This window comes from Mustela lutreola, chromosome 9 (genome assembly GCF_030435805.1).
Source record: "Mustela lutreola isolate mMusLut2 chromosome 9, mMusLut2.pri, whole genome shotgun sequence".
Lineage (NCBI taxonomy): Eukaryota > Metazoa > Chordata > Mammalia > Carnivora > Mustelidae > Mustela > Mustela lutreola.
The window spans coordinates 15,371,250-15,615,991 of NC_081298.1; the positions used below are offsets into that span (position 1 = coordinate 15,371,250).

The 244,742-nt window shown below is 47.1% G+C and overlaps 4 protein-coding genes and 1 long non-coding RNA gene across 16 annotated transcripts; 2 read left to right on the top strand and 3 right to left on the bottom strand.

Annotated features, from left to right (window-relative positions):
• Positions 1-24,992: 24,992 nt before the first annotated feature.
• LOC131807633 (uncharacterized) lies at positions 24,993-41,179 on the bottom strand. Of its 2 annotated transcripts, XR_009344568.1 has the most exons (5): positions 40,942-41,179; positions 38,889-38,991; positions 36,559-36,646; positions 36,323-36,431; positions 24,993-35,596 (listed from the first exon to the last, which is right to left on the bottom strand). It is a non-coding gene; the product is annotated as an uncharacterized LOC131807633 (long non-coding RNA). The 2 variants fall into 2 exon arrangements; XR_009344567.1 differs by having other exon boundaries at positions 24,993-36,431.
• Positions 41,180-41,276: 97 nt separating this feature from the next.
• Positions 41,277-68,501, top strand: ADA (adenosine deaminase). Its single transcript, XM_059133077.1, has 12 exons — positions 41,277-41,407; positions 51,986-52,047; positions 57,279-57,401; positions 62,019-62,162; positions 62,839-62,954; positions 64,196-64,323; positions 65,038-65,109; positions 65,203-65,304; positions 65,559-65,623; positions 66,905-67,034; positions 67,664-67,766; positions 68,209-68,501. Exons 1-12 carry the CDS (start codon positions 41,375-41,377, stop codon positions 68,220-68,222), a joined length of 1,092 nt encoding a protein of 363 aa, XP_058989060.1. The 5' UTR covers positions 41,277-41,374; the 3' UTR covers positions 68,223-68,501.
• A 480-nt stretch (positions 68,502-68,981) lies between these two features.
• Positions 68,982-169,953, bottom strand: PKIG (cAMP-dependent protein kinase inhibitor gamma). Of its 4 annotated transcripts, none has more exons than XM_059133088.1 (4): positions 169,846-169,953; positions 169,152-169,184; positions 91,984-92,053; positions 68,982-69,709 (listed from the first exon to the last, which is right to left on the bottom strand). In XM_059133088.1, exons 1-4 carry the CDS (start codon positions 169,950-169,952, stop codon positions 69,539-69,541), a joined length of 381 nt encoding a protein of 126 aa, XP_058989071.1. In that variant the 5' UTR covers position 169,953; the 3' UTR covers positions 68,982-69,538. The 4 variants fall into 4 exon arrangements, with proteins under 4 accessions (XP_058989071.1, XP_058989073.1, XP_058989074.1 ...); XM_059133090.1 differs by lacking the exons at positions 169,152-169,184; positions 169,846-169,953 and adding exons at positions 72,989-73,162; positions 164,538-164,658; XM_059133091.1 differs by lacking the exons at positions 169,152-169,184; positions 169,846-169,953 and adding exons at positions 72,989-73,162; positions 135,749-135,767.
• Positions 169,954-170,164: 211 nt separating this feature from the next.
• On the top strand, positions 170,165-193,883 carry SERINC3 (serine incorporator 3). Its single transcript, XM_059133076.1, has 11 exons — positions 170,165-170,349; positions 175,716-175,877; positions 176,503-176,696; positions 178,578-178,657; positions 179,312-179,449; positions 182,180-182,349; positions 184,033-184,123; positions 184,959-185,139; positions 189,607-189,834; positions 190,635-190,793; positions 193,614-193,883. Exons 1-10 carry the CDS (start codon positions 170,311-170,313, stop codon positions 190,771-190,773), a joined length of 1,422 nt encoding a protein of 473 aa, XP_058989059.1. The 5' UTR covers positions 170,165-170,310; the 3' UTR covers positions 190,774-190,793; positions 193,614-193,883.
• Positions 193,884-196,092: 2,209 nt separating this feature from the next.
• TTPAL (alpha tocopherol transfer protein like) lies at positions 196,093-234,121 on the bottom strand. Of its 8 annotated transcripts, none has more exons than XM_059133085.1 (7): positions 233,872-234,121; positions 233,401-233,554; positions 224,602-224,707; positions 207,099-207,558; positions 204,554-204,747; positions 202,320-202,430; positions 196,093-200,314 (listed from the first exon to the last, which is right to left on the bottom strand). In XM_059133085.1, the coding sequence occupies exons 4-7, from the start codon at positions 207,541-207,543 to the stop codon at positions 200,036-200,038; spliced, it is 1,029 nt and encodes a 342-aa protein (XP_058989068.1). In that variant the 5' UTR covers positions 207,544-207,558; positions 224,602-224,707; positions 233,401-233,554; positions 233,872-234,121; the 3' UTR covers positions 196,093-200,035. The 8 variants fall into 8 exon arrangements, with proteins under 8 accessions (XP_058989068.1, XP_058989066.1, XP_058989067.1 ...); XM_059133083.1 differs by having other exon boundaries at positions 233,401-233,559; XM_059133084.1 differs by lacking the exon at positions 233,401-233,554.
• Between the last annotated feature and the right edge of the window lie 10,621 nt (positions 234,122-244,742).

Consider the following 244,742-nt stretch of genomic DNA (forward strand, 5'->3'; position numbering starts at 1 on the left):
TTACTGGAAGCCCGGCCAGGCAGAGGGGGTGGAAGTGGCCGTGCGAGAGGAAACCTCACAGGGTTAGCCAAACCTCGGTCCCCGAGGCCAACAGCCCACGGACTGGCCATGTGGGGCTGGCCCGCTGGCGTGTTTACGGAAACACTGGCCCTGAGGCCGGCCCAGCTGCTGGGCTGGGATCCCCGGAGGCACCCCCAGGCCTCAAAGTGCCAGCCTATGGGGAGACAGCAAAGGCTGCCGCTGAGGCCTTGTTTTCCTCCTGGCACACCTGGGGAGTGGAAGGCTGAGGAGCTCCCCAGGGAATAGGGGGTGAGGTCTTCAGGCCCGTCCTGGGTCCTCCTGGTCCAGCTTCCTGAGCTGGGTCAGGGGGGGTCAGGCCCTTTCTGGACACCCCCGGAAAATGGCATCAATGTAAGAGAGGCACGTGGCCCGTGGACTCTGGAGCCAGGCTGCCTGAGTTCAAATCCGGATCTTGGCCCTCACTGGCGGTATCATTCTGGAGAGTTCGCTCAACTTTTCTGTGCCTCAGTTTCTCCATCTGTAAAATGGGGGTGACGATAACAGCACGCACTTCATGGAGATGTTGCTAGAATGGAATGATCTTGTATGTGCCGGGTACTGCCCCAGTCACGCCCCCAAGGGCCGTGTTTGTTACGGAAGTCTTTTCAGCTTAAATATCTGCTGAGCGTCCCTACGGGGATTGAGATGCTGAGGTTATGGAGAGAAATCTGAGTTAGTTCCTGCCCCAGCGAGATTCAAGGTCAAGGTGAACATCTGGGGGGTTGGGAGGTCGGGGGCGAGAGGGATGGGACTAATGACCATAGTCACAATGGATATGAAAGGGTGAACATCTCCCTCTCTGTCTCTGTTTGTGGGAGCAGGGGCCACACGAGCCTCTACCTCTACACCGGGCACGGAGGCTGGTAAACAAACACCCATGCTTTCTGAGGGCTGGAGGGTGGCAGGCCCTGAGCCCAGCGTGAAACCCTTCCAGCTCCTCAGCTCCCAGATGGAGTGGGTTGTGTCATTCTTTCTATGTTCAGAGGAGCAAACAGAGGCTCAGAGATGCCAGCCCAAGGTCCCACAGTGGGTAAGTGGCAAAGCCAGGTCTGAACCCATGCCGAAGTTCAGAGCCTGCATTTTTAACCACTAAGCTCCCCATCATCAGTGCGGTATTAAATTGCACAGCAGCCCTCTGGCCTGGAGCTCAGAGCTGTGCCCAGCCTGGCCTGAGAACATCCAGAAGCCTTGTGGGGGAGGGAGGACCCTTTAGGCAGAGGGACTCGCCTGTGGAGAGGCAAAGAGACAGGCCCAGGCCACTGTACTACTAGCATGAGCTGCTTGTGCACTAGCAAAGACTGCGGTATGCAGGGCTGGGGTGTGGGAGTGGTGCGAGCAACAGCGGGGAGGACTGAGGGATCTCTGCAACAGCCTAGAATGCCAGGGAAAGGTTCAGACTCTCCAGCAGGGTGTGAACCCCGGGCCAGTCCTGAGCAGAGTTTGCATGTGACCAGATGGGATGCCCACTTGGGTGGCCAGGATCAAAGATAATTACCAAGGAAGGAGTTAGGATACGGGGGGCGGGGGGGACCAATTGGTGCAAATGACAAACCTCAGCATTGTTGCTGGCGACGAGCTATCTTGCCCAGATCAAACCTTTCCTGTGCCCTACGAGGTGCAGGCACATGACTCAAGCCAGGGACCCCCATGCCCGCTGGGGGTCCAAAGCAATGTGTGTGTGCCTTTGGGGCGCAGGGCCGGGGCATGGAGTGGCCAGCCCGGGAGTCCTTACAGCCCAGAAACATGTCTTCTTCTCCAACCCAGCTCAACCCTAGCCCCAACGATGGGCTTAATCCCACTTTGCTCACCGTAGCTGCCAGCAGCTAGAGGGGGCCCGGAATGTGTGACTGGGGGCAGCTGTCTACAAGGTTCTCAGCAGCCAAGTCTTCACCCCCCTCCCAGCCCACCTGGAATTCAGACACATAGGGGTTCACTCTTGGACCTGTCATGTATGTGGGCTGTGTCCTCGGCTAGGTGCCTGGAGGTCTCCTTCGTTTGTGACATAGACAGTCATGAATGAGAGGGATGTTGTGAGGACTGATTGGGGTCTTGGATGTGGGGCATGGAGCACGCCGTTGGCTCAGGGCAAATGCTCTATGCCTGTGAACTCAGGGTCATGACCACAGCAGCCTGAAGGCAGAAGCCGCTGTCTGGTATGGGAAGAGCTCAGAAGCTGCCCGCTGTGGCCTGGTGAGGCCCAGAAGGCATCTGGGCCATCCCCCTGTGACTTAGCTCAGGGAAGTCAGTTCCCCCAGCGGGCATGGGGGTCCCTGGCTTGAGTCATGTGCCTGCACCTCGTAGCCTGCACCTTCACAGGCTGGTGAAAGGCAGAAGGGCTCATGTCTGGGCTCTATCACGTGGGCTGTGCGGTTAGACCACCCTGGCCTCCCCTGAGCCCCCGCCCTCCACAGTCCATCCCAGGACCAGTTACTTCACGTTCCAGTGCCTTGGCTCCTTTGCATTGCAAAATGTCCATTGCAAAATGGACATATCACAGTTCCCACCTCATGCGGTCATTGGGTGGGGCGTCTGCCTTCAGCTCAGGTCCTGATCCCGGGGAGCCTGCTTCTCCCTCTCCCTGCTTGTACTTTCTCTCTCATTCTGTCTCTCTCTCTCTCAAATGAAAAGAAAAAAAAAAAAAAAACCAAGATTAGGAGTGGGGGTATATACACACTTAGCACAGGGCCTGGCACGTGCTAAGCACGTGGTAAATATTAACCATCATTGTGAAGCAGGAGCCATAAGACAAGAAAGGTCAGGAAATTCACAGCAATTAAATTCCAGGAGAAGGGGCGATAAATCTTGAAAACTGTGCCGTATGCACAGGTGCACGAAGACGCTGGCCATGGAGACAGCCGGGAAACGGGGCCGCGGCTGGGAAGCGGCCCAGCCTCCTTCTGAAGACCAGTCAGGAAGAATAACAAACAAGCAGCGGCATTTCTCACAGAATGTGCCCGAGGCGTGTGCTAGGCGCGGTGCTCGTGGGCTCTGCACAGAAAAGCTCATTTCTTTCCCACGACAGCCCTGGGAGGAAGGGCCGGGATTAGGGTTGGCAGTCAGATGACAGAGGGACCTAATTTACAAGGCACGGAATCTCTCCTGCCTCCCTAAATGTCACGTCCTGGGCACTCGGCCCGCCTCTTCCTAGTCCCAGGTCTGCTGTGAGTTGGGATAATGATTAGCTCTGTCTGATGGATGTCAAAACCAACCAAGCCAGGCTGGGCCCCTGTCCTGTGTCATACAACTAGGAAGAGGCAGACCCCAGGATTCTTAGATTTTGAAGCTTGGACCTCTATTACCTTAAGGAGCTGCCTTCTAGCCTAGGAAGCCAAGGTCCCAATTCACTTCCCCAGAAGGCCCAGCGACGGGGACCGCTGCCTGGAACCGCCCTCCTCTGGCTGGCCCAAGGCGGCCCAGAGAGCTGGCCTGCAGGGCAGAGGCCTGAAGGTTCCGCCCCACATTCCTGTGGATTAAGTCTGGGGACCCAGGCTCCCAGCATCAGCCATCACGTTCCCCAGAAAGAATCTCTACTCATAACAAACCCCAAAGGTCACTCATCTGGGAAGGAGCGTTCCGTCTCCACCCCTGGGCAAGAGCGAGGACTCCAGCTTTTACGGAGACCACCCAGGTGCCTGGATGGGGATGACCTGCTCCTGCCTGGTCTCTGCACCCTGGTCTGCCTCCCCCGGGTCTCCTCTGTGGATGGTGGTTAGATGGGACAGGTGGACAGAGAACGCAAAGGAACATCCCCATAGAGGAAGCCCCGTAGAGAGTTCTAGTGCAGGAAATGCCTGGGCTCTGGACTCAGCCTGCCTGAGCTCACGTCCCCCTTTCACTGCCTCCTCGCTGTGTGTCCTCGGACACATCACTTTGCCTCTCTGGGCCTGTTTGCAGATGATAATAACAACTTGCATGAGGATTAATTAAATGAGACCCATTCACTCAACCGTTACCATTGGCCTCCAAATAATAAAGCGACGAATAGAGGAGACAAAACTCTCTGCCTTCAAGATTTTGAAGAGGAAATATCATGACGAATATTATTGACTTTAGCAAATGCTGGTTATAAAGAAAATAAGAAGCAGATATAGTAAAACATTACCAGCAGTTAAACTAGGGGATGGGCAAATAGCAAATGGGTGTTTTCTGTGCTTAACTGTGTGTTTGAAATATTTTAGAATTACAAAGTGCAAAAGAAAAAGAAGTGAGATAGAGAAAGAACAGGAGGGAAGAAGAAGGGGGGGGAGGAGGGAGGAGGGAGGAAGGGAGTGCGTGCATTTTCCCCGCAGCTGTGTCTCCGTGCAAGGGTGTCCGGGCCGTGGCTTAGACACACCACATGACCATTTCATCTTTCAATGTCTCACCCTGCTTTTGGAGTCCTCAAAGCTGTCTGGGGTCAGGCTGACCCACCAAATTTAAAAAATATTCACTCATAGCTTCTTCTCTGGCTCCCTTCCCGGCTTGCTTGTTTGGAAGGAGGACAGGAGGGAGGGTTGGGGGAGATGTGTATCTGTCAGGGTCAGCTAGGTCACAGTGCAGTAACAACCACCCCCAAAGCTTGTTTCTCAGTTATCCTTGCTGCGTGCCCCCTCAGGCCTCTGCCGCTTTGTGGCCCCTCACCCCAGGATCCAGACCGATGGAACAGCCACAGTCCCAAAGGCTTTTGAAACCTAAAAAGCGATGCTCTGCTTTCGCTGGAACATCCCCTTCCTGAGTCAGTAGCTGCTCCATAGTCCAACCATCTGAAGGGGGAACAGAAAACACAAAAGGGGAAAACAATGCAATCCAAGACTCCTAGATTTGAGTATTGTGCCATCCCAGACCGGAGTCTGAGAATCTGACCATCACAGATTTTCAAAACCGAGAGCCCTTTGAATCTAGTATCATTTTCCAAGCAGGAGTTACCTCTACAACCTTCTTCACAGAAGAAGAAGACTGGCCGCCAGTCTTTGCCTGTACTCTCCCAGGATCAAAGAACTCATCACCTCCCAGGACAGCCTATTCTGTTACGGATCAGCTCAAAAAAGTTCTGCTTTTATAAAGTGAGTCAAACTTTCCCTTTTGCAGGCTCTTCAACTCCAGATCTCAGTTATTTTCCTACAGCCATCACCAGGGCAACCTTGGAGACAGCCTGGACTGGAAGCTAGCTCTGGGGAAGGAGTTCAGGAGACCCTGAACAGCCCTGGGGGCCAATAGTAATATTCGTCTGATGCCTGAGACTCCACCGTCACAGTCTGCGGGTCCCCGTGAGGGAGGCTTATAAATAGCAGAAAGCAGAAAGCTTTGGACCCAGACCCAAGTTCAAATGCTGACTTCTAGACCCTACTTGCAGGCAAGTTTCCTCACCTCCCTGAGCCATGGTTTTCTCCTGTGTTTGGTAGGAATAAGTAGTCATAACAACAAGAACGCCATCTCCTGTGCTCATCCAGTGGGCTAATGAAATTAACATCTGCCACCATGCTGGGCACATAGTAGGTGCTCAGCTAGACCTGGGTGCAGATCCAGCTTCTGCATCTCCTTATGTGTATGCCCTTGGGCTTCACTTTCATGAACTTCAGATCCTCCATCTCTCCAATGGGGTTGATATTCCTCACACCTCCCAGGGTCTGGTCAGGATTGTTTGGTTCATGTTCACTGATGAAGTGGTAAACTCTTGACCGGAATTGGACATTTACTCCTCTACCAGTAGGTGGACTGTCTTGAAGCACCCCAATGTTCGTCATGGAGAAACTGTGGCACAGAGAGGTTGGGTTGAGTGACTTGCCCAAGGTCATGGGCTGGTGAGGTGATGGAGCCAAGATTGGAATCCAGACATAGACAGACTCTTCGTATATCAAGGGCCCGGCACGTAGTTGTTCATGTTATGTTTGAACTGCTGTACCTTCCCCATCCCTTCCCCTAAAGAAGCACAATACCACGTAGAGCAGCTTAGGTGTTCTCAGCATTCATTCCCGAGCATAGGTCAGGTAGGAGATTTGAGGATCTAAGTGATAGAATTAGCCACCCCAATATTCCTAACTTCAACTGTGAGGACCTTTGGGGTCAAGAAATCTGCAGGTTGGGTCATTCCAGGATTGGTTAGTCCAGAGGCCAAGTGATGGCACCCAGGAAGCATACCACAGCTCCAGCATCCTTGGTGTACTGGCTTTAGTGCTCAGGCTTGGTACCTCATGGTCTCAACATGGCTGCCAAAGTTTCAGATGTCATTTCCTCACACAACCACCTAAAAGGGAAGAATGGAGGAACTTCTCCCTACATGGCTTCTTAAACTTGAGGCAAGCCCTGCTCAGAAACCCCAGCAAACTTTGTGTCTCCTTGGCAAGAACTGGGTTACATTCCCATGGAAGCCCGCTAGTGCTCACCAATAGCCTTCTTCTTTCTGGGCACACAGTGAGACTGCAATTCCTAGCCTCCGTTGAAGTTAGATTTGGTCATGTGACTGAGTTTGGCCCATGGGATAGGAGCAAAAATAAGTGCATTGTTTTCAGGTCTGGCCTATGATCCTTGCTCTTTCCCCATCTGCCCGCTGAATGGAGAGGACTCTGGATGGATGAGGAAGGCAGAGTCACAGACAGGAAGAGTCTCAGTCCCTAAATGGTGGCAGAGAGCACGGTCCTCCTGCCAAGACTATGGGAGAAAAAAATCAAACATTTGTGGCAGAAAGCCACTGAAATCTTAGAGGTATTTGTTACAGCGGCTAACATGACTTAACCCAGCCAATACACATGCCGGTCCCTGAAAACCAGCCAACGGGACTGGAGAAGCTTGAACAGCTTAGCCCCTGGGGCTGGAGAAGAGATTTCTTGGGCACACTGCCCACCCCATACTAGAACAGAGGCAAGGCTGTGGAGAGAAGATTGGAGGCAGGAAAGTGAATGGGCAATGGGTTATGGACTGGAGTTGGCTCTAGAGCCCCAGAAGGACGGCGCCTGTGAGACACAGCCTTCCTCCTAGGCTGCTGCTAAGAGGAGCATGTGCAGGGCAGGGAAGGCTTCTGTAGAAATCCACGTTTGTCTGGGCTGACCTGCTGTCAGTGCGGTCACTGGCCCCCCTGTTGGCTCAGCCCTCTAGCCACACCCTGTGGATCATCCTGTGGCCAGCAGAGAACCGGGGAGGCCATCAGATCCACCCAAGCAATGTGGGTTTCTGAGAACCGTATATTTGGGGACCCTTGGCAAATGGACTTTCCAGAGCCTCGGGCCTAGCGGGCTGAGCAGGGGTGGCTCGGGCTGCTTTGGGGGCCTCAGCCTGGGGAGGGGAACTTGCAGGACGGATGAAGAGGCCCGACGTTAGCACCTCAGTTCCACAACCTCTAGCCTGGTCCGCTGGACGAATGAGTTCCCCTCCTGAACTCAAATCAGGGGAAGGAAAGTGGATTCCTTCAACATGGGTGAAGACGGAGTAAAATAATCCAGGTAAAGTGTCCAGCCGAAGACCACGAGCCCAGCTGGCGCTCCTTGCATCTGGCCGCTGCGGTTACTGCTGGGTGGCGGGGGACCACATTCTGTTCTTGTCCCCTCCCCATCTTACCAAGGCTTGTCAGGGGCGAGGCACTCCTGGTAGAGCTTTCTCTTCCCCGGAGTGGACACCCTGGACAGAAGCCTGCCCTGGCCCAGCCCCGAGTCCACCTCTTGCCCACGTGCCACTCATCTCCTCCAAACCTCCATGTTCCCACCTGAACAATGGGCGCAGTCAGGTCTCCACTGCCTCCACCTCACAGCTGTACCCAATCACTGCGCCTCAGTACAGAGAGTCCACGGGCACCCTGCCCTGGGTTCAAAGCCAGCAGTGGCCTCCTCGCATTTTGTGACCTTAAGAATACCATTGAATTAAGGTTAGGGAGGCTTTCGAATGGTATAATGCTGGTTCCTAGCTCCTAGGGGAGATGAAAGCGGATCAGGCATGTGACATGCTCAGCTCTGAGCCTGGGACTTGGGAAGGGTTCAGACAATAGTAGCAGCTATTATATCACTAGTGGTCTCAGGATTTTGCAAAGTCCGGAGGGTGCTGTAAGTTGAAAGTTTCTTAGGTCAATCTCCATGAGACACCAAAGAAGAAAGTTCCACCTTCCCTTGGAGGCCAGGTTTCGGTCCCCTTCTTCCCCTGCCCCAGTTGTTCTTCCAGACTCCAGCTCCTATGCCCTCTTCCTAGAATCAGAACCATGTGGGAGCCAGTATGGTGCAGGCCCAAGAGTTGGGAGCTTCAAGTTCTAGCCTAGCTTCCACTGCTCTCTGGCTGTGTGGCCCTGGGCAAGTATATCAGCCTTTCTGAGCCTCCTTAACAATCATATGAGGCAATGGGACTGCGGGCTCTACCCTATGGACCGTATGATACGACATGCATGGACTCCTTCCTCACGACAGCCAGCAGCCAAGGAGAAAGGGTGTGGCTCCCTGGCAGGCTCAGGGTCAGGGTCAGGATCACGGCTCTGTGTGGAATCTCGTCTCTGCTGCCCAGAACAGCATCTCCTGATGCCTGGAATTCCACCATGAGTGACTCATGCCTTTGGGAAATCATTGCCCTCCCCCACACTGAGTAACAGCAGGAACAGTCCCTTGTGGCTTCCCTTCACAGAGAGCGTCCACACGGCACCGTCTCACTGGGTCTCAGCTCGCTCGCTACCATAAGGTAGGCAGCAAAGTGAGGAAAGTTTGAATCAGATGCAGAAAGCCATGTGTCCAAAGCGACACAGCAAGTTAGTGGTGGAGCCTGGAGTCCTCAAGTCTCCTGGCTTCTTGGTCAATGCATGTATCCCCCCAACAACTTTGCTTAAAAATGCTGCCCTGGATATCTGTGCTCCCAAAGGCCAAAACGTGGAAGCAGTACAAGTGTCCATAGACGGATGAATGGATAAACAGAATTTGGTCTATACATGCAACGGAATAGTACTCAGCCCTAAAAAAGGAGGACACTCTGACCCAGGCTATGCCATGGATGAACCATGAGGACCTCTGCTGAGTGAAGGGAGCCAGCCACAAGAGGACCGATGCTGTGCGATTCCACTTACATGAGGTACCTAGGGCAGTAGAAGGTAGAAGGGTGGTGACCCGGGGCTGGGGGAAGGGAATGAGAAGTCCATGTATGGGAACAGAGTCTGAGCTTCTCAGGATGAAGAGAACTCTGGGGATGGATGGTGGCAATGGTAGCATAACCATGGGAATGTTCTTAATGCCATGGGCCTGGACATTTTCAAATGTTAAGACAGAAAATTTTATGTTGCACGTATTTGGGCAACATTCAAAAGTTAAGTTTTTAGGGGCGCCTGGGTAACTCAGTTAGTTCAGTGTCTGACTCTTGATTGGGCTCAGGTCATGATCCCGGGTCCTAGGATCCAGCCCCACATCAGGCTCTGTGGTCTGTGGGGAGTCTGCTTGTCTCCCTCTGCCCTTCCCCCAACTCTCTCTCTCTCTCAAATGAATAAACAAATCTTTTTTTTTTTTTTATTTAAATTACAGTTTGGGGGCTCCTGGGTGGCTCAGTGCATTAAAACCTCTGCTTTCAGCTCAGGTCATGATCTCAGGGTCCTGGGATCGAGCCCAGCATCGGGCTCTCTGCTCAGCAGGGAGCCTGCTTCCCCCTCTCTCTCTCTGCCTGCCTCTGCCTACTTGTGATCTCTCTCTGTCAAATAAATAAATAAAATCTTTAAAAGAATAAATAAAATTTAAACTACAGTTTTAAAAATAATGCTGCTTCTGCAAGGAAGATGGGGAAGTCCTAACCTTTTTATGACTTACATGTAACTTTGTTTATCATGATGTGTATCAGTCAGGATAAACTAAGTCAAGCTGCTGTAACAAACAGCCCCAAAATCTGACTTTTGAGTTGAACACTCACTGAACATTACCCCTTACACACTATACCCTGTACCCCCTGCAACAGTCTTTCTCACTGCTTTGACATCACCCTGCTCTGTCTACACCCCAAGCCCAGGATAAGGCAATGGAATTGGTCAGATTCAACCTTGGCTGGCTGTGTGGCGGTGGGTAAGCCAGCTAACCTCTCTAAGCCTCAATGTACTCATCTGGGAACTGGAAACAGTAACAGAAGATATCTTGAGGAGCGTTCCACGTGGCCTAAGGCACGCTGTCAGGCTGTGGGTTTATATAAGCCTTGTGCAGAGTTTGGCACCCAGGCAGGAATGGGATAGGCGTTAGCCCTTGCCAGCCAGGCCCTCGGCTTGAACAATCCCGGGAGAAACACCTTCTTCCAGCCGGCCTTGTGTCAGGGCTGGGGAATGGGTGGGACAGGAGCCAGAGGCTGCAGAGACAGTTGTCTCAAGCCTGAAATGCTTTTCTCTCCAATAATCTGTTTTCAATCTCTCAATCTTCTTTCCCCCCTTTTTCAAACCCACCCTGCCAAGGAACAAGCATGTAAGTGTGCGTCAGCTCCTGGCCCAGCCAACATCCCACCCTTTGGGAATTTCTGCTTTAAATAGTAGGGCATGGGACCTGTTAACTTACCATATGTGTCCCAGCCTCTACGCCTTTGCATATGCCGTTCCTCTTCCTTGCCATGCCTTTCTCTGTCTCCTGGGTCTATTCTGATTCTACTCATCACCTGTCAAGATTTGGCTGCAGAAACCAGTTCTGCAGCAGCTCCTCTGATCGCTCCCCCAGGCCCTGGTAACCCATCTCCCCAGATCTGCACACAGGTCTTGATTTCTTGTGTCCTCTAGTTACCTAATGTTTTGGAGGGCACAGTGTTGTCCGGTTCTTTGCAAAATATGAGGCTTTCGTCAACTGAAGTGTGCCTTCATCACCACCATGTCAAGGGGAGGCAACTGTGATTGTTATATCTCCATTTTACAGATGAGGAAATGGAGTTCCTGGAAGCAGAAGTGAGTGGTCGCACAGCGGGGAGTCAGGACATCTAGCCCGGAGGAGAGAGGCTCTCACTAAGCCCTCAGCTGGGCAGAGAGCACAGGAGGTGTGTGCCTACATAGGCATGTGCCTACATGGGCATCAGCAAGGGAAGGGGCGGGTGTGGCAGAGACAAGTAAGCCTGGCCTGCGCAGGGCTCTTTGTGCACACACATCCGGCCTACATTTCCCAGCCTCCCTTGCAAGGGAAGCAAGGCCTTCTTGGTAGAGTAGTTATGAGAGTGGACTCAAGTCTCCATTTCCTACTCTTCCCATGCCCCTTTGCAATGTGACTTTGACCTAGCTCCCCTATTCCCCCTTTTCCTTCAAATATGGGTTGGCCTTGGATCTCTCTTTGGTCAACAGAATGTGACCGAAGCAACCTTGTGCTGGTTCTGGGTGTGGCCTTAAGAGGCCATTTCCGTTTCCCTCTCTCCGTCTCTCTCTCTCTCTCTCTCTCTCTCTCTCTCTCTCTCCCTCTCTCTCTCTCCCTCTCTCTGCTTCCTCTCGTTCCTCTGCCTGCCCCCGAACAATGGGAGAGCACATGGACTGGAACCGTGTTATTTCAACAGCTTTTGGGTAACAGACAGTTCTCTGACTTTCTCAGGTACAAACATGGTCTCCACTCAAATCTACAATGTCCAGTCAGGATACTCAGGGGAACTGCCCATTTGATTCGGGTTTAGACCTTCTTCCCTGCTTCTTCCCTGTACTGGGGACGGTGGGAGGTGGGGTGGGGACTCCTTCTCCATTCCTTCTTCCCTTCCCTTCAGGTGGGGCTGAGGGGACTGGGCGGAGGCGGCCAGGGTAGAGGAAAGATCTTTCCAGAGCTGCCGCCATCCTGGCGGGCCTCCAGTGCTCTAGCAGAAGACATTTCAAACTGCCCCTTTTCCATCGTGGGATGGTGTTGGGGGCTCCCTGAACTTGGTCATTGCTTCAGGTTCCTCTCACTCTTGACCTTGGTGGATGCTCTTCTCCTCCTGGGGGGTCACTTGCCACTCCTTGCTCAACCCTAGGAATCCCAAGTCCATCTCCAACTTCTTGCGACCCAAGATGACCCCCTGCCAGCTCCCCCAACCCCAGCCTCATCTGATCCAGAAACCCCTCCAGGTCCCCGGCCTGGCATTTGGATGCGCAGTCTCTGGCCTTCTCAGTTAGGGGTGGGGGGTCCCTCAGGCCTCTCTTCCCATGCAGCACCTCACCAAGTCCCCCCACTTTCTCTAAGTGACGAGGGGTGAAGACTGGGGAGACGCGTCCCAGCCACTTCCTTTGGGACTCCTTTGTACGTGGTGATCTGGTCTGGAAGGTCACTTCTGTCCTATCCCTCTGTCTTCTCTTTAACATTTTGATATATTTAAACAAATGGGAACACCCCGTACATTCTGTTCTCCCCTTGACTTTTATTACCCGCTGTATCTCGAATATTTCTCTCACCTTTCCTTAGAGACCCCTCCCTTTTTGGAAGTTTTAATTGTGGCAAAATGTGCATGCGTAATATAAAATTTGCCCTTTTAACCATTTTTTGGTGTATGGTTCAGTGGTACTCCGTACATTCGCACTGTGGCCCTACCCCTGACCCCATCCATCCCCAGAAGCCTTCTTCTCTTGTAATACTGAAACTGTAGGCTTTGAACAACTCCCCCGGTGTGTCCCCCTGCCCCTGATACCCCCCTTTCTGCTTCCTGTGTCCGTGACGTGCCTCACCCTGGGTGCTGCTTCCAAGTGGGACCATTTGTCCCACGATGGGCTCGTCTCACTGAGCACAGTGAACTCAAGCTTCGCCGGTGCTGTAGTCACACTGTCTCTCCTTGTATGGCTGAGTGGTCTTCCGTGGTTTTACAGACATGCTGCTCGTTTACCCGTGAACAAACACCTGGGCTGCGTCTACGTTTATGATTCCTAAGAATCATGCTGTTAAGAACACAGCTGTACAAATATCTGCGTAAGAGCTGACATTCGAGTCGTTCGGGAGTTGTGGAATTGTCCAATGATATGGTGACTCGACTTCTGTTTTTTGAGGAACTGCCATGCTGTTTTCCACAGCGGCGACTCCATTTTCTGTCTACTAGCAGGGCACAAACGTTCCATTTCTCCCCATCCTCGCCAACACTAGGTATATTTTTTTAATATTTTATTTATTTATATGAGAGAGAGAGCATGCAAGCAGGGTGAAGAGCAGAGGGAGAAGCAGGCTCCCCGCTAAGCAGGGAGCCTGATGTAGGTCTCGATCGCGGGACTCCGGGATCATGACCTGAGCCAAAGGCAGATGCTTAACTGACTGAGACACCCAGGAGCCCCATCTTCATTGTTGTTGTTGTTGTTTAAGATTTTATTTATTTATTTGACAGAAAGAGAGATCACAAGTAGACAGGCAGGCAGAGAGAGAGGGGGAAGCAGGCTCCCTACAGAGCTGAGAGCCCCATGCAGGGCTCTATCCCAGGACCCTGAGATCGTGACCTGAGCGGAAGACAGAAGCTTAACCCACTGAGCCACCCAGGCATCCCCATCTTCACTGTTTTGACAGTAGCCAGCCTAAAGGTGTGAGCTGGCGTGCTTCCAGTGTTTTGCTACTAAGAAATGGCTGTGGATCATCTCGTACACACTTTATTTCACGCATGTAAACCCGTATCTATGGTTTAATTCCTAAAACTAGAATTGTTGGACCAAAGAGTTTGTGCATTGTTTGCGAAGCTTATAACAGCCTAACCTACACACGAAACCCAGCACCAATCCTGAGTGTTTAGCTTGGTGACTTCTCACAGAGCACTGGGGCTCCAGCAGCCAGGACCTGATCACCAGAGCCCTCCAGACCGCAGCAGCTCCCCTCGTGGCCCACAGAGAGGAGCGGTCATCACCCTGACTTCTGACAGCACAGGTTCACTTTGCCTCGTTTGAACTTTGTGTAACACCTACGGTGTTCTGTGTGAGATTCGTCCACACCGCAGCGGACACATGGTCATTCTCACGGCACTGTTGCATGCAAATACACCGAAATTGCTTATCCCTTCTACCGTTGTTGGGTATTTGGGCCGTTCCCAGTTTGGGGACATTTCCAACAGGGCTGCTATGGACAGTACTCGTGAAGTGCTGTCCATCCACATTCTCCTCCAATATATACTCAAGAATCGAAAGAAGGGACTTGAATAGATATTTGTACATAAACGCTCTTTGCAGCATTTTTGACAACAGCCCAAAGGTGGAAAAGCAACCCCAAGATCCACCAGCTGATGAGTAGATAAAAGGGTACATAAATACGATGGAATGTCATGCAGCCTTTAGAAGGAAGGAAATTCTGACATGTGCTGCACGTCATAAGCCTTAAAAATATTATGCTGCATGAAATGCACCAAACTCAAAAGGACAGATATTGTACGACTCCCTTACCTAGAGCAGTCGGATTTAGAGAGGCTGGGACTAGAATGGTGGCTTCCAGGACTCCGGCGGAGGAGGGAATGGGGAACTGCTGTTTAAAGGGGCAGAGCTGCTGTTGAGGAGGGTGAAGAAGTTCTGGAGGGGTTGGTGGCGATGGTTACACAATGGTGTGAATGAACTTGATGCTGTTAAGCTGTACCGTTAGAAATGGTGAAAATAATAAATCTAATATTGTGTGTGTTTTATTACAAAAAGAAAAGAAAAGAAAAGAAAAGAAAATTTGAAGCCACAAATGCAAACCACCAATGTATCTTAAAGTTTTTCTAGCGGACATGTTTTAAGAGTAAAAAGAAACAAGTATAGTTACCTTGAAAAATTATTTAACCCAATCTATCAAAAATATCATTTCAACGCAGCATCAGTATTTTTTTAAAAGGCGATTGAAGAGTTATTTCACTTTTTTTTTGCACACTAACAAAATCTGGTGTGTGTTTTATACTTATAGCGCGTCTCAAGCCGGACTAGCCAGCTCTGAGCGCCCCATAACCACAGGTGGCTGGTGGGTATCATGTTGGATACTGCAGGGCTAGTACACATCTTTATTCATGTCTAAGGCATTCCCGTTGGATGCGTGTGATCTTGCTGTCCTTTTCTTTTTCTTTTTTTTTTTTTAAAGATTTTAAAAAATGTATTTGTCAGAGAGAGCGAGCACAATCAGAGGCAGAGGCAGGCAGAGGGAGAAACAGGCTCCCCACAGAGCAAGGAGCCTGGGATCATGACCTGAGCTGAAGGCAGACCCTTCATCAAGGAGCCACACAGGCGTCCTGAACTTGCACTTCTGAGAGATCCTGCCAGGTTGCCTTCCCTAGGTATTAAGCCGAGTTTTATTTTATTTTATTTTTTAAGATATTTTATTTATTTATTTGACAGAGAGAGATCACAAGTAAGCAGAGAGGCAGGCCGAGAGAGAGAGAAGAGGAAGCAGGCTCCCCACTGAGCAGAGAACCCGACGCGGGGCTCAATCCCCGGACCCTGAGATCATGACCTGAGCCGAAGGCAGAGGCTTAACCCACTGAGCCACCCAGGCGCCCCTTAAACTGAGTTTTAATCCCCCTGGCAATATGTGGTTGCATTTCTCTCGTCTGCCCACCTGCCAGTTTGATAGATCACCAGAGCCTGCTTGCTGTGGATTTAACTCAGGTTTCTCTGATTAGGAAGGAGCTAAACATCTCTTATTTTATTATATTAAAAAGCCATGTGTTTCCTTTTCTGTGAACCACAGACTCTCCTCATTTGAGGGCTGTTTTGTATTCCTCAGGCCCCACCTGAACCTGAAATGCAGGGGGCGCCCGCGGCCAGGTGTTTCAGAATCCTGTTCCTGCAAGAATTCTGCCTGCCAGGTCCTGGGACGCCGGGTTTATCTTTGAGGACGTGGCTCCCTCTGCTGGCAGTGGTGAGTTTTGCCGCCTCGGCTTGGACCAGCAGAAGAGGCGGGGCTGCTGGAGCCTGGCTCCATCTCACCCTTTACGACCATTTACTGCCCTGTGAGCTGGGTGAGCAACCGCACCCCTCTGGGAGCTGCACCTCCTGCGTGTAACATGGAAATCATCTTCCATTTCTCTGATCCCAGGTTTGCTGGGGGGATAATCAAGTGATGAGACATGAAGGAGATTCCCAGGGTGTGTCATGTCCAAGGACTAAATGAAAGGTACTGAGGGGTGGGGGTTGGTAGGTTTTTGCTCCTGGAGGAGCGAGAAAGGGTGATGTGGAGCCCAGTAAAGGAGGCACAGGTGCAGCTGGACATTCATGGGGAACGGCCTGTTTCCTGTTTGGGGGAATGGCCACCTCATTTCAGAGCAAGAGGCTGGACGAGCCGCCATGCCTGGGACGCTCACATCCGTACCATTCTATACCTAACCTGGACCCCCATCTGTTCCCACACGGGGCTGGGCACACAAGAATGTTGAACAAACCCAATCTGGGCACCCACCGAGGCATTTGGACGCTCCTAGCCTGGGCCCTCCCTCCCAGGGTCCCTGTAGACAGGATCACCTGAACGGGGTTGGGGGGGGTGCCGGGGTGGGGGAGGGGGGCGCTCCCACAACCACATCGCTTGAGCACCAGCTGTTGGGTGGTGTTGGGAGAGGGCGGTTCCCTCTGAGCCAGTCGGACCCCTGCCACCTCTCCAAAGGGCTCTGCGGTCCTATGTGACATTCAACTCCTATGTAATTGACAATTATACTCAAATCCTCCTTCTGCTCTAAAACTTCCCATAGCGTCCCCACCACCTGGCAAAGAAATCCAGCTTGTATGCCGCTCTGACATTCAAGGCCACTGTAGCCTAAACTTGGTCTCTCTGTGCAGGAAGCCTTTTTTTTTTTTTTTTTTAAGATTTTTATTTATTTATTTGATAGACAGAGATCACAAGTAGACAGAGAGGCAGGCAGAGAGAGAGGGGGAAGCAGGCTCCCCCAGGAAGCCTTTTTGATGATGCTTTCTCCTATGGGCACCGAGGGCTTACCTCCCGGCTCTGCCCCTGTCCTGCGATGTGTCCTCGGTAAGTCATTTTCCCAAGTCTCAGTTTATTTTTATCAAGTGGTGACAGTGATTCCCACCTTGAGAGAGTGATTGCAGGAATTACAGGAGATTAGGTGTCAAAGTGCCCGCACCCGGTAAGCACTGGTGGCAACCATCATTAGCAGCAGCAGGAGCTGCTGACCTCCCCACACAGGCTCCCCAGATCCCTGGGGAATCTAGAGGTTTGCGCTCTTTGCCCACTAGAGGGCACCAGAAATCAGGCACTTGTCCAGGGCTCTGACCCTGGCTGAGCAGGAGGTAAGAGTGAGGGGTTTCTGGGCTCAGAAGAGACCCCTAAGACCATCTGAGAGCTTGGCAATTATCCTGTGCTCCTAGGCCTGGCGCACAAAGATTCCTCAAACCCCAAACTGAGCTTCAGTAAAGTAATGAAAGGCAGCCCAGTCACCATGCCCAAAGCCCTACCATCCTTCCCTGGCTGCATCCCACAGCCCAAGACCGTGTGGGCAAAAGAGCGCCAGCTTCTGAAGCTGACTCTTCACATCTGACTGTGTGCTCTTGGGCAGGTGACTTGCCCTCTCTGAGCCTCAGCTTCATTTTCTGTAAAATGGAAATGTGACAGCAGCCTAGAAGGGAAAGGCCTCTGTGTGCAGAGGGCGGGTCATAATTGCTTTTGTGTCTTTCCATCAAGAACGCTACAGGGTAATCAGCTGTTTTCTGCTGATCACAAATGCGATGGATTGATTACTCCAAATGCTTTTAAAGCATTTCCCCGTGAGGCAAGCCTTGTACTGGCCTGATTAGCAAAATGAAATTAATAGTTTTGCTAGGGGTTGTGAGATTCTGGGTGTTAGGTCTCCCCCACCTCGGCCCCTCTGTATTCTCCAAACTCTCTACAGTGTTGATGCATTGTCTTCTCAACGGTAGACAAGGGTGAAAAGAAGGAACGGGCACCTGCTATGCACTGGATATTTTTCCTTTATCTCCCCTCCAAATCCATAGGCTCCCTGCGGCCAGGGACTATCTGCCTTGCTCGCTGCCGTATTCTCTGTGCCTAACACTGTGTGTGGCGCATAGTAGGTCCTCCAAAAAATATTTTTATAGTGATCAAAAGTGACTTCTGCAGACTTTACAAATGAGGAGCTAAGGTTCAGAGAGGTTTTGTGACTTGTCCTTGATTACCTGGCTTGTGGGACGCAGGGCCCATATCCCGAGAAATTTCTTTCTACTCAGTGCCTGTCCTTGATCCCCAAACCCCCTTTGCCCCAAACAGCTTATTTTGCAAATTCCTACTTATATAGTATGTGTAGTACTTGTGAAGCCACAATCCTAAGGGGTAGTTTTAGAATTTCCCCCATTTTATAGACAGGAAAATTGAGGACCCCATCAGTCAACTAACTTGCTCAGATCACACAGCCAGTGAATGGCAGAGCCAAGATTCTAAGCCCCGCAGTCTGTCACTAAAATGCTTGCCATTGACAACTATGTGAAGCCACCTCTAGGTGGGACTCCTGCCTTCCTGATTCCTTGGGGGCCCCCTGGAGGGCCTGGATTGTGCCTTCTTTTGTGCAGTCCTTGGAGCTCCTGGCACAAGGTGAGGCGTGTTGTCTGTAGGCCCTCAGTTCAGGCCCTCTGGCCGCATTCCTTTTCCACCCCCCAGGCAGATAAGGTCCTCTGGTTGCTGTAAGCCCATCTAGAAGTTAGTAGGTGGCCCTTGGTTTCTAGTGCAAGGTCATCGCTGCCCTTTGAGCCTGTAGACAGGCTCAAAGCCTATAGCCTATGCTTCACCTCGTCCTGTCTACACCGCTAGCAGCAGCTGGTGCTTTGAGGGTGGAGGGAAAAAAAAAAAAAAGACAAGAGTTAGACTTTGACCCCTTTATCTGCACTCCTTTTCCCACTTTAAGACGGGAGTCCAGGGGCGCCTGGGTGGCTCAGTGGTTGGGCCGCTGCCTTCGGCTCAGGTCATGATCTCAGGGTCCTGGGATCGAGTCCCGCATCGGGCTCTCTGCTCGGCAGGGAGCCTGCTTCCTCCTCTCTCTCTCTGCCTGCCTCTCTACCTACTTGTGATTTCTCTCTGTCAAATAAATAAATAAAATCTTTAAAAAAAAAAAAAAAAAAAAAAAAAAAAAAAAGACGGGAGTCCAAAAGTGTAGGGCCGGGGTGCATATTTACATATGTGTGCGTGGGGCTCCCGTGGTCACGCCTACGGTTGGATCCATCCTGCATGTGAGTGCACGTGGGAATCTGGGTGTGGCACGAACACCCCCGGGTGTGGCCCAGGGTGCGGATGATGCCGACCTGGGTGTGAACTTGAGTTTCTGTGCAGCTCTGCACATGTAGGGGTAATGCACAAAGACAGACCTCCAAAGCAGAAGGCTTTGCATCACCTTGCCCTGCCTCGGCTTCCTCCCGTGTAACGTGGGGACAACAGTGGCACCTCACTGGTGGGACAGCGCCAGGCATACCATAAGTGCCATAATAGTTACTACTGTATTATCAACCTCCCAAGTTGCTGGAGATTCCAGAAAATAATCGCTTTGAAGGATCTGGCTCAAGAAATATTACACCCATGATCCTCAGCTCAATCTTCTTTCCCTCAGTCTTAGCATTGCACGGGCACTGCAACAGAGTCAAGAGAGTTTAGAAATAGAGGTGGGGAAGGGTGGGGAAGGGTGGGGAATCCGTCACCCAGTGTCCCGCCCTCCCCCCTCCCCCATCCCCGCCGCAACAAGCAGTCTCTGCATCATTGCTGTTCCTTTCCAGACCTTGCCCATCTGTCATCTTGCTTGGGGCTTGGAGCCCACCATGGTGGTCAAAACACATTGGGATGAATTAACCAACATACATTGTTTTCAGCGATGGTGACTAAACTGAGTATTTTTGTAATCCTGCCTTTGTTTACTTCTTGCGAGCATTTCCCAGGTGACAACCCGTCTTTATCATTACTGGAGATAATAGAAGAAGATTAGAAACTACCTAATGTCCCCAAACGGGGAAATAACCCTTTTATGGAGAGCCAGCCTAAGGAATGTTATGAAGTCTTAACGGACAGCTCTTTCCATGGAAGATTTTTTTTCCTTTTTGGGGGACAGTTTCGTGTTTCCAAATCAGGAAAGGGATATTCCAAGATTATCTGTCCCTGGCAACGAAGCAGATTCCGTTGAAAAAGATGGAGACATTGGCCATCAGGGAAATGTATGCCCAAAGTCCAGTGAGATCCCACAACACCCACGAGGATGGCTAAAATCAAAAAGACAGACCATGGCAAGTGTTGCTAAGGCTGTGGAGAAATTAGAACCAATTAGAACCTTCATACACTGCTGCTAGGGACGGAAGGTGACGCAGTTGCTTTGGACATCAGTCTGGCCATTCTTTAAAAGGTTAAACATAGGGGCGCCTGGGTGGCTCAGTGGGTTGGGCTGCTGCCTTCGGCTTGGGTCATGATCTCAGGGTCCTGGGATCAAGTCCCACATCGGGCTCTCTGCTCAGCAGGGGGCCTGCTTCCCTTCCTCTCTCTCTGTGATCTCTTTCCTTCCTCTCTCCTACTGTGATCTCTCTCTGTCAAATAAATAAATAAAATCTTTAAAAAAAAAAAAAAAAGGTTAAACATAGAGTTACCATATGACCCAGCAATTCCTCTCCTAGGTCTGTGCCCAAGAGAAATGAAAACATGTTCATACATAAATACTCACAGCAGCATTATTCATAAGACCCAAAAGGGGGAAAAAAAAATCTAAGTGTCCTTCAATTGATGAATGGATGTATGAACCATGGTCTCGCCACACAATGGAATATTGGCCAGTAAAACCAAGGAATGAAGTATGGATTCGTGATACAACACGGACAAACCGTGAAAACACTGTGTTAAGTGAAAGAAGCCAATCACAAAAGACTTAGTAAGATTTCCATTGTGCAGGATTCCATTTATTTGAAATGTCCGGAATAGGCAAGTACATAAAGATGGGAAGTAAACTGGAGTTGCCTGGGGCTGGAGGGGGAGGGAGTTCAGCAAGAGAGCTAGAGGATGACTAACAGTGGGTACCGAGTTTCTCTGGGGGGAGAGTGATGAAAAGGTTCCAAAAGTGATTGTGAAAAATACGCCAAAAACCATTGAATTGCACACACTTTAATGAGTACGTTGTAAGACATGTGAGTTTTCTCTCTATAAAGCTGTTAACAGCTTTTTCAAAAAGGCTGGAGACCCGAGGCCACAATGGAAATATGTACTGTCATTTATTGTGAGCCTGGACCATGGGCCGGGTACTAGTTAATATCGCTTAACTTCCACGATAAGCCTGTTGGGTTATCTTCCCTATTATATAGATGAGGATGTGCGGTTCAGAGAGTTGGAGTAATCGGCCTGAGGTCACTCAGCGCTTTGGTGGTTCAGCTGTGATGTGAAACCGGGATCCATGCTCAGTACGAAGCACTTTTACCATCGTTCTGGTTCAAGATGGCAACCAACGCAGAAGAATTCTGAGCTCAACTCCTCCCAGGGACACGGGGTCTACAGCTAGATACGGGAACGATTAGCTGAAGGATTCCCACACGTCGGGCGAAGGAGAGCCCGCATCAAGGCAGGTTGGAGAGGCTAAGACAGATTCTCGCCACAGACCTCACCCCTGGTGAGTAGACCCACAAAGGAGAGGGAACTCAAGACCCCCGAGCTTTTCCCTGAAGAATGAGGGAGGTGAACCCCACATCTGGTACCCCAACTTTTAAGACCAGTACCTGGAGTCCTTCTGTCGCCTGCTCGGGAGAGGCCGGGAGCTGGTACATTGGGCCAGCTGGACAGATAAACGTAGAGCAACAGGACATGGGGGGCCCAGGATCGGGGACTCCTCCCTGCCCTTTATCTGACCTGGGCACCAGCGGTCATTCATGGTCTGGGTCCTTTATCACTGCCTCAAGCCTTCTCCGTAGCATCGCCCTGTCCAGGACCCCTCAAGTGGACACCCATCACATCCATCAAGGAGCCCGAGCAGCCCCAGGACAAGTTTGGCAAACAGATCTGTCCACGGCGCAGCCCCCAAGACTTCCCATCTTTCCTGTACAGAGACACTCATACACGTGCTCAGAGAGTTACGTAAGGACAAGTGTTCGTCACAACATATTTTTTAAAGATCTATTTATTTGAGAGAGAGAATGCACATGCACACCTATGAGCAGGGGTGGGGACAGAGTGCAGGGGTGGCGGGAGAATCCTCCTACAGACTCCCCACTGACCGTGGAGCCTGGGGCAGGGCTCCATCCCAGGACCCTGAGATCATGAGCCGAAACCAAGAGCTGGCCACCGAACCAACTGAGCCAGCCAGGCGCCCCATCACAGCATTGTTTGTAGTAAGGAAAAACCAGAGAGAACCTAAAGGCCCAGCACTCAGGGACTGGTCACTATGCAAGGGGACAGGCAGTGGAGGGATCAGAGGCGGCCCGTGGAGCTCTTGCAGTAGAAGGCTTATGGACTTAGAGAACGGCTCACAGTACATTCGGTGAGGGCCGCAGACCCCTGCTAGCCGCCCCCACTGTCCTCCCGCCACCCAGACAGCCCCAGACTGCATCTTACCGCCCAGCCACACTTAACTCCTTAAGGTCCCCAAATGTACCCCAAGCCCCCCGCCGCTCTCTCTCTTCTCAGGCGTTCTTGGCACCTGCCTCTCCTTCTGCCTGCAACGTCCCTTCCTGTCCCTCCCTTTCATTCTCTTTCCAACTGGCTGACTCTGGTTCAGCCCCGGGTCTCAGCAGAAGCTCTCTCTCCACTCCCCCATCCCCGCCCCCACTGCCAGAAGTGCTCTTTGGCTCCCCGGCTGGGAAAGGCCCCCTCTGTGCTCCCACAGCCCCAGGGAGGCCCACATCAGCACGAGGTCACACTCTCTGGGACTGTCTGCTTCCGACATTGGAGGCCGGAACATGAGGCTATTGTCTTCTTAGTATCTATCTACTCTCAGAGCAGGCACCTTCCAGTGAATTCCTCAGCAACTGGAATAAAAGCCAGACTTGTTTTCATGGTCTGCAAGGCCTCATGTGACCTGGCTAGGGCCCACTTCTTCAACTCGCCTGTAATTCTTCTCACAGCTCTCTGCTTACTGACAGAGACTGTGCTCCAACCTGCCAGGAACCTGCCTGCCTTAGGACCTTTGCACCTGCTGTTTCCTCTGCGTGGGATCGAGGACCCATGGATGGAGACCTGGTTCTTCACCTCAGGTTTCTCTTGGTCTGGTGAAGGAGGCAGACACATACACTGGCCCCACTCTGGGCCCTGTTTATCTCAACTATAAGATGAAGGTGGTCATCTGCCAGTCTCTCCCTGCTCTGCCTCCTCCCTTGCTGGCCATTAGAAGGTCCCGTGGGGTCGGAGCAGGAGGTAGGAGGTAGTGCCTGTTTGGGGAAGCATGCAGGGGCAGAGCAGGTGTAAATAGTTGCTGTAATGGGCTGCAGTGGCAGGTGAGACTCAGTTCCGGGGGGGAGCAGGAGGGGTAGGCACAGGAGAGGAAGGCACACAAAGGCAGGCTGGTTCCCACTTCGCCCCAGGCTGCACCTGGCTAGATTCTGCAGACCCTGCTCTGAGCTCACTGCCTCCCGGTGCAGCCTGGCCTTTAGCAGAGCCTGGCTGAGGCTGGGAGGGGGTGCCCGTGGGGTCAGTGTCGGAGCCAGGAGGGCCTGGGTCAGGCGGCGGGGCACCACCAACCCAGGCGCCTTTCCTATTGTGAGTCTCTCTTTGCTACAAACTTCACTTCTCTCCTCCCAGAAGGGACCCCAGGGAACAACAGATGCCAGAGGCTCCAAATAATCAGTTCTCAGGGGCTCCCCTCTGCTCTTTTTGACCATTCCTGCCCAAACTTCCCCTCCCCCCCAACCCCAACCCAGTGCTTAAGGGACTGGAGTGTTTATCCTTCATTTCATTCCTGTTTCCCTAGTGGAAAAGAAGATTGTGAGCCTTTGTCTTGCAGATACACTTGCAGTAAATCAAAGCAGTATGTGAGGTCACTAGGAGGTTCTAGGACCGTGTGTGAAGACCGTGGCGCTCCGAGATTGTGACCGCTCTGACTCCGGGAGAAAGGAGACCTAGAAAGGTAGGTAAGATGCGACAGGCACTTTAGAACTAGAATCTAAGCTCATCCTCAGTCCTTCGACGCCGGGATGCTGGTTTTCATTGAGCAGACGAGGACACAGGCTACGAGAGGCGAAGGGAGTGGCTCGAGGTGCGCTCACAGCCGAGAGCTGCTGGACCTCAGAGTCCAAGTCCAGTCACCTGCTGGAGTCGGTGCCCTCCGTTGTGGTGTTCGCCGCCTCAGCCTGCATTTTAGCGGCACAGCTGACCACGGGCTGGGTTACCAGCTCCGTCTCTCAAGGAAGAAAAAAACCTGAGAGAAACTGACAGGTTGTCAATAGCCCACAGCCCCTGGGCCTGCCCACCCGTTGAGGATTAGAAGGAATAACAAGGTCTTTGAAGGTCATCGAACCCCATTTTACAGAGGAGAAAGCAGACTGGAAGAAGGGAAGGAACTTACCCAAGATCACACAGTTGGTGAACTAATACTCCCATACTTTTGTTGGGAAACAAAAGCCAAAGAAAAATTAACTTATTTCCTTACTTCTTACAGCCCACTGACAAGTCCTTGAAACAGGCAGAGTGACATTCTTCTTGGAACTCAGCTGCCTCGATGTTAATATTTTGTTAAGGGCAAGAGGCAATCTTAACCCGACCCCCCCCTCCCCCCACACACATATACCCCAGGATCCTGCAAGTCTACGTTAACATATAAAAAGTCCTATGGAAACTTCCTTTATCTCTACCCCCCAAGATGCATGTTGGCAATCATTCTCCAAGCATATGGCCCACTGATATACATCTGAAGGGTCTCATGGCTCAGGTTTTATTAGACGGTAATAAGTGACATTTTCCTAACCATAGCTAGCCCTCTCAAGGTCCTGGAAACCTTGTTTCCAAAATTCCTTAGAGACTTACACTATCCCTAACCCCCTCCCAACTTGCAAGTATAATCAGCTACTCCTCATGACCCAGCACAGCTCTTTCTGCCCATAGGTCCTGTTCTGGGCTTTCATAAAAGCACGTTTCACACCAGAGACATCTCAAGAATTCTTTCTTGGCCATCGGCTTTGAACCCCAGCGTTTTTCCTACATCAGTTTGATGTCACTGGTGGGGACAGCAGCTCACCGTGACCACCGTTCTTCCACAGGTCGGTGCTCCAGCTCCATGGGACCCTCTCACCATCCCACAAGGACCACATTGGTCTAATCTATTGGTGATATTGTGCTGATAGGACTGGGTGAGCTCAGATGCCTCTTTAAGACACCTGCGATGCCTCTTTAAGACACCTGCAGGCTGGAGGTGGGGAGACAGGACTATTGCCAGTCAGGTTCTCCAGAGAAACAGAACCAACAGGAGGTGTGGATGCGTGTGGGCATGTGGGTATGTATGTGTGTGTAGGGATATGGGTGTGTATATAGAGAGAGTGGAGAGGAAGGTGGAGGACAGAGACGGGTTTTAAGGGTTGGCTCCTACAGTTATAAGGCAAGTCCATCCACAATCCATTGGACAGGTCAACAGATTGGAAACTCAGGATGTCTGTGTTACAGTTGTTTGTTTGTTTTTTAAGATTTTATTTACTTATCTCGGGGGGAGACGTGTAGAGGGGGAGGCAAAGGGAGAGGTAAGGAAGCAGACTCCCCACTGGGCAGGAAGCCTGATGCTGGCCTCCCCTCGATCCCCGGACCCTGAGATCATGACCTCAGCTGAAGGCAGATGCTCAACCCACTGAGTCACCCAGGCGCCCCTGTTTTACAGTCTTGAAGCAGAGTTATTCTCCTCTGCACACTGGAGCCCCTAATTCTACCCATCTAATGTGACTCACAACATGAGCTCTGAAGTCAAAGAGCCCGATTGCACCACCTTCATGCTCTGTAACCTAGGCTGTTCATTTAGTCTCTTCGAACCTCGGTTTCCTCATCTGTGAAATGGGTTTCATAACTGTACCTGTTTTGTAGGATTGCCTTCATGATGAGGCATAAACAAACACCCAGCACAGAGCCTCGTACACAGCTGGGCACTCGTGTTCGCTCTTATCTCATCATCATATGTGTATGAGCGGCTAAGAAACCATTGAGTTAATGGATAAGGAAGACTTTGGAAGTCAACTTACAAGAGAAATCTTTGAAGGAAGCCAGGTTATCTTGGGCAAGAATAGAACTTGAACACCGCCCTCAAGTGTCGCCAGAGCTAAAATGAATGGGCAGAAGTAGGTAGCAACCAGGGGGCCCGGGTGGCTCAGTTGTTAACTGTCTGCCTTGGGTTCAGGTCATGATCCCAGGGTCCAGGGATTGAGCCCCACATCGGGCTCACTGCTCCACGGGAAGACTGCTTCTCCCTCTCCCACTCCCCCTGCTTGTATTCCGTCTCTTGCTGTCTCTCTCTCTGTCAAATAAATAAATAAAATCTTAAAAAAAAAAAAAAGGAAGTAGAGAGCCACCAGTTATTTCTGGGCTTGAAAGAAGATGAGGACCCAAGGGGGAACTGAAGACAGTTAGCGGTTAGGGTGACAGAAGATTGACAGAAGAACTTCCCATAGTTAGGGTTTAGGGGAGGGGATGAGCTCTTCCTTGCAGGAAGTCTGTAGAGATAGTCAAGTGGGCAGCTGTGAGAGAGAGGATTCCTGCACTAGCTGGAGGTTGAAGAAAGACTTATGAGGTCGTTTCTTTGTCCTGTTCTTTCTGGATAATGATCCCCAAATTCCTTCCCCTGTTTGGCCATATAGCCAGTGAGAGGTCCAGTAGGATTATGGGAAATAACCTCCTCTCCTTCTCTCCCTGTCCTCTCTGTGCTTCTATTCCTCAAACACAGCCAAGTTCTACCCCACTACCACTGGGCCTTTGCACATGCCACCTTCTCTCCATAGAATTGCATCCAGATTTTGTGGGCTTAAAACTTATCAAGCTGGGAGACTTTCTTTAAGAAAAAAGAACACAAAGGAGGCCTAGGTGGTTCAGTTGGTCAAGCATCTGCCTTTGGCTCAGGTCATAATCCTAGGGTCCTGAGATGGAGCCCCGCTTCAGGCTTCAGGCTCAGTGGGGAGCTTGCTTCTCCCTCTCCTTCTGCTCCTCCCCACTCTCCACCTGTGTGCTCTCGTGCTTTCTCTCTCACTCTCAAATAAATCAATAAAAATTTAAAAAAAAAAAGGAAAACACAAAATCAGATAAAAATGTGAGTATTTTGAATGAGAAACAAAACCACAACATATAAAAAGCAGACAAACACAATACAGTGTCCAGAAAAACAATATTATACTTATATTAACCCCCTTATATGCTTCCATAATACTTTTATTCCTACATTTGGGTCATGTACTTTTGGGATAACCTCTTCACTTGACATTGATTTAGTACTGTCATTTTCTTTAGAGAGAATAAGAAGATATCTCAATTTTCTCCAGCACAGTGGACCCAACACTCCCCCCACCATTGTTAATAGTTTCAAAAGGTTTCTTTCAACTTCATAACTCATTACTGGTAGCGTGAAAAGCTTTAGGATTACTGTCCTATTTAGAAAAACTTCGATCAGGATTGAGGATCTTATATAGACAGTCACAAGACTTTTTATGTTTCCTTGATTTACGAAACTTAAACAGCATTTGAATGGAAGCCTCTACCAACCAGCTTGTTGCCAACATCCTGTTTACATTTTGAGTTTTGTTTTAGATTTTCATCAATGTCGCATTCTGTGACAACTTCCCCTTCACTAGAGTCCCCCAAATGCCACAGCAGCTCCAGCAGCGTCCAAAGGGAGGGCATGTAGGACAGGGAGGAAGTGGCAGGGGAGAGAGGCAGTGAGAATAGCTTACTTTGGCCAACTCGGAGGGCACGTGATCCTGAGTGGGCGCGGCCTCTCCCAAGTCATAGGAGGATGCCCAGCAAGTGAGGGGTTCCAGGGCTTAAGCTCTGTGACTTTCCCAGTAAGCCTGGGAATCCACTGCCCCCTCTCCCTGGCGGGAAATGCCTCCCCCCGACCCATGGGTGCGAGGGCAGCACAGCTGGTCCACCTCCACTCACGCATCACTTCTTCTAGGAGGCCTGCAGAGCCCGTTAGCTGTCCCAGGAGGCGGGAGACCAATCTGTCTGGCTCACTTGGCGCCCTTAGTCTCCTCTGAGCAGTGCCTGGTACACAGCAGAATCCCAGGCCCAGAAGGTGGAAGTGACCTGCCAGGGTCACCCAGAGGGTAACCACCAGAGCTGGGAGTCAGCCTGGAAGGAAGGAGGGAAGGGAGGAACCCCGCTTCCCAGATGAACTGCGGACCTCAGAGAGATACGCTCCTTGCCAGATGCTTTCGGAGCCCTCGCTGGCCGGCTTCCCTTCTTCCTTCCTGCACAGCTGATCAGGAACCCGGAGCGCGGGTCCTCTGAGCCCCTCCACAGAAATCTCCCTCCAGCCGTGCCTGGGAGTGTGGACCTGGGTCTGAACCTCCCGGCCACTCCTTCGCAGCTGTGTAGCCTTGAGCAGTTTGGCCTCACCATTTTGCACCTTGATGTCCTCATCTGTAAAATGGGTTTTATGGCTGCACCTCCTCCCCTGGAGTGAGGGGACTGTAGATAATGTGAACTCAGCAGAAGTGCTCTGGTCCTGGAGCAGCGGCAGCCTGTGCAGCGTTAGCTCTGCGAGGTGAGGCCAAAGCAGGAGCCTTTCCCTCTTCCCTCCTCCCTCCCCCGCCCCCACACCCAGCCCAGTGATCTTCCCTAAGCTTCTGTAGATGCTGCCTTGCTGAGGTCAACCAAGATACCAACCTGCTTGTTATAGCCAAGGGACTCTGGAATCCGCATGCGTTCCTCCATCTGCCTCTCCTGGAGGGCAAGGGCTGGCTCACCTCCACCAGTGGTCAGGGGAGGGCTAGGATCCTACCCCCCTCCCCGCCCGCCACAGAAGTCAGAAGGCAGCTGCCCCTAGACTGAGCCCTCTCAGTGGGGCCAGACCTCCCTCACCACCTGTCCCCAGCACCCAGCCCAGGGACTGGTCCAGGGCCACACCCTGTCAACGCTGGTTGGGAATTAGGGAGGAGGCTGACACACAGCCTGCCCCCCAAGGCAGTCACCCCTGACTCACCACGGTGGCCACTGGGGACCGTGGGGCGCGTGCCTACAGTGTTCCACGGGCCCCGCTCCGCTGTTCGACGGGCTTCTCTTGTTTCCCCACAGCCTTGCAAGACAGGTGCCATTATCCCCATTTCCCAGAGGTGAAGACTGAGGCTCAGCCGGGACAAAGCACTTGCCCGAACCTGTCCCCACAAGGAGCACTAGAGCCCGGAGGGGACTGTCCCCACTGTTCTTCCAGAAATGGAGATGCCTGGCACTTCCCCCTCAGGGAATCATTTCTTTTCCATTAAGGAAAGCTCCTCTGCCAAAATGTACTGCTATGGCAAACCACTCTAACATTTCGCTTTAAAAATTTAATGCTATTTTCTACCCAGAGAAAAAAAACAGCTGTGAGCTCCTCCAGGGAAGGCATGGTTTCCTCTGCCATTCTCAGGTCCTCACTGCCTGTCGTGGGGCCGGCGTGGAGCAGGACTGCAGCGGCCGTTTGAGGCGGGAGGGTGAGAGCCGCCGCCTGACCCCGGGGAAAATCACGGCTCCAGCCCGTAGGAGGAGGCCGCCTCAGCCCCAGGTCACAGGCCTGGGGGACCCCCGGCTCACACGCAGGGTTTGTTTATTCTACACGATACCTTTCTGAAGTTCAAATGATTTGCCCATCTGTAAAGGTTAGAAGTTTTCATACAGGATCCCGGTTTCCAGCCTGTGGCCAGAGACGGGCTAGCTTTCACCAAACCCAGGTCCTTTTCTTCCAGGCACACAGCCTCCCTTGCAGTTAGTCGGGACCGTGTGACAAGAGTCCGGCCAATGGAAGGTGGGTGGAAGTAATAAGCACCACTTCCTGCCTGGGCCCCCAAACTTCCCTCCCAGCCCTGCACCCTCTCTTTCCTGCCTGCTACCAGAGACAGAAGGTCCAGGGGGAGGACCCTGCGTGGGGGGGGGGGGGCGGGCATGGGGAGGACTCCCAGGCCTGAGGAGGGGGTGGGGCAGGGCCCATCCAGGGCTGGCCCATGCTGGACTGCGGTGGGAGCAGGATACAAACCATTGCAGTGGTAAAGCCCTGAGCTTTGGGGCTGCTTATTATAGCAGCTTTTGCTGACTAATGTGGCTTCCTCTGAAAAGTCAGAGGTGGGGGGGGGGCAGGGTGCAGCGCTGGGCTTACTTTTCCGGGGGGCAGCGATGAGCTGGAATTTTCTAGCTGTTGCACCCTTCAGCCTGGCTGGGGTTTTTAGCTCCCCTAATCCCTGATCTCAATCTGCCTGACTCAGTATCCAGGGACACTGAGGCACATGGAAGATAAGGGACCAGCTCAAGGTCACGGTGTATTGGGGCAGAGGTGAACCTGGATTGAAGTTCTCCTAGCTAGTACTCCAGGTTTTTCTCAAGATCTTTCTCACTTGTGAGCGGAGAGGAGGTTTGAGTAGAAAGTGAGGAAAAGAGGCAGAGGTTCAGAGTCTAACACCCTTTTGGGGTGAAGGGAGAGCAAGGTGACCAGGAAGGGAAGGGGCACCCCAGATGGTGAAGGAGGTGGAAAGATGGGGAACCGTAACTGCTCTATGATGCCAGTTTGCAGAAGGCTTGGAAATGCTCAGCAGGCAAAACTAGGCCCCTCCCCAAGGGGCTAGACCTGCGTCTGGCGTGGACGCCTGACCCCAACCCTCCCTTTCTCTGTCCCTCTTGGGAAAGGGCCGATGCCCTTCGTTGCCAAACCTCCACTACAAAGAAGCAGAAGACAGTTTGCCTTTCCAGACAATCCAATCCAGAAAGAAATGATTTACAATCAGGATTTACAATCCTGTGTCGAGGGAGTTGGCGAATGCCAGGAGTGGGATAGGGTGCTCTGTGAAGTGTGGAGAGATGGTCTGGGTGAGCCCCTCCCAGCGGCTCTGCAGGGGTGGGGGAGGAGGGGAGACACTTCCCTGCCCCCTTGCAGCCACTAGAACTCCCTAGTACCCCAGCACCTGCCAAGGCATGCATTTCCTGGAGGGCCCAAGTCCTACCCCATCTGGGGACCTCCCAGAGTCCCCTCTGACACTTGCCTGCCATGAGGTGTTTGTAGACGTCCAGCAGCTGTGGAAGGACCATGAATCCTTCGGCTTTGCCGCTACCTGCCCAGACCAGACCACGGCCTGGAATCCACGGAAGCTTTGCCAGAAGCTCAGCTTGTTCCTCACTTCCCCACAGCTTATGACCACCCCCACCCCTCAACATGGCCACTGGGCCCAGCGGGCTCCCCAGCTCAGACCAAGAAAGGCACTTGGAGACTTGAATTTGCATCCCACCACCCAACCACCGCCACCCACCACCAACACCCTACCGTCAACCACCACGGATCGCCAAACACTCCACCGCCAATCACCACCAACCACTGCTAATCGCCAAACACTGCACCACCAACCGCGACCACTACCACCCATCACCATCACCACCAGTAACAATCATCACCACCACCAACAACCAAAAACCCTACCACCAACTACCATCAATCACCGCTAATAACCAAACACCCCGCAGCCAACCACCACCCACTGTCAGCATATTGACAGGAACAGAAAGAATCTACTACACCGAGGATCTGGGTAGAGAAAGAAGGAAAGAGCGTATCCTCCCAGAGCTGCCGTGCAAAGGTCCTACTACGAAGGTTCACAGACCCACGGAGACCTTGGGCACAAAAGCCCGAGTTGTCTTTAAGAAGCGATTATGCGGCACTTACACCAGAGGTGCGTTAAACAATGACCCAGCAAACCCGTACCTGTGTCTACAATGTCTTGCTTGCGCTTGTGAATCCAGGAAATTCTGAAGGAAATAATTGAAGATTAGCACCAAAACTCATACGGTGGAAAAAAATCTAGCCTGAACAGGTATGTAAATATTCACTCATTATGTTCTGCAGGAATATTAATGTGTTTAATTATGGGATGTTAATCCAGACCCCACTGATGTGTTACATGACATAGAGTGTGCTCTGTCCTTCTTCCTTTACCCCTCCCTACTCACCTTTTCTTTCTTTCTTTTTTTCTTTCTTTCTTTTTCTTTCTTTCTTTCCTTTCCCTCTCTCTCTCTTGCTCTTTCTTTCCTTCCTTCCTTCCTTCCTTCCTTCCTTCCTTCCAGATTTTATTGTTAAGTAATCTCTACCCCCAACATGGGATTTGAATGTAACAATCCTGAGATCAAGTTGAGGTCAAACGTTCCAGTGACGGAGCCAGGCAGGCACCCCTAGTGTGTGATTTCTAAAAACCTCAAACTTCCCAAATCCCAAAGCATGTGGAGGCCCTGAGGTATCAGGGTTGAGATAAGAGACTGTGGCCTGTGTACATTCTAGGTGCTATGTATCTATGAACTCGCTTATTCCTCGCAATAACCCTATGGAGGAGAACTCCTTATTACTATTATTCCCATTCGAGAGACAAGGAACCTGAGGCAGGGGGAGGTGAAGTGACTTGCCTCAAAGCTGGTGAGCGTTGACGCTGGGGCTTGGACGCCAGCATCCTGGCTCCAGAGCCTACTCCCTGGACCATGCCCTGCTCTGCCTGGGGTAGGGCGGTAAACAGCAGCCAGTACACGCCCCGCAGGCTGCGTGGGGAGTAGATCCATACGCCAGGTGTTCTCCAGGCCGCCAACCATCCAGTTTGCCCTGGAACCATCCTGTGTCCCTGGAAAACCCTCAGTCCCACCAAACTGGGATGGTTGGTCACCCTAGTTCTTGGGGACCACATGTCTCCCCTCTTATAAGTGTCCCGAGGGTCCGATCCAATGAGGGGGATCCCAGGGTCTGAAGATGTGTATGTTCACATAACATGGCGTCTCAACCCAAACCAGGATCTCCTGCAGGCACTTAACCAAGACACTGGGAGAAAACTCTGGAGGAAACGCGGGCTACGTCAGACTCACCGAGAGGCAGGGTCTCTCTTCAAGGCTGCCACCCGCCTCGGGGTTTATAAGGACAAGTGTGACTCTATCCGGCCTTCCCCTTAAGCACTGACTTTGGACGCCACTGTAAACACAGTGGGAATATTCCTTTGCAGGGAGATTTACTCTGGTACTTACATTCAGAAATGACTTGCTCTCACCCCTACCTTCTAATTTTAGCTTGTTAAAGCCCACACCTGACTTCTTAGGAAGGAGCCACACGCAGGACTTTTATCCACCTGCCGTAGGCCTGCCCAGTCCTGTCCAAGTGCAAAGTGGAGGGAGGCAAGGCGCCTGCCCTTGACAAGCAGGTCTGGGCTATGGAGGCGGGAGAGAAACATGTGCCTGGCAGAGGGAGACAGAGACAGAGACAGAGAGAGGAAGAGGGAGGAAGAGAGGGGGAGAGAGAGCAGAAGGAGGGAGAGAGGGAGACAGAACAGAGGAAGAGATCACCCCGCATGTTGGGGTGTCCCTGGTCAAGAATGCAGGCCGGAGGCTGCTGCTGGCTTCCCATGGCAGACTGAACACGTGCATTTACCTCCACTGTTCTCTGAAATTATAATAAAATGGCATAAAAGCATTTTTTAAAAAAATCTATTTGTTTGACAGACAGAGATCACAAGTAGGCAGAGAGGCAGGCAGAGAGAGAGGAGGAAGCAGGCTCCCCACCGAGCAGAGAGCCTGATGTGGGGCTCGATCCCAGGACCCTAGGATCATGACCGGAGCCCAAGGCAGAGGCTTTAACCCACTGAGCCACCCAGGCGCCCCCCAAAAAGCATTTTTTAAAAATGCACACCTATCCACTGGGAGAAAGAGACCATGTGAGGAGATAACAGCAGATGAGAGCAGTCAACCAAATTCTAGAAGCTGGAGCAGATGGTGAGTGGGGGCTAACTGAAGAAACCAGAAAGCTGCAACCTGACTGACTGCTCCGGGGAGCCATCAGGACACAGGACGACCGAAGACCATCCGGTAGGCTCAGGCATGAGGGAGACAAAAAACCTCCACAGACCGAGGTGAGGGGCAGGATGGGAAACAGAAAGGTGGGTGATTATCCGTCGGGCAGACAGCAGGTTCCCGGGGCTCCCTGCCCGGCTGGCACAGGCAGGACACGACCGTCCCTGCCACCGCAGGAGGCCCGCCCAGCAGAGAGCCCTGACGCTGCGAATCTGAGGTCGTGTTTGTGCTGGGCTCCGCTCCCGGCCTGGACTCGAGCTGTCCTTGGAAGCTGTAGCTCTCACTGTTATATTCAGCTGGCCTCTTTCGGGCTGGTCCTTTTATTTCCTTTCGGTCAGACAGAGCCTCAAAGATGTAGGAGGAGGGAGAGGTGAAGTGGACCGCAGAGTCTGGCCACCTGAGGACACCCCTCTGCCTATCCGCACGCCCTCCTCACACTTCAGGCTCTTTGATGTGGCTCAAACGGCTCATTGCCTCCCAATATCTACTATCCTCTTCTTGAGTAACCGAACCTTGCTTTTTAGCTGGCTACTTTGCCTCCCGGCTACGGACGTTTCTCAGTCTTGTTTTCAGTTAGGTGTGACCATTTGACTATAGGAGTGAAAGGGTTGTGAGGAAATGAGGAATTATTTTTAGAAGAGGAGAGCTCTTCCTCCATTCTGCTCTCTGGGTTGCAGATGTGATGGCCAGTGCTCCAGCAGCCATGGTGGACAATGAGGATAAAGGCCACATGCTAGGGATGGCGGAGCAGAGAGGTGGAAGGTGCTGTCTTCACAGAGTTGCCATACCAGCCTGCACTGCCCACCTTTGGACTTCTTTTACATGACAGGGAAATAAACTTCTCTCTTGTTGTGGCTACTGTTATTTTAGAATTTTCTGTTTTGTGCAACTGATCCTAATTCTGTCTGGTTAAATTGGAGTTGGAGACAGCACCTCCCTTGTCCTCTTTCCTATTCAGAGATCAGAATCAGCAGAGATTTTGGCTGTTATGAAGCCCATAGGGTCAGGGGCAAAATCTGGCCCACTGATATTTTTCTTAGCTCATGCAAAGTTTTTAAAATTAGGAGGTATTTGAATACTTTTTTTAAAAAAAATCAGTCTTGCTTTTTTTCTTTCATTAGTAATATTTTTAGAGCTATAGCTCTTGGTTTTAATGAATTAATTTTTAAATTCATTATGGAAGCATCATTGTCACACAATGTTATATTAGTTCTAGGGATACAATGTATTGATTTGACAGTTGTATAAATTACTCAGTGCTCACTATACGTATAATCACCAGCTATCTGAACACAGTTTTAAACATTAAAATTGTGGTTTCCAGATTTTCTTGAATGACTGGGGGCCTGGTATTCCCTGGATCCACATTCTGGCCCGGCGGCATTTAGATGGGGCATCTGTGGTCTTGTTGCGTGGTCCTTCCATTGCTCTTCCATGAGCTAGGCATGTGTGTGTGCATGTGTGTGTGTGTGTGTGTGTGAGCTCACGATAGCTCATGAGCTAGGTGTATATATAGATTGTCCTATGAGCTATATTTGTATATGTGTTATCCTACAAGCTAGGTATTATATGGATTGTTCTAGGTGGTAGGTATATATGGGTTATCCTATGAATTAGGGATGTCTATGTGTTATGTTCTGAGCTCGGTATATATTATGTGTCCCTCCACTCACCAGATGAGGAATTTTGAGGCCCAGAGAGCACTGGCCTCAGTCGTGGACCTGGAAGTGGCAGAGCCAAGACTCCAATCTGTCTGCATTCTACGCTTGCTGTGTTGGTTTTTGCGTTGGCAACACTTGACTTTCCAACTTCTTGGTTGACATTTCATAGGAGACAATAGAGCCAAGGAGGAAGAAATACTTAATGATCCTTGTCATATCATATCAAATGCTGGTTCCTCTGCTGCCCCGGGAGTAAACCACCTAGAGAACGGATGTTTTCTGCATGTCCTCAGTGCCTGGCGCAGAGCCAGCTGAGGGAAGGACGTGCTAAACAAGTGAGGTGACCCGCCCTCAGTCACACAGAACCGGATGCGGACCCAGGGCTCCCGCCTGCCTGTCCCGAGCTCTTGTCCCAGACCTGGCTGCTCTCCAGCCTACTCTGCTTTCTCTTGGACACCGACAGAGGTCAAGAGTACAGCTCTGAGTTTAGCATATTCACACCCAAATTCCTCTTTCACCTCTTACCCCTTGGAGTCTTGATTTCTCCAGCGGTGAATAGGGCTAAGTACAGAACCTACATCATAAGGCCGTTGCGGGGGGTGGGGAATCTCTGGGTGAAATCATCTGCATGTGAGTAAGTGACCAGCACGGAACAGGTGCTCAATAGACCTAGATATTATCGTGACACGAGTTTTGTATGAGTGTGTGGGGTAAGGAGGGGTTTGTCTTGAAATTCTTTTCTTAGGCATGATCTTGCCCTTCCTTCATCTAAGGCAGCCTGAGCCCTGTGCCGGCCTGGACACAAGGTCATGCTCAAGCAAGGGCTTCCCATAGATCCCAGAAGCTTGACAACAGTGACCTCAATTGCCCACTTACTTTCTATCATTCCACCAACAGGTAGCAGTTCCTACTTTCCACCAGACCCTGGGTGAGAGCTGGGGATCCAGGAGAAGTTGATCCTGTCCTGCCTTTGTAGAATCTCCACCTGGCGGGTAAGGTAAGACAAGGTCACAGGGCTCTCCCACACCCAGCTGATGACAAGTCTTATGTGAGAGGAGCACAAGGCCTATGGAAGATGCATTCCCACTACAGCAGCGGCTGCGAATGCTCACCCACATCTGCAGCTCCTTGCCTTCCCAGATGTGCTGCTGGACTACATTTCCCAGGCTCTCCCGCAGTACAGTTTGGCACGTCACCCGGCTGTGGGGATTGAAATGTGGGCTGCAGTGAGGGGTGCCGCTTCGGAGCCCTGCCCCCAAACCCACAACCGCTGCTTCATCTCTTTTCCTTATGAATGGCTAGAGCAGGGATGACCCCCAGGACCACCTTGAGACCTGCATATTGAAGATTCAGTCTGAGTCCCAAAAGGAACAGGTAGAGTCCTCACCACTCTTTTTTTTTTTTTTTTTTTAAGATTTTATTTATTTACTTGACAGAGAGAGATCACAAGCAGGCAGAGAGGCAGGCAGAGAGAGAGGGGGAAGCAGGCTCCCCGCTGAGCAGAGAGCCAATGCAGGGCTTGATCCCAGGACCCTGAGACCTTGACCTGAGCGGAAGGCAGAGGCTTAACCCCCTAAGCCACCCAGGCGCCCCTACACCACTCTTGTTACAGAAGCAAGAACTCTTTTTCTAGCATATTGTATTTGTAACATCCTATGTGGAACAGTGGCTAGGGTTACCCTAGCTGATAATCTACCCTGAAACCCTGGTTTTCTTACGCACGACTCTAACAATTACCTTTACCAATGCTATTGTCTGGCTTAGTTCTTTGTGCAACTGGAGATGACACTCCTGCCTGGTGTTATTTCCATTTGGGACATTCTTATTCATTCTCTGTCTTCATGCATTTGTTGTTGACATTGTTGCCTGGAAGTAGATCTTGAGCTAGATTTTTCTCTACCCAGCCCTCTTCCAAGTCTATAGACATTGGCCTACCCTGGATTGTTGTGGAGAGGTTCAAGACCTGTCTGTAGTACCCAGGGTCCTGGCAGGAACCAGGCAAAAACTCAGACTGAGCCACTGAGGGGAGTTTAATAAAGAAATTATATTCACTCAGTTATAAGATGAATAAGGTCTGAGGCTCTAATGTATAACAGGATGGTTATGGTTGATAACACTATTGCGTAACTGAGATGTTGAAATGTGCTAAGAGAGTAGAACATAAATGTCCTCACCGCTCCCCACCCCAAAAGCGGGGAATATGTGGTGAGGAATGTGTTAATTAACTTGATGGGGGGGGGATCATTTCACATGTATACGTCCATCAAATCATTGCACTGTACACTTTCAATATCTTACCATTTTATTTGTCAATTATACCTTAATAAAGCTGGGGGAAAAAATGATTTACAAAGCTGTGGGTCAGTGAAGCCCTCAGTGCCCAGCCCACATGCCCTCAGCATCACCTCCTCTGCATGGTGTTTTCCTGCTAATACGGGAGTCATGCTCCTGCTCGCTCGCTCTGCTGTAGGGAGCAAGCTTCGCCAGCGCGTTGAGGCAGCCCAGAGTGCCCGGAAGCACTTGATGTCCTGGAAGCAGCCCTCCAACAAAGTCAAAGCGCAGTTGGTAGATAAACTTCCCAGCTTCCTCACTCTTCAGCTGGGGTAACTCGGAGAGACACATTCCACACTGTCTCCCAGAGCTCCCTTGAAGGACTGAGCTCTAGGCGCCTTGGGTCCCTAGCCTGCCTGCACTGGCTCATTTCCTGTCTTACTGGCACTGCCCTTCCAGTGTTTCCCAGGATCTCTTCTCAAATAAACGACCTGCACTTGAATCTTTGTTTCAGGCTCTACTTCCGAGGGAACCCTAACCCAGAGCAGAGTTTATGGAGAGCACTAAGGGATGGTGCAGTAGACTGAGGCTAATAACAAAAGGAATCCCTGCCTTTGAAGATGGGCAGGAGGGACCGGTGTGAAATGGACAAGACCACCTGCCAGGAGCTGGGGGCTTGGTGGAGAGACACAGCTGACCTGGTGACTGACTGTACAAGGGGGAAAGGGGACAGAAGGAGTAAACATCCTGACTTCTCCCTCCTCCCACTTTCTGATCTCCTGCTCGTGCCCCCTATCGACCAAACCCAACCAGAATCCAGAGCAAACCCAGCCAGAATCCAGAGGGTAAGAGAGTCTGCTGGTGTTTCCATAGAGGTCAGGCTGCCTGGCACACAGCAGCCTGGAGAAAGGCAGGGGGTGCATTTGGAGGGGCAAACAGAAGATGTGCAGCACACAGCCTGATTGTTTCCCTTTGTCTTTAAGCTGCTTGGAAGGCAGACTTTTGGTAGTCCAGAATCTGGGAAAAGGCTTTTCCAGGTGTCAGGATGGAGTAAACTTAGGTGCAGAAACTGGAGGGGTTGGCAAGCATACGCACCAGCATTGCTGTTACCCTCTGCATAACAATCTGCCCCCAAGACTTGTTGGCTTCAAGTAACAATTTTATTACATACCCCAAATCTGTAGGTCTGGAATCTGAGGTGGGGTCAGCTGGGTAATTCTTCTGTTCCACACAGCATGGCTGAAGTCCCATATTCGGCTGGCAACTGTTTTGATCTGGATGGGGGCGGGGGGGTCCCAACGTAGCTTCATGAATGTGTTTCTTTTCTTTTTTTTTTTTAATTTAATTTTTTTTAAAAGATTTTATTTATCTGTTTGACAGAGATCACAAGTGGGCAGAGAGGCAGGCAGAGAGGGGCCTGCTGGGCAGAGAGCCCGATGCGGGGCTCGATCCCAGGACCCTGAGATCATGACCTAAGCCGAAGGCAGAGACTTTAACCCACTGAGCCACCCAGGTGCCCTGAATGTATTGTTTCTTGGTGGGAGACGTGGAAAGGCTGGGACCAGCAAGACTGGAGTGACTTTAAGAACTACGGGTTCTCAGGACACCTGGGTGGCTGAGTCGGTTGGACATCGGCCTTTGGCTCTTGTTGTGATGCCAGGATCCTGGGATTGAGCCCTGTACCGGGTTCTCTGCTGGGCAGGGTGCCTGCTTCTCTCTTTCCTTCTGCCTGCCACTCTCCCTGCTTGTGCTCTCTCTCTCTCTCTGTCAAATAAATAAAATCTTACAAAAAAAAAAAAAAAAAAAAAGAAGAACTATGAGCTCTCCAGCTTGATAGGCTCAAGGTAGTGGGACTTCCTACACAGCAACTCAGGGTTCCTTGGGAGAATGTTCAAGAGGCCCCAATGGAGGCTGAAAGGCTTTTTACAACCTAGTCTCAAAGTCCAGGAATGTCATTTCCACTGCATCCTACTGAACAAGTCCCTCCATCCAACCCAGATACAAAAGGAGGAAAATCTTGCAATGGGAGGAAGTGCAAAGAACTTGTGGTCACCTTTACTGAACCAGCAAGTCACCGGGTTGACCAGTGTTTGGGGAATTTGCTGGGAAGTCAAGGGCCAGGTGTTGGAGAGGGTTTTGGAGGTCATGACGGGGGCTGGCGAGACGGTAATTACGGTGGAGAGTGAAGGCTCTAGAGTTGGGTTCAAATTCAAACAGGATGTGGTCTGAGTCTGCGGTTCTAATCAGCCCCAGATATCAAGGCCAACGATTTCCAGACTGCACTCTGAGTAGCTGGAGACTATTTTTTTTTTTCCCTAAATAAAAGCTTGATCCCGATTTGCCTCCATTTATACCTTTCAGTGATTTTCCAGTGTTCTCACTGTACCCCAGCTGACCCCCCTTTCACCGTGTGATCTAGCTCTCTCTTGACTCATCCTCTTTCCCCCTTTTTTATTAACTTATTTATAATATGAAATGAAATAAACCCACCATGCTACCCAAGTGCTTGAACATTACCGATAACCAGAATAGATCTGTAAGCGTCTCCTCCACTCCTTCTTCCCTACTCCCCTGAGATCAACTTCCTATCAAACATGTGTTTCCCTTTCCCTTTAAAAGTTTCTTCTACCCATGCATGTATCTGAACATGCATGTTTTTGGTTTTGCTCTTATGGTGTTCTAAAAGTTGCACCATAGCATATACAGTTTTCTGCAACTTTTTTCATGCAAAATTGTTGCCGAGATCCGGCCCCTCTCTGCCCGCGAAGTCCATCAATTCCACCGTTGTGTAACAGTCGATGGCGTGAATAATCCGGTTTATTTGCTCACTCCCTGTGAATGGGCACTTGGGAGTGTTTCCGATGTTTTTGTTGTTAGGAACAGTGCTGGCCTGAACATCCTCGAAAAGTTCTCGGACTGCACACAAGTAGGTTTCTCTGAGGGTAAATGCCTAGGAGGATTTTTGCTACGTCCCCCTCTCCTCGCCTTTCCCCAGCTCTGCGGAGTCTCAGAGAACGTCATCTCCCCCTGGGCTGCCCTCTTCCACCCCACTCCCACCCACCCCAACCCCTCACCTAGGAAGCTCAGAAAACCCTCCCCCCGACCTGCAAGCTACGGCTGGTCCGCATTAAACCCCCTAACCATACATTTATGTTGTGCGTTTATATGATGAGCGTGTGTCTCGCCCAGTAAAGTGCAAGCCCCACGAGGTCTGTCACGCTCACCGTTCCCCTGCTTCCAGCCCTGCTCAGGCCTGGCACGCTGCAGGCGCCTGGGCGGTAGCTTGACTGTTGCTCGAGGGGCCAGGCGGAAGGCAGAGCGGACCAGGCGGCTGGAGCCTGAGCCCACAGGTGGATCCAGCCCGGCGTCCCGGAGCAGGCGATTTCGGGTGGGCCTGGGTCCCGGCAACTCGGACTTATCCCAAGCCAGGCCAGGATTTCCAGGAAATGCACATCCCTGGTCCGCGAGGCGGGGTTCGGGGAGGGGCGGGGCCCGGGCGGGGCGGGGGCTTCGGGGGAGGGGGCGGAACCCTGCGGGGCGGGGCGGGGGCGGGGCCGGGCCCACTTAAGAGGCGCGCGGCGCGCAGCCGTCGCGGCAGGTCCCTGGAGTGAGCACCGACCGGCGGAGGGAGGCGCGCAGGGGCGCACTCTTGGCACCATGACCCAGACGCCCACCTTCGACAAGCCCAAAGTGAGCTCGGACGGGACTCGGGGTCCGGGGGGGTCTGGCTTCTGGTCTGGCTGGAGGGCTTAGGGGCGTCCACAGCCCGGGAGCGAACCGGGGCCCCTGCAGGCGCTTCCTCCCTTCAGCTCAGGCCCTCGCTGCTGCCGGGCAGTTTAATGAGAAACAATGAAGCAGAGAGGGTCCCGAACCCCAAGGCGCCACCGACTGGCTTCCGTGTTCTGCTTCTGCCCCTGATTTGGCCTCTCGGAGTCTCAGTTTCACTACCTGTCAAATGGGCCTGGGACCCCCGCCAGCGCTGGGTAGCTGTGGGAGACTAGGCAGGGGGCTTGACTTTTTGGATCTCGGCTGTAAAATGGGGCCCAGTGTCTACATCCATAGGCACCTCAAGTGTTGTGGAAACAGCTTTACAGCTCAGCACTGTGATGGTTCTGTGGGCCAAGGAGCTCAGGTCTGTGGGTGTGCCGGTCAGGAGGAACGCGCCGAAGAGCAGAGGGAGAGGATCAGGACGCCCCTCTCTCCCCGCTAGAGGCTGAGTGGACCTTAGGTTCATTCGGGGCCAGGCCACAGCCACTGGCCTCAAGGGATAACTCCGTGGTCCCTCCTCCCACCAGCTGTGGCCTCTTGGGAGCGGCTGCGTCAGGGAGGGTCTTGGGCCCACTTGGCCGGCTTTAGAGCACTGAGATTCAGTCTACGGAGGAGGGGAGGGGTCCAGGGGTCTGTCCAGCAGAGTGAGTCAGCTAGCAGTATTTGAGACTGCTGTGGGGGGTCACGAGAAGGAGTGAGCTGTAATCAGACTCAACTTACCGCTCCGAAAAAGAGGTGTGTGATGATGGCAGGTATCACAAGCGTTGGTGAGAATCTCATGTGTGTATCGGAGTGCGGGGGTGTGGGGTTGGGTGGGCAGCCCTGGAGGAGGTATGGCCCAGCCCCCACGGCTGCTGCCCCCACCATAGGCTCAGCTACCGGTGCTGGGGAGCCCTCCTGCCAGACCCCACTCCGTGCCTCTATGCTTTGTCTGGATGTCCCATCACTGGAGCTTCTTTCCTTGTGAAGTTTTGTTGGTTATTTTTCTCCTTTTTAAAAAATGCTTTTGGATTCCCCCTGCCCTTGGGAAGGTGGTTCCCCTGATGTGAATCCTGAGACCGTAGACAAAGTCCCTTGACCGGAAGTGAAATTGGAATTCGGGGATTAGTGAGAGGCAGTGCTTCTATAGAACTTACTATATGCACCCAGTCTGCCCTTGCAACACTTGTCACAGCCCATCGAGGGAGGGGCTATTTTACCATTTTTGGGTCTCACCCAATCCTACCTGCTTCAGGCTGGCAGGTTATTTCCCCTCTCTGGGCCTCAGTTTTCACACCTGGGAAATCCCCCCCCCCCCCCGCTTGGTCGGGAGGTGTCCAGAGGGACACCAAGGGATGCTTGAGAGGGAAGGTGAGTGTTCTCCACTGTGTAGAGGAGATGTGATTCAGTTTTACAATGCAAGGAGGAAACGTGCCTGAGCTGGCAGGAGAAGCAAAAACGAGCGTGTCTCAGCCACTGCGACCAGAGCCAGCTCCCTGCCTTCCCGTGGGTGGGGCAGATCCTAATGAGAACTAGTATTAGTAGCTGGAGCTCATTAAATTGTTATTCTGCTGTGCTGGGTACTGTTCTGAACTCGTTACTTTCATTAATTTATTTGATTCTAGCAAGGACCCTGTGAGGTTGTTATGATCCCATTATACAGATGAATAGAGGCACAGCGAGATTAATGACGGCTCAGATCACACAGTGGGGAAACAGCCAAACTGGGGCTGAGCCCAGGCGAGCTGGCTTCAAACATCCCAGAGCCAGCTTTCCAGCTCTCTGCCTTTGCAGAAGCCCTTGGAATGGAGGTGCTGGTGCCCCTCGTGGGGGCCTCTGGGACAGGAGCCTCTGCTGGGCTGTTTGGCTTCTCATGCCTACTACTAGGTGAGGCCCAGGACCCGGCCAGCTTTAAGAAGGCAGAGCAAGGCTGTGCTTTGTAAACTTCAATGGGTACTCAAGTCACCTGACTACCTTTTTAACATTCAGATACTGAATTGGGAGTTTGGGGTTGGTCTGGAGATGTTCCCTTCTAACAGGCTCATGGGCAATGCTGACAGTGCTGGACCACAGACCACACTTGGAGTAGCAAGACCCTACGTGGCTGCCTCCCTGGTTTGACTGTGTTATTCTAAGAGATGCTTTCTGAGCACCTGTTGGGCATTGGAGGAGGTACCCAGGAGGTGGAGGGTTGGCCCTTATCATTCTATTTCTACATGAGGCAAGGCTGGAAAGCCTGTGGTGTTCAGGAGTTCTTTGTCATGGAGGACAGTGCTGATCACTTGCCTGTTTCTGTAATCACCGTGGCTACCAGGCACCTTCTGTCATTTACATCCCCGTCCTCCGGACAGCTGGACAAGGTAGATCTCTTCCTGCCCCTTTAATAGACCAGGACACTGAGAAGCAAAGTGACTTGTCCAAGGTCACACAAAATGAGCATCTCAAAGCTGTAGAGCAGCAAGTGAGCTGGCCCAGGCTGGAAAAGCACAGTCTCTACGCTGTCCCTCCCTGACGCAGAGAACTGGGGCTAAGTCTCTCACGTAAATTTAAGTAGGCTCTATGCCCAGCTTGGGGCTTAAACTCACAACTGAGATTAAGAGTCGCATGCTCTACTGACTGAGCCAGCCAGGCACCCTGCCCACATCATTTTTTCTTTCCCCTTTTTTGAATGTTTGCTCCGTACCAGGCACTGTTCTAACTGATTTGCATATACTCATTTAATGCTTGCGGTGTCATTCTAAGATGACTCCTCTTCCCTTCTATAGGAGGAAATGGCTCAGACAGGGGAAGGCACTTTCCAAAGTCACACAGCCGGAAAAGCAGAGCTACACTTGAACCCATTTCTACCTAAAACCGAAATCAATACTGTCCACTCCCTTTGGGGCGAGGGGTGGACTCAGAGTCACCTTGGGCCTCAGATAGACTGGGGGGTAGGTCCCCGCCTCTCTGTTTGGCAGCCACAGAGCTCAGGTGGACATTTCTCTGAAACTCCGCTTTCTTCGCTGTAAAAATGGGTTGATTAAATACAAGGCCGTGGGGCGCCTGGGTAGCTCAGTAGGTTAAGCCTCTGCCTTCAGCTCAGGTCATGATCTCAGGGTCCTGGGATCAGGCCTCGAATCGGGCTCCCTGCTCAGTGGGGAGCCTGCTTCTCCCACTCCCTTGGCCTGCTGCTCTGCCTACTTGTGCTCTCTCTCTACCTCTCTCAAATAAATAAAGTCTTAAAAAATTTTTTTTAAATCAAGGTCATGGGTTCCTGAGGACATTGTGCTGAGTGGCACATGTGAAGCCCCTGGCTGGCAGGCAGCAGGCCCTTGTGCTGTTCCTTCCCCTGGGGTTGTAGTTCGCCCCCCTCCCCCACCAACTGGGGCCCTCTGGGAAGCCTCCTACCCCCACAGTGTTTCCTACTCTTGACTTCCTGCCGCAAAAGCCACCGAAAAGCCCACCGTTAGCATGGCTTTGGCCTTCTGTTGCTTTTTGGTTAGCAAAGAACCAGCTGTTTTTATTTATTTTTTACTTACTGTTTAAAGATTTTATTTATTTCAGAGCTAGGGAGCATGAGTTAGGGGGAGGTGTCGAGGGAGAAACAGACTCCCCGCCCAGGAGGAAACCTGATGTGGGGCTTGATCCCAGGACCCTGGGATCATGACCTGAGCCGAAGGCAGACACTTAACCAACTGAGCCACCCAGGTACCCAGAGCCACCTATTTTTAAAAAGCCCCTCAAGGAGCTTGCCTTACCCATTATAACTCACAGGGCACTTTGGAGGGAAGGGAATGAATGAGACCGGGTTTCAAGGAAGCCTTTTGTTTGACAGAGGAAGTGAGGACCAGAGAGGGGACCCATGGTCACACAGTGAGGTAGGGGAGGCGGACCACACTCCTGATTCTGCATCCGACCTTGGGGTTGGCCTGGCTTGGATGGCGAGGGGCCCTGTGAGCTTGGAGGAATGTGTCTCCCTATCCAGTGATCCTTGGGGTTGCCCCCCTGGGGCAGGGCAGGGAGCACTGTGACTGGCTTTGGACTGGGGAAAAGAGTAAGCCAGGAGGCCACAGTGAGGTTCAAGCTTATATGTACTCAGGGTTTTGGGGGCAGGCTCATTCTCACCCCTTAGGGTTCTGGGGTCCCAGAGGAGCAAGGTGAGGGGAAACACAAGCCTTGGGGTCCTTGTGACCACGGGGGCAGATCACGAGTTTTCCCATCTTTACAATGGGAATCCAGTTGGTCTCCAGGCCGGGAAGGGGTGGGGCACACCAGTGCTGGCCGCTGCCCATCATTACGCCTGTCACTGTTCTCCGCCCCCTTTAGACTTTTCCCAGCATTGACTCAGCACTGATAGCAGGATGAAGGGAGTGGATTGTGGGTTTACAAACTCTGGTTTTGACTCAAACAGCTTCCGGCTGTTGGTACTTATTAGTCTGGCCTGAGGCTCATTCCTTAATTTCTCTGTGCCTCCGTCCGGATAGCTGGGGAATAGCTGTGTTGGGGGTTCCTAGGCTGTTACTCCGTAAGATGTGGCCCTGGCTGAGGACCCGCCCTCCCTGCTCTGACACCTCTGGGGGAGGCTCCCACAGCAACCAAGAGCTCAGTCAGGCCCCATGACGGCAGGAGGCACCAACGCTGGGCGAGCTGTGGGAGCTCAGATGGGGCTGAGGAGAGGACCTCCTATAGGAAGTATGACCAAAACAACGTGTCATATCTCAACCCAGGGCAGCTCTGTCTCCTGGCTTTACCTCTCTGCTGAGAGGCCATGGTGGGCACTGACCCCTGGCACCCCGCAGCTCACTGCCAAGAGCCCGGCTAAGGAAAGAGAGGCTGGCTGGCTGGTAGGGGAGGGAGGGCTCCTGCGGCTCATCTGGGTTCTGGGTTCTGGAGGCTTCTCTTCCAGGCCCAGGGGCGCTGGTCAGTCCTTTCCTTACCCTGGGGAGAGGACACCGCACTGCTGACCTAAGACAGCTCTTGGTCATTTGATGTGTACTAAGCGCTTTTGGCTGTGCTGGGCATGGTTCGAAACCCCAAAGACGCAGCATAATGATCCCACTTTGAGGAAACTCCTAGGGAGACAGCTATGGTAAGTGAATACAAAAAGTCAGCGTTTTGGAAAACACAGAACCAGATGGTTGGTTGGGGGAGCCTGGGAAGAAGTAGTTTGCTCGTGCGTGCCTTGAAGACACACAGCCTCCCAGTTAGGAGTGGGAATTCCATCTCCAAGTGTCTGGCCCAGAGAGTTCATGACCTGTGGCCTTGCCCTGGATCTGCCCCGACACCTCGGGTGTGTGAATTGTACCTCCCCGGGCCTTGGCTGACTGGCTGGCTGACCTCTCCTGAGAGTAAGACTTAATGTGTTCACCCACCCCCTCCCCAGTGTGCCCAGCACCTAGTGGGGCGTAGGAAATATTTGGTCACTGGGAATGTTTCCTACTCCTCTCTGGGATTTCCTGCAGCTCTATGAGGTGCTTGCCAAGTCAGCCTGCTGGAGAGCAAGTGCAGGGGAGTAGGGGTGAGACTCCCCCCCCCCACCCCCAGAGACGTCATGAGGCTGGGCACAGGGCAGGGGTGTGGCCCCTGGGCAGGACTTGGGCTTAGAGGTAGAGCGATTGGGGTTCTAAGCCAGCTCTGTGGCAATCAGCCTGGGCAGCACAGGGCAGGCGGCCAAGTTCCTACGAGTTTACCATCCCCATGCCCACTCCCCCAACCCCCAGTCGGCAGCCCAGGGCTAACATGCACCTTGCCTCGGGGGTCAAGATTAATTGAGGTAAAGGACCTGGTAACTAGAAGTAGCTTCTGGTACTGCTGAATGGTTCCTGACAGCCTCTCTGAGGCTAGGCCTGCAGGCAAAGCGTAGTAAGAACGCTGGGACTCAGACTTGGGTTCAAATGCTGACTCGGTCCCTGCCTGCCTTTGTGCTCCTGGATCCCTTCTTTGAGTTCAGCTTCCCCCTCTGCAGAATGGTCTTCAAGTTCTGCCTTCGCTGTCATGAGGATGGAATCAGTTCATGTCTGTATGTGGTCCAGCACATAGTAGATACTCAATAATCAGAGGACACTGCTGTTCTTTTTCCCTGAATGGGGACAGCCGAGCAGGGTCCCCACCCATCTCTGAGCTTACACCCCATTGTCACCTGGGGGGTGCAGACAGACGTCTTCATGGGTAGTGGCTATTTTCCAGAAAGTTCCATGGGAGGCTTGCCTGAGGTTGAGCTACCTAAGGGTGGTTGTTGCCTCTGCTTCTCCCCTGAAACGTGTCTGGATAGCTTCCCAGGAAGCCCCAGGAGTGAGGGGGACCTGTAGGGCATGGTGGGGCATGATGGGGCAGCAGGCTTTCCTCTCGCTGTCTCCGGGGGTGCTCTCACTTTCTGCTTCCCGGCTGGCTCTCCGAGCCCCACTTCCCCTGCTCTGCTGCACTGGGGAGCACCTTCTGCATCTGGAGCTGCGGGCAGGTACTCCCCGAGGACGCTTATCTCTTGTCCTCACTACTGAGCAGCCCTGTTTTCTGTTCTGACTTCCCTCTCCCCTACTTAGGGTAAGGCAGCCAGAAAGAGCTTGTACACGGTGCCTCCTGATCCAAAACCCTTCAGTGGGTCCCCTTAACTGTGACCTGTGACCACTCCCTGCCCAACACCCGCTGACTTTCTGTGGCGACCTATCGCCCCATGAACCTCATTCTCCATATCAAGCCAGTTCCCTCCCTGCTTCCTGACCCAAGTTCCTCTGCCCGGGCCCTTCTCTGTCCTCCCTCCTTTAACCCTGTCCGCTCCTCCTCCCAGCACCTCCTGATTTGTCCCTTCTCCATCATCGTCTCCTGTAACCCCTCTTCGCCCATGGCCTTGCAACCTGCCCCAGTCACTCCCACTGCCCAGAGAAGCCATTCTCTTCACCCCCATCTGCCTCTAGCCCTGTCTCTGGCCCTTTCTTCCCCTCCAGGGGTGAAATTCTGAAAAGGAGAATCTGCACTTTCTCCATTTTATTACCTCTACTTATTTCTTACTCCATTCCAGCATGGATTTGCCCCCTCTGGCCTCTGGAGCACTCCCTATAGGAGAGTAGTTCTCAGCCTTGGCTTTGCGTGTTGAAAACTAGCAACAACTCCATGCTCAGGCCCAGGCCGAAGGACTGTGACATTGCGGACCAGGGTGGGCCCAGGTGTAGGCGACTTTCCAAAGCTTCCCAGGTGTTCCTCATGGTCAGCCAGGGCTAAGCACCTCTCCTCTGGGCCCAGTGCCCTGTGGCCTTGGCCCCAGGGACGTGTGTCTGTTCTCTTGCTTGACCTCTGGCAGGACCTGACCATATTCCTTTTATGTAGCTGCTGTAACGAATTACCACATGCACACCCGGTAGCTTAGAACAATGTAATCTCCCCATTCTAGAGGTCAGAAGTCTAAATCAAGGTGTCGTTGGTAGGGTCTCACGCCCTCTGAGAGATCTGTTTGTTGCCTCCTCCGGCTTCAGGTGGCTCTGGGCCATCCTTGGCTGGTGACCACACAGCTCCTGTCTGCCTCCAAGCTCAGGTTGCTGCTGCCTCTTCTAGGAGTTTCTCACCCAAAACTCTGCCTCCCTCATAAGGAGGTGGGTAATTGCACTATCCAGATAACCCAGGATAAACTCCTCAAGTCCTTAAACTACTTCTCTCTCTCTCTCTCTCTCTCTCTCTCTTCTCTTTTTTTCCACCACGGGAGTAATACAGGTTCTGGGGATTTGGAAGTAGACCTGTTTGGGGGGCTACCGTCTCACTGACCCAGTGCATTGCCACCACCCCTTGCAATCAGACAGCCCCTTGCCTTGTACACACCTTCCTCCTGGTTTCCCTCCTGCCCATCTGGCGGCTCCTCTCTGGGCTCCCCCTCTCCTGCAGAGCCACTGGGTGCTGGTGCTTCTGGAGGCTTCCTCCCCCACCCCTTCCTTGGCCCACTCTCCCCAGTGAGCCTGTTCAAGGGCTTGGCTGCAGCTGTCCATATTCGTACTTGTATTGCCAGCCTGGTGTCCGACCGTGCTAGAACTTCCCATGCGTTGGCTCTGTCCTTTTACATTGGAGGGCTCAAAGGCGTCCCAGCCAAACATCCCTAAGATCAAACTGACCGTGTCCCTCTCCCCGCACCCTGTCCTTCCTTCCCCCTTAGCACTTGGGCTTCTTCCTGGGTAGTGTCCAGAGCATGGGAATCTCTACCCACCCCACTCAGGCCTGACCTGGGGCTTCCTCCTTGACCCCTCTTTCTGTACCCCACCCCCCTGCTTTTCCATATCTGTCTTGTCACCCTGGTCCAGAGCACTATCCTCTCTCATAAACTGGACCGCAGTAGCCTCCTGCTGTTTTGCTCTGAGCCCGCCTCGCCCTCTAGCTGGCTTTAAACCCTGTCGTGGCTTCTCTGTGCTTTCAGCTATAATGACTCCTTGTGGCCTTGGTGACCCCGCAGCCTGTCCAGACTCATGATCCCTCCCTTCTCAGAGCCGGGTTTCAGTTCCTCCCCATCCACAGGCTCGCTACCACATGGCCTTTGCACGTGCTGTTGCTTCTGCCTGGAATGCTCTTCCTGCCTTCCTCCTTGGCCTGCCTTTGCCTGGTTGGCTCCTCTTCATATTTTGGATCTTGGCTCAAGCTCTGTTTTCTCTGGGAAGCCATTGTTGGCCCTTGAGCTGGGTGAGGTCTTTTGTTTGTTAGCCCTTTTGTAGGCTTGTGACTGTACATCTGTCACGTTTATGTACTGCCTCTTCCCTGGCAGGACCATAAGCATCACAGAAGTGGGACTCCATGCCTTGAGCTTTGCTCTCCATCCCTAGCACTTGGCAGTTTGGTGAATTCTGGCCTCTTCACGGATGCCGTTTTAGCATTTGCTGTGTGCTAAGTGCTGGGCTCACACACTACACGCGTGAACGTGGTCAAGCCTCACAAAGCCCTAGGAGGAAGGCATTGTCTCCTCCCCATTGGATCCATGAGGGTGCCGAGGCACCAAAAGTGAAGTCACTTTCTCCAGGCCACCAGGGAGTGAGTGGAGGAGCCAGGATTCCAGATGTAAGCCTAGAGTATCCTCCCTCTCTGGCCAGATCCTCAGTAGGGTGGTGTGCTGTGTGTGTGGGTTTAGGACAACAAACCCTGCAGGCTCAGAGAGAAGAGGGCCCCTGTCCAAGGTCCCACAACTCCTTGGCAGTTCCCTGGGCTGGAAGCTTCACTGTTCCCAATGCTGAATATTTTTTGAGAACATAATGAACATTTAGCTAAGTGGGCATTGAACTTGTTTTGTCAGGGAATCCTACAGCTCCCTTGCTTCTGCGCCTGGCGGGGAGTGTTGCTGGGTCCTTTGCAGGCTGGGTGATGTCCGGAGAGGTCTGGTTACTGGGACCTCCTACTCGGAGGCAGGTTAAGCAGCTCTGCGCCTGCCAGCCTCAGCGGGCCTGTAGTTTCCTCCCTTACCAGGGCAGTAACTTTCTCCTCCAGGTCCCCAAATTCTAGGGAAGACCCCAACCTGGCAGATGTCAGTGGATTTTCTAGGTCTCCCCCTGGTCCATGGAAAGTCCCCTTCCCCGTGTCTCCCAGACCCTGTTGTGGTTCCCAGCTCCTGGGAGATGGCCTGGCTGAGAGGCAGACTTATAAACCACCCTTGTCTACCTATGTGGTGTGTTGTTATTGTTATCTTTAATCCTTACGGTTGTTCGTTCGCGGACAGGGAGGCAGAAATACCCTGTTGTTTTGCAGTTGAGGAAGCAGAGGGTCTGAGAGATCAAGTGTCCTGGCTGAGATCACACAGCAGGCCAAGGGGTGGAGCTGGGAGTCCGGAGATGGGCTGTCTCCAAAGCCCGTGTCCTTAACCTCCTGGCGTTATGCACCGAGCAGTGTTTGCAGGGCCCTACGCACGTAGGGAACGATCACCAAGATGGCCGAGTATCCAGGACCCTTTCTGGAGTACGAAAAGATCCTGTGTTGCGCCTGTTGATTCCTGATAACCGGGCTTATGTAACACCAACTTTGGAAAACAGAGTCTGGGTGTTTGAAACTCGCTGTGGGGTAGCCACAGGCCCAGGAAGTCTGCACTCAACACTTTTTGTTAGAGTTGGTTTTTGCTTAGTGGGCGGAGAGCAGACTCTGCCGGCACGGTGGCTGGGGCTCCATGGCTGGCCTTGGGCTGGCCTTGGGTGTAAGGGCACTGGCCTTGGGCTTGGGCTAGGGGTTCTGGTTCTGCCATTTACCAGCCGTGGTGAAGAACAGAGGAACTGTGTGGGGTTCCTGCCTCAGTGGCTTGTGGTGTGAACTCGGTCAAGTTACTTAACCTTCCTGAGACTCAACTGTGGTTGAGCCTCTGTGGTCTTAAGCGTGAAAGAGCTAGAGATGACTGTTAACCACCCCCATCCCCCCACCCCCCCCCACCCCCCCGCCCAACAGATGAGGAGGAAACAAAATGCTGTGTATTCAGAGCTTAGTGGAGTGTCTGTGGCAAGTGTCCAGTCAGGGGGACTCGTGGTTATTGCAGTCCTGCTGGCATTCATGGGTGTTTGTTCTCACCCCCCCCTTTGTCCTCCCCCTGCCCCCTTACAGGTGGAACTGCACGTCCATCTGGACGGAGCCATCAAGCCTGAAACCATCTTATACTACGGCAGGTAAGTCCACAGGGAAGAGACCTTCCTCCCCAGCATCTGGGGACGTTGGGTGGTGGTGGTGGGGGGTGCTCCATGGCTCAACCTAGAGGCCTCTGGAAAATTCCAGGGTTGGCATTCCTTCCTGTATCCCCATGGAATGAAGCTGGCCCCCTGGCCGGAAGAAGGTGGTCTGTGGAGAAATGGCGGCCCCTGAGCTCTGAGCCAGAGACCCACAGCCCAAGGCTTCTGCTTTCCCTGATTCTGACTCTTGTCCTGCTGATGCCAAGGGGCCAGGAGGAGCTTACCCTACCTTATCTGCAGGTGCTTGAGTGTGTGCATGTACACACACATACCCCCACAAACACACACACACACGAGAGGAGGCAGTTCCCAGGGCTGAAGCAGTCACTGTGTTGGGACTCTGCAGAGAGGCTGTGGCAGAGGTGATGGCCCCCACGGGACGCTGGGACCATTTGTTGAGCATCTGCTAGTGCCCGGCTGCCAGGCTGAGTGCCCTCCTTGAGTCAGCAAGTTTAATCCCTCCGCAGAGAAGGACAGTGCTGTTATCCGCATCTCACTGAGGAGAGCCAGGGGCTCAGAAAAGCAAAGACAGTTGCTGGAGGTCAAGGCGACAATAAACAGTAGAGTCTAGAATTGACCCAGGGCCCTCTCCTGTCCAAGGCTTTCCCTGTGTCACCAGGGCAGTCGCCTACTGGGGAATGTGGACAGGCAGCCCCTCCTCTGGGGCCCATTTTCACCTTTTAAGTAAGGCTGTGCCTCCTGCCTCGGGTCGCATGAGCAGGAGGGTCACTGGGGCCCCCAGGGAGGGGTGCCTGCCGCTTCCTCCCCACTTCAAGGGCTCATGGTGGACCCTCTCTTGGGTCCACTGTTTAACAGCAGGGATTTTAGAGGTCAGAGGGTCTGAATTTAAATATGGGCACACTGTTTCCTCACTGTGACCTTGGCCTCTAGCTTGAGGGGGAGGAACAGGGCCTCCCTCCAGAACTGACCTAGAAGAGGGGGGACCTGCTGCTCCCCACTCCTCCCTCCACAGACTGTGCCCCCATCTGTTTGCTGGACAATCCCTTCATTTGGAGCTGGAAGGAGTCCGCCTCTCTCATTGCCCGGAGCACTTCTGCTCCAGACCCAGATGCGGACACGCAGCTCCATACGCCCCGGTCCCCCGAGTTTCCAGACACCGCTGCTCCAGAGACCTGGTGAGGCTGGGCGCCTGTCCCCAGTTCCCCGGAGCATCTCTTCCAGCTCCCTGAGGCAGAGTTCTGCCAAGAACACTTTTCTCCACCTTCTGCTACTTTCACAGACCCCTCCCTCCGCCCTAGGAAGTCGCTACTGATTTTTTTTTTTCCCCTACTGATTTAATTCTTGACTCCCCTACGTCATTTGTCAGCATTTACTGTGCTCCCCGAGGCGCTGCATCGGTGCTGATGTGCTGAATCCTCACCACAACTTGCGGGGTGGTACTGTTGTGGCCCCATTTTATAGAGGAGGACACGGAACTGTGATGGGTAAGGGGATGTACCTAGGGAGCACGGGTGTGAGCCCGAGTCCACGCCCCTGACCATTACTCCTGCCAGTGAGAGGCTTCGATGAAGCAGTGCCCCGAAACCACTTCGCTCCGGGCACTTATTGATAGTCTTAACGATAAGCTAGGGCTCTGGCTAAGTGGGGTGAAGCTGCTTGGCTTATCTCTGCCCGTCCTTTGCCCATGCCAGGTGCCAGCCATTGCCCCAGAGGAGGCTGTTGGGTGGGTTATCAAGCACCAGGTTAGGACTGCCTACTGAGTTCTCATTAAGGGGTCAGAGAGCACTTACTAGTGGAGCAAGAAGGCCGGAGTCCAGGGCAGGGAGGAGGGAGAGGAACCGCCCCCATGGGCAGGCTGGTCGGATCTTCTGTTTTCCCCCACAGCTTGGCATCTCGGGAGCAGTCGAGGTGCCTCGGTGGGCCCATGGGGCAGGGTGTTATGGGTACCAGCTGGAATCCAAGCAGCTGGAATCCAAGCAGGCAGGGGGTCTGGGAGTTGGTCAGTCTTGGCTATGGAAGCCCGTAAACACTCTGGAGGACTTCCCGGTGGTGGTGGGCTGAGAGAAAGAAGGAAGCCCTTCTCTCCCTCTGGCCAAATCCAGTGGCCGGTCTTCTGCCTCTGTGATGTGGGCCTCCGCTGACTATGTTCTTACCTCCTTCTTCCCTTAGCTCCTGTGATTCTGTCCTCTCCGGGGCTTCTACCTCTCTCTCCGTCTCCTTCGTGAGCCTGTCTGCTCTTTTGCCACAGCACATTCTGAATCTGGCCCCGCTTTCCTCCCTTGACCAGCCTGGCCTGAGCCACCAGCATCCCTCACCTGGGCAATGGCTTCCTGGCTGGTGTCCAGGCGGCCACTCTGGCCTCCCCTATTCCTGTCTCTGCAGTACTAGAGTCAGAATACCTGTCTTAAAACCTCGTCTGACCAGTCTCTCGCCAGCTCTAACTCCCACACTCCCAGCTGACTCTGAGTCAAAGCCAAGGTCCATTCACAGCCTTTGAAGACCAGCAAAGCCCGAGCTGCCTCTCTGACCTCTCCTTAATCCGCACTGGAGGTTCCTCAACCCTGCCAGACTTGGTAAACACAGAGAGGTTGAGTAACTCTCCCAAGGTCACGCAGCCTTTAAGGAACCCAGCTGGGATTCAGAACCAGTCCATCAGGCTTTGGGGTTTGCTGTGTGACCCTGGGCACATAAACTACTTCCTGTCTTCTTCTCTGTACCATAGCTATCTGTGTTACTGAAAAGGATGCGGAGGTCCCTGGATGGGATGGCTCTGCCCCTGGGTGATTTGGCACATACAGCAGGGGGATGGACTTGGAACTCCATAGCCTGGCTCTTCCTTCTCGTTGGGCTCTCTGTGGCCGGGCTCCCAGTAGGCACATCCCCACCATGGCAGGAAGAGCACTGGCTGAGGCATGGCTAACTGGGAGTATAAGGAGCATCTGATGACCAAACTTGGTCATCCCCAGGGGAGCCTCTGCTGCCAAGTGGCTGTGGGTGGCAGGAGGACCCAGGGCCCTAGGATTAACTCCTTTTTGCCTCAACTTTGGGCCCCAGACCAGAGCATTACAGCTTGGCCTGAGCAGCTTCTGGAGGCCCAGTCCTGTATAAGATCCCAAAGAGTGTCTCATGCTATTTTTTTCCTGCTAGGACTGCTGCAGTAGCTCTCAGATCTGATACCCACACGGCAATCGGAAGGAGCTCTTAAATCTCTTCATGCCGCTCCCCTGCTTGAAATCCTTCAGTGGTTTCCCCGTGCTTTGGGGATCAGGCCCGAACTTCTACGAAGCTTCCACTAGGCTCTGCCTGCCCTCTGGCTCTTCACCTACCACTGACCCCACTCTGAACTCCAGCTGCCCTGCCTTTGCCTCCCCTCCCAGCTTAGGCCTGGAGCCCCTTCTGTTCCTTCTAATTCTGCTTAAATGTCCCCTCCTCTAACCAGCCTTCCCAGACCACTCTGTGTGGTCAAAGATCTCTTGGTGGCTGATGAGGAGAGAGGCTGGAGAGGGTAGGCACAATGGGCCTTCATGGAGTAAAATAAGTGAGATGTGACTGGCTGGTGGGCAAGGCAGAGGAGCCCCGGGGGTGGGGGGATGGTGGAGCTATATTTGGAAACATGGAGCATAGGGCAGGGAGGGGGAGGTGGGATGAGATGGAGGAGGGTGTCAGACACCTGGGGCTGTCTTGGTCACTGCTATCTGTTCAGTGCCCAGGACATCGTAAGCCCTCAAGTGGTGGTATATGGAAGTAGAGACTTCTGGCTGAAAACCATGAAAGGGGAGGAGCTTGTGTGGGCAGGTGTGTAAAAGGGAGGGTCTGTAAGAACCGTCAGGAGGAAGGGCCCCACCAGGAAGCGGGGGTCGAGGGAGCTGGAGGAAGACTCTAGGGGCCTCACACATAGCGTGTCCAGAGGACCAAGCACGTGTTGTGGGGAAGGGGGCTGACTGCACGCTGCGGGGGCACTCCTAAGGATTGGGACCCCCAGCAGGGGAGGAGCGCCTGTGTCGGGGGCTCGGGGGACATGCATTTATGTCAGGAAGCATCATAGTATTTTAGGGACCGAGGTCCCCCAGTGTCCCTGGCAACCCCCCCCCCCCCATCCTCTGTTCTTGCTTTGCGGATAATGCGATGCTTGAACCAGATTTAATCACCTCATTCCCATAATTGTTTGCTCCTCTTTTTTTTTTTTTTTTTAATCTTCTTTCGTTCTACTTGCTGGAGGAGTTTCTCCACTGTATTTTCCATTCATTTTATTACATCCTGATGACCGGCCCATATTCATTTAGATTTGCAGAAGCTCTCTCTTCCTCTCAGGGTCCCCTTACTGAGAGGGGTGTCTTGTTTCCGGGGAGGAAGATCTTCTCCGGTCCCGGAGATGCTCCGCTGTAAGGGTTTTAAGTTTTCTTCTGTTCCCTGTGTTGTTTCCTCGGCATTTCCTCCTGTCTCCTGCCTTGTCCCTTCGTGGCGGAAGCATTTCTTGGATGTCTGGTGTTCTTTGCCTGTTCGTCTTCAAAGTGGGAAAACTGAGGCCGGGGTGACCTGAGAGCTGTGGTAGGGGAGGCAGGCCTGGCTCACCCTGGCTGACCCTGGCAGGGAGGAGGAGGCCCTGGGCGGAGGGGCGGCTGTGGGCAGGCCCCATGCTGGGGTCTGTAGGCGGAGAGGGGAGATGCTCGGAGGGAGGGGGCCAGTGCACCCATTCCTGGGAGTCTCCGCTGGACCCTCTCCCAGCTCACGGGCTGGGCAGGCCTCTCCCATGCGCAGGCCAGCCGGATGGAGGGTGGAGGTGGGAAGTCCGGCCCCTGCCCCGGGCATTGTGGTGCTGCAGTTATGGCCCTGATAACCTCTGACCTGGCTGGGGACCAGCTGGCTCTACCCACTCCGGGGCTGAGGAGGAAACTGTGGTCTTGCCCTAGCAGCTGCCCGGTTCCCAGGCACCAGGGGCGTGCATGTGCGCATGTGAGCATGCGCATGTACATGTATGCGTACAGACTTCAACCCCCCGTGTCCCCCTTGAGATTCCCTGGCTGGTCATGACCTTGGGGACTTGGTGGGGGGAGGGGTGCTGGAAGGATTCCAGCCTGAGTTCTATATGCCCCAGGCCTCTGTTTTCCTATCTGTTCAATGGGAGGAGTTGGAGGAAGAGGTCCCCAGCTTTCCTGCTCTGGTCCCCGGGAGGAGTTTGCAGCCCACTGTCCTCACTGTTTTGTTCCCAGGAAGAGGGGGATTGCCCTCCCCGCGGAGACAGCAGAGGAGCTGCGGGACATCATCGGCATGGACAAGCCGCTCAGCCTCCCGGGCTTCCTGGCCAAGTTTAACTACTACATGCCCGCCATCGCGTGAGTCAGCCCCCCAGCCCCGCCCTGCCCTGGCTATGCCTGCCACCTGCTGCCCGCGCCTCCCACTGCGGGGTGGGAGAAGGTGCTCGGAAGCCCCAGTTCTGCAGCTTATCCTTGTGTGTACTTGTGTGACTCTCTCCAGGCCTTGATTTTCCCTTCTGGAAAGTGGGCATAATATCTAGAAAGTTCTTCAACTTCTACAGGAAAGTGAGAGTATGAGGTCAAAAACTGGCATCCTAGTGCCTGAATCTTTCACGAAATAACTGTGACCATGGGCAAATTTACCCTCTCTGGGCCTCTGTTCCCTCATCCAGACCATGGGGCTTGTGATCCTGTCTACCTCCTGGGGCTGGAGTTTAGAATGGACATAGAACTTTCCTCACCAAGCTCCCCCTTGCCATGAAGACGATTGCTACCTTTATGGACAGCCAGACACAGCTGTTTTTCTAGTCCCTTTTGTTCCTTCCATCTTAGGTCTGGAAGACTATGCGTACAGCACTCAGAACTGTAGTTTTCATAGTTGTCGCTGGTCCCACCAGGTGGACACACTCCTCGTTTGCAGAGGAGGAAACTAATGCTCAGGGGAGGGTAGCCGCTTGCCCAGGACCACACAGCTGGAAGGGGTGAGGCCCAGATCCCACCCGGAGGCCACCTTGAGCTTCCTGACATGAGGCAGGCCTCTGCCGTCTGCTGCCAGAGCTCAGGAAGGGGACGAGGCAAATGGACAGGGAGCAGTTAGGGAAGGCTGCCTGGAGGAGGAAGCATGGCCCAGGCTTTGGGATAGAGAAGGTGTAATGTAGTCCGGAGGGCTAGACCGGAGGGAAGGTTTGGAGCATATGCCAAGTAGGGGTTGTTGGATGACTGGTGAAGGTCTGCGAGGCAGATGGAGGCCCTTGGCTGGATAAGTGGCAGGACAGGTAGGAGGAGTTCTGTGGAAGGAAGATGTGTGTCAAGGCTGCTTGCTAGAAGCTTTTGGAGTCAGCCTGGAAAACACCGCCTGTCCCCATCCCTGGCCCTGGTAAGCAGAGACACACACGCACACGCACACGCACACACCTCCCTGGAGACACCGGTCCTATCTCCCCGGACACCCCCTCCCCAGAACATACACACGGCTGGGGCTTCTGTACGGGCTGAGGCACCTCTCCCATGTCACCTCCAAGGCAGCTTCTGTCTCTCTGGCCACAAGACAGAAGATGCCCAGCTCCTTGAAGGCCCAAGATGACCAGGCTGTTTGGCATCATCTCCTTCTGAGATGCTTGGCCTTTGGGGCTCTGCCCGTAAGACTGATGTCCATACCGTGGCCTTGCCACCATCCACCATCAGACAGGTGTCTGATGAGAGCCCTTATCTTCTGCCCTTATCCTTCTGCTCACTTCTCTCCCACAGCGTGGGCCTCCTGTGGCACCTGGGGCAACAAACACATTCCCAACCTCGGGTCCTCTGTGCATGCTGTTCCCTCTGCCTGGAATGCTCTTCCCTGTAGATGCCCTGTGGCTAGCTTCCTCACCTCCTTCTCAGGCCTGCTCAAGTGTTCCTTTTTTCAGTGAGGCCTTCCCTGATGGTTCCAATGAAACTCGTAGTCCCCTCCCCTGCTTTATGTGTCTCCATAGACCATTTCACACCTCACCTACTGTAGACTGTGTGTTTCACTTACTTACCTGTCTCTCATGCTTAACTGTAGGCTCCGGGAGGGCAGGGATTTTGTCTACCTTGTTTCCCTAGTGCTGGTCACTGTGCAGTGAATGTGTGCCACCGCTCTGGGGGAGGTTGGGCACCCTCTTCCTGGGAGGCCGGCTCCCCTGCAGCAGGCCTGAGGTCCCAGATCCAGGCCAGGGAAGACAGCAGCTGCTCATTCTTATCCTCAAAAGCATGGTGCTTCCAGTGACCCTTCTCCTGGGCATGGCCAGTTTCCCTAAGGCCCTTTGCACGCACACCCCACATTCGGGTGACCATTCTGTATTCACCCTTCAAGGTGGAAACTTCCAGCCAGGCCCAGCTCATGGTCACTTGGTACCACTTAGTGTGGCCCTGGCAGGTTGATGTGTGCCTTACTTCTAGAGCCAACACTCAACAACTAAAATACTTAAAGGGTCTGTCTCTCTGACTTGGAGCACTGGCCTAAGTGAGTTTCAGGAAGTTCAGCATCTTTGTCCTCACAGTAACATTTGCTGTAAGTGTCGGGGGACTAACCGGAGGCCTGTAACAGGTAAGTGTGGGAACCAGGATTCAGGAGTCCCAGGTTTCTCCCCCACCCCAGGGTACCCTCTGGATTTGTCCGTCTGTGTCCTTTCCCCTCTCATTTTAGTTTTATTGGGGTAGAATTGATAAGTAGAAATTATGTGTTTAAGGTGTTTTGATATACATGTATGCTGTGAAACAATCACCACAGTCTAGCCAAGTTAACATATCCATCACTGCAGATAATTACCGTCGGCTTTGGCTGCACATGTGTGTGTGTGTGTATGTGTGTGTGTGTGTGTATGTGTGTGTGTGTGAGAACACTTAACGATTTACCCTCCTAGCAAATCTCAAGTATATGCTACCGTATTTTTTTTTAATTTTTATTTATTTACTTGACACAGAGAGAGATCACTAGTAGGCAGAAAGGCAGGCAGAGAGAGAGAGGAGGAAGCAGGCTCCCTGCTGAGCAGAGAGCCTGATGTGGAGCTTGATCCCAGGACCCTGAGATCATGACCTGAGCCGAAGGCAGCGGCTTTAACCCACTGAGCCACCCAGGTGCCCCCCTAAAGGTCTCATTTTAACTTAATTACTTCTTTAAAGACCTTAAATCCAAACTTAACGACTGCCACCCAGGCGCCCAGAATGCTACAGTATTGTTAACTGTAATCCCCATGCTGCACATCCCATCTCCAGAACCAAACTCCACTTGTAGAACTGAAACTTTGTACCTTTTGACCGACATCTCCCACTTCCCCCTTCCCCTGTTCAAGCTGCCCCGACTATGTTCTACTTTCTGCTTTTATGAGTTGGGCTATTTTAGATTCCACGTGCAAGTGAGATGGCGCAGGATTTGTTTTTCTGCGTCTGGTTGATCTCACTTAGAGTGACGTCCTCCAGGTTCATCCGTGCTGCAAATGGCAGAATTCCCTTGAGGCTGAATGATCGTTCTGTGTGTGTGTGTGTGTGTGTGTGTGTGTGTGTGACATTTTCTTTATCCATTCATCTGTCGACGGACCTTTAGGTTGTAGCCCCGTCTTGGCTGTTGTGGATAATACGGCAGTGAACGATGTGGTACAGATATCTGAGATACTGACTTCATTTCCTTTGGATAAAGATCTGGAAGTAGGACTTCGGGATCGTATGGTAACTTTTTACAACGTTTCTTGAGGAGACTGCTCGCTGTTCTCCACGGTGGCTGCACCAATTTGCATTCCTGCCAGCACGTACAAGGGGTCCCTGTTCCCGTCTGTCCTCAGCGACACTTGGTGACTGTAGCACACTAACAGGTGTGGGGTGATCTGTCCTCGTGGTTCCGATTTGCATTTCCCTGGTGATCAGTGATGCTAATCGCCAGGGAAATGCACCTTTCCACGAAGCTGTTGGCCATTCGTACACCTGTTGAGAAATGTTTATTCGGGTCCTTTGCCCATTTTTAATCTGATGATCTGGTATTTTTGCTATTGGGGGCTGGAAGTTCCTTGGGCATTAGCCCCTTGTCAGATTGGATCTGCAGGGATTTTCTTTCACTCTGTAGTTGTCTTTTCACTCTGTTGAAGGCTCCCCTTGCTGTATGCTTTTGTGTCTGGTGCAATCCTACTTGTCTTTGTGTGTGGTGCCCGTGTTCTCTCGTTTCTCTTCCCTGCTGACCTGCGCCCATGAGCCAGCAAACATCTGAGTGGCCATGACATCCTGGGCTCTGTCCTGAGGGGTCCCAGCCATGACACGATTGAGGGAAAGACCCCTGTCTCATGGAGTCTACATTCTAGTAGGAGAGATGGAAATTGACCGATAAGTAATGAGAGAATCACGCCAAGTGGGGATAAAGCACTGGCCAATCCCAGGGGAGCAGGTAGAGAACGGCAGAGGAGCCCTTCGGAGGCCAGGTGGTCAGGGATGGGCGCTCTGAGTAGGACGGTCTCGGGGAAGAGCCCTGCCGGCTGGGGGATCTGTGAGCATGGAGGCCCCGACCTGGGAACAGGCCTGACTGTAGCTGGGACAGAAAGGCGGCTCTGGTGGCGTCATAGAATGAGTGAGAAGGAAGGTCTGGAGAGAGTGACAGGGGCCCGAGTCTGCAGGCCTTGTGGAAGCCATGAGGGTTCAGAGTGGAGGGGCGCATGTTTGATTCACATGTTAAAAAGACTGCTCTAGCTGCTGTGTGGAAAACGGATTTGGAGAGGCAAGCCTGTAGACTTGGAGATCTATTTAGGAGGTGGTTAGAACCTGGGTGGAGGGGACAAGAAATGGCATGTAGTTTGGAGGTAGAACTGACAGGCCCTGCCTTGTTTCTAGGATCTTCTCCGACAGCTACCAGAACTTGGGGCTGGAGGCCAGAAGTGGGTTTGAGCTGCCACGGGTTGGGAAAAGCCCTGTTGCTCCTGGAGCTCCCAAGAGACTTGGGGAAGGTTGTCCCCAACCCCTCTCTTTCCTTCCCAGGGGCTGCCGGGAAGCCATTCAAAGGATTGCCTATGAGTTCGTGGAGATGAAGGCCGAGGAGGGCGTGGTGTACGTGGAGGTACGCTACAGCCCGCACCTGCTGGCTAATTCCAAAGTGGAGCCAATCCCCTGGAACCAGCCCGAGTAAGTGACACCTGCTGGGGCGGCCCGACTCGTGGGAGCCCTGGACCTACTCTTTCTCCCTGGTCCTGTCTGTGGCCTCAGAAAGATGGGTTTAACTCTTTTGCAAGAGACATGGTTCCTAGCCCTCACCTGGGCTAATTTTAAAAATTTTTTGACCTTTGGTAAAAGTGTCTGCCTATGTTTCCCTGCCCCGGACACAGGCCCACAATCTAGGAATAGTAACTCCCTTGTCTAGAGGCTTCTATGTGTCCTGTTCTAACCTTGTCACTGACGCGAGTGTGGCCTATTCCTGCCCACTGTCTGGACCCCAGAGAGCTCTGAGTGCCATCAGCCGAATTCCTCGCCCCCTTCCAGCCAGGACTCTGACAGCTGTGGATGCGTGGGAATCAGACCTGGCAGGCTTAGCATCACCCCCGTCCGTGGGGGAGGACTGTGCCTGAACTCATCACCCCACACACCTTCCAGTCTGGAAGTGCCCACACAAGCATGAAGTGGGGGGTTGTGCCAGGGCTGGGGGCCAGGTCTTTCCCCAGAGCCCGTGGGTTCACAGCGGCTGGAGCTGCTTCTCCAAGAACCGTCTTTCTCTTCCCCCAAACCCCCGCCATGTCCCTGTCCCAGGGCTATCCTTCAGACCTTCCTTTATCTCTGGCCCATCGCTGCTCCTCTCCGCACACAGGGGCGACCTCACCCCGGATGAGGTGGTGGCCTTGGTGAGCAAGAGCCTGCAGAAGGGAGAGCGAGACTTCGGGGTGAAGGTGCGGTCCATCTTGTGCTGTATGCGGCACCAGCCCTGTGAGTACCCCTCAGCCCCGCCCCTGGCCACTGCCCTGACACACCCTCCCGCCCCCCACCCAAAGCCTGGCACTGGAGCCACATCTGGTCCCCACATGCCCCCACCCCATGGTATTTGTGGAGCCCATTGGCAGGACCTCGGGGCTTCTTGCAGTCACTAGAGCCTACTACCGTGGGCAGGCTCAGACCTCCTGCCAGCAGAGAGACCCTCCTCCCTGGCCAGACCGGGCCTGCCAGCCACGTGACCTGCATTTAGGAAGCAAAAAACCAGAGGAACCTGAATAATAGGAAAAAACCATCTAAGCCAGGTTCTGATGAGCCCACAGTCCTCCCTTGAGACCCTGGGGGCCAGGCCTCGTCCTGTGTGGGCCACAAGACTTGTGGACAGACAGGTCTGCCATCTAGGGCCTCCAAGGGTCTCCCTCGTGAGGGACGCTGGTCAGGTGTCTAGAGCTCCGGCTTCCATGGTGTGCAGAGCCCCACGGTGTGACTTTGGACACATCCCTCCACCTCCTCGGACCGCAGCTGCGTCACGGCCGGTGACGGTCTCTGCTCAGTCTCTGCTCCAGCGGGCAGTGCGAGCCAAGGGCTTCCCGCCCGCCGACGGGCCCGCAAGTGGAGAGGGACTTGCGTGGGCTTCCGCGGTCCCCGTGGCAGCCTGTGGGGCAGGGCTGCCGTCGCCGAGCCTCCTCGGCTGGGCGTGGGGCTGAGGCTGAGAGAGGGGCGGCCTGCTGCCCCTCGGTCGGGACAGCGTCGGGCGCACACATGCACACACAGCTCTCTGGCTCCAGAGCCTGCGACTGGTCATTTTTTTTTTTTAAATATTTTATTTATTTATTTGACAGACAGAGATCACAAGTAGTCAGAGAGGCAGACAGAGAGAGAGGAGGAAGCAGGCTCCCCGCTGAGCAGAGAGCCTGATGTGGGGCTCGATCCCAGGACCCTGGGACCATGACCCGAGCTGAAGGCAGGGGCTTTGACCCACTGAGCCACCCAGGCGCCCCGCGACTGGTCATTTTTAAACTCCTCGTGAGGACTTGGTTAGTTAAGAGGCCAGAACAGGTCAGCAGTACAAGTCTGGTTCTGGGCTTCTCTGTGAAATCGCGGGGAGCCTCTGTCTCCTCCTCTGCCAAATGGGGTTAGGCCGTGGCACCGTGAGGCGGTGAAGAGCTAGGCTTGGGCTGGGGGACGGGGAGCAGAGGGACTTCTCGGTGCCACCAACAGAGGCGTGTTGCCCACAGGCTGGTCCCCGGAGGTGGTGGAGCTGTGTAAGAAGTACCGGCACCAGTCTGTGGTGGCCGTGGACCTGGCTGGAGATGAGACCATCCAGGGAAGCAGCCTCTTCCCGGGACACATGAAGGCCTTCGAGGTAGGGCCCCGGGGAAGGAGGCAGGGAGGGGCTGGCACCGGGGAAGCCACAGGAGGAGGGAGGGAGTTACGTGGACAGGGGAGGCTGAGGCCACCTCCATGCTCCCTCCAGTGCGCCGTGGTGGGGTCTCGGGGGTGCTAGAAACTGGGAATTTGTATAAGCAGAAGCTCCCACCCAGTGTGAGCACTCCTGTGTGGGAGCCTGTTTCTGCCTGTCATTTGCCGTGTGACCTTGGGTGAGACTGTCCCTTCTTGGGGCTGCTGTTCCATCTGTTGGGATGACCGAGTTAGAGCGAACATTCAAAGCCTCACTACGACGCACTCCGTCCTGGGCCTGGAGCGTGGGTTCTGGGGCCAGAGCTCTGGAGTCTCACTGCCCCGTCTCAGAGCCTGGCTCCCTTCTTCCTTTCTGATCACCGTCCTGTTACTTTCCTGGGCCTGTTTCTCCTCTTGTAAAACAGGTATTAGGGTATTTGTGGAGATTAGGTAACGTGGCTGAGCCCTTTCATACGGTGACTGACCCACGGTCACCGTCTAGTAAATGGCAGCCGTGGCTTAAGTTAGGATCACACAAACAGAAACCCCGGCTTCCCCGTCCTGAAGCAGGTCAGCTAACTGAAGAAGGGCCTGGTTTGAGCCTGCCGAAACGGGGAGCTGGAGTGTGGCACGCGGGGGCCTCCCCCAGGCCGGCCCTGACCGCCTGTCACCCCTGCAGGAGGCTGTGAGGAGCGGCATTCACCGCACCGTGCACGCAGGGGAGGTGGGCTCCGCGGACGTGGTGAGAGAGGTGAGGAGGTGGGGCCGGCCTGGGGGCCTTCCGCCCGCTTCCCCCCCCCCCCCCCCCCCCCCCCGTCCTGGGCTCCACTCCGCTTCTCTGCAGGCTGTGGACACGCTCAAGACGGAGAGGCTGGGCCACGGCTACCACACGCTGGAGGACGAGGCCCTTTACGCCAGGCTGCTGCAGGAGAACATGCACTTCGAGGTGGGCGGCCAGGTGGTGGGAGGACAGCTGGGAAGCCAGGAGGGCACCGGGAGGGCCAGGAGCCAGGCCAGCACGGCAGGAGTGGGCCGTGGGCCTCAGAGCCGCCCGCTGGCAGAGGTGGCCGGATGGAAGTCATGGGACTCGGCGGCCGGGAGGCCGGTGTGGCTCCAGCCCGAGGGGCTTACGAGGTGGGGTGGGGGGTGGCATGGCTTGGCGGGGGGACACGTGGACCAGCCATCCACCTGCTCTTCCAGGTGTGCCCCTGGTCCAGCTACCTCACAGGCGCCTGGAAGTCGGACACGGAGCACCCAGTGGTTCGGTGAGGCCCGGTCCCCGGGGCCCATTCAGTTTTGTACCAGGAAAGCCGAGGGTGGGAAGGAAGTGGAGGGACTGGGTCCTGGCCCAGGCGGGGCCTCTTGCTAGGAAATCGCATCGAGTCCTTGGGAAGCAGGTGCTACTGTCCTCATCTGTAAGATGAGGGCAAAGCTCAGTGTGCTGTGACATGACTGAGGGAGGCCAGGTCCTAAATAGCAGAAGTTCTGCTCCTCTCATGGAGCAGTCATGGCAGAACACCCTGCTGCCCTGAGGGGGAGGGGGGCTTCCACACTCTAGACCCTGCCTCCTGGGCATCTGGGAGAGGCGGCTCTCCAGGTCACGTGGTGCCTGCTCCTAACCTAGCATCTAACTAGAGGCCTTGGTCCTTCCTCCCGCTGTTCTGTGACTGGGCCCTGGGAGCCGCATCAGGCCTCAGGAGGGCAAAACCACCCTTTCCTGACACAGGAGAAGGCGGCAAGAACAGGGGGCGACCACGGTCAGGCCAAGCTGAACGGCAGGATCATGGGCTCTGATGTTCTTCTTACAAGGAGGTCCTGAGGTCTGCTTCAGGACAGGGGAGTGCGTGGTACCAGCAGAGTGTCCACGGGGAGGTTCTTGGAGGCACATGGGCACACAGCCTGTGGGCTGGAGGCGGGTGTGCGAATCAGCCGCCCAGATTCGATGGTTGAAGCAACAGCCTCAGGAGATGGTGGTACCAGAGGGCTGAGGAGAGAACCCGGGACAGTGACACTGAAGGGACAGATGGAAGAGACTGGTCCGAGAAATCAAGAAAAAGGGTTTTAAGAATAGTCAACAGTGTAACACTCTACAGAAGTGGAGTAAAGAGCCAGGGGAAGCCTTGCGGGTGTAAGGCGACGGGGATCTGGGGTGCCAGGACCCCTTTCCCTGGGGGGTGGTTGAAAAGTCGATCTTAGTGGGATTAAGGGTGAAGGGGGCGCGGACGACCCTCCCAGAACATTGGCAGTGAAGGCGAAGGCTGGAGAGGGTCGTAGCTGGGGGGCATGCTGCTTGTTCGGCCTCCCTAGGCCTCCGCTCTACCTGTTCCTCTTCTGCCTTTGCCCGGCTCTGGCCCGCCTGGGTGGGCTCAAGTCTGGAGATGCTAGTTCTGTGCTGTCGGACAGGTCCCCTGAGTTCTCCCAGCTTCCTTCCCCTGTATGGCGAGCAGCTCTTCCAGGTCGTAGGGGGCTGCGGGCTCTTGGCGGCAGGCACTGTTCACGTAAGAGTACAGGCGGCTCTTCCCTCTCCCCCTCACCCCTGCATCCAGGTTCAAACAGGACGAGGCTAACTACTCACTCAACACAGACGACCCACTCATCTTCAAGTCCACCCTGGAAACGGATTACCAGATGACCAAACAGAGCATGGGTTTCACCGAAGAGGAGTTCAAGAGACTGGTGAGTGGGCGTGCACTCTGGCGGTCTTGACTCTTGGCCCTGGGAGTGTGTGAGGCCTTCAGGTCTTAGGCCCCAGGACCTCTGGAGATGAAGTGTTTGCCTCACCAGGCCAACCCACGCTGGTCCTAGAGTTAGGTGCCTTCTAGGGATAAGTTCTCGGGCTGGCACACTGATCAAGGACCAGGTTTTTCAGCCTTTGCTTGGGTCGAGTGCCTGCAAAGAATCCATTAAAAGCTGTCACCTCTCTTCCCAGAACGGTGTGCTTGGCTATAAAATTCTGCACGCACTTTTCCAGCCATTCATAGATCCCAGGCTGAGCCCTTAATTTTAGGGGCTGATAGCCCAGATCTGTCCCTGCGGGAATCTCCCTGGCCCCACATATCCTGCCTGGTCTCCAGTTTCTCCAGCTTCCTTCTCTCATCCCTGTGTCATGTCATGGCACTTTAAGAGCACTGAAACCCATGGTCTGTGCTCTGGCACTTGCTGCCAGGTGACATGGGACCTGTCCTTCCCCACTGTGAGCTTAATCACTGGCCATGCTCATTGAAGAGGATGGCGCATCACTAGACTGTCAAGGCTTTCTTCCATGCTCTCTGGTTTCACATTATTTGCCATGCTGGCCCTTCTAGAACATCAACGCGGCGAAGTCCAGTTTCCTCCCGGAAGATGAGAAGCAGCAGCTTCTTGACCTGCTCTATAAAGCCTATGGGATGCCACCTTCGGCCGCTGCAGGTGTGTTCCTGGCTGGGCTTCTGGGCTCTTGACCTGCCTCTGTGGGATTTCCTACAAGAAGCCCTTCCTTACCCTCTGGGGAGGTGCTCAGGATACGTGAGGCCTCCCTGGTTCCAGGGCTGAGGCTGATGGCCTCCTACTAGACTGGCTTACCTTCTGTATAGTGCCATCTTCAGGCTGGTCTTGGGGGAGACTTTCTGAAGCCCAGTCCCAAAGATCTTGGCAACCTGGGTCATCTCCATGGTTGCCTAAAGCCAAGGGCAGGGGAGCTGGGCCCAGGTTCTAGCTCTGTTCTGCTCCTTCCTTCTGATGTGGCTTTGGCAAAGCATTCCCTTGCTCTAAGCCTCAGTCTCCCGCTCTGCAGAAGGGGGTTCCTCTCTGGCTCTGAAGTCCTGGGTACTAGCGGCCGCTAACCTTTCTGTGTCTCTGATGTGGCAAGCAGAGCCGCATCCCTGAAGACATCGTGGCTGCCTCTCCAAGCCCTCACCTGTGGACGGAGCCTCCCCAGCACTGTGAGGCTGCAACGACACTTACCTTGACTCCTTCAAGGAAGACTGGCCTAGTCAGCTACGGCTGCTCCTGAAACCCGTGTGCCTGTTTCTACACACACCAATACCTCGGCATTCCGCGTCTCTGCCTACGGGCCAGACTCCGGTTGACTGAAACCTTCCTCCTATGGTGACTCGTGCTGAAAATCTGGTGCTCAATAAAGCAGCCAATGGCTGGTACTATGCAGCGCCATGGTCTAGGGCAGAGTGAGAATGGAAGGAGCCTCTGGGTTCCCAGACTCAGGCAACCGGCCCAGCAGCGGGGTCCTGAGATCCTGGGGCGGGCTTGGGGTGGGGTGTCGAGGGGGACACCGGGGCTTCTAATGCTGGGGGCAAAGAAGGGACCCCAGTCTGCCCTCCCTCCAGAAGAAACCAGGCTTCTCTTGAAGAGTGAATCTGCTTAACTGCTCCCTCTTTGCGCCCTGCCACTGTAGGTTTTAAGGGCTGGGCCTGCCCGTCTGGGTGAGCTGTGGACTGGGGTGGCAGGCGGGAGAGTGGAAGACTGATCAGCCAAGGAGGGTCCCAGCCTCTGTGAAGACCAGCCTCTTCTCAGGTACTTCCTTGCACGGAAGCCCGGGGCACTGACAGATCCCAGCTAACCGTGGACTTGGGGAAACCAGGCCCACCCCTGCTTTTGCTGTTTAAAGAAGAAATAATCATAAACCAGTCACACAAATCATCAGCATTTATTTCCTGGGTCCTAGGTGTCACTTATCTCGGTAGAAAGGGCAAAGAGTTGATCAGACAGTTTTGAGCACAAAACCCTTGCCTAGAAATGGATCTGCAGAGCTCCATGAGGGGACGCAGAGCCGCACAGACGGTCAGTTTAACTTATAATGCCTTCCAAAAAACCCAAACACAGCTCCCGCCCCCTCTGCTGAAAAAAAGTTTAAAGTTTTTAAAAAGTTTAAAAGTGTTTTTTAAAAAAGGGATATGAAGATCTTGACCCAGAAGGTTGGGCTTGGGGGGGCAGTGGGGCAGAGCTGGGCTGGGGTTGCTGCCCAGGCCACCTCTGGAGGTGCGTTCTTGGGGGGGCTGCTCAGGCACCCACTGAATAAATAATGCCCCACAGCTGCGGGGTCCCGGAAGTGTACCTGGGCACAGTGAGGAGGTGGTGGGCGAGGGGAGCCTCAGGGTGCAGGTGGAGGGCCTTCCCGGGGAAGGGGCCGCGGTGGCCTCTGGGGATGCCTTTTCACTCTGGCCTGGCCTGCCTGGGACCGGGGCTCAGAGAAGAGGCTGCCAGGCCAGTGCCAGGGCTCCCAGTCCAGGCAAGGACAGCAGGTCTCTTTTCCATCCTCCATGGGCAAGGTCAGACTCAAGACGAGGTGGTCCCATCACTGCTCTCGGGCTGGCTGCTGGCTGCCTTGTCTGGGGCGCCCGCCTCTGTCTGTCCTTCTGGAGAGGAGAGAAAAGGAACATACACACAAACATAAAGCACAGAAGGCTACTTGGAAGGGCCCAAAGTGGTAATAGTAGAGCCCTGGGGCACAGGACACGAGCTAGATTGGGGTGGCAGTGACCAAAGGGACCTTTAACCTGGCCTCTAACATGTTAATGTTTACAAAGAACTTGCGTGCGGTGCTACTAGTATGATTACGGTCAGTGAGAGGCCAGGAGCACAGATGACGGCTGTAAGCTTTAGCATCCAGTGAAGGGCTGCTGCTGAGCGACGTTTGAGAAGTCTGTGCAGGTTCTCCAAGAGGAAAGGGCAAAGATGAAGCCCCAGCCGGGAGCAGGTGCCCTGGGGAGAAGGAGGGTGTGGCTGGGGCAGAGCCCACGGGCGGTTTCACTCTGCCACGTCCTTACCAGACGGGCCTCACCTTGGCCCACCCATGACCCCCTATCCTGGGGTGGCACCTGTAGCAGAAGCTTGGGCCCAGAGGGTCCTTCTAGACTTCCAGAAGCCTGACAAACTATTCTGCACTTTGGGCAAATTTTCTAGCTCGTGATGTTCTATTTGACCCTGAGCTTCTTGCCCTGGCAAGCAGAACTTTCTCATCAGATTCCCTAGTAATTTCTGCTCTACCCTTTCCTTGCTGTGGGACCTCAGGCAATTTATTTCCTCTCTCTGAGCCTTTGCACACTTGCACCTGTATGTGACGGGAGTGCAAGGCCCACAGGTGGTCATCTGGCACGTGGGAAGGTCTTTGCCCATGGTCACAATTCCTCTCGGCCAGTCCCAGCTCTCTCTTGGCCAGGGGAGAAGGTTGGTTTTGTGTTTGTTTTTTTTTAAAAGAATGAGCACAAGAGTGAGCAGGGCAGGAGAGGAAGAGGGACAGAATCTGAAGCCGGCTCCAGACCCAGTGTGGAGCCTGAGGTGAGGCTGATCTCATGACCTTGAGGTCATGACCTAAGCTGACAGTTAACTGACTGAGCCACCCAGGTGCCCCAGGGAGAAGGTTCTTGAACACTTACTTTACCAACCACTACCCTTGGGACCCGTTTGGGGCCAGTTTCAGGACACACTTGAAATGCTTTGTGGTCACTGTGCTGATGGGGAGTGTACTCCATTCTTCCCATCCTGTCTGTTGTTTCTCATTATTAGGCAAAGTAAGGAAATGTTTGCGCTCTCCACATGCGGAGGGATCAGGAAAGGTAGGATAAGCTAAGGGAGGGTTAACAAGCACCAGCAGGCCCCAGACTTGGCCCCTGTCCTTCAGGATAGGCCAAGGCCTGGCCTCCCCATCCATACGGCCAGGTCTCCATCTCCTGGGCTGTTTTAAGCAATCAGATTCTCAGCCAGGCCTGCTGGGTCCGAATCTCTGTAGGCCCCCTCCGTCAGCGAACCTGGGGGACTGAGCACAGCCGCCAGGCCTGCCTGTGGAAGCCGCTCATGGCAGGGCCCCCTGGAAGGTTCCGTGGCTGGGCCAGCCTACGACTGTAGCATGAGTGCTTCACCTCCTTGCAGGGACCACTGTTCCTTCCTCGGGTCCCCTTTTTAAAGGCCACCCCGGCAGGCTAGTGTCCTAGACCCAGAGGACCCAGACACTCAGGGATTCCAAATTAGAGGAAACAGGTATTTGAAGGGCCAGGGTCCACGGAGTGGCCACCACTGCTGAGGCAGAGGGGGTGGAACAGGTTCCCAGAGTCGAGGAGAAGGCTGCAGAAGCTCAGAGCAAGCCCTGTGGCAGCACAGCCCGTGGCGGGGGCAGGCACGCTGGGCCGTGAGCAGCCCTTGACTAGGCAACCTGTCCCTACTGCCAAGTGCCATGTCCCAGGGCACAAGACAAAGATCCAGGGGGGAGAAGCCCCCAGCCCAGAGGGGTGCTGTGCGAAGTGGGGCTGTGGAGGTGGCCAGGAGGAGAGGGGCCACCTCCTGCTTGAGGGGCAGGTGGTCAGGGTCCGGGTCTCTGAGGAGGGAGGGGAAAGCAGGAAGAACCAGCCTCAGGGAGCAGCGTGTTAAGGTCCGTCGGGGGCCGCTAGAAGCAGATGTGCTTTCCTCTGGCCGGGTCCGTGGCGGCGGGCTGAGCGAGCTGGCAGGAGGTTGGGCCATGGGACAGGGAGGGCGGACAGACCCCCGGAGCAGGGCAGGGTGTGTGGTGTCTTCCTTGCACAGGGTGCCGTTCTGTGTTCACTTGCTGGTGACCCTGAGCAACCCACCCAGCTTCTTGGGCCTGTTGGTCTGTCTAGAACAGGAGCGCGTTGAGTCCATGTCCCCACAGTCTGTTCTGTACTCGGGGTCACTTCTGGCCAATGCACACCAAGGGCTCTAAGCTAGAGACTACAAGGGAGGGCGGTGGGGGGCAGATGGTGGCTCTCCAGGACAGCTCTGTGGGAGACCCATGGAGCCCTAGAGTTGCAGTCAGCTGTGGGAGGTGATGTGACACAGACCTTGCCTTTGAGGAATTATGGGGACAGGGAGGAGAGGGTTCTGCGCAGTGCACGAGGGTGAGGGAAGGCCGCCCAGAGCAAGGCCCCAGGGCTGACCGGTGGACGGAGCAGAGGCGAGCCCATTAGGACAGGAAGGGAAGGGGGGCTGCCCCAGGCACGATGGGGGGTTGGCGGCTGCTATTTCCCCCTCCAACTCACTCCTGCAGCCCGTAGTTTCCAAGCACCTGCTCCCCTGGAGCTCACATTCCAACACATGAAAACTTCACTGTCAGGGCGGGCCCCTCTGAGCACCTGGTAGGAATTCAGCCATAGGACTGGGTGGGAAGGTTCTAGCAGAGGAGACCATGACCCAGGAGGCTCTGAACAGGACAGGCTTGTGCCTTGACAGAAAGAGATCCATGGTGGGTATGGCTGGAGGACAGAAGGTGAGGACAAAGGGGCCCCCGCTGAGATCCAAGAGGGAGGGCAGGGCCTGGTCACACAGTAGGGTGCTTCACGGTCAGTGTGACAGGGGCCTTGCCGCAGAGACATGATGGAACGGGACAGTTTGAGTCCTGCTGGCCACAGGCTGGCTGCTGGGGACGCAGGGAAGTAGATGGCCCTGCGACGTGTCTGGGAAGAGAATGGATAGGACCTGTGGATGGAGAGGGCGGTGAGGAAAAGGGAGGAGGCTGGACGCCTGGCCGAGAGTCCTAGGGCCTGAGACACTAGGGCCCTCCAGCCTAGAAACTGGTTGGCCCCTTGGCCACGGACCATGAGACTGGGGCCTGACTTAACGTGGGCAGTCGAGGACTTGGCGGGCGGCCCCGGAGCCCAGAAGAATGAAGACCCATGCGTTCTGACCTGCCCCCTCGAGTGTCAGCTCGCCCATGTCTCCAGCCAGCTTCCTCACGCTCACGGCCTCAGAGTCCCCCTGGATGTCAGGGACTGCGTTCCGACGACCTGTCCGGTCACAGGAAATGAAGTCCGAGTAGGAGGACTCAACCTCCATCATGCCTGTCGCATCGCTCCTCAGACCTGTGGGGACAGGGGCAGGAGGACCCGTGAGGCCAGGTGCAGCCCACAGGGAAGACTCCGCTCTGGGCCCAGCACAGACATCTTTTGACAAAATGACAGTTTTTGCCTCAATCACTGAAGACAGAACAGCCAAGAAAAATACGAAGAACAAAATAAATCACCCATCATTTCACACCCAGGAAACCACTGACAACAGTTTAAAGAACAGCCGTTGTCTTTCCTCTAAAGTTACTGATGCACGTCTAGCACTGGTGAGATGTGGCCGTGAACAAGCCCGTCACAGCGTCTGCCCCCATGGAGCCAACCAGCCAGCTGGCGGCCGTAGCGAATTACCTAAGTCGCCCGCGGAACTACGAGGGGGCTCAGGGCTTCCAGGGAGAAGGCAGGGTGCTGGAGTGACTTACCAGGGTCTGACCAAGGCTGGGGATCGGGAAGCAACATTTTAGGTGAGCTCCAAGGAAGAACAGGTGTTATCTAGACGAGTGGAGGGGAAGAGCGCGGGAAGGGTAGGAGGAGATGCGAGACCCAGAAGAGCTCCAGGCTGGAGTGTGCTGGGCGAGGGGCAGGGACGCCCAGGGTGCTGCCGACCTGGCAGAGCCCGGGTCACATCTGCAACTGGCTGCAGGTCCCAAAAGATCAGAGCTGCGTTTTCAAGGAAGACTCTGGCATCTGGGTTGAGCAGGGCCCAGAAGGGGGCAAGTTGTGGGCTCCTGCAGGTGAGGTGTGAGAAGAGGGTCAGCAGAGGAAGGAGGCGGTGGTGCAGATTCTAGATGTGACTTGGAGGTTAGCTCAGCAGGACCTGGTACCTGACTGGTGGGGAAGTGAGCTTTCTGAGCCGACTGAGTGGACATGTGGCTGCCTGAGACGGACAGCAGAGGAGGCATCCTTGGGGCCTGACGGGCGGGGAAGATTAAGAGTTCTATTTGACCACACGGACTTGGAGATGCCTGTGAGCCCTGTGAGGGGAGCTGCTGAGAAGGTACATGGAGGGAGGGGGCTGGAACTCCCTCCATGGGGGAGGGTCTGGGGAAGAAAAACAGGAAATTAGAAGTTACTTCTACAGAGAGAATGAAGAGCTCTGCTGGTAGATAATATAGCCTAGAGACCAAAAAGAGCCACACATATAAAGAGCCATATATATATATGAAAACACTGGAGGAATCGTACTACACATTGTATTTTATAGCCTACTTTGTAGAACTCTAGAACATGTCATGAAGTTTCCCTCTAGATGAGTTTTGTACACATATACTTGGATGTACCACGATTTGAGCAGCCTCCTAGAAATGAATATGGAGGTATTTCCGATTTTCTACCATCACAGACAGCACCAGGTCTTCATGTAAGTCTGTGCCTCGCTCTAGTTCTCAGAGTAACTCTCTAGAAGTAGAATCGCTGCGCTAAAGAGAAGGATGGGGTGATTTTTGAGCCACACCCTCGAGACACATTTCCAAGTTGCCTTCGCGAATTAGCGTAGGGATTATGATGACAAAAAACGAGGGGGGAAAAAACCTTCTTAAATTCTGTACTATGCCCATTTATATTCCCACTTGCAGTATGTAAGGTTGTCTGTCGATCTGCACCCTTGCCAACGGTCAATATTGCTATTACGTAAACAAATGTCCATCTGCTAGGGGGACATGAACATTTAAGAAACTGATTTTCTGAAGGCAGTCAGATGACACCAGGTATACTGACACACCAAGGTTTCTGAGATAAACTGTTAATTGCAAAACAACACCTAGGACAGAAGCTAGTTTCTGTGGAAAAGAGCAGATACAAGGAAAGAAACCTTATCAAGCGTGGTTTTTTTTTTTTTGTAACTAAGGGGAACTTTTATTTCTAAGACTATCTTTGTTCTTTTCAGCCCAAGTTACTGTGTGGCGCTTTTGTACGGTGTTAGGTGACTGACGTTGGCAGAGGTGCCTGGGGTGGGGTGGGGCTCAGTAAGGTGTGTGTGTGTGAGAGAGAGAGAGAGGAGAAAGGTCAGGTTGCCAGCGTGGAGGGCTGGCCTCACACCTCCCCACAACACCTAGCTCAGAAGAGATAACCAAGAATACATCTGGGGCATTCCAAGAATGCCCTGCGCCTCCCTGGGCCTGTTACCCCATCTGCAAAATAAAGGCAGGCTAGAGCCCAAGGCAATCCCCCCAGGCTCCAGCAGAGGGCGTGCTCAGACTACCTTTCCCGGCTGCCTGGAGAGACGTTGCCCTTAGTGCTTTGTCTTCTCAGCAAAAAACAACACAGCAAAAACCAAACTCTCCGAAGTCCCAGAAGGGGTTCCTTCTGCAGGTCACATAAGTTTTACTTCTGCACTCTCCCTCTTGGGAAATGGCTCAGAGCCTCCGAACAGGGAACTGGCCTGCTGCAGTAACAGGAGTTAACAATAACATTTCTGACGATTCGAACGGCAATAATAAAGAGAAAAGTTACGAAATCATTCTACGCTTTCTGGTCCTCATTTAAACTGCCACAAGACTGCTTGCAGTCAGTGAGGCGAGTTTATAACCATGACTCAGGAAGGTCCTGGGTGGACCCCTTGGGCTCTTAGGCCCAGGTGGCCGAGGGCAGGGGACAGACCCCCGGGCAGGCCACACCATTTCCCCAAGCCCTGTCTCTTTAGTTCTTTTCCAGAGTGTTGGTTCCATGAGAACAGGGATTTCACCAGCCAGACCAAAAGGCCTCTTCCGGGCAGCAGAGCCAACACGCTCAGAGCTCAAGACAGTGCCTGGCAAAGACTATGTGATCAATAAATATGTCTCGGGTGCCTGGGTGGCTCAGTAGGTTAAAGCCTCTGCCTTCAGCTCAGGTCATGATCCCAGGGTCCTGGAATGGAGCCCCACATTGGGCTCTCTGCTTGGCGGGGAGCCTGCTTCCCCCCTCTCTCTGCCTGCCTTTCTGCCTACTTGTGATCTGTCAAATACATACATACATACATACATACAAATAAATATTTCTCAAATTTCTGTCTGTCTACCTATCTATCTACCCTCCATCTCTCCCTCTCTGTGCGGCCAATAAAGGGACTTGTTAGGACTGCTGGGAAAGGACTCTGTCCCCCACAGACTGCTGTGATATTCTCGTCTGCTCTCTCTAGGATCTGCCACTGTGGGATGGAGTCACAGGCTTCATCTAAAAGGCCAGCTTCCAGCTGGAATAGACACCCTGGGGCTTTGGCTCCTGCCCTTTCCCTACAGGCTGCCCTGTGCAGGGAGCTGAGCCTCCTGGCTCAGAGAAGGAAGTGTGCCAAGCGCAAAGCTCAAGGAAAACACCAATGCAGCCAACATTCTCCATCCTCACCCTCTTGGGGAAGAGGGATTCCAAAGCGATTTTAGGCTATAGTCAGGGGAGCCCCCCGAGCCACAGCACAAGCACACAATTTCACTTTTCTTCAACATTTGAATTCTTGCTCTCTGCTCTTGAAAGTCAATAGCAACCAGGAAATAAATCCTTAGAGTTGGAAACTGCATCAGAAAATGGTCATTATCAGACTGCTAATGATAGTATAAGCTCGCCAGAGCCTCTCTGGGGAGTGATTTCCTCAGATGCACCAAGAAACCTCAACTTTTTTCATATCCTTGAGCAACTAAGCTCATAATAACGGACTTCTTTTTAAGATTTTATTTATTTGAGAAAGAGGGAGAGAGCGAGAACGCGTAAGAGCACAAGCAGGGGGAGCAGCAGAGGCAGAGGGAAAAGCAGGTTTCCTTCTGAGCAAGGAGCCCAATGCAGGGCTTGATCCCAGGACCCTGGGATTGTGACCTGAGCCAAATGCAGACACTTAACTGACTGAGCCACCCAGGAGTCCCTCATAATAACTGATTCTAAGACAAGAGTCCAAGTTGTGCATGAAATTAATGTATAAAGATATTCATTATGGCATTATTTATAATAGTCCAAAACTAAGACACCGAAATGAGCTTCTATGGAAAACAGAAATATAAACATATTTCACCAATTTATAGCCAAATGAAATATAAGTAGCATTAAAATGTTTGTGAATTTATTTTGAGAGAGAGAGAGAGAGAGAGAGAGAGAAAACACAGGCAGGGGGAGGGGCTTAGGGAGAGGGAGAGAATCGTAAGCAGGCTCCCCGTTGCTGAGTGTGGAGCCAGACTTGGGGTTCAATCCTGAGAGATCATGACCTAAGCCAAAATCAAGAGTCAGATTCTTTGGGTGTCTGGGTGGCTCAGTGGGTTAAGCCTCTGCCTTCCGCTCAGGTCATGATCCCAGGGTCCTGGGATGGAGCCCCACATCGGGCTCTCTGCTCAGCAGGGAGCCTGCTTCCCTTGCCCTCTCTGCCTGCTGCTCTGCCTACTTGTGATCTCAAATAAATAAATAAAATCTTAAAAAAAAAAAAGTCAAGACACTTAACCAACTAGGCCACCCGAGTGCCCCATGTTTGTGAATATTTTTAAAAGACACAGGGAAATGTGCACAATTGTTAAATGAAGAAAAATCTCAATAATATCATCACGTATTTAAGTTATGACTTAAATTTTTTTGTATTCTTCATAGTGAAAACATTCGCCTTATTTTTAAATTATTTCATTTTTGAACATGTGTGCATGTAGTATAAAACTCAAAAAAGGACATGCCCCCCAAAAGAATAAAATCCTTAGAGATAACCAAGGAGGTAAAAGACCTGTACTCTGAAAGTGATAAAATACTGATTAAAAAAACTGAAGATGACACAAACAAATGGAAAGATATTCCATGATCACGGATTGGAAGAATAAATATTGTTAAAATGTCCAGGCTACCAAAGCAATCTATAGATTCTGTGTAATCCCTATCAAAATACCAACAGCATTTTTCACAGAACTGTCAGAAATACTAAAAGTTATATGGAACCAACAAAAGACCCTGAGTAGCCAAAGCAATCTTGAGAAAGCAGAACTAAGTGGGAGTTATCACATTTCAAGACAGATGACAAAGCTGTTGTATCAAACCAGTATGGTACTGGTACAAAAACACACACACAGATCAATGGAACAGAACAGAGAGCCCAGAAATAACCCCCCACTTATATGGTCAACTAATCTATGACAAAGGAGGCAAGAATATAAAATAGGGAAAAGACAACCTCTTAATTAATTGTGCTGGGAAAACTGGGCTACACAATATACCAAAACAAACTCAAAATGGATTATAGACCTAAATGTGTGGCCTAAAACCATGGAACTCCTAGAAGAAACCAGGCAGTAAGCTCTTTGACATTGGCCGTAACTGACATTTTTCTAGGCATGTCTCTTAAGGCAAGTGAAACAAAAATAAAAACTATTGGGACTGTATCAAGATAGAAAGCTTTTGCACAGAGAAAGAAATCATCAACAAAATGAAAAGGTAAGTCTACTGAATGGGAGAAGATATTTACAAATGGTATATCTGATAAGGGATTAACCCCCAAAATACAGCCTTATACAGCCCAACATAAAAACACACACAAATAATCTGATTAAAACAGGGGACCTGATAAGACATTTTTCCAAAAGACATACAGATGGCCATATAGATGAAAGGATGCTCACGTCACTCGGTGTCAGGAAAATACAAATCAAAACCACAATGAAATACCACTTTACACCTGTCAGAATGGCTAGAAGAAAAAAGACAAATAACAAGTAGTGGTGAGGATGTAGGAAAAGGAGCCTTTATACACTGCTGGAGGGAATATAAATTGGTACAGCCACTGTGGAAAACGGTTGTGAGGGGTCCTCAAAAAATCAGAAATAGAATTGCTCCATGACCCAGAAATTCTACTATTGCAGATGTACCTGAAGAAAATGAAAACACTAATTTGAAAAAATATATGCACCTTTATGTTCATTGCAGCATTATTCCTTTTTAAAGATTTATTCATTTGAGAGAGAGAGACAGATCATGAGCAGGGGGAGGGGCAGAGGGAGAGAGAGAAGCAGATTCCCCACTGAGCAGGGAACCCGATGTGGGGCTCCATCCCAGGACCCCGAGATCATGACCTGAGCCGAAGGCAGATGCTTAACCCACTGAGCCCTCCAGGCGCCCCGTTTATTGCAGCATTATTTACAACAGCCAAGTGGAAGTAACCCAAGTGCCCATGCACAGATGAATGGATAAAAATGTGGTATATGTACACCGTGGAATTACTTCATAAAAAAGGAGATCTTGGTATTTAAGACAACATGCATGGACCCACGGTGTATCACACTAAGTGAAATAAGTCAGGGATGAAAAGACAAACACTGTATGATTTCACTCGTATGTAGAATCAGAAAAATGAAACAAGCAAACAAACCAAAAGCAGAAACAGAGGACAAACTGGTTGCACACAATGGGTGAAGGGGAGTGGGAGGTACAGGTTTCCAGTTCCAGAATGAGTAAGTCAAGGGTATTAAAGGGAATATAGTCAGTGATATCATAAGAGCACCGTAGCAAACACGGCATAAGGCATAAACTTGTCAAGTCACTACCTCGTACCAGTGAAACTAATGGAACATTGTATGTCAACTACACTTAGAGTGCGCGAGAGAAGGAATGAACCTCCAGACAGAAACAGAGCTAGAAAGAGCCACTGCTCCTAGTCCAGGGCTTTCGCATGCACTGCGACTACAGGGTCATTCCTGTCGCACTTGCGGCCACTTCTAACGACATCCACAGAGGCAGTCACTTCAGAGAGGGAGAGAGACTGGTAACAATGCAGACAAGGAATTTGCTAGAAAAACTAGTATAGGTGACTTTAAAGGTCCAGAGGCAGAGATCAAAATGAGACAAGCAAAACCTCGTATTATACTGTTAAACAATTATTTCTGCCTCAAACATTTATAATAATTAATGATATACACTTTAAATTCCACATCAAGAAAATAGTAAGACCCAATACACTGTCCTCCAAAATCATGTCTTGTCGTGTGAAGACAAAGGCTTACTGGTTTCAACTTTCACTTAAATGTCTTGAATATAGTTATAACTTCAAATTAAAATTAAGTTCAGATTTCAGGGGCACCTGAGTGGCTCAGTGGATTAAAGCCTCTGCCTTTGGCTCACGTCATGATCCCAGGGTTCTGGGATCGAGCCCTGCATCGGGCTCTCTGCTCAGCAGGGAGCCTGCTTTCTCCTCTCTCTCTGCCTGCTTGTGATCTCTGTCAAATAAATAAATAAAATCTTTAAAAAAATTAAGTTCAGATCTCAGATTGAAAATCAGTACTATGGAGATTTAAAAATGCAAGTAATACACATATGAAAATACTTTGAGAAATATAACATAAAGCTGAAAAATGGAAAGAAACCCCAAACCTCAGAAGGTACAAAAGGAAAAGCACAAGCCGTCAGAGGCCTCCCAGGGCAAGCACTTCCTCTGTCCTTCCAAGTATACTGTATACAATATATAAATATATATTCCTTCCTTTACTCCTTCCTTTTTCTTTCATTTCCAACAGAAACTTTTTTTTTTTAATTTTGCTTTTTTCATTTAAAAATATATCCTGGAAACCATTCCAGATCACCCTGACACCACAGCACTGATTATATGAAAACCCAAGAAACAAACCCCAAATCCTTTACAGCTGAAACTTTTTTCTTTTTTCATTGACTGTACGGTATAGTGTTGTCTCACTACTATAGACTGATTATTCCCTTTTTAAAAAAATTTTTTTTCAGATTTTATTTATTTAATTGTGAGAGAGAGAGAAAGAATGCACAAGCAGGGGGAGTGGCTCTGGATCACACTCAGAAATATCTTCCCCACTCTGAGATTACTAAAGAATTCTCCCTTGTTTATTTCTTACACTTTCATGGCTTCATTCTTCACATTTAAGTCTTTGATTTATCTGGAATTTATTTACTGTAAGGTATGGGCTAGAGATCTACCTTAATCACTTTTTCCGCTTACCTCAAGACCATTTGTGGAATAATCAAACTGAAGGGGATCCCAGAGCTCATGCTGAGAAGTCTCCCATTGAAAGCTGGGGAAACTGAGGCCCAGCAAGAAAAAGTGAGCTGCCCAAAGTTTTTGCATCTAGGGGTGCTAACTCTTGGTCCAGCGCTCTTTCTCCTATACTGCTCTGCCCTGTTGAGAGCCCCAGTGACATCACAAATCTCCAAGGGGAACGTGTAGTGTGGCAGGAGGCACCCAGTGTAAACAGCCCTCCGGTGGTGCTGCTATTCACTGGCTTGGAGACCTCGGCCAACTCCCCTCACCTCTCTGGACTCGCTCCCTCTGCCGCAGTGTGGGGAGAACAAGAACACCCTGGGGATCGGGGGCTGCTGCCAAGACTGAAAGAGATGATGTGTATAGAATCTGATAAGATACCTGGAAACGTAAGAGACACACAATTAATAAGTCGCTAGTGCAGCTTGTTTTCATTGGCTGTCTTATCAGTAAAACTATCTTCTTGACGTTTTCATTTAACTCCTTTATCTTTACGTTTTATGGTACATAGAAGGCCAAAAACTTATACTTCCTTCTTTTTTTCTTTACGGTGCTGAAGGGAATGTAAGTTCTGCACAAGTGGGGAGCCTGGGTATCCCACTACAGCTGAAAGGCCTTGCACACAGTTGAAACTCAATGAATATTTGATGAATGAGTAAATAATAGAAGATGTTCTAGATTCCAGGGCAGAAAGAGCAAAGGGTTGCAGCCCTGCATCAAAACAGTGGCCAAGGGGTGCCTGGGTGGCTCAGTGGGTTAAGTCTCTGCCTTCGGCTCAGGTCATGATCTCAGGGTCCTGGGATCAAGTCCCACATTGGGCTCTCTACTTGGCAGGGGGACAAAGTCTCCTGCTTCCCGCCTGCTGCTCTGCCTACTTGTGATCTCTCTCTGTGTGTCAAATAAATAAAATCTTAAACAAAAAACAAAAACAAAAACAAAAGCAGCCAAAGCTCTGGCTCAGTCTCCATGCTGAAGGGTGATCCCTACACTCTATCCCAGCTTCCCTTTCCCCCATCTGAATATAACAAAGGTCGAAATATGCTCTCTACAGCTCTTCTGGTCCTAACATTTCTTCCTTCCTTCCTCCCTCCCTCCCTCTCATTCATTCATTCATTTCTTCCTTCCTTTCATCCACTCATCCATTCATTCTTTCATTGTTTACTGAGCACCATGCCAGGCACTGGCATGCGGTACGCACTGGAGACTAAAAAGACATTTACAGTCTGATAAGAGAAAAAGGAGCTGAACAGGTAAATGCCTGATCATCACAGATAAATGCTAAGTGCAAAGGAAGACGAGACCAGGTTCTCTGCGTCTGGATGTTTAGTTAAGGGTTGTGTGGTCGGGGAAAGCCTCCTTAAGCAGGCGACTTCGTGTTGACATCTACAGAAAAGCTGGACGGGGGTAGTCCCGGCAGAGTCAACAGCCAGTCTGGGGCTACAGTGATCTGGCATCTCCTATCTCATCTCCAACCCTAGGAAGTGCTCAAGAGTGACATTCCTCTGCTCTTCCTCAACCTCAGGAGATTCTGGGGCTTTCTTGGGGTCTGGTCATCTGTAAGGCATTTGCATGACCAGGATGGAAGGGAAGACCCTTATACGCAGCTTCCCAGACCCAGATCCAGAACCTTGGTAGCCCAAGGTCAGAGGCTCTTGCAGGTGCTGGCTCTGGGCACTGCCAAGCTCCCCACAGGAAGCCACCTTATGCCTTCAGTTTCTAACACTCCCCCCCTCCCCGCCCCAGCTCTGTAATGGAAGAGGTTCCCAGACTCTGCCAAGAGCTACATGGTCTGTTCCAAGACTGCAACTATTAGGCCTCATTGCTCAGGCAGATTCCAGTACAACTCTAAATTGTTTCCAAATTTACCAGAAAGGTCATTTCCTGTTTTTTTTTTTTTTTTCCTTTTCAAAAATTAAATATTTGCAGAGACCGTACAAAAGAAAGCAGATCCTTTTGCAAAGGACACAGGGCACAGAGTGAGACTTGGTCCCGTGGGAGAGGTCTCTTCGGGGGTGGGGAAAACGCTCTTGAAGGTTTCTCTGAGGGGAAAAAAGGGCTGTGGAAATCTGATGGAACTACCAGAGCCTACTGAGCGGGCATTCCTCAGATTTAAAGGGAAGCGGCTTTTCCCTCTGGTGCGCAGCCAGAACCAGAGGGGCACGGAGGCGAGGAGGAAAGGCAGGGCCCCCAACGGCACCTCCCAGAAGCTGAGGAGGGCAGGTAAGGGATTCCAACCATGGGAGGCCGCACCAAGAGGCGGACTGGCACCAAGCACCATCTAGTGCCGTGGGCGCACCCAGAGCCGAGTCGCCAGAGAGCAGTTTCCTGCCTGGGCAATGCCCGCCGCCCCCTCCAACGGCCTCCGGGGCAGGTGGTGGAGACACAGGCTTTGGGAGGCCGCCGAGGAGGAAAGGGCAGGGTGCAGAGTCACCCAAAGTCCTCAGCGACCTTCTGGTTGTCCGTCCTTGCGGACATCCTTTTTCTCACATGTCCCCCACACTCCAGGGCCCTCTCCTAACATCTTGGACCATGTCGCAAGCCCGTCCACACAGGTGCCTCCTCTGTTAGGGACTTTTGTGGTACACGGCCCCTAGGACCGGGTGCAGGACCAGGCGTGGGTCCTCCTCTCTGTTGGTCCCTGGACGTTCTTAACCCTTTCCCGTAATAGTATGTGTTGATGGCTCCCCGTACGGCCCGCAGCCTCCCTCCGGAGCTCTACGATTGCCGACCTGACTGCCTCCTTCACATTTCAAACTTCACACGTCAAGTCGCAAGCCTGCCCCCTCTGGCCTTCCCCAGCTCAGTGAAGGCACCATCTGTCCGGACCGCTTAGATGCTGGATTCCGCCTCGCCCTCCATCATACACGACCCCTCGCCGGCTCCCGTCACCTCCACCTGCGAAGCTCAGCGTGGATCTGTCCTCCACGGTCACCACCTGGTCTCCGTCCTGCCTCACCTGCACCTCGGTGGAGCCTCCTTACTGCATCCCTGCTCTGCGCTTGCCCTTGGCCCAAGGTCTATCTTCTGTACAAGCAGCCGGCGGGGATGTCTGCCTATCAGACCTTGGGTCACCTCCCTGTCTCATTCAGCCTTTGATGCTTTTCCCTTCCACAGCTAGCAAAATCCAAACCCATCCCCCCCAACCTGAAGTCCTGCTCTGATAGAGCCCTGCCTCCCTCTGTCACCTTTATCCTCATTCCCGCGGTCTTTTGGCCCATTTGCTCATTAATCCTCAAACTAACTATGTTCGTCCGACCTCAGGGCCTTCACGAGACTGTTTTATGCCCGGAACGCTCTCTGCTACTCTGCTCCTTACAGAGCCTTGAACCTGGATTCCTGGCCCTGCCTTCTCAAATGCGCCGGCTCTAGGACTCTGGCCGGAGAGGCCTTCAGGGCAGGCAGCCTTCAGCGCCCCCCAGCCCACCACTCCTGCTGGTCAGGGAGGCCTGGCTGAGCCACCTGGAGTCTGTGGTATGGTGGACACCGCGGGCTGAGGAGTCACCAGCTTCTTCTTCTTCAAGATTTTATTTGAGAGAGCAAAGGAGTGAGTGAGTGAGACAGACATGAGCAGAAGGGAAGGGCAGAGAGAAGGGAGAAGCCGACTCCCTGCTGAGCAGGGAGCCTGACCTGGGGCTCCATCCCAGGACCCTGAGTTCATGACCTGAGCCGAAGGCAGACGCTTAACCGACTGAGCCACCCAGGCACCCACCAGCTTCTGCCCCTACAGCTGGGCAACTTGCCTGACCAAAGATGCCTCTTCTGGAAGATGCGGGTATGACAGCTGTCTCGCAAGGTAGCTATGGGGACTAATCAGAGCCAGCCCATACAGAGTCCCTCCTGCGTGCCACACTGTGTGCTAAGCATCTTATAGGCACTACCTCATTTAATTCTAGAACAGCTCTCTAGCATGTGGAAAGCGTTCTTCATCCTGTTCTACAGAAGAGACAGCTGAGGTGCAGACAGGCCGAGTAGCTTCCCCAAAGTCATGTAACCACGGAGCATGGGGTGGGGTCGAGCCTGTGCCATTCGCTTACGAAGCACAGAAATGAATCGGCGTCTGCCTGGCACTAGAAAGCATTTGCTAAACATGGTCCATTCCCTGTTCTCCCCTCTGTCTCCAGCCTTTTCTGGAGGGCATTTCTGAAGGAAGGGCAAGAAAGCAACGGAGTCCCAAGGAGACAGTCCACAGTGCTGCTGAAACACACACCCACGTGTACTTCTCCTGCACTTAAGCAAAGTTCTATTTAGAATTTTCAGCTGGAGGTAAAAACCTTCAGAATCTTTTTGGTGATGTTAGGTCCGTTCTCTGAATTCTGTCCCCAAATTCCATTTTTTGTTATCCCACTTTACGGCAATGGAAAAATAATTACTTGGGGGTACAGAATTTAAAACTCTCACTCCCTCTGCAGCCACATCTCTCCCTGGGATGGGGCAGGGTTAGTCCTGCACGGAGGGCTGGGCACTGAGAGGGGGATACACACTCCTCAGTCCTCGGACACCTGTGCTTCTGCAGCGGTCTCTGCAAAGAGGCAGAAGAGGCCAGCTGGATGACGGCTTGGGGACCGGGCACGTTGGGTCCCCCCTGGGCCTTCTGGTCTTTACACACCATCTCAGCTTGCTGAGGCCTTGGCTAAAGTGGTTCCCAGAGACTGGCAGTCCCCAGCGCACTGTGGAGGGAGGGCAGGAAAGGGAAGCGCGATCATTTCCATGCAGAACAGCCAAAGGGCCAGAGGGTGGCCTGAGCTCCAGCTCTGCTGGGTACCTCTGGGCAAGGTTCTTTCCCCCTCAGACCCTGGGTGGAATGAAGTAGGAAATGCAGTGGGTAAGCTGGGGTCTTTGTGATGGTTTTGAAACAATCTGCAAATGCTTTGACATTGCCTCTATCAAGAGGCGGGATCTAATTTGCATCCTTTGAAAGATGTGGCCTCAGTGCCTGGCTCCTAACTAATGGGATGCAACAGGAGTGCTGCTGTGTGACTCCCAAGGTGGGGTTAGGAGAAGAGACACAGCCTCCACCTGGCTCTCTCTTAGAGCTTTGAGCTGCATGTAAAGAATCTGAAGCTGCCACGCTCTGAGGAGGCCCAAACCAGCCCAGGGAAGTGCCCACATGGAGAGGTCCTGCCAGGGCAGGGAGAGAGGAGCAGCCGGCGGCCCCTGGCTACACTGGCCTCGGGCTGTTCCAGCACCAGCCACCACCCGAAGGCAGGTGCATGAGAGATCCAAGCCCTAAGCGCCCAGCCAAGCTCTTCCCCAACTTCTGATGCACGGAAATCACAACCGATAATAAATTATTGCTGTTATTTCAAACCACTAAGTACTGGGGCTGCAGTGTTGATCAGCAATGGGTAGCCAGCGTGGTCTCCTGCATGCCGCCTCTCCAGGCCTCCAGAAGTCTATAAAATGCATTCCCTAAATCCACTGAGGAGAATGAAAAGGCAAGATATGATCTCTATAGTATTAATTTATCCATCCATTTCGTTCCACAAAATTTTACTCGTCACTCAATCTATATACCAAGGTTGGGACTAGATGCCACGGACTCAAGAACAGTAGGATGTCACTGTGTCCTTGAAGGAAGTTCATGGTCTAGTTGGGAAGATCGACTCATGCCCCAATATTCATGACGAGTGTGGGTGGTGCCTACCAGAATTACCAGGACTGCTAGGAGACCGTTTCAAGCTGTGCCCCTCACCTCCCACAAGGATTCTACTAACACCAGGCAGGGACAAGGGGCGGCAGGGACATGGGGTGGCAGGGACACAGGGCAGCGGGGACACAGGGCAGTGGCCTCTGCTGCTGCCGGGAGGGTGTTGGAGTCCACACAAGTAAGAAGAGAGAAGAGAGTTTAGGGACCACTTCTGTATAGAAATCTTTAAAAGTTTTAAGACTCTTTAAAGAGCTTCGTAGTTAAGAGCTGTAACAAGAAAATGTATACGGCAGAGTCGGGGCTCGGGATGCCAGTCATTTATACCGTCACTAATTTTAAGGAAGTTCCTCCCTCCCTCCCTTTGTATTTAGCACTCGCTGGGCACTGGGGATTCAGCAGTGAACGAAACCGACTCTCGGCCCTCATGAAGCTGAAGGTCTAGTGGAGTGACGCTACTAATAAGCACACAGAATAAATTATTGGGTGGCAAAAGTACTAAGGGGAAACTAAGGCAGGGCGAGAGGCATGGGTCTCTCTATAGAGGGCACAGGGAGCCTCAGAGATGGGACCCTGGCGTGGAGACCCGGAGGGAGAGAGGGAGGGAATGAGGGAGGCGGGCAGGCAGCCAATACCTGGGAAAACCATGCCAGGCCCAGGGAGGAAATGCAAGAGGCGGGCCTTGCCCAGTGTCCAGAAAGACTACCAGGAGGCCTCAGTGCCGGGGTGCAGGGCTGGTGGGGAAGGAAGACCGAAAGTGGCTGGCGCCTTCCGGGGTCCTGGAGGACAAGGGTGCCTCTGGATTTGGCTCTGATTTGGATTTTACCCTCTCATAGGCATTTCCAATTGGGTGCCATAATGCTTCCCTTCCACGCCAGTTTTTGAGCTTTCTCCCTGGTGTGGGGTGAGTGAGGGGACCCCCTCATACAGTGCACCCGGGCATAGACACTGCCTGCCGGAGGACAGTGCCGGCCAGACTTGGATCCTCCTGTCTGAGCTGGAGGAGAAACAAAGTTCTCGGGGCCTCCCTACCGCCTCAAGCCGGGAGTAGAGATAAGAATCCGCAAAACACAACCTAGGTAAGTACTAACTGAACGGCCTCCCGTGGAACCTGGAAGAGCCCACGTGTTTATACGCTGGGGACCCAGCAGCAAAAACAAGAACCCTGCTTTGCCATGACACATGTGCTGACACAGGTGTTCACTGACTGCCTTCCCAACTGGTTCCGAGAGGACGGGTCCCCAGACTTTCGCGTTTGTCACCATAACGCCACCACACGGTGTAGTTCTTGAATGTGGAGGGGGCGCAAGAAATATAGTCACGTGACTGAGTCAGTCCACAAACAAGATAAAAACTCAAGGACATCCACGCTCTCAAGCCAGTGATTGAAATAACCATCTGAGCCCCGGCTCCTGACCAAGTAAGAATAGTAACAGGAAAATTAAGACGGCTGCCATCTCGGGGGTGTATCTACTGTGCCTCGGGACATGGTAACAGCCTCTGCGCTACCTCACAGTAGCCCCGTATAATTAGATGCCTCTGACACAGAGCTGGGAGGTACTGGAGCCTGGATTCCTCCCAGGACCGGCTGGATCTCAGGCCTCAAAGGCGGTGCCTCTCGGGCTTAGGGAGGCAGAGAACGTGGGAGCCCCCCTAGGAGTAGGTGAGGGGAAGTGGCTGATGTGGCAGGAGCAGGCTGCCAAGGAGAGGAAAGGGAGGCTCTCCTCTGTCGTTTACCCTGGTCTCTACCTACTCACCTGACCTGTTCAAGCTCTACCCTACCTCCGAGAATCACAGAACATTCCCGCATTCCGGTCATTTACTCCACGCTTAATAAGTGCATACTCTTTCCAGCAATGGTCCTGAAAGTATTTGAGAGGCACTGCATTAGCTAGCCCTCCCCATGGAGAGACCGTGACTCACAGAGGTGGCATAAGTCACCGAAGGCCCCCACCAGTGACTGAGTGAATCAGGACTTGAATCCACAGTTCTTCGTTGCCCATTCAGTATGCGTCCTTCAGGACGACGCATTCTGGGGATGGCTTTGTCTGGATGTGACGACACTGCACCTGTCTCGTCCCCATCAGAGAACTCCCGGCCCCCCTGGCTGCTCTCAACCCAAATGCCCCCTCCCCAACACCAGCCTGGCTGAAACAAGGCCACAGGCTGTAAAAATGGCACAAGGAGCTTTCAGGGCACCCACCACTGCACCTGTTGCAGAGTGTCCAAGAAATGCTTTCTAAAAGAAGGAATAAACGAACGAGTCAGGAGAGACAAGACGATGGAGTGCGAACAGCTCCAGAGAGCTCGCAGCTGGACGTTGTCCGAGGGCCAGGACCCTGCGCGAGCTGTCTCCTGAATTTCAAAGACTGACAGGCATGTACACAAGCAGCCTTCACGCCAATGACAACTACAGCAAGGCGGACAGAGAAACCACACCAGGGATTCAGATGACAGAAAGAAAGCTCCCATGCCGAGTTACCACTGGTTCTGACACCAGCAGAGAAACACAGCCTCACGAAACCACTGCTTTACAGCGGGGCACCGAGAAGAGCCTGCTTGCCGGGCAATGTCCCCAAGTAGAAAGGACTCAGAAAATACTTGCTTCTTGCTATGTCAACCCCCAACTCGGGCATAACAAAGACATGCTTGCAGCTTCTTAGCCAATAAAGCCATTTATAAAATACGTTAGAGTCCAATTTCATTTGTCTAATTATCCCTTAGGGAATGACTCACTCCAGATCACCAAGATTCCCACACTGTTACTCTTGTAAGATGAAAACCTCATCTGGAGATAGAAAATAGATCAGTGGTTGCCTAGGATTGGGGAGAGATGGAGGGTTGGGAAGGTGCTGGGTACTGAAAATGTTCTAAAACTGATTATGGTGATAGACACATAATTCTATAAACACACTGAAGGTCACCGGATTGTACACTATAGCCAGGTGAACTGTATGGTATACGAATCATATCTCAGTAAAGCTATAAAAAAGCCCTTATCTGAATTGTAATGGATAGAAATTCTTCTCATATGATGCTTTAATGTACTGCCAACTTTTCCTTAAGGATTTAAGATCACAGCTGTGTACCTGCTATAATCCAGCAACGCTCTCACTATTACAACATACAGGGCAGTCTGTCCTAAACGACCCTGTTTTTGCTATTTAATCTAGTTTTACTGTCGATACCCTTTACTTTCACCAGAAAGCTTGGGTGGTTAAGCTCATGAGCTTGGGTCACATATCCCTTACTGACTTACTGGCTACGTGATCTCTGGTGAGTGACTAGATCTCTCTGTGCCTCTGGTCCCCCCCTTTATAAACAGCGGTAGTAACCTCAATGGAGGGTTGTGGGAGTTAAAGATGATGATGTGAATAAAACATTTATTGCTGTTCCGGGCAGTGGGGAGCCAGACTGAGTTCCGGCCATCAACTGTTCTCCCCACTGTCAGTACAGCCACCTAGAGGGATCCTTCTGAGCTACAGACTCAGGAACCGGAAAACCTGCCTGGAGCGTTCAGTACACCCGCTGCGGTCAATGAGATGAAACGGGCTGGGAATGAGGTTTCAGGACTGGACTTTGGGACATCCCCCGGGAAGGCTCTCAGCGTCAGTGATACGGAGTAATCTGTCCCAGTTCAGGTTCAAACAGAAAAACCCAGGGGCCTGGGGAGGTCTCTCAAGATCCTGGATCTGGGAGGCTTGTGCCCAGGGGGACACAGTGGTCTCCAACACTTCAGAATTTCTCTAGACCAGTGTTTCTTAAAATTCAGAGGTCATAGATACCTCTGAAAATCTGAGCAAAGCCAAGGACACTTCTTGGCGCAGGAAAATCTATTTACATATACTGTACCCATAGGTACAGGGGAAATCCTGAATCCCAGAAGCTAACCATAAACTCCTGGCTAAAAACCCCAGCTCTATGGGGCGCCTGGGTGGCTCAGTGGCTCAGTGGGTTAGGCCTCTGCCTTCGGCTCAGGTCACGATCTCAGGGTCCTGGGATCGAGCCCCGCATTGGGTTCTCTGCTCAGCAGGGAGCCTGCTTCCTCCTTTCTCTCTGCCTGCCTCTCTGCCTGCTTGTGATCTCTGTCAATTAAATAAATAAAAATCTTAAAAAAAAAAAAAAAAAACAAAGTTTAAAAATCCCAGCTCTAGACTTCCTACAGCCCCAGCATCCTCAAGTTTGGTGGCCGTGAGCCCCAGAACTCCCACTGCAGCTGGAACAGAGGCCTTCTGGAGACCTGCCCTCCTAAACGAGCCAGACAAGCGGTCCCGGGAACTGATTGCTTCATCTTAGTCACTGCGAACAGCTGCATCCAGGGGCTTCCCAGGGGGCACTGAGTCAGAGCAGGACACAAGCATGGTAGCTCGGGAAGCTACCGCAGGGCAAGGCCCAGAAGCCCTGCTAATAAGCAGCTGGGGAGTTCCAGCCCTAGGGCAGCAGCCAGACTCTCTCTCTGCCAGCAACAGAGAAGATGAACCTTAGGGGCTGGGGGCAGGCTAGGCCAAGCACAGGAATTCAGAGGTGGAAATCAGGGAAAGTCCCCAAGCTGCTGGGACTACTAGGCCTTGGACAGATTCAGCTCTAACTGCAGGGAGACAGAGCCAAAAGAGGGTAGGCCAGTTGTGGGGAGGGGAGGGGAGGGGGCTGAACCATGGATCAGAGGCTGTTAAAAATGATTAACTGACCCCACAAGTGTCTAATTATGAACACTGACCCAGAGTGGCCATACTCCAAGAGTACGCCATTCATATTTCATGAAATGCAATACTCTTCCAACTGGGGGTGGGGGGACCTATAGGCACCATCTCTCTTCATCAGACCCGTAGGCTGTGCTGATTTCTCCAGGCTGGGTTTGCTTGCTTTTGCTCCTCTATCACAGTATTAAAATGCCCATAATGTGCCCTAGGCTTTATGAGAATAGCTTTGCAACAATTGGTGGACAGGAAAGCTGGCATCGTGCCCAAATTTGCTAATAATTTCTGTGCATGATTCCATCAGTGTAAGTGGATGACTGGAGAAACCCACGCTCTTTGGAGCCGCCAGAAGTAACTTGTTTTTCTGATGCTATAAAGAAACGGTCTGTAAAACTGGGGTGTGATATTGTATAACTTCTGCAAAGTGCCAGCCTGCTTTACCTCCATGGGACCAGAATTCCTTTCTAATTTCACTTGGGACCGATTTATTCGCTCAAACAGAAAGAAAGCTATTTACACAGAAACGCTTGGGAGGTGACAGTAGAGTGGTAAGAACAGTGTGACTACCCACCTGGTTTAGTTTCTTTTTCCTACTTGCATCTCTTCCGATTTTCCGCTGTTGAGTAATCAGTGTGGAAATTCTAAGGGAACAGAGGAAAAACAAAAATTAGAGCCAGACACACTCTAGGGTTGTAAACTAAAACAATCTTTGGGAAGACAAGTTAAGTGTATCTAGTATCATGTTAAATGTGCACATCCTTTGGGTCAGCCACATATGTAGGCATCTACACTATAGGTATGTTCCCATAAGTAAAAGGATGTTCGGTAAAACATTCTGTGTAATAGCAAAAAAAAGATGTCTGTTTAATGTCTGTTAATAGGACGAGTTAAGTTACAGTGTCCCAATACAGTGAGAAACTAGGCTGCCATCACAAAGAATGAGAAAGATTTCATTGCACCGACAAGGAAATGTCATCATTTTCATATGTCACCATTTTTAATATAAATATGAACATGACTGTTCTAATCATGTTATAAACATGATTGTTTATGCTTAGAAAAATATACCATTTGTATACATACACATTTGTATCTACACAGAACAAGGCCATCAGCAAACTATGAAAAGCGGCTCTCTCTGGGCCTTGGAAACTGGGGGGGAAAGGAGTGAAAGACGAAATTTCCCTTTTTACATGAATAAATTCTGTTTTGGTTGAAAACTTTTAAAGAGGCACACGTAACTGTCATAATCATTATACATGCTATGTATCTAGAATTCTAAAATATCAAGAGTGCAAAAGACATTTTCAGACAAAGACTGAGCAAAAGTTTGCCATTTAGTCTCCAAGAACATTCTCCAACAGAAAGGAAACCAAACACAGAAAGCAAGTGAGATTTTGGAATCAACAGTGAGACAAATTATTAAGGTTAGTGTATTGGTAAATTTAAAACACGGAGTGAGTGAAACCAAGCTAAGTGGGGAGATCAACACAAATTTGACAATATTACGCATTTGACTATGAGTGTCAAGGATGGAAGAGAGATGAGAACTAAAACCTTGCACGGCCCCTGTGAGCCAGGACAAGCGGTAACACTGTTTGAGACAATATATTCATGATGCCTATTAAAAGCTTTCAAGGTAAAATGACAAAATACAGAAATAGAACACTTAAGTTTCAAACCAGTTAGCATGTTCTCTCCAAATTACTACATAGTTTTAATTAAATTTCAATAAGAATACAAATAGTATTTTGGGGGAGAGTGAAATGGGTAAAATTACTTTGAAGTTCATATGGAATAATAAATTCCCCCAAAATTTAGCCAAGAAATGGGAAAGAAAATTATTTTAAAGACGTAAATAGGGGAGTTGTCTAAGGAGATAATAAAAATTTACTTCATAAAGACTTAAGAAAAAGATACGGTTGTAACATAAGAACAAACAGGTCTGTGGACTGAAGCCGCAAGTTCAGAAATGGGTACAAGAAAGGAACTTAATTACCACAAAGATGGAATTCCAATGCAGAACAGAAAAGATGGCTTATTTAATAAATGGTGCTGGCATATCTAGAGCAAAGCTTGGCCTCTTCGCTACATATAAACACAATTCCAAAGGGATTAAAGGTTCAGGATTAAATAATTAAAGCCATAAAAGTACTGGAAGAATGTTTAGGAAAATATTTATATAACTGTGAGGTGGGGAAATTATTATTAAACAAGGCAAGAAATCCAGATACTATGATGAAAAAATAGAAGAAATTTAACAAACAACAGATCAGGAAAAACAGCTGCAATACATATAGAATCCTTAATATATAAATAGCTTCTATAACTTGTTAAGAAAAAAAGCAAACAATTCCTAAGGAAAAAAGTGAAGGAAATTCAGAGAAGAGGAAAATAAAGTGACCAATTCACATGAAACAAGGTTTAATCTCACTAGTAGTAAAGAAAATACAAGGTAAGCGTCTGTGAGATACCACCTTCTGCCATGACCTTGGTCACAGACAGTACAGACAGAAGACGGGACGGAGGGAGGAGGGGAAATGAGAGTGGAGGGGGAGACAGAGGGCAGGAGGAGGAACAGAAAGAATATCTAATATTGGTAAAGATCTAGGGAAATGGAAGGACTCCTATATTTCTGAGAAGATGTAATTACTAGAACTCTTTATAAAGTAGGATATTCTCTATTAAGATGTCAAATACATACAATATATGTATATTATTATTAATATACAATATTATTTATGAACATGTAACTTACAGAAATAAAAGCACCAGTATAGTTAATGGTATTACCATAGTGGTGTATGGTGACAGACGGTGGCTCCTTTTTTCCTGAGCACAGCATAACTTATAGACTTGTCTAATCACTGTATTATACATCTGAAACTAATGTAACATTGTGTGTCCACTATCATCAATTTAAATAAATAAATAAATGCACCAGTAGAGAAGGCTATGTATATAAGGATATGTAATGCAACAACATTTTTAGTGAAAACAAAACATAACTCGAACATCGGTCAAAGGAGAGACAGTTGAATATATTGTGGACCTCTAGGTCGACAGCCCTGAAGCTATTTTAAAAGGTGCATTAGATTTATCCCTACCCAGGACCTATTATTTAGTGGGAAAAATGAAGTGCAAAATAAACGTATGCTCCCACTTCTGACCAAACCACCGCACATCTACACAAACCCTACACCTGCTTCAACAGGAGCGTGAAGAAAAGACACACACCAAACTGAGTTCAGAAGGAGGGAAATGGGGAGTGAGGGGAAAGGAGAGATTATAACTTTTTCTTTTATAACATCTTCAAATTGTTTAGTTACAACGAGCCTATGTATTAGTTTAGGGAAAATTAATGAAGATAAAAACAATAACAAGCACATGAGGGCAGAGAAAAAACTCTGATAAGCTGTGTTATAACGCTACCCACTTGTCTTTACATCGGATAATTAACTCCATTAACTGTAACTTCTTTTTTGGTCAAATAGAACACGTTAATAGCTGGAAGACAAATTTTTTTAAAAAGCTTCATGGGGATGGGGGAGTACTTCATTCCTAAGGATTTATGCTTTTTATTTAAGAAGGGGGAAAATATTACTTAAGGGGAAAAAAAAAAAAAAAAGAATTTCCCATGTTAAAATCCCAAAGAAAGCCTAAAACTCTGGCTTGAAACCGCCCTGTTTAGGTGGTGGTGTGTGGGTTGGTTCTGTGCTGTCGACTGTTTTCCATGGCTCGGGGCCCTTGCCTGCTTTCCTCCCCGCAAACCAACTGAATACACTCCCGGGAGTGAACTGGCTGCTGGGAATCATCTCTGCTCACAGGCTCTCTTGGTCTCCAAGCAGATGCTTTGGCTTCTACATCAAATGGGTTCCGGAATGCAGAGAAGTGAAATGGCTTGCTTTTGCAAACCATTCTGCCGGGAGGAGGAGAAGAGGAAATGGTTTATCCCAGCGGAAGAAGAGGACCAGCGTTCTCGACAAGCTCTTGAAGGACAGCGACTCCATGGAATCTGCCATTTCAGAGTCACGTGCAAGGTACACTCTGGCCTTCCCTGGTGGAATGCTTCGCTTTTAACTGTGATTTCATGGGTAATAAATATTGCACTGAAATCATAATGATACCTCATGTTTCTACAGCACTTGAGATCTTACAAAGCATTTTAAGATACCTTAAAGGAGCCAGGTATCAGATCAGTATCACTCCCATTTATAGGTGAAAATGACTCAGAGAAGTTCAATCGTTTTCAGTCACGGGGCAAGTTTCTAACTCTGGTCTCCAAACCCCAAGCCCAGCAGGGAGCTCAGGTATGAAATCACAGGGACAAAGGGGAACTACAGGCAAGCCAATGAATAAAAGCAGGCTCTTGGGAAAAAACCAGCTCTTCCTGCCCCTTAGGAAAAAAAACATTGTAGTCTAGGCGTAATAGTCTACGCCACCTCAGAGAGAAACTCTCCTCATTTACTGGAATAGAGCTGCTGACTATGGGAAGGAAACCCCACGCTCCGGGCTCTGCCCACCCCAGCCTACCTAACCTTCAAGGCCACTAGACCGCTAAAGCCCAGAGGGAAAGAGGATGCATATCTTTTGTCTCTACGGCCTCAGGGCCCAGCCCTGGGTCTGGCACAGACTAGAAGCCACTACATTTCTAGCTCTAGTAGTTTCGAATCCACCTACCTCTTCCGGCCACCCCCACGCCAATCCTCTCTCCCCTGACTGCTGCGACTGTCCCTCCGTCCATCCCCCACACAGCAAATAGCACCCACAAAGGCCTACTGATTAATCATTGTCATCAGGCCCCTGACTAATTCTCTGAAGCCTCACCTCTGCCTCTTGCTCAGATCGCTTCCCCTCCACGCTTCAGCCACGCTGGCTTCCCTTCAGGCTCTCCAACAGTCCACATGCTTTCCTGCCTTGGGCCCTTACCCTCATGTACCTGTCCCTACCTGGATTATCCTTTCCCACAATGCCCTTCTTCCCCACCTCCTGCCTCCGCTCTTGGCCTAATAAGCACCTCATCTCAGTTTAAACACTGCCTTGTCAAGCAAGCCTGCCCTGACCACATTCCTACTTATTTACTTTATAAAACCATACGTCCTTGGCTGTGAATGACAGTGAGAAGAAGGATCCTGCTTGTTTTATGACCTACTGTTCACTATCACCTTGCTCAGTGCCTGGCAGATAAGGAGGTGCTCAGTGAGCATTAGCTAAAACTAGACTGAGCTGAAGGCTGGACTCAGATGCTAGTGTGCCGCGTTCTCAGGCTTTCCACGGCACATGATGACATGTGTGAGAGTTACCGGAGTCTTTTTTTTTCCTATCGGATTACAAGCTACTTAGAAGTCTAATATACCTTGGTATTCCCTATCGTGCCTTGTGTAATGCCTGAACACAAGGGTTCTTCTGAACAGTGGATGAATTCTTGCACCGACACAGGGAAATACGAAGAAAGGCTACAGTCTCTGGTCAACCACAGACAACGGCTTCTCCTACTAGGGGACTGCCCAGCAAGCCTTGAGCACCTTGGATAGGCAGAGGCTCTGCCCAGAAAATGAGAAGTGAAACCTGGAAAGCAATGGTAGTGTGAGGGTGAGCCAGGACAAGCATGTACTGCTGAAGGGGAGTTTCTTACCCGGGCAGAAACTTTCTGGAGCCAAACCAGGATATGTGTAGGAGATCTAAGCAGTTCCCCTTTGACCTAGCCATGCCCTATTAAAAAACCAGAGACATGAAACCACTGGGTGATGATTTAAGTGTTTTTCTGTACTATCTAGCTTTCCTTCCATGAACATGTTCTAATTTCATAATCTGGGGGGGAAAAAAACCTACCACAATAAATGTTATAAAAACAAACCAGCTGAAAAATCCAGTGACAATCTTAGACCGCAGAATCATCCGTCCTTATGTCTCCTTACTCGACTTGGGATTGCAGATTCTGGGTCCTCCGGGGTGGGGTCCCCCCTGCAATTAATCAGGAAGAGTTCCCGTCCTTCCTCAGATGCCTTGGGCAGGAAGGGGCCGGGAGTAAAAGCTTCTGCAGGGCACAGTTCTCATCTCTCCCTAATGCAGATGCTGGCAAAACTCTTGAGAACCAGGAGATGGAGGGTAAGTGTGGGGTTAACCAACCAGCTCAAGACCAGGATCCCCAGCTGCTAAATGCTGGTGCAGCTCAACTGTTCATTGACCTGCCTGTCTTTCCTGATGCGAGGAGAACCTCACAAGGCCATGGCTGTCTCCTCACAGTCCTGTTCCTCCACACACCCTAGTGCTTTGTACTAGTCCGCCTCCCGTGTAATTTACTGAATGGCAGAGATCACGCCTATGAAGTCCTAAACATAATGACTGACCTAGGTCCCTGGAACATAATAAGAAGGCATTTTTATAATGTCCCCGAAGGTCCATTATTCATTTCGGAAAAGCGCAGTTGAGGAGTAGTCATTTCTTGGAAGATTAAAGAGACTTTTTTTAAATCAAGTTAGGAAACGCCGGCCTCCTCAAGCAAGAGCCAATGCATTTCAATCTGCTGTTCACAATCACTCAGCATCGCGGCTTCTGAAGAAACCACTCTGTGAAGGCGCTCAAAGTTTTCATAAGGCCTTTCTGAAAGACTTCCAGGAGGTAGTGAGCTCGGCCTCGGGTCATGATTAATGACTTGTTTCCAAGAACTTGAGATTTTCCACGTCTGTCTCCACTTAGGAATCACTTCTGGCCCCTTGTGAAAACACTCAGCAGAGTTAATTGGGTGAACTCAGCTTCTCGTCACACTCAGAGAATAACACCTGCCACCAGTTTCTTCCTTAAGTGGCTGGGCTAGCATCCTCGGGTCCCAGGAGAACAGCACCTACTTCTGGCTTTGGTCTGAGCACCCGACTGAGTGATAGGAAATGGTGCTTAGGCTTGGCTGAAAGAGCCAGCATGGGAGCTCTGATCAATTCAGAGATGACACCATGTCCCTCATACAAATAGCATCCTGTGACTGACGGGGCCAGGCCCTATATACATTGGCCAGCGTTCTCTTTCTGGAAACCATAAAGTAGGCAACCCCAAGCATGTTTTTTGTGCCAACCAGATGCACTATGAGCTTTATCCTGTCTCATCCTCGTGGCACCCCTGGAGAAAGGTTATAATTGTGGACCCCCCCAACACTTTTCAGAAGAGAAGCAGGCTCTAGGAGGTAATCTGTACGAGATGTCTCTACTAGGAGATGGTGAGGGCAGAGCTCTCACTGCTTCTGACTGACCTCTACACAGTCTCAAGTTAACAGGGACTGTGGACACCCACCAGCCCAGAGGTCGTGAAGGTAAACCTCCACAGGGGCCAAGTGGCAGGCATGAGAGCAGAGATGGTGCCAGATGGGCAAGCAAATGACACAGACAGTACTAAACTGGAGAACAATCCTGCTAAAGACATTCAAATTCAAACAAAAATAAAAACCCAAACCACATACCTTCCTTTCAAAATATCACCTCCTCCCCACCGTCTCTGGAAGAAGGACCATCTTTTTCTCTTTTTTTTTTTCCCTCAAATAGGTAACATGTAGCCCAACGCAGGGCTGGAACTCACCACCCTGAGATCAAGACCTGAGCTGAGATCAAGAGTCGGACGCATAACTGACCGAGTCACCCACGCACCGCTGGGACCATTTTCTTAATTAGCCAAAGTCTGGAGATCTTGAGCAGCTGGGCTGAGGCAGAGAGCCTTGGGCCCCCTGCCCAAGACCATGCGTGGCTCCGTGGTAGCAACGGTCCACTTTCAAAGGGTTGAGCCATGGAGAAGACCAAAACACTCAGATACGCCAAGGGGCTTGGAGAACTCTCCTGGTAACCACCATCTTAACTCAAGCAGTTTTTAAATACTGCATTTTCCTGAGGGCTGGAGACTCTGGTAGCCTTAAAGACAGAAATCTCTTAAACTGCCAACACCTGGCCCCCTGGCCACTCAAAAATCCAAGATCTGACCACCTTCTGCTTTTCTTTGCACTCTGGCCCCAGCCACGCTGTCCTGAAGCAGCGGTCGTCGTGTCTAGGTGACATGAGGTGGAAGGGTCCAGAGAGATTTTCCCTTCCTCTTCTCTTTATTGCCAAGCTAGGGACTAGGAGGGTGGGCTCTGTGTTAAAATTGAGTATGCCCGGTCTCCTCTGGACCTTTCTACCAGGGGACGGGGTTCTGGTAATGGATGAGACAGACTCACAAGAGGGGACACATGGTCTGGGGGAGACAGTGAATGAAGTTCTGCCAGTAATTATGTGAACCATAATCATTTATGTGAAGTAATCCCGTTCACCTGAACTGGGAAGGTGGTCGGTGATATGGGAACATACCATGGAGATTAACCCTCAGTCAGTGGAGTTAGGAGCAAGGACACTGACCACCTCAGGTTATGGAAAAGGCTGAGCATCACGTGGGGTTGAGCACTTAAGAGACACTCAATAGGGATCATTCTTTTTCTCCCCAACACCGTGCATGTGCCTGCACACCATGCTCAATCTTTCTTGAAGAAAACCAAACCTTACAAAACTATGAAAAACTCAAAAGTAACTTTGTTGCCTGTTTTATATCCTCTTTTAATTGTCCTTCTAGGGGCCGGTTTTTAGCCACTCTGGGATACTGGAAACCAAGAGTACTTTGATCCTCAAGCCCAGGATTCTCTGCAAGCAGAAGAGATACGGATGGTTCATTTCAAGCTGAATTCCAAAATATAGCGATCATCTAGTTTTGTCCCTTTATTTAGGTACAAAAGAGGAAACAGGCCTAGAGTGTGAAACACTCGCTCAGGCTGCAAACCTTCCATGGCTGGCCCTTTGTTTCTTAAAGTCGAAGTCTTTCCCCTTTAACCGTGATTTCCCAACTGTTTTGACCTTCAGGCAGGGGAGGTGGGTCGCAGGCAGCAGCTGCAAACCCTGTGCCGCACACACGCACACCCCGGGAGGGAGAATGGTCAGCTTGGGCGCCTGTGGGTGAGGGGCCCAGGGCAACAAGGCCCTCCCCTCTCCTCCGCACTGCTTGGAAGGGCGCACCTGGCTTAAAGACCTGAGGACAGACCCCAACAGAGAAAATGCTGAAGTGCTAACTTAGACGATTGTTCTGTTTACTTTCTAGGCATCAACAGCAAATTTTAAAAAGGAAGCAATAAAAAGACCACGAAGCCAAAGTTAAAGTCTCCCGACGCTTCTTTCGGTCTCGGGAGTCCGCCCAGCTGCCGCGGAGTCCGCCCAGCTGCCGCAGCAGGGGGATGCCTGTGATAAGCGAACTTGAGAAACCCAACCCTTTCTAGATCTTGCATTTAGAATACCAATCTTGTATTTGTGAGGGGAAGATTACAGGGAATTGTCACTTTCAGAGACACTTCTTTCTAGGATGTCTAAAATTGTTTGTACTGCCTTGGTTATCGGAGAAAAAACTAAAGGTTTTACAAACCCCGTTGTCTAATGAAGGACTTAACTTCTTCACCTATCTTCAGGGCAACGAGCTGCTTTTAAAGCTCTAGCCGATCTGTCCGTGTTCTTGGGGTAAAAATTCAAACAGCGTTTGAATGGAGCCCATCCGTGGAACTTGAGTTCAGACTCTAGCTCCAGGCAGTTGCAGACAAAGCCATAATTTGCAGAGCAATAATATATCATAATATAAAAATAGACACTTTCTGACCGACAGGCTGTGAAGCAAGCCAAGCCCTCCGGAGAGCTCTGCCTCCCTCCCTGCTCTCCCCAGGGCTGTGGGGGTGATGGTGGAGAATAAAGTTCTACTTACAAGAGCAGAGTTTCTCCAAGGTCCAGGGCTCCTCAGTCCAAGCCAAGGGAGAATTTAAGAAACCAGCATTCAAAACGCCTCCCTTTTGAGGGTAGCGAGATTAGCAGACCAGGCCAGCGGTGCAGTCTGGATTCTTTCTTGCCCTCTCTCCCTCTCGGCGTCTCTAAATGAAATGCACTTCGAGGTTTTAGTGGGTGTTTCCCACGTCCCGGGCCAAGTAAGTCCCCATTTGTTGTAACCCAATGCTCAGCCTGATGATGTCAACCACTCAGCTCTCTTGCTCGGTTTCCACCTCTCTGTCCACGGGGGAGATCCGTTTCCTCTGGACAGTGAGCTGGGAGACCGTAACTTCATCCCACGCAGTCACATTTGCCTAACATCCTTCCTTCAATTTTCAACAGCGCAGACGTAGTGACAAAAGGCTTCCTATCCACTCACTGGGCCAGGGCTCCTGGTGTAAGTCCCTTTGCCTCTAGTCACCACTGAGTGAGAGCGATCTGGTTTGCTTTGCTGTGTTTTAACTCACTTTTCTGGTGTGTAATACCGTCGTTAGGGTGGAGATTGGCACCCCCACTCCGCCCCACCCTCATTTCCTCCAGTTCGATGTTCCAAGTTGTTCCGTTTCCCCAAGTTTCCGAGGTGTGTGTTGGTCTTATGTTTGTCCTTCACTTAGGGGAGGTGACATGTGCCCGAGTGCAAGGCTCAGAAGCAGCACTGGTCTGTTGCCCAGAGAACTCTGTTCTTTCTGGCCTCAATCACACTCCTAACTGAAGGAATCACACTCCTAACTACCGTGACCTCAGTTTCCCCATCAATAAAATGATGGTCTGGGGGTCTTCCACTTCTGAAATTCAACGACTGAGGAGCTTATACGCAGACGCAAGATACTTATACTACAAGCTGGCGGATTACACGCTTGAGGGAGGGAAGAACCCTCGGCAGGTCAGAGGCCAATGCCCACGATGTCAGGCTCAGCCTGGCTCCTTCAACCCCCTTTGCGGTGGAGCTGAACTGTTTCTCTGGGAGAAAACCCCAAAGAATTCACTGAACAAGGCCTGCGGGACATGGAAAGAGGCAGCATAAACTACTCGATAAGATAAAGGAGCAGGAGAGCTGTCCTTAGGGATTAACATGGAACAGCAGTGATTAGGAGCGACCATAATAATCTCTTGCATTTGTGGAGTGCCTGCAGGCGAAGAGAAAAAAAAACTCTGCGCTTCTGGGTACAGAGCGAAGCAGTGTGACATGTACACTGCCTATGGGAACAGCGATCTGGGAACCAGAGCTATAGATCTGAGTCCTGTGTGACTTCACTTCTCTGAACTTTTTTTTTTAACTGTAAATTGGGGTAATAGGGCCTCCCTTTCAGGACTGTGAGGGTTAAAGAACACATGCAAGGGCCAGAAAGCACCTGCACATACTAAGTGCTGATAGACGGTAGCTTCGCTGTCCTACGTAATCTCATCTGATTCTCATTTTAGGAGAATTAGTACCCAGGCGCTGAATTACTAATCTGCTTTTCCTGGATAGGAAAATGAAACAGAGACGCCAAGTGACATGCCCAAGGTCACACAGCTCAAGATTAAAGGGGCAGATATGGAAACTGAGTCTTTAACTCCTACTTAGTCCAGCACACATGCCAATGCTATTTCTTTTTTTTTTTTTTTTCCTTTTTAAGATTTTATTTATTTATTTGACACAGAGAGAGAGATCACAAGTAGGCAGAGAGGCAGGCAGAGAGTGAGAGAGAGGAGGAAGCAGGCCTCCCCACTGAGCAGAGAGCCAGACACGGGGCTCAATCCCAGGACCCTGGGACCATGACCTGAGCGGAAGGCAGAGGCTTTAATCCACTGAGCCACCCAGGTGCCCCGCCAGTGCTATTTTTAAATGGAATCATTTCTACTTAGAAAAATGAACTAAGCTTATTTTTTTTTTTAAATGGGGAAGAGGTGGGTTCAGCCAGGTTGGGGCCAGGGGTTGGGGGGAGTAGTCAATCTATTGCCTAAAGGAAACACTACAGGCCACTAGGTAAGAGGGGGTACTCACTTGCTTTGCTCCCCAAATACCATGTGACCCGAAGGAAGTCTGGGCTTCAGTCACCCCTTCCTCCAAAAGGCAGATCTGATTTGTCTTAAACCTACTTGGATGAGAAGCTGGGATTGGAGTTCTTTAGAAAAAGAAGAAACTACTTAGAAGTGGAGGTAAGGCTGTGGGAGTTTGTGACTTAACCAAAACTTTAATTCTCAGAACTCTTTGATGCTGTAATCAGGAAGGACCAAGCAAATAGACTATACGTTAGGAGGCAGATTGCCAGTCTGAAGGCTCTCCCATAAGCCCGTGTGGGGCTGTGGTAGAATGAAAAGAACTCCAGTTAACGGGAGTTAACTCAGAGCCTGCTCCCAGCTCAGAGAGACCTGAGTTTCCTTCCTGTCCCTGGACCTTCCAGCATTGGATGACCTTGGGCAAGTTAACTTCTATGTAAAGTGAGAATAATAATGGCACTTAACATAAAAGGTTCTTGTCTGGATTAAGTGCCTGGCACACACTACAAGTTCAAAACTATTTGAAAAAAAAAATTGCAAAAATAAGCTGTGACATCCTAAAGTAAAGGCATTATTTTTTAATTCTGACTCAGTGTCACCATCCTCTACCCTGAGGATGATGTAACAGTGAATGAACAAAGTCAAGAATGTCAGGAAGCCAGAAGAAGGACCCACTATTTCTTGAGAACGTCACAATGAATAAGGAACAAAAGGCCCACCGGGAACTGTGAGGCGTGTTCTCAGCAGCAACACGCAGCTTGGAGGTGGCAGCTGGGGCCATTATTTGCCGGGCCTTTATTCCAGAAGCCCAAGTGCGCATCAGGAAATGAGCTGGACCTTGGACAGGTCAGTTTGCCAAAATCACTCTCAGTGCTTTGTTATTTGAACAAAAGTAAAGGTAAGGAGCCCAATCATAAAAACAAAGATACGGTTTTCTTCGACCACATACATTTTCTGACCCTCACCTGTAACACTGAGTAACCGTACACCTGTCACAGAACCATGGAGAACAGACAAGGCCGGGCGCTCCTTCTGCCTTTGGACTGCCGACGACAGATGACGGCAGGGACACTGTGGCCTGGCGCCACGCTCTGTGCTGAGTTCTCTCGAGACACCACCTTCCATTAGCCTTACACCTAGGAAGTGAGGAGGTTTAACAGCCCTTCCACTCACGGCTGCGGAGGCCGCTGCTGCTGGGCTGACCGACCCACACGAGGCTCACGGGACTAAGTGACAGAGCCTGGGCTCCTCGCCAGGGCTGCTGGGGCCCGGCCGGGATTCGGAGTCCCTTCCTCCGCTGCCTTCGGGAGGGTTTCCCTGCAGGAAAGCTGGCAGCTCGTCACAGCCCGCAGTCTCAGCTCCATCTGAAGAGGAAGGAAACTCCGCCTGCTCCTGCACACAGAGCTGGTCTGACGGGCTCAGACAGCCCCCCTGCCACAAGGCTGCCCTCGGCTCCCACCCCTCACCCCTGTCTGGAAGGGGTCTCCCCCTCTGATGTTCCGTAGGACTTTATCTGTTCCTCTATCAAGAAACTTACCCTTTTCTCCTCTTTGAGGCTTATTTCTGGACAGCTCTTACTTATGCTGCTGCTAGAATCTGAGCTTCTTATGGAAAAGCTCTGTGTTTAATTTATGAGCATTTTGTACATAGGAGACACTTATTAAAATAAGGAAAGCTATAAATAACGAAGACTTCTAACGGATGCTTACCATATGCCAAATAGTATTCTAACTGCTCTACAAAAATCATCTCATTTAACCCCCATGAGGGTCCTGTGAGGTAGGTCTTACTACCACCACCCGACCAACGAGGAGATTCTAGACCTGTCAGTCACGGAGCCCGTTCAGCTGGCAACTGACGGGCACCTGCTGAAAGGAGTATATGATGAATAAATTCTGGGCCCCGCGACTGACCTCCGAGTCCAAACAGCTGCCGCAAAATGCAATGACCTCCTCACCCTACCAAGACAGGTTTCAGCTGTCATGCCATTACAGACTTATCCATTGAGAAGGACGTGGATTGAGACTTCAAGTTGTAAATACAGATTTTGTTTTCTTTCCAATTACAATTGTTTATTGTAAAAAAAGAAGAAGAAAGGAAGAAAGGAAGGAAGGAAGGAAGGAAAGAAAGAAAGAAAGAAAGAAAGAAAGAAAGAAAGAAAGAAAGAAAGAAAGAAATATAAAAGAACAGAAAACAGGGAGGAAAATCATCCATCATTCAACCACCCAGAAATAACCACTTAACTTCCTGGCATACAGACTCCAAAAGAGCCACACCTACACTGAAAACAATATTTGGGGGCACCTGGAAGGCTCAGCTGGTTAAGTGTCCAACTCTTGATTTCAGCTCAGGTCTCGATCATGATTTCAAGCCCTGCACTGGGCTCCACCCTATATGTGGAACCTACTTAGAAAAACAACAACAAAATTTTTCTTTAAATTAGACACACAAGTCATTTGGGGACAGAGAGGAGTCAATCCCACAAAAGATGACAAAGAAATGTTTGATGTTATTTTTTCTTCTGGTTTTGGAGTACCCTTGGCTGCTTTCTTTTTTTTTTTTTTTTTTTTTAAGATTTTATTTATTTATTTGACACACAGAGAGAGACACAAGCAAGAGAGAGAAAGCACAAGCAGGGGGAGTGGTTGAGGGAGAAGCAGACTCTCCATTGAGCAGAGAGCCCCATGTGGGGTTTGATCCCAGGACTCTGGGATCATGACCGGAGCCAAAGGCAGATGCTTAATGACTGAGCCATCCAGGCACCCCACCTGCCTGCTATCTCTACAGGGTTTGATATCCGGAGGGTCCACCTCCTAGGTCCCCTCGGACGGTTGCTGATGTAGCCAATGTACCCAATGAAGGGATCCGGCAGGAGGGAAGCCTGATCCCAGAGAGTATGCTCCTAAAAAATGGGTAAGTTCACAGAATACCTCCCTTCTAGTATGAGACTGGGCATCCTTATCCTGTCCTTTGAAGGACCCTCAGTCTCACTGCTGCTCAGGTGCCCTAAAGCCAACTGTACCCATTGGTGTGGTACACAGAGCTCCTAGCAGCCTTCCAGGCAAGGCTGAGGCCTATGCGGCAAACAGACACCAATTCCAGAGGAAACGGAAGGCCTATCTCCTAAAAGGAGGCTTTTATTATTGCTTACGATTGGGGGGAAAAATTACAGAGCATCTGAGGAAAACCAACAGCATGACAGAAACTAAAGTAAAGAGAAAATGGACTCTTATGGGAAAGAAAATTCAGACAAGTGAAAACCTTTAAAAAAAAAATTCTTATGTTTTCAGAGACATTCTGATGATATCATGTCCACATAATGAAATAAGTTGATAAAACTGGACTCCTGGAAATTAATAACATTTAAATTAATAGTTCAGTAGAAAAATTGGAAAATAAGAAAAGAAAATCTTTCAAAATACAGTATAGGGAAAAAATATTTAAAGGATGAAAAAGAATTTTTATATAGAACAATAATCCAGGAAATTCAACATCAGTCTGAAACAGGAATTCCAGAGAAAGAATACAAAGAAAAGTACAACAGGAAATTATCTAAGAAATCACGAGGGAACATTCCTAGAGTCAAACGTTACATTTTTAAGACTTTTATTATTTGAGAGAGAGAGAAAGAGCACATGAGCAGGGGGAGGAGTAGAGGGAGAGGAAGAAGCAGACTCCCCACTGACCAGGGAGCCCAAGGGTGGGACTCAATCCCAGGACCCCGGGACCATGACCTGAGCCGAAGGCAGATGCTTCATTAACTGAGCCACCCAGGCACCCCCAAAATTGCATCTTTTTAAACTGAAAAGTTTATCAAGTGCTGAAGAGAAGAGAAGAGTCGATCATGCCTGCATGTAGTCGCCTAACCTTTCAGAATTCAAAAGGAAAAAAATCCTACATGTTTCTAGAGAGACAAACTGTTTCAAAAGAAAGAATCAGACTGGTATCACACTTCTGAACAAGAATGGCTGCCTGAAGACACCGGAGCAACGCTTTTGAAGGTAAACGTTCTAGGAACGCCTGGGTGGCTCAGTGGGTTAAAGCGTCTGCCTTCGGCTCAGGTCATGATCTCAGGGTCCTGGGATAGAGCCCCTCATCGGGTTCTCTGCTCAGCAGGGAGCCTGCTTCCCCCTGTCTCCGCCTGCCTCTCTGCCTACTTGTGATCTCTATCAAATAAATAAATAAAATCTTAAGGAAAAAAGAAAAAGGTAAACGCTCTAGAGGAAAATGACTTGGAACCTAGAATTCATCCTCACGCAGACAAAATGAAACCATTTTTGAGGCATACAAGGACTCAGGACTGTTTCTCTCTTGTGCACTGTTTTCTCAGTAAACTCGTGGAGAATATGCTTCACCTAAATGAGGGTTTAAGCTATAAAGTAGGATTTGAAAGCAGGGATCTAACAATAGAGATGGAAGGAATGCCAAGGCTGAAGGTGAGGGCAGCTCTGGACCTCAGCAGACCTGCGGACCTAGAGAGCACCAGACTCACTACCGCGGGACGGTGGCAGCCTCTAGGACAGCAGAGCTGAAGGACTGAAGGACCCCCCCGCCCCCGGGACAAGAGTCCATGGGGAAGCAAGGACAGCCTCTACAGGAAGAAGCAAGGAAAACTGAGCATATTAAAGAAGCTGTTATTAGTCCAGGAAAAGTCATACAGAAAGGAAAAATAACCAGAAAGTTACTGGCTCAGTGGGAGATAGTATTTATGATGCCATAATGCTATAGAACACTGAAAACTGACTGAACCAAAAAACGGTGATATTCGGAGAAAAAGGTAAAGGAGACGTGCGAAGGGGGCTCTGGGGCTTGTGAAAAAGCTAAAGTCCCCCTGCTCCGTCCTAGCAGGTCCAAAGGTAACACCTAAAACTGAAAAACGAAGAAAAAGCAGTATATGGTAGTGTGTGCTCCTTGTTTGCCTCTGAATGAAAAAATACGTGATCAGCGATTTCTGCAAGTAATAAGGGATTATTAATTATTTTATGTGTGATAATGGTAGTGTAATTACGTTTTTAAAAAAGCAGTCCTTGTTCTCTTAGAGATACACGCTAAACTAGCTATTAATGAAATGACATGATATGCAAAACTTACTCCAAAATTATCCAGTAGCAGGGGGAAAAGTGGCCACAGGCATAGATGAAACAAGGCAGGTCCTGATTCTTAGAGCTGGCTCATTAGATTTTTCGAATATTGTCCATGTTTGAAAATTTCCATAAGAAAATGTTCACAGACAGAGAGAGAGAGAGCTGTATAAGCATATTATTTGGATAGATGGAAGTAACAGAACAAACAGCCAGGAGGATCAAAAGTGAATCCTCTTGGGACCAGGGCAGGAGGCAGGGCACTAGTGGGAGCAGGAGACAGCGGTTTTCAGTGCAAGTTTATAACGATATTTGATCTTAAAAAGAATAAAGCAAACCTATGTGCATGTGCCATTTTGACTAAAACAAAAATTTTAAAAATTATTGGGGCGCCTGGGTGGCTCAGTGGGTTAAAACTTCTGCCTTCAGCTCAGGTCATGGTCCCAGGGTCCTGGGAGCCCACATAGGGCTCTCTCTGCTCAGCGGGGAGCCTGCCTCCCTCTCTCTCTGCCTACTTGCGATCTGCCAAATAAATAAAATCTTTAAAAAAAAAAAAGCATATTTATCTTAGGGAGAGGGAAAGAATAGGGGGAAGGGGCAGAGAGAGGGAGAGAAAGAATCTCAAGCAGATTCCCTGTTGAGTGTAGAGCCTCATGTGGGGCTTGATCCCACCCCTGAGATCATGACCTGAGCTGAAATCAAGAGTAGGACACTTAATGTGCTGAGCCACCCAGATGCCCCAAAACACAATGCATTTAATTTTTTTGAAAAGATTTAATTTGTGAGACAGAGCATGAGCAGGGGGAGGGGCAGAGTGACTTCCTGCCGAGCGCAGAGCCTGACATGGGGCTCAATCCCAGGACCCCGAGATCACAACCTGAGCTGAAGTCAGACACTTAACTGACTGAGGCACCCAGGTGCCCCAACACAATTAATTTTAAAAAGGAAATGGAAGGGGTGGGGAGGGCACCTGGCCGGCTCGGTCAGTGCAGCATGCGACTCTTGATCTTAGGGTTGTGAGTTCAAGCCCCAAGGGTGTAGAGATCACTTAAAAAAAAAAAAAAAAAAAAAGAAATGGAGAATTAAAAGCGGATGTCACCTCAGGTGAGGGGGTAAGCAGGAAAATGATGCCTTTTTGGACTTGCAGTTTTTTCAACTGATGTTCATATACTATGATTTTTAGAAAATATTATCTATTTTTATTAGTTATTGCCATCAGCTTGTAGCTGGGCCTTTTGCTAATCTCAACGTTTACAAACTGAATCTGTTTCTCCAGGTAAAGAATCCTGAATAACCCAGAGTGAGTATCTCTACATTAAATGTAATAATAATTACTACTGCAGTTTAATAATTTATCTACCATTTATCAGTGCTTTACATATGTTATTTCTAATCTTTATAACACTGTTGGAAGACTGATATCATATTCCCATTTTACAGATGGTAAGATTAAGGGTGAGGGACACATCTGTCACATGCTTGAGGTTACAGAGCAGAAGGCCAAGCTTAAGACTCTTTCCACTACCCTATCTCTCCTTCACAGCCCACTGGTTTGGGCTCCAGAATGTACTTTTGCATCCATTTTGTCATCCTATCCATGAAGCAGGAGAGACAGAATGATCTCTACCTGACAGATGAAGAATGAAAGCTGAAAGTCAGGTAAGTTGCTGAAGCGTCCAGGTTTCCCGTTCCTTAACTCAGGACTTCTCTGTCACCCCCATCATCTGTCCCCTCTACAACAAAATGCTGTTTTCATAACCTCCTCAGAGGCATGTGACATAAGAGTCACTGTAAATGAATGCAGCTGAAGCAGGAATTTTAAAAAGAGACTTATTTTTTCCAAAGGAAATATAGTAATGAACCATGGAATGTCCTTAGTTGCTCTAATGTCAGCATTTTACTCGAGTCCTCAAAGGGGTTCTTAAAATGTCAGCAGCCTGTCTTCCTGGCAGAGAGAGATGGGCGGCTGGCAGGGGCAGCCTGCAGCAGTTCTGACAATCGGTGCCATGTTTCTCGGCTCCAAAAGAAGGGAATGAGCCAGGCATGCTTTGGCCCTGGAAAAAAAAAGAAGTATGTCTCCATCTCCTAAATCTACTTACATCAGTGGCCATGTGGCCCCAGGGCTTTTGATAGTTGCCAGGAAGCTTAGATTGGTGCTACTCTAGAGCAGAGCAGTTCCTAAAGCTCTATGACAGGCTGGGGCGGGGGGCGGGGGGTGAGGGAGCCCAAAGTGGGGAACTGAAGGGCTTGAATGTCTGTCCTCTGGTCATCTCCAACCCTGGGTAGCTGATGGCCCTGCTTGGCAAAGAAGCAGACTAAGAGCTGGGCCCAAGGGCCATGAGCTTGGCTTGAAAGCCTGTTCCCTGGCTGTTCTGGCATCTGAACAATGGCCAAGCAGCAGCTAGGGGGAAGGAGCTGTTTACTCGAGTTCAAACTATTTATAGGACCAGCAATCTGCACATATTTGGATGACAAATCTCTGGGTTGCAAGTGAGCCATGCTTTGCTCCTGGACAATTTCATCAAACACACTCCCTCCCCACGCCGCCCCCGGGCCCCTTCGTGTTGCCCTTAGGATGTTTTATTTAAATTGCTGAGTTTAAAAAAAAAAAAAAAAATCAAGATCATAAAAAGAAATCACATTTTAGGAACAAGCGACTTTTAATCCATTTGCCTAGGAGCTTAAACTACATAGTATCATTTTCTTTCAGGCTAGAATCAGAGATTAAATTCTAATACATGCATACATTTTAAAAATAAAACAAATTAAAACAGTATCCACATGAGCTCTGTAGTTTCACGGGTACTCGATCACCGTAATGATGCTGAGCCCCAGTCAAGCCCTGCAAAAGGAATATTTCTGACAACAGTTCTAAGACGATAAAAGGCCCCACAGAATAGATCCACAAACGCTATGCAACCAGATCCACGTTACAGGCAAACAGAGGAGGTACTATACCCCAAGGGCGCCCGCAATGCTGCCCCCAGCGTGTGCCACCCAGGAAAGGGTTTGATTGGAACAAAAAGACGTACAGAGCCTTCCGCACTGTTTCAACACACAAAAGGTTACGGTACCCTTGCCAACGTATTTGTTTGGAAAAACCAGCGTACCTCCAAATGCTGCCTTATTTTTATAGCAAAGGCAATGCTGATCAGCTGCCTCCCCTGAGCCAGGCACTGCTCATTCCGAAAGGGAGATGTGGATGGTATTCGACATGCATGTCCCCACTAACGTGCTGGCGGCCTCCAGTCCCATCGCCCTACTGGGCAGGAACTGGTGCAGAGAGAAAGGGCCTGAGTGAGAAGAAAGGTTAAGAGTACAGGGGGTGATGCTGGACAATTAAGAGATTCCTCCAAGGGACCAACTTGTTTCCTTATTTTTAGCCCCTGCTAACGAAGCTCTTTAGAAGACAAACACGGAATGTCTCCAAGATAATCTTTAGCTAACCCCACTTTTTTTCCCCAAAGATTTAATTTACTTATTTATTTGTCAGAGAGAGAGAGCATGAGAGAGGAAACAGAAGCAGGGGGAGTGGGCGAGGGAGAAGCAGGCTTCCCACCCGCGTGGAGCCCGACCTGGGACCTGATCCCAGGACTTTGGGATCATGACCTGAGCTGAAGGCAGACGCTTAATGACTGAGCCATCCAGGTGCCCCTAGATTAAACCCACTTTTTAAAAAATCAGGAGAAAAGTAAAAGTGGTAAAAGGGTGAAGGACAGAAGCATGTTTATATAGAGAGGGAATGTAAATTATTTTAGAAATATTTTGCTGGTCAGTTGGTAATATTTGGGCAATATGTGACTAAAGGCTTTAATGTGCGTAATTTTGATCCCATGAGTCTACGAGGAATTTAAAAAATTTCCTCATCATTCAGACCTTAGCTAAAATGTCACCTCTTGGGGACTTCTCCACCCCACTCCACCTAAGGTAACTACCCATCTACCTATCACATCACTTTCCTTTTTAAAAGATTTTATTTATTTATTTGAGAGAGTGAGCACACAAGTCGGGGGAGAGTCAGAGGGAGAGGGAGAAGCAGACTCCTTGCTGAGCATGGAACCTGATGCAGAACTTGATTTCAGGACCCTGAGAGATCATGACCTGGTGCTCCAGATCATTTTCTTTTAATTGTCTGCACAGCGCTGCTATTTTTCTTATTCACTAATTTGTGTACTGTTCATCCTCACTGCCATTCCCTACCACCCGCACTAAAATGTCAGCTTTAGGGGCGCCTGGGTGGCTCAGTGGGTTAAGCCGCTGCCTTTGGCTCAGGTCATGATCTCAGGGTCCTGGAATCGAGTTCCGCATCAGGCTCTCTGCTCAGCAGGGAGCCTGCTTCCCTCTCTCTCTCTCTCTGGCTGCCTCTCCGACTACTTGTGATTTCTCTCTGTCAAATTAATAAATAAAATCTTTAAAAAAAAATAAAGAGAAAATAAAATGTCAGCTTTATAGGAGCAGGGACCAGGTTTGTCAAATGTACTGCTTTCTTCCTATGTGCTGGGTACTAGCCACAGATGTTACATGCGTCATCTCATTCAGTCCTCACAGCCGTATGAGTTTTGTTATTATCCCATTCTACAGATGAGCAGACTGAGGCACAGTTTTAAGTCTAGTGAGTGGCCAGCAAATGGCAGTGGGAATGTGAACACTGCTATGACCACAACACTGTATGACCACAAAGCCTTTGTGCTTAAACTACCGCCCTCAAAACGAACCAGAAGTTTCAGACTACACACTTTTTGACCAAGCATTACAGTTCTGGAAATTTGTTATATGGAGATAATTAGACAAGAACAACAGTGAGATACATTTTTATTTACTGCAGGCCACTTACAAAAGCAAGTATGGAAATATGTTTAGGCAAGTCATCAGTTAGCTATAAGCCATAAGTTTACTTTTTGGTAAACAGGAGGCCCCCTCTCAGAGATACTGTGAAGATTTAATGAGACAGAGCACAGTACGTGGCTCATAGGGTTTTACGGTTTGCTATACGCATTTACATCTCTAAAAGGATACACAAGAAACCAAACTGTTATCAGAGGCCATATCTAGACAGCAGGATTCTGGGGGAGGGCTTTCATTAACTAAATTGTGTACTTCCCCATTGGTCTAATTTTTATAAAATTCATACTGATGTCATAGTCATCAAAAATAAATATATTACTACTAAAAAAAAAGAATATGAAGGGGCGCCTGGGTGACTAAGTTGGTTAAGTACCTGCCTTCAGCTCAGGTCATGATCTCTCAGGGTCTCAGGGTCTCTCTCGAGCCCCACGTCTGGGCTCTCTGTTCAGAGGAGAGCCTGCTTCTCCCTCTCTCTCTACCACTTCCTCTGCTTGTGCTCTCTCGCTCTCTGTGTCAAATAAATAAAATCTTAGGAAAAAAAAAAAAAAAGAACATGAAGAAAAAGTGAAAGAAACTTGGAGAAGAAAACTCGGTTTATGGGACAGTGAGGGAAATTAGTTTAGTAGATCTCAAACTAAAAATGTTCCTCCTCTTTTGTGCTATCAAGGAGCAAGATTTTCAGTGGGCTTATGGGTCCTACCCCACTACAAAGGCCTGCATTCACAGTGAAGTCAGAGAGATTTTTAATAAGAACTCAGACCTACAGAATTTACTCAGATGGATTCAAGAAATTTAAAAGGATGCTTATATATATATTTTTTTATTTATAATTTTTTTATATTTTATATTTATAAATATAAAATGAGAGAAAATCTTTATAGCCACATCTGCCTTCTAAAGAGAAAGACTGTTAAATATGAGGCCCTTTTAGCTACCAGCTGCCTTTTTGAGTTCAGCTATGCAAAAAAAAAAACCGACAGAAATTAAAGCCAAAGGTTGCCAAGTTGCTCTGCATGATGAATAAAGAAGAACTGAATTCCAGGGGGAATCCGTGAGGAATAAAAGAAGGGGAAGGAACAAGGACCCAGGGAGATGCCAGAGGTCCAGGGTCTGGGGTTCCCAAATCACCAGCAAAGCTGGTAACTATTAAAATTCTTTTTGTGAGTGTATTCTGTGTTCTTGGTGGAAACCAGGAAGGGACCAAGTTTCAATTTTGAACTGACAGGCTGAGAAACAAAGGAAGAGGAGGCAGAGATGACCCAGAGAACACCTTCACCCCCTAGGAACCTGCAGAATCTTGGGGGAAACCTCAGATTTCGACATGGCTAGAAACAAGGGGTCAAGCTGATCTTATCTAGATCTTAAAGTGCTAACACATCAGAGTTTATATGGTTTATTTATCAAGAGGGATATTTATTTATCAAGGAACAAATTGATATGTATGTGAGCACAAAAATAAATTAACTCAACTACTCTTCCATACCACTGAAAAGCTTTTCACAATTTGTGTAGCATTGCGAACTCATTTTAGGTCACGTATTCCTTTGAGGATGTGATGAAAGCTAAGATCCTGCTCTTTGGAAAATGTGTATCATTTCAAAGGGTCTGCAGACCTCTCTGGAGGCCATCTCTGGGACATTCACTATAGGGAGACTGTAACAGCATTGACGGTCATTGCTTGTTGTTGACAACGGGTACCCCAAGTCACCTGGCAGTTTATGCAGAAAATATAAGAACACTGCTGACATTCATTGATTTATAAACATAATACACATAATCCTGAAGGTATAAACAATGCAATGAGATCTCTGTACTGATTTATAGTTAACTGAGGGAAGGAAAGACAACAGGCGGCTACAATAGGGTGGGGTAAGTCAGACCGTACATTTCAGACTAACCTCACCCCTCAACTTCCTTTTTGGCCCTAGGACTCACTACCTACAAATGGAACAACAGGTGGAAATGAGTGACATGAATACAGAGTACAACAGAGGAAATCAACAAGAGGCCAGGGCACTGGGGCCGTTTATTTTATTTTAAGATTTTATTTATTTATTGGACAGAGAGAGACACAGTGAGAGAGGGAACACAAGCAGGGGGAGTGGGAGAGGGAAAAGCAGGCTTGCCGCCAAGCAGGGAGCCCCAGGGATGGAGTGGGGCTCCATCCCAGGACCCTGAGATCATGACCTGAGCCAAAGACAGACACTTAATGACTCAGCACCTCAGGTGTCCCTGGGGCTATTTTATTTTATTTTATTTACTTATTTATTTATTTGTTTGTTATTTTAAAAAATATTTTATTTATTCACTTGACAGACAGAGGACACACGTAGGCAGAGTGGCAGGCAGAGGGAGAGGGAGAAGCACGATCTCTGCTGAGCAGGGAGCCCGATGCGGGGCTTGATCCCAGGATTCTAGGATCATGACCTGAGCTGCAAGCAGCACTTAACTGACTGAGCCACCCAGGTGCCCCATTTTTTTTTTTTTTAAATGGGGCCATTTTAAATAGCCAGCCTGCTATTCTGTGGCCTTTGAGTTCCGTGTGTCTGCATACAAATATCTCCAAAATCCAAACCAAGCCAAAACAAAACAAAAAAACAAGAGTTCTTTTCCTTAATAAACAGTAACCATGGATATTTTTTTAAATGCCACATTAAAAAAAAGGAATTGACAAACTGAGATTGTTCTGAAAACTCATCTATGCTAAAAGAAACCTACAATCCACATTGCTGGTTTGCATTGTTAGATCAGCAAATATTTATTGAGTTCTGAAATAATCATGTCTGCTGTTTGCGTTACATAAGAACTTTCACACGAGACTGTCTCATTTCTTCTGAAAACCATCTTGTTGTAAATGCTTACATTCAAGGGCACGATGACTTGGTAATTTATAGCTTGTTAAGTCCTGTAGCCAACATCAAAATACAGACCTACCTACCTTTTCCTAAACTCCCAGGGAAAATGACAGCCCGTGCCAGACACAGGAGGGGTAGAGGAGGTAACAGCCTTGAAGGATAGAGTGGAGAGAATATGTTAATGTAGCACCAGGATAAGCTTGGGTGTTGAAATCAGATGCACTTGGGAAAAAATCCTAGCTCCCTCCCGCACTTACGAGCTATGTGATCTCAGGCAAATCACTTGATCTCTCTGAATTCTGAGATCTCATTTGTAAAATGAAGACAATAGTAGCATCTATCTCATCTGAATGTAGGAAGGTAGAGGGAGGAAAGGAGGAAGAGTATAATGAACAGACGCTAATTTATCTTTTACAGAAGGGAATCAGAGACAGCGAAGGCTTCAGGACTGACTGCCATTTCAGCCAACATGATGGATTAAATATCCCCAAACCTTCCTGCCATCACCCTAGCAAATATGTCGAATGCATGCCTGAGCTTAAGAGCCTGCATGGGAAGTTTTCTGAGATCAAACAAGCACAAGTCCGGCAAGATAAGATAAGCACCAGAAGGTTTAAAGACATTGGCCATTTAATGATACAAAGCTACTTTAAAGTTAACTGTCTAAAATCACAAATAAAGAAAAAATATGTGTGTGTGTGTGTGTGTGTGAATCTTATTTACAATTTCGGAGGTAATCACCACAATTACTAAAAACCTCTAAAGTAATAAAGAAGTGGTGGCGCCGGGGTGGCTCAGTCATTAAGTGTCTGTGTTTGCTCAGGTCAGGATCCCAGGACCCTGGGATGGAGCCCGGCATCGCATAGGGCTCCCTGCTCAGTAGGAAGCCTGCTTCTCCCTCTCCCACTCCCTCTGCTTGTGTTCCCTCTCTTGCTATCTCTCTCTGTCAAATAAATAAAGAAAGTCTGGAAAGCAAGAAAGGGAGGGAGGGAGGGAGGCTGGCTTTCCGGAGAAAGCTGGGTAAGTGAGCAGGGAGACTCTGCCCCATCCTTTTCTGCTTCTACCTTTCTGTTCTATATTGGTGTTTATTTACATAAAGTACAAGTATTTACTTTTCTAACTTTTGTTAAATTGGCAAAGGAAGGAAGGTTGGCCGAACTCTGCCATCACCCACCGTAAAAAATAGTAATGGGATGAATAACATAAAAATGAATTTCAGAAGAAAAAAAAAATCAGTCTTAAGGTGACTGGAGAAGGTATTCTCCTCTAAACATAACCTCATCAAGGATTTCTTTTGAATGATAACACCCAGTGTTGTGGAGATCCGGGAAAATGGTGGTTAGGAATGAAAAATAGTGCAACAGTCCTAAAACGCAATCTGACAACATGTACTGAAATCCTTATAACACTCCCACCCCCAAGGAGGGGGGGTGGAATATGAGAACTTTCTGTACTTTGTGCTCTGTTTTACTTGAACCTAAAACTAGTCTAAAAAATAAAGTTTACTGATTAAAAAATATGTATGCATGCCCTTTAACCAGGTCATGTGACTTCCAGGGCTTTAATCCTGCGAGAGATCATTATGGGGATGTTTGCAAAGACTGGACTCAGGGTGCTGACTCACAGTGCACAATTAGCGAGTGGCAAATACATTTTGGTATACCTGCAGAATGGCATACTATACAGTTACCATGTGATGCTATAGAAGAGTATCTCACAGCATGAGAAAAATAGTCTCTCTAATATATTATATTATATATATAATGTAGTGTATATAATAGGGGCTCATGGTTGTAAAGAAAAATTCTGCATAAAAAAATAACTGAGGAACCTAGTAGTAACATTGCAGGTAATTTTTATTTTCTTCTTTTGGTTTGTTGGCATTTTATTTCAATTTTTAAAAAAAAATTTTAGGGGCACCTGGGTGACTCAGTGGTTTATAAAGCCTCTGCCTTCGGCTGGGGTCATGATCCCAGAGTCCCGGGATCGAGCCCCGCATCGGGCTCCCTGCTCAGTGGGGAGCCTGCTTCCTCCTCTCTCTCGCTCTGCCAGCCTCTCTGTCTAGTTGTGATCTCTGTCTGTCAAATAAATAAAGAAAATCTTTAAAAAAAATTTTTTAGAGATTTTATTTACTTGAGAGCAAGCGAGAGTGAGAGAGAGCACAGAGGCAGAGGGAGAAGCAGAGTCCCCACTGAGCAGCAAGCTGGTTGTGAGGCTGGATCCCAGGACCCTGAGATCATGACCTGAGCTGAAGGCAGACACTTAACCAACTGAGCCACCGCAGGAGCCCTAGTTTGTTGGCATTTTAAATGTTTTCCGCAAAGCACTCTTTTTGTAATGAAAATATAGTATTCTATAAAAAGAAAAAATATAAAAAGCTATTTTTAAGTTCCTTTGGGCAACACATACCAAGAAAAGTAAAGAGAAATAAAATCGGGAAGAAAAAGGAGGATCTTTAATAAAGCAAGATGGAGAGGAGAGGGAAGGGGGCGAGGTCCTGCGGGATGGAAACGCCCTGGGCAGCCTCTGGGCTCCTCAGCCACAGCCCTTCTTCCAAATCTTTGATGGGAAAACCAAACAGAAAGGACCCCAGAGCTTTCCTCTCATTCCCCATGACTGATCATATTGCTTCTGACAGGTCGATGGTAGGCAGACATCCAGTGGATTTCAGTACAATGAAAGATGAGATCGAGAACAAGGCTATTAGCCCACAGAACTAAAGGTTACCTCAAACCAATGTGCACCAATGCCATGATTTCTAACCAACAGAGATGATTATTTATGCAGAGCTGCCAAGAAGCTATTGTGTCCACAGATGAAAATTCTTAGCCAGGAAAAGATTCCAGGCCTGAAGCAGAGCAGTCTTTAAAAGAGAACAGGCTTGACGAAGATAAAAGGGATTCTTCCCTCCCCCCTTGGGGAGGACTGAGGCTGTTGGCCCAGAGATAAAATGACTCTGTACAAACTGATGCTGAAGTTTCTAAAAAGTCCCAGTAAGGCAAACAAAGAGAAAGATGATGTGCTTGAAGATTAATTTAAGCAGCAACAAATTAGACAGAAACCAGAAGAAGCGGACTGAAAGGCTCATTAAAAGTGTGAATCTGAAAGAAGAAAATCAGATGGGACAATAATACTGGAAGTTCTCCATTCCATGGACCCTATGACAAGAGAACCAGGCTACTGCCTTGTAAGATCGGGCATTAAAAACGAAAGCCTTCAGTGTGAACTAAGTATATTACATGGGCTCAAAGAAGAGAACAAAGTCATACCTGAATTACAGTCCCTACAATTCTTTTGCAGCCTAACTACTTCTCTGTACTAACTCCATATTGTGCAAATATCACCGAGGAGAATTCTGATTTCATCTGGCTTAACATATAGGGAAGACTGATCTCGCAAGCACTCGCCAGCATCCATTAGTTTCTGGCCATATCCCCAAATTATCCATATGTTTTGGCAGAGAGTTTACTGGATGTCTAACAATAGAATCCTCTGTGAGCTGGAGATAACATCATCTGAAGCTAAGGACTAGAAGAGGCACTTAACAGAGCAAAAGGCAAAATAAAATAAAATTTAATTACAGACGTTGAGCCAAATAGGCCCTTTGGACTGGAGCGCTGAAGGCAAGCCTTCAGCACGAATGCTGCACGGATGAACCCCTGCTTGCCGACCCAGGCTTGTGACGGAAAGGGCTGGAAGGTCTGAAAGGAACCTTGTTGAGAACATCATCTAACTCCAGGAGCTCCAAGAGGCCGATTATGAAAGGCGGGGCACTGACTGCTGGCCCAGGCCCTCGGGATGCTCTTACTTGGTGAGTATCTTTCTGAACAAGGAACTGATAAGGAACTTGCCCAGCAAGTAATCCCTGTTACAACTGTCCGACTCTTTAAGGAGCCATAAACAATGTGTAAACAAAGGCATAGAGTATATTGCAGTCACACTGCATTTACCAAAACAAGTGGCAGGCTACCATTTGCCAATTCCTGCACTAGAGGATGGGATGCTGGTCGCCGATAGCATGAAATGTTGAAAGAGTTTTCAAAATAATCACCTACGGTCATCTGAAGTGAAGTTCGAATTGAAGGCAAAGCTATTCCAAGCTCAGTAAGTTGCTCCTCCAGACCCACGAGGGGCATGACGAATATACAGATCAGGAATTGGGTTTACTGCTTCTTACTGCACTGGAGACCTTCAAGTCCATTTTAAGCTCATGTTCCAGGGCTGTTCTGGAGCATAGTTTCTTTTTTCTTTTCTTTTCTTTTCTTTTTTTTTTTTTTTTAAGATTTTATTTATTTATTTGACACAGAGAAAGGCCACAAGTAGGCAGAGAGGCAGGCAGAGGCAGAGAGGGTCAGCAGGCTCCCTGATGAGCAGAGAACCCGAGCCTGGGACCCTGAGATCATGACCTGAGTCAAAGGCAGAGGTTTAACCCACTGAGCCACCCAGGCGCCCTGGAGCATAGCTTCTAATGTCCAGTATCTAATGCCACATGTGCTGAAGAAGTGAGTCAAGGCAGCAGTTGTGTTTTCCCTACAACAATCCCTCTCAGTGTGGCTGGGCATTTCTTCTGGAAATATCATCCCTGATTGCTTTGTTACCATCTGGGTAAACATTCAAGCCCAGATCTATTAGCTACCCCCCCAACCCCCGATTCTGCGAACTATCTTCCTACTTAGACCAGCTGGATTGGACTTTGTCCTTTGCTCTGAAGAACCCTGATCAATATGATATGCCACCAATAAGCATCTCTATTATAGAACCCAGCATAGTACATTATCGTTACATGTGATATTTCTGTCTCCCTTAGCTGATGGAGAAAGTATTTTACTCATTTCCATAGACACACTACCCTAGCACAAATGCCAGGCAAAACAGAAGGCACCTAATAAATGAGTAGTGTAGATGAACAGAAAAAAAAAAACCCACAAAAAGATGGAAACCGTGTCTTTAGAGTGGAGAGATGAATTATTTTTAAATGATGTTGTAATATATTTTCTTAAGAGCTTCACTTGGTCGAAGTTACTATTGTCCACTCAAAACCAAGTAGCACAGCAGTATTCATGCTCAGGACCACAAGTCCCAGTGAAGAAAAATGATGTCTAATTCTCTTTATTTCCACTGCTAAGTTTGAAATGAATTTCAAAGGTTTGGAAGATTCTGTAAGACTTACGCTGGAACAATGACAGGAATGTGATATCATGATCAAGAAGGTGTGATTCCTCCTGTGCTCACAACCTGTCTTTTATATAAAGTGATAGGGGGATGGAGAGTTACAAAAAGTTAAAGAAAGATCACTGGAGGAGGTGGATTTGGGACCAGATAAACACAATCACAAAGGAAAGCCCTTGGAAGCAATAATCATAAAAATAATGACTAGATGCACTGTGACTCATACTACATCACAGTTTAGAGAGAGCTTAAAAATGAAATGAAGCTGTGCCCTTTTGTGACATCAAAAAACAGCCACTTTACTGTTTGTTTGTTTTTAGAAACAGCCACTTTAACATGGAATAAAAGTGAATCAAAATTGTAACGCCATGAGGCCTCCTAGTACTGCAGTAATGGAAAGTTTTGAGAAATGAAATTTAACACCGGAAAAGCATTCAGTTTAAAACTATTTTTCCCACCTGCTGTGGGAAAAAGGGAGCTCTGGCTTCAGGTGCTCGGTCCAGTTCCTCTGAGTGAAAGGAATTCCATACCCTAAAAGATTATCAAGACTCTATCAGACCTCTCTCACCCGAAGTCAAAATTCATCTCTCCATCTGCCCGAGAAAGGTAAGGTTAATAAGCAAAGTCTTAAGACATCACACACACACAAAACAACTTCCAATGGATCTACAGATTTAAATGCAAAAATATCAAACCACATAAATATTAGAAAAATACACGACACAATGCTTTGTAGCCTCACAATGTGGAAGGCCATTCCAAGTATGAAATAAAACCCAGAAGTCATTAAAGAAAAGAGTGATAAATTTTACTGTATACAAATAAAAATATTTTGCGTGGCAAAAATCATGATCAGTGAAGTAAAAATCACAAGTCAAACTGGGAAAAATTACATTTCATAGCATGAATAGCCTATTTCCTTAATCTACAAAGAGTTTCTAGGAATTGGTAAGACAAAGACCAACAACCTAAGGAGGAAATAAGCTCAGAATATGAACAGGGAATTTATTTTTTTTTTTTTTTTTTTTTTTTTTTAAAGATTTTATTTATTTATTTATTTGACAGAGAGAAATCACAAGTAGATGGAGAGGCAGGCAGAGAGAGAGAGGGAAGCAGGCTCCCTGCTGAGCAGAGAGCCCGATGCGGGACTCGATCCCAGGACCCTGAGATCATGACCTGAGCCGAAGGCAGCGGCTTAACCCACTGAGCCACCCAGGCGCCCTGAACAGGGAATTTAGAGCGATGTAAATACATATGGCTCTAACTATATGAAAAGTACTTCACCTTAGTTGATATTTTATTTTTCATCTACCATTGGAGAAGATCAAAAAGTCTAACACACTGATGTTCAAAAACAGTAATTCTCATCCATTGCTGACAGAGTCATACATTGGTATAGTATCATTTGGCAATGAATACAAAAAAATTCACATATCATCTGCCATGGCAGATCCACTTTTAGGGATTTATCAGAAAGGCATACTTCCAAAAATGTGAAATATGTATTCATTATAGCAAAAGATTAGAAATCATCTAAACATTCATAAAAGGGAGGTTAAATAAAATCAAGGTACTTCCAAAAGAAGCCTATACAGCCATAATAATTTAGATACACAGTGATATTTAATGATACAAAAATAATTCCAAAAAACATGTTTGAGGGCGCCTGCGTGGCTCAGAGGGTTAAAGCCTCTGCCTTCGGCTCAGGTCATGATCTCAGGGTCCTGGGATCGAGGCCCACATCAGGCTCTCTGCTCAGCAGCAAGTCTGCTTCCTCCTCTCTCCTTCTCTGCCTGACTCTCTGCCTACTTGTGATCTCTCTCTGCCAAATAAATACCTAAAACCTTAAAAAAAAAAAAAAAAAAAAAAAAAGACAAGAAAACCCTGTATATTTTACAAAGCCTGATGCAGAAAAATATGAACAGTATACTATCTACTTCATAATAAGGAAAGAAACAAATATGTGTATTTACTTTTATACACATGGAATATTTCTAGGATGCATGAAAAACTGGAAATGGTAGGTCTCTCCAGGGTAGCTGAAGGATAAGGATGACAGAAGATTTTTCTTTTTTCTTTTTAGGATCCTACTAGAACCCTACTTCTTGAATCTGATGGTTTTAGTTCTTAAATCCCTTCTAATCTAGACTAGCATACCATGTCTTATGAAGAACAAATCTCTCTGCAGTAATGAGTTTTCTAATATTTACAACAAGATCTATTTCCTTTTATGTGGGTGTTCTTTAATGTCTCTCAATAAAATTGTATAATTTTATGCCTAGAGGCCTGTGGTTTTTGATGTTGCTGTACAAAGTATCTTTTAAAATTTAATTTTCTACTTGTAGCTGGTATGTAGAAATACAATTGATTTTCTATATTGATTTAGTATCCACCAAACTTGCAAAAACTGTTAACTTTAATAATTTCTTTGTAGAAATCTTTTATAATTTCTACATAAATAATCATGTCATCATAGAAACAGTAAGTTATTAATTCATCCTTTCCCATGCTTTTATTTTTCTTGTCTCATAGAACTTCTGACAAATGTCAAATAGAAGTAATGTTATGAGGGCAACTCTGATTTCCTGATCTCCAAGTGAAAACTTCCTCAAACTGAAAATTCTCCATTAAGTATGATGTTTGCTGTACATGCTTTATAGTTTTCTTCACCAGGTTAAGGAAGTTCCCTTCCTATTTTCCACCTATCCCTAGGGGGCTGAATTTGTTGCTACTGTTTTAATCAGTAATGGATGCTGAATTTTATCACACGATCATGATTCTTCTCTTTTAATGTTAGCAAATTACACTAATTGAGTCTATGGTGTTGAACCAACCTTGCATTTCGGTTATAAAACCAACTTGGTCATGATGTATTATCCTTTTCACATCTTGCTAGATAGGGCAGACTATGTTTTCCAAAGATGGCCTTAACAATACTACTCCATCCTGACTGCTTTTTTTACAACGTGATTTTGATACTCCTTCAGTTGGGTGGTGGGGTCTTTGACACATTTGCAGGAATCTAGACTGACCTCTGTAATGGTCTCAACCAAGAGAGGGGTGGTGGTATATGATTTCAAGATTAGACCATAAAAATGTTAAGCACTTCCAATTAATGACTTAGAACCCTGCACTTAGAACCCAGCTGTCACGCTGTCAGGAAGCTCAAACTAGTCCTTGCAGACAGACAGAACACAAGAAGAACCCTATGTAGGTGTTAAAATGGAGATGAACTGAGGTTCTATACAGCAGCCAGCTGATGGTCTACACAACAGTCGGTACTGACTGTAGGACATGCAAGTAAAAACCAGCTCCAGATGATTTCAAGCTACTTTGAGTCTTCTCAGCTGGAGGCCCAAACAAAATGGAGCAGCAGAGACAAGCCACCCTCATTGTGCTCTGATCAAGTTCCTGACCCATAGAATCTCAGGTATACAAAATAGCCACTTTAAGTCACATCTGGTCAGCTTCCTACGCCACAATAGTAAGTGAGAAATTGGATTTTGCTTTGCTAATATTTAGCTTAGGACTTTCCATATCCATGAGTAAAACAGCCTGTGAATTTTCCTTCCTCACAATGTTACCATCAAGTTTTTTGTTTGTTTTGATCATCTCTTTTATTATTTTCAGGAAGAGTTTGTATACTATTACCTCTTTCTCTCTTAAATGCTTTATATAACTTTCTAGTGAAGCCATCCAGACCTGCAGTTTTCTTTGTGGGAAGGTTTTTAAACTGCTGATTCAATTTTTATTAATAGTTACAATACTAATAAGTTTATCCATTCACCTAAATTTCCCAAATCTTTGGCATAAAACTGTTCACTATGTCTTATTATCTTGTTAATGACTACATGATCCCCCCTCTTTTCACTTTTTTTTTTAAAAGATTTTATTTATTTATTTATTTGAAAGAAATCGCAGTCAGAGAGGCAGGCGGTGTGTGTGTGTGTGTGTGTGTGTGTGTGTGTGTGTGTGTGTGTATGAGACAGAGACAGAGAGAGAGAGAGAAGCGGGCTCCCTGCTGAACAGAGAGCTCGATGCAGGACTCAATCCCAGGACCCTGGGATCATGACCTGAGCTGAAGGCAGATGCTTAACTGACTGAGCCTCCCAGGGGCCCCCCATCACTCTTTTCACTCTTGATATTGATTATCTGTGCCTTTCCTTCTTTCCTTTCTCCCTCTCTCCCTCCCTTCCTTCCTTTTCTTAATCAACCTCACAAGGGTATATCACTTTTCTTAATCTTTTCCAAGATTGTTAAGCTCTCGTTGATAGACTATATTACATATTTGCTCTATATTTCATTGATTTCTACTTTTCTTATAACTTGTCTTTATTTTCTTCAGAATTACTTTGCTGTGCTTCTTCAGACTTCTTAAGATAGATGCTTGCTCGCTATTTAGCCTTTTTTATTTCTTAATATATGCATTCTGGGCTATATACTTTTGAATCTCTGAATTCACATCTTTCATGTTCTGAACATGAAACATGAAACATTTCATGTTCAGCTATTACCTCTTCAAATAACTGCCTCTGTACCATTCTTGCTCTTTTCTTTCTGGGATTCCAATTAAATGTTTATTAGACCTTCTCACTGGATCCTCTTAATTCTCTTACCATCTCTTCATACTTTGCATATTTTTTTGTCTCTTGATGTTTGTTGTGGATCATTTTCTCCTAACCTATCTTCTAGTTCACTAATTCTCTCTTCAGTTATTTTAAATCTACTGTGTTCTTGTTTCTGGTTATTATATTTTTAGTTCTACAATGCCTTTATTTTTCAAATCTGTTGTTTGTTATTGACAGTGTCCAGTTACTTACTGATATTTTCATTCTTAGTTTCTATTTCTTATTACATAATAACTTAGTTGTTTTACAGTCCATGTCTTAAATTCCAATATCTCATAGCTTTGAGGATGTTTTTGCTGTATGTTGTTTCTTCTAGTTCTTTTCATGGGTATCTTGTTTCCTTGTGAACCTGGTTTTCTTCTATGAGCTGATCATTATAAAACAAATTACTTTAGAGGACTAGTTTGATATGCAGGATAACATATTCCTTTAGAGAGGATTTTTGCTTGCTTCTGCTGGTTCCCTGATGGCATCATTAGCTTAAGACCATCAAGATTAAGGGTTCCGCAGAAGCTTTGGTTGCAAAACTGTATCAGGACTAGTTTAGTTCAAGATCCCCCTTCATGACCTCAGCAGTCCCATTTAAATTTGAAAGGTGGTTTATTTGAGTCCCTTACCTTGACAGGCAACAAGCTATGAATTCTGTCCTCACAGATGAGGCCACCAAAATTATCACTTAACTTCACAGATGCTTTCTAAGGATAAACAAATGCCTCTGGAACAAAAATGGCTTTGGTATCTAGCCTTACCTCTCTTAGCTTTTTAACCTCTCTTACAACCCTTCAATATCTTCTAAACTTTTTGAAGCTTTCGAGAAAATGTTCCTATATCTTGTATATCTTTCCATACTGTCATCAGCAGAGCTGATTCTAGGGATCTAGTCTGCCATTACTGGAAGTAGAAATCCCACCACATACCTTTCAAGTAACTTGGGAATCCTGTACCATATATAATGGTTTGTTGTACCATGTACAATATAATGGTATTGCCTATTCAAATAAATAAATATAACAAACCTTGAAAAGATAAGGAAAATGATCAAAGAATCCAACATTGAAGAAAACAAACATGTAAAGGAGAGAAAATAAGGGAAGTTTATTTACCTTTTAGTATTTCACAGAATGTCTGCAGGAATGTCTTGGGTATTGATAAACATGGTAGTTACTTCATGGAAAAATATAATCAGCCAATTAAAGCCTCTCTTAACACACTTATTGCTTGGTTAATGTTGAAATTCTATACTCCAGCCACTTGAATTTGGTTTCCCACTTGTTTCGATGCTTGCAGTTTTTATGGAGTATGTAGTTATAAATAATGTTGTACCTTCTAAATTAAAAGAAAGCCAGTTTCCTCTGTAGAATGTAAACTAGTGCAAACTTCTAACGAAGAATTGGCAATATTCATCAAAATTTAAAATGTACATATTCTTTGATACAGCACAGTCTTCCACTAGGAATTAATTCCATAGATACACTTAAACAAAAATTCACAAAGACTAAACTAACTTTCTTTGCAACAGTTTTTTCGCTGGTAAAAAACTGAACATGACAACTTGAATATCTACCAAGAGGTAGCTAGTTAAATAAACTACAGCATATTTATACAACAGAATACCACTGCAATGGAAATTTATCATTTTTTAAGCTGTCCAGCATCCAACTGCCTCCTCCTATTTGAACATCCACTTAGACTCTGAATAAGCCGGTGACACAAAGACAAAGGGACAGTTGGAATTCATTCCTGACTGAGTCCTAATGTCAACATACGGGTCTGGCTGCTTCAGCTAAAAGAGGCTCACTGAGCCTATTTATTTCATGGTTCTCAGGCCTGCCTTGGTCCTGACCATTTTCCAAACTTTGTCCTACATCCCTCCAGTATACTCTTCATTTTCTGTTACTTGAAGCTGAAAGGTTTGTAATGGATAGAATCATGAAGTTGTTTAAAAAAATAAAATGGAAAAAAGTTAAATAAAATAAAATGGATCTATGTGAACACTAGTGGCAGAACAGTATGTACAATATGAGCTTATCTAAATAATTTTAAAACAAACAACAGATCTAATAATTCTGCCTGGAGATACAGTTTCTGGAAGGGCTATCCAGGCAATTTATAATGGTCATTTCTGGATATGAACCACTTACAACTTTTTTTTTTTAAGAAACAGCTTATTTTATTTTTTATTTATTTCTTTAAAGATTTAATTTATTTATTTTACAGACAGATAGAGAGCACAAGTAGGCAGAGCGGCAGGCAGAGGGAGAGGGAGAAGCAGGCTCTCCACAGAGTGAGGAGCCGGATGAGGGACTCAATCCCAGGACCCTGGGATCATGACCTGAGCTGAAGGCAGCCGCTTAACCGATTGAGCCATCCAGGTGCCCAAGAAACAGTTTATTTTATTTTATTTTTAAGATTTTATTTACTTATTTGACAGACAGAGATCACAAGTAGGCAGAGAGGCAGGCAGAAAGAGAGAGGGGGAAGCAGGCTCCCTGCTGAGCAGAGAGCCCAATGCGGGGCTCGATCCCATGACCCCGGGATCATGACCCGAGCCAAAGGCAGAGGCTTTAACCCACTGAGCCAACCAGGTGCCCCAACAGTTTATTTCAAAAAAGAAAACAAAAACCAGAGGAGATGACTGTTCTGAAGTTGAGATACACTGAAATCTCTAGGTGCTTATTCTTACTGAGGGCCATTTGAAGCCAAAGTCCATTATCATTCCATAGGTGATAGGTGATTTAAAAAATGACTGAATTGGGATGCCTGGGTGGCTCAGTTGGTTGAGCAGCTGGCTTCAGCTCAGGTCAGGATCCCAGCGTCCTGGGATCGAGTCCCACACTGGGCTCCTTGCTCAGCAGGGAGCCTGCTTCTCCATCTGCCTCTGCCTGTGCTCATTCTCTCTGACAAATAAATAAATAAAATCTTTTTTTAAAAAATGACTGAATTATTTTAAATGGCAGAGTGACATGTATAAAGTAGGATTTAGGCAAAATTTTGGAAGAAGGAGCCCCACTAGAAGGATGCACTGAAGTAAAGAGAGGCTAGAAAAAGGCAAACTGATGAAACTGGAAGAAACATGAGCTCGAACTGGCAGTAATATGAAATATGGCAGTAAGAATGAAATAGAAGGGAGGGGCGCCTGGGTGGCTCAGTGGGTTAAGCCGCTGCCTTCGGCTCAGGTCATGATCTCAGGGTCCTGGGATCGAGTCCCGCATCGGGCTCTCTGCTCAGCAGGGAGCCTGCTTCCTCCTCTCTCTCTCTGCCTGCCTCTCTGCCTACTTGTGATCTCTCTCTGTCAAGTAAATAAATAAAATTTAAAAAAAAAAAAGAATGAAATAGAAGGGAATTGTGCAAAAGACAAGATGGCTTTGTATCTCACACAGTTATTTATTACTCAAGAACTTACTGAATGCCTACTACTGAGTGCCAAACAGAGGGCAAAAAGAATCTGAACTTTACCGAAACTAACCAACCAACCAAATTATACACAGCCTGTTTCGGTCTCAGTTCTCTTGTAAAAAGGAGAGAATACCTAATGTATTGGATTGTTATATGGACTAAAGGAAACTACGCATATATAATATACTAAGTCTTCCACAAACGGTAATTACTTCCATAAATGTTAATTATGTATTCCATAATTAGTTAATTATTAGAACTAATACAATGGAGAGGATGATAATTTAAATAGCAAAAATAACAAAGTGTCTCTTTCAGGAACATAGCTACATTATGGAATGAGGTCTCATATATTCATTCTGCTGTATTAAAATATTGTGGGTCATTTAAAGACCCAAAGTTTTGTTACTAATGACTCATGGCTTTACAGGGGTCTCTTGCAGAAAGCTGGTCAGCTTCAAGAAAAATAGAGATGTTTCTAGCCCCTCTGCTACAAAAGCCTCCTCCTGAGTTCTCCAGCCTCCGACATGGAAAGTCTTGGGAATCCAAAGCAGCACCACATCTCACGTTTGCATTCTGTACTCTGCTACAGCTCTTTGAGACTAAAGTTTAAGAGTGTAGCCTCTTTTTAAACATTTACTCTTCAGGCAAGATTGGGGAGATGACTGGCAAAACAGTATACAGAAAAGGTCAGTTTCGTTAAGTACAGATTACTCTAAATACACTGAAAATCCCAATAAAATCATTTGTTTATATCTGATTCTTACAAGATAGATAAGATTCATGACCCATTTAATTGTAATGAAGTAAGATATTGTAAGACTTATACAACCCCTGAAATTTACTTTGAAACTGCAAATAATCCTTGAAGGCTTGAAAAGAAAGGACCTTGGCCAAGGTAAAAACTTTTATTACACTACCATAAAAATAATGACTGGGGGGGGGGGCGCGTGGGTTGCTCAGTGGATTAGGGCCTCTGCTTTTGGCTCAGGTCATGATCCTGGGGTCCTGGGATCAAGCCCCACATCAGGCTCTCTGCCCCATGGGAAGCCTGCTTCCCCCTCTCTCTCTGCCTGCCTCTCTGTCTACTTGTGATTTCTGTCTGTCAAATAAATAAATAAAATCTTTTAAAAAAATGACTGGGACCTTTTGAATAACAGGGTATATTCAGACATGGTGAAAGGAAACATACAGGAGACTTAAACCTACCCTTCCATTAGGATTTCACATCCCAGCTTGAGATAATTAGTAAAAAATAACTATCTCTCAAATCTACACTTTGCTGTAAATGAAAATGTTATACTCGGGAATCCCAATTCAGTACAGATCTTTACAAACAATACTATTATTAGCCAAAATGTATAATTATTACTAATATTTAACTTCTGAGTGTCACATATGAAGAACAAGGTATTTATCAAATGAAATATATGTGAGAAATATTTTTCTAAAACTTGGAGATTTAGCTAAGTGAGGACAAAAAACAGATTATTTTAGGCAGTAAAAGATTTAGCTGTTAATAATAATTAATCAGCAATAAACCTTAAAATTAGTGCAAGCCTCTAATATTTCTCTCAAATCCTGGGTTCTGTGAGATAAATTTCATCATGTAAAAAATATTTTTTTGTTAAAAAAACATATGGGAGTGACATTAGCAAAATAGCAGAAAGGGTGTTGTACCATCTTTTCCCGAAACAACAATAATTTTGACAACCACCCGTGGATAGGAGTAGCTTTGTGGCGGTCCAGGAATTCAGCAGAAAATTTTCAGCACATTTGTTACAGCAAAAAAAATGTGAGACTAGACTCATTGAAGAGGTTAAAAGAAACAGTTTCGCTTTACCTGAATCATTCCTCCTCTAACACAACATAGCTCAAAGCCCAGAGAGACCTTTTTGGCCCATGATTTTTCCCAAGAGGAAAAATGAGTGTGTGTGTGTCCAACTTCCCTAGCTGTGCGAAATAGTGCCTAAAGACCTACTTCTTTCTTGCTCCATCCAGAAGACTACAGTGTTCCATGTGACTGTGGGGTAGGGGAAGGGCTGAGAGAACAGCCCTGAAGGCTCTGGGAAGGCATCAAAGGGATACAGATCACACTGTCCCTTCTTGGACTCCATCAGGAAGCCTGCCCACAAGCCTCTGGCAACACCTTATCTGAAGATCACCCCCCCTCAACTGGCCCATGGGTACCCACAATGTCCCATGAGCCTCACCCACACACACACACTGTTCCACTGCTGGCTCCAAGGGCACACTGGGAGAGCAAGGGGTAAAAACCTTTACAGACGGCAAGTGAGCACATGCAGAAAACTACCTTGACAATATGGCACTGGGAAAAAGCACACAAACTAGAGCATTGAGAACTACCTAAAGAAAAGCAAACGAGAGGCTATGAGTATCCAACCTGGCTTCACAGGATTGAGAGAAGGCATACATTTTACAAACTCCTCCCCAAAAGGGAACAAGAAGTGTGGAGCATGTGTATCCATAGAAAAAGTCCGATAAAGCCTCAGAATTCCTGGACAGGTGGACATGAGATGTTTCTCTCCTGAGGCCACTCAGTAAAGGCTAGAGGAGGTGACTGCTTCTTTGAATGTGAAGAGAGCGACTTAAGACTTCAAGGAACATGAAAAATCAGGGTAACATAGTATCACCAGAAGAACATAATAATTTTCAAGTAACCAACCCCAAACAAATGGAAATTTGTGATCTTCCCAATAAAGACTTCAAATAGTTGTTTTAAGGTGGCTCAATGCCACAAAAAAAACCCACAGAGAAACAATTCAATGAAAATTGGAAAATAATACATGAACAAAATGAGAATCTTAACAGAGACAGAAATCATAAAAAAGAACCAGAGAGAAATTCTGCACCTGAAGAGTATAGTGAATGAAATACAAAATGCAACGAAGAGCATTAGCAGCAGACTTAATTAAGCAAAAGAAAGAATCTATTAAGTCGAAGATAATTTGAAACTATGTAGTCAGAGGAGAGCAAAGAAAAAAGAACTGAAAAGAGTGAAGAAAGCCTCTGTGAATTATGAGATGTCATCAAGAGAAAAAAAAAATCTACGTATTACTAGAGTCACAGAAGGAGAAAAAGGAGAAAAGGGGAGAAAGCTTATTTGAGGAAATAATCTAGGGAGAGATTTGGATTTCCAAATTCATGAAGCTCATAGGCCCCCAAAAAGGTTTAACACAAAAGATGTTCCCCAAGATACATTCTAAAACTGTTGAAAATCAAAGGCAAAGGGAGAATTTTAAAAGCATCAAGAGGAAAAAATTCCTCACATACAAGGGAAATCTCCAGAAGGCTATCAGCAGATTTCTCCACAGAAAACTTACAGGCTAGGAAAGGGTGGGAGCACAGTCAAAGTAATAAATGTATGCATGAAGAAAAAAAGAAAAATCTCCATTAAACAATCTATTTCTATACCTCAAGGAACTAGAAAAAAGGAACGAAGTGACCCCAAGGTTAACAGAAGGAAGGGAATAACAAAGATCAGAGAAAAAATAAATGAAAAGATAGACCAGGAAAACAACAGAAAAGATCAACAAAACTGAGAGCCGCTTTTTTGAAAAGATAAACAAAGCTGACAAACCTTCATTCAGAAACCAAGAAAAGAGAGAGGATTCAAATAAAATTAGAAATGAAAGAGGAGACAGTACAACTGATATCAGAGAAATACAAGGATCCTAAGAGACTACTATGAACACCAACAGTTTGGATAACAAACTGAAATTGGAAAATTCCTAGAAACACACACAACTTACCACCACTGAATCATGAAGACACAGAAAATCTGAAGAGACCAATAATGAGTAAGGAGATTATTAAATCAGTAATCTAAAAACCTCCTCACAAAGAAAAGTCTGGGACCTGATGGCTTTACTGGAGAATTCTATCACCAACTTTAAAGAAGAATTAATAACAAATCCTTCTCAAACTCTTAAAAAAACTGAAGAGGAGGGAAGATTTCCAATTCATTCACAAGGCTAGCATATCAAAGCCATTCAAAGACACTATTAAAAAAGAAAATTACAGGCCAACATGCCTGATGAATATAGATGTAGAGATCTTTAACAAACTATCAGCAAACTGAATTCAGCAGCACAGTAAAAGATCATACTGTGATCCAGGTGAATTCATCTGTGGGATGCCAAAATGGTTCAGCATATTTGAATCAATAAATGTGATACACCACATTAATAAAAATGAAGGATAAAAATTATATGATCATTTCAATAGATGCAGAAAAAATATGATGAAGTTCCTTTTATCATAAAAGGAATACTCAACAAATTCAGTATAGAAGAAATGGTGCCTCAACATAAGAGAGGCCATAAAAGGCATGCCCAGAACTAACATCACACTCAACAGTGAAAATCTGAAAACTTCCTCTAAGATCAGGAACAAGACAAGGATACTCCACTCTAGTCACTCTTTTTCAACCATAGTACTAGAAGGCCCAACCAGAGCAACTAGATAAGCAGCAGAAAGAACATGTATCTAACTTGGAAAGAAGGAAATAAAACTCTTTTTGCAGATGACATGATTTTATATCTAAAAAAGAAAAAAACTTTAAAGGTGCCACCAAAAACTTAGAACTAACAAATTCATTGAAGTTGTAGTATATAAAATCAATATACAAAAATCAGTGCTTTTTATTTTTATATTAACAATGAACTATCTGAAAGAGAAATTAAGAAAACCACCCCATTTATAATAGCATCAAAAATAATAAAATATTTAGGAATAAATTTAACTAAAGAAATATATGATCTATACACCAAAAACTGTACGAAATTGATGAAATTGAGAAAGATACAAGTAAAAGGAAAGATAGCTTGTGTTAATGGATTGGAAGAATTAATGTTATTAACTTACTTAATTAATGTTATTAATTGAATGTTATTTAATTTGGGCCATACTACCTAAAGTGATCTACAGATCTAACACAATCCTTATCAAAATTTCATTAGTATTTTTCACAGAAATAGAAAAAAAAATACTAAAATTCAAATGAAAGCAGAAAAGATCCCAAATAGCCAAAGTAATCTTGAGAAAGAAAAACAAACCTGGAAGCAACACACTTCCTGATTTCAAGCTAGAATAGAGAGCTACAGTAGTCAAAATGGTATGATAAATTAGCATAAAAACAGACACATAATCCAATGGAGTGGAACAGAGAGCCCAGATATAAACTCAGGCATATACAGTCAACTAATCTTTGACAAAGCTCCAAGAACATACAACAGGGAAAGATAATTTTAATAAATGGTATTGGGAAAACTGGATATACATATGCAAAGTAATGAACCTACCATATATCACTCATGAAAATGAACTCAAAACAGATTAAAGGGGGCGCCTGGGTGGCTCACTGGGTTAAAGCCTTTGCCTTCAGCTCAGGTCATGATCCTGGGGTCCTAGGATCGAGCCCCGCATCGGGCTCTCTGATCAGCGAGGAGCCTGCTTCTCCCTCTCTCTCTCTGCCTGCCTCTTTGCCTACCTGTGATTTCTAACATATAAATAAATAAAATCTTTAAAAAAAAAAAAACAGATTAAAGACTTAAATATAAAACCTGAAACTATAAAACTCCTAGAAGAAAACATAGGGAAAAAGCTCCTTGAAGTGGCCTTGGCAATGTCCTTTTGGATATGATACCAAAAGCAAAAGCAAAACAAGTGACACTATATCAAATTAAAAAACTTCTGCATAGCCAAGTACACTGTTCACAGAGTGAAAAGGCAACCTATGTAATTGGAAAAAATATCTGTAAACCATATATCTGGTAAAGGGCTAATATCCAAAATATATAAGGAACTCAACTCAATAGCAAAACAGTAATAATAATCCAATTTAAAAATAGACAATGGACCTGAACAGACATTTCCCGTAGAAGACAAAAAATGGCCAATAGGTACAGGAGAAGGTACTTGACACCACTGATGATCAGAGAAACACAAATCAAAAGCACACTGAGTAACAGTATAGAGATTCTTCAAAAAATTAAAAATAGAACTACCATGTGATCCAACAATCTCACTTCTGGGTATATATCCAATGAAGAAGAAATCGCTATCTCAAAGAGATGTCTGCACTTCCACATTCCCTGCAGCATTATTCACAACAGCCAAGATACAGAAACAAACTAATGTCTTGTCAACCGATAAACAGTAAAGAAGATATGGTGTATATACATACAATGAAATATTATTCAGCCATGGGAAAGAAGGAAAATGTGCCATTTGAACACCATGATGAATCCAGAGGACATTAAAGTTGAATTCATAGAAACAAACAGTAGTAGTTACCAGGGACTGGAGGTGGGGAGACAGTTACGTGATTAAGCTCTAGCGATCCGATGAACAGCACGATGACTAGAGTTAGTAATATTCTGTGTGAAATTTACTAAGACCTTAAGCATTCTTAGCACACACACACACAAACACACACACGCACACAAGGTAACTATTTGAGGTGATGAACGTGTTAATTTACCTGACTGTGGTAATCACTAAGTACACATATGTTAAATCAACACGTTGTGTTCTTTAAATACATACAATTTGATTTGTCAATCATGCTTCAATAAAGCTGAAAAAAATAAAATAAATACAATAAATGTTTAAACATGAGGAATAACAAATACGAGTAACAATAAACAAAATACATACACACACACACACAACAAAAATACTAAACAAAAGTATTTTCTTTCTTTTTTTTAAAAAAATATTTTATTTATTTATATGACAGAAAGAGATCACAAGTAGGCAGAGAGGCAGGCAGGGGATGGAGGGAAGCAGGCTCCCCGCTGAGCAGAGAGCCCGATGCGGGGCTCGATCCCAGGACCCTAAGACCATGACTTGAGTCGAAGGCAGAGGCTCAACCCACTGAGCCACCCAGGCTCCCCCAAAAGTATTTTCTGAGTTAGACCAGGATGCTTCTCAGAGGAAGTCCTCAAATATTACTAAAGAACTGTGGGTGAGCTTAAACCCCATGGGCCTGAACTGCTCCGTAATCTTCCCCAAACCAGCAAGATGGTATCTCTGAATTTAGACACAGAAAGATACACCGCAGTATGGAGTTCAGGTTAAGCCCGATATGAACAAAAATATTTATAAACTTCTATTAAACCTATTGAGCTTGTCAAGCTTGGAGAAACAAACAAATAAAACCTGATGAGAAACAAACTTCTTGAAAATATATTTTAGGGTGTTTTGGCAGTAAACTGGTTTTACACACTGTTCTTTACAGTTTTTTAAAAGGGAAAAAGAGGAGGTAGAGAATACACCTGGATCTCCCAGTACCATTTTTATGTTTGCTTGTTTTTAATAGAAAAAAAAAATTTCCTGATCAGAAATACTGAGGATAATTAATTTTATACATAGTATCTTTTCTTTCTTTCTTTAAGAGTAACAACAACAAAAACCGCACAGTAACACATTAAATGATTTCTGGCACTATGTCAAAAATCCAGATTTTTTTTTTTTAAGATTTTATTTATTTATTTGACAGAAAGATCACAAGTAGGCAGAGGCAGGCAGAGAGAGGGGGAAGCAAAGCAGGCTCCCCGCTGAGCAGAGAGCCCGATGTGGGGCTCAATCCCATGACCCTGAGATCATGACCTGAGCCGAAGGCAGAGGCTTAACACGCTGAGCCACCCAGGTGCCCCAAAAATCCAGATATTGAAATAATCAGAACACTGAAATGAATAAGCTTCAGTAAACCCCTAAAACCCAAAACTGTAACAATATTTTTAATACCCTACTCTTGAAAAGGAAATTGTTGGGATGCCTGGGTGGCTCAATTATTTTAAATGTTGCCTTCAGCTCAGGTCTTGATCTCAGAGTCCTGGGATCCCACATTGGGGCTCCCTGGCTTAGCGGGGAGTCTGCTTCTCCCTCTCCCTCTGCCCCTCTCCCCTGCTTGTGGTTCTCTCTCCCTCTCTCCCTGTCTCAAATAAAATCTTAAAAAAAAAGAAAGAAAGAAAAGGAAAATGTCACAAGTAATGTTGGTAACAAAAACACATCTGTAAGGTAATTATTTTCTTATGTTTCATCAGTGTGGTTGGGAGAAACACTGCCCCTGTAGCTAGCTAGGCACGCTTTCAGGAGGTTTTCTCCAAACTGTAGGTGGCCTGTGAGTCTTTCCAGGAAGACCCTGAAAAACAAAAGTATTCTGTGCTCTGTGTAGTTATTATGAATCCTACAAAGCACTTAGGGATCTGACCTCTGCTAAAAACATCTTAGGAGGGGTGACTTGGTAATGCCACTGGTTAAGTGTCTGCCTTTGGCTCGAGTCATGATCCCAGGGTCCTGGGACTGAGCTCTACATCAGGCTCCCTGCTCAGCGGGGAGCCTGCCTTTCCCTCTGCCCACTGCTCCCCTTGCTTGTGCTCTCTCCCCCTCTCTCTGACAAGTAATTAAATAAAATCTATTTAAAAAAAAAAAAAAAAAAGAATCTTAGGAAATCTGAGATCCTGGTCCTTCCCCAAGCTGGGTCTCCCCACTGACCCACAGACAACCACTTATTCCAGCCCGACCCTTACTAGTGCCCTTGCCACCCAGACGGTTCCAAGCCAGCAGTTAGCATCAAGCCTGGGCCCCGCGTGAAACCCATTCCTCTCACTGCCTCAGTATTAAGCTAAAGGTCCTTACCCATAAAGGGACACTGTTAACAAAAGTACAAAAAGTAAGCTGATCCATGGTGCTCTGCATGATCAAACCCTGCAGCTTCTCCAAATGTTTCTTGTGCCAAACTTCTCCCTCACTCAACTGTCCTTGGGTCACCCTGGAGCTTATTTCAGTTCCCCATGAGCAAGCTCTTTCTCCCACTTCAAGGCCTTACACATGGAGCTCCTTCTGCCTGGAATCTCGTCGCTCTCCCTGCCCCACCCTGCCCCCTTCCTTCTAGTTAACGCCTACTGGGTACCTTCTCCTCCCCTACCTTCATGCGTAAGCACACGTTCAGGGGTACAGGCCAAGGCACCTCTCTGCTCCCTTAGCATCTTCCACTTCGACCACCATAGCATTTGTGGCAAATATGTTAGATAAGGTCCATGGCAGCAGGCTCTGGGTCTTTCTTCCTTTTTTTTTTTTTAACATTTTATTTATTTGACGAAGAGATAAAAGAGAGAACACAAGCAGAGTGGCAGGTAGATGGTGAGAGAGAAGCAGGCTCTCTGCTGAGCAGGCAGCCTGATGTGGGACTGGATCCCAGGACCCTGGAATCATGATCTGAGCCGAAAGGCAGCCGCTTAACCAAATGAGCCACCCAGGCGCCCTGCTCCATGTCTTTGTTATTCACTGTTACAGCACTAGCGCCTACCATATCAGAGATGATCAGTAAATTCACTTATTGAATATCAAAGTGATGTGGAAAACAGGCAAAAGAAGAATTACTAAATTTCCTTACCCACTGACAAGCCCTTAAAACAGGCAGGGTGACATTCCCCTAGGGACTCAACTGCCTCCACCTTAACACTTTGCTAAGGGCAAAGGGCAATCATAGTCTGACCGACCCCTACCCCCAACCAGGATCCTGTAAGTCTATTTCAACAATTCCTTTGTAAATTCCCTTTATCTCTAAACTCTCCAAGATTCGTGTTGACAATCATTCCCAAGCATATGGCCCACTGATATATATCTAAAGAGTCTAACACCAAAGGTTTTATTACCATTAATGAATAACCTTTTTCCCAACAATAGCTAGCTCCTCAAGGTCCTGGAAACCTTGCTGCCAAAATTCCTCAGAGACTTAACGCCATCCCTAACCCTGTCTCGAGAATTCTTTCTTGGTCATCAGCTCTGGACCTCACCCCACCAAACCTCACTCATATTCTAAGACTTCATCAAAAGGAAGGCACAAGGGTATTAGTCATCCTAATCTATAACCTTTCCCCATTATGCTGGCTATAATGTACTGCCTGAATTCTATTGTCTGTCATCTCAAAGCCAACTGTGAAGGTATCATAGCTCTGGCTTTAATTCTGTTCAGGTTTCCTACCTCAGAAGAAGACATTTTCTATTCAACAGAATGCAAGTTAAGGGGCCAACATGTGTTTAGTCAATTAACATGTACATTTCAGGCACTTGTCTAATCTCCCAGCCAAGAGAACTGGTTTGTCTAGACAAGGTTTTATGTGAAACATTCAGCAACATGGCACTGGTCATTGTGGCTACTCCAGGACAACAGTCCTTCCTGAGATGGAATTAATGACGTGACACCATCAAGCTTTCAACTTTGGAAAGTTAAAAAAAAAAAAAAAAAGTAATCCGACTGATTTCCCTAAAAATTCTCTCCCTTGCAAGGTTGTTATGAGCGGTGGGAAGGAAAATGAGAAGGATGAGTCAGTGTGAGTCAGTGTTAAGAAAAAAGCTCTGCTTCTGGTAAACAGTTTGCTCTTTTACAGACAGGATTAGGATTACCCGACTCCCACTGCTAAAAATACACAAATAACAGGTGGTATACATTATATAAGTAGTTCCAAAACAGAGACTCAGATCACTGACTCTAAAAAGGGAACAGTTAATCAGCGATTGGTCAGACCTTCTCCAGGGCCTGCTTCTTCTTGGAGAAGCCCCAAGACTAACTAAGCATTTCCTTTAAGATGATTAAGATCTTAAATACTTCTACTGCTCACTCAACTGACCTAAAGGAATAACTGAGCCTCCCTTACAAGAGCTACCACTGAATGAGCACCTATTTTGTGCTAACCTGTGCCTGACACTTACAAAATTCATCTTTAAACTTGCAACAATCCTGTAAGATAGCCCTTCTTTTTTTTTTTTTTTAAAGATTTTATTTATTTACCTGACAGAGAGAGATCACAAGCAGGCAGAGAGGCAGGCAGAGAGAGAGAGAGAGAAGGAAGCAGGCTCCCCGCTGAGCAGAGAGCCCGATGTGGGACTCGATCCCAGGACCCTGAGATCATGACCCGAGCCGAGGGCAGTGGCTTAACCCACTAAGCCACCCAGGCGCCCCTGTAAGATAGCCCTTCTTATCAGCATTTTATAGATACCAAAACCTGGAGTTCACAGGAGTTAAGTGATTTACTCAGGTTGCATAATGGCAGTGCCATGATTTTAACTCAGATCTGACTTGGAAGTGCTTGTTTCCCTGTATCCCAAACTCAATTCAGAAATACATATGCATCACCATGTGCAAAGCAGTATACCAGGTATCATGAAGGATACAAAGGAATCAGAGGTTCTCCGATTATCAAGAAAGCAAAGAAGGAAATGGGATTATCTATGGGAGATTTATCTCTATTTCTAGAACCTTGAACAAGGCCTGCCACATACAAGCTGCCTGGGGAATTATTACTGAAATATATGTGGAAGGTAAGGGAAACACACAAATGTAACACAGGCAGTCTGTGGTGAGTATGAGCAAGAAGGTAGTATGAGGTTTAGATTATATCCTGACACGGGATTCTGAGGAAGGTCCATGAACAAGATGGCATTCGAGATAAACTTGACAAATGGGACTTTGACAGGCAACAGTGAAAAGAAAAGAGATGGTGGAGTCCAGGGAGCAACACAGTTGAAATAAATCCTTCGGCATCTCTAGCAAAACCAGGAAAATAAAGCTGGAGAAGAAAACCGAGTGGGCCCTCAGTCTGCTTCAAGTCATTTTATACAGAAAAGCACAAGAATTATAGATATTTTAGGGCTCCTGGGTGGCTCAGTGGGTTAAAGCCTCTGCCTTCAGCCCAGGTCACGATTTCAGGGTCCTGGGATCAAGCCCCGCATTGCATCGGGATCTCTGCTCAGCGGGGAGCCTGCTTCCCCTCTCTGCCTGCCTCTCTGCCTCCTTGTGATCTCTGTCTGTCAAATAAATAAATAAAATCTTAAAAAAAAAAAAAGAGAATTACTGATTTTTCCTAGTCAATTCAGGTCAATACATGAGGAGACACACTTACTGGTTAAATAAATCAAGAACTGTCATACAGCCTTTCTGGAACAGAGTGGTCGTGGTGGCAGTGGGGGACATAACGGACTAAATGAATGTATGCATACAAATGCAGAACATATATGGTAATATCACAATAGGAACATTACAGGTAAGTTTTACCACTTTCATTACTTCAACACTGAGTCATTACAGTACAGGTTCTGGGAGCATACATTTTCTTTTAATTTAACCTACAGCCCCATCATTAGGACCAATTAGGTCAATGTTCTCAGGCATAGTCACTAGAGGGCTTTCTGGAAGAGGGGAGGGGGAAAGGGCATTCTTGGTTTCACAGTATTTGATTACCTACTCACTCAAATGGGTATTTAGTAGGTGGGGACCCGGACACTAAATGTCCAGCACACTGTGAGGCAGTCTTACAGAAACAAAATTGCCACTACCGTGCCTGACTTGCAAATACCAAGACATTCATGTAAGCAGAAAACTTATTTATAATGATGAACCTAGAACTTACTCCTTTTCATTTGTAACAGTGTACTTTCATGTGGTTTTAGAGGCAATGTATTGGAGAACACATGGAAAAAGAAGGAAGTAAATACCATACAAAAGGAAGATGATGCCATTTTATATTCAAGAGGGAATTGTCATGCCTGTACCATACTTTCGAACAGTCCGGTAAAAAGTTGAAACACACATACTTATAATTGAGCATATGCACCAAAATGTTAGCACTGTTTCATCTAGGTATTTGATGCAGATGCTCACTATACTTAAAAAAAAGTTTTTTTTCCTGTATGTCTGAAATGTGTCATAATATAAAGTTGAGGGAAAAAAATCCACCAGGCACCCATTAAGTGGGAGGTCATAACAGAGGCTAAGAGCACAGACTCTGGAGCTCTGTAACCTTAGGCAGGCCACTCTCCCTCCTCATGCCTCCGTTTCCCCATCTGTAGCATGTGGATCATAATTGTAACTGCATCCCAGAGCTGTTTTAAGGATAAAACAGGCTACTCTATGGAAGCTGCTTAGAACAGAGCCTGGCACAGAGCAGATGCTGTTGAAGTGACAGCTATTCTCATCATACCTCAGTAAACAGTCACCCACCCATGCACCTGCCCATCTCTCCATCCTGAGTTATTTGCACAAGCAGAAGAAAGGGGCTGGACATTCTTCACCAAGAGACGGTCACACCATCTCCTTCCAATGAGATCCTTTCCCTCTTTTTCCCTTCTCGAACCTGCTCCCGCCAGACGGAGCCTCCTTAGCCTCCGCTCCTCCTTTTCTCCGATGCCTCCTGACCTTGCTCTCTCTTATCCCACCTAAACACCATCCCTCCTTTCTCCCTCCTAATTCTTACGCATCCTTCAGGACGTTGGCCAAGCACCAGCTCCTCTGTGAACCTTACCAGACTCAGCCACACTTGGCTGACCTCCTCTGGAGTCTTTCTCCCAGGTAGAAGACCACTTTGAAGTGTCAACTACTTTTCAATTTGCAGGCGTCTCTCTAAACAATTTTGAGCTCTCTGAACAAGGGCTACACCTTTCTTTGCTAACTGTTTTCCTGGGCTTCTCACGGTTCCTCACAGCAGAGACAGGAGGAAATCTTTCTTCCATCTCGGCTGCTGCATTTGCTCTCTGAAGAACTGCCCTTGTTTTTATTATTTTTTTTAAAGAATTTACTTATTTATTTGACAGAGAGAGATCACAAGTAGGCAGAGAGGCAGGCAGAGAGAGAGAGAGAGAGAGAGAGAGGAGGAAGCAGGCTCCCTGCTGAGCAGAGAGCCCTATACGGAATTCGATCCCAGGACCCCAAGATCATGACCTGAACTGAAGGCAGAGGCTTAACCCACTGTCCCACCCAGATGCCCCTGCCCTTGTTTTTAATGCCATGTCAGGTAAAAACTGGATCCAAAGGCTTGAGCTGACAGTATCTTCTGTGCTAACATAAAGCCGAGGGTGGTCTAAAAGAATTCCAAGCTGCGTGAGCTACACCTCCAGAGGCCAGGGTACCCTGGCTGTCACGTGGAGCCTCCTCCTGAACATAACCAAAAGGGAGAGGCAGCCTCCCTTCCCTCCCAGCAAAGCCATCATTCTGCCTGAACCCCTTTATTGGGAGGACCAATGTGATTAATGGGTGATATTCTGAAGGTGACAGGACCAGAGTCCTTTTCCTGAAGTGGTCTCCAAGAGAAATGTGTACACATGGGGGCAAAGCAAGGAACAGGAAAGCTTCACTCTAGACCAGGGTTTTGGTCCCAGATCTCCCATGAGCTAAGGTGGACCACAGTGTTCATAGCACTGCCTTGTTAGAAGCTTCCAGCACTGTACTCAGAACGAGATCCACTCTCCTCATCGTGGTCTGCAAAGCCTGAGCTGACCTGGGCCTGGGCTATTTCTCTAGTCTGAAACTGTATCACTCTCCCTCTCCTTGCCTATCCTCCAACATCATGGTCCTACGTGTTCTTTGAACAGGACAAACTCAACTCTACTTTAGGGACTTCGGGCCTGTAGCTTCAAGTCATGGTTCCGCTCTGTACCAGCTGTGTGACCACAGTTAAGTTACTCCATCACTTTGAAACTCAGTTTCTGCCTCCATAAAGTTCAGTCACTTCGGAAATATTTATCAAGCGCCTACCGTATGCATGTCCTTTATTAGACACTAGAAATAAAGCAATGAACAGAACAGGTAAGGTTCCCATTCTCTTTAGCTTACCTTCCACTGGACAGAAGGCAACTAAGCAAATAAATAAGATAATTTAAGACATTAGCAAATTTTGTGGAAAAAATTAAGCAGAGTAATAGGACAGGTGAATGACAGTGGGGAGAGCAGCCTGTATCTGCACAAGAATGCCTTGAGGAGGGGAAATGGGAGCTCAGATCTAGTACTAAGGGAAACTAGGCAAAGGGTACATGGGATCTCAGTAATGTTTCTTACAACTGCATATGAATCTGAAATTAGCTCAAAAAGTTTAAAAAAATATCACCCCAGATGCCATGTGGAGATTTATATACATACATAATATTTAATCTATGTATAAAATCATTTAAAATTTTAATGTTTTAGAGTTAACCCAGTATTTCCAAAACATTGTTGTATTGACATGTAATTGTTATAAAATTATTAGTAATATATTCTTTATCTTTGCACTAAGTCTTTGAACTCCACCGTATGCAACACATCTCAGTTCAACTAGCCACATCTCAGGTGCTCAAGAGCCACATGTGGCTAATGGCTACCATACGAGACAGCACAGCTCTAGAGTTCTACCTAAGGCCTCGAATCATGGGCATTTAACGTCAACCCTTACTTCTCTCTATACTCACTCCCCTGTGTAGTTTTATTGAGATATAATTGATACACAATATTGTATTAGTTTTAGGGGTAAACCATCAATCTTATAGTAGGTTTAAAAAAAGGCGGGGGGGGATCAGGGAAGTCTCAGCCTCAGCAATCAGACAACAAAAAGAAACGAAAGGCATCTGAATCAGCAAAGAAGTCAAACTCTCACTTTTTGCAGATGACAAGATACTCTATGTGGAAAACCCAAAAGACTCCACCCCCAAATTGCTAGAACTCATACAGGAATTCAGCAAAGTGGTAGAATATAAAATCAATGCATAGAAATGTTCATACACTAACAAGGAGACAAGAATTTAAGGAGTCAATCCCATATACAAGTATACCCAAACCCTAGGATACCTATGAATAAACCTAACCAAAGAGGCAAAGAATCCGTACTCAGAAAACTATTGAACACTCATGAAAGAAATTGAGGATGACACAAAGAAATGGGAAAACGTTCCATGCTCATGGATTAGAAGAACAAATATTTATAATGTTTATACTACCCAAATGTTAAAATGTTTATACTACCCAAAGCAATTTACACATTCAGTGCAATCCCTATCAAAATACCATCAGCATTTTTCACAGAGCGTAAACCAATAATCCTAAAATTTGTAGGAAACTAGCAAAAGGAAGGTTGAAAAAGAAAACCAAAATTGGCAGCATCACAATTCCAGACTTCAAGCTCTCTTACAAACCTGTAATCATCAAGACAGTATGATACTGGTACAAAAGCAGACACATAGATCAATGGAACAGAACAGAAAACCCAGAAACGGGTTTACTGCTTTGACAAGCAGTAAAGAATGTCCAATGGAAAAAAGTCTCTTCAACAAATGGTGTTGGGAAAATTGGACAGCCACATGCAGAAACTGGGCCATTTCCTTACACCACATACAAAAATAGACTCAAAATGGATGAAAGACCTAATGTGAGACAGGAACCCATCGGACAACACAGGCAACAACCTCTTCAACCTCCCACCACAACTTCTTGCTAGAAACGTCTCCAAAGGCAAGGGAAACAAAGACAAAAAGGAACTACTGGGACTTCATCAAGATAAAAAGCTTTCACACAGCAAAGAAACAGTTGACAAAACCAAAAGACCAAAAGACTACGATAAAATGGGAGAAGACATCCATGAATGTCTTATCAGAAAAAGGGCTAGTATTCAAAACCTATAAAGAACTTACCAAAATCAACACCCAAAGAACAATAATCCTATCAACAAATGGGCAAAAGACCTGAACAGACATTTTTCCATGGAAGACATGCAAATGGCCAACAGACACATGAAAAAATACTCGACCCCACAGGCATCAGGAAATACAAATCAAAACCACAATGAGATCCCGCCTCCACCAGTCAGAATGGTTAAAATAAACACATCGGAAAAAGATCTTGGCGATGATGCAGAGAAAGGGGAACCCTCTTACACTGTTGGTGGGAATACAAGCTGGTGCAGCCACTCTGGAAAGAAGTATGGAGGTTCCTCAAGAAATTGAAATTAGAGCTACCCTATGACCCAGGAATTGCACTACTGGATATTTGCCCCAAAGATACAAATGTAGTGATCCAAAGGGACACCTGCATCCCAATGTTTAGAGCAGCAATGCCCACAATAGCCAAACTATGGAAAGAGCTCAGATGTCCATTGACAGATGAATAAAGAAGATGTGGTATATATATACAACAGAATACTACTCCACCATCAAAAAATTAAATCTTGCCATTGGCAATGACAAGGATGGAACTGGAAGGCATTATGCCAAGCAAAATAAGTCAATCAGAGAAAGACCAGTATCATATGATCTCACTCATATGTGGAATTTAAGAAACAAAACAAAGGAGCATAGGGAAAGAGAGGTCAAAATAAAACAAGATGAAATCAGAGAAGGAGACCATAAAAGACTCTTAATCACAGGAAACAAACTGAGGGTTGCTGGAGGGCATGGAGGCAGGAGAATGGGGTAACTGGGTAATGGACATTAAATGCAATGAGCACTGGGTATTATATAAGACTGATGAATCAGTGAACTCCACCGAAACTAATAATATACGATATGTTAACTATTTGAATTTAAATTTTTTTTAAAAAGCGTATCAGGGAGACCCGCAAGGAGACAGCCAATGCTGCTTGACAGCTCACAGGTTACAGAAGGAACAGGGTGTATTCTGCTATTAGGGGATTAGGGGAAGGTAGAGAAATGGAATGGGTGTGGACAGGACAGTAAGAGGGATCAAGGAAGAGGGTTTTCAGCTTAAGCAACTGGGTGTTTAAATCCTGTCTGCCTACCCAGTGCTTCTCTGAGAAGTGAATGAACTCTACTTCATTTATACCCAAGATAACACCAAGCACATAGCAGGTGTTCAATATATGTTGAAAGAAAAAAATTCATCCTAAAGTTCTAGTACATAAAAAAATAAAAGTACACCTCATAAACGGGATAAAAATCTTCTGATTCCTTCAGAAGTTAAAACTAGTTCCAAATTTCACTTTTCAATGATCAACAAGTTAGATCACGGAGTACATTCAGCCCCTTTCTAACTTCCTTTTCACTCAAGGAGATGTAAACATGTATCACAGAGAAGAAGCATTCCCATGATTCTAAAAATCCAACATCTTTCCTGTCAACATCTCTAGAACCAATCTGGGAGGTTAAATTAGAAGAAGCACTGGAGTGCCTGGTGGTTAAACATCTGCCTTTGGATCGGGTCATCATCCCAGGGTCCTGGATGTTGGGCTCCCTGCTCAGTGGGGAGCCTGCTTCTCCCTTTCCCTCTGCCCCTCTCTGCCCATTACTGGCTGTGCATTCTCTTACTCTCAAATAAATAAATAAAATATTTTTTAAATAATTAAATAAAAAAATCAGAAAAAAGCCCACCTTCTTATACAACATTAGCTGGATGACTACTAGAGATGATTTAAGTTAGATCCTTTCAAAAGAAATATCAACAAAATATACTGGAAGCCCAGGAAAAAGCATCTTTTCAGAAAAGAAACTGTGTAATAAAACATGTAAACAGTATGGTCTATGGGAAATAAAGCTAAGAGAGGTCATATGTCACCGGGGCCAAATAGTGGCATTAGGATATTGCTCTTTTTGAGACAAAACTGCATTTTGTATTTATGTTATTTGTGGGTACACAATGGGGGGCTTAGTTTGTTTGAAGGAATTGGTTTATAAAAGTCCAAGATGCTATAAATCACAAATGGTAACAAGGCCAAATTTTATGAACTAAAACAACAAAAATCAAACTTTTAAAAAGTCAAACCTATGGCAAGCAGTAGTTTGAAAAGAGAAAATCTTCCTGAGAATGTTAAGTATAGGACACTGACCCTCAGAATGGGATTTATAGAACTCTCATGCTCAGGAGACTTGTCAGCTGACTGTCCCATCCAAACACTGCAGAAATGTATTATAGCCACCAGGGATATTCTATTTCTCTTCCCACAGCATCTACTAATTCTTATCTCAGACAGATATGTATGTGATTTGGATGAATGTTCTGCATAATTAGAATTCTTTGCAGTGCTAAGGAGAAAGCCAAGTGTTTCAAACTTAGACTTCATTTAAAAGAAAAAGAAAACTGATTTTTTTTTTTTTAAGAGGAATCCTGGAGGAATTTGGGAAAGCTATTTTTAATTAGGAGTTGAGCAAAGTGTTATAAGAAAAATAAAGACAAATGAAAATACTGTTTATATTTCAAAGATGATGAAACAGATTCTGCCACAACATTTTTGCAACACTAATTCCCAGCAAACTGTTCCTTAGGAAAACTATTTTTATCCTTTTATCAACTTAGTTGATAAGTATTTTATTTCCAGGGCATATTTGGACAAGCTATATAAAGCAAAATTGTTTTCATGCTTTAGAAACAAATATTTTGCAAATGGAAACAGAGCTTATTGTGCTATAATATTTATTTGCTAGGCTGACAAATGACTCTGGGGCCTGTTAATATCATGAAGTCTCAGAACAAGAATCCATAATTCCAGAAGTCTGGTCCCTCCAGGCATCACTCTGGAAAATTGTGATTAACATTAATTAATCTAGAAGACCTTTAACATGCCTTACTGCACTGCCTTATGTGGTATATAACATGTTATTATCATTCTCATTTTTCAGACGAAGAAACTGCAGCTCAGAAAGGCTGATGTCCAAGGTCACCAAGTTAGTGTGTATTTTGGCCACCAACCTCCACTCCCTCAAGCTACACAGTGGCAATAGTAATGGTGTGGCAGTGGCAGTTCCAAGTTGTACTCACCTTGCGCTGGGCCCCATTCTTTGCCCTGTTCACATGTGAGCTCACTCACATAACCCTCGCACCAATTCTAGGAGGGAGGTAGGAAGGTTTGTCCTGGGCCCATCACCACCTTTTTTTCCCCACCCTGCCACCATACTTGCCCCTCTTCTTTCCCCATAAATCAAACGAGCACTCCAGAATCCTCATGTTCTCTCTATCAAATCAAAACTGATTCTAAGGGGCGCCTGGGTGGCTCAGTGGGTTAAAGCCTCCGCCTTCAGCTCAGGTCATGATCCCAGGGTCCTGGGATCGAGCCCTGCATCGGGCTCTCTGCTCAGCGCCTGCTTTCCCTTCCTCTCTCTCTGCTTGCCTCTCTGCCTACTTGTGCTCTCTCTCTGTCAAATAAATAAAATCTTAAAAAAAAAAAAAAACGGATTCTAAAATGTTGATAAGTACTGAAACTAGATGACGGGTAATGGGGTTTTCTTTTTATACTATTCTACCCTTGTTTATGTTTTAAAACATCCTTACAAACATTTAACACGATTTGCTCTAACATGGAATCTGACCTCTTAAAGAGCCTAGAAGACTAGCATCCACTAACAAGGAATTTGAAGGCAGCGTTATGGAAGATGGCTCTGTCATAATAGAAGAAAGGGACATTGATGCATCCATTCTTTTCATGAACACAAAGTGGGGGCCCACTATGTTAGGATATAGAAAGGCCCAATGAAGGACTCCTGTCCTTAACAAGTTAAGAGGTTAGTAGAAAATACAACACAAATGCAAAAATAATTAAAGAGGAGGGTTATTTATGAGAAATGCTATAAAAAGCAAAGTTCAAACAAAGTTCAAACAAAGCCACATCAGGACATATTCCATTATGCTGAACTTTCTGGGACAGTCCAAACTTTTTGGTGTACTGAACATTAAACATTACCTACAATCAGTGAGTGGCCCACAAGAAGAAATGGAGCTAAATCCAAAAGCAACATTAGGGCTGGAATGTCCACCATGCCCTCTTCTATGGTATTCTCATCATTTCCAGACTAAAATCCAGGCCTCTCAATGAAAGGGGCAGGATTCCCATGAACTGCTTGGATCAAAACATACTAGAGAAGACTTATCTGTAAAGAAGCTCACCAGAGCACCAACTATAACACTAAAAAGTGACCAACAATATAAATGCCCAATAACAGGGTTTGGTCTCGTTTCAACTAGTGCACACTAATCCCTACAAAACAATTTAAAAAAGAAAACAGACACTCTTCCCTGATGGGATCAGGATTAATCATGGTAAAATTCATTAAAAAAACAAAAACAGAAACCGAGCCACTTAAAGAGAGGAATCATTAAAAAATGTATATTCCTTCGCCTAATACTTGATAAGCCTTCTTTTTGAAGGCTTTTTCTTTGAAAATAAGTTCTAGTTCTAGGAATTAAAGTTCCTGCATGAACCACACCCACGGGGAAGTAGTGTGAAGGCCAAATCCTACCTTTTGATGAACTGTTTTCCTCAACCTCTTCAGAGGTCTCTTGTACCTCTCTCTAATTACACCAGAACTTTCTTTTCGTTCTTTACCTTTATCAGGTCTTTCAGACATATTAAACTTATTTTTCACAAGAACAGTGTCTTTTTTTCCTTTTATGTTCTCAAATCTCATTAGCCAACATAATACTTAGTTATTCCGCAATTACAAGATAAAATAAAACCAGCACAAACAGATCTGGGATCAAAGCCAGCTGACTCTTACTGGTCATCACCACCATCACCACCACAACCACTACCACCACCATCACCACCACCACCACCACCGCCATCACCACTACCACCACCACCGCCACCACCACCATCAACGCCACCACCACCACCACCATCGCCGCCACCACCACCGCCACCGCCATCACCACCACCGCCACCGCCACCACCACCATCACCACCACCACCACAACCATCACCATTACCACCATCACCACTACCACCATTACCACCATCATCACATTATTGCAACAAATACTTAACAGTTGTTTATTACATGCCAGACACTGTTCTAAGCACTGTGCATACACTGAATCTTTATTTATCCCTCATAGTCTAGGTACCACTGTGACCATCGCTTCACAAATAAGGAGACTGAGGCACACTGAATTAAGGAAGTTACTTGAAGTCACACAACTAGTAAACGGCAGAGTGGGAATTCAAACACAGGCAGTCTGGTTCCAACTTGGTGACTTGAATCCCTACACTCAAACTCCCTAAACCCACACAGGCAAGAGCTGCAGTGTGTTGGTGCTGTGGAGCGGGGCTGTCCAATGGAAGTTTCTGCAATGATGGAAATGTTCTGGACCTGGGCTGTTCAACACAGTAATCTCTAGTCACACGTTACTCTTGAGAGAGAGAAACTGAATTTTTAATGTCATTTAAATTAACTAAAATTTAAACAGCCACATTTACCTAGTGGCTATTGTATCGGACAGCATAGTTTACTGGCCAAGAACATTCAAAGGACCATGGGAATTAAACACTATATTTTATAGTGAAAAAGTGAAGAGGATCTGTTAATCTAGCATCTGTTAAGTGGAGATGAAGAAGCTTCTATTGTTTATTAACTGACATGAAAAGATACTCAAGATGCTGTTAAATGGAAAACATGAATTATAACACGTGTAGAATATGATCTCATTATTTGATTAAAAAGTCATAAATAGACAGTAAACTTATACAAAATTGTGGTTTCCAGGATGCCTGGTGTATTGGTGGGTGAAGCATCTGCCTTGGGCTCAGGTCATTATCTCAGGATCCAGTCCCCATGCATCAGGCTCCCTGTTCAGTGAGGAGTCTGCTTCTCCCTCTCCTTTTGCCCCTCCCCCTGCTCCTGAGCACGCATGCGCACTCTCTCTCTTGCTCTCGTTCTCACTCTCAAATAAATAAATAAAATCTTAAAAACAACAACAACTGTGATTTCCTCCAAATGAAAGGTATAGTGGAGATTGCTGGCTGCCTTCTTTGATAGGCACTGCATGTTGCAAGGCCAACAGCCATTTCCCTTTCTTCCACAGCAACAAAATCCCTAGGTGGCTGTGTCCAGCTGAGAAACTACATTCACCAGCACCCCTCGCCTGTAAGAAAGGACAATTAAGATGCAAACTGAATGTGCTGGTTGGGACTTCAGAGTACTTTAACGCACGCCCTTTTGGCTTCTCCTTTCCTACTTCTTCCTGCTTTGAGGAAGGACTGTTTGGTTAGAGCCAGAAACCCACTGGTGACCACAAGATGACCATGAGAGTGACCACCACGTGATACAGATGGTGAAGCAGAAAGAAAGAGAGGTATAGACGGCCTGATGACACTGTGGAACCACCATGCCAGCAACAGACTGCCTACTCTGGACTAATGTTTTTTTGAAAGAAAAATAATTTGTCTTATTTAAAGTGCTGTTAGCAGCAGCCAACAATAATTCTAAATAACCATTCTCAGAGGCCATTCCTCATGCGCACAGAGAAACATCCTAATAGCAACACAGTTCTGTTCCTGACTGGCCTAAAGATAATTCCATGCCCCTTGTAAATAACTTGTTTAAGAACCAAGCCTAAGCCCAAAGGCATTGCATTGCCTCGGTGACAGGACTTGGTTCTAGAATGGGCCCATGAGCCAATGCAGGCCGGTGAGATTCTAGGATTAGTATTCTGGGAACTTCTGAGAAAAAGTCTCACTTAGGAGAACAGAGGAAGAAAGAATCTTTCAATTCCTTTGGTGGGTTCATGTATGAACCCACCAATGAACCCATGGGGCCCAGAACTGCCACAGCTATTTTGCTGCTGGTCTGAGGATGGAGCCAATGACCTGAGGAGGGCACAGCCAAGACAATCTCAGGGAAAGAACCCTGGCAGTGGGTTAAATTCGTGCTGAAGTCTGTCCTTCTCTGGAACAAATACAATTTATGTGAGCCAAAAAATATCCATACTCTGAAGAGATCATCTTAGAGGCAATAGAAAAGGTACTTAGAGTTATTCAAATACTGTGAGAAGGTCAGGCCTTCCCCAAGGGCCTGCCAAGTTAGCCACTGGGTCTTCAAAATATTTCTGCACCTTTTCCATAGCAGGCCTAATAAAGAAGTTATTATATGATAAGTTTTTGTTCTTCTACAGGCTTTTGCAAAAAAGGTACTAAATAAATGCACCTGTTTCAAAGGCCTCATAATAAGGACAACAGTTAACATTTATTTGTCAACTACTTACTACTTGGCAGGCTTTGTGCTGGGCAGTTTATCTCATTCAGTCCTCATGAAACAAGGAACTCTTGTTCTATCCATTTACAAATGAGGAAATGCTGAAGCTCAGAAAGGCTAAGTAACTTGTAGGAAAGTAGATAGTGCCTAGGCCAGGATTTGAAGTCACGTCCAAAGGATTCCAAGGCCTCCTCACCATGACTTTGTACTGCTGCCCTCAGGATACATAAAAGCACATCTAGGATTTCCCCAAGACTGTACTATTTTAAAATATGCTGTTCTCTAGGGGCGCCTGGCTGGGTCAGTTGGTAGAGTACACGACTCTTGATCTTGGGGTTGTGAGTTCTAGGCCCATGTTGGGTGTAAAGATTACTTTACGAAATCTTAAAAAAAAAAAGGATGCTGTTCTCTTGATCCTGTCAGTATACTATACTCATCAAATCAATTTTTTGGTTTGGAAAATATGGCTGTATGGACCACATGTAACATGCAGAGATCATTAAGAACCACTGAATGTGAAACCCTGCACACACAAAAAAGCAATATAATTCCATGTTTAACTGATGTTGAAAGTAGGATGAGACCACCAACTTTTCTCTGTTTCAAGTTTCCTTTTGGTGATTCGCAGAAGCATATTATTAAGTAGGTTTGTAGACATGGGAATGGCAGAATTGAAGATAACTCATACTTATTAAGCCCCTTCTAGTGGCCAGGTTTTATGTAATGGTTAATTCTCAAAGGATCTCATAAGACATTTCACTGATAAGGGAACCAAGACTCAAAGATTTTGCCTGATCTGCCTGAAACCCAACTTGTTGTTCTTCCCACTATATAACTCTGCATTCCTATAAGCACTAGCATTTCCCAAATGTTGACTAGGAGAGAACAGTGACTCTGAAGCCACAAGAAACCTACACCATTTTATTGGCTTCTCCCTGGAAATATTATTTTAATTAAGTTTCAGTGACTTTCAATCATGGTGTCTTTAACTTTAATAGATTATCCATAGGAAATAACCCAAATTGAAAAGATCTAATGCTTCAAGTTTTAAGCAAGGAAATAGGTGTACAGGTTTATACAGATAAACAGACTTAAGATAATACATGTAGTATATCTTTTCTTAGGCAGTAAAATACAAACAGAAAGCAGTAGAATGCTAAGCTTCGGTACAAATATTCAAAAAGTACACTGTCGGGGCGCTTGGGTGGCTCAGTGGGTTAAGCCTCTGCCTTTGGTTCATGTCATGATTTCAGGGTCCTGGGATCGAGCCCCGCATCAGGTTCTCTGGTCAGCAGGGAGCCTGCTTTCCCTCTCTCTCTCTCTGCCTGCTGCTCTGCCTACTTGTGATTTCTCTGTCTCTGTCAAATAAATAAAATCTTAAAAAATTAAAAAAAAAGTACACTGTCCACAGACAATCCCTCAAACAAAACAAAATAAAACACACTCACCTGAGGGGCACCTGGGTGGTGTAGTCAGTTACGCCTCTAACTCTTGGTTTCAGCTCAGGTCATGATCTCAGGTCTGTGAGACTGAGCCCCACATGGGGCTAAGCACTCAGCACAGAATCTCTTAAGATTCTCTCTCCCTCTCCCTTTGCTCCCCCATGTGTGCTCTCTCTTTCTCTCCCTCTCTCTCTTAAAGATTTCATGAAAGAGAAAGAGTAAGCAGGGTCTGTCTCTCTAATAAATAAATTTTTTAAAAACCTACCCAAATTGGCCTCATGTACAACTAATGTTATCATATTGTTTATGAAAACTTAGGAGTTATATTTTTATTTTTATTTATTTTTTTAAATTATTTATTTGTTAGAGAGAGTGAGCACAAGCAGACAGAGAGGCAGGCAGAGGCAGAGGGAGAAGCAGGCTCCCTGCTGAGCAAGGAGCCCAACGTGGGACTCAATCCCAGGATGCTGGGATCATGACCTGAGCTGAAGGCAGCCCCTTAACCAACTAAGCCACCCAGGCGTCCCAGGAGTTATATTTTTAAATGACACGTGTATGATACTCTCATTTTCCAAGCAGCTGGAGTGCCTGGGTGGCTCAGTCGGTTAAGCATCTGCCTTCAGCTCAGGTCATGATGCCAGGGGCCCTGGATTCCAGCCCGCATTGGGCTCCCTGCTCCGTGGGGAGTCTGTTTCTCCCTCTCCCGCTGGCTTGTGCTCTTTCTTGCTCACTCTCTCTCTCTCTCTCATACACAAATAAATAAAATTAAAAAACAAAACAAAACAAAATATCTCATCTTCCAAGCAGCTGAAATCCCCAAACAGAGAACGTTAGAGCACAGAAGAAGTCTTTAGTATTACTTTGATAAAAATAAAAATTAAAAACAAAAAATGGCTTTAGGTGCAATATATTTTTGCTCCATTTTTTGTACAGAAGTTGCTGACCACCTGCCTACCTCCCCAAATTCTACCACTTTCAGAGTCATCCCAACAAGGTGCCAGTTCCTCTCTAATATCTTGTAGCCATTAGTTGTCCCCAGCCAAAGGAGTGCTCATCGCTTTCGCAGTTAGAAGGGCGTGTCAGCAGTCCATATAGAAGCAAAGACAGCAGCTGAAAAAATGAAACCAAGTAGGCGGTAGCAAGAGGCTTCTCCATTTTACATTTTGAGACATATTTCGGAAATAACAGACACACAGATCGACAGAAGAGAATAGAGCGCCCAGAAATAAACCCATGCATATATCAATTAATTTGTGACAAGGGGCTAAGAATATACAATGAGGAAAAGGATGGTTTCTTTAATAAATGGTGTTGGGAAAACTGGGCAGCCACAGACAAAAGAATAAAACTGGGCCACTTAAACAATACACAAGGATCAACTCAAAATGGAATAAAGATTTGAACATAAGACCTAAAACCAGGAGACTCCTAGAACATAGGTGAGCTCCTTAGCCTTGGTCTTTGGCAATGATTTTTTTAGATGCGACACCAAAAACAAAGGGGACAAAAGCAAAAATAAACATGGGGGACTATATCCAACAAAAAGCTTCTAACACAGCAAAGGAAACCATCAACAAAACTAAAAGGCAACCTACAGAATAGGAGAAAGTATTTGCAAATCATATATCTGATAAAGGGTTAATATCCAAAATACACAAATAACTCACACAACTGAATAAGAAAAAAATGCAAACAATCCAATTAAAAAGTAGGCAGAGGATCTGAATGGACTTTTTTCCAAGGAAGACATTTACAAATGGCCAAAAGCTACCTGAAAATGTACTGAGCATCACTAATCACCACGGAAATGCAAATCAAAACCACAATGAGGTATCACCTCATACCTAATAGGACGGCTTTTCTCAAGAAGACAACAGATATTAAGTCCTGGCAAAAATAAGGAGAAAAGGAAACCCTTTACACTGTTGGTGGGAATGTAAATTGGTACAGCCACTATGGAAACACTATGGAAGTTTCTCAAAAAATTAAAAATAGAACTACCATATGATCCAGGAATTCCACTTTTGAGTGCTGATCTGAAGGAAATGAAATCTCTATTTTGAAAAGATATCTGCACCTTCCATTTTCACTGCAGCATTATTTACAATATCCAAGACATGGAAACAACCCAAGTGTCCACTGACAGAAGACTAGATAAAGGGGCGCCTGGTTGGCTTAGCCGGTTAAGCGTCTGCCTTCTGCTCAGGTCGTGATCTTGAAGTCCTGGGAATCTGCTTTTCCCTCTCCCTCTGCTCGTCCCCATGTTTGTGCTCTCCTGCTCACTCATTCCCTCACTCTCTCAAATAAATAAATAAAATCTTAAAAAAAAAAAAAAAGAAAGGAATAAAGAAAATGTGGTGCATATACACAATGTAATATTATTCAGCCTCAAAAAAGAAGAAAATGCTGTTATTTGCAACAACAAAGATGGACCTTGAGGGCATAATGGTAAGTGAAACAAGCCAGAGAAAAACAAATACCACATGATCTCATACCTGAAAGTTGCTAAGAGACTAAATCTTAAAAATTCTCCTCACAAGAAAAACAAAACAAAAATCTGTAACTATGTGTGTTGATGGATGCTCACTAAATTTACTGTGGAAATCATTTCACATATTAATCAAATCATTATGTTGCTTTCCTAGAACGAGTACAACGATATACATCAATTCTATCTCAACAAAAACAAAAGAATCCTTGTAATACAGCTTTAATCATTTCAGGAATAAGGAGAGATTAAAAACAGACAAAGTAAAATGGGTTCATTATTTTAAAAGGAAAATAATGACAGCTAATATTTACCTAGTGGTTCTCACAGGAAGGCTGTGCTAAGTGCTTTTACTACTTACTGTGCTCAGTGCTTTAACTACATATTCAATCTTTATAACAATTCCGTTCAGCGGGTACTATTATTAAGGAACTCACTCAGCATTCACATTTATTCAGAATATTTCCAGGATCTGGTAAACCCCTGAAATTTATTTCTCCCACTTAGGGCTGATTCGGAGCATCTTACTCTCTGAACCTCAGTCTCCACAGCTTTAAGATGTTAGCTGTATACTCTAGTCCAACATCTGCATTTCCGAATCCCGTATTACACGTCACTAAATATCCCATCTGCCCACGTCCTAAGCCAATTCCAGTCAAAGTCCGAATAGTATTAGGGCTATCTATGTTACCATCATGTGCATGGGAGATCTGGCTGCTTCACCCCCATGCCTCCTAAGCCAGCCAAAGGGCTTGTCAGTTTCTCCACCTTCCCAGTCCTGATGTCTTCACCCTGTCTAACCAACTCATGTGGCTGAGGCTTCAGCATTACTTTTTTTTTTTTTTTTTAAGATTTTAGTTTTAAGTGGTATCTACCCCAACATGGGGCTCGAACTTACAACCTGTTGATTAAGAGTGCCAAGCTCCACTGACTGAGACTGCAGGTTCCCCCTCCAGCACGACTTTTAAGGATGCCAGGGCTGACTGGAAGCAACTATATTAACGCTCAAGGGTAGAGGAGAATATATTTAAAAAAAAAAAAAAAAAAGTCCCTGAAGAGTTCACATTTCTTCAGCTTGAATACTAGAGGATAGGTCACTGGGGTAATGTAATTTTGGTGAACTGGCAGTCATCCAAAAAAACCTTCAGAGGAAATTCTAAAATTAATCAATATACTGTACTATTTCTTAAGCAGTATGCTGGAACATAATTGAATCCTTGACTGAGAAACTTGCCATGTCTCAGGGCGGTCATCTGAACACTCAATGTGGTTTTGACCAAGACCTTAATAGGAAATACATTCTATACCATGGCTCAGACATACCTAAAAAGAGCTGAAACAAAAATTTTACAAACCAAAGGTTACTCTTACTATACAAGATGCACTCTGAATTTTTTGTTGCTCTTCCTAAAAAAAGTTTTTCATTAAAAAAAAAAATGCTGGAACATCTCCCCCCAAATAATTCTTTACAATACTAATGTGTAACAATGTGTGGTTTAAAAGCCACTGGTATAGGCAGCCTTTCCACGGCACTGTGTGGTTTTGCCAACATGTGACACGAACCTAGGAATGAAATGTTGTAAGCAACCAGTACTGGACACAGCATATGGGCTCTATTTGTTAACAAAATGCATTAAGCTGAATTATTAATTGAGGGATTCTTCTCCACCTATCAGAGCAGTGAATACGGGACAGTGTGAAAACACTCCTCTAATAAGGAGACAGTGGGATTTACCAGAGAATATGACTTGGCATCAGAAAACCTAGATTTATTTTCCAACCCCTAAAGAAATAATAGATCAGGACAATGACCTTTAATAGACGCTAAAACCATTCTGTAAAAGCCTGATGAGAGACTTATAATGGGTGGACCATGCTAACAATACCTGAACCCCCAATTAATCTTAAAATCACATCCAGTGAGAAAACTAGACTTTATTGCCTGCTGATGAGATACACAGCACCACCCATAAAGTTTAACAGCCACAAAAATAAAGGGAAGGGAGAACACATTAAAGGGATGCGATCAGGCAAATCCAGAACGTGAGAAGTTGTACGGGACAAATAACCCGTTTTTTTTTCAACAAATAATAGGCAAGGAGGAAAACGAAAAGAGGAGAAATTGCTATAAATTAAAAGACTTAAGAGACAACCAACCAGATGTAATAGGTGGACCTTGTTAGGATCCAAATTTAAATAAGCCAGTTGTAAAAAGACATTTATGAGATAGTTGAGGAAACGGACTACCAAATAAATATTATTTTTTAGGAACTGCTACTGTTCATTTTTCATGTGTGATAGTGGTATTGTAATGACAGAGAAAAAAGGAGGGGAGGAAAAGTCCTTTCTCTCTTAGACGCATATTGAGGCATTTCCATATAAAATGACATATTGGCTAAGATTTGCCTTAAAATAATCAGTGCAAAAAAAAATCCAAGGGAGGGAGCGGGTGGGCATTATAGATGAAATAAAACTAACCATATGTTGAGAACTACTGGGTATGAGTACATTGGTATTTATTAACTATTCTTTGTACTTTTGTAAATGTTTAAAATTTTCCATATTAAGAAACTATAGGGGTGCCTGGGTAGCTCAGTGGGTTGGGTCTCTGCCTTTAGCTCAGGTCATGATCTCAGGGTCCTGGGATCCAGCCAGCATAGGGCTCTCTGCTCAGCAGGGAGCCTGCTTTCCCCCTCTCTCTCTCTGCCTGCCTTTCTGCCTACTTGTGATCTCTCTGTGTCAAATAAATAAATAAAATCTTAAAAAAAAAGAAAGAAACTAAACTATAATATATAAAGAAAAGAAAACCTGGATTCAAACTCCAGGTTTAGTAGATGTAGGACTTTGGAGGTCTCTTGAATCCTTTGATCTTGAATTTTGTCATCTGAAAATGGGATGATAATCCTTGCCTCACACAACTGTTAGGAGGAAAGAAATGAGATCAGGGGTTCACCTCTTTGGAAAATCCAGCCCTTACTGATGACAATTTTGTCAGAGTAGAAATAGGTTATTGGCTGAGTCTGTTAGAATTTTCCAGAATTTTTGTTTTGTTCTATCTCCTTAATATGACAGTGTTTGCTGAACACTGGCCCTTTTCTCCCAAAAGAAGAGTCAAAACTTGTTAGCAATATATTGAAGTTCTCTAATGAGTTGTTTTCATTTCTTGTTTACTTCCCCAATTATTCATACTTCCTCTGCTAAAGGTAGAAAATAAATTTACAGGAGACTGTGTCGTTGAGATAAAACAGAACACAATTAGAAATCAATGTAATCTACACAGCACTTTGTTTAAAATATTCCAGGTGCTTTTAGGAGAGTAGATATATATCTTTCAGCACCAATGCTTCATATTAAATAAAAGGAAATAAGCAGAGGTCCAAGCCTAAGTAACACAAAGGGAAACTTGGCACTATCTGGCTTCAGCCTGCAGAATGGGTTGGAGGGAATCAGGGTGATCTTTCTATAACCCAGTTCCGATTAAGTCATTTCCCTTCCTTTCAATGGCTTCCCTCTGCTTTCAGGAAAATATCCAAATTCCTAAACAAAGGCTCAGGTGCCTCTCCAGCCTGACATCCTCCCTTTTCCCCTCCAAGACTGATGTCCCTTCTTACCACTGGCACAGTCAGTCATCCACTCTCCTCTTCTATACCTTCTAGTTAATTCTCCTGAAATGTCTCTCAAATCTGCCCTCTCCATTCCATTCCTGCTTCCACTGTCCACGATCAAGGACCCCCCCCTTATTTTTTTGCTTTTACTCCCCCATCTCCCCAAACAGGACATATCCTTATTGCTTTTTCTGATTACAAAAGCAATTCATGCTCATAAAAAAAGAAAAAGAAGGCAATAAGGAAAGGAATAAAAGTCTTCCCATGATCTCCTGACACAGACATACAGAACTTCTCTTTCTAGTACACTCATGTTTAAAGCAACATGACAACAGCCAAAAGGTGGAAAAAAACCCAAGTGCTCTTCTGTGGAATGGATAAACAAAATGTTTATACATACAATATATATACAACATGTATATATACCTACAATAAAATATTATTCAGCCTTAAAAAGGGACAAAATCTGACACAGGCTACAACACAGATGAACTTTGAGAACATTATGCTAAGTGAAATAAGTCAGTTCCAAAAAAATGTATTGCATGATCCCATTATATAAAGTATCTCGAGTAGTCAAATTCATAGAAACAGAAAGTGGAAGGATGGGTGTCAGGGCTTGGGGGGATGGGGGGTAAATGAGAAATTCGATGGGTATAGAGTTTCAGTTTTACAAGAAGAAAGAATTCTGGAGATCAGTTGCACAACAATGAGAATATCCTTAACAGTGCTGAACTGTACACTTAAAAATGTTTAAGATGGTAAATTTTATGTTATGGGTATTTTACCACAATAAAAAATTAAAAAAAATTTTTTAAAGAACTAACCTTTCTACATATTTTTCCTATAAATGGGTATGTATACATTTAAAAAAAAAAAACAAAAATGAGAACACACTGTACCATAATGAGCTTTTCACATCAAGCCATAAGATGTAGACATCTTTCTCATGTATATAGCTCCCACCTCATTCTTTTTTAATGGCTGATAGTATATATCATATGACTGCACCAAAATTTAACCAGTCTGTTTGCAGCTTTTCATATAATAAAAACATAATCAATAATGAATACTGTTACCCTGAAAAAATAAAAAATTTAAAAAATTCTGTTGCTTAAAAAAAACATAGTCAACATCTTGCATATTTTCTCATGTCTTATGATAGACATTTTTGTTTGTTTTTTGTTTTTTTAAATGTGTCCTGTTTCCGATATCAATACTCTGAGTTTCCCAAACAAAAATACCTCCTCCTTAACCAAACACCCATCTGTATCCAGTGACCTCCCCTCGAGCCACTCTTGTTCTCTATGTAGCTTGTATGGGCACATGTATTTGAAAGTCTGTTCTCAGGTATTTATTTTTCATGTTGTTATTCCCATGTCTCCTACAGTTACATTTTGTGACTATTACTATTACTATTCTATAAAGCTATTGCTTTTTGTCTACATTCTACTTGCTTGTTTACTTAACCTTATTATACCTAATTATTTTTAACTTAATTCTCTTGAATTTTCTCAGCAGATCATAGGTAGACAATATATTGTCCACACAGTGATTAAAAGTAAAAGCTTTGGGCTCAGGAGGCAGACCTGGATTCAAATCCTATATGACCTGGAGTAAGCATTTTTTTTTTTAAAGATTTCATTTATTTATTTAATTGACAGAGAGACAGCAAGAGAGGGAACACAAGCAGGGGGAATGGGAGAGGGAGAAGCAGGCTTCCCTGCCGAGCAGGGAGCCAGATGAGGGGCTCAATCCTCCTGGGCTCCTGACCTGAGCCAAAGGCAGACCCTGAATGATTGAGCCACCCAGACGCCCCTGGAGTAAACATTTTACACCTCAATTTTCTCACCCATAGACTGGAAATCCTATTAGAGGTTATCTCACAGGATTGTTGTCAAGATCATATTATTAAAGGAGACAAGTACACGAAAAGCGCTTAACACCTATTAGTTCAATAAGTGTCTACTATCTGACGATAATGAAAATATAACTTTCCCTCCACACTTACTTACACCTTTTATTTATTTTTTGTTGTTGCATTACACGGATGCACTCCTTGTCGGCAACTGCCTTGTTTCTGGAGAAGCCGTCAGGCTCCTCGGGAAGGATCTGTGCTGTGGACATCACCCACTCTTTCCTCCTCGGGAAAGGACTGCCATCGGTTTGCCCCTTTCATCTGGATTTTCTCAGCCTTTCCTCTCACTATTGCCTCTTTGCCATCAGCCTTTAAATCTGCTCACGTCTCTCTCGTGCTTAAGACTCCACCTTATTCCTGTCGCTCTCCAGCCTTCTCGCTCTCCCTTCACAGTCGAACTCCTGCGAGCTGCCTACACTTTGTCTTTACTTTCTCACATCCCACTCTCTCCTCATCCCACTGATACATTACACTGAACCTTCGGGAGCTGCCGATATTCTAGATTCCACCCCCACCACTTTACCAAATCTGCTCAATTAGGTCCCCAGTGACCTCCATATTCATTTACCCGAAAGACACGTTTTAATGTTTAACTTCTTTTACTTGAAACCTAAGCAGCATCCAGCAAAATTAACCTCTTCCTTCGGCCTTCCTCACTGCATTCTCCTAGTTTTCCTTCTAGTTCTCTAGCCATTCCTTCTGAGTATAATCTAAGTGAATTCTTCTTCCAACTCCAAGAGTATACAACACACTGGCCTTGAATGATCTAGGCCTTTCTTTTTTTCTTCTTTTCTCTTTTTAAAAATCTCTTCCAATATTAAGTTCCAGCTGTACCAGATTCATATCTGTACCCCACGAATGTACCTTGGAACGTGTTTGGAATACACGCCATGAGGGCAAGGATCTGTGTCCTTACTGCTCCCACAATGTCTGGTACATAGCAGGCGCTCAGTAAATAAATAAATATTTTAAGAAATATTTTTTTGAATCGCCATAAATGAATGGCTGCAGTGTGAAAAACAGATTGGAGGAATGAAGACCACGAGAGAACAACAACAAAAACCCCTGGAACCCTGATCTTTCAAAACCATACCTCTGATCAAACACATGCAACATACACACACTGCCTGCCTAAAATCCTCTGACGACTCCCCAATGCCCCCAAGCTAAAAATCCAAACTCTTCAAAACTTACAAGGAGATACAAGGAAAGTCTTTCAGAGGGGGCACCTACTTCTCTCTGAAACATATTCTAGCCAGACCATTTCAGCTTCTTGGAATCAGCCTCTACCCAGCCTATGAAATCCTTGCTGAGGCCCAAAAAGCCTGCACTCTATCCCTTGGCTTTGCACATAAAGCTCTCTCTGCCTAGAACATTGTGCATTTCACCAGCCTCACCTGGCCAATACACCACCAGCCTTCATGTCTCATTTTGGAAGTCCTTTTAGAGTCTCCCTTTGACCACCCTCCCTAGCTTCAGTCCCTGAAATCTAGGTAAAATGCCTTCTCTAAGCGTTCAGTCCCCTGTAAGTCCAAAACCATGGCTCAAATCGCAATGAATTCTTATTTCTACTGTAAAACTGGAGCTCCCTGAGGACAAGATACCTCACTCACTTTACCCCTGGCAATCACCCCAGGCCCTGCCATACAATACACGCTCAGTGATGGACTTTCTTGTAGTAGTAGTCATGATAAAAGCTCCAAGATACGGAGGACTTACCTGCAAAGGTTTTAAATATAATTTGCCTTATAAGACAACCATTATCATGCCCATTTAGCAGATGGGAAAACTGATGCACAATGAAGTCAATCCTCTCTGGTCCCAGGAGAGTCTCAAGGACACACATTTTCTGCGGTTTTGAGTTATTCCCAGAGCCCCAAACAAGCGGGGGGGCTTTTTTTTTTTTTTTTTTCCTTAAAGAAACTTTCTGTTAAAGCCATGCAATGGGCCCCAAATAAGCAAACAGCCTAAAGCGCACAGCAAGCCAGCGGCGAGCGGGGTTAAAGAGCAGGAGGGGGCGCCGACCGGGCGCGACGGATAAAGCTCTGGCCGCAGCCTCCCTCCCGGAGGTCCCCCGCACCCCAGCCCCGGCCTGCGGCGACGAGTCAACAACCGAGCGGCGCGTTTGGGTCGCGACTGCCCGCTCGGCCCTGCTCACCTGCAGTTCCGCAGCCTCGCCGAGCCCGGGACGCCGGCCCGCAGCGCCTCCGCTGGGCTGCTTGGCGCCCGCAGCGCGCAGCGGAGCGCGTTGCCTTGGCGACCGGAGCTGCCGAACTCCCGCGGCGGGCGCTACGGCGGCTCGGAAGGGACCGGGAGGGTTCGCGTCCCGTTCCGCGGCCTCCGAGCGGCCGCAGAAGGGAAAAGGAGGGAGGAGTTGGGGTCCTGTGCCGCGAGGGACCAAGGTGGGGTTTGGCAGCCTGGATCTTGGCCCCGGGAGAAGGGGAAAGGAAAGGAATGCTGAGGGAAACGGGGACAGCAGGGCGGGGGAGGGGTGGGGACTTGTACCTCGGAGCCTGCCTTTGCCTCAGTTTCTCTCTCTGTAACCAGATGCGGAACCGTTCGAGAAGAGAACAGGGCCATAGGCAGAAGCTTGCTAGCCTGGGACTATTTAAAGTCGAGAAAACTGATGTGGGAGGAGTGACAGATGCATTTCCCTTTAATCTCAGAAGGGGTCGTGTGGCAAAGAATGAATAAACTTGTTTCTTGGGGCTCGAGGTGAGAATTAGATCATCAGATCTCATTTCAATGTGGCAAGTTTACTTTAGCTCCCGACCAGCAATTATACCTCTTGAAATAATCCTGCAGATATACTGGAAGGTGAGCACAAAGGATGTCCATTGCTCCTATAAAATGAATGACTACAGCAGGAATTAAGAGAGACCGAACGAAGTAGGTACAGATGTGGGTATAGTTTCGATAAAGACCCATCTTCAAGTTATGCTTACATGAGTGGTCTGACTAGTCTTGTCTTTGCTTCTACTCTTACTTCCAACCTTACCCAACTCTGTCCCCAGTCTGTTTTCCACCTTGCAGCCAAAATGTCCTTTTTAAAATACGAACATGATCATGTCCTTCCCCTGCTCGAAATCTTTCAACACATATCCCTGTGTCACATTCAGAATAAAATCCAGAATAGTAACCACGTTCAGCTTCATCTGTCTTCATTCTTCCTCTTGTTCATGCTCCAGCCACACACTGGCCATGTTTTTAGGCAAAGCATGTGTTTAAACACACACACACACACACACACACACACACACACATTGAGAGACCACCAAAGCCCAAGACCACAGAGGCACAAAATGGTGTCATTTAGAATTCCCAAAAGGTGCTCAATACATAATCTAATTGCAGTTTCAACCTCCCCTAGAGATATAGTCTTAACCAGTCAGCCAGGAATTTTTCAATCCTCACGGAAGTGTCTGCCACCTGCGCCCTCCCCATCCCCCAAAGAAGGACAAGGTAATGAGCGTAGGACAACAGGCTTTCCCCTTAGAAAGCGGCCTTGCCTAGAACAATCCTTTTCTTTTACTAATGACGTTTTCCCTCTCACTCTCCTTCCGGGAGATAATCAACTTTAGACTTTTATCAGTGAGAGGAATCTACATAACAATCCAGAGTAGTACTAAAACAATCCTTATCTTCCATTAGTTTCCCGGGTGTATTTACCTTCCTGCAGTCCGCTTCCCTAACACCCTAAACTCCTTTTCATTGTCTTATCTCTTCTCTACAAATTTAAAATTTATCATCCTTTGTCAGAAAGGTATAAAAGCCTCCAGGCCTACTCAGCCCCATCTCTGAAGCTAGACTGTAGAGGAAAAATTTCCCCCTTAGAGGGAAAAAAACAACCTAATTTTGACAATCAACGTGCAAAGATAGGAGGGGCTGCCTTGGTTTGCAGTGAGCTTCAGACCCTAGAGGAAATGTGGTTCCTGCATGATGTGGGAAGTTGGAGGTGATCCACTCTCCCCACTTTTGTCACCTAGAGGAGGAACACTCAACAATTTAGTGTCAGAAACACCGAAAGATGGACAGGGTCCCACTGACAGAATGGTGCAGACCAGAAAAATGAAACTTTTTTTTTTTTTTAAAGATTTTATGTAGTTATTTGACACACACAGATCACAAGTAGACAGAGAGGCAGGCAGAGAGGGGGAAGGGAAACAGGCTCCCCGCCGAGCAGAGCACTGGATGTGGGGCTTGATCCCAGGACCCTGGGATCATGACCTGAGCCAAAAACAGAGGCTTTAAACGACTGAGCCACCCAGGCGCCCCCCAAAAACGAAACTTCTGCTGCCAGCTAGACCTAACATTCCTCACTGAACGTAAACAGTGCTCACAGAATATAAAAAAGTATCAGGCAAGGCCAGTCATTGGAACAAGGGAAGGACAAGGCCACTGTGTGACAACATCCTCCTCATCTAACATGAGAGTGTCCTGCTTCCTTCTCAATCTTAACTCCTGGTCTCACTTCAATCCTCCCAGCTCCCGGGTAAAACAGTAAGATCCCTATCCATTGAATTGCTCCTGCTTTTTGACTGTACCCAATTCAAAAGTGTTCTCCGCTTGCTTAAACCCTCCTTACAGATACCCTGTACAAACCCAAATCCTACAATAAGCTCTTCCCAATTCCCTTTTAGGAAGATACCTCATGTTTCCTCTAATGTGAAATTCTCCCTTGCCCTTGCCGAACAAGCTAAATAAATCTGATTCTTTTTTACGTACAGGTTATGTTCCTGATGGGATTTGATTGTGGACTCTATCACAGTCTTAGGTTTCTTCAGCCCAGTCCAGCAGTATCCAAACAGGAAGACGTAACGATTTTAAGGGTTAATGTTATGCCCAAGATTTCGCGTCTGAGAGACCACCAAGGAGCCAAGCACCGAGGCAATCACACGAGGGTTTATTTGACAAGCTTAAGCTTGGGCCCAAGTATACCTGGCACAGCAGAGTAGGGACTTGGATCCCGAACCAGATTACAGTCAGAGTTTTTATTTTTTTTTTTTTTTTTTTTTTTTTTTTTTTTTTTTTTTAAAGATTTTTATTTATTTATTTGACAGAGAGAAATCACAAGTACACTGAGAGGCAGGCAGAGAGAGAGAGAGGGAAGCAGGCTCCCTGCTGAGCAGAGAGCCCGATGTGGGACTCGATCCCAGGACCCTGAGATCATGACCTGAGCCGAAGGCAGCGGCTTAACCCACTGAGCCACCCAGGCGCCCTACAGTCAGAGTTTTTAAAGGCAGAGTAGGGGTGGACTCCCCAGTGGGTGAGGACAAAGGGGATTATGGATGATGTAAATCTCCCAAGGATTTTTGGAAGCAAGGTCTCCAGGACCTTAAGGGGCTAGCTATTGTTGGGAGAAAGGTTATTTATTACCAGTAGTAAAAATGTTCCCGTGAGACCTTTTAGATGTATATCAGTAGGCCATATGCTTGGGAATGATTGCTGACACTATCTTGGAGGTTTAGAGATCAAGTTTCCTAAAGTAGACTTACAGGATCCTGGTGGGACCTGTCGGGGTAGGTGGTTGGTCAGGCTAGGACTGTCCTTAGCAAAGCCTCAAGGTGAGGGCAGTTAAGTCCCCAGGAGAGAATCACTCTGTTTCAAGGGCTTGTCAGTAGCTAAGGAATTTTAATGATTTTCTTCTGCCTCTGTTTCCTACATCAGCTAAAGCTGAGGTAAGATGGCCTTAATTTTCTCCACCTCCACAGTTACCTGGAAGGGTTACTTTCTGTGACTGCAAAGCAACCTGACTTGAGCAGGTATTTTGTTGTAGGGGTTGGGGGAGGGGGTGGTGAGGTGAAGGGCTCAGGGGGGAATTAGGAAAGCTTGAGTAATTCTCCTTCCTCTGCCATCAGCCTTTTTTCCTGTGGCCTGGGGTGAACCATTGCACTTTTGAGCCTTTTCCATTTCTGTAAAAAACCAGATTCAAATATATTACTAAGGCTTCTTCCAACCTAAATATTCCAGGATTCCAAACTACAGGTTTTTATATTCCTAGGTAAATGTTCCCTTCTTAGTCATCTGTATCACACTCTTATCATTGTTGCCATAGCTGCATACTACCTGCACTTTGATGTTTATATCTCAAAACTTTTGCTTTAAGTAGAGGCTCATTTTTTACTTAAATTTACAAAGTTAAATTTCCATCACTTCTTAAATGAAAGACCAGCATTGCTAAAGCTGCCTCCGGCCCTCCAGCCACCCCAGTAATCTAAATAAACTTCAGCACACACCCTAAGCCTGAATGACTGATTAACTAACCCTTTCTTGTGTATCTATAGATCGTGCATTCTTTCCTAGAAAGAACAGAGTACATCTGCACCTCACTCACAAAACAGAAACCAGACCCTCTTGCACAACCCCCCCTGCCCCCGGGAACTAAGGAACCAGACCCCCTCCTTGCACAACCTCCCAACACTGCGATAACGTTTGCAACCTGGCACCATCGAGTCTGCACGTAATCAAGAAATGTTGGGGCCACTGCACTCCCTTTACTGATTAACTGCCCTAAACCCTTTTTTAAGTCCCTGGGCCAGGCTGAAACCTCGGAATTGGCCTTTGGACAAGACTGTGCCTTCTCTCCAGGTGGCCAGACTCCTGAATAAGGCTTACTCCTTTCCAAGCAGAACTCTCTTGAGTATGGGCCTTTGGAGCAACCGGCAGCCAACCTGGGGTTCAGTAACACTTCTTGGGAGAAATCAAAGAATTTCTGCAAGTACACACACAAACCCTAAAACAAAAAGTGCTATTTAACTGTGGATGGGCTTACCTTTTGGAGAGATCTGGAAAAGAAGCCTTCACTCTGTCAAAAATGGAGATAAGCAAATGTTAGAAAGATGTTAAGTCCTAGTCTCAAACCCTTAAGCAAGACTTCCTGACTCTGCCCTTGGGTGCTAGCTAATGTGTTCATGTGCCCCGAGGCCCTTTCGTGTACCCCGAGTGGCATGAATACCCCTCATTTTCAGAAACAACACCTATCCCTTCCCCGATTAGCTTGGACTCATCTTTTGGTTCTCAGACTAAATGTAAATTCCCAGAACTCCCCTCCAGGGGGGCACCTGGATGGCTCAGTCCTTAAGTGTCTGCCTTCCCCACAGGTCATGATCCCAGAGTCCTGGGATCGAGCCCCGCCATCCGGCTCCCTGCTTCTCGGGGGACCTGCTTCTCCCTCTCCCACTCGCCCTGCTTGTGTTCCCTCTCTCGCGTCTCTATCAAATTAATGACATAAAATCTTTAAAAAAAAAAAAAAAAAGACCCCTCCGGGATTGCCCCCCGACCCCCAGCGACATTACTTTCCCCTCACACAGTAAGCATTAAGTAAACTTTTTTTTTTTCATTAAATAAACTTTTATTGAAAAGGTGGTCCCTCATACTACTTCCTGGTACTCATCACAATGTGTCGTGGTGCATGTGTGTTCAGTGTCAGACTCTTTTTTTCAATTAGGCCGTAAATTCCTGAGTACTTCTGTACGTCAGATGTCGACACGTAACGAGCTGCTAAAGGAATACAGGTGAGGTGAAGGAATAAAGCCTTCACAGCTCCCGCAGCTCTGGGCCGCGTTCGCGCCATCTCCCACCTCCTCGCTGGTCGGTTAGCCCCGCCTCCTCCGTCCGCGCCAGGCAGGGCTAGCCCCGCCTTCTCTTACGCCTCCTGGCGGGCTTAGCCCCGCCTCCCCCTAAGCGTCTGGTGGATTTAGCCCCACCTTCTCCCTCGGCCCGCTGCTGATTTAGCCCCGCCTTCTACCTTTGCCAATGACAGAGGCTTTCCTGGCAGCGGTGGCCTAGGGCGGTGGGCGGGGCCACGCAATGACGCCACCCGCGCGTTTCCGGCCTGAGAAAAACGTCGCGTTTCTGAGGAGACGCCTTGTCTGGCAGTTACCACCGCGCTAGAAGCCTCCCGACCGGCCGCCTGCATCACCAGCGTCACCATGGGGGCTGTGCTGGGCGTCTTCTCCCTCGCCAGCTGGGTGGGTTCTTCGGGGTCTGGTGTCTCCGTCGGACGTGTCGTTTGGGGGAGGGCGATAGGGATCCCCAAGCCCAGACGCGATCGGGCCTTGGCCGGGAGCTTGGGGGGACGGGCCCTGGGCTGCAGAGAGTATCCCAGGTGCAGAGCAAAATCCGTGATGTCCCCTGCCCCCCCCTCCCTTCGGGATCGGGCGACTCGCCTTCCGGGTTTGGGGGGAACGTCGGAGGCCGGGCCGTCATTGTTTACAATTTCGATTGCCCCGCCCCCGCGAGGCTTCCGGCCTCTGGGTTCCTCTGGAGCTGGAACCCGGACCGCGGAATGAGAGTTCCGGGGCGCGGGCGCTCTGCTTGGTTTCCAAGTACCCTCCTAAGGTGGCGTCGTTTAATTTTGGGCGGCTTAAGTGATATTTTTATCCCGGAACATGGATTTGCCTTTGCTAGAGACTATGTGGGAGATTTGGGATTTTGACCCAGGCTTGTGTGAAGTTGTGGTGCAAAGGAAAGGCGGCCTTGTGGATTATTATTTAAAATTGGAAACCGTGGCGTGAACGTTTTGGGACTTGTCCAAGGCATTTATCTCTGGCTTCCAGTAACATGAAGCAAATAACCCCAGCATTCCTCCTCTTGAGAGCTGCTGTGAGGAGGATAAAGTGAATAAATGGGTGGAATCGCTTTGTAGATTGCAAATGCCTTACTTTAAAAAAGGAAGTTTTAGGATCTGTGGAAGAGAGTATGGTGAGTTCCCTCATGTAGTTTCTCCTGAGGAGCACGATTCTTTAAAATCACTTCTTGTCTCATAACTTTCCAACGGTTTAATTGACCAAGGACTCAGTCTTCGCTCATTGCACTACCATTTCTTAGGGACAAAGTACAAAGTGTATTTTCCATTCTTTAAGGTTGTTGATCCTAAGTCAAAAGGGTATTTGGTCATTGACAGGTTCCTTGAGAGCAGTGGCTTTCCAATTTTTTGGCCTTGACCCAAAGTAAGAAATATATTTTACATAGCTGATTTAATATGCCCATTTATACACAGGTTTCATGAAATAATTTTTATTTTTATCATCTGCTGTACAATTTTTCTGTCACATTAGAACAAATCCAGGTAAGTTGAATTTTACAGTCCAGCAGTAGGTCAAACTGTTTGCAAAGTAGATTTAGGAAAAAATACACAGTTAAGAAGGTAATTAAGGAGTGAATTTGTAATTTGAGACAAAGTGGTCTGTCTTACTGTGATAACCTGAAACACATTTTGTCTTTGATAACGCTAATATTTATATTCATGCCATCAAAGCATTTCTATCTGTAAATTGCTTTTCTATATTTTTAATCCCCTTTATTCAACAGGAATAGCAAGGGGGGCAGTGTACCAGAGAATGGAATGAGTGAGGGGAGGAAAAATAGGAAATGAAGTCAGAAAGGTAGCAGGGAGCCAAATCATGTAGGCTCACAAATCATATTTGTATTGGCCTTTACTCTTTTCTTTTTTTTTAAAGACTTTATTTATTTATTTGACAGAGAGATCACAAGTAGGCAGAGAGGCAGGCGGGTGGGGTGGGGGGGGGGGAGCTGGCTCCCTGCTGAGCAGAGAGCCTGATACGGGGCTCCATCCTAGAACCCGGGACCATGACCCGAGCCTAAGGCAAAGGCTTTAACCCACTAAGCCACCCAGGCGCCCCTTGGCCTTTACTCTTAACAGATATGGGGATCCATTATAGAAAAGAAGAGTGATGTGATCTGGCCAATGTTTTAACAAGGTGGTTGTTGGAGAACAGACTATAGAAAAGAAAGGGTAAAGCACTGGAGAGGAGAAAAAACTTTGCCCGAATCCTCTGTTGGGATAGTGGCCTGTGAATTAAAGTGATAATCTTAGCGAGAGAAAAAAGAGCTATATGTACGTGTGCTACACACATACTGGCAAGATGTTATTTATCACTCAGTGATGAATAACGCAAAGGGATGGTAGAAAATAGGGCTTGTTATACACCTTACTTACTAAGGAAAAAGGAAGAAAAGGCTTCTAGTTAGAACAAAGAGGAGATAAGTAAGTTGGGGATAATACTTGTTTATGTAGTTGCAGAGGTCTTTTTCTTCTTTATGGCCATAAAACTCCCTTGGAGAGAGAATTGATGCCATCCTCATATCTCAGAAGTTTCAGCTTTTAGTCACATGAGGAAACCTCCAAGATTTTTTTCCCCTGTATCTGTTGAATCTCAAATGTCTTCACCTTAAAACAATCTTTATACTACCTCTGCATGTGTGGCTACGGGAGACAGGAGCCATTGCATTTAATCCAGCTTGAAAGATGATAGCTAAGGGTGCTAAGAAAGTGGTCACATTCTGGAGATACTCATTTTTTATTATTTATTTATATTATTCTTAACTATTATTTATTATCTTAAAAATTATGTAGGCTCCATACCGGACTTGGGGCTTGAACTCACGCCCCCGAGATTAAGAGTTGTATGTGCGTGCTACCGACTGAGCTAGCTATGTTCCCCAGATTCTGGATATATTTTGAGGATAAGCTGTTGTGCTGACAGTTTAGATGAGAGTTTTGGAAAAAGAGAAAAAACATCAAGGGTGACAAGGTTTTTGGCCTGAGTAACAGAAAGAATAATAGAGTTGTTACTTACTGAGATAGGGAAGTGACATAACATACAGTAGGACAGCTCTGGTCCACAGATGAAGTAGCTCCTGCAAAGGCTCAAGAAATAAAACAGTAGGTGGTCTCTCCAAAAGGCACTTATATTTTCATGATACTTACAAATAAATGGGTGTATTTATTTGCTAGGGCTAGATTTAAAAAAAAAAAAAGCCACAAATTGGGTGGTGGCTCAAGCAACAGAAGTGTGTTGTCTCTCTGTTTCTGGAGGCTGGAAGTCCAAGATTCAGATGCCAGCAGGGTGACACCCTCATCCTCAGCGTGATGAGGCAGAATCTATTCATGCTTCTTCCCCAGTTCCTGGTGGTTTGATACTCCTTGGCTTGCAGATCTCTGCCTTTGTCCTCACTTGGTGTTCTCCCTGTGCTGCATGTCTATACCCCAATTTCTCCTTTTTATGACACCAGTCATATTTAATTAGGTGCCTACTCTTCTCCGGTATAACATCATTTTAGCTAATTACATCTGCAATGACTCTATTTCCAAATAAGGTCACACTCTAGGGTACTTGAGATCAGGACTTAAACATATGAATTTGTGTGTGGGGAGGTGGGGAGATTACACACACAGTTCAACCCATAACAAACAGTAGGCAGTTATTGTGAGATTATTTGATAGGTCAGAAAATAAATAGAGTTAAGAGTATGAGAATGCAGACAAAATAAATGTAAAGCAATTAGTGTTATTGCTTTTTTTTTTTTTTAAGATTTTATTTATTTATCTGACACAGAGAGAGAGATCACAAGTAGGCAGAGAGGCAGGCAGAAAGAGAGGGGAAGCGGGCTCCCCACCAAGCAGACAGCCTGATGCGGGGCTTAGTCCCAGGACCCTGAGATCATGACCTGAGCTGAAGGCAGAGGCTTAACCCACTGAGCCACCCAGGCGCCCCAGTGTCACTGTTTTTGACTCTAAAACTTGTTTCTGTCTGCAGCCAGCTATAGACCTCTATTATGGACTTTTGGTCCAGATTGTAGTTTAGAATTGAAAACTGAAAATGGATGATCAATTTCTGATGGCTCTTGAGGTTACAGATGTTAATGGCTACCATGATATATTGAGCCCCTTCTGTGCCAGGCATCATGCCAGCTGTTGTCTGTTCCTGACATTAGCTCATTCTTTGTATAGTAACTGTTCAGGTAGGTGGTGTTATGCCCATTTTTACAGATGAGCAGACTGGGCTCTGAAGCTAAAATGACCTTAGCATCTTGTTCCAAATCACACAGAACCATGATGAAGTTCCCCAAGGTACCATCTATAAAAGGTAGGGACTGGGACCGTACTGTGAGACCAGCATCCCCCATTATTTACATCTGCTTCTGCTGATGATTCTGACTTCACCTGCCTTTGTAATGTGACTTAATGTCATCTTTAAAAGCAATTTGAGCGCTTTCCTAATTAAGCCTACATAAAAGAACTCAAGATTATGCCGTTATCTGAAATGCTCGCCAGATATCCAGGTTATTTTTCTTTTTTCAGTTGAGGTAAAATTAACCATTTTTAAGTGTATAATTCAATGACATTTAGGACATTCACAGTGTTACATTGTTGTTGATGTCATCACATCTGTGTAGTTCCAGAACATTTTCATCACCCCAGAGAGAAGCCTGATTCCCATTAAGCAGTCACTCTCCATCTCATGTCCCTTCTCCTCCAACCTTTGGAAGCTACTAATGCTTTCTGCCTCTGAATTTATTTATTCTGAAGCTACTAATGCTTTCTGCCTCTGAATTTACTTATTCTGGGTATTTCATATAAGTGAAATACAACATGTGATCTTTGGGTCTGGTTTCTTTCACTTAGCATGTTGTTTTCTAGGTTGACCAATGTTGTACCAGGTATTAGTACTTCATTCATTTTCATGGCCGAGTAATATTCCAGTATATGGCTATATCACATTTTGTGTATCCGTTTGTCACTTGGTGGGCATTTGGGTTATTTCTGCCTTCTGGCAACTATAAATAGTGCTGCGCTGAACATTCATGTATGAGCTTTTGTTTGAGTACCTATTTCAGTTCTTTTGGGTGTGTGTTTAGGAGAGGAGTTGCTGGGTCCAATGGTGGATTCTGTGTTTAAATTTTTTGAGGAATCTCCAGATTACTTTTAAATTGAGCTAAATGGCTCTTGTTATCATTATATATAAGGATTTCCATGTAGTGTTACTTGGTGCTATAATACCAGATTTGGTAACTAGGATTACTTAAATAGTAAGTGGAGGTAGATTTTTATGTTGTTTTTAAATAAAATATGCTCTCTGTATAAGTAACATTTATCGGGCTCCTCATATGTTTTAGGCACTGTTCCGTACTGCAGTGTCTGAGGGAGGAAGATTCTGTTATTCAGTCTATTTTGCAGATGGAGAAATTAGCTTAGCTTATGTAACTTGCTGAGTTAGAATGACAGAAATAATATTGACTCCCAAACCCATCCTTCTTTTTTTTTTTTTAAAGTAGGTTCCATACCCACTGTGGGACTTGAACTCATGACTGTGAGATCAAGACCTGAGCCAGGATCAAGAGTAAGACACTCGATTGACTGAGCTACCCAAGCGCCCCCAGCACCCAAGCTTTTAGCCACTTCCTCCCAGCCATAACTCTCTCATTTAAAGCCATCAAAGCCTGGTTTGCCTCATCTTCTACTCTGTGACCCTTATGACATGAAGGAGTCCCCTGAAAGAGGTCTCAAATGGCTGTGGTGTGCTTATTACAGGTTCCCTGCCTTTGCAGCGGTGCATCATGTCTGCTGTGTAGCTGCTGCCCCAATAGTAAGAATTCCACAGTGACTCGCCTCATCTATGCTTTCATTCTCTTCCTGGGCGCTGCTGTATCCTGTATCATGCTGACAGAAGGGATGGAATCACAGCTGAAGAAGGTAAGTAGAAGTAACAGTAGACTTAATGTACTGGTTATTTGTATTATTTTTCTAATTTGCACAATTTTAGTTGTGATTGACATTCTTACTTCTTTACGGTTGTAAATCTCAATCAAGTTCGTTGAAATTGTTGGGTTTTGACATTACTTTGGGGGTATGGTCAAGACATAGAATATGAAAGTTTTAGTTGTTTTCCAAAAATGAGGGTACTCAGAAAGAACATGTTCAGGTTCTACTTTAACAACTAAGAGAAAGATTTTCAAAGAATGGCAGGAAAATATTATCTTCCCATGTATGTTTCAGATTTAAACATTTGACCTAGATTAAACCTACACCTGTGGAAGGAATCAGTTGTAGCATGAAAATTCATGGCAGAATGGGAGATAAACCACGTCAGTAAGAAAAGCAAAGACGAGAACACTTCATTTTTATTTGCAAAATGCAAATTGTTTATACTTTTTGGTGACAAGATTATAAGCGAATTGGAAGGCAATGAGAAAAGTCCCTCAGGACAGTCTTGCACTTGTTGAAGTAGTCAGTTGTATAAATTCAGGCTTTCTTACGATGGGATATAATCTTTATTTAAATGTGAATATTCCCATAACACTGAAATTGCTTTTTCCAGATACCTGGATTCTGTGAAGGGGGATTTAAAATCAATGTAGCTGATAGAAAAGTGGATAAAGATTGTGATGTTCTGGTCGGTTATAAAGCTGTGTATCGGATCAACTTTGCCTTGGCCATCTTTTTCTTTGTCTTCTCTCTGCTCATGTTAAAAGTAAAAACAAGTAAAGATCCCAGAGCAGCTGTACACAATGGGTATGTACATTGATTTTATTATTTACTTGTTAGATTATGGTAGATCCTCCCCTTGAGCCATCCTGATGGAATGTTGCCATCCTGATGGAAGCAGTAGAGTATTTGAATCAGTGCCTCACATACATTTCTGACCCATTGTACATGGGAAGTTGTTTGAGTGTCATTTTCAGTTGGGAGTTCTGTAGCACAGAGGGGCTGAAGGGGAAAAGGAGAGTCTTGTCCTTTTTTTTTAATTTAATTTTTATTTATTTATTTATTTATTTTTAAAGATTTTATTTATTTATTTGACAGAGAAATCACAAGTAGGCAGAGAGGCAGGCAGAGAGGGGGTGGAAGCAGGTTCCCTGCTGAGCAGGGTTCGATCCCAGGACCCTGGGATCATGACCTGAGCAGAAGGCAGAGGCTTAACCCACTGACCACCCAGGTGCCCTTGTCCTTTTTTTTAATACCTTTGTTTCAAGTTCCTAGATCTTTATCAGACACCTGTGAAACAGTTCAAGGATTGTGCTAGGCACTGCATACACACAAACATGTATACTTTTTATTGTTAAAAGATAAAAATGTATCTGATTTATTAAACAGTGTACAGAAAGATAAACTAGATATGTTTGGGCCATGGATTTACAAATCTTTTGTTTCCCATTCCTGACTGCCCCCAGTTCCCCTTTGACACATAATTCTTACTTGAACACTGAAGGAAGTTTTGTACACTTTATATGTATTATAATCCTCTTTTTATAGATGAAGTAGCTAAATTTCAGAAAGGTCAAATAAAATGCCTGAGATCTCTGAGCCAGTGAAACTTGGAGTTGGGATTGAAACCCAGGTTTGTCCAGCTCTAAAACCTGATTCTTTCCATTCTGCCATACAAGGCAGTCTTTAAAGGTCATGGACTGAAAGGGGCACCTGGGTGGCTCAGTGGGTTAAAGCCTCTGCCTTCAGCTCAGGTCATGATCCCAAGTTCCTGGGATCAAGCTCCGCATGGGGCTGGGGTGGGGGGCTTTGCTCAGTGGGGAGCCTGCTTCCTCCACTCTCTCTGCCTGCCTCTCTGACTGCTTGTGATCTCTCTGTCAAATAAATAAATTAAAATCTTAAAAAAAAAAAAAAAAAAGACATTTGGGAAGGTATGTGCTATGGTGAGTGCTGTGAAGTATATAAACCTGGTGATTCACAGACCTGTACCCCTGAGGCTAATAATACTATGTTGATTTAAAAAAAAAAAAAATCATGGACTGAAAGCCAGGTTTGGTCCTAGCTTCGCCAGTGATGAACTGTGTGATTGTGGGCACAAGGTACTTTGTCCTATGTTGAGAAAGAAGGATTAGGTGATAACTTTTCCCTAAATCCAAGGGTTAATTGCTGTATATGTAGCTAACATTGTTTGTTTAGAATACTCCAGAATTGGGGCGCCTGGGTGGCTCAGTGGGTTAAAGCCTCTGCCTTTGGCTCAGGTCATGATCTCAGGGTCCTGGGATCGAGCCCCGCATCGGGCTCTCTGCTGAGCGGGGAGCCTGCTTCTCCCTCTCTCTCTGCCTGCCTCTCTGCCTACTTGTGATCTCTCTCTGTCAAATAAATAAATAAAATCTTTATTAAAAAAAAATACTCCAGAATTGTAGAAAAATTCTTGTCCCTAAATGTAGGGAAATTCCTAAGTTATATGTTTTTCTCTTATGTCTATGAATTTTGTGTTCTTTGGGCTAATATTTGTCCTTGAATTGTATGAAAGATTGAGTGGGGCAATTTCATGTCAAATGAAGAAATAAGCCCAGACAGTCATGTTGGAATGCTACTGAGTCCCTATTTTTGCATTTCGGAAATTAACTTTTCTCAGTATAAGGGCAAAAATTAACACTTAATAAATGTACTTTTATATTTTAATAGGTTTTGGTTCTTCAAAATTGCTGCCATTGTTGGTATCATGGTTGGCTCTTTCTACATCCCTGGGGGCCATTTCACCACAGGTATGGCTCACTACTAAGAGAGCTAATTATATATACACAGTCTACAAATGATGGAGTTGAAGCTACATTTTCTTTACTGGTTTTGCAGAACTGGCAATTAAATGAGGTGGTGTTCAATTATACGACTTCATACTAATATTAAGGGAGTAATTACTTGATTAAACCCAGGAGGCATTCAGCCCATTGTTTCTTAGCTGTTTTGGAACCATAAGTTGCCAATATTTTAATAGTTTACCTCCTCACATGGCAGTACTAAGTTAATCCAAGAGCTTGTCAACATGGGGACCTGTAACTCATATGTGTTCTACTATCCCTGTCTTAATACACTTTTTTTAACCATAATATCAAGTGACATCTGTGGATTTCCACTGTGATTTTTTATTCCCTTGTGGAGGGAAGGGCTTATTGTACCATTTGGAATGTCAGCTCCCAGGCTACCTTGGGCACAAGGTAAACAAGCTTTAAAAGGTCTGAAGCCCAATTAGACTTCTCAGAGAATGCCTTTGAATTTGGAATAATGTTGCTGTACTGCTGGAGACAAAATATGTCTTGACCACCTCTCTCTTAATTGAATGGAAATTGTTTTAAAATTGAGTAATAACATCTGAAATGTTACTCCTATGGTAAGAATAACGTCTTTCTTTTGGGTTCTAGCTTGGTTCATTGTGGGCATGGCCGGGGCCTTTTTGTTCATCCTCATCCAGCTAGTGCTGCTGGTCGACTTCGCTCACTCTTGCAATGAGTCATGGGTAAATCGAATGGAAGAAGGAAATCCAAGGTGCTGGTATGCTGGTAGGTATCTGAACTCACCTGTAAAAGCCATACTGCATTATGCTATCTTAAGCAGGATGTACAGTAAACACCTCCATTGATTTAAGTGTGTAAACTTCCAAATTAGAGCTGACTTTCTTAAAAACTAGTCTCCCAGTTGAGTCAATTCTGAATTATATGCATTACGGGAAGGGGGAGGCACAGATTGTAGAAATCATTGGCTTCTCTCCATTCATTTATTTTACGATTGGTAACGTAACCAAATGTGTTCAGATAAGAGAAAAATGTTGTGTTAGTGATGTGTAGTTCTGGTTTTGATTCCCTTGTTTCCACTGACAGGGAACTCAGGTGGATTATACATAACGGGACATCTGCCCACCTCCCTGAAGCAGATAGAAGTGAACAGTCCTTACTGCTTTCTTCAGAGTATGACCCACACTCCTTGTAAAAGCTTTTTGGTGGAAAAGGGGCACTTAACATTTCTAGGGTGGAAATACAGAATTTATAGCTGGTAATAATGGGGAGGGAATTTGGAATCCTCTACTACTAGGGGCGATGACCCAGCCATACCTCATTTAAAAAAAGCAATAGTTGAAATTCCTAGCCCCTGCACCCCATGCATTTTAAACGTGATAGCTCCTCTTGTGTCAAGAACTTGAAAGGCCAAAAATCACAGAAGAAAACAAATTCCCCGTTATCCAACTCTCTGGTAATTAATACTTAACTGTTAACATATTAGTCTGTATCTTTCCAGTCTTTTTTCTTGCATATGTATCTTCTATGTATAGAAAAAAGTCACTGAAAAAGATGTATACTTGTATCTTTTTTCCATTTATTTATTTATTTATTTATTTATTTGTTTGTTTGTTTGACAGAGATCACAAGTAGGTGGGGAGTGGGGGAAGCAGGCTCCCTGCCAAGCAGAAAGCCCCGGGCTGGGCTTAATCCCAGGACTCCGAGATCATGACCTGAGCTGAAGGCAGAGGCTTAACCCACTGAGCCACCCAAGCGCCCCTGAATACTTTATCTTATTAATTTTTTATATGTGTTAAACATTTGGATAGGTTATAGTTTGACTTATTTTAAAACCTCGAAGGAGCCTGTGAATGTGTGGCAGTAAATACCTAATAATATGTCTCTGAGCACATTTCTGCCTTTTCCCTTAGAATAAATTCCTAAAAGTAGAAGAGGGGAAGGGTATGGATATTTTAAAGGCTTTTAGTACACATTATCAAACTGTCCAGTTTTCTTTTTTTGTTATTTATCTGGCTTGCTTTTTAAAAAATAACTAAAGCAAAAAAAAAAAAAATTTAAATTTAAAAAATAACAAAAGCAAAGCCAAAAAACCCCAAAAATGAATACTGTGTTCACCATAAACACAGAGGATGGAACTTAATAAAAAATAAAACATGCAGATTTCCACCCACTTGCAACCCACCTTCCTCCTCTCCAGATGTAACCATGATTATTGGATCTTTATAATTTGTGCACACATACATGTTTTTGTTATTTAGATGTAAATAGGTTCATATAATACATTTTTCCATCACTCGCTCTTCTCATGAACTATATGATGAGTATTTCAACTATATGATGAAGTATATCAACTATATGATGAGTATTTTCTAACATATCTGTGAGTACAGATACATCTTAACTCACTTAATGGTATACAGTTCCATGGGGTTCCATGGTGTGGTATACCGTAAGTTATTTAACCATTGCCCTATTTTGTTGGTCACTTCAGTTATGTATAATGACTACTTATTTTAGCATGAGATTTAAGAAATTGTTTTATTTTGTGACACGTTGGAAATCCTGAAACACCTCCCCATTTCTGACTCATAAAAATTTATTGTTTTAATCTGTTTATTTCCTTTTTTATAATTCACTTGAATCCCTCAACTTTAGAAGAATTTAATAATGAGTTGCAGATTTGTCCTCCTTTGGAAGTAACTAAAAAGTAGAGAAGTCCTTGCATATTCATATGGAAAAACATTAAGAACTGTACTAGTACTTTGACATACAATACCATTTTATACCAACATCATATTCATCATTTAATTTTAAATATGCAACTGTGGAGGTTATAAGTAGAAACTGGTTTTCTTACAATTGTGCCTTGAATTAAGTACATGTTAATCAAGCTCATCATTGCTACAGTTGGTCTGAGTATACTCTTACTCTTCCATGTTTTCTAATCTTCAGAGTTACATAGCTGATTGTTGCCTATCCATGTGAACAGAAAGGAATATTATTTTTGAAAATAGCAAATACGCCACTCTCCCACAGTGAAGTGGTCTCATCGGGACAGGAAGTGGGCTTACGTAGCCCATGGCTGCAGAAGACAAATGACATAAAAGATGCCTGTCTGTTGTTTTCTGCCGACACCATCCCTGGCGTTTAGCTTGCTGGAACTGGGCCAGTTTGAGGGCCTACAAGTTTTGGAAGTTCCTAAGAAAAGTTTATAATACACATTATTTAGCTGAATTTACTCTAGCTTGTTTTTCAACCCATGGAATCAAGGTAGATAATCCAGAAAGTGAATCCACTTGCTTGAATTGAACACCAGGCCACCTCTAGTGTGGTCTGAGATGTCATCCTTGGGTCTTCTGTAATTTCCCTGTAAAATGTTGACCACCATAACAGTAAAATAATGTCTCTGTTTTTATATGGGGTAGAAGAAAATTGGTCTTCATTTGAAAAGCTTGTTCCAGTTGTGAGCATTGCTGTGGGTTTCCCTCCTTCCAGCTTTGCTGTCTGTCACCAGCATCTGCTACATTCTGTCTGTCGTCTTTGCCGGCTTACTCTACACTTACTACACCAGACCAGACGGCTGCGCAGAGAACAAGTTCTTCATCAGTATTAATTTGATCCTTTGCTTTGTGGTTTCTATTATATCCATCCATCCAAAAATTCAGGTATGGTTTTCTGCTTTATCCTCCTGTGAAAAAAATTTTTTTTTTAGTATATGTTCATTTGAGAGAGAACATAAGAGAGAGAGTACAGCAAGGGAGAGGTGCAGAAGCAGATGGAGAAAAAGACTCAGGGAGCCCGATGTGGGACTCGATCCCAGGACCCTGGGATCATGACCTGAGCTGAAGGCAGACGCTTAACCAGCTGAGCCACCCGGGCATCCTCCTGTGAAAAATTTTTAATTATTGCCAGACTTAAGCTGATATAATCTTTTATGTGAGTTTATGTTTATCTACTTAAACATTTTCCCATATTATAAGTTCTTCATAATTCTAATTTAGTAACTGTAAAATGTGCCATTGAGCACCTGTATCATGATTAAGTGAATTGTTTCCCTATGAAAAAGTGAATAATTTCCCTAGGAAAAAAAACCCTAGGTAACCTGAGAATTTTATAGCTCTTATAAAATAGTTTATGTTGGGAGAATGATTCTTACGAATCATGAGCTAAGCTGTTTTAGGGGGGTTAAATTAGAAAATCACTGCTTAAAAAAAAAAACATTGCTTTTAATATTTAAAAACAAAACTCATGCATGTGAGTTTCATCATTTAAACACCATACTTTAAAAAATTTATGGAGGTTTTTTTTAAAAGATTTTACTTATTTGAGAGGCACCTGGGTTGCTCAGTGGGTTAAAGCCTCTGCCTTTGGCTCAGATCATGATCCCAGTGTCCTGGGATCGAGCCCCGCATTGGGCTCTCTGCTCAGCGGGGACCCTGCTTCCCCCTCTCTCTCTGTCTGCCTCTCTGCCTACTTGTGATCTCTGTCTGTCAAATAAATAAATAAAATCTTAAAAAAAAAAAAAGATTTATTTGAGAGAGAGTGCAAGTGGGCATGAGCTGGGGGAGTGACAGAGAGAAAGGGAGAAGCAGACTCCCCGCTGAGTGGGGATCCTGATGTGGGGCTTGATCCCAGGACCCTGGGATCATGACCTGAGCCAAAGGCAGATGCTTAACGACTGAGCCACCCAGGTGCCCCAATTCATGAAGTTTTAGATGAGAAATATGAAAAGAATATAGAACACCTCTCCTTTCAAAAATGAGAAAACTGAAGTTCCAGAGAGATGATCGTCACTCAGCTGGTAAGCACTGCTGTGGAGCTTTGCTTCTATAACTAGTAGGGACGAGAGAATCAGCCTCTGCAGGATACACGGGAATTCCAGGGCTGTCAAATGCCTCAAGAACCACTAGTACACAGTTGTCTTTCTTGGTTCTTTTTCAGGTAAACTCACATTGAAAGATTACTTACCCTTTTTCAAATGTCAAGTAGAATCAGAAGGTTCTCAGTTGTTAATATCTCAGAGCAGGGTGGGGGGTGTTGGGGAGAGGCCAGGGATGTCCGCTGGGTTTTAGAAAGTCAGCCTTGGGGCGCCTGAGTGGCTCAGTGGGTTAAAGCCTGTGCCTTTGGCTCAGGTCGTGGTCCCAGGGTGTTGGGATTGAGCCCCACATCGGGCTTTCGACTCAGCGGGGAGCCTGCTTCCCTTCCTCTCTCTCTGCCTGCCTCTGCCTACTTGTGATCTCTGTCTGTCAAATAAATAAAATCTTTAAAAAAAAAAAAAGAAAGAAAGAAAGAAAAGAAAAAGTCAGCCTTGCAGTTCCCATGGCATTGCTTTCTTTTTGATTCCACAGGAACACAGGCCTCAGTCTGGTCTCCTGCAGTCCTCTGTCATCACCCTCTACACCATGTACCTCACCTGGTCAGCCATGACCAATGAACCCGGTAAGGGAATGTCAGTAGTACATGCACTTGATAGAGAGAAAGCAGGAAGTCACTCTTCCGGCAGGTGCAAACACTGGAGGTAGAACAAAGGGCAAATAGAACACACAAAGGGCTTTGCTTAAATGTACCGTGCTCACCATGTGGTGCAGATACTCGCGTTTCAAGTTTTATTCTCCATGTCTGTCCGTAGCTCTTCATAGCTGACAGCCTAAAGGGCCGCAGTCTTTATACAGACCAGGCTTTTCCTGGGACTAAGTCAAACTAGTTAAGAATTGGACAAGGCAACATTGTTTTGGCCCTTTGTGGCATTGTTATAATTGAATTTCACTTTGGTGTTACAGGCTCTAGAGGAAATGGCTGAAAGAAGTTTCCTTTTATAATTATTGCATTGTGTCTCACTCAGTAGGGTATTCTACAGACTTGTTTTAAAGGAAAACGGTTATTCCAGACCCTCCAAGGATGACTCACTTACTGTTATTATACTCTCTATTTAACTGTAAAAACAAAACTAGGGAAAATTTCCCTGTGGATAAAGCCTTTGTACAAATACAGACCCCAAAAGATTTGCCAGTTCAACTTCAAGATCAGTAAAATCAGGATTAACATTTATGAATTTGGCAAGTACTTTGTTGTCGGGTCTTTTCTTTTTTCCTTAAACTATGTTACTGATTGCCACACAAATACGTAACTAGTTGCTAAGTTTCCAGGTTCTTCTAAGTATGGCATCCGCATGTTTTACATCATGACTGAAGGATGTGTGAACCCTTCCCTCACATCCTTTCTCAGAACAAGAGGAGTTCTAACTAAGGACAGTAAAAAAATATCCCACTTTCAGATCGCTCCTGCAACCCTGGCCTGTGGAGCATCGTCACGCACATGACAGCGCCAACCTTGGCTCCTGGGAATTCAACTGCTGTGGTCCCTACCCCTGCTCCACCCGCAAAGAATGGGCATTTTTTAGATGCAGAGACGTTCATTGGGCTGACAGGCTTTGTTCTCTGTCTTTTGTATTCTAGGTAAGTTAAAAAGTACTTGGGACAAGATTCTCATGAAGGTTAATCGTAGAGCAAAGAAGCTATTTTGCTTTCAGAAAGCAGTGTGAGGGATTGAGAAAAAGAACTTAACTCCTTTTTATTTTTTATTTATTTATTTTTAATTATTTATTTGACAGATCACAAGTAGGCAGAGACGCAGGCGGGGGGTAGTGGGGAGCAGGCTTCCCGTTGAGCAGAGAGCCCGATGCGGGACTCGATCCCAGGACCCCGAGATCATAACCTGAGCCGAAGGCAGAGGCTTTAACCCACTGAACCACCCAGGCGCGCCTTAACTCCTTTTTAATGAAAGCCCCCGACGTATTTCATGTCCCAAGTCATACATATTTCTTAAAGCCTAATAAATGTTCTCATCAAATACTTCCTTCCAAACTGACATAGAGATACCATCTCCCCTGGATAGGATAAAGTCTTCACCTGACCCCACATTGGCTAGAGTAGTGACTCTGAAAATTGGTTGGTTTCTCTTTTTTTTAAGAAGGTCTTAATTTCCTGATCATTGTAAAAAATACTTAGAAAACTACAGAATTCTATACATCTAACTTTAAAATCTCTAGTTAATCCAGGGCCTCAGATAGAACCTGTGTTAGCACTTTTCATTCACCCTCTTACCCATTTTTAATTGATATTTTCTATATAATGGCACATATTCCTTGAATAATTTAAAAATATGAGATAAAAATGAACAAGGGTGAGTGTATATAAATTAATAATATAAGTGAGATAAGTCTGAAATGGGAATTGAAAGTAGCCTCCTTCCAAATTTACCTCTTCCATGGCTAAGCATTTTGGTACATATTATTTGCTACTTTTTTTCCTTCGCTTACACTTAACTACCTTATTTATCAATTTGTATTTGTATAATTATACATAATTTTATTTACAATTATATATGTAATTTTATTTATATCACTTTATATAAATAATTTTTAAAAATAGGAACGTACTATACATATATACAGTATTCTCAAATATGGATTTGTCGTAATTTGGACAGTTTTCCACAGTATGTGTAGATTTATCTTTTTTTTAATGAGTGTTTAAAAGAAAGGTTGGCAAACTGTAGGCCTTGTAAATAGAGTTGTATTGCAATACAGCTATGCTTATGTGTTTTTATATTGTCTGTGACTTTGTTTGTTTTGCCTTTGGCCTAATGTGCTTTGTTTTGTTTTTGAGATACAGTTTCCATACTATAAAATCACCCTTTTAAGGTGTACAGTTCAGTAGTAGTTTAGTCTGTTCACAGGATCGAGCAACCACCACCACAGTCCATTTTAGAAGATTTTATTTTGCCAAAAAGAAACCTCATGTCTCCTTAGCAGTCACTTCCCTATGCCTTCCCACTCCAGCCACTGGCAGAAACTTGTCTCTCTAAACTTGTCTCTTGCTTATTCGAATGTTTCATATATGTGGAATTGTAAAACATATGGTCTCTTGTGGCTGGCTTCTTTCATTTAGTATGTTTTCAGGGATCATACATGTTATATCAGTACTTAATTCCTTTTCATTGTTGGAAAGGATGCTCCATGGTGTGGATATATACCACATTTTGTTTATCCTTTGTCAGTGGATAGACATTTGGGTTGATTTCACTCCAGAACTGTCATGAATAATGCTGCTGTGAGTATTTGTGTACAGGTTTTTGTTTGTTTGTTTGTTTGTTTGGGTTTTTTTTAGATTTTATTTATTTATTTGAGAGAGAATGAGTGAGAGAGAGCATGAGAGGGGAGAAGGTCAGAGGGAGAAGCAGACTCCCTAAGGAGCTGGGAGCCCAATGTGGGACTCGATCCCGGAAGTCCAGGATCATGACCTGAACTGAAGGCAGTTGTTCAACCAACTGAACTACCCAGGCACCCCTGTGTACAGGTTTTTTGTGTGGATGTACATTTTCAGTTTCTTGGATCTATACCTAGTTGTAGAATTGCTAGGCTATGTGGTACCTCTTTTGAAAACTGCGAAAGTGTTTTCCAAAGTGTCTGCATCATCTTCCCGATCCACCAGCAACGTATGAGGCTGCTGGTTTCATCACCTCTTAACTGTTAGATTATAATTCTAGAGAACATGAAGTGGCATTTCATTATGGTTTTAATTTGGGTTTTCCTCATGACTGGTGATGTTGAGCATTCTTTTCTTGTGCTTTTTAGCCATTTGTATGTCTTGAAGTGATATCTATTTAAATCTTTTGCCTATTTTTAAATTGGGCTTTTTATTGTTTTGTATATGGCTTGGAGTATGGGTACAACTCCATTCCGTTGTAGTATGGATATCTAGTTGTCATAGTACCGTTGCTGAAAAGAATATTCTTGCCCCCATTGCTTTGTCTGGTATCCCTGTCAAAAATCAGTTGAACCTAAATGTAATGGTTTATTACTGGACTCCTAACTCCATGTCATTGATCTGTATAGGTATCCCATGCCAGTACCACACTGTTTTGATTACGGTGACCTTGTAGTAAGGTTTTTTTGTTTTTGTTTTTAAGTTTTTTTTTTTTTTTTTTTTTTAAGATTTTATTTATTTATTTGACAGAGATCACAAGTAGGCAGAGAGGCAGACAGAGAGAGAGAAGAAGGGAAGCAGGCTCCCCGCTGAGTAGAGAGCCCGATGCGGGGCTCGATCCCAGGACCGTGAGCCGAAGGCAGAGACTTAATCCACTGAGCCACCCAGGCACCCCTGTAGTAAGGATTGAAATCAGAAAGTATGAGGCATCGAGATTTGTTCTTTTTCAAGGTTGTTATGGTTATTCCAAGTCCCTTGCATTTCTGTGTAAATTTGGGGTTTTGCTTGTCAGTTTAATTGAGATTTGGTAAGGATTGCATTGAATCTATTCATCTTTTGGGCATTACTATCTCAACACTATTAAGGCTGGTTCATAACATGGGATGTTTCATTTGGTCTTCAGTTTCTTTCAGTAGTAATGTAGTTACTAGTGTACAAGTCTCAAACATGTCTTGTTAAATTTCTAAGTGTTGTTGTTGTTGTTGTTGTTTTTAAAGATTTTTTATTTATTTATTTGACAGACAGAGATCACAAGCAGGCAGAGAGGCAGGCAGAGAGAGAGGGGAGGAAGCAGGCTCCCTGCGGAGCAGAGAGCCCGATGCGGGGCTCGATCCCAGGACCCTGGGATCATGACCCGAGCCGAAGGCAGAGGCTTTAACCCACTGAGCCACCCAGGCGCCCCTCTAAGTGTTGTTTTTGATAGTTATAAGTGAGATTGTTTTCTTAATTTATCTTTAAGGTTTTGCATTGTTACCGTATAGACGTGGAATTTTTGTATATTGATCTTGTATTCTGGAAGATCATTTATTCTAATAGTATATATATTCCCTAAGATTTTCCATGTATAAGGTCTGGTTATTTGCCAATAGAGATCATTTTACTTCTTTCCCAATCTGGATGTCTTTTTTTCTTTTCCTTGCCTAATTGCTCTGCTTTGAACCTCTAGTACAATATTGAGTAGAAATGGTGACAGTGGGCTATTTGTCTTATTCTTGATCTCAGGGGGAAAGCTTTTAGTCTTTCACTATTTTTAAAAAATATTTTATTTATTTATTTGACAGAGAGAGAGATCACAAGTAGGCAGAGAGGCAGGCAGAGAGAGAGAAGAGAAAGCAGGCTCCCCGCTGAGCAGAGAGCCCAGTGTGGGGGCTCGATCCCAGGACCCTGGGATCATGACCTGAGCTGAAGGCAAAGGCTTTAACCCGCTGAGCCACCCAGGCACCCTAGTCTTTCACTATTAAATGTGATGTCACCTGTGGGTTTTTCATAGATGCCCTTTATCAGTTTGAAGAGGTTCTTGTCTTTTCCTAGGTTGAGTGTTTTTATCAGGAAAAGGTATTAAATTTTGGTCAGGTGATTTTTCTGTGTCTGTTGAGATGATTATGTGGTTCTTTAGTTGTACGTACTTTCTTTATTCAGTCATTTTAACCTGCAGTGAGCATCTGCTATGTGCTAGAAATGCATAGATGACTACGGTCATTGTTGAGTTCTAGGACTAGCAAGAAAGACAGGAATGCTAAGTATGGCAGAGGGGAGCAGAAGGAGCTGTGGGACTTTAACCCAGTGTAGTGATGACTCGATGCCAGGAAGGCTTTCTAGAAGACATAGCACATAGAGAATTGAAGAAAGAGGCTCGCTGGGAGAAGGCTGGTGGCTGGTCCATTCCAAGCATGGAGGAGACTTGTGAAGTCACGGAAGCAGACATGGAGAGCACAATGAAACTCCTAAGCAGTTAGCCATTAAATGGTAACCGACGAGAGTGCTCTCTGTCTTGTGATGACAGGCAGCAGTTGAGAACTTTAAGCAGAGCCCTTCAGGAGGCCTTCAGTCCCCACATAGGGGCAGTTCAGAAACAACCTGCATGTATATAGGCCAATGGCAGCGATTCATCTCATGGCCCCTTGTTGATCTGTCTTCTCTCGGATCACTTTCCAGCATCCGTACTTCCAACAACAGCCAAGTAAGTAAGCTGACTTTGTCAGGAAGTGACAGCGTGATCCTCCGTGATACAGCTGCCAGTGGCGGCAGCGATGAAGAAGAGGGACAGCCTCGGCGGGTTGTGGACAACGAGAAGGAAGGAGTGCAGTACAGCTACTTCTTGTTCCACTTCATGCTCTGCCTGGCTTCCTTGTACATCATGATGACCCTGACCAGCTGGTACAGGTAGGAGGCACAGACAAACCAGGTGGAAGACCACTTGACACCCCACCCACCTTGGGCTGCCTGTAAAATCTACCTCCATTGCTTGACCTCAGAATCCCCTTCATTTACCCGTATAGTGAAGTTGTGTTCAGTGTGGACTCTTTTCTGAAGTACTTTTGACTTTCTCTCCTTTTGGATTTAAAATCCAGTTGGAATTCATGTTATTTATTTATTTGCCAGAGGAGAGGGAGAACAAGCAGGGGAAGCAGGCACCCCGCTGAGCAAGGAGCCCAGTGCGGGACTTGACCCCAAGACCCTGGGATCATGACCTGAAGACAGATGCTTAACTGACTGAGCCACCCAGGGGTCCCTAGTTGAAATTCTTAGAGTACGAATCATGAGAATTCTTCTAGACTTGAGTTACTTACAAGAGAAAATCATAACATAAAGCAGTCTGACCCATTTTTGTTCACGAATTTTCCCTTGTGTCTAGAGATGGCCATATGGAGTATTCTGGTCACAATAATGATGTGATAAGGAAAGTTTCAGGGACATCATTTCAATCAAGACTTTTGCCAATACCTAGAACAGCTAGGTATTCCTGAAGAGCTATGCTCAGCAAAGAGTTCTTTGTGCTGATAAGATAAAAGCTTTTTGAGAGGCAGAATCCCCTGCACATGTAAACTAATAATAGCAGCTTTCATAAGTTTCTTCTAGAACCTTACTGCATTACAGTGTTAGCCAACTTTCTTTGCTTTCGCTGGGGGGTGCTACTGGATGCTGCCAACAGGCTCTTACCTGACCATTGTCTGTTTTCTTAGCCCTGATGCAGAGTTCCAGAGCATGACCAGCAAGTGGCCAGCTGTGTGGGTCAAGATCAGCTCCAGCTGGGTCTGCCTTCTCCTCTATGTCTGGACCCTTGTGGCTCCACTCGTCCTCACCAATCGTGACTTCAGCTGAACCTCTGAGAATTCATAAAGGTCTGCTTTGCTGAAAGCCCTTACCTATTTTACTTTTGCTTCAACTAAAATATTAAGTGAATACTTTGCAAATTTGACTGTATCCAAGTTTATATCAGAGAGCAAGATTAAGTAATGCTTGACGCAGGATCTGAACTTTTCATTTATATGTATATTATGTTTATTTGTAAGGATATAGCGCAAAGGGAACATTTTGCGTTTTAAAATGAACTACAGCTGTGCTGTGAAGAGACTTCTTTATTAAGATCTGTAGGATCCTACAACTTTGATTTAAAATGTAAGAGAAATGTTGGGTATTTGAGGCCTATCGTTAATATATTTCTATTGCAGGCTCCTTTAAAAGCAAACAAAACAAAACAAAAAACACCCCCCACCATTTCCATGACAGGTTTCCTCTGTGAAAGTCTTAACTTGTGTGATGCAAGCAAGCAGTGTGTTCAGTCCTTCATCCCCCATGAAGTGTAGCATCGGAGTATGGGGTGGGGGGCAGGGGCGGGTTGCGTGCCGCTGGCTTCTTCCCCAGAAGAGCAGAGTGGCTGATCGGGCTACAGCTTCTACAGCTTGAGTTGGTCCTTCCGGTGTTTGACACTACAGCAGCGATGCCGCGCAGTCCCAGCTTTGCCAGAAGTGTCCGTCTCCATAAGCGCTTTTGTAGATTTGGCAAAAATGAAAAGTCACTTGGGAAAACAGTGCCACTTTGGTCTATGTCGTTCTCTTGTTAATGAGTATGTAAAAGCAAAATGCATGTGAATTTATTATATTTGCACTATAAAGGTATTTGATTAAAACAGAGAATTAAGCTTTTAAGACCCTTTCTTTTACAGCTTTTATGAGTTAGTAGCCATTCTATGATTTTTAGACATTCATGGGCAGTCAGGTTTATTAGGGATCGAGCAGAATGTGCCTGTCTCTTCTAAAACTTGAGGTCTGGCTAGTAAGTAAAGTCTGGAACTCATCCCAAAATTGTACTCCTAATACCTTGCCTGGGGAAGACACTTGCGTATATGAAACACAAGGCAGGCACTGTCAGGAAACTTTGTCAAGAGAGGGTAGTCCACAAGGATGTCGACTAGAATAGTTCGTTCTCTGAGCACCATTTATAGAGTGTCTGCTCTGCACCCGGCGCTGTCAGGTTCGGGGCTTCAACGTTAAACACAAGATACCAGCTCTGCCACCTTGGACTTAGAGTTTAGAGGAGGGTGAAAATGAGCGGACAGGTGTACAGCCCGGTGTGGTGAGTGCTGGGATTGGGGAATTGCAGAGAACTTAAAGGAGGGTTGCCTGGGGTCGGGCTGGGGAAGTTGTCCTGGTAGGCTTCCTGGAAAAAGTGGAATTGGAGGCCGGGAATTATTAGGAGTTTTCCGAGAGAGAAGTGGGGCAGAGGGCTGGCATTGCTACAGGGTAGACAGAGCTTCACGTTAAAGGAAGGGGATGCAGACTTGTTCAGGAAAGCTGGGATAGGGAGAAGAGGGCAGGACCGGGTCATGAAGGGCTTCGCAAACCACAGCGAAGAGTTTGAACCCTAGTTGAGAGCAGCAGGGAGCATATTGATGGTGACGTGAACACACGGTCTTCAGTCACTGCAGCAGACACGGAGAGAGGGCTTTGAGAGAGGAGACCAGGGCAGGCCATACCCCGCTTCAAACAGCAAAGTGGAAGTGAGGATGGGGAGAAACTGTCAGCTGAGAGCTACTTAGTAATTAAAATTTTAAAACTGGCAATTGATTAGCTGTAGAGGAGAGGCCGATTCCTGAGTGATGCTGGTTTAATCACCTGAGTTGATGGGGCTTCCGTTTATATGGTGAGAGACAGAAAGAGAAACACATTGTGCCAGAGGATGGAGTTGGTCCCTTAAGAATGGCGGAGAACATGGTCTTGGAAGTCAGACCCGGTTTGTAGCCAGCATTGCTTTTTCTGTCTGTTAACTGGTCGGCTAATATTTATTGAGTACATACTATGCTTTATGATCTTGGGCAAATGATTGTGTGACCATCTGTCTGAGCCTCAGTGTTTGCCTTGTTTGAATAAAAGCTAGTACCTAGTACATGTTATTGTTTAAAGAGTTAAGTTACTTTGCAAAGTGCTTAACTCATTTTAAACACTCTGGTGGCAGCTGCTAATCTCACTATGGGTTAAAATGACACTAGACAGTATTCAGAGGTCAGAGATGTTCAGCCACAGTCCGATGGAGGCTAGATTTGAGGTGTTCATACAGAATTAAACAGATGGGACGCAGAGGGGACAGTCTCAGTTGGGATGGAGGTGGGTGGGGTAGGGAAGCAGGGCTTGATAGGAATCATTGGAACCACCTGTTTTAAACCAGCATTATGTCAAGGTACAGAGATAAAGTTGCAAGGGAGGTGCAAGTAGGAGAGGCTTAGCCCCTTACTTTGCCAGCGTAAAGCAGATACCCCCCACTTTCCTTAATGGCAGGGTAGCCAGATTAAGGCCTTTAAAGGCCGTAAACTTCAGAAACAATGAGGGTTTTCCATCCCCTACCTTATGTAATGCAAAATAAAGCAATACTAAACTGTAAAATAAGTGTAACAAAGTCCAATAAAGTATTTTTTTCTCATGATAACTTTTGATATTAATTTGAAATAACAAAATTTCTTTAAAAATTAGGGGACAGTATCCCTGTTTGCTGGACTGTATTCTAAGTTAAGTTGGTCTGTTGCTAGGAAACCCAGGATTACTCAAGACTCAAGGGAACCATACTCAGGAGTGCTGAATTACTCACGAGTATACACAGGTAACATCAGCAGGTCGACCAAGAGAGTATCTTGACTCATCAGACCTTGTGGTGTCCTCTCATTCCAGATAAGTCATCTGGTGTTTCATCACCAGGAATGGGCCTGTCTGTCCCTCAGGATTGCAGATTGACAGCCTGGCTTTGAGGTTAGTGATATGGTCTAGGAATTCATCAGAGGCAACAGCAGTGGCTGCTACGTTTACCTGGTTGGAGCTAGCTGGGAGAAGGCTTGTAGGCCCATGTGGCCCCTGCCAGATGTTTACTCTCTGGACTGGTCTTGTAAAGTACTTGGTTGAGAAATAAAAGCTTCTCTTATCCATCAAGGATCCTGCCAAGAATGGCCATGGACCTGTTTATCGCTGCTATTGATGTTCTGGACCAAGCTGTACACCAGCACATGGTTTGTTTGGTTTTTTGTGTGTGTGGTTTTTTTTAAGATTTTTATTTATTTATTTGAGAGACAGAGATCACAAGTAGGCAGAGAGGCAGGCAGGGAGAGAGAGAGAGAGGAGGAAGCAGGCTCCCTGCAGAGCAGAGAGTCTGATGTGAGGCTCGATCCCGGGACCCTGGGATCATGACCTGAGCCGAAGGCAGAGGCTTTAACCCACTGAGCCACCCAGGCGCCCCCCAGCACATGTTTTTGTCCATTACAGGTCCTTTTCCTTTTTATGCACCCAAGTGAGAATGTTGTTACATGAGTCATGGTTCAAGCTCTACAAATTGACGATGGGCGCCAGGCTTATCAATGAGAGCTGCTGCTCCTTTCTTTTATCCTTTCTTGTTCTGTCCATCCGGTTACCTAGGAGCCCAAATCAGGCAGCCTTCCCAGTGGCATCCTAATTACTGCCGAGTGACCTGAGCTGCACGTGACCTCCTCAGGTGAAGAATAGCAACATGAGACAGTGCGTGTGCCCAGCTGTGCATAGACGCTGTCCACGCCCCAGAAGGTCGGGCAGCTTCGCCCCGTTGGACAGATCAGACTGAAGTTTAGAGGAGTCAGGAACTTGCCTGTAGTTACTCAGTAAGAGGCAAAACAGAGAAATAAACCAGGCCTTGAGAGTTCCTTTTGCAGTTAGACTCCATTGTCTCTTGGCATAAGGTCATAGGCACCAAATAACTGGAGACTGCTTAGGCACGAGCTGTCAGACTACCCATCAGCAACAAGGGAGGATAAGCAATCCCCCCTGAAGGCAGTAACGACCAGGTTACTTTATCTAATGGCTGGCACCTTATTAGGTAAGAGGTGGAATATTTGGTTAAAACGGTGTGTTTCCAGAAAAGTGGCAATCGTAAAGGATTTTCTTCCTCACCATCTCCAAATGCAGTGGCAGGACGCATGTGCTGCATCAGGTACAGGTGTACTGGCCCAGTGCCTTGTGAGGGGAGGGCACTGGGGAAAACAGGTGTTTCAGAAAACAAACCAGAGAGCGTGGACTCATAACATGGGAAATACCTCCCACGGCTTGTAAACAGAAGCATTTGCTGATCCTTGTGACTCTGTTGCACTGGTCGGAGCCAGTAGTCCATTTTCCCAGATGAGGAAATGGACTGAGTTTAGGGCTGCAGCTTCCTCAGGAAGGCTGAGCTGAAGAGCTGGCGTGTCACAGTGTAAGGACTTACCTGCCACATCATCAGAGGTCAGCAGTAAGTGTATGGACATCCTGCATGAGACCTTCTCAGCTGACCCACCACCAACACGCCAGACCCACCATGGTGCCTAGCTTGTGCCTCCTGTGGGCAGACACACGCTTCTGTACAGAAACCAGCAGGGAGTAGGTAGAGGAACAGCTAAGCATGTGTGGGACCAGAGTGGATCAAGCCAGACCTAGTCATCCCCCCAGGAGTCTGGTTTCCTTGTAAGTGTTTCCAGAATAAAATGTTCTCAGAGGCTAAGAACCTCTGCTTTATATTTTATAAGAAGCCAGGAAACGATCTAATTTTTAGACTGTTCCCCTATAAAAAAAAAAAAAAATTCTTCCCTTCTTTCTTTCTGTGTTCTGTTGGAGGGTGAATGACAGTTAAAGGCAAACAGCCTGGTTCTAACCATGAGGAGAAGTCGGGCTAGAGTCTGACTATTTGGCTTTGGAGCCCAGCTCCACATGTGACCTTGGGCGAGCTGCTGAGCTTCTCCAGATCTTGTTCCCCCCGCAGGGGGCAGTAATGCTATTTAAGATGAAACAAGGTTATCTACCTGAAGCACCTAACATCATGGATGCCTAACCCTTAAACGTCCCTGGGAGTTGTTAGCTGTGTGAAGGATTCAAGGCCAGTCTAGAAGGGACAGCTGGGCCTTAAGAACTAAAAAATGCGCCTGTCATCTCTACCACTGTGTAGACCCATTGCTGTTCTTCGCATACGCTGGCATCTTCTAATGGTGTGTGGTCCCCGGAGGCGGCCAGTCCAGACCACAGGTGCACGGTGTTGCCGCAGGGCCTCCTCTCCTTGCCTGACCCGGAGTGACGCTGTACTCGGGCCTTCGTGTACCGTGAATAATAAAACTTCAGAACCTCGATCCAAACTGTCATTGTCACAAAAGGACTCCACACATAACCTTACAGGGATTTTTATTAAGACCCAGTCATGCATACTAAAATTACATGTTTTCACCACTTTGACTTAGAAAATGCACTAGAAAAATAAACTTTTGGTCAAACACTGAAGTTAGATGAATCCACCACCACATGTCTGTATACTCAGAGCTAAACTGAGTTTCAGTCTGAAGCGAGGAATGTGACCGGTGGCTGAAATGGTGCCCCAGTCTGGTGAGAAAGTGAGCCCGACTCCCCCTGTCAGAGTGGGATCAGAGGCTCCTGGCCTCGAGCGGCTTCAGGCACTTCCTCCCTGTACCAGGTTACCACGTGATGTGCCACGAGGTGGAGGCACAGCCACAATCCCCAACAGCGGCTGACCTGCCTAGCTAAGTGTGCCGCCCAGTGAGGCCTCAGGAGAAGTCGAGAAATGGCAAACAGTTCATCGCTAGCATCTCCGTCCATGAGTCACACAGAGTCTTTCTGTGGCACAAGCTCTGTTAAGGAATCTCTGACTGATGATTCCTGTCACTTGGCATTTTGAGCAAACCAATTCTAAGTCGGGAAAGCAGAAAGGAATTTACTTTAGATTTACGAAGTTAATAGGCCCCAATACTGACAGACATCACCGGATGGACTTCCCTCCCGAACAGTTGAGACGCTTCTGTTTGGTGTCTCCACAGAGCCCCAGAACAGCTACACTTGCACCATGACCTATGTGAATACTTCACTGCCTCGATGAAAGAAAAGGCTTCAAAGGTAAATCTTAAAAGCTAAAAACTTTACAATGAAGTATTATAATAATGCCACAGCTTTTGCCTGCCCAAGTGGAAAAGTAATCGCATGACTGGTCTGAGAATCCAGTGGCATTTAAAGAAACTGCCCACTGGGAGAATTCACAGACACACGGCTCAGTGTCTCATAGGAATTTGGGGAAAATACCTCTCATTGTCTTCTCAAGTTCGGCAAAAATGTATCTTACAAGCTGAAGTGTCTGTAAAACCTCTAAAGACAAGTGGGTCCTTGTGAAAGCGAGATGAAGCTAAAGCCACTTCTGCCCAAAGCAAGTAAGCTCAGGAGAGGAAGCCAGGGTTGCACAGATGTTTCTGTACGTTTCTTGCGCCTGTCCCCGTGAGGGTAGACCAGGATTCCAGGAAGAGGCACAGTTTCCCAGATTCTGTACAAGCGAAGAGGGAGAAAAACCCCATATTATCTTAGCTTACAGATTCACTTGGGAGCAATTCATTCAGACCTACATCGCCTATAAAATAACCCAGATTTTGGGTGGGGGGTAGGAACAGGCCTCTAAAAGGTAGAGTACAATGTCCTTGTGGCAGTAAAGCCAAATGATGCCTAAAACAGGGTTCGGAGCTCAGAGTGGGGATCCCTTTAGCATGGGATTCAGGGGTGGTCAGTGGCTTATTCTAGGCCACACAGCAGTGTAAAGTCAGAACTCGGGTCTCCTGGTTGACTCCTTTCCCTTTCCTGTTCCACAGTCCCATGAATTTAGGGAAAAGTTACTTTCCAGGTGTTCATGAAATGGGCCAGGCCTTCTCCCTGAAGGAAAACACTCCCGGTTCTCCCGATGCTCGCTTGTTGGCCCCACTGGTGCACCCCCACTCCTGAGCCAGGCTCACCACGTGCTCGCTTGATATCCTACCACCCTGCTGGGGTGGCTCTACACAGACACCTGGTAAAGCCGCATAGAAACTGCCTTGATTTTCACCCAGGGAGCTCCTGCTTTCACAGCCTGGTCCAATCCTCCTGAGGTGTCCACAAACTATTTGATCTCCCTCTGGAACCAAAACCAAGCCCAGCAGCTGCAGAAGGCAAACAGATCTTGGCTCTGACTCCTTTCAGAAGCTGAATGAAAGCGCTCCCTGGGCCACCTGGAAGGGCCTAGGAAATGGGCAACATCCTGGTCTTGGAGATCCTTGTCTAGGTGAGCTTACACACACGGAGGCTTTTCGAGTCAAGGGACATGGGCCACACGGGCCAGGAACGCAGTGCAGCGTGTAAACGGGAAACTTGGTGGGGCTGACCAGTCCCTCTCTCCCTCCGTCTAGCTTGGGGGTGGTGGGGAATCTCTCCTTCCTCTCTGAGGTCTGAGAACACCTCTAACCACTTCCCACATCCAAGCAGTCAGGTTCTGAACCTTCTGCTTGAGCCATCCTGCTGGTGCTGTCAAGGTCTTTTCAGCAAAGCCGGTCACGCTGTTCCTGGCAGATGGAAGTGGGGGCTGCCAGGGGCCTGCATGCTGGCACTTCCAGCTCAGCGCGGCCCCTAGAGGATCCAGGGTTGGCACCCACAGGGCAGAGCGTTCCCTGGACTTGGCACTGATGAGGTGAGTCATTTCCACCTTCTCCAGGCATTTTACACGGCGTATGAAGAGGACGAGCTTATTCACAGTAGACGGGCCTTTGCCTTTCAGAGCGCTGCCCTCCTCCTCACAGATGGTCCCCTTGCCTGCTGGTTTCAGAAATGCATGAATTTTTAAGGAATTAATATGAAAGGAAATAGGTCAAAAGCCACCAGAAGAACCACCTAGTTCGATGGTTGGGCTAAGGCTGAAGTTCTGACAGGAAGGGTCTGAGGTGCTGAAATGCAGAGCTAACACTCGGTTTCGCTGGCTAGACGAGAGAGAGAGAAATGCAAGTGTGTCTGGGAGGACGGGGGCCCCGGAAGTGACCTGGCGATAGCACGCACTTAACATTCGTTTCCAGAGACCAAAATCTAGGAATCCCAAGTAATTAGCCATTCCCTGCTGCCAGGTTTCCAGTGTATGGCCAGAGCCTCAGGGATAAAAGGAATTCACACAAATCTAGGTCATCTCACCTGCCCTTTCCAGTTTAACCCTCCCTACAAAAAGAAGTTGGTTATCACCAGGTCCCAAGAATATACATACACTTTCCTTAAAAGGCAGGACCAGATGGCGACACAAGCCTCTTGGAAAGGCCCAGGTATACCACAAAAAAGCGGGATCCAACCACTTGCCTCTCTGAGAGCCATGAGAGAGCCATTTGAGAGCCATCTAGGCAGAAGACAAATGGCTGGCACTCAATTACTAAACCAAATCCCAAACGTCAGCCAAGGCCCTAGGCGTCATTTCATCCAGCTTCACTTTACAGATGAGTAGGGTGAGGGCCACAGAGGTCCATGAGGTCTTGTCTACAGTCCATACTTCTGAGGCTGGAGTCCTGGTCTCTTTATTCTTGGGCCAGAATTCTTTCAGCTCCTCGGGCCTGGCATCTAGCATTTTAGGTTAAGTAGAATCACCTCCCTCTAGGATCCTGTATGATTGTATTGAGAACCAGGGCTAAGGCTTTGTGGGTTTGGGAAAACTTCCGTTTCTATTGCAAGAGTCAGTCAATGAATCCCAGAGGTTCTCTGACGCCTCTGGCTCCCAAATTTGATCAGGAGGTGCTGCTTCTGTCCTGATGCTCCCATGAGTCGATTAAGGTGCTTTCCAAACCCAGTGTGGCAGCTGGGGTCTGGGCCTCCAACTAGGAACTTCCTGGTGAGCAACCCAAGTCTGTCGTTAGGGTTCAGATGAAAGACACAAACTCCTGAAGTCTCCTGTGTGGCCATCTTGTAGGCACAGCCAGGTTCTTTCACAGGAGTGTGCTGACCGGCAAGTCAGGTGGTTTTCTCCCGGAATGGGGGACCAAATTGATTTGATCCTGATTTCTCTTATTCCAAGATCTCCAAGAACCAGATAGCTTCCAGGTTAGTGGCTGCAAACTGGGATTCCAAACGTTTGGGAATCACTGGGGACATCTTCCGTGTCTTCCATGGATTAATTCAAGTCACCAAGGGCTTACCCCATGGCTCACCCTCAGACTCTATAGGCTTTAATTTAATTACAAGGAGCAAGACAGACTCCACGGCACCTCAAATTCTCCTTGCGCCTCTCCAAAGAAAAAGGAAAGGATTTCAAGAGGGTGGCACTCACAGGGGACTGGCTAATAGCAGGAGTAGAGCTGGGACTTCACGGCCCGCAGGGAATCATCACACTGCGCGTCCGAGGTCAGCCCCTCAGGCGGGAGGGCCTGGCCCAGGATGCTGTCGCACACAGAGACCGGCTGGCAGAACTCCCTCACGAAGTCCTCCTCCGAGGCCAGCAGCACTGCATTCCAGGCGCTGATGTCCAGCTCTCCGGCCGTGCCCCCGTACTCCTTGGGGAGAATGCTTCTGGGAAGACTTGTGTGGAGAGAGTTCAGGTCAGACCCATGGAGGAAAAACTAAAGGGGAAACGGAAACACATGTGTCCTCAGGTTAGTCAGGCACCTGCAGGCCAGGTAGGTGCTCAAGCATCTGTTGAATGAATAAAGGAACAGCTGATGGCAACTGGACCCTTCCAGTTCCTCAAAAAGCTTGAGGATCCATAATTCCCTTCCATATATGCCATGCTCTGTTGGCTGCTCCTTCAAAATGTTTCCAGGATCCAGGCCACTCTGTGCCCCGCCTCGTGGAACCCTGCCACCCCTACCTCTCCCCTGGATTCCCAGGACGACCTCTGCCTGGTCTCCCTACTCAAATCCTGCTCTGCAGTCTCTGCTCTTCCTGGCGCTGGTCAGATCATGCCAGTCCTTTCCGTGGGACATGCCAATGCTCCCACCTCACATGAGAGGCTGAAGCCCTCACGCTGGCCTATAGGGAGGGCCTGTTGCAGTCTGACCCCTGTGGCTCCTCTGCTGGCCCCTCTGTCCCCTCTCCCTTCCCTCTGCTGCTGCTCCCAAGCCCGATGTGCTCCCGCCTCAGGACAGCGTCGCTGCTGGTCCTCCGAGGTCTGTCAGCACCCTCCCTCACCTCTGCCAAGTCTTTGCTCAAAGGCCAGCTCCTCACTGACACCATCCCTAACCCCCCTACTCAATGCTACAACCCCTTGCCCCTGTTCTATACTGGCCCCTTTCTCTGCTTCATTTTTCTCCACAGCACTTATCACATCTTAATTCTAGATAATACACATCCGCTGGCCATGTCTCTCTCTCTCTCTAGCACGTAAGTTCCCCCAGAAGCAGAGACTGTAGTCTGTATTATTCATTTAGAACATACTTGTATACTATAGTAGTTGATCAGTAGATATTTTTGAATGAATGAATGAACATATGAAGGGTGAAATGAACAAGATTATGGACCACAAATCAGGTCATTTCATAGATATAAAAGGCCTCTTCCAAAGGCTGCTTTGGCTTTAAAAGCAGGTTCCAAATGGGATCTCCAGGTACTGAGATAGGTTCAAACCCAGACAAGGACGCCACTAAATTATTCTCAAACCTGGCTAGGTATCAGAATCACCTAAGAAGATTTTAAAAGCACAGACTCCTGGGCTCCACCCCTGAACTGGAGTTAAAATCTTCAGGGAAAGGGCCTAGAATCTGGATTTTACTTTATTTTTGTAAAGATTTTCTTTTTAAGTAATCTCTATACCGAACATGGGGCTCAAACTTCAACCTTGAGATCAAGAGTGGCACATTCCACCGACTGAGCCAGCCAGGTGCCCCCTGTCTCTATTTTAAAGTCCTTCCCTTGTAACCTTGAGATTCTCTGTTTATCCTTTGAAAAAAAAAAAAAAAAAAAAGGTACAAAATTTAAAACCCAGTCTTTAGAGGGACCACAATGTTCCTAGGCCTCGGAAAGAAGAGGAAAAAAACCAGACATCACACACAATCACAGTACTAGCAAAGAGTGACAAGTGGCTCTTTTAGGTCAGAGAGGAAGACCATCTTTCAGTGTGCCATCTCTCCTTTCTTAAATAACAGGTAAACTAAAACTCACCTATCTCTTAAACCAGGAATTATTCCACAAACTTGATACAGCAAGACAACAAATTTGGTAAACAGAAGGGCTTAAAATAGCATTTTTAAACCCCAAGGAGCTGTAGGAAGACATCACCATAACTTTTTAACCACCTGCCCAACACTACCCTTCTCATGCAAGAAATACAATGTTGGTTTACAGTGCCCAGGTCAGGATACTCAATATGAGTCTAAATGACTACACAGCATTTAACTAACTCTCAGGAGAGCTGCCCTCTCTGCTTTCTCCTCTGTCAGACATTATATCCTATTAATTTTATCATCTTTTCACAGAAAGGATTGCTCATTCATTTTATCTGTAACTCCGTATTTTCCAAATTAATCATCCCATGGCAAAAATAATAAACTAAGAGAAGTTTATTGATGTCACAAATAAGGGAGCCAAAAAAAAAAAACAAAGGATCACGTCAATAGAATCATCACTTACTCTGTTCGCTATTTTCTCCTTCAGAAATGGTTTTATGATGGCAAAAATGCCTTTGAATATTCGAGGTTCATTCACTACATGGACTGCTTTTATCCGAATGGGGAAGCCATCCTGTGGGGGAAGGGAAGGAGATGTTAGAACATGTGGGGCATCCACAGACAGTCCACAGCCTGCCTCCCTCCTTTAAATCTTCTGTAGGCCCCCAAATCAGTCTGATTGGTCTGCTTCTCATGGCCTCCTCAAAGCCAGCTTAAGTGAGGGCTAACCAGGAAGATAAGCCTCAGAGAGACGGTCTGTCTTAGGGCCTAGTCGTGGGCCAACAAATGGAGGGCTGCTCCTCTTGTGGCAAACAGAACAAAATGGGACAAAAAACAGAGTCTGTGTAGCTGGATCTGGCAAACATCAGACCTTCAGGATTGGTGTTACCAAAGGGTATTTCTTAGGACAGTACTAGGTGTGATGCAAAAAAACGTTCCATGGTAGGTAGGTAGGTTTGAGAGTAGCACGCTATGTAGTCATACGGGTTTCCTGAGCTGCAGGACTGTCATCTGCAAATGTGTTCTCACGAAAGGGACAAGCTAAACCACATTTCCCAAACTTCTTTAACCCTGGAACTTTCTCCCCCCAGATCACCTTAGGAGACTAGAAAACACTGATCCAAACTCCTTATCCTGATACTTGAATCTACAGGGCATCAAAAGAACAGAAGCTAAGGGAAGCTAAAGTATTGGCTCCACATTTTTGATAATGAGCAAATGGGACACTGATGTTTAAATAATCAGCCTGGCACCTAGTAGGGGCTCACATGCATTGTGGGATTCACAGAGGAAACTCTTTTATCGCTGGTGCACCACAGCCCATGGGAGATAGCACCCACGGGCCGGTCAGAGGGAATGAAGAGCCAAACTGTTAGAGCTGTAAGACTCAAGCCAGGCTACCCCTGTGAGGGCTGGGTCCCTAACCATCAAAAAAAAAAAAAAGTAATTCATGCTCGCTTCAGCAGCACATGTACTGAAAAGAAAAAGTAATTTTTGCCTTGTCTATCTAGAGGAGTCCCTGTAGGACCGAATGAGTTATGATTGTAGGAGCACTTTGCAAACCATTGAACATTGTGCAGATAGGGGAGGAACTTTCTGGTTCCCCACACTTTTTTTTCGTGGGCAGTAAAGCAAGGTTTATTGAGCAATAGCAAAGTGATGCACAAAGCTCCCGAAGAGGAAGGGGACCTGAGAGGGTTGCCCTGCACTTAAGTTCTAAAACAGGGTGCCTGGGGGGACTGAGTTGGTTGAGCATCCAACTCTTTTTTTTTTTACCCCCAAATTTTATTTATTTATTTAACAGAGAGAGAGATCACAAGTAGGCAGAGAGGCAGGAAGAGGGAGAGGAGGAAGCAGGCTTCCTGCTGAGCAGAGAGCCCGATGCGAGGCTTGATCCCAGGACCCTGAGACCATGACCTGAGCCGAAAGCAGAGGCTTTAACCCACTGAGCCACCCAGGCGCCCCAGCATCCAACTCTTGATGTCGGCTCAGGTCGTGATCTCAGTCATGACATCGAGCCCCGCCTCAGGCTCTGCACCGGTGGTGGGGGATGTGTCTGTGGGGGGGATGTTGGGGGTGGATGTTGGTGGAGGGTGGAGTCTGCAAAGATTCTCTCTCACCCTCTGCCCCCACCCCCATACACACGTGCGCAGGTGCATACTCTCTCTCTCAAAATAAAAACAAAAAACCACACAAAAACACACAAGATGTTAAAGCATCTGTCCAAAACAGTCCAACAGGCTCCCTGTCCCCAGGTCCCAGAGGGCAGGGCAGGGTCTAGCACATCAGACAAATTCTGATTGCTACACAATTGAAACACAAATTCTCAGTTTCATTTGTTAGAATTGCTCCTCTGTCTTCTGAAGAAGGGAAAAGAAAGAGAAGGGGGGAGGGGGAAGGAGGTGGGAAAGGAGGGAGAAAGAAAAAGACATACCTAAAGCCTTGCTCTGGCTTAGGGCTCTTGCCCTAAAGCTGATCTTGCCCAGACTAAAGGGACCTCAGAAACTACTGGAGAATCTGATGAGAGTGAGCAGTAAACAGGACATTTACATTTCTTCCCATAATGTTTTTGGATCTTTCAGACTGTAGGGGAAGTGGGGTTTGTGTACTGTGTGGGCCCAGCGGTGAACAGACAGGGTCCCCTGGGAAAAAGCCCAAACTGACACGGAATAGGTACACGACAAACAAGGGCCGTACCTGAAGGATGCCAATCACCTTTTTGGCTATAAAAGGGCCAAAGTGAGATGCTTTTGATAAGCTCACTCCTTTGTAGTCCGCAAGAATCACGATTCCATTCACTTGGGTTTCTTCAGACTGAATGAGTTTTTCTAACGTCAAGTATATAGCTCGGATGTTTTCAGTAATTGGGTAGTTGCTCGGTATCCATCTGTCTGAGGTCGTAAGAAATGGACGGAATGTTACAGAGATGAATAATGAACAAGTCATCACAAGCCAAGATTTATCTCCTTGCTAGAACTCTTGATTAAAAAATGGAAAGAAAGATACTCTACTGGCATGACTCTATTCAGGTTAGTAAATGGGACACCTTAGCAGCAGCTGATGTTAATTCCAAAGGCAGCAGCACGTTCTGAAATGGAAATGCAACTGAGCGCTTAAGTTAGAAGCCGGGGCTCTGAAGTCAGACACATCCCAGGGTTTGAATCTCACCAGTTGCGGGAGTTGCTTCCTCACGCCGAGCCCGCATCTCCTCAGTAGAATGGGATGGTAATCCTAAACTTAACGGTCATCTGTGCTGTCTGCCAACAGAGGTGCGCCCAGATTTTCATACCACTGCCCTATGCCACTTCTTCCCACGCTAGCCCTTCGGTGTGGGTACCAGTGACCTGCCTCCTGGCGGCAGAGGTGGACATGGTCAGTGCGGGTCTTACATCCTCCTGGCCACAGTGTGTGACCCCAGCCTGATCAAACAGCCAAAGGGGACTCAATTCTGCAACCGTGGAAGAGGCTCCCTTAGTATTCCCTGTATATCTAAGGAATCCTTCCTTTCTCTGGGAAGAAATGACGACCTTTTGACGGTTAAACTGCTGTTCTCAAGAAAAATCCCACCATCCCTGTGTGTCCTTCCCTTAGGAAGATGAAACTCCACGGCTGCTGCCACCACAGGGATATGTAGTATGTGCAAAATTCCTATGAACAAAGTCTTTGTCGGAAAGCTGTGCCAGCTTGCTGTGGGATGTGGCTGCCTAACACCTGTGGCTGCATAACCTTGAAGGTCATCCTTCTCAAGGACATATGTCCCCAAAGAGGCAAAGCTAATACCCAGTTGAGAACAAAACCTCCTTAGCGTACCTCCTCCTGAAGAGTTGCATTGGTGGGAAGGGTCTAGCTCTGTTCCAGACACACAGGGGGAAAATTCATCTCACGAGCAAGGGGTTGAAATCGCGCAAACGCAAGTGTTGAAACCACATAAGCCAAGAGGTGAAACCAGTGTGCTCATCTGTTTTGTAATGTCCTTATGAGTTGAGTACAGAGGAGTAGTGGGAAAAACCTGCTGACTGGTTCCTAGGTCTGCTGGTGCCCTAAAATCTCCACTGCGCTGCTTATTTTAAAATAAACCACCCTAATTTTGGAAAGGTAAAAACAGCAGGTTAAGCAGCTAACACTGTGCCTGGTATACAGCAAAGGCTCAAGAGGATGGTCTGGTTTCCAAAAAGGGCTTGGTAAACGACCGAAGTGATGTGGCTTTAAGAGAGAGGACAGTGCAGGGACGTCTCCGCTCCCCGTTAGGCATCCCTTCAAGACTAGGTACGCGTGAGCAGAAGAGGGCTCCCGGCAGGCATGTTCTCCTGCTCCTGGCTTTGGTTGGGAGAACACTGCAATCTTACTTTCAGATTTTGTCTCTGCTCCGGTCTGACAGAGAATGATAAGGCTGTGGGGGTGGGGATCAGTGGACAATGCCCCTTCACTCCCGAGTTGATAGCACGTTTGGTCCCCCTTATTAAAACTACTGCCAGAGAAATGGAAGATGTCCTGATTACCGTCATTAAGTACTGAGATCAAAAAGTGAATCCAGAGTGAATCAATGGCTTAGCAAAGTAGAGGAATGGCGGGAGAGGAAAGGAGGGAAAAGTGGAAGAGGCATGTGGCAGATGCCGGACACCCTGCCAGTCACCCGCCCAGCCCCCACTCATGCCTGCCTCACCTACTCACAAAGGAGGGACGCGGGGCAGGCCTGTTTGTACCCTATGATCAGGGCTGCTTTCTCAGCCCACTACATTCTCCATGCTAGAAATTCGGAATTTCCACGGAGGAACTTAACTGGGTGGCCCAGGAAGCCTGGGCACTAAGGGGTAGGAGACCTCGCCAGGGGCATGGAGACAGCAAAAGCCAGTCTACAGAAGAGCCAAGAAGATACGCACGGCACAGCAGAAATATGTGGCCCAGAGGGGTACACAGATGGACAGAGGCAGAGACAGGGAGAATGGCTAGCTTAGTTCCTGATCAGGGAACGAACTGGATTCTGGTTCTGGGGCCCAGGGCCCTGGGAAAGCAGCTATGCTTTTGGCTCGCTGGTTCTGCAGGAGGCTCCTGTTTCATCAAACTAACTCCTTCCTTTCTTCCTAAGCCAGGTTGAGTAGCTTTTTGTCATCTGTCACCAAAAGAGCTTTGAGCAAATCAGGGAGAAGGCAAGGAAGACGAGGCATGGGAGAGAGGGTGTGGGACACACGCATCCCACACAGAGCAGGGCACGCGGGCCCCTGCCCACCGTCTCGGGGAGTACCTGGGCGCATGCACAGGATGTGGCAGCCCCGGGGGTCGGTGTGGGGCAGCACGGTGAGGAATCCCGAAGCGAGGACATCCTTTAAGGCCGAGGGCTTCAGGTTGTTGAAGACCTCAGGCCAGCTTCTCCTGCAGCTGTGGTAACTGACCAGGAGCTGCAGGGCTCGGTCGTAATCGAACTTGCGGGCCCGGAGGAAGCGCAGCAGGAAGGCGTCGTCCAGGGAGGTGCTCAGATTCGGGCACTCCTTCCGCACCATGTCACGGAGGGCCTGCACGTCTCGAAGTCTCCATTCTGGCTTCTCCTGCAGCTCCTCCCTGGCTTTGGTCACCAGGTCCTCCGTCAGTGAGCACACGTAGCCGGGGGGCTCGGCCGGTGGTGGCAGCTCATTTTCTGAGAGCGAGGCCGCAGAGGGGCTGGTTCGCAGAGAGTCACTTTCTTCTGACATTAGCTACCAGGATCCCTGCCAAAACACAAGCCCTGAGCCATGTGAACCAAGCCTGGAGCTACTCACTTCAGGGCAGCCCCATGTGGGGCGGGGTTGGGGGGGGCACTTTGGTCAGACTGGGGGCGCTCAGCTGGAATGGAGTGGCTCAGAACCCTGTGCCCAGGTCTCACCCCAGACTGAACAGAGGGAGGATCCCCACCGAGGCCCCCTGGGCAGCTGCAGCAGGAGACACACACTCGCCACCCAACGCCGCGGCCTTGCTTCCAGATGTACGGATGGTTGCTCGACCTATGCGTAATTCGAGAAATGTGAACTAAAACAACTCTCAAAGTCAAACCGACGAGAATGCAAAATGGGCGCGGAGATGCTTGCTGTGGGTCAGAGAACAGACTGGCCTAGCCTGGTCAGAGGGCAGTCTGTCGATCTCTATCAAAATGTAAAACCACACACCCTTTGGCTCAGCATCCTACTTCGGGGACATATACTTGCGAGTGTGTGTGTGCAAAATACACACAAGGAGGATCACTGCAAGTACTGATTATAAGGGGAAAAGACAGGGAATACTTTAACTGCAAACCAGCTGGAGACTGGTTATATAATATCATCCCAAGAATGGGATACTATCACTCATGGAAAGGAATTAGGCAGGTTTTTATGAACTGACACATTAAAGAAAAGAAAGCAAGTTGCAGAACAGGGTGCATAAGATCATTTCATATTTTTATAATATATATCTATATGCTGAGTGCACCTAAAATTTCTGTAAGGAAATACCAAAAAAAAGTGTTCCCAGTGGGTTCCTCTAGGGAAGAGTACTGGACCACAGGACACTTAAGGAGGGAGAGAGACTTTTTCCTGTACTGTTTGACTTTCTTTTTTTTTTTTTTTTAAGATTTTATTTATTTATTTGACAGAGAGAGATCACAAATAGGCAGAGAGGCAGGCAGAGAGAGGGGTAGGGAAGCAGGCCCCCTGCTGAGCAGAGAGCCCGACCCGGGACTCGATCCCAGGATCCCGAGATCATGACCTGAGCTGAAGGCAGCAGCTTAACCCACTGAGTGGGTTTGACCTTTTTTGACCACACACACATATGGCTTATCATGATGGCTGTGAAACTGGGCTGACTGGCTCTCCCTGGAGCATTACTGAGGGACGGCCCCAGCTGCTGTCCCCCTGCATCCTTCATCCAGCGGACGCCACTTTCCACAGACTGTTCCCAGTGACTGAGTGAAGTGTGGGCCTCCTCTAACTTTGCCTTGAGGTTCAGCCTGAACCTTCTGTGGAACTGCCTGGTGGTCCATGACTCCCTGTCCAAACCTCCTTCCCGGGGGACTGGACTTCTGTCATTGTCTGAAGCTCTCCCTGCAACTTCTGCAGCTCCCCTCCCTTTTCTGCTTCACAGGTGCTTCCTCCAATTGATTTCTTGCATGCCTGATCTCACCCTGATCCTGGTGTCTGCTTCTTGGAATATCTGAACACATTTGTTGAATAAAAAACAAAAACAAAACAGCTGCTTTAGATATCCCAGGAATAAGGTAGCAGCAGCTGTCCAGTTCTAAAGCCCAAGCTCCTGTCCACAGACACCACCGGTCCCTGACTCCGAGCTCAAGGAGAACAGAGCGCATCTCAGGAGCCTCTGCACATAGCTAGTGCCCAGGTCCCTCCCCCTAAATCTTAGAAATGCCCACTCCATTCCTCACATTCTAACCTCCAGCCCCACCCAGCTGCTTTCATTTCCTCCCAAAGCTGTGTTTTCTTGTCTTGCTCACATCCTGTTTCCTCTGGCTAGCTTCTTCTTCCTCCGGTTCCTCACCTGACCAATACTGATTCATCCTAAAGTCCCAATTAGATGCCACTTCAAGCATTCAACAAATACTGAGTACTTACCAGGCCCTCTTCCTGGCACCAAGGACGCATCAGTGAACAACAACAACAACAACAAACTGTGCTTTTGTTGAACTTAGATTCTAGTGGGAGAAACAGACCATAAGCAAGCTAAACTGTATAATCTAACAGGTGAAAGTGCTATGGGGAGAAATAAAGCATGAGGAGGGTTAGAGGTACCTGGGAATAGGGATTACAATTTTAAATAGGATGGTTACGGATGATTTGTTCATGCAAATGACATATGAGGAAAGATGAAGGAGATGAAGCAAGCCAGTAGGACATCTCCAAGGAGAACAGGGCAAGGCCAGAGGCAGGAACACACCTGGGTTTTTTTGTTTGTTTGTTTGTTTCAAACAGGGAGGAGGCCACTATGGCTACAGCCTAATGAACAAGGTGGAGAATATTAGCAGATGAATTTACAGAGGTCCGAGGGCCCCACTGGTAATAGAGTTTTGAGGGCAAGTAAGAACTCTGACTTTTACGGAGTTTGGTGGGACCTGTCCGAGTAGAGTGACATGATCTGATTTCCATTTTAAAGGATTGCTCAGCTGTCTTGCAAATGGATTGTAAAGGGACAAGGACAGAAGTAAAGAGACCATTCAGAAGCTACTGCAGTAACCTAGGTAAGAAATGATGGTACCTGAAGCAGGAAGCCTTCTCCAACCTCCAGGCCAGGGTAGGAGCTTCCCCACCAGGAGGTCTTTGGCATAGCACTCTCCTTCTGTTGTAATTGTCTACAGGCAATTTGTGGGCTACATCTGTATCTGTCTTGTTCATCACCCTAAACCCATCATCTAACGAAGTGTCAGACACATAGTCTGCACTCCATAAATATTTGCTGAGTGAAATATATTTCATTCTGAATTAAGTATCTGCTTGGCGGAGGAATGCTAAGTGAGGAATGAAACAACCATCACAGTTCACAAGACCCACCCTGGGCTGTTTCCACGGGAGTCACCAACAGATGCCTGTAATCCCAATGCAGTGCTTACCTGGGAGACAGACTGTAGTGTCCAGTACAGTGTGCTGACACACTGTACAGTGCCCACTGTCGTGCCCACTAGGCCTAGTGTCTAGAGGCCTAGCCTGGCACATGACGGTGCTCTGCAAATATTAGCGGACGACGGGAGGTTAAGTGATGTGCCCCGAGGGTACACACCTAGCGAGGCACAGCGAGGATGTGTCTAGCCCCACTCTGGGCTCTACCCTCCACCTGGAGATTCCTGTTTAATCTCCAGGGCCTCGGTCGTTATCAGGCTCAGAGCAGGGCTCAGTCTCGAGAATGAAATGATGGGTGGGCGTATGGATGGGTGCAAACACCATTTGTTACGGTGAAGCCTGGAATCTTCCTCACCTGCAGCCCATCATGTTCTGAGCATCGCCTTCCTCCCCACCCCACCAAGAAGCCGGAAGGCCATCGCTCCTGGAGCCCCAGAGACCCCACATCCCGTTGACAACCTTCTGAGGCCCCCCACTTCCGGCTGTCACCCCTTCCCCAGGTGTCCCCATTTCCTGGGGTCTCTCTCCTTGAGTCCCTTAACTTCCGGTTATGCCTCCCCCTCAGGGGTCCCTCTCCCCGACCCCCATGACACACGGAAGGACCCTCAGGCACTCACCGGCCGGGCTACCGGGCGGAGCGCGGGTATATCGGCTGCGGGAGCCTCGTCCGGCAACGCGCACAGAACCGACCCGCACTCCCTGCCCGGCCGGCCCGGCCCCTCGCGCCGGAAGTGACGTCCGTGGGGCGTGGGAAGGCGAGGCGCCGCCCGTGAGTGCGCATGTGCCGCAGTGCCGCCGCAGTGCCGGCTCTCTGCCTCCACCTAGCGGCCAAGTCCGCGCGCTGGCGGAGTCAGGCCTGCGGAGAGGCTACTTGGGAGGGTCAGGGGGAGCGCGAGCCGCTTTGGGTGGTACAGATGGGGAAAATGATGCCCAGAGAAAGAAGAAAAGAAGCTGCCGTTTCCGAGAACATACTACTATGTACCTAGTGTTTTACATCCGCTGTCTTATTAAATCCTCGTATTTATGGAATCCCCCTATTTCATGGAAGGGAAATTGGCAGTCAGTGAAGTGTCAGGGGCTTCTGACCTAGACCTTGGGGGATTGGCGTTCCAGAATTCTTCCCACAGCAGCTGCCATCAGGACTGGCTGCTGCAAAAGGGGAGATGCCAATCCAGCGGACATCCGTCTGTAACTGAGTGGCTGCAGGCCTCAGTTTCCTCATACATTACATGATTTCTGCTTTGAAATCCCCATTGAATAATTACTTGTGTCCTGCTTTGGGACTCAAAAAAGTCCCCTTCAGAAAGTGGTAGCTTGAAAAAGTGTTCCTGCCGCACCCCCAGTTCATTAAACCCCAGCGCCATCAGCTGGACATCCGCCCCAACATACATTTCATGCAACTATGGCTTTGAGACCAAGCTCCTGGGTTGCTCTTTCAAGCAGAGTAAAGACTCGAAACTATTTCTAGAGAGAAATTCTGTGGCCTGGGAGGACTGAGAGCCCAAAGGTGTATCCAAGAGATGACCTTAAACAATCCTTTCCTTTCCTGACTCCAGAGGCAAGAGGAGCTGTAGGAGGTGGGAACTGACCCATGAGGGCCACAAGAAGATGGCAATTTTTGCCAGATCCCAGACTGTTGAGGAAGGTAGCGGAGCCCAGGAGTCATAAGTTTTGACTTCTGCTTCACCACTTCTAGGATAAAATACAGAGTACTCAGTTAAATTTGAATTTCAGATAAACAACAATTTCTTTTTAAGTGTAAGTATGTCTCATGCAACCTTTGGGATATACTTATACTAAAAAATATATTATCTATCAGAAATTCAAGTTTAACTGGACACGCTATGTTTTGTTTATTTGGGGTTTTACCCCCCAAGATTTATGTATTAGTTCCCTATCAGTGCTGTAACAAATTGCTACAAACATGGTGACTTGAAACAACACAAATTTATTCTTTTATAGTTCTGCAAGTCAGAAGTCTAAAATTAAGGTGTTAACAGGGATATATTCTCTTTGGGGACTTTAAGGAGGGAATCCATTTCTTTACCTTTTTAGCTTCTAGAGGCCTCTTGCATTCCACAGATCATAGCTCATTTCTCAATGAGCTCCAGCCTCTTACTTCTGTTGGAACATTTACTACCAACTCTGAACCTCAAGTTCCTCTTTTAAATCTTTTAAAATTTTTTCTTGTGATGAGAGCACTTAACATGAGATCTACCCTCTTAACATTTTTTTAAGTGTGCAATACATTATCATTGATACAGATACAATGTGTCCTGCCTCCCTCTTATAAGGACTCTTGTGATTACACAGGACCCGCCCAGATAATCTCGGATTATCTCCCATCTCAAGATCCTTAACTGAATCACATCTTCAAAGTCCCTTTTATCATACAGGATAAGATAATAACAGGCTCCAGAGATTAGGACAAGGATATCTTTGCATGCCATTATTCAGCCTACCACAATCTAGCAATCCTATGTCCAACTATGTGACCATAGCCAAGTCATTCAAATTTCTAAAGCCTCTAGTTCCTTACAGGCAGAAAAGCTGATTAAATAAGTCATGGGGGGGAAACCTTGCTCTTTGCAGGCAAACAGAAAACAGAAAGTGTTTTTACAAATGGCAGCTTTCATGGTAAGGGGTGAGGGATGATCCTCTCCAAAACATGGCATCCTAGTCATTGGAAAAAACTCCCCCCCACCCCAGACCAGGACCCATTGGTGGAACGTCCAGGTTGCAATCCCAGATACTGCCAGCAGGAGGAGAAGAACCTAGGACTAGAACCTGTCTCAAGGGCTGGGGAGGGTTGGTTGGGAGGCAATTCTGAGATGCCCCAGAAGTCCCTGCCCCATCCTCAATTGAGGGCCATTATTTTTGGTTACATATCACGACACCAGGTTATTTTAGGATTAAAAGAGTCGCAGATAATTGCTTTTTGAGAGATTATATACACCAGGTACTAGGTACTGTGCTAAATTGTTTGTATGATTTCAATTACTACAACCCTGTGAACTGGATGGGGAAACTGAAACCCAGAAAGGGAAAGACACTTGCCTAGGGGCTCAGTAGAGTCAGTGAAAGAACTGGGTTTGAGCCCACGTCTGTATGACAGCACAGCCCCAAATTTTACTTGGCCTTAGAGGCTACTTTTCCTCTTTGTTCTCACAGGTTGGGAAGCAGGCTCAGAGAAGGAGAAGAAATTGCCCTTGGTCACATGATGATGACTCCAAAACTGAGCTGGGATTTGAACTTGTCTTTTACTTTTCTGCACTCAGAAGTAACTCACTTGGAATTACTCCTCGAAAGCTCTATTCCGTTGTGGGTAAAATGGGGGTATGTGTCCCACTGTCTAGGGAGTCCTTAGAAGGAGTCAGTAGAATGGCACATGCAGAGTCTTGTACATTGGATCATGACATGTCTGCTAACTCCTGATGACTGCCCTGATGAAGAGCAGAAAAGTGACTGGAGGGCGGGCAGCTTGTCCTACATCTTGGTTTGGAGGGCTCCACACACCCTGCCCTCCTAGGTTCACCCAGTCTCCTAAGAAAGAAGTCTGGCCATTGGATATGTGCTACAGGAGGCTAGAAATGCCTGACCTACCACTGTTCTCTATCTTTTTTTTTTTTTTTTTTAAGATTTGTATTTATTAGTTTGAGACAGAGAGGGAAAGAGACGGAGCATGAGTGGTGTGAGGGGCAGAGGGAGAAGGAGATGGAGCCTCCCTGCTGAGCCTGGAGCTCAATGTGGGGCTCAGTCCCAGGACCTGAGATCATGACCTGAGCTGAAGGCAGGCGCCCAACTGACTGAGCCCCCCAGGTGCTTCTCTATCTCTTTTTCAAAGCATGCAATTCTCACTTCAGATGATCTGCTAGAACCGGTTTTAGTATTGATTCTAAGGTAAGGGCTATTTAGGGTAGCACCATGATATAGGACATAGTTTCTCATCCACAACATTATTGACCTTTGGGGCTGTGCAAGTCTTTTTTGAGGGTAGCACCCCACACTTACAGTGGTGAGAAGCAAAAATGCCTCCAGACATTGCCAAATACGAGCTAGGGAACAAAACTGCTTCAGCTGAGAACCACTGGTATAGAAAAAGAAAGCTGGCTTCTGGTCAGACAGACAAGAGTCATCTGGGGAACCTCGGAACAATTACTTACTTGGTTTCTTCAACTACAAATGCTCTACTAACAGCTACCACTGATTCAACACCTTTTCTTTTCTTTCTTTCATTTTTGTGGGGGGGACAGTGCCATGAACTCTTCGCCCGAATAATCTCATTTAATTGTCAATAACAGAATCCTGGCGGGACACTGGCTGGTGGAAGCAGGAAGGAAGAAGTACGAGTCAGGGAAACAGGGAGAAAGTAGGCGGTATTAAACATCTGTGTACCATGCTGGATGGCAGGTGCGCTCACATACATCTACCCCCGGTCATTCGCTGTGTGATTTTGAGAAACTGACCGTGGGGCTCAGTTTCCTCATCTACTTCCTCAGCTGGCAAGTTCTGGTAAGATGATGGCAATGATACCCAACCCAGATTTAAATCCTCCCAAGTTCCCACATAAAAACAGAAACAACATTCCATACCCACATTTGCAACAGAACTAGGTGACAAGGTATATTCAGGAACTCCAGGAACAAAGGACTGAGGACAAATCAGCAACAGCTAGGAGGCCTGAGTGCCACTAGCGCCTCTGGGAGGAGGTTCAACAGGGAAAGCAGCAAGGTGTCTGACAGACCGAAGAACTGGAGTCCCCAGATTGCAACATCTCTTCGTGGGAGAGCACGCCCCGGCCACTTGAAAACAGCAGCCCAAACTGGGAAAGGTTTTGCTAACTCCAACTGGGGAAGGGCAAGGGGTCTGCCATGAGCCCTAAGGGCTGACAGAGTTCAAGGCCTGCGAATTCCAGAAAAGACCACCAAACCTTCCTTCTAGGACAGGCCCCATGCTGAGAAACTCCTGGGAAGGAGATTGCAATGGAGCAGGATAGGGAAGCAGAAAGCAAGGAAATAACTGAGCTAGATGAAAGTGGGGGAGAAGAGCGCAGAGCCAGAAACCTCAGAGGTAAAGCCAGATTTTTGTTAACAATATGCAGAAACAACAGAAGGGGGAGCTCTGTGAAAATACAAAAGTTTTCTTAACCAAGCCTCCTCTTCAATGTCCAGAAAAACTAATTTCATGTAAAAATGAGCAATGGAGGGGCGCCTGGGTGGCTCAGTGGGTTAAAGCCTCTGCCTTTGGCTTGGGTCGTGATCCCAGGGTCCTGGGATCGGGGCCTGCATCGGGCTCTCTGCTTTGCATGGAGACTGTTTCCTCCTCTCTCTCTGCCTGCCTCTCTGCCTACTTTTGATGTCTGTCAAATAAATAAATAAATAATATTTAAAAAAAAAAAAAAAAAGAGCAACGGAGGGGCGCCTGGGTGGCTCAGTCATTGGGCATCTGCCTTTAGGTCAGGTCTTGATCCCAGGGTCCTGGGATCGAGCCCCACATGGGCTCTTCCAACCCTCTTCCAGCCCTACTTGGCTGGAAGCCTACTTCTTCCCTCTCCCACTCCCTCTGCTTGTGTTCCCTTTCTCACTGTGTCTCTCTCTGTCAAATAAATAATAAAATCTTTTTTTAAAAAATGAGCAATGGAAAAGTACTGAAGTCAAATCCTGGGAAAGCAAGATGGCTTTAAGAAGTAGGAGGAGGAGGAAGAGGAAGAAGAGGAGAGAGAGAGAGAGAGAGCAGCAGAGAAAAGAAGGAGGAGCAGAATAACATCCCTACAGACAATGAAAGCCAACCAGAAAGACATTTATTTAAAAAGAGAGAGAGAGAGAGAGTGTGTGTGTGTAAAGCAAGATAAAAACATGAACAAAATGATGCAAGGAAAAAGAGAACAACATAAATCAGAACCACAGAAATTCAGAAACCAGGTGCCAACTCATGAAAGAACCAGGGATAAAGGAAGAATTATTTTTAAAGTGAAAAGTGAACTAAATGAAATATAAGAGCAAATGAAAAATAAAATCAACAGATAGTTGAGCTAAATAGAAATTGAAAGGGGGGCAATTTTAAAAAATTAAAGTAAAATGAGGACATAAAAGAATTTGAGGGAAAAGGACAAATACTGAAGTTTGGAAATGAAAATCTAACTTAGGAATAAGAGGAGTCACTGAAGGGAAAAGTATGACAAAGAAACAGCAAAAAAAAACAAAAACAAAGCAAGGAATACATCATAAACCCAGAACAACCAATACCAAGGCACACATTTATAAAATTACTGGTTTTTAAAGAGAAAGAAAAAATTCTTTAGGCACCCTGGGAGTGCAGGCAAAAAAGAAATAAAATGATATTCTCATCAGAATCTTCAACAGCGATACTTTAAAAAGAAATTATTTATTTATTTATTTATTTGACAGAGATCACAAGTAGGCAGAGAGGCAGGCAAAGAGAGAGGAGGAAGCAGTCTTCCTGCTGAGCAGAGAGCCCGATGCAGGGCTCTATCCCAGGACCCTGGGATCATAACCTGAGCTGAAGGCAGAGGCTTTAACCCATTGAGCCACCCAGGTGCCCTTCAACAGCAACACTTTAAGGCAGAAGGAAATGGTATAATATAGGTAAGATACTCAAAGAAAGTACAAACCAAGAATTTATATCTAGCAAAACTGACCTTCTATGAAGACCCACTATTACCTTGCAAACACTCAGTATTTTTCCCATGAACTCTTCCTGAGTTGTCTACCAAGAAAGAGTGGAAGCCCAGCGACACGTTGGAGAGACATTGCCACCAGGACTGGTTAAGAACTCGGTATTTATTTACTTGGAAAAGTAACACTAGATGATAGTTAAAAGAAAAACGAAGTTTAAAGTGCCTATATGCTCTAACAGTGTGGTTATAGCACAGTCCTCCAAAGTGGTGGGGAAGGGGCACAGTGGATGTGAACCGTTTTGTATCCATTTCTGGTATTCTAGCTGGTAGCAGCAATTTTCCCTTTGTTATTCTGAGATTGTTGCATGTAGAGAGTGGCAAATCAGTTATTGTAGAACCTTTCGAAAAAGTTTTAAATATGTTATTTATTTATTTATTTGACAGAGATCACAAATAGGCAGAGAGGCAGGCAGAGAGAGAGGGGAAGCAGGCTCCTCGCTGAGCAGAGAACCCGATGTGGCGCTCGATCCCAGGACCCTGGGACCACGACCTGAGCCAAAGGCAGAGGCTTTAGCCCACTGAGCCACCCAGGCGCCCCGAACGTTTCAAATTTTGCATCCCTTGGCATATATGTGGGAGGTTTACACATATATACTCTATAATCTCTGTTGATATATAAAATCTAGGTCTATAATTATATAAAATACCTAATTCTATTACTAAAAAGGCCTAGAAATAATGGCTAATCTAGTAGCAGTGAGCATACATAACACTCATCTTATAGTCTCGCGATGCCTTTTTTACTTAAGAAAATAGAGGGACCTTTTGGAGAAATTGCTGATTCTAGATGTGTGGCAGGAAATATAAAAGATGAGCCTGAGATATCTTGTCATACCAGTTAACAAGGAAGCCACCGAGCTATCAAGTGGACTTGGAAACCAGCCTGATGTTGGTACAGCTTCACCTGCAGCAAAGATTGTAATTGCAATGGAGTTAAATGCATCAAAAATTTAATAAGCTCATGGTGATCTTCGGCAAAAAACACTAACTGATCACTTTCTGAAGATGGTATAGAAACAAATTACATTCTTAAAAGTTATGTAAATAAAACAGAAAAATCAAGTATTTGTTCCACTTTTCTTATATGAACTGTACTACTTAGGCGACCAAGTAATAGATGAAGAAAAACATCTTACAAAATTTATTACAAATGATACAGGAAAATACAATGATATAATATTGCAGTTTTGCGCCCTGCCATGAATTAGTGTATGTAGCCCTTGTACACAATAGTAGCTAATATCAAAGAACAGCAAACTCTAGCCATGTATGTGCTTCTTGATAAAAGAATACAGAACCACCAATGATCATGCCAGAGGAATGGAAACTGGCTGACTCAGCTGCTAATACACAGGAAATGCAGAGGGCAAGGGCCATGTTAAATTGGCCTGTGAAGATGTAGTAGACAAAAATCCAGACTTTGAGAAGGGCTATGGGTCAAACAGCATAACAGATAGACTACAAGGAAAAGAAAGAGATATGGGGAGAATCTATGGGTTAAAACACAGATTAAGTTGTTTGTTGTTTTTTTTAATGGGCAAAATGGAACTATAATATCTAGGGATACACACTCAAATGATTAGCAGGAAATAATTACTATAGAAGTCAGGCTAGGAATTACTTTTGTGGGGAGAGGCTATGATTGAGATCAGGGAGGGGCTCCAGGGGTCACTGGCAAAGTTTTGTTTCTTGACCTGGGTGGTGGTTAATGGGATGTTTGCCCCCCAAATAATCACTATGCTACAAATTTAATTTGTATGATTTTCCACATCTGTCATTTATTTTATAATATAAAGTTTTTTAAAATATATTTTTTAAAATTTGACAGAAAGAGAGAGAGAGAGACAGCGAGAGAGGGAATAGAAGCAGGGGGAGTGGGAGAGGGAGAAGCAGACTCCCAGCGGAGCAGGGAGCCTGTTGTGGGGCTCAATCCTAAGACCCTCAGATCATGACCTGAGCCGAAGGGAGACACTTAATGACTGTGCCACCCAGGCACCCTCATAATATAAAGTTTTTAAAAGATGAAAACAGAACTACCTACTTCACAGTGCATGTGTGTGTGTATGTCCACATGTTTGAATATCTGGCTTCTGGTACATAGTAGGTACTCAATAAATAGGTTTCCTTTTTCCTGTTAATCCTATCGAATAGCCTTGCCTGTGTGATTTTAGCACCATTGCTAACATTACTAACTTTGGGGATTAATCAAAAACAGGTAGTACTCATTAAGTGACTGTTATGTGCTGGGCACCGTTCCCAGTACATCTAATCTAAGCATCCTCACAATTCTATTATTATTACTCCCATTTTACAGAGAAGAAAACTGAGAGTCAGAGAGGTCACCTGTGGCCACACAGAAGGTGGTAAAGCAGCCTGGTTTTGAACCCAGGCAGTCTGCTTCCACAGTCCCTACTCACACGCACAGCATATATAACCCACTGGTTTTCATCTGGTGTCCAGTGAATGTTTGCAGGCATAATGTCCCCCTACCGAGCACCTGTGGATGTGGGTGCCATCTCTTGAGACTCACTATCTGAATCTCAGAACAGCCGTGGTGGGTGAAGGTGCTAGCTAGTTTGCATTTGATGGATGGGAAAACCAGACTGAGGGAGGCAAAGGAACTTGCCCAAAGTAAATGGCAGTTGGGGGTGGGGGATGGTAGTTGTGGATGGGGAAAGTTCGTACTCTTTGGCGCTTGGGATTCTAAAGAACAAAATGTTCCATACTCTTAAACAGAGGCTCATCTGATGAATCTGACCCAGTCTGAGGTCACGGATTGCCCAACCAGCCATCCAGAGCCTGACTTGGCTTGAGAAGTGTCCAGACGAGGGCTGGGAGAAGTCAAGAGCTTGGCAAGCACCAGACATGCCTGACCCCAACCAGGGGATCATGCGAAGCTTGTGACCCATGGGCCTGGTGTGCCTCAAGGAGCCAGAGGCTTCTCTTACTCTCTGTGCCAGACTTTTTGCTCACAAGCCTTGGAGTCAGGGCCCAGAATTGGGCTGCCACTTCTCTGAGCTAGAGATAAAGATGTGAGTGGAGCTGGCTGTGCGAACTTCCCACAAGAGGTGAGAGCACAGCTGTGTTGTTCTGGTCACACATTGATTTTTAAATCTGAGTCAGCATGACTGTTTGGAGGTACAGGCTGTCCTCTCTGTTCCCAGGGGCCTTAGAGCCCAGCTGGGCTGAAGCATTTCCAAAACAGGGCCTGGACTAGTAGGGGACCAAGAGGGGTGGAGATTCCACATCCCCAGCCCCAGCAATGCCAGCATAAAAGCCCACCCAGAGCACCCTCCACTGTATGAGTAACATCCAGCAGTACTGCATCCTTACCACTGTGAGGCGCTGTGCTACACGCCTCATATATATTCATGCCGCCAACCTTATGGAGGTGCTGTCAGGTGGGGGCTCTTACCAGTACCATTGGACGGGTGGGAAAACCCAGACCAGGAGAGGAAAATCACTTGTCATCAGCGGTCACACAGAGATGGGATTTCAGGTCTTTGATTGTGGGATCCTAGAGAGTCAGATCTGGCAACAACCTATATATGTGATTCAGCCCTCACAATGACCCACCATGTAGATATGTCACCCTCATGAAGATATGAGACAATGGAGGCTTGGGGAGGCAGACGGGACTTGTAAAGTGTTGCTCTAAAGCTCGGCTGTGTCAGCCAGCGATAGCTTTTCAAGAACATACTCCAAAGCCCACAAGTGCTAAAACTTGGCCATGACCACTTAAAACCCTGATATATATTATTACCCCTGCTTTCACCCACAGTTCTCTGAGGACAACGATCCTTCGGTGGCCATCTTCTTGGAAGAGTGGAATGGACTGATGGTGGCTCTTGGCAGGAGGGCAGAATTTGAAGAGCTTAATGTGGGCAGGGATGTCTGGAGGTTGGGAGAAATAGGTTGTCCTGCTGGGCTGGTGAAGGAGCTAGAGCATGGAGGTGTGCTGAGGTCAGCCCACACGCCCACATGCTCCAAGGCAAAGGCTACTGCAGTGTTTCCCACGGACCAGCATGAGCAGAGAGTACCTACAAGGGGTCCAAGCTTACTTCTTGGTCACTGGGGAGAGTGCAGTCATATCCCACAGGACCCTGTGGAAGGGCAAAGGGGTGGTAGCAGCAGAAAGCTAGAGTTGGATGCCAGATTCCGAGTGCTGAACAAGGAGTTGCTAGAGACCCCTAGGAAGACAGGTGGATCTGTCAAGGTCAATGTAGAAGGGCCTGTGGTATTGGCCATCTCCACGAGCCCACAATAGTGTCCCATGACAGAAAGGGGCAAGATAAAATGTGTCCTAGAGAGCTCAAAGCCATCCAAGATGGTGGCAGGTCAAGGGAAACCCTTCTTCTCCCCTCTCCATCTCTACCCAGCCCTCTAAGCATCACCTGTGGGGAGGGGGAGGAGAAAGAGAGGAGCCTCCCACACCACCTCCCACCACTGCAGCAGGCTGCCAGTTTGAAGCAGGACCAAGCTGGCCCAGGGGAGAAGCTTTAAACCCAAATCAAGCTGGGAGTTGTGATCAGTAGCTTTACTGGACATTCTAGTTTCTAAATCCACAGTGTGTGTTTGACCTAAAGTGATTACAGAATTGTCTGTTTCCGAAGAATGAGCAGAAAAGTAACTGGGATGAGTTTTCACCTAGTTGGCAGAGAAAATGTCTCTCCACTGAATAAATTTTGAAAGGGACACTGGGAGACAAAAATAAAGGTGTGTTTAGATTACATCACAAGTCCGGTCTGTTCCACATGATGGTTGCAGCAGGACGGACGATTCTCTGAAACAAGCCTGGAGGCTTGTTTGCCCTATAGTTGGCTTCATGAGGCAGGCAAGAAGTGTGGGTGCCTCTGGAGACCTCTTGAGTCCTTCCTCTATGGGGCCAGCACCGCCCCCAGCACCCCCCAGATGCTCCAGTGGTTGATGTCTGATGTCTCATTCCATCTCCTTCTCCTGAGCACCGTGACCTCAGACGTCACCTCACCCAAGAGGTTTCCCTCCTCACTCACAGGTAGTTCACAGTCAATGACCCATAAGAGGTACAAAAGGCCAGCCCCCTTGCCAGACTTTACCTGAGAACAAATCTCTGCTTGGTTCCATCCCACCTGCTTTCCCCCCTCCCTTATGGGTGCCCACCTCAATAAATTGCGTGTACCTCATCCTTGCCTCAGGCTCTGTTTCCAGGGAACCCGACTGAAGACCACCCTGAGCCTTGGGAGGCATTCTGCGATGGGGCCATGTTGCTAGCTCTGAGCCAGATACTCCATTAGCAATTCTCCTAGATCCCAAATCAGACAGACAGACCTAGGTTCGAATCCCAGCTCAGTCCCTTAACTGCTGAATGACAGTGGCCAACGGTTGTTTTCCACACCTCATTTTTCCAATGTGGAAAATAGAGGGAAAAAAAAAAAAAAAACCCAACCACTCCCCTCGAGGCTTTATAAGAATGGGCTATTCATCCACCCCACCCCCTAGTCCCCTCACTACCACCCCCACTACCCTGCGCCTGTGACAGTCACTATCTTTCCTATTCCTCTGGGTTAGGAGCCCTGACTCCACACTGAAGGAGGCAGCTGTTACCCTCTGCTTTGAAGGTGTGTCTTGGGGTAAGGCCCCGGACCATGGGTTAGAATTAACCCTCATCTCTTAGAAACACCTGCGATCTGCTTGTCCCGATACTGTATGTTCCCTGTGTGCTCACTCCCTATGTCTTCACTACCCTTCAAAGCTGTTATGGTCACTTCTGCTCTATACAGGAGAAAACTGGGATCCAGAGGGCTAAAGGACCACCAGTGGGGGCCGCAGGAGAAGAGACGCTGGTGCGTCCACCTGGAATGGCCAACATGAGAAAGCCTCGCCCTGGCAACTGGGGACTCTTTGTACACTGCTGGTGAGGATGCAAGATAGCACAACGAGTTTGGAGAATGGTTTGCAGTGGCTTTTGAAAGAGTCAAACATACACTTACATGACTCAGCAGAGCCACTCCTTGGCACTTGCCCTGGGTAACAGAGTGTCTGTCCACTTGGAGAAGTGCGCAAGAATGTTCTTAGCAGCTGTATTTATGATGATCCCCAACTGGGGAAAACAATGTCCATCCCCAGGGGAGTGTGATAAATGAACCGATATACATATAATAAGTAAAAAGAGCAATAAAAAGGAACAAACTATTGATACGTGCAACAGTATGAATAAATCTCAGAGTAATTATGCCCAGGGGTGAAGCCAAACAAAAAGGGTCCATCTTGTACGATTCCATTTCTATAAAGTTCCAGAAATGTTAACATAATCTATAGTGAAGAGAAAAGTATTCCACGGCGACCGTGGTGGCTTGGGGATGGGAATGGGTGTGTTAAGGAGGAGATGGCTTACACCAGGCTACCAAAAAACTTCTAGGGTGATGGAGACGTTCATCCTCTTGATTGTGGTGATGGGTTCATGGGTATGCACATATGTCAAAGCAAATAAAATTACGCAGTTTAAATAGGAATTGTTCATTGTACATCAAGTATGTCTCAATAATGCTGGTTTTTGTTTGTTTGTTTTTAAACTGGAGAGTGGCGCAATTAGTCTTTGAAGCCACGTAAGTCTGATGTGAAACCACTCGGAAGCTGGTGAATTATTAAAAGCCCCCCTTTCTGGGCTGGAGATATATAGTCAGCCCAAACGGCACCACTTCCAGGAAGACTTCCATCCCCTCCATGGTAAACTATGGCTTTTCAGAAATTGCCGCTCCCATGGCCTTGGGTCCACAATGCCCTCTACCTTTGGGATTTTTGTTAGTGGCTCCTTGCTCCACTTGGGGAACTTCCCTTGCAGTCTCCCCCATATTGTCCTTCAAATGTGCCAGTGGAGAGCCCAGGACCAGTATCAGACCCACCTGGGTTTGAAGCCCAGCTCTGCTATTTACACCCGCTGTCCGTCTGTCTGACCTCGGATGGCTCCTTTACTTCTAGGAGCTTCAGATTCCTCATCTGAATAATAATAGAAGCTACCTTGAGATTGCCTCCAGGATCAAATGAGAGAGAGTTCGAGTTAACCAATTAGCATAGGGCCTGGTGTGTAATAAAGCACTCAATAAATGTTAACTATTACTGATCTTCACCTGGGCAGTGGGGCTGACTGTTTAAATTTCTCAGCCTTTGAATCAAGTCCTTACCGCCCCAGCTATATTTATTGACATGGAAGGAGGCCCAAAGCATACTCTTGGGGAGGGGAGGGTGGCAGAAAGCAGGCGACAAACAAGATATACCTCCCAGGTAAGGATTAAAAGTGGGGGGAAGCGGACACATAGCTCTTCGCCTGGTGTGTGACACAGCACGAAGCACTCACTGAAAGCTAGCTGGGATTCTTGTTGATGTGAAAGCATTTTGTAGTCTGTCCGGTGCTACATTCAAATAGATCATGTGAGTTCCTGGGAACAAGATGTTCGCGATTGTGCTGGGACAGCGAAACACAGAGACCTGTTCCTCACCTTCTGCTTGCCTTCTCACGAACTTCAGGGGGCTATTGTCGGCAGGGCTAGAGTTGGACTTGGGACCCATTAGTTCCATGTGGATTTGGGCACTTTCTTCTGTGTCCTGGAGCGAAAGAAAAGGAAAAGCACTGCACTTTCAAGCAGCGAGACTCCAAGCTTGGCTAAAGAGTGGTAACTGAGGTGTTATGACAAAATGTAAACACTGGAGGGCGCTCCTATGAACTCGAGATAGAGAAAATCACAAAAGGGAGTGACGACGGTAATAACATGAATGCTGTGGTTACATTTATTGAGTTCTTACTATGAGCTCCTCAAATGTGCTAAGGGACCCACAACCTTTCTCTCATTTGAGCACCCCGTCAAATACTGTTTACTTAGGATTTTATAGAGTGTTTTGTTCCTTAGAATTTTTAAACATTTAAAGAGTCACAATTCACAAATCTTTTAAAATGAGCAAATATTAAGGGTGCAGCTTGGTGAATTGTTACAAGTGTGTATACACAGGTTACCCGTATCCAGATCAAGACATATGACTTTTCTTGCCACCATTCCCCCACCCACACTGCCCACCACTTCTTTCCTAACTTCTACCATCATTTATTCCTTTTCCTTCTTTTTGAACTTTGTATAAATGGGGCCAAACATATATGATATTTAGGTTTCCAGATTTAGCACATAAAAAGCCAGGATGCCATCCAAATTTGAATTTCACCTGGGAAATATTTGTGCTAAAAAAATTCACTGTTTATCTGAAGTTCAAATACACCTGAACATCTCGTATTTTTTCTGGCAACTCCAGTGTCTTTCACAACTGACCTCTTTCAACATAATAGTGAGATTCACTCCTGTTGTTAGAGTTATTGGCAATTCACTCTTTCTTCATGACTAATTAGTCTTCCACTCTACGTGTATACCTCGATATATTTACTACTTCTACTGTTGATGGAAGGGAAGGTTAGTCTTAGGCCCTAGAGATTCGTGTTAAGCAGGTGTACCCTGCAGGTGAATCAGAGGTCTGGTGGATTTGAATTCCAGTTCCATGTCTTACTGCTCGTGAGACCTGGTGACAATCTCACTGTGCCTCCCTGTGACAACCTTAATATGGGCTAATAATAGTACCTCAAAGGGTTTATAAGGTTTAAAGGGGACTTACTGTTGGGAGCTATAAACCATTTAGAATAGGGTCCAGCACACAGCTGGTGCTCAATAAATGTTGCCAGTGTCATTGTACCCATTGGACCCAGGAGAAAATGGAAGTTCAGAGACAGAAACTTGCTCAAAGTCACATACCTAGTAATAGAACCCTTTTGTCACTGATATCGAGAAAATTGGACTCATTTATTCATTCAACAATTTTTGTTGAGCATCTACTATACATCTGGCACTGTTTTAGACCTTGAAGTTATACACTGAACAAAACAACCAAAGTCCCTGCCCTTATGAAATACATGCTTATTAGTTTAATGAAATACTGTCTGGAAAGCACTTAACATGGAGCCCCACAGGCATTGCTGTTCCAAAAACAGCAGCTATTAGCCAGACCGGAGCCATTTCTGTGGCAACGCTGTGTGATGGGTATCAGCAGTCCCACTTTACAGATGAGAAAACGGATGCTTAGGGAGGTTGAGGCACTGGCACAAGGTGACACAGCTAGTAGCAGCAGAACAGAAATTCAGGGTCACGTCCACCTTACTCCAAACCCTCTTGAATTTCTCTGGGCTTGTTTCTCAGTCTTGAGCTCTGCCTCTGGACTCGAGATGTTAGGAGGCTCTAGTCGCAGCTTTGTCACCCTGGGTAAGTGACTTGCTGTCTGCAAGCCCTAGTTTCAACACTTCTGCATGAGATTGCCTTAGGGATCTGCGGAGAGCTCTTGGTGCAGATATAGGCAGAAGATAAACAGCCTCTAGAGGGCGCAAGTGTGGACCCACCGTGGGGAGGGGTCCTGCCTGTGCGAGCTGCTCCGCCCTTAAATCAAAACCTTACTTCCCTAAAGGAGCTTACGGGTGTGGAAAGCTGCCTAGAATATCTTGTTGGTTCTTCGGCAAGCAGGTGTAGTGCGCATGAGCGGAACAGTGGCGGCGCTGTGCTGAGTGCTTTCTAAGTAGTTAGCTCAGTTCTCCTTGCACCGCTGGGTGCCAGGTGCTGCCATGGGACAATTTTGCTGGTTGGAGAAACTGAGGCAGAGCAAAGCTGACCGCTAGCTCTTGACATTTTGGCTTCAGTATTTCAACGCTACCTCTGGGGAGGGTGGTCTGTCTCTGGGTGGTAAAATTTCAGTGTTTTGAACTTTGAATCTCTCTGTGTTATTTGAGCTTTGGGGATATGTCGGTTTTGTTTTTAGAAAAACAACAATACGAGGGTTTTTAAGGAGGGTGTTTGCTGTCTTTCAGAATTAGCTGTGAACACTTCTAGGGACAAACCACTTCCACTCTTTTTTTGTGGTAAGGAGACCACAGTTCTTGGAGTTGGGGACTCAGGTTCCAGCTATCATGTCCTCCTACCCCAGGGTCGGGGGTCCGCCAGGAAAGCAAGGCCCCTGGCACAGGGTAGGTCCTCAGCAAGGGTCCTCTGGCTCTAGGGGGAGGGGGGATCATTGTGCCTGGATCTTCCTCTACACTTCCACCATCCAGATCTGTGTCCTGCTTTCCCCTGGGGCCCTGAGAATTAATGAATGAACCAAATCACAAATAGTTTACAGGTCCTAAGAAGTGGCAAGAGACACAAGACCCAACGAAAGGGATGATGAATGGTGGCCCACTGGGCTGGGAGGGCATGGCCATCTGGGAACCCCCAAATCCCTGTCCAGGCTGATAGGATAGGAAGGGGCTGCTGGGAGTTTTCTGCCTATGACCCCACTCATGACCCCAGCTCCTATCACCCCAGCCTCTAAAAGACTGGGCCCACAGGGCCATAAATTCCTGCTGTCGTTAGTCAGTATCTCTACAGCCCAGGCTGTTTGCCAGGAGCCCTACAATTATTTTTTATCACTTACGAGTCCCATAATTATTTTTTATCACTTTTTTTCTCATAGCAGCCTTGCAAGTAGGGCTAGTTTTGCTCTCTTTTTGTCTGGAGTTAGGGGAATCCAAGTCCTGGAAGTTTTCAGAGAAGCTTCTGGCTTTGCCCCAAACTCCAGAGAGGGTCAGTGTTCAAACTCACAGCCCCTCCGTGTCCCAGCTGGAACTCTGGGTGCGCCAGGGCTGTGGGGGAATTGGGAGATGGAAACAGGGGAGCCTTAGGAGCCAGAGAAAGACCTGAGGCTTGGCTACTTCCAAGCTGTGTGACCTAGGGCAAGTCACTCAACCTCTCTGTGCTTCAGTTTCTCCATCAAATAAGGATGTAATAATAGTACTTATCTCATATGTTAGTGCATATAGGTGCTCGGTAACCATGAGGTTCTACATAACCTTGAGTTGGGACCTGGATTCTAAACTCAAATCCTTGCCTACTGGGCAACTTGGGTCCGTCTCTTGCCCTTTCTGAGTCTCAGATTTCTCATATGTAACACGGGTGTAGTCTTGCCTGCCTCACACCCTGGATTTCTTGTCCCTGGTCCCATCAGCCTGATCTTCTCAGAGCCCTCAAACTGCCAACTCTTCCCTCCTGCTTGGAGCTATGCCCAACCCTTTCACCTCCTGCTTTGTAGGGTAACTCTCCATTATCAGCCCAGGCATCCTTCCTGCTCCCCACCACCTTCTTTTCATCACTGTCAATAAATATTGAGCACCTACTATGTGCCAGGACTCTAGTAGGTGGTAGGTAAGACAAGGCAAAGTCCATGTCCTCACAAGGGGGAGAGACAATAAACTAAAAAAGAGATTAAAAACAAAACAAAACAACCCATGGCAATTACAGACTGTATTATATACTTCATAAGGGAAAATTATCGCCCCATAAGAGGAAGTAAGCAGGGAAGTTTGCTTTCCAGAAAGGAATGTCTCCAAGGAGACATTTTTATTTGAACTAACAATTTATTTGAATAGACACATGGTACGAAATTCAGGCAGTACTCGTCATCCAGCCAAAAAGGCCCGTGTTACCAGTTTCTTGGTGGGGAGAGGGGGGACAGTGACATCTGTGGCAACATCTGAATCAGAGAAACAGCAGCAGGAGTCCAGGCAGAGGGAAGGGCCAGAGCAAAGGCCCTGAGGCAGGACCCGCATGCTGGAGAGAGGGAGAAAAGAGAGCAAGCCATGGTGATTGGAGGCCTGTGGTAAGGGGGCTACCACTTTGCGTCATGGGTATAACTCTCGAGCTAGGGGTAGAGCAGGGGTGAGGCCTTCTGATTTGTATTTTATAAAAACAGCATGGAGAATGGATTTAGGGATCCGAGTCGGACAAGGAGACCAACGAGGTGGTGACAGCAGAGCTGGGGATGGTGAAGACCAGCTAGGGTGGCCCAGGAGCGCAGTGAGAAGGGGTGGGTTTGGGTGGTTTGGGAGGCAGGGTGGAGACCAGTGAGGGTCCCGGCGCCACCACTGCTGGTAGTTCCGTCTTTGTGATGACCGGATGAACGTTACACCCTGTAAGCTGGTACAGAGTAGGTGCTTGGATGTTTGCTGAAGAGATGACTACAGATGAAAAGGCCCTTTGTAAGTGGAGACACGCCCATGGAGAGGTGGCTCCGGTGGCTCCTGGGTCCTCCCTCCACCCCCAAGGGCGGGCACTCCCCTTCCACCCAACCCTGTGGGTGAATCACCCCCAAACCCGTCCTGCCGTGTGAAGCCTGCTTCTCAGAGGCAGAATTTTAGAACCTTAAGGTTCTCACATTTTAAATGTTAGCCACGAAACCCTTTTCCCAGGAAAGCCTGATCGATAAAATGTATAGAATTTTTTTTTTTTTTTATATATACCTCCACTTCCAAAAAGGGCACACCTGACAATCGCTCTTTTCATCAAAGAGCCATCGGTCACTTCCTGCAGGGAAGCCAATCCCCAAAATCCAATTGTTTCAGTATTTGGTTTCCTTCACATCCAAAGGCATTTCTGCTTCACCCCGAGACAAATTTCCAAACGGTAACAATCTGTGTGTATGTGTGCCTTGAAAGTTTTATGTGATGTTTAAAATATGCATTTTAAAAATGCACAAAGCCTAGGTGGACAGCTCGGTAATCCTTACGAAGAGAACACCATCACCACCGTGTCAGGGGCCCCCGATGAAGAACAGCAGCCAGCCAGCATCCCCTCCCCCCCAGAAACCGTGCTTGTGAATTACTTATAAATATCTGAGTGTTCCACTCCAGCTACAATCCTGCAGAGGTGGCCCTTTTTTCCTGAGATTTTCAGATCTTTAGGCTGCTCCAGCAGCCTAAATTAGAATCCTAAACTCTCTCCACTGGATTAAATGTTGGGATGAATATCCAAGGGCTCCAAAAAATGTATTATCATTATGATTATTTGAAAACATGTTTTAAAAGGATATTTCTACTACCACCATCATCATCATTATCACTATTACTAATACCATTATCATCTCAAAGTTTCTTTTAAAATATATTCATATGGGGGCGCCTGAGTGGCTGTTGGTTAAGCGTCTGCCTTTGGCTCAGGTCATGAACCTAGGGTCCTGGGATCAAGCCCCACTTCTCTGCTCAGTGGGCAGTCTGCTTCTCCCTCTCCCTCGGCCACACCCCCTGTTTATGCTGGCTCTCTGTCTATCTTCCACACTCGCTCTCTCTGTGTCAAACAAATAAATAAAATCTTTAAAAATATAAAATAAATTTATAGGTCTCATAGAGGTCATTGTTAAACGTGGGTACACTGGACCCAGACAACCTGGAATCAAATCATGACTCCGTTACTTGGGAGCTGTGTATCCTCAGGCAATTACAAAACCTCTCTGTGCCACTGTACAAAGAGAATGCTAATAATATTTATCTCACTGGGTTCTTATAAAGATTAAATAAGATAATACTTATAAGGTCATTAGAAAAGCAACTAACACAGAGTAAACATTTAATATATGTTAGCTACTTATTATTTTAAAAATCACAGAGGCAGACTGATCATCTGACCTCCTAGGGAGACACACCCTCTCAGCCTGCCTGAGACGGAGGGGATTTTCAGAACACAGGACTTTCACTGCTAAAACAGGCAAGGTCGCAGGCAAAAAAAAAGATGGATTGGTCACTTTAACCCTGTCTGACAGTTATATCTCCCTGTAATTTAACAGACTGGGCCTTTTACTTTTATTAAATTAGTAATGAATTAATTAATATTATTTATTTATTAAATTTATTAAATTATAGATTTGGTTTTGAAAATAGTTTTTGAGTCACATGCCCCATTTAAGCATCCCTTATGATACAGTTTCTGCAAAGCACTAATCTTGCTTACATTTTGCCCATTTTACAGATGCCCAGAGATGCAAAGGAGCTCCCTCTTTGTGGCAGCCCCCACCTTGACGATTCTCCTCCGTCACTTCCTCCAGACAGCTGACAGATACAGTTTCTTTTGTGCTCACCAGGCACTGAGTTACATACTAAGTGATTTCCCTTCATTTGATTCTGACAGTAATCCTAGGAGGTGGGTTCTACTATGACACCCATTTAAGAGAGGAGACACCTTCTTGCCTTCTTGCTTTCCATCTTACCCATCCACCCATATCTCCAGGACTATCATTCATTCATTCTTCATTCATTCTGTATGTATTTGCCTAACTGTGGTTTCCCTGAAACTTCTGTTACGGGGGGGAAAAAAAACACAAAACACCCAGGTTCCCTGGGTCTTGTTTAGTCACTGAGTCTAGACCCTTGTCGGCTGTAGCCTGTTTTAAAACATTGTGGAAGGATTATTTGATTGAATCAGCAAATGTCTCCTACCCCTGGGGCTATGTGGTGAATGACACAGAGACCTTGTCCTCAAGTACTTGAGTCTGGTAAGGGACCCAGCTCCCCTGGTTCTCTCCCCCCTGTAGAGGGGGTGGCTTGAAGACAAAGACTGGGTCTTTTCATCTCTCTATCATTAAGAGTGGGTTGAGTGGGTCACAGTGCCGTGAGGGACACTGGTGTCCAGAATCCCCAGCTGGGAACTCCCAGGCTCCCAGGAGGGAGCAGTTAGCATCTCAGGGGTATAAATCAGGGTTTTTCAACTTAGCAACATTAATATTTGGGGCCAATTTTCGGTTGTGGGAGGCTGTCCTGTGCACTCTAGGATAAACAGCAGCATTCCTGGTCCCCCACCCCCAACTAGGGGTAAAAAAAGTAGCACCCCCACACCAGCAATGACAGCCAAAAATATCTCCAGACATTGCCAGGTGTCCCCTGAGGGGCAAAAGTATTCCAAGTAGGGAACCAATGACTTAACTGAAGCAAATTTAACGAAGGAAGTATATGGGCAGGCTCGGGGAAACTTTAAGGAATATCGAGGCACCCAGGGACTAGAAACAGTGGGGAGCTGTCATCACCCCAAAGCTTGAAGGGGCAAGACAGGGAACAGTGTTGGTGCTCCCGGGGAGAGCTGGAACTGTAGAAGCAAGGCCAAGGCAAGAGCGTAGGTCGTGGAGAAATGTAGCCCCCGTGAAGATGAAGGCAAAATCAGGTGGTGACAGGTCACTTCAACACCTCATTCTTTGTCATCCTGCCCTTTAATCTATCACTGACTCCTCCCTCTGCCAGATCCAGTAAGGAGTCAGGAGGCGTGGGTGCCTCCCAGGGCACAGAGCAGGGCAGATGAGGGCATGCCGAGGTGGTGGGCAAATGGAAGATAACCATCACAGGGAGTGGCAGCAGGCCCCAGACACTGGGCATCTGAGCTCAGTCTTGTAACTTGTGCAGTTTTCCAGATGGGGTAGACCGGGAAAGGGCATTTCCACCAGCGGGAACAGCACGTACAAAGGCACAGAGTTACAAAAGAGCCTGGCTCACTTCATTGTTTATTTAATTATGATTGTTTGTTCGATTGATTGACTCTGATCTATGAGCACTGGGTAAAAATATAAACCCTCCAATGGTACAAAAGGGCATAAAATGAAAAGTAGGTCTTCCTACCACCCCTGACCCCAACTACCCAACTCACCTCCCCAGAGGCCACCTTTCTCTCCAGTCTCTTATACCACCTTCTAGAAAGAATCAAGGCAAATGGTAGCTGGGAAATGTATAAACTAATTCGACTTAATTTCATGGGTGTTTGTGGAACCCCTACTGTGTGCAAAGAGATGGACCCAGAGTTCTGGCTTTGGGCTCTCAGCTCAACCCGTCACCAAATGCTCTGTGGCTTCCCATTTCCTCCTCCAAGCAAGCAGTGAGTCTCCAAGGATCCTGCCAGCCCTGTGGGGTTTGCCCACAGTTGTGTTGTTCAACTGATGTTTTGTGGATTAAACTGAATGAAAGATGAACCACTGGCAAGAAGCACATTGTAACACAGGAACACACATTAGCCTTGGATGTGGTTCCAGAGAGCACGTGCTTGTTTTGGGGAGACAAGTGAGGTTTCTGTCTCCAAAGACCTGCTCTTGCTTGAGTCAATGGAGCAGTTGCCTGAGGAGGGAATACTGCGGGATGGCCTCGAGGGTAGGTGGGTTGGAAGCAAGTGGCATGGTGCTTGGCCTGGCTCAGACCTGCCCAGGAAAGACCAGATCCTGCTTGGCTACCTCCTGCAGGTATCTGCAGCCCCAGGGAGAGTTTGGAACCAGAAGGAAGATCTGGGAGGGCCAGCAGATGACAGATGTGGGGAGTCCTATAGCCAACTGGTATACCAGCAAACAACCAAATCTGGGAACTAGATGCCTAGCCAGAAGCCTGGAAGCCAGAGCAACCCAGGTCACCGGGAGCAGACAACAACAGGGCTTTTCCTTACCTCTGCTCTTCCATGCAGATCTCTCTCTTTCTCTCAAGACCCACTTCCTTCCAGGCAATGCCTGTATATCATGCACTTAGGGCAAACATGCCTCCCATGGACCAGATGCCTGCTTCGTGCAAGGATGGACCACGCACCAGCTCACCCTTTCTGGCTGCTCTGCAAGAAGGTGTTGGTGACCCACTTTGCAAACAAGGAAAACAGGCTCAAAAAAGAGGGGGTGGAGTATAGGGCAGTGTGAGGTCAGGGATTGTCAATGCAAAGTGATATCAACAGGCATCTTGGGATGAAGAATTATGGAGTGTTGAGCACAGAATCCAAGAATCAGAGAAGTCATGAGGTCCAGGAGACCCAGACTCACAGGTTAGCAGTATAATCCACACCCCCCCCCCCCCATCCTTTCACCACACCATGGATAAAACAGCTCTTTTTGGCCCATCTCCCATCTGTTTAGGTTTCTTCTTCTCTCACCTGGGGTCTTGTTCCAGGCTTCTCTCTGGGCTCTCCTCTTCCCAAACTTGCACGCAGCAGCTGAGGCAACTTTCCAGACTCTAGGCACACTATGCCACTCTTCGCCTTAAAACCCTTCACTGGCTCCCCTTTTGCCCTCAGGATAAAGTTCAAACTCCTTAACATGGTTTACTAGGTCCTCTGTCACCTGGCCATAGTCTCTTGCTACTCTGCTGCTCTCCAGCACCCCTCCACCGGCTCTATACCAACTCATACAGACCTCATCTTACCTGATATTATCCACTCTTTCCCTCTTCCTAACCCCTGGACCTTTGCACTTGCTGTTCCCTCCACTTGGATCACCAAGTGTGGTGTGCACCAGCGCCACCTTCTTTGGTTAGAATCCTCCCCTCTCTCTTCCTGTCTCCTCTGGGAAGGAATTTCTGCTCACACTCCTCTCAAGGAGGCTGGGTTAGTGCCTCTTTCTCCACTTCCACTCCCTATCCCCAATTCCTGTGCCTCCCCACATGACTGTTCACTATGCAATGTATCACATATGCCCATGGGCTTACCTGTGTCCCCATCAGCCAAATGACCTACAGGAAGGCAGAAACAGGGGGTCACCTTTTCTCTACTGAACCCCTAGCTCCTGGCACTATGCCTTCAGAAAGGAGTCATTGAACAAAATACATATTGTTAAATAAATAATAATATGTTAAAATCACAGAATCACAAAATTTGAGCATCATGGATTCGGTGAAACAAAAACCTGAAATCCCAGAATCGTAGACTCATCAATTAGAGAGTATTAGAAATGCAAACTGAGAACCCCCAAAACAGGATCTCAAAGTTGGAAGAATTTTTGTACAGGTAACTCATCTAAGGGGTGTTAGTGGATTAGGAAACTCTCAGCTGTGCTCTTCTATATATTTAATTTATATTTTAACATATATTTATATAATATTACATTCACATCTTTCAAATGTTTACTTTTATAATGTATCCTACTATAATATGTATTAAGTACCAAACTTATTTATTAGCCAATATTTGTTAAGCACATACTATGTTCAGATACTGTGCTGGCAACTGTATTTTATCTGTGGCTACATAATAAATTACCATGATTTGAAGAAAATGTATTATCTCACAGTTTTTGCCTGGTAGGACTTCAGGAGGGGCAAGCTGGATAGTTTGACTTAGCGTCTCTTATGAGGTTGCAGTCAGAGTGTCTGCCAGAACCCTGGTCACCCGAAGGCTTGATTGTGGCTGGAAGGTCCACAGTCAAGATGGCTCATCCACGAGGCTGGCCCGTGACAGGAGGCCTCAGCCCCTCTCTGTGTGGACTTCGCCACAAGGCTGCTTGATGTCCTTACAACATGGCTGCCAGCTTTCTCAGAGCAAGTGATCCAAGATGGCAAAATGGGAGTCCCAGTACATTTTCAAACCTGACCTTGAAAGTGACACTCCTTCATGTCCAGAGTATCCTGCTGATGACACAGGCCAGTCCTAGACAGTTTGGGAGAGGACTTCAGAATGTGTGAGTATCAGGAAGTGGGGCTCGTTGAGGGCCATCTTAGAGGCTGGTTACCACGGCAGTGTTCAATAACAATGCTCTTGAAGTTAACAGTCTAGGGGGAAGAGTAGAGGAAGACAATAAATCAATATACAAATAAGTAAATACTTTCAGATAGTGATAAGCACAATGAAGGAAATCACACAAGATAATAAATTAAAGTAGGGGCTGGCAAACGATAGTCATTGACCCAATCTGGCCCCCTGCCTGCTTTTGTAAATAAAGTTTTATTGGGACTCAGTCACACTCATTCACTTAGGTATCATTTTTGGTTGCTTTCATGCTGTAACAGAAGATTTAAGCAGTTGTATCAGAAACCACATAGCCTGCAAAGCCTCGTATATTTAGCTAAGTTGGTCAGGGACCGACTCTTTTTAAGAGGTGACATTTGAGCAGAGAGACCTGAATGGTTAGAAGGAAGCAGCCATGGGAAGAGCTGGGGAAAGAGTGAGTGTTCCAGAAAAGGGAGACACTGGGGTGAAACCTGTGAAATGAGAACAGGTTTGGTGTGTTGAGGAACATGGAGGAGGCCAAGGGGGCTGCTATGGAATGACTGAGGGGTAGGGGGGTAGGAGAGGATTTTGGAGAAGGGGTCAGAGCCATGTCATATAGGCTCTGGGGCCCCAGTAAAGGGTTTGAATTTTGTTCTAGGGATGGTGGAAAGCCACTGGAGGGTTTTAAGAGGGAGAGGTAGGGTCTGGTAGGGATGGAAGAGATGCCTGGTGCAGTTTGTCCCCATCTTCTGGGCAAGACAGTGCTTCTGCTGCCCCTCTAAGTGCAGCTGTCCCAGAAGTTGCTAGTGTTAACGAGACCCAGGTCAAGACATTTTGCATTATTTTGCTACGTGTTCAGGACTCAGCAATCCTTCTTGTCATACTGTCCTTTCTTTTATTTTTTTAAATTAGTACTTTATTTTATTTTTTAAGGTTTTTATTTATTTATTTGACAGACAGAGATCACGGTAGGCAGAGAGGCAGGCAGAGAGAGAGGAAGGGATGCAGGCTGCCCGCTGAGCAGAGAGCCCGATGCTAGGCTTGATCCCAGGACCCCGAGATCATGACCTGAGCCGAAGGCAGAGGCTTTAACCCACTGAGCCACCCAGGGGCCCCCGTCCTTTCTTTTGATCCACGTTGAGTCCCTTGCTCTCCCATCTCTGCCTCTCTCTTCTGGACCTAGGAGAGCTGCAAAGTTGGAAAGAACACTGGATTTTGAGCCCTGGATTCCAGACTCTTTTTCTGACATGGACTTGTGTGTGACCTTGAAAGAATCAGGTAACCTCTATGGGCCTTAGTTACCTCATCTGTAAAATGAGGTGAGAGTCCAGACTGCTTGGAGCAAGACCAGGTGGTCAGAAGGGGGGTTGTATTGGGCACATACACCACAGTCTGAGGAAAAGCCCAAAGGTCTGGTTCACGAGCTTGGCCAGGCTGGGGTTGCTGACTTGGGTGATGGGTCCCAGGAGTGGTTGGTCCATTGGGCAGAAGGCTCCCTGCAAACTGTCTCATGCTTGAATTTTGAACAACAGGGCAGCTTGCTGCCTCCCAGAGCCCCCCTGGGATGGCAGGCGGGCATTATTTGGCTGGGGGCAAAGCTTTGGAGGGAGAAGGGAAAGTCAACGTCTATGTTGATTGGATATCAGAAAGAACACACCATCTGTTGTTAGAATCCTGGCTCCATCACTTACTTATTTCCCCTATGCCCTGTGTTCTCAGTTTTCTTGTCTATGAGATGAGTAGAATCTAACCCAAGATGCTTCAGCTGTAAGAGGCACTCCCTTGAGAGTAGCGCTAAGAGAGAAAACTGCCCCCCGATCTCACCACCAGTGATCACAGGATGCCCCTGACTTACAGACCTACCCTACTTTCAGAGACATAAGGTGAAAAAAGGTGCTTCATAGAAATATCACAATAGCCACTTTAAATTTTTTAAAAAAGATTTTACTTCTTTATTTGACACAGAGAGAGAGAGAGACAGGAGGAGAGGGAATGCAAGCAGGGAGATCACGAGAGGAAGAAGCAGGCTTCCCACCCAGCAGGAAGCCCAACACGGGGCTTGATCCCAGGACCCCAGGATCACGACCTGAGCCGAAGGCAGATGCCTAAGGCTCCTCAGGTGCCCCAATAACGGCTTTAAATTAATTAAACTGGGTTTAATGATCCTCCTGGGGTTTACATGAGGCCAGAACATGATAAGTGTGGGCGGGCCCTGACCGCAGGCCCCGCGTGCCTGGCTTAGCAGTGGCTGTCTCTTGCTTGGCATTGCTCAACTGTCCCCTGACTCTCCTGGCCCGGGGCATCGCCCTCACAGGGCTGCTCAGGTTTATGGCGACAATCACTGCCTCTGCTAGACGTGATCTCAAGCTATAAAGTCTTTTATAGTTTCACTCTCCCCCTGAGATAAGCCTGGGAGCCCTTCCCAAGGCCGGGGAGCAATTTCAGAGCCACGGTGCCGGGGGAGAGGGGGAGGTGGGGCAGGACATTACACAAGTCGGGAAATGGAACAAGTTTTATGGCCCCAACTTCTCTAAAAATACTGTGTTCTCATATCCTCAGCATGAACCTGGGGGACGGTGAGACCAGCACCTGGAGCACAGTGATACTGATTTGGTCACTCATTCATTCAACAAACAGGGAACTGGTTGCAGGGCAGTCCCGTACAGAGCTCCTGATTTTGCCACCACGACACGCCATGGGGCCCCAGGGCAAGTCACTTCCTCTTGTCTATACAACAAAGACAGCTGATGTCACCTGCCTCACAGCCTCACTGAGGCGCTGATACCAGACGATGTGTCGGCGAGCACTTAGTGTGTAGCAGGCCTGCTAGGAACGTGGCTAGAATCCCTTTCCCTCACCATCAACTTCCATTCCATTTGTTGTTTGTGCCTCTTCTTCTTCCAGCCTGGGTGGTAGTGTGGACCAGGGTAAAGTCTTCCCCTCATCACTGCTGGCTACTTTATTTTTATTTATTATTTATTTTTTAAGAAGATTATTTATTTGACAGACAGAGATCACAAGTAGGCAGAGAGGCAGGCAGAGAGAGAGGGGAAACAGGCTCCCCGCTGAGCAGAGAGCCCATTGTGGGGCTCGATCCCAGGACCCTGAGATCATGCCCTGAGCCAAAGGCAGAGGCTTAACCCACTGAGCCACCCAGGCACCCCATACGACCCTCTTTAAGCGAGTTCCGGGGCACCTGGGTGGCTCAGTGGGTTAAAGTCTCTGCCTTTGGCTCAGGTCATGATCCCAGGGTCCTGGGCTGGAGCCCCCCAATGGGCTCTCTGCTCAGCGGGGAGCCTGCTGCCCCTCTCTCTCTGCCTACCTCTCTGCCTACTTGTGATCTCTCTGTCAAATAAATAAATAAAATCTTTAAAAAAATTAAAAAAAAAAAAACGAGTTCCACCAACTACCTGGCTTTTTTTTTCTTTCCTTTTTAATATTAAAGTATACATTTCCAGATTCTAAGCCTTAACCTCTTTAATGGAGGGTTCTGCAAGTTTGGGCAAGTGTACATGGCCGCGTAACTACAACCACAGTCAAGATACAGAGCATTTCCATGACCCAAGCCCCCTCCTCTAGGACACTTTGTATTGGACCTTCCACCCCCGCCCCTGTGCCTGGCAACCACATCACCTGACCCTAGAATTTTGTCTTTTTCAGAATATCAGACAGATGGCTATTGCGTGTAACCTTTGCGGTCTGGCATCTCACACTCAGAATGATGCATTTGCAATCCAGTTGGCTGGGATCCGCCATTTGCTCCCTGTTCTTGCTGAGCAATATTCCCATTTGGCTTTTAAATTACATCTGTGCTGATGACTCGGCTTCCTCCCCAGCCCAGCTTGGCCCTGAGCTCTAGGCTTGTATATCCATCCAATGATTTCTTGGATGTTTCATTGGCACCTCACACCAAACATCCCCAGCAGAATTCTGCTTTCAAACCCAGATCTTCAGTCCCCAAATCTATGGTTTCTCAGCTCTACGGCCTCCCAGACCTATAGCTCCCCAGATCTACAGCCCCCCTCAAATCAGTGGCTCCTCAAATTGACAACTGCCCAAATCTCAGACCCCCAAATCTGTAGCCTCCAACTCTGCAGCCCCCCCCCCCACCAATCTGCAACCCACAGTCTTCCTCATTTCAATAATGAGGACTATGGGTCCCACAGCTACTTCCCATCTTTCATTCACACATCCCACCCATTAGCCAGCTCTTGGTGGTGCTACTTCCCCGAATCCCAATCTGGCCATCTTGTCCCTTCCACCCCGTACATTCCTCCTGAAAACATTATTCCAGACTTAGTGGCTTGAAACAACACTCACTTACTATCTCAGCATCCAGTCAGAAGCCCAGGCATGGTGTGACGGGGTTCTCTACCTGGGGTCTTACAAGATTGAGTTCCTACCTGAAGGCTCCAGGAAAGGATCCACTTCCAGGCTTATTCAGGTAGTTGCCTGGATTTGGTTCCTTGCGGTTGTAGGATTGAGGTCACTGTGTCTCAGCAGGCTGTCCCCGGGAGGGTCACTCTCCTTTTCTAGAAACTGCCTGCGTTCCTTGCCATAGGGCCCCCTCTGTCTTCAAAGCTGGCTTGAAGACATTCCCTTACCTCAAACCCCTCTCATGCTTCTCATTTCATTTACCAGAAAGAGAGTAGCTCCTTTGAAGGGTTCAGCTTTTTAGGGCATGCCCACCAAGGGTGATCTCCCTATTACAAAGTCTGCTGGTTTGGGACGTTCATTACATCTGCGGAATCCATTCATAGCAGCACCCAGATTAGTGTCTGATTGAATAATTGAGAGACAGTGTGTATAACCCAGGGGGCAGGAGTCTTGAGGTCCCCTGCGAATGCTGCCTACCTGCTCTTGGCCCAGCGGCCATCCTCTCTCCCCTGGACCACTGCACACACCACCTCTGGGCTTTGCCGTTTCCACCCCTCGGAGAGTGACCTTTAATGAACACAGATAGCATCACCTCCCTATTTAAAAATTTTAAGAGGTTCCCATTGTATCTAAAATAAAATCCAAGATCTTTCTCATGACCCAGAGGGTCCCCCCAACCCTGCCCCTCCCTGCACAGACTTCATATCCTCTCCAGCCACACTGACCTTTCTGCTCAGCCTCCAGTGCTCTCAGCTCTCACCTGAGCTTTTTTTTTTTTTCTTTTCAGCATAAGAGTATCCATTGTTTTTGCACCACACCCAGTGCTTCATGCAATACGTGCCCTCCCTAATACCCACCACCTGGTTCTCCCAACCTCCCACTACCCCCGCCCCTTCAAAACCCTCAGGCTGTTTTTCAGTGTCCATAGTCTCTCATGGTTCACCACCTCCCCTTCCAATTTCCCTCAACTCCCTTCTCCTCTCCATCTCCCCATGTCCTCCATGTTATTTGTTATGCTCCACAAATAAGTGAAACCATATGATAATTGACTCTCTCTGCTTGACTTATTTCACTCAGCATAATCTCTTCCAGTCCCATCCATGTTGCTACAAAAGTTGGGTATTCATCCTTTCTGATAGAGGCATAATACTCCATTGTATATGTGGACCACACCTTCTTTATCCATTTGTCCATTGAAGGGCATCTTGGTTCTTTCCACAGTTTGGCAACCATGGCCATTGCTGCTATAAACATTGGGGTACAGATGGCCCTTCTTTTTGCCACATCTGTATCTTTGGGGTAAATACCCAGTAGTGCAATCGCAGGGTCATAGGGAAGCTCTATTTTTAATTTCTTGAGGAATCTCCACACTGTTCTCCAAAGCGGCTGCACCAACTTGATTCCCACCAACAGTGTAAGAGGGTTCCCCTTTCTCCACATCCCCTCCAGCACATGTTGTTTCCTGTCTTGCTAATTTTGGCCATTCTAACTGGTATAAGGTGGTATCTCAATGTAGTTTTAATTTGAATCTCCCTGATGGAGAGTGATGATGAACATTTTTTCATGTGTCTGAGAGCCATTTGTATGTTCATTGGAGAAGTGCCTGTTCATATCTTCTGCCCATTTTTTGATATGGTTACCAGTTTTGTGTGTGCTGAGTTTGAGAAGTTCTTTATAGATCCTGGATATCAACCTTTTGTCTGTACTGTCATTTGCAAATATCTTCTCCCATTTCGTTCTCACCTGAGCTTTTATACCTGGAGTCCCTCCACCAGGCTGGCCTTCCCCAGCCGGCCCAAGCTCTGCGTGGCTGGCCCCTTCTCCTCCTTCAGACCTCAGCCACACTTCCATGTTACCTTGTTTTAAAGAATTTGGTGGTTTCTCTGAGAGTCTGATGTTCAACTATCTGAAATCACCTTCATTTATTTATTCACCGAAAACCCCTGTCTGCCTGCTCCTCCCAGAAAGCCAGCTTCGTGGAGTCGGGGACTCTGTGTTGGTCACCTGTGCGCAGCGCTCACTAAATAGATGTGGTGAGTGAGTGAATGCATGGATATGCGGCTTTTGGGGGCTGGTTCCCTCCCCTCCATCTCTGCTGCCACCTTCTGTCACCTGGGCCTGCCCATCTTCCCTGCTCTCTCTGCTTACATTTGCAGCTCCTCCTGTCTATCCTCCATGAAGCTGCCAGAATGATCTTGGGGCGCCTGGGTGGCTCGGTTGGTTAAGTGTCCAACTCTGGATTTCGGCTCAGGTCATGATCTCAGGGTTGTGGGATCGAGCTCTGCACTGGGCTCCACACTGGGGATGGGGCCACCTTGTCCCTCTTGCTCTGTTCCTGTTCTCCCTGTCCCCCACCCCCCATGCTCCCTCTCTCTTTCTCTCAAATATATAAATAAAATTAAAAAAAATATATATATATACAGACCTGGCCAGAGGCTTGCCCCAATTGCAGATCTGCAGGTGGTTTCCTGTTTCCCCAAAAGAAATTCCATTTGCCCAGAGTTTGGGGTCCCTACTGCCTGGAGGCAATGAGCCACAACAGCTTGCTTCCAGGTGAAGGATGAGGACCTCAGTAGCATGCTGAATGATCTTAGGGACATCTAGGGACTTTAGGTGGCATATGCAATGACCATGGGGTGGGAAACTGGTCCCTGTCCTTCTTCCTGCCCACAGGCTGCACTTTCTGCTGCTTGCCCTGACTTCTGGTTCCACTCCCTCTCTTCCACTTTAAATGTGCTTCTTTTCTCTGCCTTCCTAGCCCCTGAATCTTACCCCTGTAAGAACACGCCAGTCCTTTCCCCAACCACAGTATTCACTCCCTCAAATTCCCATCTCATGGCCTATTGCTCTCACTCCTTGGTCTCTTCATATCTGCTTGGTTTTTTCTCCTACAAATGAAAAGCACAAGATTCAAGAAGGAGGCCCCTTGTGACGTTGCTTTATCATAACCCCCAGGATGCTTTGGTGCAAGGCTTTGCCCGTTGACTGTTTCTATGCCCACCATGCAGTGACCAGTCATCGATGTCCTCCTCGATCCCCATGGCCCCTGGTATCAGACAACTAGAAGTTTCAATCTCAGCGGTTACATCATTTGCAGACCTTGGGCAAGTCCCTTCCTCATGTGTAAGACAGAACAACAGGGTGCCCAACTTGGGGGTTTATCGTGAGGATCAGATTCTGTCCATCAAAGCCTGGCAAAGAGGAAGAAGTCAAATGTTGTCCTTGGAATCAGAATTTGGTTTTTAGTTCCACTGTCATCAGAAAGGCTGCTTGGGATCCTGGGATTCTGGTCTCTTAGATCACATCTTGGAATTTACATATGACATTCCGATTGGAGAAATGTAGATCAAAGGTGATCTGGGTTCCATGAAAGAGGAAGTAGGGCATCGCTGCCAGTTTCGGGTGATGGGTCATTCACACCACACGGTTGTTCTTGGTTGCCCTCCCAACCCTTGTTTCGTTCTCCAGATTTTGTATCTTAGGACTAGAACTCAGGTGGCAAAGAGAGAGATAAAGATCTTCAAATGCCATTCTCTCTACATTTAGAATAATGGGATAAGCAGCTTTGAGCATCATGGCTTTGGAAACAACCTTTGTTGGGGGTGGGGCGCAGTTCCCAGTCCTCAGGGCTGGTAGAAGCAGCATGGATCAAGTTCTGGCTCAATGGCTCCTGAGCTGGGCACCTTAGGACAAGTTCCTTGGCCTCTCTGAATCTTGGTTTCATCTACTCTAACCTGGTGGTGACGGGATTCGCTGTTTGTCACCCAAGCTGATGTTGTTTTGCAACTGAAATGGAAATCAAACTGGGAGCTCTGGCCGCCCACGCAGAGATCTGAGATTAACTGGGGCAAAGGGCTGATGAGGTGGAGGAGCCAAGGCCAGATGGATTTATGGGGCCCAGGGTTTTATGGTTTTGATATGGGTTTATTAAGCAGAGTCTGGGACTGTGGTAGCCTCCGCTGGTCCCCAGCCCCCAGGTCCATGCTGGCAGCCACATGGACAAGGCTTGTGTTGCAACACTATGGAAAACATTTCCTGGATCTCTGGAGGTGAGGGAAGGGACAGGGTAAGGCGGGAGTGGCCTCAGGGATCTGCAGGCAGCTCACAGGTGCTCTTGAGGCTGGAGAAATTGATGATTGTATCTCATTAGAAAGGGTCTGGATGGAGGGTTCACACTGAGCCCCTGGTGGTGGGCACCTCGCACCCAAGAGCTCTTCCACTTACTCTAGTCTCATTCATTTTAATCATGACAACACTCCCAGAGGGAAGCATCATTCCCGGTTTCCAGATGAGGCTCGGAGAAGAGGAGTTTACACTGATCTGTGACTCCCAGGCCCAGAACTGTTGTCACCTCCCTTGGGGAAGCTGAAAAGGGTTGTCCTGCTCTACTCTCATCCTTGAGTGACTCCACACCTGGGCCTCCGGACTCCAGCCACCCCACAAGCCCTATCCCCCATCCCCTGAATGCTGTGGCGTGCTGGTGATGTGTAGTAACCGCTCCCCAGGGGCAAAGCCTTGATCCGTAGCTCTTGCCTGTACCTGTCTCACCATCACCATCCATGTCACACTGCCAAACGCGAAGTTGGGAAGAGAAGCTCTGCAGGACACACCCCTGACGGAACATGAGGCTGGGATGCGTGGGGGCCACGGCACGAGCCCACCCACCTAGTTTACCAGGGGAGAGGGCCAAGGTGGCCACAGACCTGGCTAGAAATTCTCAGGTGCGTCCTTGTGTTTATTCTTTTTTAAAACAGCACTTGTCTTTATGAAATTTCCTCATGCCTACTCGTGCCTTGTGGCCAGCCGCTGACCCAGGTCCCTGGCAAGGACCCAGAATTAGGCTCCATCTCGGACCCTGTTGCCAACCCCCCAGATCTTTCCATCACTCTCCCACCACATCCCTCCCCTCTTCAAGAGGGAGCATTGACTGTCACTCTCTCTACATA

Coding starts and splice junctions, on each gene's coding strand:
- PKIG (XM_059133088.1), bottom strand. CDS start 169,952: ATGGCGCGAACGCGGCCCAGAGCTGCGGGAGCTGTGAAGGCTTTATTC. Junction 169,185..169,845: donor TCGACATCTGACGTACAGAA/GTACTCAGGAAT, acceptor CATTTTTGACAG/AGTGAAGGCTTCTTTTCCAG. Junction 69,710..91,983: donor GGAAAAAGAAACTAAACCAG/GTGGGTAGTCAC, acceptor TCTCCTCTCCAG/AAGGACAGACAGAGGCGGGC.
- TTPAL (XM_059133086.1), bottom strand. CDS start 207,543: ATGTCAGAAGAAAGTGACTCTCTGCGAACCAGCCCCTCTGCGGCCTCG. Junction 204,748..207,098: donor CATCCTGTGCATGCGCCCAG/GTACTCCCCGAG, acceptor TTACGACCTCAG/ACAGATGGATACCGAGCAAC. Junction 200,315..202,319: donor AGGAGAAAATAGCGAACAGA/GTAAGTGATGAT, acceptor TTTCCCCTTTAG/TTTTTCCTCCATGGGTCTGA.
- ADA (XM_059133077.1), top strand. CDS start 41,375: ATGACCCAGACGCCCACCTTCGACAAGCCCAAA. Junction 64,324..65,037: donor GACACATGAAGGCCTTCGAG/GTAGGGCCCCGG, acceptor TCACCCCTGCAG/GAGGCTGTGAGGAGCGGCAT. Junction 65,110..65,202: donor CCGCGGACGTGGTGAGAGAG/GTGAGGAGGTGG, acceptor GCTTCTCTGCAG/GCTGTGGACACGCTCAAGAC.
- SERINC3 (XM_059133076.1), top strand. CDS start 170,311: ATGGGGGCTGTGCTGGGCGTCTTCTCCCTCGCCAGCTGG. Junction 176,697..178,577: donor AGAGCAGCTGTACACAATGG/GTATGTACATTG, acceptor ATATTTTAATAG/GTTTTGGTTCTTCAAAATTG. Junction 184,124..184,958: donor AGCCATGACCAATGAACCCG/GTAAGGGAATGT, acceptor TCCCACTTTCAG/ATCGCTCCTGCAACCCTGGC.